The sequence below is a fragment of the Pelodiscus sinensis genome, chromosome 28 (assembly GCF_052426305.1).
Source record: "Pelodiscus sinensis isolate ZL-2025 chromosome 28, ASM5242630v1, whole genome shotgun sequence".
Lineage (NCBI taxonomy): Eukaryota > Metazoa > Chordata > Testudines > Trionychidae > Pelodiscus > Pelodiscus sinensis.
In genome coordinates, this window is record NC_143079.1 from 2,187,681 (window position 1) to 2,438,431 (window position 250,751).

The window sequence follows — 250,751 nt, forward strand, 5'->3', positions numbered from 1 at the left end:
CGGCGCTGCCCTGCCCGCCAAACCGGCAGCACCTCTTGGAGCCAGACCTGCTTTGCTGAGCGGGGCAGCCACCCTGCAACGGGGACCCGGCTAGCCCCCCCCCCCCCCCCCCCAGCAGCCTGCCCTCGGCGCACGGGAACCCCACTGGGGAGTTCTCATGGCTTCCTCCTTCGGGGGGGTCAGCTCCAGCCTCACTCCCCCTCCTCTTCCCGAGGCCGCCCAAACCCGCCAGAGGGATTCGACCGAACCCCCCCCCCCCCGTGCAGCCGGGCCCGACTCCTCGCCAGCCGCCTGGCTCTGCAACGCCGCCCTGGGGGAGCCAGCTCAGGGCGTGGGCTGGTTCTGGAGACACCCCCCCCCCCCAGCTCAGTCCCACCTCCCGGATTCGCCCTCCTCCTCCAAATCCCACCGGGACACCCAGCTGGCTTCCCCTGGGGTTCTGCGTTTCCCTCAGGGCCCTCCCACAAGCCACAGAGGCCAGACTCAGGGTGGGCTGCAGGGGGGGGGGGGGTTCAGACCCTCCCTCCACACACACAGTCCAGGCGGCCAGGCCGTACTTGGAAAGCGAAAGGGCAGCCAGTCCCAGGGCCCAGGCCCGAGTTCGGGAGCAGACCCACAGCCTGAGCAGCGCCTGCCTTTCGAAGGCCCCCGGCGCTGGCAGGCCCACGCCTTCGGGGCTCAGCGCTGCTCAGGGTCCGGCCCGAGGGATGGGGCCGGGGCCGGGTGGGGGAACAGCAGGCGCAGGTGACACATCAAAGCGGGTTCCCGGGGGGAGGGGGCAGCGTGAGTCACCAGCTGCGGTTTGCGTGTGGGAGGCATCTTCGTTCCGGCCTCACCAGGGCCGTGTGGGTTTGGCACAAGCAACGGGCAAACTCCCTGCTCTCTAAATGCAGCGGGCTCCGCGCGGCTGTCTAGACAGGAAGGGAGGCTGTGACCGGAGAAAACTCCCCTTGTCAGCCGGGCTGGGAACCCGGAGAAAATCAGCTACCAAAATATTTACAGATGTGCCGGAGAAGTTGCCTCTTGAAGGGACGTTGGCAGAGGGAGAGCCAGGGCCGTGCGCGGGGCAGGGGGAGCCGGCCAGCTTTAGGGAAGTGGGAGGGAGGACGAGGGGGGCGAGGCAGGGCTCCCGGGGACATGGCTGGGCTGAGGAGGGGCCAGGAGAGCGCCTGTAATGCCGTGGGACAGGCGGAAGAGCTCTGCCTGGCCCGCACGGCTCCGAACCGCCAGCCGTGGGGGTGCAGGGCCCCAGGAGCAGAAGGAAGGATGGAGAAGGCCCTGGAAGCACCCGTTAAAGCGCCCAGAGCCGGGTGCTGTGGGGTGACTCTAGCCCCCTCCTCCCCGACACTGGATCGATGGGAGACAGCAGGAAACGAGCACCTGTCCTGGCTCTGCCACTCGGACGCCTCCTGCACCGTGCGTCTGCGCAGAGCGCGGGGCCCCTCCATGCAGACTCCTCATCTCCCCGCTGAGCACACGGCTGGTGCGCTCCACGCTGGAGCCGGGGGTGCCTGGCTGGGTGGCTCCGTCTCTCCTTGCCTCCCGCGGGCCGCCGCAACCAAGCCCTTGCTGCCCTGGCGGGTGGCTCCGGGCCCCTTATGACCAGCAGAGAAGGAGCTAAGCAGCAGCTGCTGGGGGAGGCTGTTGTGCTTCTGGGACGCAGCCAAGGGGGGGGGGGGAGAAATGGGGGTTGGTCGGCCTGAGGTGGGGGGGGTTGGGGAGCCGCGCAGCAGCACGAGTCAGGACTCCAGAGCCAGCACAGGGGTTTGCCCTGGCACAGCCACAGCCCATGCCAGGCTGTCTCTCCCCCCCCCCCCCGCTGGGCCACCCCCCAGGGACAGGCCGCCAAACGCAGACGTGTGGCCAGCTCACACCCCTGCCCCCTTCCCCGTGAGAAGGCAGCGCCGCGCTCCAGGAAAGCAGAGAGCCTTCCACTGCTGCCATGCACAGCGCCCAGGGCCCCGGTGCCCGAACCAGCTCCAATTCCAGAGACAGCTCCAAGCCTGTGCCCTCTCCCGCAGCCTCCCCCCCAGGGCCCTGTGAGGCAGGGGCAGAGCTGCTTGGAGGTAACTGGCCCAGCGACAGCGACTTCCCTTCCAAAGGCCTCAGGTTATCTGCACTAGCCCTGCCCTCCAACGCTGCGGCACGGGGCTGCATGAGGGTCCCAGGGGAGCAGGGGAGGGGAATGGAGCTCAGCTCTCCAGACCCAGGCAGACAGTTTGACGGAGGCATTTTCTACACTGGCGCCGTTTGTCACCAAAAACTGCCTTTTGGCGCCAAAACCGTGAGAGCATTTCCACCGCAACGCCACTGTTGTCAGGAAAAACACCCTGCCATGGCAACAAAAAGCTTCCAGCCCTGGCAAAGACTTTTGTCTTTTCCTCTCCCTTTATTGGCGACAAAGAGCCAGTGTGGACACTGCTGCTTGTTCTGTTGGGAGAACTGGCTTCCGCCAGCATCCCACCAGGCCTGCGCTGACGGCTCTGCTCAGTGTTCGGTGAGCTCTGAGGCCCTGCAGGCCTGTGCCCCTCCCCCTTTCAAAGCTCTGGGAAGTGTCTGACAGCTGAGCAAGCTGCTCCCTTTGGGGAACAAACAAAGAGCAACTCACTGGAGTGCTCCTGTTCTGCCCGGCTAGGAACCCAGGGGCAGGCAGGCTGCTGCTGCAAGGGGAGGGCTGGAGAGATTTCTATGCTGCTTGGACCTTCCTCAGCACGGGGAGCTCCCAGAGCTACGAGGGAATCCCAAGAAGCGCAGAGATCAGCTCTGCCCTCCCTCACCACTGCCCTGTGGGATGCTTACCCACAATGCTTTGCTCTGTCCCCAGGGTGCTGGCCATGTGGCCATGAAATGTCGACCATGGGAGGCAGAAAAACCAGCTTGACCGGTTTGGTGACTTTTGCAGGTGGACAGACGGCCCCGGCCCTTGTGTCGCCAAACCTCCCCGGTGCAGACGCAGGCGGAGTGCGAGCAACGAGCTCCTCCTGGAAACCGCTGCTGTTAGAGTCCATCTGAACAGGCCCAGCAGCGAATGTTTGCTTCCTGGTGCAGCGACTATCAAACGGCACATCCCCCAAGGGAGCCAGCGGCTCGTGCGCCTTCGTGTCAGTCTCTGCCGCCTTCTGCTCTCCCGGCTCGCGTAGGGACTCGCCATTCCTCTCTCAAAATGTGCTTGACTTGCTGTCGGTTTATACAAAAGCTGCCGTGCTCTCAACTCCCAGCCCTGCCAGGGAACTTGGCTCTGAAATACCTTGACCTTGGGACAGCTTCGCTCCGTCACATGCTCGTGACTCAGAGTGTTCTCGCTCAAGGAGACATGGCAAATCACCAAGTTAGGAGGATGCAGGGCACTTGGGGGAGCAGAGGGGGGCTCTGAGCATGTTATAAATGTCCATTGGCAAAGCAGGTGATGGAGAGGCACATGAGCCCCCTTTTACAGATGGGGAAACTGAGGCATGGAGAGGTTATCAGACTTGGTCACAATGACACGGAGTCAGTGAGAAATCAGGCCAGAAACTGAGGAAACCGGATGACCCGTCTCCTGCCCTCGGCATGAAGCCGCACTCGAGATGTCCGGTAGCGAAGAGCAGTGGTGGGCAAGCCGCAGCCTGTCAGGGCACCACGTGCGCCCCGTGAGACACGGTGTGTGCCATTTCCCGCGCCCAGCGTCGCCCGACTCTGCCGCTTTCTCTGTGCCTAGCCTTGTTAAAAGCGACACACGCAGAGCCAGGGCACGCGGAGGGAAGTACATGTGGATTACACACAACGCTGACGGCAAGAACCGGGCGCTCCCTCTGCAGCCAATCCCAGCGCTGCTCCAGTTCACTCGGGGACCCCTGCGAATTCCAGGGACCCCAGCGCCGTGAGCAGCCCTGCCCTGGCCCGGGAGACCCGCTTGGGCACGACAATCCTGTGGTCCCGAGATGGGGACCCCTGACTGGGTTAGCTCCACCTTTCCCTACTCGCGTCTGGGAGCTTTGTGTGTCCAGAGAGAGGCCCACGCCTGTTTGACGCACAGATACACGGCAAGGACACACGCCAAAAGCTGCACGTGCAGCTGCCCTCGTGCACACGCAGAGACAGACGTGCCTGCACACGCTTGCCCAGGGATGGGCTCACGTGCCCCCCTGGAGGGCTGCAGCACCCCTTGGCTTTTCCCCCCCCCGGCTGCACGGCGCTTGCACCCTCCCCAGCAGTCCAGCTGTCCCTGGGCAGCTCTGCACCTTGACGTGCTCCGGCCTTTTCAGGGAGAGCCGAAGCTCACACGGTCAGCGTCAGTCGGGGCTCTCAGGGGCAGCGCTTTGCCCTTCAGCTTCGATTCCCTGTCAGCAGGGGCAGTGTGACGGCACGTTGGGGTTTTCCCGTCTCCTGCACCCCCGTAATGGCACGGACAGACTCCACCAGCCAGTAGAATAGAGGGAGTTTATTGCTTCTCCAAGGGTATGTCTACACTACCTCATTCCACGAGGAGTAACGGTAGTTCAGACTAGGAAGCCTAGTTCGAACTACCTAGTTCATGCCCAGTGTAGCCGCGCTGCACGGGGTTCGAACCAGCGGGGTTTTAAAAATGGCGGCTCCCCGCTTATGCAAATGCAGCCCGGGAAATTCAAATCCCGGGCTTCCTTTGCAAGTGCGGTATGCCTACATTACCCCGCTAGTTCGAACTAGGAGGGTAGTGTAGACATACCCCAAGATACAGCGCAGCACAGATGTAATCTGGTTCCAGGGCAGGCCTAGGATGCCTCAGCCCCCCTTGAGATGGGGGAGCCTGGGCCCCTAAATCCCAGCCCGTTGCCTAGGCTGCTTCCTCCATGATCCCAGACAGAAACTAACTCCCTCACTTCCAGCCCTGCCCCCAGCCAGGGCTCCACTCCCCTTCTTCCCATTGTTCCGCTCCCTGGGAGATCACTGATCAGACAGGTTTGGAGCCCCCTTGCATAATGACTCATCCCCTGCCCTGCTGGGCCGTGCTGCAGACAGCAGCCAGTGGAGGTCACTCACAACCCACTGCCCAGCATCACAACCAGCAAGGTACCCCCACTACGTCACAGGCGGACTGGCCCGGTGGGATACCAGGAACTTCCCGGTGGGCCGTCGTGTCCGCAGCCGTTGCCCCTCACGCCGAGCGGCTCCGCGTCCGTGCTGTATGTGGCACGCAGAGCCCGACCCGCCATCTGCGCTGTGTGCCAGACATGACGCAGGGGCGGGGCTTGAGGGGCATGCAGGTGTGATGTCATGGGGAGGGCCGTTCTCAACCCATTTCCTGGGCCTATTTTGATTGCCAGTGCGCTCCTGCCTGCCGGCTCTCGCCGACCCTGGGTCAGCCTCCTTGGCTTTTGGTTTGTAAATTCTGAACTGGGGCCTGAAGGGAGTTTGCCTGAGGGGGCTGCAGCTCCTTAAGGGGGCAACTTGCAATCAGGAAAACCCCAGCCGCATTTTCCCACCGTTCCCATCCTCCTCCAGATGTATCCCAGCTGGGGGTCCCCGTACAGGGAAGCGGGGGGAAGGAGAGGCTGTACTGGGCTGGCGTGGGGTCTGACCGACTCTGCGTCTCCCAAAGCACACTGCCAGGTCGCAGGAATCAATGAGCATGCAGTTCATTTGTGTAATAATTGTTGCTAGGCGCAGGGCGCGCTCACATCACGGGGAACGGGGTCCCTGCCAGGAGGCGTACGCAATCCGAGGCCTCGAGCCTGCAAAGACGATCGCCCTCACGGAAACGTCAGACGCCGCACTGCTGGCAGCAGCCACAGCGCACGGTTCCTTAGTGAAATGTGCCGGATGCTTGGCAGAAGCTAGAGCCCGACAAGGACCAAGCTCGAAAGGCACCAGGCAGCAGCCTCCACCTGCCGAGAACTCGGGGTCGCCAGCCCCACGCGTTCCTAAATCACAAGCCAGGCCCCGCCTGCCAGGAGAGGAACATTCAGGGAGTTTTACAGAACAAGGCTCGATTTCCCTTCCCCTCTTCAGGCTTTTCTCTAGGGCTAGAAAGTGACTTGGAAGAGAAGGAAGCTGCATTTCTGCTGGAATCCCCTGTTCCAGGAGACGGTGCTTCCACCAAACGCTCGGTGCTTTGCTGGAGGCGTGGAGGGACTTCGAACCGAGCGCAGTGCCGGTCAGACAGACCTCTTCCCGGGGCAGGTAGCGGCTGAACGCCCCCGGAATTTCTCTACGCTGGTTGAAGTGACAAACAGCTCAGCTGTGCCCTCCTTCTGTGAGCTCACAGCACGCTGCCTGTGCGACGGAGGACAGAGGGAGGAGTCCGTGGGCAGCAGAGCAGTCGAAAGCTGCGTTCCAAGATACCCGGGCAGGAAACAGTTTCAAGGGAGGGAGATGCTAATTGGGAAAGGAAAATCATTTTTCCCAGAGCCCATTTTACACTGCAGGACAAAGGACAAAATACGATAGTTGTGTGCACCTGCGTGGGGGAGCCTGCAAGGAGGGGGGAGCCGGCGGGGTGGGGGAGCCTGCAAGGAGGGGGGAGCCGGCGGGGTGGGGGAGCCTGCAAGGAGGGGGGAGCCGGCGGGGTGGGGGGAGCCGGCGGGGTGGGGGGAGCCGGCGATTGCCCAGGAACAGGACACTGGTGAAGTGTAGCAGTGTTTCAGCCCCGATCGTCAGTCTGGAGCGGAAAAGGGCTGCAGAGGCAGGAGCAGGGAAAGGCGCCAGGCCGCTGGCCGTAAAGCCCATTCCCAGATGGGCTCCTTAGCACCATTGTTCTGCTCCTTCTGCTGACAAAAGGAGACCGGGCAAGCGCCAGCCTCTCTCTTCTCCTCTCCAGGGTCCCGCCCGCCTCCTGACAGGCCAAAGAACTCTGCTCTTCATGCACCTCCCGCCACTTCCCTCCTCAGGCCTATTAGCCAGCGAGCTCCGGGGAACCCGGCACAGCAGCCCCTGCCGGCTGCAGCCCCTCGCCGCCAGGCCACAGAGGGCACCTGCAGGACCAGCCTGGATTCTGCCATGGGATGCAGGCACCTCCTCACCACCCGGGTGCAAATAGCCGGGAAGCAGAAGTCGCCCAGCGCACTGCGTTATTCCTCAGGACCATTGTTCCCTCTAAGCTGTGCACTGGGGCAGCCACCCAGGAGAGATTCAGGTGCTGCCCACAGCTGGCAGCGTGTGTTCCTATTGGTGGTGCACATCTGCACATGCCTCAGTGCACAGAACAAAATGTATTCCGCACATGAATGGAAAAAAATTAGAGGGCACATTGGTCAGGACCTCTTCGACCTGGGCTCCCCCGTACAAAGCCTCCTTCCATCCCCGTGTGCAGAAATGCCCTTCCTGGCACAGCCAACGGCTCCTGGACAATCTGACAGGTTTCTCTAGGGGGCATGAGACCCGGGAATTGGTTGATTTTTAGCCTCCCAAACGGAAACGGGGCTCTGACTCCCCCCGTTTCACCAGGTCTCCGAGCAGCTCAGCAGTAATTTCCCTTCCCGCACTGGGCAGGGAGCGCAGGGCCACGTGGAGGGCTGTCCGGGATCAGAGCACTGATCCGTCTTGGGCAGTAGCTACCCAAGCACTAACCGCTCCACCTCAGAGCCGAACCTGCGCCCAGCCCAGGATCTGAGCGCCAATGGGAAGACCCCAGCGACTTTGGACCCGGCCCAACGGCTTCCATTGTCCAACGCTCCCATGGGATTTAGGAGCCCAAGTCCCATTTTCAAACGGGCAGAGACTCCCCGGGACACGTTTTCAAAGGCCGTTCAAGTACGACTCACCCGTGGCGCCTCCTGCTGGCTGCTGCAGGAATCAGCTCTGTCCTCAGCTGGGCGCCCCCTTCGGGCAGCGTCTCTCGACCGCACCACAATCTCGCTCCGGACCCACGTCGCTCCCTGAGCCCGACACTGCAGCCTTTCGCCCCTGCCGGGGTACGGCCCTCTCCAGCTTCACTTCGCCCTGCGGCCCCCAGCCCCTCGGCCTCAGGGGCAAGCCACAGGCTGTATCCACCCCTGTCTCGGTGAGGGGCCAGGCTCGCCCACTACTCCGGGTCCCAGCCTGTTTCCTGTCTCCCAGGCCCCTTGCACCCTCCTGGCCCTTGCATCAAGGCCTGCAGCCTGGCAGGGATCCGCTTGGAGCCTTCCCCCGGCTAATCCCCGTGACCTGCCCATCCCCAGGAGCTGACCCTGCACCCTCACTGGACAGGACCCAACTCCTGCTGCAGGGCAGCTCCTTATATACAGGGCTGCCCCAGCAAGCTGCCCTCCGATTGGCTCCTTTCAAGCCCTTTCCCCATTGGCCAGGGATCGGTGCAGGCCCCCTCCAGCCTGCTTTAACCCCTTCCAGGCAGCGTGGCGCAGCCACCTCCCCGCAGGCGCCCGGCTGGAGTTTCAATGCACCTGGCTACCCAACGCACCCTGACTCCAGCGGGACACGGGCTCAGCCATAAGGGCATTTTTTAAAATGTTATTGGCAGAGGGTGTGTGAAGATTTGTAAAACCCTCCCCCATCCCGGCTCCGTCAGAGGCTACGGGAGAGGCTGGACAGCTGAGAGTGCCGGAAACGGTCTTTCCCCGGCATTGTGAAAATCTCAGGTCACACTGTCAACTGGTGTAAATCGGCAGAGCTTCAGCACAGCCGCTGTCCCCCCTCTGTGGGGTGGGGCGATGTGCCCCGAGGGCTCCCTTTGCAATGTGCTGTGAGAGCCAGGGGGCTGGTCCTGGTCTCCCCCCTCTGTGGGGTGGGGCGATGTGCCCCGAGGGCTCCCTTTGCAATGTGCTGTGAGAGCCAGGGGGCTGGTCCTGGTCTCCCCCTCTGTGGGGTGGGGCGATGTGTCCCGAGGGCTCCCTTTGCAATGTGCTGTGAGAGCCAGGGGGCTGGTCCTGGTCTCCCCCTCTGTGGGGTGGGGCGATGTGCCCCGAGGGCTCCCTTTGCAATGTGCTGTGAGAGCCAGGGGGCTGGTCCTGGTCTCCCCCTCTGTGGGGTGGGGCGATGTGTCCCGAGGGCTCCCTTTGCAATGTGCTGTGAGAGCCAGGGGGCTGGTCCTGGTCTCCCCCCTCTGTGGGGTGGGGCGATGTGCCCCGAGGGCTCCCTTTCCAATGTGCTGTGAGAGCCAGGGGGCTGGTCCTGGTCTCCCCCTCTGTGGGGTGGGGCGATGTGCCCCGAGGGCTCCCTTTGCAATGTGCTGTGAGAGCCAGGGGGCTGGTCCTGGTCTCCCCCTCTGTGGGGTGGGGCGATGTGCCCCGAGGGCTCCCTTTGCAATGTGCTGTGAGAGCCAGGGGGCTGGTCCTGGTCTCCCCCTCTGTGGGGTGGGGCGATGTGCCCCGAGGGCTCCCTTTGCAATGTGCTGTGAGAGCCAGGGGGCTGGTCCTGGTCTCCCCCTCTGTGGGGTGGGGCGATGTGCCCCGAGGGCTCCCTTTGCAATGTGCTGTGAGAGCCAGGGGGCTGGTCCTGCAGGTCGAGCCTCTCTGGTCCGGCGCCCTCGGGACCTGACCGGTGCCAGGCCACGGGAGGTCGACATTGTCTAGCAGCATTTCCAACACAGCCGCTGCTTGCTGGGGTCCGAGACACTGAGGGGCAAACTGGAGCTAAAGAACAGTCCAGAACACAGAGCTGGGACTGGTGGCTCTGAACAAAGTTTAGGGGCTGCAGGAAACTTGCCCACACCCACGCTCAGTGGATACGTGGCCCACTAAAGTCGTGCCGGACCACGGATGTTGCCGGACCAGACAGTGCCAGACTAGAGAGGTTCAAACTGAACATGCTACACTGGCCTAGAAACCCTTCAGAGCCTTATTCCCTTCAGCCACCTGCTGGGGGTCAGTAGCTCGTCTGGGAGCCCAGTGGCATTTTGCAACCCGTGAGGACAGAGCCAGGCCCCCGTGGGAAAGCTGCCCCCGTGAGCTGCAGGCATCGTGTTAAACCGGCTTTGCTAGACCCTGCAAGCTCCTCGGCGCACGTTCCAGTTTCATGCTCAGAGCGACACGCGGCAAGTTAGCTCAGACTGTCCCGGAGCGACGCCAGGTTGGCTAGAGGGATGGGGAAAGGCCGCTTCCACACAGCCTTTGGCTCCGGGGTCAAACGGCATCCTTGGTTAAACAAGCACCGCCCTGCCCGTCTCCGCCCGGCAGTGCAGGGCTGCCCAGCCTGGAGGGGGCGAGCCGTCAGCCCCGGGCACACTGGGGGCGGGTACGTCCTCTGCCATGGGGGGGGGGGGGGCTGCTGAGCCCTGGGCCGATTTCTCCGTTTCCCTTATTCCATTGAACGAGCTTAGTGTTGCTGGCAGGCGCCAGCCCCGCTCCCCCTCCTGCCTGCAGCGGCACTGCCCAGCCTGGCCCTGGGGCAAGAGGGGCATTTAGGCTCTGCAGTCTTTTCACTCACAGGACTGAGCTCGCGCTCCCCGGGTCAGGTGCCCAGACAGCCATGGGGCGGGGGCGGAGGAGGCAGGAGACAAAGCCCCAAACACCAGGACTGCCCCTACGAAATCAGGACAGCTGCTCCCCTGTCCCCAGGGAGCCCAGCTCACGTCCCCCCAGCCCGCCAGACGGTAACAGCTCAGTGCAACTCCTGTCTTTTGAGCTGGGGGCTGTGGGGCTACGTGGACGCTGCAGCGCTAGTGCCGGACACCGCAGGGATCCCCGGGTAGCCATTCTGCAGCGTTTGAGCGGCGCTTCGGAGCCACGGGCGGTCGGCAATGAGAGCTGCGCAGCCAGCGCCAGATTTCAAAAGAAGCTATTTTGAGCTACCGTCGAAGTAGGAGATGTCGTGTGTGTAGCTCCAGTGGCCTCGCCTGTTTCCAGCAGCAGCGCGGTGCAGACGCACCCTGGGTGAGGGACTCCACTCCACCAGGTGCCAGGCGGTCGGACTCTTGTTCCCGTTGTCGGCACGTTCCCAAAGCCTGTAACTGAACCCCCCGAATTTCCCCACCAGCCCCCCTCAGGCTGCTGCCTTGTTAATCCAGGCAGGCAGAAACCCCTCTGGAGGAACAATAGCCGGGAGGTGCGAGCCCTCCCCCACTGCCTCCCCTGGCAGGGAGGGGACAAGGCTGAGAGCAAAGCAGGCAGAGCCATGTCCGGGCGTGAGGACGGGACAAAGGACCTGGGACTGGGCAGGCCACTGGGGCTGCTGCTGCAAGAAGAGTCAAATGCAAGTCAGAGCATCTGACCGGGGGAGGGGGCCTGCGCTCCTGCCTGCCTCTCTCCAGAGCAGGCCCCGGGGTGGGCAGGCCCGGAGACCAAGAGGAGTTTTCCCGGCACTCCAGCTCCGCCATGGCCCTTGTCAGCAGCCCCGGGAGAGCTCTTGAACCTGGCTCCTGCCAGAAGGGACAGAGGCTGGGGGACGGCTGGCAGGAAAACACCCAGGCATGGCCTGCGGCAGCTGACTCGGTGGGCTCAAATTGCAAGGGGGCTGTTTGGCTGTTCTGCAGTCCAGTGCGGGGGAGGGTCCCAGAACCTGAGATTCCCGCAGTGTGGACGCACCGAACTGAGCTCCGGCGCTCTCGTCCCTTGGGATCCTGGCTGCAGAGCCAAGCTCCGGGCACTCTCCTCCCTTGGCTGTAAAGAGCCCGTCTGCCGCCAAACGGAAACAGACAAAATCAGGGTAGAAAAAATGCAGCTTTGAAAGCAAAACAAACAACAAACGGCTCCTGCCCACCTGTGTTTTGACCCAGCTCAGCGCCTGGGTGTGTGGCCCTGAGACCAGCGAGGAACCCTGAGCAGAGAGGTAGCGGGGTGCTCTGGGAAAGGCGGCAAGCCGGCGAGGCCGAACCACAGCTCCAGGGAGATCGGAGATCGGTATGTCACAGCTCCCCACCATAACCTAGTCATGGAGCCACCGAATGTAACGCCTGGAGATCACGGTGACCATCCAATCTGTTCTCCTGCAGAACACGGAGCAGAGAACTTTGCACCTTGATTCCTGCCTCCAGCCCATATCTGATGACTGAGCTAGCGAGAGCTACACAACCCCATGCCCTGAACGGACGTGATCCGTAGCAACACCCCGCAGGGATAGGAGAGTCCTAGAGGAAAGGTCGCTTCCCTCGCATCCACCAATATCTATCGATCACCCTGGCAAAACCCACTGGCATCCCAACCGGAGCCACTGCCTGTGCTGGTACGGGGCTGCTCTCGTTGTAAAGATGGATGCCTGGCATTTGGTTCAGATATCGCCGTGGTGACTGATGGATCTAATTCAGCCTGTCTTGTTTCACTTCATAACTTAATCATTTACACATTGTCTTCCACAGTGAGCCAGGAGATGTCTTCATTCCGGGCCGGACCTCTCTGGAGACTCACCCAGACTCCCTCCCTCGCTAGGCCCCTTAAATCAAACCTGCATTCGCCTGGGAGCACCCCGCCAGAAGCTGCTTGCTACTGGACCTAGGAATTTTGAAGCCAAGTAGGGTTTAGGGCAGATTAATTTGCATGACAATAGACGGAGCATTCTACTCCCCCTGCAGCTACCTCCTGGCCAAGCTGGTGTCAGAGGCCTCCAGAAATCCCCAAGTTGGATTGCTGCCTTTGCCTGCAGAGATGTTCCCAAAGGGTTCCCAGCTTAGAACTTGCACCCTGTTTCTCGGCTGGCCCTCGCAGCAGGGTTCACCTGAGACAGATGGGGGAAGTGAAGTCAGCTGTCTGCTGGTTTTGGATTGCTCTGTGGTTTGTGGTCCAGATGCTTTGGGTCTGACAAATCCTGTCAAAGCCCATCAGAGCGGGAAGATATGGGTTGGATTTTCAGAGGGCACTGTGGGTGCTCATCACGTCCACAAGCCAGGCCACGTATGCACTAGGGGACTACATTTGCCTATCTATGCAGTAACTAAGAAAAACATTTGCCTATAGCTTTTGATGGATACAAATATGCCAAGAGGACAAACCTCGAATAGATTGTTCAAGCCAACAGAACCCCCAGATAATAGCAGTGAGTTTGGCATGTTTTTGTCTATCAAGAGCAAAAGGCAAAAAAAATCTGACGGGAAGCCATCAGGCAGCTCTTGCACATGAAAGCAAACTCTGAAACTTGAGGATTTCGGGCCTGATCCTGTGGTCAGATCCATGCAGTGCCCTCACCGCATAAGGGTCTGATCACTCCTGGTCTTTCTTAGGCGGCACATAATCAAACCAAGATGTTTGTGAGCTGGAAGTATCAAACGTAGGAAAGAGGAACTCAGCTAGTCCATGACAGGGTCGGGATATTAATTCAGAGGGACTTTCTACTGGAAAACAAAGTAGCCACAATAAAATCCGATTTTCCCTGAGCCTGTGCCTCCGATTTCTCTCTCCTTTTGTTACTGTTTGTTATTTCACTCTGGAAAGCTTCAGGCAGTTTGCACGAATTAACAACCAGAGGGGTAGGGAGCGTGTGTGTTGGAGGGTATCCGTCAGTATCATCCGTCAGGGCTCAAAAATCGTGCGTCAAGGCCTAAATAATCATGAACTGGCTTGGAAATCCAGAGACTGCAAAAGGAAAATCCGTTTGGCCTTCTCTGAGCCTTTTTCAAACTTTATCCTCCAACCACAAGGGCTAGAAAACTTACCTAAAATAGACAGAAAGAAAGAAATCTGAGATTGATCTCTTGAGCATAGCAGCTGGGCTTTAACAATCACACAAGTATCAGGAGATTATCATGCGGCAAGAGTTGGCAACACTGTGCTCTTCCGACACGCTGCATGGCTGTTGCTGGGTTCGTTTATTTGTTGCACGTCCGTGACTGTGTGTCTGGCAGCCCACGCTGGCCGAGCCCTGGCTGCCTCCCTCCAGTCCATTGCAAGATGGGGCCTTAGACTGTGAACTCTGCGGGGCAAACACTGGCCTTAATTCCTATCGGACTACAGGTTCCATCTCTCAAGTCTGGGACTCTCCGGTTCAGCCACATCCGTAGTCCCGCAGGACTCAGATATTGCTGCACCAGAGAGCTCCAGCCCTCCCTGGGGGTCCCCAGCAGGGCCAGCAACTGGGGATCCCCAGCTCAGATCCCCACAGCAAGGGATTTCCACCAGTGGCATCTGGAGATCCCCCTGCCAGCAGCCGGGAGGGGCAGCAGGCTGGGAGGCCAGCAGCGGGAGGGAACCAACCCTGGTCCAAGGAAATCCCCGTCAGACCCGGGCCGGACCAGGGAGGTCCAACCTGTCTAACCTAATCGAACGGGCCCGGATCCTGGGGACTCTGAGAGCGGCCATAACCCTCACAAATCACCAGGGTCAGAACCCCCCCCCCCCGGTGGTGGGTTTGTTTTGTGGGCAAATACATTGCAAACCGGGGGGGCCAAGGCAAAGCTCTGCGGGCGGGGGGGGGGGGACTTTCCCGCTTGGAGCCCCGCAGCCCCAAGCTCCATGCAGCTGCATTTCGGAGCGCGCCCATCCCGCCAGCGCTCGGAGCAGCCTCCCAGCTCCGCTCTGTGCCGAGAAGCCGGGGCCGGGCGCGGCGAGAGAGTCCTTCCCCCACGGGACGGGCAGGTCGCTGGCGGGCAGCGGAGGAGGAGGAGCCGGGGAGAAGGCAGGCGGCGGCGGGGGGCGGAGGAGGGGCTGGGCGGGCAGGAGGGAGGGACGCAGCCCTGCTCCGCAGCGCGCACTGGGGACCGGGCAGCAGCCAAGCGCACGGAGCCGACCCGCAGCGCGCCCCGCAGCCACCGCAGCGCGCCCGGGCCCCTGGGCTCCCAGCTCCCGGGGGGTCGGGGCCCCTCGTGTCTCCCCCGGGGCCCGAGCCCCTGCCCGGATCTCCCGCGCTCGGGGCCCCGCGGCGCGATGGAGCCGGGGCGGTGAGCCGGGGCAGCTCGGCAGGGCTGCGCGCCTGGGCCCCGGCTCGGCGCCTTTTGTTCCCAGCCGCCGGGGATCGCGGCTTCGCGGCAGCTCCGGGGGCCCCGAGCGGGACCGGCCCCGCCTGGGGCGGCGGCTCCGCCACTGGACCCCGCCGAAGCGGTGAGTACCCGGGGCGGGGGGCGCCCCACGAGGCCTCCCACCCGGCCCCTGGCCCGGGAGGCGCCATCGCGGCTGCGAGAAAACTTTCCCCAAACTTTGGGGGGGGGCGCCTCCGGGGGGCGGGGCAGCGGAGTGAGCCTGGGGGGGGGGCGTGAAATGCTGCGGGGAGCACCCTGGGCAGCCGGAGCCCGGCCCGCCCCCTCACCGCGGGAGGTTCAGTGTCCGGGGGGCGGGGGAGGCTGGAATGCGACCCCTGGCTCCCGCCCCCGCCTGCCTGGGGCCCCGGGAAAGCAGCCGCAGCTTCCCCGGCCGAGGCTGGGGCCAGGTGCCCGGGGCGTCCGGCGCGGGGCTGGGCAGAGCTCGCAGCGCCCCTGGCGCGGGGCCCGATGCGGGGAACAGTCGCGTCCCACCGGCGCCTGCGGGATCGGGCCCCGCGCCGGTGTGTCCGGCCCCCTCCTCCAGCCCCGCAGTGCCGCGCAGGGCGCCCCAGCCCGGCCGAGGGCGGACGTGAGCTGGCAGGACCCCCCGTGCGATGCCTGGTCTGGCCCGGCCGCCAGCGCTTAGCCCTCCCCACGGGGAGCCGCCCGCTGCAGTCAGGCCTGGGGAGGGGGCCCTGAGGCCACGGGGGTCTCCTGGAGCCTGCCTGCCCTGCCCGAGCCGGCTCCCCGGAGGGCGTGGGCAGGACTGGGCATTTCCCACCCTTTTCAGTTCTCCCTTGGCACTGGAGGCGCAGCAGGGGGGTTTCCGCCAGGCCCTGGGGGAAGGTGGCTTGGGAGTCCCGGCTGTGGGGCTGGGCAGGAGCCCTGAGGTGCAGGCGGCTGGCTGGTTTCGGGGGGGGGGGGGGGGGGGGGGCTCCTTGACCTTGTGTGAACTTTCTGCCTAGTTGGCACCTGGTGACTGTTGATCGTATTGATTATTGCGCCGGGCTGGGCGGGCCTGGCTGATTCAGGGAGCCTAGGGCCAGGGGCTAGGACATTCCTGGCTGACTAGCACACTCCCGGGATAGCGTGGGCAGAGTCGGAGCCTTGCCACCAGTTCCCCTCGGCCTGGCTTGGATGGGCTGCTCCCCCGAGGACGCTGCCTCACCGTCGGGCGTTGCTTTTCCCCTTCTCCCATGGAAACGCTGGGATGTGAGCAGTGCGGAGGGGCCGTGTCAGGGTTCGTCTCGCTGCGATTTGCTGTTTCCTCTCGGAAGCCCAACACCGGAGACCCTACGAGCGCTGCCTTAACCCATAAAACGAGGCCTGCGTGTTCACAGCCGCGGGCTTCCTGAGCCAAAAACGCTTCTTAAGGTACAAAGTTTAGCGGGGGAGGGAAATTTCTTCTGCGCTGGAAACATTCCTCGGGTTTCCAGCCTGTTGATTTTGTCTCTGTAATGGAATAGCGCTTTCTCGAGACGCACTCGGCGTTTCCTTGCGCTCTCCCTCGGGAGATGCACTCTGCAGAGCTGAAGGTCCGAGGAATGGGGGGTTCCTAATACCTGGCTCATCTCAGACGAGCTAGCCGAAAGCTCCCCCTCCTCGCTTTCCTCTTCTAGATTTGGGGCTGATAGAAAAGCATCCCCATAACATGGCCGTGTGGTTTCCCGGCTGCAGGGGGTAGCAGAGTTAGTCTGTTACAGAAAAAAACAACAAATGGTCTGGTAGCGCTTTCTAGACTAACAAAACATGGAGCTGGGATCATGAGCTTTCGTGGGCACCGCCCACTTCTTCAGATGCCTGGAGTTACGGTTTCCCAGTTCCTGCTAATGGTTTGGAATCCCAGATCGGTCCTGATTTGTGCAGTCATGCAGTGTGCTGGGATGCAGGTGCCTGCCTGGGTTTCTCATGCCGACTAATATCTTATTTACATATTTCTCCCTGCTGCAGCGGAAGTTTTTTGGAGCCTGTATTGGTCCTATGGGGAGGCTCCGGCTGGAGGGTCTCGTTAAGGGGATCCTTCTGTAAATACTGTCCCATATGTTAGGGGGTTTGTTAGCAAGTCTAAAACATGTCAGTGGTGCTCTGTCCTCCCTCCTGCAACACCACTGAGCTCCAGGAAGCAAAATCTGGCCCTCTCTTTAGCCTTGGCCGAGAGTGAGAAACGGCTAGCAGTAAACTCCTCGTTCAGGCTGCCTGCAGCTGCACTTGGGGGCTGAGCTTGTGGGGACTTGCTTTCCTGAGGCCTGGCCTTATTTAATGGGCCGTAAGTGCCCAAGGGTGGACAACCAAGCACAGTGAGTCTCTTGAAAGAAAGCTGCAAGGAATTCCTGGAGGTTCCCTTGATAGTGCTGCTGCGAGGCTGTCTGCTCCAAATGGGCGATGTTTCATTTTAAAATGTGCTGCTAAAAATGTACCAAATGAAGTCTACCTGCTGGAGCTAGCTGCGGCAGCCTGGCTTGCAACGGTTTCTGTACGCACAGGCGCTCTGCTCCGCTCAGCACCGCCACGCTACAAGGGATTCCAGCCCCTCCAGGAGTTTGTGTCCACAAGAGTGTGGGGTGTGTGTACAAAGAGCCCTGGTGGAGAGGCGCAGGTGCAAATTGAGGGGTGAGCCCCATGCACCCGAGTGGCCATGTGGGTGTAAAAGTGCCTGGTGGAGATGGGCCCTTCCTGCAGAGAACTGGCCCCAGGCGAAAGGGCTGTGCATGCCTTTGCTGTGACAAACGGCTTGGCATTTTTGAAATGCACCTTGTTAGACGCTGGAACGTTTCTGGAGCTGAGTGAATAATTGTGGAAAAAGCCAAGGAGCGAATGCTGCCAAGGAGCGCCGTTCCTGATAGGGGTTGGTTTTCTGCCAGCCCGGCACACATGGTGTTGCATGGGACTATCTGCTTTGGGGGGTTTCTAAGTAAGTTTCTAGCCTTAATGGTTACCTGGACTGTCTTGTAAACACAATCCCCAAAGGCTCAAAACCAAGGGAAATCAGAAGAATGAAAAGTTTATTAAAAAAATCTTGTGGCTTTGGACAGGCCTGACTCATAATTGTTGAATGCTCAGGGTCAGGGATATTGCAGCTAATAGAGTCATCACGTTTTGACTTTTTATTCGCAAAATCATCATGGGTGACTAATGAGAGACTATATTTATTCTTTCCTCCAAATTATTCACCAGTGTTTTCAGATAGTAATCCTGGCTCAGAGTTGGAAATGTTCCTTATTTGCATGGTGGGGGCTGGTTTCCTTCCGGGATGTTTTTTGTGTTCTCTGATTGGATGATGTATGTCATTAACCAACACCGTGCAAAATTTGAATGTCCTAGTCAATTGTGACTGGCAGTGTGTACTGTGCCGGTTAGCGTGTAGCTCGTCCATGGAGGAATGCAAACACACCCATCTGACTCGCGTCTCCAACCCGACTGGCTTTTCTGTTGGGTGCAGTGGGAGCAGTTTGTTCTGTGTTCGTTATCGAATTCCCGTTGCGTTGGTTCTGTTCTCTGATCGGGTGAGCGAGGTGACTAGCTTGGTCCCGGGAAGCTGCCGTCCTTACAGTGGAATAGATGGGTTCCCTTTGGTGATGGGAACCTTAAAGTGGACTTGATTGGACTGTTTTGCACCCCAGGAGTGTGGAAGGGGTTTGTTTTCTAGCGTCCTGGCAGCGTAGGACAATCAAACGGGCAGCTGCAGGGTTTCTTTCTCCCTCGCTGTTCTCTGGGCGATAGGCAGTGCTGGGGCGAGGGGGGGGCGGCCGAGTCTTGGCTTTGGAGAGGGATCAGGGGAACGGGTCCCCACACATTTCTTTGGCTAGTGGCTTTTTTCCCCACACAGGAGCGTTTCCTCCCTTAATCTCAGGGGTGGCTGGCATGCACCGGTGCCTGCCCGTTGTCTTGCCTGCAGAGGATTAAAATAAATCAAGATTGTCTCTGCCCTGGAAGGGTAAAGGACAAAGCGAGGCTCTTGTCTCGGGCACCACAGACCTGTCGCGTTGGACTCTGCGCTCGGCTGGACTCCTGGCCCGCTATAGTACGGAGCCAGCCCACTCGGGCCCAGCGGGGAAGAGAGCTCCTCGCTCGCTCAGGAGCACCCCGGGGCGGGATTGTGCCCTCCAGACCCCTGCTAGTTTGTCTCTTTGAAAGTGCAACCGGAAGTGGAACCCGTTTTGCTTGCAGGCCCAGCCTGGGTGTCCAGGGTGCCTGTCCCCTTGGCCCTGCAGACAGCTGGGCTTGGGTCAGCTCATGGAGGCTGCAGCCCTTGGCAATTCAGCTTCCTCCCCTTCTTCCCAGCCCGTGGGGGCCTTCGCTCCTCTCTTTTCTGTGGGCTTGGCTTGGTCTCCAGCAGGAGAGTAGTTGCAGGATTGGAGCGACTTTGTCCTGTCCCCTTCTCCTGCCGGGGAGCTGCGTGCCTGTGGCCCATCGTTCGACTCTCTTCCAAGCAGGTAAATAGAGCCCCCTGGGGACGAACGGCCATAGTTGGGTTTCTGCTCGGTGGCCGCATCAGCCTTTCGAGTCCCGTCCCTGCCGCGGTCGCCGCTAAGCGGAGAGCCCTTGCGAAGGCCAGTGGGTTCCTGCAGGGAAGGGTTAAGTGCTGTGTGCGGCGCTCGGACGCCTGCGCTTCCGTCTGCGTCTGCTTTAGCCATTACTGTGCTCTCCCCTGGACGCTCTGAGCATTGTTCCCTTGACTGTGGCCAACGCGCGGGTCCCGGCCCAGGGCAGGGCGGCGGGAGGAGGCCTGGGGGCGTTCGTGCCTGTCGCAGGCCTGGCGTAACCCTGCCCCAGCGCTTTGGGAGGTGGAGGCTTGCTGGGTCCAGAGGCGGCAGTGAAAGAGGCAGCCCCCCTCCGGCCAGGCATGTGTTGGAGCCGGGTCCCATGCTCCCTTCCAGGGCTTGGCAAGTGATTATCCAGTTCCCCGGGTGCCTTGCGGGGCTGAACTTTGCCCCCGGGACCTCAGCCGTGCTCTTGGGGACGGGAGGCTCCGCTCCCTCATCACAGCCCTTTGGTCCCCGTGTTCCAGCTCCTCTCGCCAGGCAGCCCCTTCGCAGCTGCCGTCCTCCCAGGTGAAGAGGGGAGGGGATTCGCTCTGGACCCCTTAGCCCGCGGTCCGGAGCTTGTCGCTGTTCGGGGGAGTCTTACACCCCGGCCAGTTCCGGCTGGTCTGTGGAGGGCCGTTCTGGAGCCGGGACTCGAACCAAAGTCGACTGGCCGGTCAGAGTCTTGGAGCGTGGGCTGGGCTTTTAGCACCCAGCAGCTTCCATGGCCCCCCGGCTCTCAAAGGGAGGGGCTGGGTGTGCTAGCCCCGTGCCTCCCCCCTCACGGCCAGCAGCATTCTGTGGCCTGACGCTGCGGGATGGGGGTCTGAATGCCAGAGCCCGTGGCACAGGAAAGCTGCAGTGAGAGCAAAACCAGCCCATGCCACCCTCCGGCCGGCCTTCCCCAGCGCCCCCCCCTCGGCCCGGCCCGGCTCGGTTTGAGGGGCTGAGACCCTAGAGAACCTCCGTGCGTGGCCAGGCATCCCGTTTTCGACCCGACCACCCGGGGAACAGGCGGCCCTGCTGGCTCCATTCACATCCTTAGTGCGAACACGTGTTTGCACAGGTACAGACGCTCTCCCGGCGCCCAGGGCTTCGGCACAGGACAGGCCTGGGGGCGGCATCCGCTGAAGGGAGACAGCCAAGCTCTGTTCCTGCGGGGCCGGGGGCCTGGCAGCTGAGGGCGGCCCCTCCGGGCTGGTGAGCCCCCGTCCTGCCCCTGGCTCTGGCGGTGCAATTGCTGTTTGTTCAGTGCTGACTTGGATGCACTAGGTCGGCTGTTCGGCCTCGCCCAGGGGAAGGGCACCTCTCCCACCCCTCTGCTCCGCGGTGGCCGCTTCCCTTGTTCTGTGTCAGTGTCCGGGCTAGTGACCGATGCTTGTGCTTCCCTGTGGAAGTACGGTCCTGGCTCGCTCGGCCGGAAGCAGCTCCCCTTGACTCAGCTGAAATGAGCCATCCCTGAGGTGTGCTAGGAGAAGAATTCTGCGGGGCTCTGTGCCAGGACTGACTCACGCTGGCGGAGGGGTGGCTCCCTGCTGCGCTCCCTTCTCCCGGCGAGGGCCCTGGCCGAGCGCCGTGCTCCGGAGGGGCCTGCGCAAGGACATTCCACATTCGGACGTGTTCTGGGCAGCATGTGCGCTCCATAAACAAAACCACTTGGAGACGGCAAATAATTTCCAGAAATACCAAAGACTCCTTTTTCCACGCAGGCTCCCTCCCGCTCCCCACCCCGGGGAAATTGTTAACAGTCAGTCAAGTATTTTCGGGCTCGCTGCCTGGCGCCAGGGCTCGCCGGTGCGCGGAGATAAAGCCGCGTGTGTCTGCGGGATGCGGGTGTGCGTGTCCAATAGGCTGCCCCAGCCCCCTTGACAAACAGGGCTGCCTCCCGGGAGAGCCACTCTCAGGGCTCCAGGGGACAGCAGCACAGACCCCTGGCGGAGGAATCTCTTTAAAGTTCAACTAGGAAAACTACAGCTTTCCTTCCGGCCGTTCGGCATGGCCGGGAGCCCTCCAGGAGAGCGCGGAGGAGGGCTGGGAAAGGTTACGGGTCCCAGTTAACCATTAACCGGTGGGAGATGGAGGAGCTGCCAGGGACAGTCATCCGGAGCAGCCCCTGCCCGCAGCGGGGGGTCCGCTCCAGCCCGGCCTCGGCTGGCAGGAGCCCCCCACCCGCACCCCCTTCACTCAGCGGGTTAAACACGTTTAACCAAGTACACGGGGTTTGACATCAGCCTGGTGAGACTCCATAGCCCGTCCCAGCCCCGCATCTCAGCCCCTCGGCTGGTCGGAGAGACGCCCTCCCCCCTCCCGCGGCCGGCGCGCTGCAGCTGACCAGGCACGGCAGGCTGAGCCGGGGCGGTAGGACAGGAAGTGGAGCGGAGAGGCAGGGCAGAGCTGTGGAAGCAGCATGCTCGGCGCTGGGCAGGTCTGTGCCGTGCTGGCTCTGTCTCCATGCCCCTGGGACCGCGTGTGACTGAGGGGAAGGGGGTGTTGGGTTTTGCCATTGCACAGTCCGGGAGAGCGCTGAGAAGACAGGCAGGGCTCCGGTGGCCGGGGTGGCCAAGTGGGTCTGTGCTTTGGGGCAAGACTAGGGTTGCCAGGTGTCCGGTATTTGCCCGGACAGTCCGGTTTTGGGGCCCTCTGTCCGGTAAAAAAATCTGAAAATACCGGCCATGTGCAGTGTCCGGTGTGTTCTGGTTTTCCGGCTGGGCGCCCGACGGGAGCCTAGTGGGGGCGGGGGGAGTGGCTGGGAGGGGGCGTGATCGGCGCTGGGAGCCTCTGGTTGCGTGTGACGTAGGAGTGACGCCTTGGGGAGGAGAAGCCCCGTCCGTGCTCCTGAGCGCTGGTCCAGGGCCTTGGGGAGCCAGAGCCGGACTCGCTTGTGCTTCGCCGGGACCGTGCGCAGGACAGGCAGCGCCCTGCTGCCCCAGACCCACCCACCCCCGCCACCGAATTCCCCCACTGCCCCTGACCCTTCACCATCCCCGCTCCCCTCCCGGCAGCTCCCTCCCCCATCAGGTGTGTCCGGTGTTTTTTCTAAAGCTACCTGGTAACCCTAGGCAAGACACTCGGGTTAGGGGCAGAAATGCTAATGAATGCAAATGAACCCTCCCAGCCTGGGTGTGCCCTGGAGTCCGTGTCCCGGAGACTCACCGGCGGAAGCCGGAGGGTGACACTGTCTGTTTCTTCGGCACAAGCAGCGTTCGCTCGGCGGGGGTAAAATGGCCTTTCCTGGGAGAGCGCACGTCCGTCAAAGCCAACTGAAGGGCCCTGGTGGTCGTGCCGCCGACCCTCCGTACGCAGCAGAATCTCCCTCCTCTCCGTGTGTGACGGCGAGTCGGGGTCCCCTGGTTCTGCTGCCCCATAGCAGCAAGAACAGACTCCGCCAGCCGGTAGAATAGAGAGGGGTTGTTGCTTCTCCCGGATACAGCACGGCCTAGACGTGATGTGGCTGCAGGAGTCAAGGCCAGGATGCCTCAGCCCCCTGAGGTTAGGGGTCCATCGGCCCCCTCCCCCAGACTCTCTGTCCTCAGCATAGGTTGTTCCCTTCATGTTTTCCAGCCAGCAACTGACCCTGCCCCTGAAACTTTTGTCTCTCTCCCTGGCAAGAGTGTTGCTAAGTGCCCAGGCTGGGCCTAGGTGTCTGGGCCAATGCACATGAGTCAGTGGGACTCACACAGCCCAGCGCAGGGGGACCCGGGTTACAGAGCAGCCAGCCCCCCCACTACGGCACACGTGGCAGTGGGGACATAGAGGGCTTTGGCTCATGGGCGGCTTTAGAGAAGAGGCGTTCCCATGCATGGGGTTCTGGTGCGTTCTGTGCGTGTGTGAGCTCGCACACATCTCCCCTCCTTACGTCCCTGATTAGAACTTGTGTGTATTGAAGGACGGTTCTGTACACGTTGGACCTCTCTAGTCCGGCACTCTCTGGTCCAGCAACCTCCGCGGTCCGGCATTCTGGCAGAGCTGGGTGTCCGCTCATCGTGGGTGTGGCAAAGTTTCCCGCAGTCCCTTACAGCTTGTGTACAGCCGCCAGGCCTGGCTCTCCGTGTTCTGGGCTGTTCTTTAGCTCGAGTTTACTCTTCTCAACCCCAGCAAGCAGGGGCCGTGTCAGTGATGCTGCTAGACAGTATCGACCTCCCGTGGTCTGGCAAATTCTCTAGTTCAGCCCTGGTCAGGCCCTGAGGGTGCCAGATTAGAGGGGCTCAGCTTGTAGTAGCAGCTGGGATGCAGTGGGTGCCTTGCATTACTTTGAATCACTCTCCTGGGGTCCCTTGCCTTGCACCCCAGTGGTAGGTGCAGGCACATTTGTGGACATTTCTGAAGCTCCCAGATTGCTTGGAGATGAGAGCTGCTCTAGAAGGGAAAGATCCGCCTACGTCAGTCTCCCCGGGCGTTTCACAACCTGGGCGTGTCAGGATAAGCAACGAAAATCAAAACTTTCCATGTCGCACATGCTGAAACGGAACATCTTGACGGGGTTTTCGGGCCTTTTGTCAAGAGGTGCTTGTCGGGAGGCTTGTCCAGAGCCGCCCGTCCGACAAACTCTTTCAGTTTTGGCGAGCTGGCGTTTCTCATGGAGAAATCCCTGAGATGCCTGGTGCGGACAGGGATGTTGACTTGTTAACCCGTAAGCCTCCCCCTTACTGCATGTCCAGCCTCGCAGGGAGCTCTCCAGCCCGACCGCCGTCCGGTTAACTAACGAATTGGGATTTTACATCCCTAGCGCGAGCCCCTGCAGCCTGTGGGAGATGCGCTTCTGAGAACGGGGGGCTGCTTTGCGGTGCTAACGGACGGCTTTGGGTGACTTCATTCCTGCACGCTGTTGTGGCGCTGAGAGAGAGCGGCGAACGCTTGTGCTTTAAATCCGAGCGAGGGCTGCACGTCGCGGTGACGTGTCCCCAGAGGCGCTAACACCGTGAACACCGGTTTTCGAAAGCTCCGCGGCCGGTGTGTTTAGTTGGAGGGGGCTTTGCCGCGGCCGCCGCTGGGCGTGGACCCGACTTCCTCCCGACCTAACTCTTGTTTCCCGCTTGGCAGTGTGGAGAGACCGGAAGCTTGGAAGAGAAGACTCAGGGAACCCCAGCCAGCCCGCTGGCCGCCGAGACCCGGGTCCCCATGGAGTTCTGGAGCCCAGTTGCCATCCAGCAGCAGTAGAACTGGGATGTTTACCTGGCGGTGCCTCCTCTTTTGGGCTGTGCTGGTCACAGCCTCGCTGTGCGCTGCAAGGCCAGCCCCAACCCTGCCAGACCAAGGTAAGAGGAACCACGTCCGTCCGCTCCTCCCCCGGCGGAGCCAGTCGCTCCTGCTGCTTGTGGCTAGCCACGTGACCGACAGCCCCGGCGGGGCAGGTTTCTGGGATCTGTTCTCCGGCCCCGTTCTCTGCGCTGTTGTGCTGAATGGGGCCGAGGTATTGGGTGTCTCCAGCCTGTCTGGCAGCCCTGCAGTAGGAACAAGACCGGCCAGTATCTTGGCTGCCGCAGCGAAGGGTTTGTGCTGGGGCGGGGGGAGGGGGCGGCGTACCTGAGCCACGGCGCTGCGGAAAGGTCTGAGCAGCTGCCAGCCAGGACGTGGTCAGTCTTGCCCAAGGGACGTGGCAGTGCAAAAGCAACAAACCGTTTGTTAACTTGGGGGGCCAAGCTCCCGAAGAGGCCCCCGTTCGCCCGGGCCAAGCCGTGGGCAGTGACGCGAGGGGCGGGTTCTCTCACAGCCGACGCGGACTCCTGCTCTGTTCCGTGGCGGTCGTTTGGCTTGTGTTGATGAGCTGACATTGGCGTTCGGTGCGGTGCCTTCCCCCGTTAACCAACGGGACGGGCGTCTGCCGGGCGGTGGGCAGCTGGCTTGAAGGACGCTGGGGAGTCCGGCTTGAGAGCTGGAGACTGTGGGGGTGTTGGAATCCCGGGTGCCAAACGGGGCTCGGCACCAGGAGACAGGTGGGGGCGTACGGCTGCAGCAGGGGAACACACTCGTCTTTCCTGACCAGGGAGTGGCATCTGAGCTCCAGCCTGGGTCCCAAGTGCCATGCACGGGGGGTGCTGGCCGCTCGTGCATGGGATGAAAGCAGCGATCTGAGAAGGAGCAGGTGGGGGGGGAAGGGTGAACGCTGCCCAGCGGGCTTGGGTGTCACGTGGCTGAGTTCCTGCCTTTTGCAGAAGCCCCTGGTGTCCTGGGGCCACTTGCGGCCTGGGGCTCTGGGTGCGACTCAGTGGCTCCTAACACTCCCCCGGGGCCACAGTAGAACGAGGGCCGACTCGACCGGCTTCCCCCGGCACTTTCCTGGGGCTTGAGACCGTGTCCCCCAAACTAGAGCCTCTAATCCCCATTTGCTACTGACGGGCACCCCCTGGGTTTGGCTCCCAGGCGGCGCTGCGGGGACCCGTTGCTGTTCTGTGCTGGGAACGCGCCCCGGCACGGCCTGGCCGGTTGCGCGTCATTTCTCCCCGGCGCTGTCTGGAACCCGGCGGCACGTTGAGGTGTAATGGCCCTGGCGCGGGGCCAGCCGGGCGCTGGAGGCAGAGTAACCCTATCGCCTGGTGGAGCCTCTTGCGCTCCCGGCGAGGCAGAGAAGAAACAGAGCAGCCACCGCGGCCCAGGCTTTCTGCCCTGCTGCCTGGCTTGAATCGCACAAGGCTGGTCTGTGGGACGCCTCCCTTCCCCTCCCCACCTGTCCTCTTCCTCCCCCCAGGCCCCGAGGTGTGGGGTGACTCCCGTGCCCGCCGGGGGGCTGCTGGTTCTACACGTGCCCCAGGGTGAGAAGCCGCGCTCCCGGGGCTGCCACATCCTGGCGGAGATGGGTGGGGTTGTCTGCGGCTGACGGCCGGGAGGCAGGGGCCAGATGGCGGCTGCTCCTTGTGGGAGAGTATCCAGCCCTCTGGCTCCTGAGGGGGGACACCGCAACGCTGGTCTGGGCAGGACGACTCCAAGTGTGTGAGACTCGTGTGTGGGGGGAAACGCCCTGGATTTTCTCTCGGAATCACAGTAGGATTTGGGCACCTAACTCCCTTTGGCTGCTCTGCAAATCCCAGCTGAATGCACGAGCCGCCACGGCGCACTGGCTAGCGTGCCGGTTTTGGCACCAAAGTGGAGCTCTGGAACTCGCCTGAGAGAGATTCTGACGACAGCCGGGCACCGTAACGGCCTCCCCTCCTCCTCCGGGGGATGCACGCCAAGGAGCCAGCCCCTGCCATCCCCGTACGGCCTTCCAGACAGCCGTGACCAGCGCCAGAAACCTCCAGTCCTGCTTCAGCCCGGAGAGGCCACAAAACTCGACCGACTCTGAGCTCTCCGGCTGGCATTTTAACTCCCCTCGCTGCTGCTTTTTCTTCCAGTGCAGGGGGTTCTGCTTAGCCGGCCGCCTATCTTGGGAGATGTGTCCTGGAGTGGCCCCCGGGCGCAAGAGGGGTGGGCTGGGCAGCCTGAGGCCCAGAGACGAGCTGCGCGGGAGCCCCAATGGGTTTGGAGTGGGACTGGCGGGAGCAGAGCAGGGGCCGGGCACCTTGATTCTCGGAGCTTAAGGGTGGTTCCAGGAAAGAGTCCCCCGCCCCGCTCTGGCCCAGGCGGCTCCGTGGCCGGTGGATGCTCTTGGGCTGCGGTTCAGCTCCCAGCGTGGACGGGTCAGGAAGAGATTGCGTCGGCTTTGGCACCCCGCCTGGGGGCCCTGGCCAGGCGGGGCGGCGCCTTCGGGCAGTGCAGGGCGGCTCTCGGGAGGGCCTGTGCGCAAGGCCCTGGGCGGCTGTTGAGTGCCCCGTGCGTCGGACGGCCAGGCCTCTGGGCTCCGTCTCGGGCTGTAAATCCCCTTCCAGTGGCGACGCTGGCTGCCCCGGCCGGTGCCGGTGAGCGGTTAGCCTTGCTGCCCCCGCTCTGCCCTCCGCTGGGCCTGGCTCAGTGCCTAGTGCCAGGCCGCCCCTGCCCCGCGGCGTGTCTGGAAGCTGCGCCCCCGGGTTCCTGCCTCGCGCCCGCTCGGTCAGTCTGCAGGGCTTTGGGTGTGGCGGGGTCCCGGCCACGGCTCCCCAGTGGCTCAGCCAGGAAGGAGGCAGCTCCCCCGCTTTGGGTTCGTGTGGCCCGGGCGGTGAGCGCTGCGGGCGGCGCTGGCTGGGCCGGCTCCCGGGGGAGACTCTTCCGCTGCGAAAGGGGCGCTTCCTTCCCGTGCACGCAGGCCGGTGCCGGGCCAGCCCCGCCGCCGTGGCCCTGCCCCCACGGAGAGCAGCGGGCAGCCGGGACGCGCCAGGGCGAGCGGCGAGAGTTCGCAGTGAGCGAGGGCGCGAGGCCGGCCGCGGGATCGTTTCCCTGTCGCTAGTGCAGCGGCTCCTGGGAGGTGCCGCTTGGGAGCGGCGAGAGGCTGCTCGCGGGACCCTTCCGTGGCCAGGGGAGCAGCCCCTCCTCGCCGCGACGGGTGCAGTTCTGCCTTCGACCGGGCGCCTGCCAGGTATCGAGAATTCTGTAGCACGACAAATTGCAGCGGCTCCTAGGGCCTTCGGGACTCCCTGAATGTGGAGGTGGCAACACATCCCGTGAGAGGGGAAAGTCCAGGAATGTCCGTGCGCAGCCTCCGTCCCCCTCCCACAGCCAGGGGAAATGAAAACGCGCGGAAACTCCCCCCGGCGGCTTTTCCCCAACGTGCCGTTGTCCTCGTCTCCCGCGCCAAGCCCAGTCTAGTCCCTGTGGTCCAGGCTTTCCGCCGGGGCCCGTCCCCAGTTCAGAGGCACAGAGCCGGGAGTGGGCCCAGGGTTAGTGCCTCAGCCTCGTGCCCCCGGCGCTGCCTTGTGCCTTTCCCGGGGGCATTTTGGGGGTTTTCACTTCGTATTTTAATCTCCCCGGCAGGGGGCTCTGCGAGGCGCGTGGGAGCTGAGCGAGGGATGGATCCCGGGGGCCCTGCGCGTGGCGATGCCGCGGGCGTTGCGGGTGCCATGTGCCCTCCTCGGACCAGGGCAGCAGGAGAGCCCTGTGGCCAGCGCTGCCTCAGCATCCCTCTCCCCGGCGCATCCCGTGTCCGGCTGCAAGGCTCCGCTCCCAGCCCCGCCCGAGAGGGGTCGGGAGCGTTATCCCGCCAGCGCCGCCCGTGGGGAAGCCAGTCTGCGCCCTATGGCCTGGCTGTGCCCGAGCCCCGAGTTCCGGCGCCTTCGCTCTGCCCTGCCGGGGACCGTGGAGGGTTAATCTCCGGGCCGTGAGGCAGGAACGCTCATGGTGACGCTCTTGCTGTTCCTCAATTCTGCGGAGCCAGCCTCCACCCCAAGTGACCCAGCGCGGCGGGCTGAGGTGCGGGGTAGCTCCGGGGAACCGGGCCCGCCTGGCTGGCTGCCGCGCAGGGCAGCGGGAGCCGTAACCAGCACCAGCGGCCCCTCTGGCCGCGGAGGCTGCGACGCCGCATGCCCTGGGGTGCAGCCGGCAGGCAGGGCCTTCGGGGTTGCTGGGGGGCTTTCCGGGGCATCCTCCATCTGCGTTTCTTTCCCCCTGCCAGCCAGAGCCCCAGGCCAGGAGGTGGGAAGGAAAGTCCCAGGCGGCGGGGGGGCTGGAGTGAGACTCAGGCAGGGTGACTTATGGGCCCATCCTGGCTGGCTCCTGCCAGGGTCGCTGGGGATGTTTCTGGGGGTGCGGAATTACCCTAGAAGCCACTGGGGCTGCTGCTGGCTCACGCCCTCTCCTGGGGTGAACCGCAGGGCCCACGGGGCTCGGGGGCCTGTCCCAGGGCGCCTCCCCGCTCTCGCTCCGCTGGCTGCCCTTTCTGACTGCGGTAGCTGCGGGCGTTCCCCTCGGGGGTGTCTCTGAGGCCAGCCCAAGCAGGATGTAGCGAGTGAAGTGTCTGGTGCTGTGATTAATTGCTGAGCCGGGGGTGGGGTGAGGGGGAGCCATTATCCCGCAGTGCGTGGCCAGAGGTCAGAGATCGCATTTAGCAGCTGGGGCACTGTTTTTACAAGGCGCAGTTCCCCGAGGGGGGGCAGGGGATCGGGTTTAGCCCAGCAGCTCCTCGCCGGAGTCTCACAAACAACAGAAAAGGCTCCTCTGTCCTGCAGCCAGGCCTCCTGTGCTTGGCTGGATAGTGACGCCCCGGGCTCCGGAGACAGAGCCCACCGAGGGGCAGGGCCCCGTAGCCGCCTGCGCCGAAAGGCCCTTCCGTGTGCTAGAAATGACCACGAGGCTTTATCCCAGCGCCAGGCAGGAGGGGCCGCAGGCGTATCCCTCCGTCTCGGGGCCACGAGATTGTGGTACCCAAGCGGCTCTCTCGGGCCGGGCAGGGTTGCTCACGGCGCTGGCGCCCCTCGAATTCGCGAGCGATGCCGGCTGAACAGCCGCAGCGCTGGGATTGGCTGCAGAGGGAGTTCCTGGCTCTTGGCGTTGTGCCGTCAGCAGGCCCTGGCTTTGCGTGTCGGGGGAAAATCCGTGGAGAGCAGCCAGCGGTAAACGCGTCTCGCAGGCCGCACCGGAACCCTGATGGGTCGCCCGCAGGCTGCTGCTGCTTTCGCTCTCACACAGCGACCAGCCTCCCAGAGAAAGCCTGCGCCCCCGCCCCAGGTCCGGCGCTCACCATGTTCACCGCTGGGCGGTCCGGCTGCCTCCGCTCCCCTTTCCATGGGGGACAGCTGGCACCTCCGGGGGGCTGCCCGAAATCAGCTCTCAAGAGGCAGCGAACTCCAGTTAGTCGCCGGGCCACATCTCACCCCCCTGCGCCCCACGTGGAGACAGAGAAATACCAGGAGACAGGCCCCCGAGAAACAGCTCTCACCTGCTTCCTTCCCTCCGTGCACTCCGAGGGGGCAGAACTTCTCCTGTCCTGGACCCCCGACCCGGAAAGGAAGCCCCCAGAGAAGGCGAAGGGCCCTCGTGGACCTCGGTCGCAGGGCAGCCGGAGCTGGCGAGGTGGAAGCCTGGGTGAGCTGGGCCTGCTGCCGGTGACTTCTCTTGGGCTCCCCAGGAGCAGAGCGTGAAACAGAAGCTGCGTTGGGCCATGCAGCAGGGCGCCCGGGGCCGGGAGTCTCTGCTCCCCTCGAGAGCAGGGAGTCAGGAGGATCACGGCGTGTGCGCGGACCCAGTGGCCCCTGCGCTGGGCAATTCATTGCAACCCGATCTGGACTGGGACTGCCCGACGGGTTCGAACCTCGGCTGCTTCGCCTGCTCCGTGGGGCTAAGCTCCGCGCCCGCTTGCTGATGGGACCTGGGATTGGGGGGGTGGGGAGGGGGCGTTGCTGGACTCTGAGGTCTGGATGAAATCCCACCTCTGCCGTGGTTGCAGGAGTGTCACGTGGTGGCATGTCCCTCTTCCACTGAGCCGCCTGGAACTGCTCCCTCTACGCCTGTCCAGGGGACTGGGGAACCTGCTCCTCTGTTTGTTATGGAAAGTGGCGCCATTTGCAAGTGGCAGCTGCCTGGTCCCTTCCCGTCCCCGTTCTGGTGTCAGCAGGCTGGGGGGCGTTTGCATTCACACCCAGAGGAGAAGGGGGGAGCTGGAGCCTGCCTGCTCCCAGGTGTTTCTCGCAGACGCTGTGTGGCTGGGAACAGCAGGTCTCCAGCGCTGGCCTCTCCCTCCTCCAGCAGCGAACCCACCTGGCAGTGCTGGGGGGGTGGGCACCTGGACGCAGCCCTTTGCCACTGCCCAATATAAACATCAGGGGAACAGAGACCCCCCCCCCCCAGTGCTGCACGTCCCACCGGGCAAAGCTCTCGGCCCAAAGTTACTGTTTTCCCGACGCACCATGAATAACGGCACTAACGTGTATCCGGCCCTGTGCCAAGTGGTTCGGACCCGCGAAAGCTGGTGCCCAAATAAATCTGCCGGGGCTGCCCCAGGGCCCCTCGTGGGTTTGGCAGGTGCAGACCGACAGGGCTGCGGCTGCGAACGCCAGAGAGCTCTGATGCGGAGTAGCGCGCCCTCTCCAAAGGGTCACAGCCGAAGGAGGGATGTGCACCGGGCGGGGGCTGACGCTCGCCCCCGGGGGAATGGCGCACGATTATTCCAGCTGCTTTGCAGCGACTGAACTGCCCGTTAATTAAATGCTGCTTCATCTCATACAAAATGCGGGAATTCCAGGGGGACAAGCGCATTACGCTCCTTCTCCTGGGGCCTGTGGGGGAAGCCCCTCCTAGAGCAGAACTAGGAAGCGACAAGAGACCATGGTTACCTTGATGTTATGGAGGTTTTTAACCTGCATCCCACCCACTTCTGGGCCTGATGTGCTAACTGCTGCCGCGTTCCTCCCCAGAGGTGGCAGCATTTCAGTGGTGGGCGAGACCGATCCCTGCTTGGGACATCAGCAGGCTCAGAGAATGAACATCGAAGTGTCCCATCTCTGCTGGCGCTGTGTCCCAACAGCCTCGGCCTGGCCAAGCCCAAGGGTCTCTGGTGGGCTGGGGGCCTTCCCCCCGCGGTGCTGTCCAGTGTGGGGGAAGGGCTGCATTCCTTGCTTCCCACCTGAGCCCTGCAGCGTGGGGGCCGGGCCAGGCCGGCAGAGTGGCCCTTGGCAGGGCTGGGAGGGCGCAGCAGCCACCCCCCTCCCGGGAAGCGCGTCCCTTGGCCGCATCGCCGGGACGTACCAGTCTGCCCGGAGTCCCCATGGGAAAGGGGTTTGGCGCCAGAGCCCTCAGCCAGCCTGGCTTCCCCCGGACTCTGCCCTAGGCAGTGGGGAAGCTCTGGGCTGGGTTGGGGGGGAACCTCCATCCCTAGAGGTTAAGTCCCGGCTTGGCACAGCCCTGGCTGGTCCTGCTCTGGGCAGGGGGCTGGACTCGGTGCCTCCTGAGGGCTCTGCAGCCCTGGGGTTCTGGGCCAGGCTCCCTGCTTCAGTACTCAGAGCCATCGCTTTGCACACAGCAGGGCTGCTGTCGGGGGGGGGGGGGCGCTGGGCACCCCCCCCAGGTGAGAACAGGCCTCAGGTATCAAGTGACACGTGGCCGGCCAGCCGGAGAGTTTGGGATTGAACAATCCCAAAATGGGGGTGTGGGGGGGGGGGACCGACAGCCCCTCCCCCCCGCTGCAGTGTGGGGTCTCTTGGCGATTGCAGCAGAAAGGGGGGGCTGTTGGGATCCGTGCGGACCCCCTGCCCGCAGCGGCCGAGGAACGGCGAGCGAACGCTGGGCGAGCGGAGAGGCCCGTGGCTGCCGCCCGCCCCGCCGGGGAGCACTTCCTGTCGGGATTAGCCGAGCCGCTGGGCCTGTGCTCTGTCTTCAGGAAATACCTTTAGTAAGCCCTGGTGGGGTCTCCATGGCAACCGGCGAGAGGACCTGCTGATCTAAGCCATTCAGCGCTTTATTGTTCCCTGCATCTCTTTGTTGGCGGCTTTAGTGCAGCCTCTGTGGCCGGCACAGCAGTTCGCGCCGGTTGGTGCAGGCTGAATGCCGAATTTCGGCCTGCGGATGGCCCGGTCTGGCCCAGGGCCATTTGCATGCAAAACCCTCGGGGGGAAAAAAGCGCTGTATTGAGAGCTCGGCTGAATGGCGAAGGGCGAAAGGTTAATCTGCGCTGAACTCTCGGAGCCTGCGTCGCTCTCACGGCGTGGCCGCCAAGCCGGAGCTGGGCGTTTTACTGCGCCCTCTCTTCGGCGCGAGGGGGGCAGACGTTTCCCTGGCTATGAAATGAGTCCTCCCTCCTGCCCTTCGCCAGCGCGGTGGAGAGCCAGCGGCGGCTCCATGGACCCCGTGACGTTCTCCATCGCCAGACTGAACCCAGCGCCTCGTTCCGTTTCCAAGTAATGAAACCTGCCGCGCTGGGGACCTGACATCATGCCTCTACTTTGCAGCCTTGTCTCAAAGCCATTACACACTCCTCCTCCGCTGAATTGCCCTTCTCCAGCCAGGGATGCCAGGTTTCCCCGTCGGCTGTCGCTCCCCCGCCAGCAGCCCCTCGCCCGGGAAGGAGGCGCCCTCCCTCCAGGAGCTCGAGTTACATCCTCAGACTTGAAATTCAAAAAAAGAACAAGGCGAACGTGAAGGATCTGGCCTTCTCCTCGCGTTTGGTCCGTCCCACTGCCAGCCTGCTGTGTGGCTGGATTTGTACAGCGACCATCTTCCAGCTTTGTAAAGAAAAAACGTACTTTAAACTTCACCTCTCTCTTTAGCACTCAAGTCGGATGTTGATAAATTGGAGGGGGTTGGGGGAAGAGCCGCAGGAGAGAGTAAAGGTTAGAAAACCTGCCCTGTAGTGTTAGACACCTGGAGCTCCATTTATTTGGCTTAATAAAGAGACGGCAAAGGGCTGACTTGGTCGCGGGCTGTTGTACCCACACGGGTAGCAAACACGTCCACCCCAGTTCCTCTGACGCAGATGGCTGCACCCACCAACGCTCGCGAGTCTGTCTGGTTTGGTTAGTCTCTAAGGTGCACCAGGCCTGCTTGTTGTATTTAACAGTAGCCTCGTCCCAGAGGGCGACAGCACGAGCCGATGCCGGGAGCTAGAGGCTCCTGGTGCATTTTGAATGGGGAGAGCAATGAACCACTGGAACAGTTTCCCAAGGACCATGGTGGAGTCTCCATCACTGGTGACTTTTAAGACTCGGGTTGGGTGTTGTTCTGACAGCTCTGCCTGGGGAATTCTCCTGGGAAGTTCTCTGGCCGGGGAACTAGCTGGTCACGGGTCCCTTCTGGGAATGGGACACGCAGCCCCTGGCTGGGGACGGCAGGTAGCGGCTTGGGTGACGTTGCATTCGGACTCTGTCTCCAAGCACTTCGAAAGGCGGTAACTGAGGCCAGGTCTACACTAACGGTCCGCAACTCCAGCTGCGGAGAGTACGCCGGCTTCCCTTACTCCCAGCGAGAGCCGGCGTACCAGACGCCGACGGGGGCGCCCTCTGAGTTCGATGTAGTGGGTCTCAACTAGCGAGTCTGGTTAAGACCAGCTAACTCGAACTCCAGTGGATTGATCGCAGCAGTGGCGCGTGGGCTGGAGGGGGGCATGGCACAGGCAGGCCCGTTTGGAGGATCAGGCCCCCAAGGTGCTGTGGCTTGTCTCTTTCCCGAGGGGCGTGCCCTGGCTCCCAGGCCTCAGCCGGGGACATGTCTCCATGCAGGAGCGCCCGCTGGTGTCGGAGAGCCGGGGCCCCGGCCCAGCATTGCACTGCCCCAGCTAAAAAGATGGGGTGAAGGTGGGGGGGTAACTTTTCTCAGGCTGGGTTTCCACACTAGCCGCTGCTGGGCTCCCCACTGTTCCTGTCCCGTCTCCCCGGGCACAGAGGGGGTGGACTCCACACAGCATCCCTGTCTTGTATCCCCTCCTCCCTCCTCCGTCCGCCTGAACCCCGGGGGCGAGAGCCCTGCCGCTCCCGGAGCTCTGGCGCGGGGCCCTGTGAAGTGAGCACCGTCGGGCCTGGGGGGGACACCTCTCCGATGCGGGAGCAGCCCGCGCTGCCTTTCCCCTGCCCCCGGCACAAGAGGAGGAAGACAAGGCCTGGGCAGAAGGGCAGGGAGTTCATCTGGCTTATGCAGCCCCCTGGCTGGAGAGGGCAGCGTGTGCTGGACCGCTCTGCCGGAGCAGGACCTGCGCAGCGCGGTGCACGCTAGCCCCCGCGGCTTCCCCCCTGCTGGCCAGGCTGCACCTGTTGGCGCGGGTTGAGTTACAGAGCAGCGATGTGCATGAAAGAGACGTTTCAGCCCGACGGAGCCCAGTGATCAGACGCTCGCCTTACTCACCATGCACCGGGGCAGCGTCGCGGCTCACCTCGCAGGCCGGCCTCCCCCAGGGCAAGGGCTGGAGAGCTGCAGCTCGGAAAAGTCCGTGGGAATTGGGAGCCAGATGTTCTCACGGGCTGCCCCCTGCTGTACTCCTCCTGCGTTGACTGCGTGGCACCCGGGGTGATCCGGTGAGCCGAGGGCATCGTGAGCTTCTTAAGGGAGCGAGCCCTTGTCCGGGCAGGCACTGGGGCTTGGTTTTCGCCCAGCCCACAGCAGGGGATGGAGCAGAAGCCCAAGCCATGTTCCCAACTTCCGGACACCGGGGCCAAAAGCATTCGTCGGTTCCCTGAGTCGCACCCTGGTCTGGGGCTGCTCCGTGGCCCCCTCTGAGCATCAGGCAGCCAGACGTGCCCTGAGCCACGGGCTGACTCTTCCGTCCCCTGGGCACCTCTGCTCCGGGCTGGGGGCTGCCCAGTGCCAGGTCCTACGCTGCCCCGGCCCTCATGCCGCTGCCTCCCGCCTGGCACGTGATCGGCTGGCAGGCCACAGGCTCGCCCAAAGCGGCCGTGTCCTCTCAGATTCACCCAGGGAAGGGGGTGAGAGGGAATAAAATTAAACTCCCCCCTGCCAGAACTCTGCCCCCTCCCCGGCCAAGCTCACCAGCCCTCGAGTCCCTTTTCCCAGCGTTCCCACCGTTGGCGCCGAGATGTGCGCTCGAGGCCAGCCTGTGCCTCTCCTGCAGACAGCCCTGGCTGGCGTCCGGCCCCTCCGCCCTGCCTGCCTGCGCTGGGCGCGCAGTTACTGTAAAACAGTCTTGGAGACGGGGGAGGGGGCCTTAGTGACTTCGAAACCTGATCTAGCCCACACGCCCGTGCACATGGGTAACCCCCCCCCCCCCCCGGGAGAAAGAGAAACCAGAACCTGAACGTAACAAAGTAGCCTCTGCCCCTTTGGAACGTGAAGCCTTGAGCCCAGCATAGGGACAGGAGAGAAACGCGTCTTCACCAGCCCCGTGTCCACGGTCATGCGTGAAACACCCGTGTGAAAACCGGCCCGGGTCCTGCCTGCCGATGCCGCAGCACATGCGGGAAAGCGGATTGTCCCAAAGCTTTGTTCTCCCCCAGGCCCTCTGCCAGCGGTTGTCCCCCCCGGCCCTGCAGGTCCCGCTGAGCCGTGCGAAAGGCTTTGCGGGCGGCTGGAGAATTGCTTTCCTGGGATTCTGTCCAGCCTAGTTCTATTGGCAGTGCCCTGCCCTGGTCCCCAGCCCAAAGGCAGGGCTGAGGGCTTGTGCCCGCTCTGGGCCCTGGACCGGGGTCTTGCTTCATGGAACAGGACACCTCCAACCAGAACTGGGAATCGGAAGGGCCTAAAAATCCCTGGTCAGTCTCCCAGCACAGGCAGCAGCCAGATAACGGCCCAGTAGCCGCTGATGCTATTGGATCGTGCGCGGCATTTCTACCTCCAAACTTCACGGTCTGATTCGAATCAAAGCTCTCGAGTCCCTCCCACCCCGCGGCTGGGCAGAGGCTGAACTGCCGGCAGGACTGTCACAGGCAAACCTCCCCCGCGCCGTAGCAGCAGCAGCAAGCGCGGTACAAAACCGCAGCCGCGTGGCCTGGCTCGTGGCGGGAACGGTGCTCGGGCTACGGGGCGATTCTTTGCTGTTAAAAGGGCGCGAGAGGGATTTGATTTAGCTGCACCCTGCTCACCCCGTTTGGGGAATTGATGCACACACAGATGCAAGGCAAAAAGGGTAACGGGAAAGTGTCTTCGTAGGGTTACTGCCGCAGCTCTGTGGTGTCGGGCGCTGCGCAAACACACAACAAAGGTCCCTGCCCCAAGGAGCTGCCAGTCGAAGACAAGAGATGGCCAATGGCAGGGACTGACCAGAGAGCCGGGAATTTCTGCGACAGCGCTGCCCTGTGTTCTCAGCTCGCCAGCAGCCTTGGCGCGTCAGCTTTTCATGGGCGCCGGGCCAAAGGAGGTTTTCAGGAGGCATTTGAAGGTGGTCGGGAGGTTGCTTGGCAGATGAGCCTGGGGCAGGGGGAAGAAGGCAACAAGGTGCATGGTTGAAAGTTCAGCAGGCGGGTGAGGGGCCGATCCGAGGCAGGAGTCCACGTCCCAGCTGAGCGTGGCTGAGTAGGTGGCCTGGGAAGGGAGGACTAGCCGCCTGCGATGGGTGCGCAAGAGAAGTGGGGACTTTCGGGAGACGGGCTCCTGTTCTGGGGCCGTTCCTTTTGCTGTTGCTGGTCTGTTGGCAGTGGAACGGCGGGAACTCTTGGGGGGTGAGTGTGGAGAGGGGTGGGAAATACCCCGGGGATTGTATCTGCTTGCCAAGGTGCCTGTGAGGAATCATTGGAAACACAGAATGCCAGAGCTCCCGGAAATGCACGTCCTGCGGAGAGTGAAACCACTTTCCCTGCGTGCAGAGAGGGTCGCTGTCTGTCTGTCTGTCCCAAGCTGCCCTACCCGAACGCCTCGTGTTCCTGATGAACTCCGGCGGCGATTGGCACCCTGCCGCAGCTGGTTTGGGTAGAAACACAGCAGGAGGGACGGCAAATTTCCCTCCCAGCTGTTAAAAAAAAAAATTCACAAAAACACGTTGGCTGTTCGCTCTTGAGTGTTTTTTCTCCAAAGCGCCTCCCCTGTGCCAGGAATGCCGAAAACAAGGCGGGATCCATGCCACAGAAAAGGGCAGTTCCTCTCAATGGATCGTCCATTTGAAAATACTCCCGTGGTAGCTGTCTGACAGCTTGCTTCAGAGACGCTCTCTTCCTCGTGCGAGGTGCTGCACAGAAGTACAGCCGCGGTCCAGGCCCCGCAGTTGCCGGGGTGGGGTTTAAGCCAATGCGAACCTTCTCCTGTTTCCGTGGAGCTGAAGTCCATTAGGAATTCAGAGGGAAAGACGCGTCCCCGCGAGGAGCGCCCCCAGGGCGCTCGTTTAGAAACCGATGAAAGGGAAACCGGGGCAGCGTGGGGATAAAAGTGCACTTGGTAAACTTCTCCCAGTGCTGGCTTGAGAGGCGGCGTGTCCGGGCAGTGCAGGGCTGAGGGCAAGGTAACAGGTGTTCCCGTGTGTCTCTGGGGGGGGAGGGGGCGCTGCTGAGTGTGTTTTAGCAACCCCCCCCCCAGCTCACGCCCTGGACGAGCGTCCTGGGAATCGGCTCAGCACTGAGGCCGGGGGGAGGGGGAGAGGTCTGTGCTGCTCGGGGGGGGGGGGTCTGACGCACACACAGGAAAGCCGCCGACGTTTGCGCTTGGATTCAGTATCGTGGTGGAGAGAGCTGAGCTGGGGCCCAGCCGGGGCGGGAGGGGCTCAGCCCGGCTCTGCCCTGCACCTCCGGCATCGCAGCAAGCTGAGCCAGTGCCCGTTTGGCCGCAGGGTGGGTCTCTCCTCTGACACCTGCCTCCCTCCCCCGTCACTCCTGGCCCTGAGCAGCTGTGGGGAGTAGGGACGTCAAATCCCGTTTCCTTGGTGAACTGGTTCGCCCGCTCAAGGGGGCGGGCGCAGCTCCAGTCCAGCCCCCCCCCCCACCTTCTGCAGCTGGGCTGGAGCACCCCGCGGGGCTGGCAGCCGCCTGCCCAAGGCAGGGAGCCGCTCCAGCCCCCTCTGGTTCACCGGTTCACCCTTCCCGTCCCTGGTCGAACCCCGGCAAGGGGGCCTCGGCCCTGCAGGAGGGTGCTGGGGCCTCTCGAAGCGACGTCGCTGCCGAGTCCGGGGCCCGGACCAGGGCCCGGTGGGTCTCTGCATTGCAGCCGATGTGGCTCTCAAAGGACGGGCAGGTGGAATCCAAGGAGCCACCCCTGAGCGGCTTGGAGCCTGGAGCCATCTCCCGTGGCGGCGAGGCCTCGGGCCAGGCGGTGCGGAGCCGGTGGCTCGCACACGGCACCGTGGTCGGCTCAGCCCCTGCGAGGCTGCAGCCTCGCTCCCCCGTGCCGCCGCGGCGCTCTCGGAAGCAGGGACCGAGGAGGGACGCCTGGAACCAGAAGCCTTCAAGACAGCAGTGCCAATGGCAGAGCCGAGGCCCGTGGCTGGGAGCCCGCAGATCCAGCAGAGCCGGGGCGTCTCCACAGGAGGAGAAAGGACCTTTGTGCTGCCAAAGCAACTGTGGCGTCGGATGGCAGCTGCAAGTCTCCCATCGTCACAGAGCCGGCAACATGGGAACCCCGGCCCGCACCTGTTCCACGGAGGGTCACCTGAGCCGACCCGGCCCCGCCAGGGTGCTGCCACCGAAGCGTTTCCGCCGTGGGCTCTGCCTGGACGCAGTCCCCTTCACGGACCCCCAGCGCTTCAGCCAAGTGATACCCGGCCTGCTTGTGGCTGCCTGCGCTGAGCTTTGCAGGCGTGGAGAATTGGGCCGGGCGCTGCGCAGTACAGCTTCCCGGGGCTCTGCATGTGCGGGGGAGGGGGGCGTTCCCGCTGCGGGGGGGGCAGCAGAGTGGGTCGCGCACAAGCCAGGGTGTTCAGACCCGAGTTCCAATTTCAGGTGCCCTTAAAGGGGCCTGCTTTTTGGGAAAGCGCCCCGCACCCTCTCTGAAGTCCAGGCCCCTTTCAGATGCCCCACATGGAGCCCCCAAAGTCACTTCTGGAAAACTTGGCCCAAGGGGCGGGGTTGGACGGTCCAAGGGCGCATGAGCAGCCCCGACTCCTGTGCTAGCGCTGGGTTCTCAAAGGGAGGCGAAATGCTTAATCCTGCTGCAGTTGCTTTTAACCTCTGCTTCTTCTTCCTCTCTCCCCTGCCCGCGGGCTGCAGAACAGGCCTGCCGCTGCTCTGCTTGGCGGGCTAACAGGTAGGTGAGCTGGACTGGCCCTTGCCCTGAGCTGCGGGGCCTGGCCTGTGCCCTTGCCATGCGTGGCTCTCCGCCGCGGCTGGCGGCAGCTGCTTCCCACGCCCGGCACCGCCGCTGGATGAAAAGGCCGTGGCCTGCCCCACGGCGCACCGACTGGCCCGGGGCAAAGCGGAGCCTGCACCCGGAGCAGGGCCGGCCCAGGAGACGCCCCGCAGGACATGCCAGCCCCAGGAAAAGCCCCGTCCGCTGCGGGTTCCTATTTTCTCTCTCTCTCTCCGACTCTTCCAGCGCACGCCAAAGTGGAAGTGGAGTCCCACTCGGCTCACCCTGGCGACCTCCTCCAGTTGCGCTGCCGGCTCCGGGAGGATGTGCAGAGCATCAGCTGGGTGCGGGACGGGGTCCAGCTGTCGGAGAACAACCGGACGCGCATCACGGGGGAGGAGGTGGAGGTCAGGGACGCGGTGCCCGAGGACTCCGGGCTCTATGCCTGCGTGACCAACAGCCCCTCGGGGAGCCAGACCACCTACTTCTCCGTGAACGTCTCAGGTGCGTGGCAGCCCTGGGGCTGGGCCGGGGTGTTGGTCTTGTGGCTGTCCTGGCGGAGCTGGGGGCAGCTGTGTGTTGGAGGCACTGGTCAGGGGACCCCAAAGGCTGGACGGGTGTTCCCTGAAAGCCGACTGCTTGGGCGGCCGTCCAGGAGAGTCAAATGGATTAGCGCCCACAGGGGGCAGCCTGTGTTTCTGCTGGTGGTACACGTGCCGCAGTGCGTATCACAATATTTATTCTGCACATGGATGGGAAAAGTGAGTGGGAATATTGGCCAGCACCAGAGCATCCCCAGGGGCCCTCCCTGCCACACACCCTGGGGCAGCCCCAGGAACAAGCTGATGCCCTCTCTGTGCACATCCATACAGCCCCTCTCCTTTCGCTGGCTGCGCTGGCTCCCCCTTTGGGGAGGGCAGATGGGGGAGGGCAGCAAATTCCCCGGGGGTGCTCTGGGACTGGGCGATAGAGGCGGCGCGGGTGTCTCCCACCCTGGGCAGTGCGGGCTGCAGGAGGCTGCCTGTGGAGTGGTTTTGAGGAACGGGGCTCAGAGCCGCCGTCGGGCTGGCTGGGCAGGGGGCGAGGCCCTGGGCAGGCTGGCGTCTGTCTCCTCCGGCGGGTGGGCCTCGCGTCTCGCGTAGCGGCGGTGAGCCCGGCAGGAGGCGGCCGCCGGGGGTCGTGCGCAGCCAGGCGAGTGTTGCTGGCCCGGCAGGAGGTGGCCGCCGGGGGTCTTGCGCAGCCAGGCGGGTGTTGCTGGCCCGGCAGGAGGTGGCCGCCGGGGGTCGTGCGCAGCCAGGCGGGTGTTGCTGGCCCGGCAGGAGGTGGCCGCCGGGGGTCGTGCGCAGCCAGGCGGGTGTTGCTGGCCCAGTGGCTGGCCGCCGGGGGTCGTGCGCAGCCAGGCGAGTGTTGCTGGCCCGGCAGGAGGTGGCCGCCGGGGGTCTTGCGCAGCCAGGCGGGTGTTGCTGGCCCGGCAGGAGGTGGCCGCCGGGGGTCGTGCGCAGCCAGGCGGGTGTTGCTGGCCCAGTGGCTGGCCGCCGGGGGTCTTGCGCAGCCAGGCGGGTGTTGCTGGCCCAGCAGCTGGCCGCCGGGGGTCGTGCACAGCCAGGCGGGTGTTGCTGGCCCAGCAGCTGGCCGCCGGGGGTCGTGCGCAGCCAGGCGGGTGTTGCTGGCCCAGCGACTGGCTGCCGGGGGTCGTGCGCAGCCAGGCGGGTGTTGCTGGCCCAGCGGCTGGCCGCTCTGAGCTCTGCCCTCGCGGGGTCGCCGGGGCGTGGGGCGCAGCATCCGCGCAGGGGAGGCCAGTGCGGCAAATGGAGCCCGTCCCAGGACAGCAGCCGCCAGGGGCTCGTCGCGGGCGCTGGGACGATCGGGCGGGGCTCTGCAGCCGGCCGGGAGCCGGAGCCGCTGTGCCGGGGCAGTCAGCTGGCAAGGCAGGACCGGTGCAGAGAGGAGGGCGGAGGGGGTAGCTGGTCGCTGGGGACTTCGGGGCGCTGCCGGCGGGGCCCAGCCTTTGGCTCAGTGGCTGGCCCAGGCTGCTGCTCCCAGCTGGAAGTCGTAGCCCATGCGCACGGGGGGCAGGAGCGCGGCAGGGTTCTCTATGAGTTGTGCTTGGGCGGCCGCCAGGAGAGATTCACATGCCACCCAGCAAAACGGCAGAGCGCCCCAGCCGCTTACAGCCAGCAGCATGTTCCTACGGGTGGTGCACATGGCACCTGTCTTGGTGCACATAACACAGTTTATTCTGCACTGGGTGTGAGCAGAGGGAGCAGTGCTCTCCGAGCTCGTTTGCCCCGTCCCTCCTGGCCACCCAGCCATGCTAGCAATAGCCGCGCTCCGGCAGGGCTGGGGCCAGCCTGGTCTCAGTGATGGGTCGGAGAGGTTGGGGGTTCGCTGACGAGGTCGAGCCCCGCCGGAGAATCTGCGTTGTGCTTAGCCCGGCCCCACGCCGAGTGTAGACGCAGCCTCGTGGCCCGGCCATGCCCAGCTGGGGAGGGGCTGTGGACTCGCTGACGAGCGTTGGCCGGGCCGGGCTGTGCCGATGGCGCGGTGCCCGAGCAGCACGAGAGCCGGCGCGGAGGAACGGGCGGCAGGGCCTGCTCGGGGTCCGGGCGCTGAGCTGCCGTGCAGGGAGGGCCCAGCCCCGTTGGGCTCCCCGCCCTCGGCTCTCCAGCCGCGGGCCCCGGCACTGGGGGAGGAGCCATGCAGAGAAACGGGCCCCGGGTATCGCGGCTCCGGCACCGTCTGCGCCTGCAGACAGACCCAGCTGCAGGGCGTCTCCGGGCTGCCTGCTGGGGAAGCGGAGGGCCCCGCCCCGCGGCCGGCAGGCACGTCCAGCCGGCGCTTGGGCCGCAGCCTCGCCCCCACCCAGGGCCGAAGCCTCCAGCTGCTGCTCATGCTCCCGCTCCGTGTTGCTGGAGCCACGTGGGCGGCTGTCGGGGGCAGAAATGGGGGGATGACACGGGCTGAGCACCAGGGGGCTCTTCCCTCTGTCCGACTGCACCCCCCGTCCTGGCTGCGGCCGAGCCCCTGGCCTGCCGCATGGGGGCTCAGCCCCTGGGCCCGGCGAGGGGAGGGCCAGGGGCTGGGGGGAGGCGTCCTCCATTGCTCCAGGTGCCAAAGCAGCCCAGGTCTGACCGCGGGGGCAGGTTCCTTCCGAGGAGGCTGCTGCCCCACGTTCTCAGCTCCCCCAAGGCCGGCGCCAGGGAGGGCTTGTTGGATACACGCTCCCGCGCCAGCCGGCAGAACCCGGGGACCAGCGGGAAGTCTGCCTCCCCGGCCTCCGCAGGTCTCACCTGGACAGCGCCCCCAACGGCCGAGTGCGTGGGCAGCAAACCGCATTGCCCTGCATGTCCGTGTCTCGGGGGGGCTGCCGGGGAGCCCCCCTCCCGTTGTCTTCTGGGCAGCTCTGAAACTGCCTTAATTGTGCCCTGGGGCCCAGCGCTGCGTGTGCGGGGCGCCCCGGTTCGGCTTAGACACGACGGTCGCAGGGCTCCTGCTCGAGCCGCCAGGTGAGGGGGCCCACGGGGCGGGAGGCGAAAGCCACAGGCCGGGCCGTGGCCGCGGGCAGCTCCGCCCGGTTCCTCCCCTGCAGGGCAGCCGGTGGGAAGCCGAATTCCAACCCGGCTCCTCGTCTCTTGCAGACGCTCTGCCCTCTGCCGAGGATGACGACGACGACGACGATTCCTCCTCGGAGGAGAAGGAGGCAGACACCAGCAAGCCCAACCGTACGTAGGGGGCACGATTGTCTCTCTGCTGCCTTGCCCCGGCTGCCGCGTTTCATGGGTGCTGGGCTCCTTTTCACCCGGGCAACCTGGAGCTTTCCTGCCGGGCACGGCCCGCTGCTGGCGATGGCCCTGGGAACGCGGGAGCTGCCTGCGGTAACGCTCCGCTCTCCCGGTGAATGGCCTCCGGCCTGCGGGCTGCAGCTGCCGTTCCCCCAGCAGTTCCGGACGGCTGGAGGTACCCGGGGCAGAGGGTGCCGGCCGGCGGCTGGCTGCTACGTCCCAACGCACAGGGACCGACACGGGCAGGCAGCTCGGGGGGCGACTGGAGAACGCCCGGGCGGGGTGGGGAAGGGTCCAGCGTCCTGGGGAAATGTGCCGGGTAAGCACACCGGGGGAGCAGCCCTGCGCCTCCTTCTGTGCTAACTCCCCGGTCGGCTGGGGGTGCAGAGCGCTAACGAGCCTGCTCTAATCATCCCCCAGGCAGACAGGCCCTTAGCCTCCGGGAGGTAACGCCCGTCTCCTTCCCTGGCCTGAGCTGTCCGGGAGCTGGGGCGGGTGTCTGGCCCATAGCCTAGTCTGGTTCTCGGTCCCCGGCCCGCCTGGCTGCAGGGCTGAACCTGTGCCGAGGCTCTTGGCTCTGTTTGAAACGCCTGCCCCTTCCCTGCCCCCGGCCCTCCTGCCGCGCAGAGTCGCGGCTGCAGCTTTGTCCTCCCGGCTCACCAGGCAGATGCTGCCGCGGGGCCTCGGGCCCCTGGAACCGCACGGCCGGGGGCAGGGCTGTCCCAGCTCTCCCGTTGCACGGGGCCGTCGTTCCCGGCCCCCCCGCGCTCACTCCCCTCTCCGCTCAGTGGCCGTGGCTCCCTACTGGACCTACCCCGAGAAGATGGAGAAGAAGCTCCACGCCGTCCCCGCGGCCAAAACGGTGAAGTTCAAGTGCCCGTCGAGCGGGACGCCCAGCCCCACGCTGCGCTGGCTGAAGAACGGCAAGGAGTTCAAGCCGGACCACCGCATCGGCGGCTACAAGGTGCCGGGGCTGGGGGGCGGGGAGCCCGGTGGCCGTGGGATTGGCTCTGTCCGAAGCCGGCGAGCGCTTGGGACCCCGGCGCCAGCCCCAGGCTCCCACTGCAGAGCGGGCAGCGCTGGTTCGGGGCCTTTCCCTTTGGGGCCAGGCTCTCAGCTGGGGTCAACGGCCTCCTGCCGCTGCCCACAGCCCGGTGCATTCCCCTGCCGGCGCCACGACAGGCCGTAGCCTCTCCCCGCGTCCCGGTCCCCCTTGGTCAGAAGTGGGGCAGGGTCCCGGGGCCTTTCCCCACCGTGCTCAAAGCGCGTCTCCCCGCTTTAAATCGAACCAAGATTCTGGCCTGCCTCAAGCATGAGGCCCAGGGTCAGGATGGCTCTGGAACGAGAGCGCAAGTCGTGTGTCAGGCACAGCCCTGGCAGGGCAAACACCATTCTGGGCAGCGTGAACAGGCGTGTTGTGAGCAGGACTCGTTCTCCTGCTCTGCTCCACCCTGACTGGGCCTCAGCTGGAGGAGTGTCCAGTTCTGGGCTCCACATCTCAGGAAAGAGGAGGAGAAATTGGAGAGGGTGCAGAAAAGAGCAGCAAGTACGGTGAAAGGCCGGGAGAACAGGAGCTAGGAGGGACGACTGGAGGAATTGGGCTGGTTTAGTTTGGAAAGGGGAAGACCGAGAGGGGACGTGAGAGCAGCTTCCAATACCTAAAAGGGCGTCACAAGGAGGAGGGAGACAAATTGTTCCCCTCGGCCTCCAAGGGCAGGGCAAGCAGCAAGGGGATTACATTGCAGCCAGGGAGGTGGAGGTTGGACGTTAGGAAAAACGTCCTGCCTGCCAGGGTGGTGAAACGCTGGAGCAATCGCCTGGGGAACCTCCGTCCCTGGGGTGGGACTCGGCGACCTCTCGAGGTCCCTTCCGGTCCCGGCGCTGTCCGACCCTGTGGCGTGGCGCGTAGAGTGGGCGGCCGCCGATCGCCGCGCTGACTGGGCTTTGTCCTCTGCTCCGTAGGTCCGCTACGCAACCTGGAGCATCATCATGGACTCGGTGGTGCCGTCCGACAAAGGCAACTACACCTGCATCGTGGAGAACAAATACGGGAGCATCAACCACACCTACCAGCTGGACGTAGTGGGTGAGGAGGGCTCGGAAACGCCTGTCCCAAGGGCTGTCGGCAGCGGGCTGCAGTCTAGAGGCACCCCGGGGGGCCATGCGTGGGACACGGGGCTCCCTAGACGTGCTGTTCTGTTCCGCGGCTGCCTCTCCCCAGTTGTTGGTCAGCGGATGGTTCTGCCCCAGGTGCCCGGGGGGCTGGGGGTTCCGGTTCAGTTCAGGCCGGGCAGACCCACCTTAGCCTGAATTCCCAGCGGGGAGGCCGCTCTGGGCCCTTGCCCGTCGGGCTGCGGTGAGTGGCCGTGCCGGAGGGGGTGTCATTCGATTACACTGAGCAAACCAAAGGGGGGGGGGACAGCGGGAACAATGGGGCCTCTCCCGGCTCGTTCACCGCGGGGCCAGGCGCTTTGTTCCTGGCTGGGCCGATAGGTTTGTGTGACCTTTGACCCCGGATGAATGGGGAGCCATGTTTGCCCCTCTCCCCCCTCGTTTCACCTGCCGGTGCCCCTGCAAACAGCCCCTCCCGGTTTGTGTGGGCGGGGGGGTCACAGTGCCCCCTTGTCTGTCCTTGGGCAGGAGCGGCTGCTCCCGGCTTGACGGCGTCCCTGCCCCACGGCCCGGCTGGAGTCGCTGATCCAGAGCGGGTGGGTGGGAGGGGGCCGGGGCGCAGGTGTGCTTGGAGGCCAGTGGCTAGTGCTGCCCCTGGAGCCCCACGTGCCATGCCCTGCTCAGGAAGGCCCGGTCACCGGGGAGCAAGGCCCCCCTCCTGCGCTGACGCCGGCGCTGCGCCACGGCCATGGCGGCCGGGGAAAGGGGCCGGATTTCAGGGACGGCAAGCGCAGGAATCCCGGCCCCCCCGGCCAGGTACGGGCAGAGCTCGGCTGGAACATCTGTAGCCCGCCAGGGTCCAGGCAGGTTCTGCCACCTTCTGCCTCCGCAGCTAGAGGCCTCCGCCCAAACCCGACCCCGCTGCCAGGGCTGCGCCATTGGGAGCCAGGCTGGGCGCCCAGGCCATGAGCCGACACCAAATCATAAAATCGCACCCCCCCGGCCCCCCGCCCCAGCTGTCTCAGGCTGCTAGTGCTTGGTGTGTTCCTCTGTGCTGCGCCCTGGCTGGCGGAGAGGCAAAGCCGCCGTGGTTCGTAGCAACGGGAATGTCTGTGGTGGCAGAAGCTGCGTGTTGGTGAGGGCGATTTGCACGCCAGAGGAGGGGCGATTTGCAGGCTGGGGGGGGGCGATTTGCAGGCTGGAGGGGGGGCGATTTGCACGCTGGGGGGGGCGATTTGCAGGCTGGGGGGGCCATTTGCACGCTGGAGGGGGGGCGATTTGCCGGCTGGAGGGGGGGCGATTTGCAGGCTGGGGGGGCCATTTGCACGCCAGAGGAGGGGCGATTTGCAGGCTGGAGGGGGGGCGATTTGCACGCTGGGGGGGGCGATTTGCAGGCTGGGGGGGCCATTTGCACGCCAGAGGAGGGGCGATTTGCAGGCTGGAGGGGGGGCGATTTGCAGGCTGGAGGGGGGGCGATTTGCAGGCTGGAGGGTGGGCGATTTGCACGCTGGGGGGGCGATTTGCAGGCTGGGGGGGCCATTTGCACGCCAGAGGAGGGGCGATTTGCAGGCTGGAGGGGGGGCGATTTGCACGCTGGGGGGCGATTTGCACGCCGGAGGAGGGGCGATTTGCACGCTGGGGAGGGCCATTTGCACTCCAGAGCAGTAGCCAAGCGTATTAGAGAGCGGGGCCTCGACGCTCCCCCCATCACGCTCCGGCTTACCACGTGTCTTCCATCCCCTTGGAATCCGGCCCATCCCTCCCCTTCCTCCAAGAAGCTTCCTGTGCGGCCTGGTCTCCGCCCCGGCCGTGTGTCCTGCTGAGGTGCGCCTGTGGCCCTCCCGCGGGCAGCCAGGCAGAGTGGCAGTTGCAAGCGAGCTGGCGGGCAGGCTGGGCCCTTCCCTGGGGGTATTGGAGTGCGCAGGGGGCCGTTGGCGTCCTGGCATCTTCATGCTGCTGCAGCATCTCTAGGCCCCTGCCCGGGCGGGGGCTGTGTTGGTTGGCGGCGCGGGCCTGCCCTGGGCAGTTCCCAGGTCTCAGCCTTGTCCTTCCCCCTTGCCAAGAAACCAGCTCGTTTGGCCTCCTCAGTGACCAGCGCTGGGGAATCCGGGGGCCGAGGGGGGCGCTCGAGGGCTGCGCCGGTCTGTGGCGTGGGGCCCCGGGGCCGGGAGAGGGGGATTAGAGGGGAAGGCAGGCGGCAACGCTTTCCCGGGCCGGGTTCAATAAGTGACGGGCTGGGCTGAGAAAAGGCCGTGGCTCCGGCCACTCGCCGTGAGGAACCGTCCCCTTGATCCCAGCCTGGTCACTCCCCGGGGCAGGCCGGCGGCCAGGCCTCTCCCGGCTGCCTCGCTCTCTCTCTCCAGGAAGGTGCCTCCACTGCCCCCGTGGTGCTGGCGGACCCTGAACGGCGAGAGAGCCGGGGGATGGGTCTGCGCCCTCCGGGGCCTGCTCCGTGCTCTGCCGAGCGCAGCACTTGGCTCGCGGCTGGGGACAGGTGTGCGTGTTCACCGGCTCCGTGCTGCCTCGCACGTGTTGTAGGGATGTGCCCGGTTAACCAGTGGCCCCCTGCCCACGGCTGCTGCAGCCTGACGGGGCCGTGGCCGGGAGGCCCGCTAAGTGGTTAAGGAGTTAACGAAGCGGAAGTTTCCATCCCTGCTGTGTCGTTGGCCGTGGGGCCATGCGGCTTCCAGGGCTCTGGGCTGGCCTTGTGGCAGGGTGCCACGTTCTGCCTGTCTTGCGTGGCCATCCCCCGACGTCTGCCACCTTTAGCACAGTCTGGAGTGGGTTAGGGCTTTTCTCCTACTTCTGCCTTCTCTCCCTTCCTAGCTGGCTTTAGACGCCCTGCGTCCACCGACAGCCAGGCCACCCGCCGGACACGGAGCTAGATGCCCGTGGGGCTGGCCGAAGGGCCGGAGAGGGAGTGATGCGAAATGCTCTGCCCCCTGCCCCCGCCGGGCTGTGGCACAGGAGGTGCTCTCTGCGGCAGTTCGAGTTCGGGGCAGGGAGTGGTGGAGACGTAGCCGGGCTGTGCTAAGACTGGTCTCGTGCCGAATCCCAGGAGCTGAGGCAGTTGGGGGGGCCACACGGCACTGGACCGCGTGTGGCCAAGCCGGGTTTTCTCTAGCCACGGAGCCGGGCTGGGAGCTGTGTCCGGCTGAGACTGTCCCCTCTTGCCGTGTCTTGCAGAGAGGTCGCCTCACCGGCCCATCCTCCAGGCCGGGCTCCCCGCCAACAAGACTGTGGCCCTGGGCAGCAACGTGGAGTTTGTGTGCAAAGTCTACAGCGACCCCCAGCCCCACATCCAGTGGCTGAAGCACATTGAGGTCAATGGCAGCAAGATCGGGCCCGATAACCTGCCCTACGTCCAGATCCTGAAGGTACTGTCCCCCTCTGGGCGGGCCGGGCGGGGCCTGGGGCAGTGGGAACGGCGGGAGGGAGGGAGGCCCTTGGGCCAGAACTGGCGTATCTGGGGCGGGGCAGGTGATGTTTGAGACCGTTCAGACTGGGTTGGCCACTGGTCAGCCCAGACAAGGGGCGTGTGGAGCCTTCTCCCTGCAAAGCCTGGAGCAGGGATGGGAGCGGCTAGGGCAGGGAGGTGCAGGGATGGGGGGGTGGAGGGTTAGGGCAGGGAGGTGCAGGGCCGGGGGGGGGCGGAGGGCAGGGAGGTGCAGGGATGGGGGGGCAGAGGGTTAGGGCAGGGAGGTGCAGGGCTGGGGGGGGCGGAGGGCAGGGAGGTACAGGGCCTGGGGGGGCGAAGGGCTAGGGCAGGGAGGTGCAGCGGAGGGCGGGGGGCAGGGAGGTGCAGGGATGGGGGGGAGGGGGGCAGGGAGGGCAGGGGGGGCGGAGGGCAGGGAGGTGCAGGGGGGGGGGCGGAGGGCAGGGAGGTGCAGGGATGGGGGGGCGGAGGGCAGGGAAGTGCAGGGATGGGGGGGCGGAGGGCTAGGGCAGGGAGGTGCAGGGATGCGGGGGCGGAGGGATGCAGGGGGGGCGGAGGGAGGGAAGTGCAGGGATGGGGGGCGGAGGGCAGGGTAGGGTGCAGGGGGGGGGCAGGGGGGGCGGAGGGCAGGGAGGTGCAGGGGGGGCGGAGGGCAGGGAGGTGCAGGGGGGAGGGGGGGCGGAGGGCAGGGAGGTGCAGGGGGGGCGGAGGGCAGGGAGGTGCAGGTATTCCCAGCAGAGCGGGCAGGGCCCTGGCTGATGTAAAACGGACATCCGCATCTGCCCCCCGGAGCTTGGGGAGCCGGCTGGGAAGCGGAGGTGCCCAGGGTTGCCGGGCTCCGAGCGTGGGTGCGAGAGGCCCCCCTGAAGCAGCGGAGGGGGGTCGGTGGGCGCACCAGTGCGGAGAGAGGTGGGGAGCAGCGGGGGCGGCTGGCGTGTGGGGCCTTTGGCTCCGCCCGCTCAGAGACGCAGCGGCTGGGCTGTGTCGGGTCATTCCCAGGCCGTGAATTGGCTTATTAGCTAATGGAGAGAGGGAGGTGATCGCTCAGGGAGCCCAGCCCCTTCGGCCTCCCCACAGGCCTGGGAATCCCAAAGGCTTGCGCAGTGTACCGTGCGCACCGTGTACCTTGCACATGGTGTAGCCCAGCTTGCGCACAGTGTACCTTGCGCACGGTGTACCCTGCACACAGGATACCCCAGCTTGCGCATGGTGTACCTTGCACACTGTGTACCCCGACTTGCGCACGGTGTACCTTGCACACAGGATACCCCGGCTTGCACACAGTGTACCTCAGCTTGTGCACAGTGTACCTTGCACACGGTGTACTTCGGCTTGTGCACGGTGTACCTTGCACACGGTGTACCTTGGCTTGTGCACGGTGTACCTTGCACACGGTGTACCTCGGCTTGCGCATGGTGTACCTTGCACACTGTGTACCCCGACTTGCGCACGGTGTACCTTGCACACAGGATACCCCGGCTTGCGCACAGTGTACCTCAGCTTGTGCACAGTGTACCTTGCACACGGTGTACTTCGGCTTGTGCACGGTGTACCTTGGCTTGTGCACGGTGTACCTTGCACACGGTGTACCTCGGCTTGCGCACGGTGTACCTTGCACACGGTGTACCCCGGCTTGCGCACTCCCCTCTGCTGTGTTGTAGCTAACACCTGTCTGGGCCACTTACTGACCCCAGCGGGCCCCCTAGCCAGTGGTTTCTTCCCCCCCCACCTGCTCCTTGTCGAGGAGGGCAGGTGCGCTCCTGTGGGGAGCGCGGGAGGGGAGGTCGGGCTGTTGCTGACTTTCCACACTGGCCCCCAAGTGCTCGTGACCCATCGCGTCGGTCAGCTGCCGACATTGCGTGCAAGCTGGGGGCCCCGGCGTCTGGTCGGACCCTGGCGCTTGTGCACACAACCCCCCTGCTGCTCGCGGCGGGCGTGAGCCGGTGGCCCCGGGCGCCGTGTCCGGGCGCGGGGCTGGCGCGGGGCTGCGCTGTCCGGCCGTGTCATGTGACCCCTGTGTTGTTGGTTTGTTCCAGCACTCGGGAGTTAATAGCTCTGACGCGGAGGTGCTGACCCTGTGTAATGTGACAGAGGCCGAGAGCGGGGAGTATGTTTGTAAGGTTTCCAATTATATTGGCGAGGCCAGCCAGTCTGCGTGGCTCACTGTCACCAGACCCGTGGCAAAAGGTAAACTGAGGCCCCCGGCGGGGCTCTTCCTGGGACAGTCAGTCCCTAGCGGTGGAGTACGAAGCTCTGGGCTCTCTTGTTTCTGCTGCATTTCTGGTTGCCACGAGCCATGGAAAAATACTCCCAGTGGCCAGCTTAGTTTTGTGCTCTGTGTCGCCCCCCCCCCCCCGGATGTGCCCCCCGTGTGCTCTCACTGTATCAGCAAACCCCTCGGACGGGGCATCTACCCACCCCGGCCTCTCTGGCCCGGCTGCGGTGGCGCGAGCACCTCTGGGCTTGGGGGCTGGGCTGCGCTCGGCCCTCTCCCGGGTAAAGAAGCGCCGCAGCCTTTTTCCGCTCCTGCCTCCTCTCTCCGACCTCAAGTTCGGCCCCAGATCCGAGTGTGACGAGTCCGTGTCGTGTTCTCCCCGCGTCTGTCCTCGCCCCACCCGACCCCCTCTCCCTGAGCTGTGTTGTCCGCCCTCCCCCCTGTGTGTCCGTGTGGCATGAAACTAAGCCGGCCCCCCTCCCGAGGGGCATTTTTCCATGCGGCCCATCGCCAGCATGTTCCGATGGGCAGGCAATTCAGTTTGGTGAAGGGTTTTAACAAACGGCTTAGGCCAGCCTGGGTTGCAGGTCTGCCGAGGGTCTCTCTAACAGGTCTCCAGTGTCTCTCTCTGCTCCCCGGGGGTCTTACAAATGAGACACCAGGGCACGGTCCTCCCTCCGCTTCCACCTGGGCTGCTGGGTGATCCCCTGCCGGTCTGCTCCGTGGTTTGCTTCCATTTGTTCTCTTCTAGACGGCGGGCGTTAACACCACCGACAAGGAAATGGAAGTCCTGCGCTTGCACAATGTCTCATTTGAGGATGCGGGGGAGTATACATGTTTGGCGGGTAATTCTATTGGGATCTCCCATCACTCTGCATGGTTGACAGTTCTCGAAGGTACATACTCCTGGGTCCGCTCTCCTTTCCCCACCTCGTTTCTGCTTCTGATGCATTGCAGCCTAGGAGAGAGCCTGGCCCCGCTTCCGCCGCCCCCCCCCCCCCCCCCGGGAAAGCCCAGAGCCTGCTGGGTTTTCCCCAGCCCGGGTGGTGCGCTCAGCTACACCACCTCGTGGCAAGTTAGGACTTACCCCGTCCCTGGGGTGCCCCCCCGTGCGTGGCTCCTGCCAGAGAGAATCCAAAGCGGGGGGCCAATGGAATGCAGCACTTGGGGCCAATGTCCCCTCTAATTTTGCTATCCATGTGCGGAATAAATTTTGTTCTGTGCACCAAGGCATGTGTGACTGTGCACCACCAGCAGAAACAGATGCTGCTGGCCAGGGCACTCGGCGTATCAGCTGGGCAGCCTTGGAATCTCTCTTGGGCGGCTGCCCAAGTGCTCAGCTTACCGGCAACACTGCTTGGGTCTGTCTCCCGTGCTGCAGCTGCCAGGAGCAGGTGCCCTCCCTGCCAGGGCCCTGCCTCCCCTCCACCCCCGCCTTGGAGCCGTGCCCACCCGCTCTCTCCCTGGCCAGGCAATGCATCGTGCGGGCTGGTTCCGTCCTCTCGGGCCACGCCGGCGTGTGCCGCTCCCTGCCCGTGCCCCCGACGCAGGAGCCCAGCGCCAGGATCACAGGAAGGGTCTGGGAGGAGCCGCCCTGGGAAGTCCCCCTCCTCCTTGCATGGCAGAGGGGGCCCAGGATGTGGGTGGCGGGCAGGGGGCCGGAGGAGCAGAGGGGCAGCCCGCCGGCTCCAGAAGCTCCGTGGGTGGAGGGGCCGTTCAGTCCCGCGCCGGGTTGTGTGGGGGGGTCCTGGTCCCCCTGCTGCCCCACAGCGAACTAAGCTAGAAAACAGTCCAGGGAAGGGGTGGGTGAGCTGCAGCCCCTGATCCTGGTGCCGCGAGCTCCCCTGCCCGGGGGCTGGAGCATCGGGGGCCCTGGCCTTGCCCTGGCGAGGATGGAACCTGCCCCGGGTGACGGCACAGCCATTCCCTCTGCATGAGCCTCGGCGTGCTGGCCCTCTCCATGCCGCTTCCCTGCCCCGACAAGGCCTGATAACCAGCCGCTGCAGGAAGTTTTTGGGGAGCCTGGGGGCGCTTTTCCTACAAAAACTTCCCCGTTATCAGCCCCTCCTCCCCGTCAGGCTGCCCCGGGCGCTCTGGGCGCTGAGCGGGAGCCAGTCGGGCTGCAGCGCGCAAGACTTGGCCTCCCTCTCCGGCCTTCTCTGCGGCGCTCTGCTTTCCGGGCGGGGGCTGGGGGCGACTTGTCTCACTACTCCGGTCCTCACCCAGCAGGCTGTGGTCAGACACCCCGCACCGCTCCGAACCGGTGACCTGCCACAGCTCGCGCGGCCGCGCCAGGGCGGGTTTGCTGCCAGTCACGGGGGGCGGGGGGGGGGGTTGACTCCTGATGAAATGGAGCTCTCCGGGAGGGGCTGCCGGTGGCCATTTCGATTCAACCCCCAGCCCCCTGTGGTCATGGATTTTGAATGGCTGCGACTCGCCATCGGACCCCTCCCGTCTCACAGGGCAGCGTTTGCTTCGGCCTTGCCCCTTGCTCCCGGGAATTGCCCCTAGATATCTGCTGCTCCTCTCTCCCCCGTGGGGAGAAAGGGGGTGGCCCCCGCCAGGCCTGAGCCATGCAGCCGTGAGGGGCCGGGTCGCACCCCTCTGCAGGCTCAGCACCATCCATCTCCCCGCAGAAGACTGCGTAAGAGCCCGGCCTTTTCCGCTCCCTAGCGATGGGGGGGTCCACAGCTGTGCCTGCTCGGCCTTGTGGGGCCTAACGAGGCCCCGTCCACGAGGCCACCTGGTTCCAGTCCTGCCCCGGCCTCGGCACTCGCCCGCTCCAGCCCTCCCTGATTGGCTTGTCCAGCACCTGGGCTCCGATTCCTGACTCGTGGCCCTGGCATTCACATGCCGACGCCTGCTCTGACCATTGGGCCTTACTGCCCCAGCCCAGGCTCCCGGCACTAGCCAGGGAGCCCGGGGAAGTGCCCAAGTTCTCAGCCCCATATCTACCCCCTTCTCCGGGTGTCTGGCATTCTCATTTAAGCCCAGCTTGTCAGAGGTTACAGACCCACCTCCCATCGCCGCTCTGCTCCCAGCCACGGTCCTCTGCATCCTCTCTGGGTGGCAGGGTGGCACTGCCTGGCCATCTGGCCTCAGTTTCCCTCCGCTGCTTCTTTCCCACCAGCTGACCTCTGCTGATGGCTGGGCGGGGGGGTGGTGTGGACCCTTTCCTGCTTGTTCTTCGTGCCTCCCCCAGCTCTGGCTGGCTGAGGACCTGCGTGGCAGGCGGGGAGGGGGTGGGTAGCACCACGCGGTGGCTCATGGGCAGGGATGCTGGGGCGTTGGCTGGCCCCTGCCGCCCACTGGGCTGTATTCAGTGTGGACCGGGCGCAGCCCCCGAGAGCTGGGGTTTGCCTGCGAGGGATGTGAGAGTGGAACCAGTTAGCCCATCGGTCTCTCTGCCACCCGCACTGTGGGCCTGCAGGTTAAGGCATGTGCCAGGGGCAGGGCCAGGAGCCGGCGGGCTCTCCGGCAGAGCCCACGGCGCAGGGCAGCCGTTCCGCCCTCTTTGCTCCCGAGTCCACCCGGCCGGGCACACCCTGGCACGGTGAAGTGCACAACCGCCGGGCCTTTCCACGGCCACATGGTCACTGGTCTGAGAGCTGCGGGGCAGCCCTCGCTTGGCCTCAGCTGCACAGGGCCAGGAGGCCCAGGAGGGAGGGGGTCCCTGGCCCTCCCCAGCCTCTGCGGGCACCACCCCACCCCGCTGACCCACCGCCCGCAAAGGACGGGCGGTACTAACGCCTTGTCGCGCCAACCCAGCTCTGGAAGACAGGCCAGCCATGATGACCTCGCCCCTGTACCTGGAGATCATCATTTACTGCACCGGGGCCTTCCTCATCTCCTGCATGGTGGTGACCGTCATCATCTACAAGATGAAGAGCACCACCAAGAAGAGCGACTTCAACAGCCAGCTGGCGGTGCACAAGCTGGCCAAGAGCATCCCGCTGCGCAGACAGGTAACAGAAAGTAGATGGGGGGTTTGCTTGTATGTACGCCCTCCCCAGAGCCCAGTCAGGCCAGCCTGCCGAGCGCGCGCCCGCGGGGGGTCACTTGATCCGGGGGGTGCAGTGCGGACTGGATTGCAAAGCAGCACCTCGGACTAAGGGACGGGGGCTTGGCAGGAGAGTTGCCGGTGGACGGGGTTAAACGCCAAGCCGCGTGTCTAAGCTCTGTATAAAGTAGGGATGTAATAATGTAGCCGTTTAAGCGATTCACCAATACGCGTGAGCTTATCGGTTACCGTAACGGTTACATGCTGGCAGACAACCCGCGCTGCTGGATCACAGAGGCAGCAGCCGGTTTGCCGGGAGCAGAGCAGGGAGCTGGGAGCCGGATTACAGAGGCATCAGCGCGGGGCAGCAGCCGGCTCCCCAGGAGTAGGGCAGGGGGCTGGGAGCCGGATCATAGAGGCAGCGGTGCAGGGCAGCAGCCGGTTCGCCGGGAGCAGAGCAGGGAGCTGGGAGCCGGATTACAGAGGCATCAGCGCAGGCCAGCAGCCGGCTCCCCAGGAGCAGGGCAGGGGGCTGGGAGCCAGATCATGGAGGCAGCGGTGCAGGGCAGCAGCCGGCTCCCCAGGAGCAGGGCAGGGGTCTGGTTGCCAGATCACGGAGGCAGCAGCATGGGGCGGCAGCCGGCTCCCCAGGAGCAGGGCAGGGGGCTGGGAGCCAGATCATGGAGGCAGCGGTGCAGGGCAGCAGCCGGCTCCCCAGGAGCAGGGCAGGGGGCTGGGAGCCGGATCACAAAGGCATCAGTGTGGAGCAGCAACCGGCTCCCCAGGAGCAGGGCAGGGAGCTGGGAGCTGGATCATGGAGGCAGCAGCGCGGGGCGGCAGCCGGCTCCCCAGGAGCAGGGCAGGGAGCTGGGAGCCGGATCACAAAGGCATCAGCGTGGAGCAGCAACCGGCTCCCCGGGAGCAGGGCGGCAGGCAGGAGCCGACTCCCGGTGCCTACTGGCTGCCGGCCCCGCTCCGCTCCCGTGGACCCAGCTGTGCGGCTGGCCCTGCAGTATAAGCTTTGTCCAGTTCCATGGTTATGTAATTAACTGCTTTCCCCACCCCTGTTGCTCAGTGCCCCTCTAGTGTTGTCCCAGAGCTTGCTAAATGCCCCAGTTCTCTGTCACCCCTCAACGCACCCCCACGCCTGCCTCCCGGCGCTCACTAGAGAGGCCAGACGGGCAAGATCAGATCTTTCATTGGCCCAGCTTGTGGTGGCCACACAACCTGTCAGAAGCTCCTAGCCATGGCTCGGGGGGGCCCAGCTCTCTCGTCCCCAAGGGACGCCTGCCTGGTGTGACTGGATGACAGAGCTTCCCCTTGTCTGGCCAGACGGCTGCCAGCCGAAGCGCTGCGGTTCCTGTGTCCCTGGGCCTGGCGGGCGAGGGTCCCTGGGGAACGCGCGCTGAAGCGGCAGGGTGGCCATGCTGAGCGCCCCCCGCGAGAGGAGGAGTCAGTCAGAAGAAGAGGAGCCAGTGTGGGGAGGGCACAGGAGTGGGAGCACGTGGTTAGAAAAACCTTCCCCCAGCCCCAAAAGAGTTGCTGGAGGGGCTCTGTGGCTCAGCACCGAGGGAGTGAGAGCTAGGTCGTTCCCCTCCACCCTGGAGTGCTGCTCGTGGGGCTCCGGGAGGGGCTGGGTTCTGCAGAACCCCTTGTTCTTCCTCTCGTGTGCGAAGCGGGGGGGGGGTTCGGTGCTGGGCCCTCCCTCGGGAGGGAGCCCTGGGCAGTCGCGTCCGAGACGCTGTGCTCAGCCCTCACAGCACCGCTCAGCTGCAGAGCCTGTGACCGCCAGCATGCTGCTGCTCCCACGCTAGGACATGGGCAGGGCCCTCCCCAACTCACCGCCCGCAGACCCGGACACGTGGCGTCTTCCCCTCTCTTGTGCACTTTCCCCTGCACTACAGATTGTGCGGGGGAGACCGGCGTTCCTCACGTTGGGGTCCTGACCCAAAAGGGGGGCCACACGGCTCTTTCAGTGTGCACGGCCTTCAGAGCGGCCTTCTGGTGTTGGCCGGGTGCCCGGCGTGGAAGGCAGCGGCCGGCTAGCAGCAGCGCAGAAGAGAGGGTGGCAACGCCATGTCCGTGTCGTCTGGACTTCTGTGCTGCTGCTCTCAGAGCTGGGCGGCTGGAGCGCGGCGGCTGCTGACAGGGCCCAGCACGTCAGGCAGCAGCATGGAAGGAAGGGTGACAACACCGTACCCAGCCGCCTTCCTTTTGCATTGCTGCTGGCAGCAGCTCTGCCTTCAGCGCTGGGCTTCCAGCCAGCAGCCACTGCTCTCCCGCTGCCAGCAGCTGTGCTGAAGTAACGGCAGCAATACCACAACCCCTACAATAACCTTGCAAACCCCCCTCCACCACCCCGATAACCTTGCAAACCCTCCTCTGCGGGCCAGGACTCCTCCCCTTACTACACCAGGACATTTCAGATTTGAAATTTACCATTTTCAAAGCCCTTCGAAGTGTGAAATTGAGCAAGGTGCACGGTGAATTCGGATGGGCTGAGGAGTGCGCGAGCAAGCCCCGGAATGCGACCCGTTCAGGTGGTGCCGTGCTGGGCACAAGATCCGGTGCGACTCCGTCGGTCTGGGAGCTGGTGTCCTGCTGCGCCTGGGGACGAGGGGAACGGGGTCCGGTTCTGGGTCCAAAAGGAGCACTTGCCACAGCTGGGAGCTTTGTGACGTTCTGGCGTCTGTCCCTGGCTCTGCTGCTTGAGACAAGTCACCGCCTCTGTAACTTGGGGTGGCGATTCCAGGGGGTGGGGTGGGGCAGCTGGTGCCGTGAAGCCCTTGGAGTGCCCAGAGAAGAGACCGGCTGCAGCGGAGAGCCGGGACCCGCACAAGAGGGCTCCCTCCACCTCCAGCTCTTTGGTCGGCAGCGCCTCGCCTAGGACCCGAGAGGCCCCGTCCCAGGTGCCCGGCGGTAACCCACTGCCCCTCGGTCTCCCTCGCAGGTGTCGGCAGACTCCAGCTCCTCCATGAACTCGGGGGTGATGCTCGTCAGACCCTCGCGGCTCTCCTCCAGCGGCACCCCCATGCTGGCGGGCGTCTCCGAGTACGAGCTGCCTGAAGACCCTCGCTGGGAGCTGCCCAGGGACAGGTGAGGCCGCTCGCTCCCCGGCCTGCCCGTAGCCAGCTGGCTCCTGCCCCCGAGCGCAGCTCCGGCCCGGCCCACTGGCTCCTGCTGGGCTCCGGCGCCTTCCTTAGGCCGATGGGGGAGGACTCAGGGCTGGCGTGTTCCTCCCCGAAGCCGCCTTTCTGGGGCTTCCCCTCCGGCATGTGCAGCTCCCGCGGGCTGCGGGGAGGCCAGGCTCTGCCTGGGTCTCCCTCCTACTCTGGCTGCTTCCAGGCCGGGGGTGGGGAGTGGGTCCGTTAATGGTCTGCCGCTCCCAATTAACCAGGAGGGGCAGAGGGGCCCCCTGCCGCCGCGGGCGAGGCGGGTCCCGCCCAGGCAAGTGGCCACAGAAACCACAGGATGCCCTGTCACGCTGTGCCTGCCAGCGGGGGCCGTGCCCTCTCCGCGGGGTCTGCGCTGACACCGGCCGTCGCTCCCCCGCATCACCCTCTCGTCTCCCCAGGCTCATCCTGGGCAAGCCGCTGGGCGAAGGCTGCTTCGGGCAGGTTGTGCTGGCGGAAGCCATCGGCCTGGACAAGGACAAGCCCAACCGGGTGACGAAAGTGGCCGTCAAGATGCTGAAGTGTAAGTGGGGGCCTTGCAGCGGGGACGCGGCCGGGGAGCCCGTGATCCCCGAACGGGGGTGCTTACCGCCTGGGAAAGCTTCTGACTCTGCGCTCCCAGCGGCTGCCCCAGCAGAGCGACCGCGAGGCCCGGAGCGTAACCGCGGCCGGCGGCACCTCCCTTGCGCGGCCGAGGAACAGCTGCGCCTTCCCTCGTGCCAGCATTGGCTGGCCTGGAGCTCTGAGAGCTGGGCGCGCCCCTCGGCCCCGCACAGCCCGGGAGCATCGGCAGCCGCCTGTTTGGAGGGGCAGTAGAGTTTCTGCTTCATGGCTCGGGCCTGCTAGGAGAGTCACCCCCCGGACCCGGTCGGGAGAGGCTCCGTGCCGATTGTGCTGTCTAGTCGAGCCGTGCTCGTCCCTAAGCTCTGAGCGCCTTTCTCGCTGGAACGCCGTCCCCCCACGCCAGCTGGGGAGACACGCCCGACCCCCCGCAGCTCCCCGGCCCGGGGAGGAGCCTGGGAGCGGTGGGGGAGCTGCCAATCCCGGGGCGAAGCGGCAGAGGCCTGGAGCCTCGGGAGAGGGCGCCGCGGCTCTGCGGAGGGCAGGGAAAGCCGAGTCCCCCTGGGCGGAGGCTGCTGCAGCTCTGGCTCCAGCCTCGCTCGTTTGACGGGGCCGGGGCCTCTGTTTGCTCAGCTGATGCGACGGAGAAGGACCTGTCCGACCTGATCTCCGAGATGGAGATGATGAAGATGATCGGCAAGCACAAGAACATCATCAACCTCCTGGGAGCCTGCACGCAGGACGGTGAGTCCCGGGCGCGGCGGGGAGCCCAGCCCCTCTCTGGAGCATCTCGGTGCCCGAAGGCCCCGTGGGGCGTGTGCCGGCCCAGCACGCAGCTCCCGGGGTGGGACAGCCTGGCTGGAGGGGGCACGGAGCCCTGGGGCGGGACGAGTCACACCCCCCGGCCGGGTTTGGCTTGGCTGGGGGCGGTTCACCACAGGGCCAGTCCTCGCCTCTTGTTTGCCCGGGGGGTGGGGGCGGGGGGTGTACGGTCACGGGAGGCCTGAGCTGGGCTCTGGTGCCTGGCGGAGGATCCGCTCCTGCAGGGCTGCCTGGTGCAAACCCCCGTCCCAGTCCGCAGGGGCTTTGCGGTCTCGGGGGGGGGGGCTCGGTGGTGCACCTGCACCCCCACCCCTAAGCTGGCGGCGCTCTGCTCCGCCCAGGTCCCCTGTACGTGATCGTGGAGTACGCCTCCAAGGGCAACCTGCGGGAGTACCTGCAGGCCCGGCGGCCCCCCGGCATGGAGTACTGCTACAACCCCACCCACCTCCCCGAGGAGCAGCTCTCCTTCAAGGGCCTGGTGTCCTGCGCCTACCAGGTGGCCAGGGGCATGGAGTACCTGGCCTCCAAAAAGGTGAGCACCCCTCGCCGGGGAGGCCGCGCCCCACCCGCCGAGGGAGGGGGCCCGGGGAGCGCCGAGGGGTGGTGATCAGGCAGCTCTAGGGGCCCGGCCCGGCCAGTGGGGGCCCGGGGTTCGCCCCGGCGTGAAAGCAACCCTCGTGCCTGAAAATCCATGAGTTTGGGGCTCTCGATCCTGGGGTCCCCAAGCCCCCCCGCAGCCGGCACTGCCTGGCCCCTTTGCTGCCAGCGCCCCCCCCACGGCCGAGGACAGTGCCTGGGGCCCGCCAACGCCACCTGTCCGAAGCAGCAGCTGTAGCCCTCGGGGCAGGTCTGGCCTCTGTCCCCGCACGCTGGGGAGCGGAAGTGGGGCGGGGGGCTGGTGTAGTTACCCCAGGGCGCAGCGACAGCGCTGGCGGCACCCGGCCCGCGGCAGGACATGCGCCGTCAGCGCCGCCCCGGCCGGGGTAGCCGCTTTCCCCGCGGGCCGGCTCCGGGGGCGGGGGCGGTGGCGTCTGTGCCAGCACCCGGCCTCACGCGCTCGCCCCTCTCCCCAGTGCATCCACCGAGACCTGGCCGCCAGGAACGTCCTGGTGACGGAGGACAACGTGATGAAGATCGCGGACTTCGGCCTGGCCCGGGACATCCACCACATCGATTACTACAAGAAGACGACTAACGTGCGTGGCGCAGCAGCTTTCTCCTGCGGCCTCTGCCACGCTAGGCCCCGGGCCCAGGCTGCCATGGAGAGAGATGGTCCTTGCTCCTGAGACAGCCAAGGGACGTCTGTCTGTGCCCCAGCCTGCCCCTCCTCCCCCGGGCCTCCCATGGCGATGAGCAGAATGGGCCAGGCCCCCAGCGGGGCTGGGACTTTCTCCGCCTGGTGCCAGGTCCCCGACACGTGTCCCCGGCCTGTCTCACAAGAGCAGCAGCCAAGGGCTTAGACACTTGCCCCCTGGGGAGGCTGTTTTTCGGTGGGGGGTGATTGTCCAGAGAGCCCGGGGGTGGGCGCTAGGCGCCGGGTGTCCCTTTTGGCCAGGACGAAGGCCCCTCTTGGCCAGAGACTTGCCCGGCCGAGGAGTCGGGGCTCCGGTCGTGGCAGGCGCCGTGCCCCGGGGCCGGCTGTGTGTGTGCAGCGCGTTTCCCCTCTGAGCGCGTCCCGCCTGCTCCTGTCCTGGGGGCTGACGTCCGGCGGGGCTTCCTGCATTCCAGGGTCGCTTGCCGGTGAAGTGGATGGCGCCGGAGGCCTTGTTCGACCGGATATACACCCACCAGAGCGACGTGTGAGTACCGGGTCCCTGGCCGCAGCGTGGCCCTCGCACGGCCCCGCTCCCGGGCAGGCCGGGTTAGTGCTGTGGGGGGGGGGGCCTCCCCCGGGAACGTTTCCCCCTCCCCCTTCTCGTGGCAACCTCGGCAGCGGCTGCGCGTTCCCTGCTGCAAACAGCCGCGCCACTCTTCTCGTTCCCCCAGCTGCTCCGGCGCATCCTGGCAGGACCGCGGCTCCTTCCTGCCTGGCCCCCAGCCGGCCAGCTCGCAGGCGGGCAGCCGCTCCTAAGCTCCTGGGCGCTGGGCGCTGGGCACAGGCCCGCAGGCGAAACGCCGAATCCCGACACCGCCTTTGGCGTGAGCAGCCTTGTCTTCCGAGTGCCGCTGCCTGGGGGTCTCCAGCCCTTCCCTTCCCTGCCAAGTTCTCCTGAGCCATCCAGCGCTTCTGCGCTGTGTCCTGTCCGCCCCCCGGGGCTGGAGGCTGGCACGCGGGTGCTAGCGTAGCTGGAAGCCAACTTCGGCCCCTGGGCTCTGGCTCTCCACGCGTGCCCGATGTTGTGGGGGGCCCCACCCAAGACACCGGGAGGGGGCCAGGCGCTCGCTGCACGGCCACTCAGCCGGCCCCTTTCCGGCAAGTCCGGCGGGACAGCCCGTCACTAGTGCACCCCACGGTGTCCTCGCGGGAGCCAGGGGGAGTGTGCCGGAGCCATGGCTTCCGCTGCGCCGGAGGGCCCCCGTGGGTCTGATGCAAGGGGGCGGGGCCGGTTCAATGCCGTGTTCCGGTGTCTGGAGCAGGTGGTCCTTCGGCGTGCTGCTGTGGGAGATCTTCACGCTGGGGGGCTCGCCGTACCCCGGGGTGCCGGTGGAGGAGCTCTTCAAGCTGCTGAAAGAAGGCCACAGGATGGACAAGCCCAGCAACTGCACCAATGAGCTGTAAGGGGCAGCTTCCTGGCGGGGGGAGGGCGAGTCCTGCTGCATGTTACTGTCCCCTCCCCCGGCGCTGTGCCGACGGGTGTCGGGGTCTTCGTTTGGGGGGCATCCCTCAGAGTAAAGGGGGGGCGTGAAGCGGATGAACTGGTCCCAGATGAGCTGCGTGTGGACACGCCTGCTGGGGAATTGGCTTTATCCGCGGGGCAGGTGGGCGATGCTCATTGGGAATAGCCCAGAAGGGATCTCTCCGCGGGGTTGGCTGGGAATAGCTCCCCCCGTGCGGACACGCCCGTGGAGTCCTGGGAACGGGGCCGCGGCGGGTTGGATGGGGTCACTGTCCCTGGGCTGCCTCGGCGAGGAAGCGGCTTTCGGCCCAGCCCTCAGTCACGTCGGCTGCTGGTTAGGTACTGGCCATGTCCTGGGACCGGCGAGGGGCTCTCGGTTAGGTGTCCCCAGGGCGCGGGTAGGGGTTAGCCTCCAGGATCCTGCCGATGGCAGGAGTCCCCCCGCCCCCGACTTCTCGTCTCAGCTCCGCGTGTCCGGCGAAGGCCTGTCCGGCCTCTCTGCGGGCACCTGGTGCTGCCCAGCGTGCTCCCCGGGGCAACCGAACCCTCCATCCATGTCCGTTCTCTCCAGCCTGCTCGGGACTAGGCGACTGGGAGATGGGGCAGCCGGGGGGTACTTCCACTCAGCAGCGCCACATGGCGCCCAGGGTCCGAGGGGGAGTCCCCAGCTGACCCCGGGCTTCGGCACTTTCGCCTCCAGGGCTCTTGCCACACTTGGAAGGCGGAGCCGCCCTCTCGACTAGTCGATGAGCCCGTTACCCGATCCCTAACCTCCTCCCTCGGGGTGCGGGAGAGAAACGGCTGCTGGCCCCTGGGTGAGGTGTGTGGTGGGTCTGGAGACACCGCTCCCTGACCCGTGGCCCCCCTGCGTGGCCTGGGTCCCGGGGCTGCGGCAAAGCCGGAGCTCAGCAGCCCGGCCCAGGGTTTTACTGCGAAGACCAGCAGAGCCCCGCGGGAAAGCGCCGAGGCAGGGCCCTTGGCGGGGGAGGGCAGCTGTGCAGCGTTCTCCCCCAGCAGCGCCAGCCCCGCAGAAATCGCCGCTGAGTCTGTTTGCTCGGCAAGAGAGAACCCCGGCGAGGCCAGAGCCAGGGCTGCCTGAGCCGCTAGTTACAGCCCCCTCCAGTGTCCTGCGGGACGGGGGAGGGCGTCCCTACTTTTAATGAAACACCATCTCGGCCTGATTCTCTCCTGGCCCAGGGTGTAGCCTGCCGGCTCGTGCAGCCTGGGTGGCCCCGGGAGTCGTTCCCGCCCATGCGCGCCCCGGGGAGACAGCCGCTGCCCATGTGCCGCTCTGCATTTTGATCTGCGTGAGGAGCTGCAAGCAGGGTTCCCTGTAAGCTGGTTGTGCGGCTGCCCAGGAGAGATTCAGGTGCCGCCCAGCTGATCACAGCCTGCAGCGTGTTTCTCTTGGTGGTGCACATCTGCACATGTCTAGGCGCATGTGACTAATTTTATTCCGCACATAGATGGGGAAATTTGAAGGGAACGTTGGCTGCAAGTCCTGGTGGCTGCGGCTCTTTGGTGGGCCGGCTGCACCCTGCCCCATTTCACTCAGGTTTGGGGCTGCGGGCCCGGGCTTTGCCCTGCGCTCTCCCAGACAGGCTAGGAACTGGCCCGGGGGTGCTTGTTCACGCTCCTCCTGCCCGTCCCCAGGTACATGATGATGCGAGATTGCTGGCACGCGGTCCCCTCCCAGAGACCCACCTTCAAGCAGCTGGTGGAAGACTTGGACAGGATTGTGGCCATGACCTCCAACCAGGTAAGCCAGGCCCGTGCCTGTGGCCCTCTGCAGGGAGACTTTCAAACGCCAAGTTTCTGCCTCACTCGCTCCCCTTGCTGCAGAGTGAGCGGCACTGGGCGCTCTGTCCCCACGCCCCCCGGAGCACAAGGGGGGACGTCCCTCCGGGATGCTCGCCACATGGCCTCTTTAACCTGGGTCCTGCCTTCTCCAGCTGAGCGCTGTCCCTGGGGTTTTGTCCCCTCTAGGAATACCTGGATCTCTCCATGCCGCTGGATCAGTATTCGCCGAGTTTCCCAGACACCCGCAGCTCCACCTGCTCCTCGGGGGAGGACTCGGTTTTTTCCCACGATCCTCTCCCAGACGAACCTTGTCTTCCCAAGTACCCGCCTCCGCACGCCAACGGTGGACTCAAGCGGCGCTGAGGCTGGGCGTCCGACTGCCCGCTGTGTGCCTGTGTGTGTGCATGTGTCTCCGCTACCCCAGAAGCTGTCCCTCGCCTACAGGCCTTCCAAGACACAGCCGTAGCATCTCCCAGAACCGAGTCCACCGGCGCCTCTCGCCAGCGTCGCCCATCACCTGAGCTGTGAGCGGCCTGCATCTCGCATGGCCGGGTTCTTTTCTTTCCTTCCCACCCAGTCTGTGCTTGAAGCCTTCCAGCGGACTCCAGCAGCCCTGCTCCGGGGCAGTGCTCAGAAGGGGAACCAGCCAGTAACAGGCGTTCCCTTCCTTGCAAGGGATTCACAGACCGACGCTCCCCAGCAGGACACGGACACCAGGCCCGGGTTCCTTTCTGCTTGCCAGTCCACGCGACCCCAGCTTCCACCGCTCCCTGCGCTAACGCCAGCACGGAGTGCAGGCTGGGACGCGGCACTGCGCTGGGAGCATCTGTCTCGGATGGCGCGAGAACCCGTGCAGGGTGGCTCTTGCTTTGCGAGAAGTGCTAAGAGTGGCCAATGGCGTATTCATTCCAATACTAATTTGCTTTGCTGACCAAACACACGGTACCTTGGAGATGGGCAGGCGCAAGGGAGAAGCCGGCTCGGCGCTGGAAGAGGGAGCAGCCAGATACCCCAGTGCTAAAAACAAACAAACAGAAAGAAATCTCGTGTACATAGCTACAAATATGTATAAATATGAATATATATTTACATGTCTTTTTCAAAGGGTTGTTCCCAGAGATATACCAGTTTGGTAGGAAGTTACTAGTGGCTGGTAGAGATCAGTTGCTATACAAAAAAAGTTCATATATTTTGCTACTTTTGCTGTTTTTATTTTTTTAAATTATGTTCTAAACCTATTTCAGTTTAGGTCCCTCAATAAAAATTGCTGCTGCTGCTGCTTCCGTTTTATATGGGGTTGTATTAACCAGTGATTCTGCCTCTCGGGAATCTGTTGTCACGGTAGAGATGGCCTTTTCGCCCTCCTCCCTCCTCCCCCTCCGTGGAAATCCTCTCGTGGCATCTGGTGCTGGGCTCTGGATCGGAGGGGCCCTTCTGTGGTCTTTGGACGTGGGCACAGCTTGTGCAGCACTCGGATCACCATATTGGTGCGTGAGTGTGTGCTAGTGACAGACGTGCGAGAGCCCTGACAGAGCTGGAACTCTGCCCCTGCGGGGCGGGCAAAGCACCTCTCCCAGCAATAGCCACTGGCGTGTGCTCTGTGTAGGGACCCCCACCCCGGCCCTGGGGCCTTTGCCAGAACTAAGTGGGTTCCCTGCCGTGGAGAGAGCCGGGAAACTGAGCCAGCAGCAACGGCTTTCCAGCCACCTCGGCTCCTGCTTCTCCAGCTACATCCCGGCCACGCTCTAGGCCTGCGTCGGTCTCTTCCCATCCCTGCCGAGGAACCGGCTCTGCTCCCGGGTCCTTGTCGTGCACCCGACTGCAGCCCTCGCACGAGGGGCTGGTGGGAGCCCGTCTCTCCTCCCCCCGAGCCCGGTGCTGCACTTCCTCCAGCGAACTCCAGTGCCTTACGCGCCCCTGGCCCGGCCGAGTGGGACGGCCCAGGGCCCACGAGGTGCCCTTGTTCCAGGGAGGTCCCTTACCGAGGCCCAGCGAGGACAGTTCGGCCAGTGGCGCTTTCGGCTCTGAGACACCCCGGCCCTGCCTTTTACGGGCCACGCCACTGGGGTAAGAGGGCGACAATAGCCCTGAGCCGCTTGGCTTGGGCTGCGGCAGGGAGCAGAGCTTTAGTCTGTTAACGAGGCCACGTCCTTAATTGGCCTCTCCTCGTGCCAGACCCTGCTCTACGCGGGTCACCAGGCTACCTGCATTCAGCAACGCCCCCCCCCCTCGCTGCGGGCCTTGAAGGCCGAGTCCCATCCCGACCTCGCCATCAGGAGCCGTTCCTCGGGGGGGGCCTTAGCCAGGCGTTTCAACCCCCAGAGCCAGGAGGCTGTTACTTGAAACGTTGATTTTGCCTTTGTACGGGGAAATATGATTGTTCTAAGCTCCTCTGTAATGAATCTGGCATTCTTGTAATTATTAAAACCTTTAACCGAGAGCTTTGCAGCAGCCTTGCGGTTTGTAGCAGCTGCGGCGAGTGGCGTCTCTCGTGCGCGCGTGATTCCTGGTGAACAGGCAGGAGGGGCGGGTTCAGACACGGCTACCGTGAGCGTTGCACGAGTGGGAGTGGGTGAAAGGGCGGCTTTCCTGGTGTGACGGGGGGGGGGGGGGCTGGCTGCTCTGTAACCCGGGTCCCCTGCACTGTGACACTCCCGCTGACTCACCCACATGGATTGGCTTGGACACAGGAGAACAAGGCTCTTCCCAGAGGAGAGACAAAGGAAGGGAGGGGAGACGAACACCTGGTTTGGGGGCAGGGTCTGGGGCGAGGAGTCTTGGGCTGGAACCATGAAGGGAACAGACTAAGGAGGGGCTGGAATCTAGGGGCCCAGGGACCCATCTCGAGGGGGCTGAGGCATCCTGGCCTTGACTCCTGCAGACACATCCCGTCTGTGCTGGGCTGTGTCCGGGAGAAGCAATAAACCCCCCGTTCTACCGGCTGGTGGAGTCTGTTCTTGCTGCTGCGGGGCTGCAGGATCGGAGGGTCCCCGACTCGCCCGGGGACCCTGCCCAGTTCTGCGGAAGACACTTTTCCCTTAGGGGAGGGAGCAGAACAACCAGGGAAGATCCAGGGCGGGGGAGGGGAGCGGCCAGCATTGGCGCACGGTGCCCTCACCCCACTGAGTCCCAGCTCTCCCGGTTTGCTACACGGCTTGTGCATTGTGCGCTGGTCGTAGCGGGAAACATTCTAGTGCAGGGTCAAAAATGGCCATTTTGGGGGGGTTCAGAATTTGCCCAGGTTTTTGGTTTCACGGCTTCCTCCTCGGAAAGTCCCGTAAAGGGCTGGCCCCTGCAGCTCCGTCGGAAAACCGTGCTCAGCCAACGTGGGCTTGCTCGTGGCTGCTCCCCTTGACCGGAATTCCACGGCACGGCAGAAAAGCGCCCTGTCCCCGTGTCCTGCCCTCTGCCCCGGCCTCCTGCAGCACGTGTCCTGGGCAGAGCCCCGCCCGGGCAGGAGCGCAACGGAGCCCAGCTGCGGGAGGGCAGTCAGCATCTTCCTGCTCCCAGTGCCCAGCCGACGGATTTCCCAATCCGCGCTCTTCTGGTGCACCAGCGAGGAGGCAGAGCCGCCCTGCTCTTCTGGCGAGCCCCACCCCCGCCCTTGAGTTCAGGACCCGATCTGAGCAGGCAGGGTGGGGACCTGCGCTGCTCTCACCCACGGTCTGGCTCGCAAGCCCCTTCCCCCGCCTCTCCAGTCCGAAGCAAAATCTCTGACGCGGGACAAATCAACACCAGCGCTTGGAAGAGGCCGGGGTCAGCAGAGCTGGATTCCATTTCTGCCAGGGCCCTTTAGTCTCCCTGCCTCAGTTTACCCCTTGTGAACCAGGCCTGGCGCAGCGTCTGCAGAGGAGCAGCGAGCGGCTCTGTCCATGTTTGCAGAAGGTCATTGCCCCGAGCTCAGCACGCGGCATTAGTTCTGTTTCCTGTGGCTTCCCCTCCCTCCGAGAGTTCGAGGCTGGGCTCGCTGCGCCAGTGGAGGAATTAGCCATGGGCTGGAACCAGATGTTTAGGCAGCAGCCATGTGGGCTGCCTTCCTCTCGTGAAATAACTTCATTCTCCGAACAGCTGGGCTTGCGCTGGAACACGAAAACGTGACCAATGGAACGTGGAATGTTAACCGCGTCCCGGCCGGGCCCTCCAGCCCTGTGCAGGGCTCCCGGCAGCCTCGGGCCGCTCCCTTTTCCCCGCCGGGGGTCGCACCGGACGGGCGTTGGAGGCAGGGAAGTGGGACAGCCCCCTCCCGCCCAAGCGGTGCTGTGCCACGGCCCGGCCTCGCCTGGGTGCCAGCACGTGGTCGGCAGCCTCCATGCTCCTCGGCGGGGCCCTGCTGACTTGTACCGGGAGGGCGGGTGCTCGGCTCTGCCCTGGGCCCTGCCCCCTGCACGGGAACCGCTGAGCACCTCCGGCCGTGCACGGGCTGCACCCAGCCCCGGGAGGCAGAGCCTAGGGCAGCCCGCTGGAAAGGGGCTTTGCTTCGAGCCAGGGACGGACGCCCGTTTGCCTGCTGGCCTGGCCCCAGGGCGGGGCTGCCTGCCCTAGGAACGAGCCGCGTCGGGGGATACGCTCCAGGCCCGGCCCCCCCGCGGCCGCAGTGACACTCGGCAGGGTGAACCCTGGCAGGGCTGGAGGCTCTCACCTCCCCGTCCCCCGCCCGTCCCCCGCCCCGCCCCCCATTCTGCCCCCTCCAAGCCTCCGTCCCGGGGCTCTGCCCCGAGTGCGCCGACATCAGAGCCGTCGTCAAGGCGGCCGATGTGCCGAGTTGGAAGGCGGGGGCCGGGGAAGCCCCAGGACGAAAGGGCGGGGCAGCAGGTGGGGGACGCCGCGCTGGGGGAGGGGCTTCCCCAGATACCCGCCAGCTCCTGGGCTGGGCACTTGCGTTCCCAGGGCACTGCCCGTGGGGCTGGGCTGAGCGCAGAACGGGGCGCACGGGGTGACCTGGCGCCCGTCTCGAAGGGAGCTCTGCTCTGGCAGGCGTCCCCGAGAGCCCGCCCCGTCCCTCCACGGCCGCGGAGGCCAAACCCGGCCTGCCCGGAGTGCTCCGTGGAGACGCGCTCTCGGCCAGGCCGCGCAGGCTGGAGGGGTGGAGTCTCCGAGGGCGGCCTGGCTCGCCCGGCTGGCACGAAGGGGGCACTTCCTGCCACGGGGCCAACGAGGGACTAATCTGGAGCTCTCCCCATCTCGTAGGGCGGGAAGGGACCTGGAGAGACGAGTCCAGTCCCCTGCCCGCACGGCAGCACCAGGCACCGTGCCTGGCCCGTTGGTGATCTGCCGGGGGAGGCCGGGTGGGTGCCAGAGCACCCCGCAGCCCTGGCGCCACTCGCTAGCCCCGGCGTTCTGTGCAGTGGCACCTCGCCCCTGCCCTTTTGTCCCAGCTGACGGGGTCTGGGTTCTGCCCCGCAGCCAGGCAGGGACCCCTCTGGCGAGGTCGGCATGGGGAGCCGGCTGGGGCTGCAGATTGTCAGTGACACAGCCGCCGTGGCTGGGGGATGAGCACCCCTGGGCTCTCCGGGAGCAGAGGGCACCGTGCCACGTTGGGAAATCCACGCTGGCCTCCCAGGCAGGCTCCTGCCGTCCACGCCGCCACCTGCATTCCTGCAGCCACGGAGCCTGGGGGGCGAGTGTCCGAGGCTGCACCGTTCTGGAGCCCAGACTAGATTCCAGCGCGAGGGGGCCGAGCTCTCCTGGGACGCTGCTTTAACCTGCAGCTGTTTCAATAACCAAGCAGCCTCTGTTCCCGAGGCCTCAGCCGCGGTTCCTTCTCCCGCGGTGCCAGGCGGGCTGCACTCCGCAGCCTGCGTGGGTTTCAGGCGGGCCCCTCTGCCTGGAGAAAGCGTTTCACGCCAGAGAAACGCACTTCAGCTGCTGGGAGCCTGGAGGTGCTAAACCCCAGAGCATGGCCTTACGATGGCGCCTGCCGTTCACATCTGGCGGCCTGCGGAACGGCCCCGCGGGCCTCGCAGCGTTGCTGAGTCATGAGTCACTCCCCGCATCAGCTGGAAAGAGCAGAGCTGGCGAGTTCGCCCGGCGTCCTGCTCAAACCGGAGCTCACCCTCCTGCAGCCTGGGGCTCACAGCCCTGGGCGGGGCCGGGGGGAGAGGTAACAGCTGGCTTCAGAGGAGTGGCGATTCGGGAAGGGCTGCCGCTGCCTGACGTCCCCGGTGTGGGCTGGGTGCTGGCGAAAGGGGTCAGCCCGGAAGCCCTGGAGACCCCAGGCCGGGCGTTCCGGGGGTTAGACCCGGGCTCGGCAGAGGTTGGGCCTCTCGCTTGGCCTCTGCTGAGAGTCCCTGGGGCGGGGACCCTCGCGCAGTCCGTGAGCCAGCGACGGTGTCTCCCTCGCCCGGCGGCGTGCAGGACGCAGGCGCGGAGCCACCTGATCAGCGACTTTGGCCTCGGGCTGCTGCGTGAATCGCAGTTCCGGGTTTAAACCCGCTGGCCGGGGCTGTGGGATTCCGCGCTGACTCCTAAGCCCGCGCTCCGTGTTTGTGTGCCTGGCTCGGGGGTACGCAACCCCAAAGAGCCGCTGCTTTGGGTGCCTGGCTGTGGCCTTCACAGGGAAAGACGCATGCTGGGCTGCTCGCAGGGCGGCTGGGCCGGTGCTGTCGTCCGGGGCTGCTCAGTCTCCGCCTCGTCCCGCGCCTCAGGCGAGGTGGCTGCAGCCCGCCCCCCTCCCCGCCGCCCTGGCTTGCTCATTGCAATTGAATCGAGGAGCCTGCTCAGACGGAATTGCCCTGACGAATGACGGCAGCGGAGGAGCCGGGCTTGGAGCAGCTGTCAGGGGGGGAGAACGTGGGCGAGAGGCAGGACACGCTTGTCACGGGCGGGGGGGAGGTTACTTGGCCCAGGACTCTACGTTCTGCTTTCCTAGCCACCCTGGCTCCCTTCTTCATTCTCACTCCCCCTCCCCCTCAGCCCTGAATCGCACGGTGCTCACTGCCGATGACGTTAGGCCCTTGCTGGTCATTGTCCCTTGACGCGCGGCAGCCAGAATCGAATTGCGGGAGAACAGTGCAACTGGCGAGACAGGAGCCCTGCCCGGGCTAGTCCGCCCCGGGGCCTCTTCCTCCCTGCGCCCCCTCGGCGAGGGCTGGTCGCGCAAGTGATGCTGTTAATGGCGGCTCAGTCATTTCAGCTTCCTGGCGCCGCCAGCAGAGCGAGGGTCCCCTAAGGAGATCAGCGCGGGAGTCCCGGGCCACCCAGCTGCCGGCGTGGTTCGTTACCGCTCGGGTTTGCAGGGGGCTGAGCTAACGGAGCGCTGGCTCCTAGCGGCTGTTCTGGGGAGGCGCCCGGAGGTGGGGGGGACGACCGGGGAGTGAGGAATTCACCACAAAACAGCCTCGCAAAGGCCCAGACTGGGGCGCCGGGGTCAGGCCAGGGCTGCACACGAGCTGCTCAGGAAAGCTGCTGTTTGGCGACCAAGAGGGGGAAGGCGGATACGGGTGAGGGGCTGGAGGAGCCACCCGAGCACACGCAGGGGCGGGAGCCTGGTGCTGATCTTCCATGTGCGCCTCCTGCCCAGAGCCCTCTCTGCGGCGCTGCCCGGTGCACACCGACCCGCAGGCCTTGCTCCAGCAGGGTTGCCAGATGTCCAGCTTTCAACCCGGGGCGTTAAACGTCCAGTCGGCAGCTCTCCTGGGCTCAGGCGGGCTCCGGGAGGCAGCAGCGTGTCCCCTCTCTGGCTCTTACGTGTAGGGCATCTGGGGCGCTCCGCACGCTAGCTCCGCCCCAAGCCCCGGCTCTGCAGCTCCCATTGGCTGGGCCCTGTGGCCAACGGGAGCTGCAGGGGTGGTGCCTGAGGACAGGGAGGTACGCAAAGCTGCCGGGCCGTGCCACCGCAGAGGAGCTATGGGGAGGACGTGCTGCTGCTTCTGGGGGCTGTGGGAGGTGAATGCCACCTGGAGCCTGCACCCCTGAGCCCTCCCTACACCCTGCGCCCAAACCCCCATCCCAGCCCGGATCCCCCTCCCACCCTCTGAACCCCTCGGTCCCAGCCCTCAGTCCCTCCTACACCCTAAAACCCGCCTCCCACCCCCCCACATCAGAGGGACACCACAGCCGCAGCTCGGGCCGGGCCAGGCCGCCGGCGGGGTGCTACTGCACGCTGAGTGTTGGAGGACAGCAAAGGCCAGCGGGCAGGGAAATGGCTGCCCTGCACGCGAGGGTGTGCGTCCAAGCCAGCACCGTGCGTGCGGGGCTGTGGCTCCCTCCACTGCCCTCCGCCTGCAGCGCCTCCCGGCAGCCCGGGCCCACACTTCTGCCTCGCAGCGCCATGGAAAACGTCCCGGGACTCGGGTCCAGAGCACGCACAGAGGCTGAGCCAGGGCAGCGTTCCAGCTGTAAATGACTTCCGCCGAGGAAATCGTTCTGCTCCCGGAGAGCCAGAGGGCTGCTGATACGGATAATGCAGGAAGCGGGGCAGGAGTGAGGCCCAGTCTACTACATGGCAGCCTGCCCACGGAGCTGAGAGCTGCCCTGGAGGGGAGACGCGTTCCCCACAAGCCTCCAAGCCCTGCCCCAGGGCTGGTGCATAAAGAAAGGGGAGAGCGTAGCTGGGTGAGAGGCAAAAGCCCTTTCACGTAGCCTTCGCCTCCTGCAGCTGGCTTTGCTAAAGAGCACAATATGGATAAAGAGTGCACTCGCTGTGCCGGTGTCCGACGCACGCGGGCGTGCGGTGTCCAGTGCTCGGGGGTGTGCCGGTGTCCGACGCACGCGGGCGTGCGGTGTCCAGTGCTCAGGGGTGTGCCGGTGTCCGATGCACATGGGCGTGCCGGTGTCCGATGCACATCGGCATGCGGGTGTGCGAGAGTGCCGGCAATGCACGTGTGCCCCTGGATGACCAGATGTGCATGCCATGCGGGTCTTTGTCTCGGTGCATGCACAGTGCAGGGCAAAGTGACTGTTTGGCTCCGTGCATGTGCCTGTGGTGCCGATGGAGCCAGCCGAGGAGGCGGCGCGCCCCCTGGCCTGGGTGACCAGCCTGTGGGACGCTGGTTCTCCACCAGACACAAAGAGCTGTCAGGCAGGAGCGGGGCAGAGCAGGGGCTGCAGTTGTTATTCAGGAGACGCGCTCGCTGCACGTCACTCACACTGACAGCTCCAGCGCCGGCCTCCATCAGAGGCAAACTGTCAGCTCGGTTTCACCCAGACAAAACAGCAGCTATGGAACATGACAGCTGCGGGTCATGCCGCTCCCACCAGCGCCCAGCTGCTGCCTGGGCAAATCGGAACGGAGCACAGCGCCCCCCTGGGTCCCGCCTGGCCTGCAGGCTGTCGCCGCCTGCCCCGGCCCCCCAGATGCAGAGCTTCCGAGGGGAGGAATTTATTGTCCCAGGACCCCAAACTCCGCAGTGCCATTTGAACCGCCCTTTGGGGGAGCGCACCGGGCCCCACACCATCAGCGCTCAGCCTGAGCTGGGGCTCCTGGCGCTGGCGTGAGGGAGAATTGGGAGAAGATGCCAAGGGCGTGGGGAGAACACGGTCCGGAACCTCGCCCCCGTCTCTTCCCACCGGCAGAGCTCGGTTCCCACGGGCTAAGCCGCGGTGGCCGTGTCCACTTCCTTCCTGGATCCTGTTCCTTTTCCTGGGCTGCCCCCGCCCGCGCGCACTACTCATGCGCTCGCTCTACGGCGGACTGGGTCCGGAACGCTCCCCCCAGCGCCGGCCGAGGAGACCTCTCCCGCAGCCAGGCAGGGTGCGCTCGGGAGCCCCCAGTGCCTTGGAGCTCTGGGCACGGTGCTGCCCAGTGGCGGGGCTCCGCATCCCACATGCATGGGGAACTCCACGTCCAGGCTCCAGAGACCGCACCTTGGTCCGGGTTTGGGGCAGGGTCTGTTTTGGTTCTTGGGCCTCCTCCCTTTGTAACTGGCTCTGGAGTCGGCCCTGGGAGCAGGAGCAGCGTCTGTGAGTCCTCCACAGGAACTAGCCCAGCCCGGGGCAGTGGTCAGTGGGAGAGGCCATGGGCCGAGGGCCCGCCCTGTCTAGGGCATCCTTGGAACTGTGTCAAGTGGCTGGACCGAAAGCGAGTGAAACCCTCAGGCGCCAAGGCAGGGCTGCTTTGCCATGGCCGGTACGGCCTGGAGGAGCCAGCGAGCAAACCGATGTCACCGACCGCAACGGCGAAGCTGCCACGAGCGAACGGACCGGCCCCTCGCTCGCCACGCGCAGGCCCAGCCATCAGGAGGCGCTGCCCGGGGCTCGCTGCAATGCCCAACGGGCTCCACTGACTCGGAACAGCTTCTTCTGTCTCGACTCGAGAGCCCAAACCTTCAGTCTAGTCCAGTCCCCGACTTCCGATGGGCTGAAACCCGGGGCCAGGCTGGAACTTCATCTGTGTCCCAGGCCACGGCCTGGCTTCTTCTGGAGGGAGGTGGGGAAAGCAGCCAGCTTCAGGGGACCTCCCCGGAGCACAGGGGGCAGGGGGACCGCAGCTGGGGCAGAGTTTGGGGGTAGCCAGCAGCATTCCAAGAGAATCGACTCGTAAAGCAGATGAAGCCCCCCCGGAGGGCGGGATTTCAGCAGGGCTGCGGTTCGTGCTCTCTGGCAGCGCTGCCAGCTGATGGGATCTGTTCATCAGGCCACTGCTGTCAACCCTGCCTGGTGGTGACAGGGAGCTGCCCTGGAGCTTGGCGGAGGAGCCTGCCAGTCAGGGAGCTGGACACCGTGACAAGCAGGCAGGGGGCATTTTGGAGCGTACATCTCTGGCGTTCCTAGAGACGCCCTGGCCTGCCCCTCCCGCTCACCCTCCCCGAGGGGAGCTGAGGGCTCGGAAGTCTCCTTCCCTGATCTCTGCCCAGTTCATATCTCGCTGAGGACAAGAAGCGGCCGGGGGCGGTGCCTGCCCAGCGCAGAGCATGGCGATTGCAATCTTAGGTGGACGAGCTGCCTGCCCACCCGCGAGACTCTGGGGAAAGTTTTATTTAGAGCCCCCCTGTTATCCAGCTCCCCCTTGGACGGGCCTTGGATCCCAGGGGGGCCCCCACGAGAGGCGGGTACAGGTTAGCGCCCCGAGGGGAACGTGCCTGGAAACAGGAGAGGTTGAGAATTGCACTCCCCTTTCCACCCCGCCCACCGCTGGGGGAGGAGGGAGTGTAGCCGGCCCCCGGGAGTGGGCAGCAGGGGGGAGCCGGGGCGTGCCAGGGAGGAGCAGCACGCGGCCCGCGAGGCGGCTGGTTTACACGCGGGTGGGAGGCCACAGAATGGTCTGTGGCTGCGCGCTAGGAGTTAGCGTTCCCGGCCGGCTCAGGCAATTGGCTCAACGTGGCATTGGATTTATGTCGGCAGAACTGGCTTAAATGGGGCCGGCCTGTTGAGTAGCCTGGCCTTAACCTTCGTATTCATGCCTGTCAGTGTGCAAGAAGCTATTTGCATTTATATTTGCATGTCTACGCAACCACACTTCAGCTGTGGCCCTCGGCATGTGCCGTGAGTATCACTGTGGCCTCTGGGGCGTCCCAAGTCGAGTAGCCCTGTATCAGAGGGGAGGCCAGGCTACATTTGGCTCATTCCCTCCCCTTGCTCTGGACCAGCCCATTGAATGCTCCACGGGCTTGCTCTAGAACACGAAGCAAATTCTCGTGTCTCTCGTCCCTGTTCTTTTCCCCAGAACTTTTTGGCCCCGGGGCCCTCAGTCTGAGTTAAGTTTTAAGCTGCGGTAAACCCCACTCCCTCTGCCATTAGGAATTCTTTGCAGCAACAAAAGCTTGCTAGGAACGAAATGCTCTATTAATACAGAGAGCTATCAATCCCAGCCCTGCTTTCCTTGTGTGGGCCTCGCTAAATCAATGCCTTGCTCTTGGAATGCTAATCAATTACAAACATGCTGAGGCAGGGGAAGGAAGGAACCAGGGTGAGGTGATGGATAAAGCGCGTTGTCCTACGTCGCCCAGGCGCTGGAAAAACCTGCAGAAACTGCAGGGCAGCTACGCACAGTAGGAGAGCGCAGGTGATCGCTCCCTTGGGAGGACTCATGCTCTCCGGGGGGGGGGAAGGACGGGGAGTGTCAGGTAAGGCGGACGGACGGGTGGGAAGAATCAGGCCTCTCGGTTGCATGGCTGCTTCCGTACGTTGGTGTCTGTGCAATTCACCCTCCCCACAATCAGGCCCAGGCATCCCCCCAGGGGCAGCAGGGAAAGGGCCCAAGTCTGGTCTCTCATTACCCTGAGTGGGTTGCGCCTTCCTTCCACCTCCTCCTCCCCTGCAACCTGAGCAAATACCCCCCTGCAACAGACACACTCACCAGGAGCCAGTCCCTGCAAGAAAGCCCATTGCCAGTTCTGTCTGCACCAGTGGTTCCCAACGCGCCATGGCGCCCTCCAGGACATTTCTGTGCACCCGCCGAACAATGTGGGCCGGCCCCGTCCCCGGGCATGCGGCACATGCGTGGTGCCGGCCCTGGGTGCGAGGCGCATGGGCGGCCCCTGCCCCAGGCGCACGGTACATGCGTGGTGCCGGCCCTGGGTGCGAGGCGCATGGGCGGCCCCTGCCCCGGGCGCACAGTACATGCGTGGTGCCGGCCCTGGGTGAGAGGCGCATGGGCGGCCCCTGCCCCGGGCGCACGGTACATGCATGGTGCCGGCCCCAGGTGCGAGGCGCATGGGCGGCCCCTGCCCCGGGTGCACGGTACATGCATGGTGCCGGCCCCGGGTGCGAGGCGCATGGGTGGCCCCTGCCCCGGGTGCACGGTACATGCATGGTGCCGGCCCCGGGTGCGAGGCGCATGGGTGGCTCCTGCCCCAGGCGCACGGCACATGCGTGGTGCCGGCCCCGGGTGCGAGGCGCATGGGCGGCCCCTGCCCCGGGCGCAGGGTACATGCATGGTGCCAGCCCCGGGTGCGAGGCGCATGGGCGGCCCCTGCCCCAGGCGCACGGTACATGCGTGGTGCCGGCCCCGGGTGCGAGGCGCATGGGTGGCCCCTGCCCCGGGCGCACGGTACATGCGTGGTGCCGGCCCCGGGTGCGAGGCGCATGGGCGGCCCCTGCCCCGGGCGCACGGTACATGCGTGGTGCCGGCCCTGGGTGCGAGGCGCATGGGCGGCCTCTGCCCCGGGCGCACGGTACATGCGTGGTGCCGGCCCCGGGTGCGAGGCGCATGGGCGGCCCCTGCCCCGGGCGCACGGTACATGCGTGGTGCCGGCCCTGGGTGCGAGGCGCATGGGCGGCCCCTGCCCCGGGCGCACGGTACATGCGTGGTGCCGGCCCTGGGTGCGAGGCGCATGGGCGGCCTCTGCCCCGGGCGCATGGTACATGCGTGGTGCCGGCCCTGGGTGCGAGGCGCATGGGCGGCCCCTGCCCCGGGCGCACGGTACATGCGTGGTGCCGGCCCCGGGTGCGAGGCGCATGGGCAGCCTCTGCCCCGGGCGCACGGCACATGCGTGGTGCCAGACCCTGGTGTGTGGCTCCGGGCGCCCGGCCACCCCAAAAGGTTGGGGACCACTGATCTACACCGTCCCAGCCTCAGGGACTCGCTTGCTGCACAGCCAGATGGATGAGGTGCCAGCAATGCCCCCTGCCATGCCCACCGGACAAACCAGCCTGCCTCTGCATACAGACTCAAGGGACACAAATCAGACCTTAACAACGGCAACATCCAAAAGCCAGCAGGGGAGCATTTTCACCTCCCTGGGCACCCAGCCTTGGACTTGCAGTTTGCCATTCTTGGCCCCAAAACGTCCAACCCAGACTGAACGGAGAAACTGCTGAGCTGGAATTCTAATGCAAATCTGACACCCTGACCCAAGGTCTGAACAAACACATGGGGTGGTGCTGGGTGACAATAGGTCATTTCCCAGGCAGGTAGCCTCACCTGCTCTCTGCTGCTGGGGATGAGCCACAGCCATGCTGCTCTAATTTGATGTCACCGTCCCATCTCAGGATGCTTTGCTTTCCTTTCCTGGCAGTGAGCTGTAGCTCCCAGAAAGCTGATGCTCCAACACCCTAATAAATGTAGAAACAACATGTAATCCTGCTGCATCTTAGATTAGAGATTAACAAAACGCCATCAAATCACGCGCTTTCCTGGGTGCTAGTCTCTGACGTGCTACCCGACTACTGGTAGTTTTGACCGGAGTTCCAGTAGCTCTGGTTGGACTGTTTGCGGAGTAAGATACAACCATGTCAAGGGCAGGACTATGTGGGGAATTGTTAGGAAAGGGACAGATAAGAAGACAGTAAATATCACAAATGTCACTACCTAAAGACACCTGCTACCCGCCCCTGGTGCACTGTGTGCATTTCTGGTCGCCCCGTCTCAGCAAAGATGCATTAGAGTCAGAAGAGGTGCACAGAAGGACAAAACTATTCAGGGGATGGAACAGCTTCCATATGAGCAGAGAGGAAAAAGATGGTAACTGTTCCCTTGGAAGAGAGATGGTTGAAAGGGGATATGAGAGAGGCCTATAAAATCGTGACTGGTGAGGAGAAAGCACAGAGGGAAGTGTTCTTTACCTCTCCACCTAACATCAGAACTAGGAATCACCCAATGAAATGAAGAGGCAGCAGGGTTAAGGAAGGAAGGAAGTACTTCCTCACCCAATACACAGTAACCTGTGGAACTCCTTGCCAGGGGATGTTGGGAAGGCTAAACGCATAAGGGAGACCCAAAAAGAATTTGCTATGTTCAAATCGGTCCATCAATGCTCTTAGCCAAGATGGCCAGGGACACAACCCTGGGTGCCCTTGCTGGGTTTTGGCTCACTCAAAATTGCCTTGTTCTGTTCATTTCCTCTGTGGCATTGGCAGACAGGACACTGGGCTGGAGGGCCCATAGGTCTGACCAAGCCTGGCCGCTCTTATGGCCTTCCACAAACATCCCTTCTCAGCCGCAAACTGGAGCCTGGCCTTTGGCGTGGGTCTGACGGAGTCGAACAGCCGGCCATGCATCCCGGCTGAATTGACAGTGCCAGCCTGTTGACCCCTCCCTCCGTTCCACCGGCTACTTCGAGGCCTGCGAGCTGGCAGGCCCAGCATGTCACGAATCCAGTTCTCCGTGGACAGAGGCGGCGCGCCCGTGGGCCTGTGTCTGCGGAAGCAGCAGCTTGCAGCCTGGTCCCTCCAAGGGGGTGCCAGGTGCATGCACCCCGAACGCTCCCCGAGCACAGAGGTGAGCTGGGGCCCCGGTGGGCCATCGGCAGCATCTCGCAGGTGAGCGCCGGCGCGAGCGGATCCCAGCGGGATGCTGCGCTGACACGGCCACCTACCTACTACTAACGAATGGGCACGCTGGGAATGAGGATGAAGTCGCAAAGAGACTGAGTTAATCATGTGCAACCTTGTAGCAAGAACATCAATAAAATCAATCCCGGCCCCGCCCCGCCCAGCAGCCAGCACATGTGGGCTAGGGCCATTAACACAGGCGAGTTGCGGCTTTATAAAGAGCTGCCAGAGCACGGCAAAGGAGCCGGCTGTAAATTTCCCCGCCATGTCACCCTGCTCATCCAGGAGGGGACGGCGTCTCTAGGCAAACCGATGGGGCTGCCTGATCTGGGGCGCCCGTCCCTGCCGAACCGGGGGGTAGTAAGGCAGCCCCGGTGCAGGGGTGCCGCTGAGCAGACCCGGCTGCGGGGCAATGGAGAGCATCCGTCAAAGGGGGCGCTGCCGGCGATGGCCGGCGCCCTGCGCTGCGAGAGCTGCTGATGCCAAGCGCCGGGTCAGAGCACGGCTTCGTTCTTACGTGACGAACAGGCGCGTCTGACTCGACCAGGGCGCAGCCTGGACGGGGCGCTGGCCGAGGGAACCGGGCCGAGGCTTTCCTTGCCTGTGGTGCTCACAACTGGGCAGTGAAACTGCTGGGCTGCCGCAGTCCTCGCCGCTCCCCCCGGGCTCACTGCCTGCCGCTCAGGCTGGGCCGCGGGAATACCCCAGCTCCCTGTGGCTGCAGCCTCACGCCAGGATCCCGCAGGCGCTGCCAGGAGGCAGCCGGGCCGGTGGTAATGTTGTTTCTTTTGTTTCCACGGCAACTTTTCTTTGGGTGTTGAGTTCCTACAAATGCCCAGATTCTGGGCGCAGAGCGTCGGTATGACGAAGGCATTCCTCAGCTCCAGCTGCCGAGCCATCCCTGAGCCAGGGTCACCCCGTGCTCCTGCCCCTCCCTCCCAGCTCGTGTCTCTACCATCCCCTGCCCAAAACAACGCGCCTCTGTCCCGCCTGGGCCACGCTTGGGCTTCTAGTCAGGTTCATCGAAGGGGGAGTTGACACCTCTCAGCCTGGCGGGGCTTCAACTCAACCCAGAACAAGCTTGGCTCACGGCGGCACCTCATCCATTAGCCATTCACCTGGACTGAGGCGTGGCGCGCTCTCGTGGCACGCCCCACGGCGCTGAGAACTGGGCCACTTCGGTGCACTTGTACTCTGAGGAGCAAATGTACCAAAGTGACATTGTGGGAGCCCGGCGCCAGTGGCCCTCCATGCACAGAGCAAACCCTAAAAGCAAATCCGTTTTTTTTCCTCCTACCTGCGAGCTCCCCCAGGCTCAGAGACACAAGCAGGGAACGTGATCCCTCTCCTGTTACCCACCTCCAGACAAACAGAGGCCAGGGACATCCATCCTGGCTAATAGCCATTGATGGACCTAACTTCCATGAATCTAGCTAGCTCTTTTTTGAACCCTGGTGTTCACCACATCCTCTGGCAAGGAGTTCCATAGGTTGACTGTGCACTGAGTGGTTAGCAATTCTGCTGATACACAATGCATTGTCCAGTGTGTGCCACCAAGCCTGGAAGAAGGAAAACGTTATTCTGACAGGTTGCAATACTTTAAGAATATCAATGTGCTTGGAGTTCAGTTTCCGATTCTTGGGTGCTTTTCTAGTTTCAGTGCAAGAAGGAGGCAGAAAATTACTGAGATAATACCCTTAATTTCCTGCAAATGGATGAAGTTCCCGTGAAAGCTGTTCTCTCAGTCTTTAAATGGCTCTGAAGAGAATCTCTTATCCAATCTAACAGAGGATAATGGGGGAAGGCAGGTTCTCCAGATGAGTATTCGAGATCTGTGTCTGCTCCAGCGTTGGAACTCAGTCCTTTCCTAAGTGCACTTAGACATTGGCTACGAAAGTTTGAGGTAATTTGACCAGATAATTGCCCTTTCAGCACTCTCTTGGCAGGCGTAGGCCGAGGGAGTTAAACAAGAGGTAGATCTGGCCAGTCAGGCCCAGCCGCAGCGGGAACATCCCCAGGCCTGCTCCTCTGTAGATAAAGTGCTGCCCAAAGGAGAGGCTGGTGGGCTCTTATTAAGACTAAAGGCTTTTACTCATTACAACGCTCCATGCGGCCAACTGTGCACCATGGGCGAGTCAAACGCGGTGGCAGAGTCTGACTGCAGTCCTGTGGGCCCTACCCCAGAGCCACAGCCTGCGGCAGGCAGGCCTCAGCATGAGTTCAGGCTCGGTCCCAGGTGATGAGGATAATAGATAAGCAGCCCCAGGTATAAGGCCCGGACTCCCCCCAGGGGCTGCTGCCAGGTGCAGAGCTCCCGGCACCTCAACTCCCGTGCTGGCACGTTCTGGTGTTGGTCGGAAACATGGCAACTGGTCAGCCTGGCAGGGTCGCGGGGGGCCTGTCACCTCGTGGCGTGTACCTGCCCATTTGTTTGCAACTCCTGTTTTCCTCGGGGGAGGCCTGAGGAGAACACACGACAGGTCAGGTCCAGACTGCTTCTGCCCCGCCGCTACCTCACATGCAGAGGGACAGCCACGCCTTCCAAACTGCATTCCCGTCCTGAGCGTATCCATCCGCCCGAGAGAGACGGCGACACGCCCTGAGTGTATCCATCCGCACGAGAGAGACGGCGACACGTCCTGAGCGTATCCATCCGCACGAGAGAGACGGCGACACGTCCTGAGTGTATCAGCCCCCGACAGAGAGAGAGAGACGGCGACACGTCCTGAGCGTATCCATCCGCACGAGAGAGACGGCGACACGTCCTGAGTGTATCAGCCCCCGACAGAGAGAGAGACGGCGACACGTCCTGAGCGTATCCATCCGCCCGAGAGAGACGGCGACACGTCCTGAGCGTATCCATCCGCCCGAGAGAGACGGCGACACGCCCTGAGTGTATCAGCCCCCGACAGAGAGAGAGAGATGGCGACACGTCCTGAGCGTATCCATCCGCCCGAGAGAGACGGCGACACGTCCTGAGTGTATCAGCCCCCGACAGAGAGAGAGAGATGGCGACACGTCCTGAGCGTATCCATCCGCACGAGAGAGACGGCGACACGTCCTGAGTGTATCAGCCCCCGACAGAGAGAGAGAGAGATGGCGACACGTCCTGAGCGTATCCATCCGCCCGAGAGAGACGGCGACACGTCCTGAGTGTATCAGCCCCCGACAGAGAGAGAGAGATGGCGACACGTCCTGAGCGTATCCATCCGCACGAGAGAGACGGCGACACGTCCTGAGCGTATCCATCCGCACGAGAGAGACGGCGACACGTCCTGAGTGTATCAGCCCCCGACAGAGAGAGAGAGACGGCGACACGTCCTGAGCGTATCCATCCGCACGAGAGAGACGGTGACACGTCCTGAGTGTATCAGCCCCCGACAGAGAGAGAGAGACATATTTTTTCTGTCTCTGAGGCCGGAAGAGGTGGACACTTGCTCGCCAGAACACGCCCTGGGGCGCTTGGTCTGTAGGGTGAGCTTGTTAGTAAAAATCTCGTTACGTAACGTTTGCTCGTTTCCTTTCCTCCCCTGGTGATGGCATTCGCACTGGGCCCAGGAATGCAGTCGGCTCCCCTGGCCTGATGCACTTGCCCTCACTCAGAAAAGAGGCCCCAGGGTGGGCTGAGACAGGGAACAGGACCCGCCGAGGCCTGGCTAGCTGCTCTCGCCCCAGCCACGGAGCCTGGAGCTGAGCCAGGAAGATGCGGTGTTCTCACGGCGGCTCAGCTCTCCCGGGCGCAGGCTGCCAGGGTTCTGTTCCGGGCTTTACTTCCATACCACGTCATTCTTTCCAGCCTCCCTGCGGCTCAGCTCTCTGGCCTGCAACCCTGGGCCATCTCTGGGCTAACCACATTGGCTCAGAGGGACCCAGGTGGCTGCTTCGCCCCTCACTGCGGGCTCCAGATGGGGACCACCTGGCAGCCCCGTCCCGGCGCTGGGAGCCATCTCTTCTCCCTTAGCAAGCGGAACCTGGGAAATATTTGCTGCATTGCAGCGGCGACCCTGGGGGAGCTGCCTCCCGCTCTCCCTGCCCTTGCAGCTGGCTTGCCAAAGGGCAGGAGAGGCAACGTCTGCAGCCAAAGCTGCTGCATGGTTTTCGTAGTGGCTTTTGCTTTTTCTGTCCCTACCCAGAGAGCCGGGTCTGGGCCCAGGGTCTTGCTGCACCCGCCCTGTTTCTACCCCTAGTGAGACAGCAAAGAAACAGGCTGCAGCCTGCGGAGTTGTTCTGTGCAAGGCAGTGCGCGCCCATGGGGGCAGCTCTAGGGAGGCAGAGGAGTGTGGGGTGTGTCCGTAAGAACCACCCTGGGAGGGGGGCACCGGCTGGAGCTGGCGCTGGGCTGAGAGGCTCAGAAGGGGGCCGGCCGGGAGGCAGTGCACAGTGCAGCCGAAAGCCTGGCGCACGGAAAAGGAGGAACCAGGTCTGCTCCTGGTGATCTACAAAGGACCCTCTAGCACGGTGGATTGGACTGGGACTCGGTGCGGGGGGAGGGGAGTCCCTTTCCCAACAGTTTTGTTGCTGGGGTGCGTGCTTTGGCCTCCCCCTTCCGGAGCCGGCGGGGGCTGGTGCGGGACCTTTCCTGGCACACAGCAGTGCCCCTTTCGCGGGTGGGCTGCTGGCCTCCGGAGAGGTAGGCTGCGTGGGTGGCTTGGCCGGTCGTTAGGCAGTGTTTTTCTGGTAGCCGCACATGGAGCGCTGCCCTCATCCGCCCGCAGCTCAGCTGGACGGCACTCAGGATTGCAGAACGGGGGGGCGGGTCGCAAGCAGCCGGCCTCAGAGTTCGGAAGTTCAAGTAATTTTGTTGTTCATTTCTACTTGGCTGGAACAGGTCGGGATGCGGCACCAGCACTCGGGCTTTGAAGCTGCGGCTGCTGCTGCCGGCGCGGAGCAACGGAGCCCTTTGAAGTCTTGTTGGTTTAGACCCCTCCTCATTACGGCACACACTAATGATCGGCTGAGTCTGTGCATCCCAATTTCTTAGGGCAGCTTCTTAACCAGGACGGCCGCCTTCAAAAGGGCCTGTCAAGAGAATGTTCATAGCTGGGAAACGGTCCCGCTCGCTGGCTTTTAATTACCCCGGAAAATGATTTCTTGAGCAAACTCCCTGGCACGCAGGCATGGGTTTGTTATTGTAGGGTTGCTTGCAACAGCTAGACTCTGTGTGCGCGCACACGCTAGGTCATGATTGGAGGGCTGCTACAGCTCTTTAAATGAGCTAAGTCCAGCAGGGTGTAGTGCGCACGGGGCTTTTGCCCGCAAGGGTTGAGGAAGCTGGAACCCTCCAAATGCTAATGTAACCACCACCTGGAGATTTGAACCTTGCACCTCTGACACTTAGTATAGGAGCCTCTACCCTTTGAGCTAAAAGCCAGCTCTGGAGGTCTTATCTGTTGCTGTGTCTCGGTGCCACTGCATGGGACAGTGAACCACACTAGGTGTGTGGGTTACACTAAGACCCATAGTATGGACTCTGACTTCTCTCCCCTCTGTCTCTCTCACTGCAAATTGCTCTCCAGCAGCATCTCTGCTTTCCCACTAGCAACTCCAGTTGGGTGAGCAGGGATGGGGAAAGTCTGGACTGCCCCTTCTAGTGCTTTGTCCACTCTCAGCTAGGGCTGCCAGGTGGTTTCAACAAAGATCCCAGACACACGTGACATTCCATCACAATCCACATTTGATATGTCCAGTATTTTCTCAATTTCTTTACCGGACAGAAGGTGCGAATACCGGACACCTGGCAACCCTAGGCACTACCTAAAGCAGATGCTAACGATCATCACACAGCTTCTCTCGGCATAAGTGGGCCTCCTGCAAGGGCCCTGCCCCAAGGAGCACCTGCCTCCACTTTGGTTAGTTGGCTCCTGCTAATGGCAAGGGTCCTGCTTGCTTGATTAGAAACTGTCCCCCAGAGAGACCTGTTCTGGGCTCTGAAGGGAAGGGAGTCTGCAAACCAGGCTGAGGTGGTGGTGGTGAAATGAGAATGGGCAGCAGGAGCTCACTGGCTGCAGTAGTGGCAGGTGCAACCAGCCGTCCTATAGCCACAGAGTAAACCTACCAACCAGGCAGTTCTAGGGAACAAGCAAACCCCTCCACCCCGATTGCCACACTAGTCATAGAATCCTAGGGCTGGAAGAGACCTCAGGAGTCATCAAGTCCAGTCCCCTGCCCGAGGCAGGACCAATCCCAACTAAATCAACCCAGCCAGGGCTTCGTCAAGCCGAGACTTAAACACCTCTAGGGATGGAGACTCCACCTCCCTAGGGAACCCCTCCCAGCGCTTCACCACCCTCCTAGGGAAAGAGTTTTTCCTAATCTCCAACCTAGACCTCCCCCACTGCAACCTGAGCCCATTGCTCCTTGTTCTGCATCTGTCACCACTGAGAACAGCCTCTCTCCATCCTCTTTGGAACCCCCCTTCAGGGAGTTGCAGGCTGCTCTCAAATCCCCCCTCACTCTTCTCTTCTGCAGACTAAACAAACCCAAATCCCTCAGTCTCTCCTCGTAGGTCATGCGTTCTAGCCCCGTCATCATTTTGGTCACCCTCCACTGGACCCTCGCCAATGCGTCCACATCCTTTCTGTAGTGGGGGGCCCAGAACTGGACACAATACTCCAGATGTGGCCTCACCAGAGCTGAATAAAGGGGAATAATCACTTCTCTGGATGTGCTCGCAATGCTCCTCCTAATGCACCCTAATATGCCATTAGCCCTCTTGGCTACCAGGACACACTGTTGACTCATATCCAGTTTCTCATCCACTGTAACCCCCGGGTCCTTTTCTGCAGAACTACTACTCAGCCATTCGGTCCCCAGCCTGTAACAGTGCTGGGGATTCTTCCGTCCCAAGGGCAGGACTCAGCGCTTGTCCTTGCTGAACCTCATCAGATTTCTTTTGGCCCAATCCTCTTATCTGTCCAGGTCACTCTGGACCCTAACCCTGCCCTCCAGCGTATCTACCTCTCCCCTAGCTTAGTGTCATCTGCAAACTTGCTGAGGGTGCAATCCATCCCCTCATCCAGGTCATTAATAAAGATGTTGAACAAAACCGGTCCAAGAACAGATCCTTGGGGCACTACACTAGAAATCGACCGCCAACTTGACAGCGCGCCATTGATCACTACTCGCTGGGCCCGACGGTCTAACCACTATCCACCTTACAGTCCATTTATCCAATCCACAATCCCTTAACTTGCTGGCAAGAATATTGTGGGAGACCGTATCAAAAGCCTTGCTAAAGTCAAGGTATATCACATCCACTGACTTTTCCATACCCACGGAGCCAGTTACCTCACCATAGAAGCTAATCAGATTGGTCAGGCACGACTTGCCCTTTGTGAATCCATGCTGACTATTCCTGATCACTTTCCCTTCTTCCAAGTGCTTCAAAATGGATTCCTTGAGGATCCCTTCCATGATTTTTCCAGGGTCTGTAGTTCCCTGGATTGTCCTTCTTCCCTTTTTTAAAAAAGATGGGCACTACATTTGCCTTTTTCCAATCATCTGGGATCTCTCCCGATCTCCACGAGTTTTCAAAGATAATGGCGAAAGGCTCCACAATGACACTTGCCAACTCACTCAGTGCCCTCGGATGCATTAAATCCAGGCTCGTGGATTTGTGTGCGTTTAGCTTTTCTAAATAGTTCCTAACTTGTTCTTTCCCCACAAAGAGCTGCCAACCTCCTTCCCATACTGCGTTGCCTAGTGCATTTGTCTGGGAGCCGACCTTGTCCATGAAGACAGAGGCAAAGAAAGCTTCCCACATCATCAGTCACTAGGTTACCTCCCTCATCCAGAAAGGACCCCACATCCTCTCTGATCAGCCTCTTATTGCTAACATGCCTGTAGAAACCTTTCTTGTTCCCCTTCACATCCCTTGCTAGCTGCAATTCCAATTGCGCTTTTGCCTTCCTGATAACTCCCCTGCATTCTCGAGCAATATATTTATACTCCTCCCTAGTCATCAGTCCAAGTTTCCACTTCTTGTAAGCTTCCTTTTTGTGTTTAAGCTCAGCAAGGATGTCCCCAGAAAGCCAATCTGGTCGCCTCCCATATTTGCTTTTCTTGATGCGCATCGGGATGGTTTCTTCCTGTGCCTTTAATAAGGCTTCTTTAAAATACTGCCAGCTCTCCTGGACTCCTTTCCCCTTCATGTAAGCATCTCAGGGAATCCTGCCCATCAGGTCTCTGAGGGAGTCAAAGTCTGCTCTTCTGAATTTCAGGGTCTGTATTTTGCTACTCTCCTTTCTTCCTTTGGTCAGGATCCTGAAATCTACCATCTCATGATCGCTGCTTCCCAGGTTGTCACCCACCTCTACTTCCCCTACTAGTTCCTCCCTGTCTGTGAGCTGCAGGTCAAACTGCACATGGCCCCTGGTCGGTTCCTTCAGCACTTGTACCAAGAAGTTATCCCCAGCATTCTCCCCACACTCCCTGCATTGTCTGTGTCCTGCCGTATTGGTGTCCCAGCTGAGGTCAGGGTGATTCAAGTCATTTTAACATTTATGAGAGATGGGCCTGAACCAACCCCGGCACGTGGGCGGGCTCCGGCTTCTCAGCTGGGGCAGCAGGGGTTGTGGGCGGTGCTAGACTCCATACATACCATCCATCCCGCCGGCACTGCCAGCATCGTGTTGTGCACACGCACACGGCACACCCGGGCCAAGGAGAGCACGTGGGCCACGCGCTGTCGCCTACAGGCTGCCACGCAGGCGTTTTGAAATGCACTGGCAAGCCCTGTTCGCTCTGCAGGGCCACCGCGGGATACCACCGGGCGGCTATGGGGAAGGAGAGGTGGTGTCCAATTTCCTGCCCCGGCTTTCCCGTTCACCCCAGGCCCACGTCTCTGTGTACGGGCCCTGGGTCAGACTGATCCGGGCGAGAGACTCCCCTTGCCGGAGACTGAGTTGGGTCCCCAAATCCAGACTCCTCTGAGGCTGTCAAAGGGCTCAAGTCCAGGCAGGGCTAGGGTCCAGGCGCTGGGGGCTCCGCTGTCTAGGTGACCTTGGGCAAGCTGCTTCAGCCAACATCCTCAAAGCTGTGTACGGGCCCAGCATCCTTTGCGATCACCCTTGGACCTGGGCCCCGGGCTGCCTGCCAGACGAGGAGAGCAGCTCCTCCCTACCTCGCTGGGGTGGCATGAGGCCAGCAGCCCTTGCGAAAGGGCCGGGGGGAGGGAGGGACTCTGAGATGAACCTTCCAAAGCCAGTAGTGGGAAACCCCCAGGGCCAGCGAGCCTCGGCTGCACAAAAGTTGGGCGTCACTGCTCCCTGCTGGAGGCAAGTGGCAGTGGCTGTGAAACGCCAGCATCTGGGGAGGGACGGTCGCTGCGGCAGCGTAGGCGAGATCTTCCTCCTTCCACAGAAGCCCCGCTCTAGTCTCCCCCTCCCCAAAAGATTTAATGGCACAGACGAAACGGCAGGGTGCGTGTGAGTAATGGTGACCTCATTGGCACTCCCAGAAAACACCATGCCTCTAATTGTGAGCGCTTCTTGTGCAAACCAGCCTCCCACAGGCAACTTCAGAAGAGTCTAGTCCCGCCTGCTCCCTCCCTCCCTGCTCTGCAAGGCGCTGGGGCCAGGGCAGGACACAGGGGCCAGCTACAGCCTGGCTGGGCCCCCTCTCATTGCCACACGTTCGCTTTCACCTGCCTCTGGTCCTGAAAGCGATCTCTGCTTCCGTGCAGGGAAAGGTTTGAGGCTGCTGCGGGTGCACTGCTGAGGGGTTCAGCAGCCCTGTGCTGCTCATCACAAGGCTGGCCTGGTTTTAGTTCGTCACCCCAAGTGGTGAGCTGGCTCAGGGAATAACTTTGTGCGTGTGCCAATGGCCCGGGCAGCAGAGCGGCTGTGCTTCCGGAGCCGGCTCCCTTAGAACTCCTGCTCCCTAAGGTCACTTGCCTCCCCTGGACAAAGCTCAACGTGCGTGTGGAATGAAGCTTGGCAGCCCTCGGGCCTCTTGCACCGGGGTGTGGAAGAGAATTCAGAGTCCCGCCCTCTCCCAGGCCCCAGTCACGCTCTGGTGCATAAGTCAGGAGTCCTGTCCAGGAACCTGCTTTGTCTGTACCCATTCCCCTCCCTGTGCCCTAGCTTGCTTCGGGCTGGGCGGTCCCTCCCTGTCCCGGCGCAGCACCAACGTTCCAACCCTGCAGGAGTCTCCCGCAATTAGCGACGATCACGTGACGAAAGCGCCAGGAGTACATCCAACCAACGCCGGCACCCCGAGCGCTCGGTGGTAATAACGAGAGACCTCCTCCTGCTCCCAGCTTCTGCAGGGAAGCCTGACCGGCTTCATTCCAAGAACCATTCCAGGCCCCACCCAGCACTTCTGGTCCCAGGCCAGGCTCGCTCTCACCACGGCAGGGCCGGAGAAGATACGACATTGTGCCTGCGTAGGGCAAGGCGCATTTCCATTAAGATTTCCAAACAGATTCCTGCTTCAAGGGCCCTGCGCTGGCCTTCAGACTCTGCCGTCCTCCTCCCAGCAGCCAGACCCGGGCTCCTCGACTTTGCACCTTCCCTCACTGTGTCTCTGCAGCTGGGACATGAGCCTTGCGCTCGCCCCGTCCTCCTCAGCGGGGACTGCCAGGCACTGCTTGTTTGGACAAATGCATGGCGCCAGTAGGGTGCAGCTGTAGGACACACCAGGCATTAGAAGTAGTGCAGGCCCTCAGGGTTACAAACACCTCAAGGATAGAGATTATTCGTAATGCTGCAATAGTCAAAAGTTACGGGTTCTTCCAAAAGTTTATCTGAACATTGACTCAATGCAGCTTTGAAACTTCACTATGCAGCCAAAAGGCTGCGTTCACCCATCTTCATTGAAATGCAGCAAGCAGGGAAACAGTAACCTTACCTGCTCAGTGTTTTTTAAACTTTCCCCCCCTTTTTTTGGCTGTTTATATTTAACATGGCACTGAACAGTATTTTCTTTGTCTCTGCTGCTGCCCGATTGCAGACTTCCGGTTCCAAAGGAGGGGTGTGGTTGATCAATCCATTCAGAACAGAGGTTCCACTCTATGCAAATAGTCTCTGTTCCCAGCACTACGGTTGCAGAGGTAACTTACTAACATTGCGCAAAAAATACTATTCAAGTGGAAAAAACCTCAGAGAACTAAACAGATGATATGTACCAGTTATACGTCTAGTCAAGGTACTCTGGGCACTGTGGACTGTAAAGATGGATTGACCAGGTCTGGAAGCAGAAGTTGAGAAGTTTATCCAACAGCTGCTTTCCAGTTTTGACACAAACAGTATATTCGCTCTTGAAGAAAAAAGGGGGAGAGGAGGGGAGAGAAGATGAATAATTAATGATCTCTAGGTAGTTTACTAAAACACAGACCCATTTCCCAAACAGCCTTTCTAAATAGGACATTTTCATTTATGCCTAAACTTGAAGAGCCTGTGGATGTTACTCTGAAGGCTAATGATGACCATTTAAATATCATAGAATCACAGAGCTAGAAGAGACCTCAGGAGTCATCAAATCCAGCCCCCTGCCCAAGGCAGGACCAATCCCAACTAAATCAATCCAGCCAGGGCTCTCTCAAGCTGAGAAACACCTCTAGGGATGGAGATTCCACCACCTCCCTAGGTAACCTATTCCAGTGCTTCCCCACCCTCCTAGTGAAAGTTTTTCCTAATATCCAAACTAGACCTCTCCCACTGTAACTTGAGACCATTGCTCCTTGTTCTGCATTTGTCACCACTGAGAACAGCCTCTCGCCAGCCTCTTTGAAACTCCCTTCAGGAAGTTGAAGACTGCTCTCAAATCCCCCCTCACTCTTCTCTTCTGCAGACTAAATAAACCCAAATCTCTCAGCCTCTCCTCGTAGGTCATGTGTTCCAGCCCCTCATCATTTTGGTCACCCTCCGCCAGACCCTCGCCAATGCGCCCACATCCTTTTTATAGTGGAGGGCCCAGAACTGGACACAATACTCCAGATGTGGCCTCACCAGAGCTGAATAAAGGGGAATAATCACTTCTCTGGATCTGCTGGCAATGCTCCTCCTAATGCACCACAATATGCCATTAGCCCTCTTGGCTACCAGGACACACTGTTGACTCATATCCAGTTTCTCATCCACTGTAACCCCCAGGTCCTTTTCTGCAGGACTGCTACTTAGCCATTCGGTCCCCAGCCTGTAACAGTGCTGGGGATTCTTCCATCCCAAGTGCAGGACTCTGCACTTGTCCTTGTTGAACCTCATCAGATTTTTTTTGGCCCAATCCTCTTATCTGTCCAGGTCACTCTGGACCCTATCACTGCCCTCCAGCATATCTACCTCTTTCCCTAGCTTAGTGTCATCTGCGAACTTGCTGAGGGTGCAATCCATCCTCTCATCCAGGTCATTAATAAAGATGTTGAACAAAATCAGTCCTAGAACACATCCTTGGGGCACTCTGCTGTTAATGGTCACTGCTGATTATTTTAACTATCATGCGGTTTTCAGTACAGCATGATCACTATGCATTCTGAGTGCTGGCTCTATCAGTTACTTCAATGCTTTATATACCAAGTGATTAAGAAGCACAAAATAGGTGTGTTAACAAAGTCATCCTCCCATTTATACACTTATCCAGCAGCACAAACTCTTGTTTTTGGATTGATGAGGGATGGCCCATTAAAGATTTAAAACACAAAGATTTCTAAGAGGCAGCACATTCTCATTTAATTAATTAGGAAGCTAATTAGTATGATGCTCAATTTGATTAGATGGGAGGGATAGTTTTCAGCCTTGAACCTTTGCAGAAACATTGATCCAGATTGCTTTGACACACTCACGTAGGGCCTAATCACTACATGGCCCCTTCAGCAGAATGCTAGAAGGCACATGTCCCTTGACAATAGTAATGTAAGCTATTGATTGTGGGCTAGGCAAGTTTCAGGCAGCACTGTGGAGCAGGAAGAAATTATCAATAATATAATTGCTGCGTTTATCCACTCCCAGCAGATGGAGTGCAGCGCACTGAAATCATATTAGCATTAGCTAAACAACACGTCTCACCGAGCATCTAATTGGGCAATTGCTAGCAGAGAATGCCCTTGTGAGCCAATGCAGGATCAGTAACTTTGGCTAAACTCCACTGAGCCTTCAGTAACATCAACTCTCTGCCCCCCACCCTCAGTGATTATACCCTTCCATAACGGGCAGAAAGTCGATTATCTCGGTGCTCTCTGATCTGGGAAAAGCAGCTTTTCTACAATTGCCTCCCGCCAAAACCGCCGTTCTGTGCGAAACGCAGCCCTTGCTGTTCAATACCAAGAGTGCAGGAGTCTGGCGCAGCATTCGCTTGCGAGGGCAGAGTCTCATGTGCCTTGGTAGATTGCTCTGGAGAAGCTCCATCACATGCCAGCATCCCAGCACAAACACCCCCTCATCCTGCTGCTTTCTAGGGAACCAGCTGTGTCGTGGCATGGTGCTTGGTTACTGGATTAATTCACTGATTCCCTTCCCTCCCTGCCCCATTGTGTCCCTGGCAAACCATGTTTGTTTTGTAAGGCTAGCTGGTGGGTTTGGAACTGAAAGCACATTGCCTGAATGCTCTGAGAAAACTGGAACATTAGTTCCCACTACCACATACTCCGCCCCCAGTTCAGAAGTTTTTGCCGCTACGTACAGTCTGACCAACCCCACAAGCATCGTGTGACTTGAGTCACCTGTGCCTCAAGGAGGAGAAACAGCCAGTGGGTTAGTTTTAGTGGCAGGAGCGTTTCTGCTGATGTAGCCTGGGTGTCTAGATCCTTCCGAGCTCTCCTTGTTATCAAAGATACAGGCAATCTGCAAGGTGAACAGGCATGCGGCCAACGGGTCCTCTGCCCTCCTCACTAAAATAACCAAGGGAGAGAGGAGGATGGTAGAACAGCATGGCATTTATTGGAATCACATTGGTCTTCTATGAACCCCTAGCAAGACACATAGCTCTTCGTCTTCAAAGAACGCTTGCTTTTGTAAAGCAGAGATTTGCACGGCCCTAGCACATGGCGTTACCAGCCCAGAACACAGCACTACTGGAAGATGCTCCCTGCCCCACAGAAATAAGAGCCTGGTAGCCTAATGAAACAACCTACTAAGACTGAGCCGATGGGCCCTTTCGCCAGGCGATGGGCCTAGGGACTCCGTGTGACTCACACGGAGTCGCAACCTGCTCCCATGCATAGCCACTTTCGGCGTTCCAGTCAAACAGGTTCAGTATGTCCATAAAACGAGAAAGTTTTGATCATTTACGGACACAGGCAGTCAACATTCAATTACAGCCTCTTCCCCTCCCCCCACTTCTCAGTTTCTTCCTGTGCAATCTGCCCGGAAGATGGGTATGGCTGAAATACTTTTGTAAACAATTCTTGCTGTATTCCAACCCTCCTCATTAGTGGATAGTTTTAAGGACCAGATGATTAGAATTAAAACGACAAGTCTGATCTCAGACTATTTTAAAAACAACGGAACTGTTTAAGGTGGAAGTCAGCCTCCCCCCGGCCCCCTTGCCATGCTACACACTTCCTAGGGAGATGGGGCTATGAAAGAGACCCTCATGCAAGTCTGTGCTAGAGGCTCCACGCTGCTGCCAAACATGGGCAGGACGCAGGCCCAGCATGCAATGGAGGAAGCTCTCTTTAAACTAGGACAAGAGACTGAATTCCTACAGTCTTGATCTCTCCACTCAGACTCTGGTGACCCTCCCTCCTGCCTCTTGCAACGCCGCCGTTAGTCTTCTCCACACAGACTTAACAGCAACGCATGTTAGTTTAATTGCAACAGCTAGGTCAGCCGTTCTGATCACAAGACATTCGCTAACAAAGGGCACCCAAAGGGCTTGTGGTCTGTACAAATGGCTTCAGCCATTAAATCAAGCCCTGACTGCGCCACGAAGACGGGGGATATTTTTACTAAAGCCCCAAACCCGGCCCGCCTCTGCACTCCAGCCCCTCGTAAAAACAAACATGCTGCCTCGAAACGAAGCGCACAAAGCCTCATTGTATGACACAGCCATGGGATAAATTACAGCTTAGAGCATTTTAATGGCACTATTTACATATGTACAATATAACTTAATTTATAGAGGGTATTTTAAATGGAATGTGTCCTTTGCATGGCCTAGCTGCTAATAAAACAATCTGGAATTGATCGAGGCGGCCCCCTGGAGACGGCTGCGAGCCGCAGTGTGGGAGGGAGCCTGCCAGCACACTGCTAACCCAGTTGTGGGGTTAGATGAGGTACAGAGGAGTGGAGTCTTGCGCGGACAGTGCCCATGATCCTGGGTCCTTGCTGGCACAGGACTAGACGCCGTTGGCACTGGCCTTGCTGCTCTGAGATGCTTCCATTTTGGTCTGGGGTAAGAGAAAGTTATAGGCTTAAAAAACCCAATCCCCAGTCCAAACATGTTCATCAAAATTCAACAAATGCCAGGCTTTTCAAAGCAATTCAGGGTGGAAATACATCTTCCAATACCCGTTCGTAGTTATTGATGTAGGAAAGGGATTTTGGCAGACAGCTGGTGTCCATGTGTTTGGAACAAGACGGCACATTTCTCCAGTTAGGAGAATTCAAAGTTAGGATAAATAGAATTCAAAGGTGCATGGATTGCCCATCATACAGGTGGAACCTCTAGTCCAGCTCTCTCCGGTCTGGCAACATCCGTGGTCCGGCATGGTTTCAATGAGCCAGATGTCCACTTAGCAGGGGTGTGGCCAAGTTTCCCACAGTCCCATAAAGTTTGTTTATAGTCACCAGGTCTGGCGCTCGATGTTCTGTGCTGTTCTTTAGCCCTAACCTACCCCTCAATATTGTCTCAGAGCCCAGCAAGCAGGGGCAGTGTCAGTGATGCTAGACAATATCGACCTCCTATGACTCGGCAAATTCTCTGGTTTGGCACCGGTCAGGCCCTGAGGGTGCCGGACTAGAGAGGTTCAACCTGTAGAAAGAATGGGCAAGCCCTCTGCAGTTCTAAAGGTCTGTTTAGAACTTCCCTAGTTCAACCAACCTATACAATCTGGCCTAGATCTGCTAGCAGCTCACCTTTCCTGGGGGAGGCTGGACAGATACTTCAGGGTCTGGTAACTTCTCCAAAGGCTGCGATATGAATTCTTCTGCCTTCGAGAGAAGATTATTAAAGGTGTTTTAACGTGCAGGTTTACCCACGTCCCAGCCAGAACACAGCAGTTCTCTGTGATGCACCCCTAGTTTTAATGGTAGATGCTGGGGATTCCATTTCTTCGCTTTGGAAGCTAGTCCACAGCCACCCTCTATTAGGAAATCGGTAAGTTTTTATTTTTTAAACTCTCACTATTGCTGCTAATTTGACCCCTTGGATCACACTAACTCACTCATCCAACTTTGGTGATCAGATCTTTTTGCACCAGTTTTTTCTGGCCGCACATAGTTTCACGAGCTAGTTTGCCCCCAACTCCTCCAATTCTTTAGGTTAATGCCCTCTGGAAAAAGTCTCCATGGGAGGAGCTTCTAACAGGATTCATAATTGAATCGTCGTCTCACAGCTGAAGTGTGAGCAGAGGTAGCAGCACGTGACTGTGTTAGGGAAAATGAGTTGGAAAACGATCTCCCGAGAGCTCTGCTGACAATCAGCGGGGGCGTTCTTTCGAACGGTCAGCAAGGCTTTCAGCACTAGTGCAAGATGCGATGCCACTGCAGCTTCCTCTGCCCTTTCAACCCTCTCCTGCTGGGGTGACCGAGTGGCAGACAGGAACCCTTGCCTAGCCCAAGAGTGTCTATTCCTTCCCGCGCACTATTCACAAATGCTGGCTAAGGAGGCCAGACCAGGGATACTCCGATAAGGTTCGGTCATTCATGCTTCTCAAGTCTGCTGCATTTCCTACAGATCTGATACTCATTTGCAGGGCTTGACAAACACACTCGCCCATGGTGAGTTGATTTTACCAGCTGGCGAGTGCAGGGGCGGACTGGCCTGGTGGGCCGTTGTAACGGGCTGGCCGAAGCCCGCACTATGGGCAGCGCAGCCCGATCCGGTCCGCCGGCCGTGAAGGAGCAGAGCGCCGCTGGGGAGGGGGAAGTGCGGCGATTCTCAGTGCCGGGCTGCCTGCGTGCAGCTCCGGTGTGAGGAGGCGGGCGCGAGCCAGAGGGCGGGACGCCAGGACACTGGCGTGACCCAGCGTCCTGATGTCACGGCCGGCAACCGCTGGATTCAGAAAGGCTCCGGCAACCCTGCAAAGTGGAAGGCAGAAGCCAGGTAGGGCTGGGACTGGGGCTAGGGCTGGGCAGGGGCTGTGCTGAGTGGAGGGGAAGGGAAGGGGAAAAATATGGGGAAAGGGCTTGTGCTGAGAAGCAGCAGCAGCAGAAAGGGCAAGTCACTAAGGCACAGGGTGGAGGGGAGAAATGCCAGGAGGCCAAGTGGAGAAAATGAGGAAAAGGGCAGGGGGGAGGGGTCAGTGGGAGGGGGAACAGGATGATGCTGGGAGACGAGAGGGTAAGGGCACTGGGGGCTGGGTGGGGGGGGGGGAGGTGCTGGGAGAAGGCTTGAAAGAAGCCTTCTCCCAGCACCTCCCCCTGCCCCCCCCCCCCAGCTCCCATTGCCCTTACCCTCTCCTCTCCCAGCATCACCCTGTGGGCAAGAGGAAGGCAGGGATGGGGCAAGGCATGTGTGAGGGCACAGAGGCATGAGGGGAACGGGGGCAGAGGGTGGGGAGGGGGTGGGCATCAGGGAAAAAGAGGGCAAAGGGGGCAGGGGCAGTGAGGGAAGGGGGAGGCACCAGGAGGGGGCAGGGCTAAGGGAAGGTGCAGGTGCCAGGGGATTCTGGGGTGGAGCAGGAGGGCAGACACTTGCAGGGGAGGGACCAGCACCAGAGGAGAGAGGCAGGGCAGGTGTGTAGAGGGAGGTGTTAGGAGAGGGGATGAGGAGGGGGTCGCTCACATGATCAGAGTGGGGCTACTGGAGGAGCGGGCATGGGGGAGAGAAGGGCTGGTGGAGGGGGGCAGGTCTCAGGAAGGCTGAGTGAGAAGGGCAGGAATCAGGACAGCAGAGGAGGGTGAGGAGTGGGGGGGCAGCAGGCACCAGGGGAGCTGATGAAGCAAGGGGAGGAGACATGGCAGCAGAGGGAAAAGGTAGGTTTATAAGATATTTATTAATAATCTATTAGTAATTATTGTTCTTATTCTTTTTAGGAATTTATGCCATTAAAAAAAAAAAAAAAACACTTGAGGAGGGTGGCGAGTCCCTTTTGTCTGGCTAGTAGGGTTTCCCATAATTTGTCGAGCCCTGCTCATTTGCAAAGCGTCATTTCCTCACCTTTCTTCCTTGCACAAGGGGTGCAGAATCCACTAAGGTTTCTTTAGCTTCGCACACTGGTGCTTCTGCGGCAGCCTCACTAACCCGAACCTGAGGAAAGAAGAAACAGCTCAATATGGCTGTTTGTATTTTACACAGACTCACGCTCCAAGCCAGTGAGTAGAGAGGCAAAAGCGGAGTTCCTTAGCCCCATGATTCCTACACTGTTTAGGTCCAATCTCCATCCAAGTCTGCTTTTAGGCAACAATTAGAACATTAATAAGGAAAAGGCAAGCAAAAAAGTGCTCGCTTACGCATCTGACTTGTCCGGGCAGAAGCATGTCCAGTTTGCATAATGGACAGACGCTTCGCACTAGGATTTATACTGCAGGAGCATCTCAAGCACGCCAAGGGCTGGGCAGATGTGGGATGACTAAGCCCCTGGAGTAACAGAAGGATAGATCTTCAGTGAAGCTCAGCACACTTCACCTCCACCTACAGCCAACTGAAGCAGTGAGCGGGCCGCTCCTCTGCAAAGCAGGTCTCAGGTTAATTACTTAGTCACTCCAAGCAGCCCACATGGACATGTTCACGGGAAAGACCAAGCCTCAGGCTGTCGGCTTGCAAGTTCTATTAACCCCCAAACCGAGCATACGAACACGCCACTGGAGGAAGTACTGGACTAACAGCGAGACAGCAGCTGTGCTGAGAGCACCGCCGAGGAGGCGGACCAATTCTGTGTGTCCGTTGCCTGGTACCAGCCCATCGGTCTGTCTGCGTTCAGCTGTTCTCTCAGCTTTTCCTTCCATGGTAATCTCTTTGGGGCAGGGACTGTTGGGTTGATTTGTTCTGGGTCAATACAGCACCATGGGGCACAGGTCCATGACCGGGGCTCATGAGAACCTTGGTAACTGGCACTTTTGAAGCCAATACAGGTAGGACCTCCCTGGTCCCGGACAAGAGAGTTTAACGGACCAGGGAACATTGGGGGGCGGCACTTCCCTACTGGCCTCCTCTTCAGCCACTTGGCACTGCTGTCCCTGGTCCCCTGGCTACAGCAGCCCTGCAGGCTCTGCTCCCAGCAACCATGGTGCTGGAGCTCTGTAGTTCAGCAACATCCATGGCCATCCTGGACCACAGTGGTTCAAGCTGTGCTGCTGTTTCCAGTATCTAAGCTGAGCCCTCAAGTTTTTCACAGGATGGGAGCCCTGTACAACATGAGATGTTTCATCACCAAGTTTGTTAGCTTCCAGCATGGTGACTAATTTATTAGGGCAGCCATAAAAATGCAGATAAGCAGCGTGAACCCCCATCCATCACTATCTCTACAGAGGCAGCTGGGAAATGTCCCGCTTGACTTGAGGTCACCCAGTTGGTACAGGTCCCCACGCACCAGCTAGTCACTACGTCAACCCGCTGTGTCAGAGCGAGTGTCTGGCAGGACACGTGCCGGGTGTGACGGACGCTTGGTGTGCAGCTAAATCCTTTGACCCTGCTGAAAGATTTTAACTGGGACCACGTCCAGAGGCTACCTGCTGCTCTGCAGCCCACTCACCTCATTCTGCGACACCTGAGCAGGTTTCGGCTTCACGTCTATCAAGTACAAGGCACGAGAAAGCAGCAGCAGCGAAGGAGGCACATTCTCCTTTAGATGTAGATCTAGCCACTACAGAAGGGGGGAGAGGAGGGAAAGAGGGTGATTTAGAATTGGTTCAGTCTCAGCTGTTTAAACATCAGTTCACAGAGGATCCTTTAGCACTTGTTCTCCGGAAGAGCTCTGGAGATCACGCTGCTCAAGATTCAGCCTAGTTCCAGAGGTGAAAGGCAGCAGCTGTTTACCAGCTCACAGCAGCAATAAATAGTTTCAAAGGGCAGCGAGGACGACGGCACACGGTGAAGCTGGAGGGGAAGTTGAGGAACGCAGGTTAGCTACTGGGGACTGCGAGACTGGCATTGATTTTCCTGTGGCAATAGGGCTGTTAAGTGTTCAGGCTGCCACTTTATATTGTATCTAGCAGTGGCAATGGCTGCCCTGACCACTGAGGAATAAGACCCCCTCCCCAGTTCAGAGTTCCAGCAGTGCGAGGCGGGGGTGCCACCAACACTGGCAATGTTTAAAGAAATGCAGATCTCTTTCTAAAAGATCTACTCCGGGAATTATTGTGGGGGCATTCTCTGGCCTGCGTTTTGTAGGAGGACAGACTAGCGGCTCACAAACGGCCCCTTCTCACCTTGGAATCTGCGATTCCCTATACAGACGAGTTCCAATGTCTTATCTGCCCCAGCACTGCCCTCTTACACATGCAAGGCCTTCCTTGCTCCAGCCGCCTAAGTAACCCCTGGGGTGCTGCGGCCTTGACAGGTACACGCACGCAGTGCTCATCAGCCACCATCTTTTTCAACTGGGCATTAGCACCAGCAACATGCTTTGTCGTGCAGGTCGGCCGCGCACACGAGGATCCGTTACAAGACAGCGGTGTGAATGTTCAGGGCAAGACCGATCAGCTCTCAAAGCCGGTCTGGCTGAAGACTGAGCATGGCCCCTTTAAGGGCCGTATACATCCAGGCTGCAGCACTCCAAGACTTCAGGAGTGGGCAAGGCCCTACTTGCCTGGCTGAGCTGTTCTTTCAGCTGCTCCTCGGTGAGCCCCAGTGACCTCATGCCTCTGGCCCTGCACGCACTCTGCAGCTCGGACACACTGAGCCCACCGACACCTTCCTTAGCGATCATCTGCAAGGGAAAGGGACAGTCACAGCCAGGGCTCCTAAAGCGCAAACCCTAGTTCATTCACTACGGCCGGCAGCACAGAGCTGCAAGCTTGTACTAGAGGGGAGCAAAGAACAAACAAGTCAATCCCTGCTAGTGCCAGGAGGGAAGGGAACAGAACTGGGATTCAGCAGCAGACAGCCCATTCCCGACTGCCTAGCTGCATGCTGAACAGCTAAAATTGAGCCTGATCCTCCAAGTGCTTACACATGAGAAACTCCACGCTCCTGGGGGCTCCTACAGAACTGCAGAGCAGCCACTCACAGGGAACTTAACTCACATGCATAAAGATTTTCAGGGCTGGATTTGTAAAAATTGGTCTATCACATATGCTTAAGTCTGACGCAGCCAGGAGCTGGGACGTAGCCGATTAACAAAAAGCCCTCGGAGTCTTCATTCATGGCTCATGATAGTGCCAGATTTCCTCATGCACCATGCTCCCAAGCTCAGACAGTGACAGGAATGAATTTGGCACAACTGCACCCTGAATTCAGATCACTAGTTACAGCAGTAACGGCCCAAAGTTCCTATAGAACTAGGCATGACAAAACTGTAGTAGCACAAGAGACGGGGCTTTGCAATTTTTCACTGCTACAGGCTCCTGAGACCCCAGGAGGCCACCACCTTAATTCTGAACACCCACCCTGAGTCATCGGAGACGTGTTCCTCAGTAGACCCAATAGAAGGCACTGGAAGGCTCAATTACTAACCCTCTACTTCCTCAGAGCCGCTCATGGGATAACCCGATTATAAAACAGTAAGAATCACCCCTCCCCAATCACATGGGCAGCAACACACCTATAGTATCAGAGAAGCAAACAGCATCTCAGAGAGGGAAAATTACCAATGTTCCCCGAAAGCTGAGCGGGTCAGGTGGCCACCCAGGAGAGATTCAAATGCTGCACACCCGTATAATGGAGCACCCACAGTGCCCGTAGCATGTGTGCCTACAAGTGGTCCACATCCACACATGCATTGGTGCACATAAAAGTTATTCTACACATGGATGGAAAGAGTTAGAAGGAACATTGGAAGTAACTAGCAAAACCAGAATAGAATCCAGGTGCCTGTACTAATCATCAGATCACACCGAGTCTGTGCTATTTGGTTTAGTCTCTTACCTCATCATCTGCTTTTATAGACCTGAGCTGCATCAAAAGCTGGAAGCGCAGCAAGTTATTGGTGCCAATGGGCTGTAGTTCGAGCAGCTTGCAGAGGGCTACCAACTGTGGCCGTTCTAAGTGCTCCAGAGTCAGCTCATCCTCAAAGAGTTTGGAGAAGCGCACGATCTCCTGGGTGCTGGGCTGCTGGCCTGTATGACGAACCTGCACGACAAAGCCAAGGCATCAGCTAGGATGTTCCTCAGCAGCCACTGGCAGAGCTAGAAGCAGAAACTAGGCCACCTGGATCCAGTCCTCACTCTCACACTCCCCCCAGCCATGTCACGTCAGGGTTTTTGTTGGTAGCCAATAAAGTCCAGGGTCTGAAAACAGAAGATTGTTTCTAGGATGCTCTGAGACTTTGCATAAGGAAGTTTAAGTGGCGAAAGGTTTTTCTCTCTGCTGGTTAAAATAAGAATGAAGATAAAGACAAACACACCAGTTGGGCACAAGTTCCCCTGGTTTCCCAGGGCAGTGGCCACAACAGGGAAATCAGTTTACCAATAACCCTCAGTGTTTATACATGCCTGGTAGCAAGGTTCTGCCAGGTTTTAAGTTTCAACAGTGGGCACAATGGCTGCAGCTCTTTGACTGATGGACAGGCACAATTTTCTTCCTCCATTTAGCATTCGTTTTAAAACAGACCATCGCCACCCACTGAAACTTGTAATCAAGGAATTGCAGCTTCTCTGATCCTGAGCATGTCAGATAAGCTGACCAGTGCAGTTACAGTCCACAGGCTGGTTTAAACAGCAATATTTTGATTCGTAACCTGTATAGAAACAAACACTTCACACATGCTGGAAGGTGGACGAGAATTTATCTCTGAATCTATTTTGCAAGGTTGCTTTGCAGACTGTACAACTTTGAAGGCTCTGGAGCCTGGAGGTAAGCGAGTATGGATTTGCAGGGCTTGACAAATCACTGTTTCTACTCGCCCGTGGCAAGTAGATTTCAGCCGGTCGCCCTGTTCACCGGCGGCACACGCATGCACAATGTGGAGCTGGCGAGTAGATTTTGCCGTTGTTTGTCAAGCCCTGTGGATTTGTATCCACCCACCTTGTCATCCTGCTACACTGGACGGCAGATACTTTTCTTAGCCTCTCCAGCTTATTTTACTATGTGCTGTACCTGCTGCACATAGGAAGAGAACTGCTTGGTGGCCTCTCCTGTATCAGCTTTGTTTCTTCTGGCCATTTCCGCAATCGTCTCCTGCAGGAATCTCGCAAGCTCCAATTTCGCACTTAATTTCTTTCTCTGTTTTTCTTCCTTAATTTGGGAGATAAAAAGTAGTTAGAGGGTCAACTGGAACTCCAGGGGAGAGGAGGGTGGGATAAGTTTCCTTCCCTTTGTTACTTTGAAGGCCTTGATTAACTACCCCAACACTTCCAGAAACCTAACTTACTTTTCAACACTACTGCTGACTAATCTTGGCACTTTGGCTTGGACAACCAAACTACAGGTCAGTTTCAGTCCCACTCGCTAGAGAGATGCTATCAATACAAGTTTTTTTACTGAATATTCTTCATAGAAATAAAGTTTTAATATATTGTGTGCGAAAGCAAGAGTAAGCCTAGATTTTGAGCTAGGATTAGTGGATGACGACGCTCCAGGATTCCTATGGTTAACAACAGAGGTTGCATCATTGGTATATCTTTTGCATCCAAAGAGTGCTTTAAATTCACATGGTTTGAAGTCAGGAGTGTCTCTCTAACACTGGCTTGATCATAGCTGTAGGAAGCACATTGCACTGGACTGGCCACATAAGGGACAATTTACACAAACCCATAGTATTGAAATTGCAGCAAAACCTGATAATGTGAACCACATTCTGCCAGGCACTAATCACTCGGGAAATTTTGATTAAAAAAAGCCAAAACATGGATCAGCAAAGAGAAAAAGGCAAGAGGTGAGCTATAGGAGGGTTGTATCCTTTATTTAAAGTCTTCGCTGTGTTGCATGTAGCCACTCTGAGCCATAGGAGAGCAAGCTTCAAATTCTGCTGTAGCTCTGCATATGTGAGCCCACTTGGAGCAAGAACATTTGAGCCAGGTGCACAGGTAGGCAAGGCTGAAGAGATTTACAGTGCTGGGTGCAGTCAACAGCTGGGAAGATGTGATGGAACAGATGCGTGGATGAGTATCAGGCACAGCAGCAAGAAATAAAGGACCCAGATTTCAGCTATTATCGGCTGCAAAAGAACATAAGAACGGCCGTACTGGGTCAGACCAAAGGTCCATCTAGCCCAGTATCCTGTCTGCCGACAGTGGCCAGCACCAGGTGTCCCAGAGGGGGTGGACCGAAGACAATGATCAAGCGATTTGTCTCCTGCCATCCCTCTCCAGCCTCTGACAAACAGAGGCCAAGGACACCATTTTATCCCCTGGCTAATAGCCTTTTATGGACCTAACCTCCATGAATTTATCCAGCTTCTCTTTAAACTCTATTATAGTCCTAGCCTTCACAGCCTCCTCTAGCAAGGAGTTCCACAGGTTGACAACACGCTGTGTGAAGAAGAACTTCCTTTTATTAGTTTTAAACCTGCTACCCATTAATTTCATTTGGTGTCCTCTAGTTCTTCTATTATGGGAACTAATAAATAAACTAATAAAGGAATGAGCTGGTAGTGGGCAAACAACACCCCAGCTATAGGATACTGACAAGGGCTGGGAAATTGATAGAAATAATGGGCCATGTAGAACTTTATGGCTTCAGGTGGTTTTGGTTGAAGAGTAAAGGGCAAATGTTGCTTTGGGACATACGGGAAAGCCTCATGGAAGTCAATGGAAACTGTCCACGTGTGACGCTAGCATCTTGGCCCACAATCTCCTCTCAAGGATCTAATCAAAATGTTGGTGAAGTGAAAACTAAACAGTATTTAGCTCCTGCCTTCCCACTCTCAGCACGGTATGTCTGACTTATTGCTCTGCCTGAGTGATAAGACGCACCCGATGAAAATAATCCTAAGAATTTTTAGTGGCCATCTACCAGACACAGCACAGGGATCTATGTCAGGGCAGATCCTGAAGAAGGAGGAAAAGCATACCTTCTAACGACTAAGGATGAAAAAGAAATTGGCGGAGGGAAGAGGAAACAAGACAGAGAAAACAGCCCATTCTGGGGACGATACTCCTTAAACCCTTTATTTCTCGTGTACTATGCTAGTCTTCAGTGAGTAACTAAGTAACCTTGCTGCAGACCCCTTCAAGTGATCCATGTCTCTGACCCTAATCAATAGAATATCCAAGTGCCTCACAATCATTCATGGATTTTAGCCTCACAGTATTATCCCCTAAAAATGAAGAACGAACAAACTGAGCTACAGGGTAGAGTAAGTGACTCAGCCAAGGTCACACTTGAGCAAAGAATTGAACCCAGGTTTTCCACTTAGACCAATCTTTCTACACTTGCTTAACCTTACTATTTCCTGATGAGCACTAACAATAATTCATCATGGCAGGATGTTAATTCAGCTTCTAGCAGCATGGCTCTGGTTAGCTGCTATCCTAATATACTTCTAAGATTGCATCTGTTATTCAAGTTAATGGAGGCTGCTCTCTCAACAGCCCGGTACACAAACCTTTTTTGATTCAGTCTCAAAAGTTGAGGGCAACATTTCAGGAAAGAGTTTTAGAAACACAGGTAACAGGAACTCCATGAAGGGCACAATGATGAACACCAAGAAGGGAACCAGTCGGAAGAGATCAGCACATGTCCTCAGTAGCTGCAGAAAGGCACAGCAAAGGTTATTTTTCATTGGACAGACATAAAAGAAAACCTAGCTTGGGGCCAATAATTAAGGCTTTTCACAGGCACTCTAGTACAAGTTTTGCCACTCATTTTAGATAACCAGCGTGTTTACCAGCATGGTATCTAAACTAAAGACTTATCACTTGGGCTCTGGAATGAATAGAGCTTTTACGACTGCACCTGTGTACTTAAAACAACAGCTCCGTCCACTTCTGAAGTGCCTCAGCAATCATCCCACCTGTCTAACATCTTGCAAGAACTGGTGGGCCACAGAGACTGAATGCTCCTCTCATTTCAGAGGGGTTCTTCCAATGTAAGGGCCCTTGGCAGAACCCAGCAGGCCTAAGTCTCAGGGGGTAGCCAGGACTGTATCTGCAAAAAACAATGAAGGAGTTCCGTGGTACCTTTAAGATTAACAGATTTATTTGGGCATAAGCTTTCAGGGGTAAAAACCACTGTCAGATACATTCCATCTGACAAAGCGCCCAAATAAATCGGTTAGTCTTATGCCACAGGACTCCTCGTGTTATACTAGTTATGGAGAATCTCAGTCTCCCGGGCTGTTGAACTATTATCCTTTTACAAGCATTAAAATGCACATGAAAGGTTTGACGAGATGGCCACATTTGACCTCTATTCAAAGAATGTTTGGAAGCCAAACAGACTGCTTTCTTTGGTTACCTTAATATTCGACACATCAGCATATCAAGTGAGCCCCAGTGTGTCCATGTACGGGTTGTTCATACTCACCCTTCGCCTCTCTCTCCTAGTGAGAATCTGACCATGTAGCAGCCTCCATACCATCCTGGCAGCGACTTTTGTGTCAATCCAAAGCAAGTGGAATCCATTGTAATAATGTTTCAGTTCATCTACAATTCTCTGGCGTAAAGACTTTTTCCCCACACTTGTCTCTGTGCTGTGGTCGGATACAGCTTTAGCACGCTCAGTGTCCTGATTTATTGTGCTTTGGTGCAGCTGAGATTTCTCTTGAAGCTCTTGATGCCAGTAGGCAGATGTGTGCAATGTTCGCACTGCTTTAGTTCGTAGGTGAGGTAGTCCATGGGCCAGCTGTGGGCCGTACAGTAACTGCTGGTTTTCAGAGTCTCTCATGTAACTTCTGTGTAAATGAGAATCCACTTGCTGGACAAATGCAACTGATGGAGAGTATGGAGAACAGCTGGAGTGCACAAGAAGGTGAGGGACTCTGAAACTGAGGAGAAGAGCCAATTATTTTAAGCATGTAATTCCCTGCTGTAGTTAATTACCAAAAAGTTAACCATTTCCATTTGAATTAACATTCTTGCTCCCAATTGACCATACACAGCCTACTGAAAGACTTGCCCAGTATGTGGGAGCAGATTTTAGCTGGCAGATGAAACATCCAGTTTTTGCATTATTCTAGTTAGCTAATGAGCTGTCCTCTCAAAAGAGCAACTCAGTACTTCAGCCCATTTCTAAGAAGCCAGCATTCTACTAATGGTTATGATAGAAGTTTATCCAATAACAGCCGAAGAGAAAACAAAACACAAAAAACAAAACCTTAGCATGGCTATGGTGATGTGATTGTTCCTGGAACATTCCTTGTATTCTTATATTACCAATTTGCGTAATGTGATACCACGGTATCCCAAAGAAGCACAACATATTAAGATAACCAGGGAAAGAAGGCTTATATAAAATAAAATATCATAATGTAACAGGAATAAGATGTGTTACATTAGTATGTACTACAACAACTGCCAGAGCCTTTCTAATCAAATACCTCCATTTCATTCTGACATTTAACCAGCTGCAAAAAAATCAATTCAGTAGACGGAACGCTCTCTCAAACTAAGATTAAACATTTGGCTTCACCTCTCAACCTCATTTACAATAGCAAGCCTGTTTTGAATGAAAAATTAATTGCTGCATACACTTCTTACAATGACCCAGCAATAAAACAAAGCCTCAAGCACCTGAAGAAATTAACCATCACCATGGCAACAGTTTTATCAGGCCCTTATCAGACAAAGCTTTATTGAAACATTTTACACACAAGCAGCTACCATTTAAATATACTGCAGACCATTAAAGATGCAAAAGTACTAGAAAAACCAAGACTTTTACATAGAAAATTAAAAATAAGCCTTTGTTTTCTTACCTTGACCTGGCTATTGCAAGGAGTATGTTACAGCTGTAGAACGCCATGTTGCCCTGGAATTATTTGTTGTACGTTCTAATACAAAAGAGCAGATGGACAACAATACTTACGAGGAAAATTAGATTAATTCAACTCATGCAGTACTAGAACGCATGACAATTGCCTTCTATTTATGCTACATCTACCTATACCTTCCCACTACTCCAAAGTAGGGGTGTGAATGGGGGCAGTTCCAGTCCTGCAGGTGGTGGGTACTCCCGCCTGGCTGGAGCGGTCCCCATCCACAATAGGCTAGGCCGGGCACAGACACACTCCAGGCAAGACCTCTCTAGCCTGGTTAGGGCAGGCAGAGGGCTGTTCCCCGCAGCTAATCAGTTAACCTGAATAATTAACTAATTAAATGAGATTTTATGTTTCTACCCAAGAGTGTGCGCAAGACAGTAGTGCTCTCTAGTCTTCAGCTTGCCCTGGACAAGACATAGCAGAAGAGACTTTTGACTGATCCAGTCTGACACTTGTGGTCAACAGAACAAGCTGCAGTGTGGGAAAGCAATCTGGCAGCCCCTAGCGAAACACACGCTGCCAGACAGCTTGCTCCCAGCTTTCCCACCAGCCCAGGAGCGAGGGAACTGCCCCTGGCAGAGGCACCGCTGCGCACAAAGTCAGCCCAGCAAACTTCGGGACCCTTGAGCCCCGCATTGGGCCTTGCACAGGAGGATCCCAAAGCACCTGGGGACCAAGCAGCCTTCCCCTATAGGCCCAGAAACGACTGAGCTGCCTCACTGGCAGCGCCAGGGGAAAGAACCCAGGAGCCCTGCTCCTGCCCCCCCCTCTACCCAGCCCCCCGCCGGTCCCCCAGGGCTGGGAGGGGAACCCGGGAATCCTGCCCCCCTCCCGCCCCAGCAAACCCCTCACCTCCCGCCAGGCCCCCCAGGGCTGGGAGGGAACCCGGGGAATCCTGCCCCCCCCCGCCCCCGCCGGACCCCCCAGGGCTGGGAGGGAACCCGGGGAATCCTGCCCCCCCCCCCCGCCGGACCCCCCAGGGCTGGGAGGGAACCCGGGAATCCTGCCCCCCCCCCCGCCGGACCCCCCAGGGCTGGGAGGGAACCCGGGGAATCCTGCCCCCCCCCCCGCCGGACCCCCCAGGGCTGGGAGGGAACCCGGGGAATCCTGCCCCCCCCCGCCGGACCCCCCAGGGCTGGGAGGGGAACCCGGGGAATCCTGCCCCCCCGCCAGGCCCCCCAGGGCTGGGAGGGAACCCGGGGAATCCTGCCCCCCCCCCCAGACCCCCCCAGGGCTGGCTGGGGGGGGGGGACCCAGGCGTCCGGCCGCTCCCAATGCTACTCGGCCCCACTCACCTCCTCCTCGGCCAGGGCTCCTCTCTGCCCCCCCCGGTCCGCCCAGCCCCCACCGCCCCCCGCGACCGGAAGCGGAAGGACGCTCTAGCCCCGAGCTCCATGGTAGCAGGACTCCGCCCCTTCGGAGGTAGCCAACGGGAGCATAGAGCTGGAGGTAGGGGTGGGGCCGGAGCGGATGTGCCCGCCCCTTCCTGCCTAGGACGGGCCCGCCCCGCCTGGGCCGGATGCGGCTGCGTGACCAGCGCCGCCTGTGCCCGGGGCGGGGGCGGGGCCGTGTGACGCCATGGCTTGTTACCATGGTGACAGGGTGACGTCACTCGCAGAGCTGTGACTGCCCCGGCAGGTTTTGGTTCCCTGTTTGCAAGCGGGACCCCCCCCCCCCGATAGGCCCTGCCCCCCCCCCCGCTCTGACAGGGGCTGGGCCCGGGCCCTGTGCACCCCAGGGGCCCTGCCTGCCCCCCCCGCTCTGACAGGGGCTGGGCTCGGGCCCTGTGCACCCCAGGGGCCCTGCCTGCCCCCCCCGCTCTGACAGGGGCGGGGCCCGGGCCCTGTGCACCCCAGGGGCCCTGCCTGCCCCCCCGCTCTGACAGGGGCTGGGCCCGGGCCCTGTGCACCCCAGGGGCCCTGCCTGCCCCCCCGCTCTGACAGGGGCTGGGCCCGGGCCCTGTGCACCCCAGGGGCCCTGCCTGCCCCCCCGCTCTGACAGGGGCTGGGCTCGGGCCCTGTGCACCCCAGGGGCCCTGCCTGCCCCCCCCGCTCTGACAGGGGCTGGGCCCGGGCCCTGTGCACCCCAGGGGCCCTGCCTGCCCCCCCCGCTCTGACAGGGGCTGGGCTCGGGCCCTGTGCACCCCAGGGGCCCTGCCTGCCCCCCCCGCTCTGACAGGGGCTGGGCCCGGGCCCTGTGCACCCCAGGGGCCCTGCCTGCCCCCCCGCTCTGACAGGGGCTGGGCCCGGGCCCTGTGCACCCCAGGGGCCCTGCCTGCCCCCCCGCTCTGACAGGGGCTGGGCTCGGGCCCTGTGCACCCCAGGGGCCCTGCCTGCCCCCCCCGCTCTGACAGGGGCTGGGCCCGGGCCCTGTGCACCCCAGGGGTCCTGCCTGCCCCCCCCCCCGCTCTGACAGGGGCTGGGCCCGGGCCCTGTGCACCCCAGGGGTCCTGCCTGCCCCCCCCCCGCTCTGACAGGGGCTGGGCTCGGGCCCTGTGCACCCCAGGGGCCCTGCCTGCCCCCCCCCCGCTCTGACAGGGGCTGGGCCCGGGCCCTGTGCACCCCAGGGGCCCTGACTGCTTCAGTAATTGAGCCAGAGATCAGGGCCTAATACAAGAGTGGGTGCGAGGGTCAGACTAGGGATGTAAAATGACATTTAATCAATTAACCAGTTAAACATTAGGCTAAGTGGGATCGTGGGTGGGGGGACCACTCCAGCCTAACCGGAGCAGCCCCTAACCCGCGGGGCTCCCGCTCCCGGCTGTGCGCATATTTGTTGGCTCCCAGCCCCACATGGGGCCCGGAACGGCTGGAGCAACCCTCTGCCAGCAGCAGGCTGCCAATGGGGACTGGTCCTGGGCACCAGGTAACTGGTTAACTGGTTACCCAGTCGCATCTAATATTCGATCACCATGATAGACCCTGCTGGCCTTAATGTGTCTATGACCATCTTGAACCCTACTGGATCTATTCCTTGCTGCCTCCTCACTGCTGCACCTCTCCTTGTTGCCTGTCCTACAGGGCCCTCTGCTATATCAGTCTGTTTCCCCATATCTCTTCCTTCTACCCTACACCCTGATTCTCAGCATGCCCCTATGCCACAAAATGAGCACAAGAGTCCCCACCTTTCCTGTAATCTAGAAACACAAACTACCTTTCCCCAATGAAAGATGAAGGAATCAGGAAGACTTTCCTTCTCTTTCTCCTCACAAAAGAAAAAAATCCTACTCATCTGCAGAAGCCCTCAAGGCACAAATTCCACCTCACAATATTTGTATGTGCAAATTCCCATTTATAAGTGCTCATGTAAACTCCATGGGCTACATATAATAGTCATGGTGTGAGTAGGCTGGAAAGTTTCTACCACAACAAAATTTCCATAAAAAATAGGAAAAAAAGTTGAACTTCTGTTTTCTGCTCAACTTTTTTTTTAGTATTATGTATTCAAGGTGCCTTACAAACATTAACTTGTTCATTCAAGAGTTTCCTCTGAAAAAAGTATCCCCCTCTGTTGAACAAACATTAAGACAGTGGAACTCCTGTCTGTGCATCTCTTTACCTATTGTTATTTTGACTTATTCACAGAGTGCCAAGTATATGACAGATGAGTTTTACAGACATGGATGAAGACAAGTCTTGAGAAGAAGTAACTTTGCTATTCTATGATGGATATTGCTGGATCCTAAAAGTTTTTGCTTAAAGTTTGCAAAATCACTGCTTTATAGGTGAGAAAAAGCATGTCAAGCAAATTAATGCTGATATTTTGAATGTTTAATTGAGCTACACGTTAAATTCATTACAAAATGTTTTTCATTCCCAAGATGTGGTCCATATGCAGGATTTCCAGAGGTGAAAAGACTATGGGGACCGATGATTTATTTTTGTGTTTAACAAAACACCAAAAGCATCATACAGTTTTTTAATGTTATAAAGCAATGTGTTGCCTACATGTGAAAGATCTGTGTTAAATTTATTGCACTTAATATCTACATATAGCACATTATAGATTATGAAGGGAAGGTGCGAGAAGAAAAAATATTAATAAAAATAGACTTTTTATGTTTTACCTCATCCTCCCCTCCAAAAAATAGGTTTGTTTGACATCAGGAATCAAAAGGAATTTCAAGACACACTGTAAGGGTTCCCCACGTTCTAGAAATCTGGGAGGCACTTGGAGAGAATTTTCTCCTTTGAAGATGACAGAATTAGAGAGATTAATTTGAATCTATTCTGCATTTGTAAGAATGATGTAGTAAATATTAGCACATAATCTGAAATTCAAAGTAATATTAATCCACCAGCTAGGCAGAGTTACCAGCTAGTGTCCAAACAGATAATTGTTTAAAAACCAGAGGTATGAAGAAAGTACCTTAGTTTAGCCACTAGAGGTCTCTTTGTGTCTGTATTTATTCTGAACTGGTAAAAACATGCCTGTGAAGGCCAGTTCTCCAGACATCTTAGATTAAAAAAATATCATTCCATGTATTGCTTCTCTCCCCTCCCAGATTCTTGAAGCACTATGTTAACAGAGGCCTTTTAACACTGAAGCTTTACAGAATTAGAGCAAATCTTGATGAAATGAAGGCGGAAGTGACTAAGCATTCTTCCTCTCTCACATAGAGCACAGCATTTTTGCTGGGAGAGATTCTCTGCTGAATTAATAGGCAATAATTATTTTATAAAGTACAACGAGAATATGAAATCAAGACTAACTGTACAGCCAAACACAGCAAATCCTGCACTCTGAAGTGATCAAGTAGGAGTCCCTTGTTCGCCATACCACCAGAATACAGGATTTCAATCTGCTATACTAGCTCTGAAGCATCAGAGAAGTGAAAACACCGATCATGCCTTTCATTGCGCAAGGTTTTAAATATGGAGTTGTGGGTGGATTTGCGCATGATTCCTTCTTAATTTCATTACTCCTATCTAGGGATAAAGGCTGTCTTCAGATGTCTACGTGTAGCTGAAATCAGTGGAAATCGAGCATAAAAATCTGAGATCCTGAAACAAAGCCCATTTAAATCAATATGAATTTTCCATTTTCTTAATGAGACTTCAGATCAGTCCTTGAAAGCAAATTCACTTTACTCTATATGCTGAGATGCAAATGTTATTAGTTACAATTAGCGGGTCATTTTACAAACCCAGCAATATGACTGCTTGCTTGGTTGCCCAGCAGCTGAGCTCCAATTTATAAGTCCCTGTAGTTCTTTATGGGATTGACTTGAAAGAAAAGCCTCTAAGGCTTTCTGTCCAGTATATAGAGCCACCAAAAGAATAAAAAAGAGTCCACGATGCTAGAGGACTTACAATTGGGTTGATTGTGTCCATGTAAGGGCTGACCAGTCCACAAACTTCTGAGTTTCCAGCCTGTCATTCAGAGTCCCCATACCCACTGAAACATTCACAGTCCTGACTATGTCACTCCTTCCTGTAAGAACTAAAAGGTAACAAGAATACCATGTGGGACAGGGACTATCATTGCTGTAAATCTGTACAGTGACTAGCACGGTGGAACATCAAGTTTGATGCCTCTAGGTACTGCTGTGTATACATTAAATAAGCCTTACAAACCACTGTATTTCAATATTAAGCCAATATTAATATTGTGAGATTTAATATTGTATTGCAATATTCAGTCTCACAATTCCCCTGTGATTTAGGCTTATAAATGTTCTGCATTTGATAGAGAGGCAAAGTGACTTGCCTAAGAACTAATGGAAAGTCACTGGCAGAGACAGTTACAGAAACTGGGAAGCCTACCTGTTAGTTATCTGTTCTAACCTTTAGACTGCTTTACAACACAAAATACCAAGTACTTGTGCTTACCTGCTCTGGATTCAGAGTGCCTACTGTTCCTTGCTTTGTAAGCATTTTTGTGACCAACAAATGGTGTTAAAGGCCTATGCTGGATTAATGCAAGCATATCAACAACAATCAAAGATGAATGTGGAAAGACAACACTGTATAAGAGATACACAGAGGAAAACAAGATTTCCTGTAAGTGTGCTGGTTAGTTGCCTAAAAAGCACTTAGTAATAAATAATAAACAAAAAAAGTTCTCCTTTTCATTGACTAATTCAGCTGTGAGTCCATCAACCTAGTGCTGCAGAATTTACTGAAGGGAAGGAGAGGGAGGAAGTCTTTTCTAGGTCAACTCCATTTTTGATGGCTTATTGTATTAGGTAGGAGGAGACTCATTTGTAAACGTGCCTTATTACAATATATTTTTTCCAAAAGCCTCCACAAGAGAAATGTCTCTTGTGGGCTGCAGCCTTTGGGCAATAGGAAATGCAGTAAATTTTGAGACCATTACTCAACCTTTGTTCGGTGACTCGTAAAACCCACATCTCTTCAGTTTCCTCTTTCATGTTAGATCATGTGTCTCTTTTTCCAGCTAATTCATCTTCACTATCTGATTTTTCTGGTAACAGGCATTGTGCTATCTTTCCATCTTGTTTCTTTCTCATTCTTGCATAGGGTTGTCTTCCTCCCAACCCTTTCTCTCCCCCCCCCTTTTTTTTTTTGCACTTGTGAGGTGAAATTTAAATTTTTGAGTTACACACAAGAGATTTATTATAAGTAGTGCAGTTCTGTGTTTTCTTTGAACAGGAATCAGTTTGGCTTGTGGAGAAGGGGTATTAATTCCAAACATTGTAATGCTTATATTTTCAGCCAAAATCAGATTAGAAACTGCTGAGTATGACAGCATTCTTGTGCACTATTACGCAGATGCTAAACCTCAGTAATTAAAACTAGAATCTGAGGGACAGACCCTGTAATATCCCCAGCAGAATTTTTCTTTTTTCCCAGGCCTTATGCAATACATCAGTAATTAAATGCATCCAGCACATTTCAGCCAATGCTACGCTGCTTGCATAACAAACATGTAAATGAATTGCACAGCTCAGCCAATCTGAGCACTGAACGGTTGCCCCCTTCCCCTCCACCCAGGGTTGCATGTTCAAGATTGGCAGCAAAATGATCAGTACCTATCAGTGTTTGCATGTCTGTATGCCTTATGCATTGCATTTAAACCTTTTGCATTTTAAAAATGCCATTCTATTCATCATCTAGAAGAATACATTTTTTCTGCTTGGTAAATATGAGACTATTCTGGACCATTAGTACCCACCATCTTCTCTCTCCATTGTACTTGTCTAGTATCAGGCCTGACGTATTGCATTTAAATCTTTTTGTATTAACAATATGCCCAACACATCTCCCTCGACACCTATCTGATTAGCTCTTAGTACTGCACTGAAAGCCAGTTTCACAGCACCTCATATTCCTAGACTATGAATTATATTTGAGTTCCTTCAACAAGCAACACATTTAATTCCAATTGGATTAAATGTATCAGCACATCTCAGTATTTGTATGTCATGGGACCGTGTGTATTTAAATTAAACCCCTCTTTATATCTGAGGCATTTCTCTGCTGTGCATCACTGTGGCATGGAAACGCTCTCTGTAGACCCATGCTGATGCACAGAGGTACCATGCCCCCACCGCTCCGTGCCTGTGGGTTGTCAGACCTTGCCTGGTGCATCTGCACATTTTTACATCTGCTCTGTGTGCAGCCCCTGGCAGGCTGTGCATGGGCCAAGCCCCTGCGAATGCCACTGCCGTCCATAGCCACGGGCGTGCCAACCTCGCTCCGCAAGCCGCGGGTGCATGGCCCGGGGCCGGGCGGGCGGGCTCAGGACTACAGCCCCCAGCATGCCCCGCGCCTGGCGCAGCGCCGGCAGCCAATGGGCGCGCGCCTCTCTCGGCGGCGGCCGCGGCGGCCCGCGGAGCTTTGTGTGCGTGGGGCGGAGGGGGCGGGAGCGCGAGCGCGAGCGGGGCCGGCCCGAGCCCGGGACACAGCGAGACCCAGCGCCCCCCTCCCCCGCCGCCAGCGCGCTGCCCCCCCACCAACCGCCGCGCGCCTCTCCCGGCCTGCCCGCGCCTCCCCCCGCCCGGCGCGGCTCGCGGGGCGGAGCCTGTGGCGCTGGGGCCCGCGGGCGCGGAACTCGAGGCCGGGGATCCAGCGCGGCCTGCTGCGGGGGGGTCCGGCCCCCCCTCCCGCCTCCCGCCCTTTGTGTCTGCTCGGGTCGGTCGGAGGCGGCGGGGGGAGTTAGAATGGAACAGACTGACGGTGAGCGGGGGGGGGGGGGGCGGGGGGGTATGGGATGGGGAGGGGGGGGGGGGGAGGGGAGGGGGTATGGGATGGGGAGGAGGAGGGGGGAGCTAGAGGGGGTATGGGATGGGGAGGAGGAGGGGGTATGGGATGGGGAGGAGGGGGGAGGAGGGAGCTAGAGGGGGTATGGGATGGGGAGGAGGAGGGGGTATGGGATGGGGAGGGGGGAGGAGGGGGTATGGGATGGGGAGGAGGAGGGGGGAGCTAGAGGGGGTATGGGATGGGGAGGAGGAGGGGGGAGCTAGAGGGGGTATGGGATGGGGAGGAGGAGGAGGGGAGGGAGGAGGGGGGAGCTAGAGGGGGTATGGGATGGTGAAGAGGAGGGGGGAGCTAGAGGGGGTATGGGATGGGGAGGAGGAGGGGGGAGCTAGGGGGTATGGGATGGGGAGGAGGAGGGGGAGCTAGAGGGGGTATGGGATGGGGAGGAGGAGGAGGGGGGAGCTAGGGGGTATGGGATGGGGAGGAGGAGGGGGAGCTAGAGGGGGTATGGGATGGTGAAGAGGAGGGGGGAGCTAGAGGGGGTATGGGATGGGGAGGAGGAGGGGGAGCTAGAGGGGGTATGGGATGGTGAGGAGGAGGGGGTATGGGATGGTGAGGAGGGGGAGCTAGAGGGGGTATGGGATGGGGAGGAGGAGGGGGTATGGGATGGGGAGGAGGAGGGGGGAGCTAGAGGGGGTATGGGATGGGGAGGAGGAGGGGGGAGCTAGAGGGGGTATGGGATGGGGAGGAGGAGGGGGTATGGGATGGGGAGGAGGAGGGGGGAGCTAGAGGGGGTATGGGATGGGGAGGAGGAGGGGGAGCTAGAGGGGGTATGGGATGGGGAGGAGGAGGGGGTATGGGATGGTGAAGAGGAGGGGGTATGGGATGGGGAGGGAGGGGGGAGGGGGGGGGGAGCTAGAGGGGGCATGGGATGGTGAAGAGGAGGGGGGAGCTAGAGGGGGTATGGGATGGTGAGGAGGAGGGGGGAGCTAGAGGGGGTATGGGATGGGGAGGAGGAGGGGGTATGGGATGGTGAAGAGGAGGGGGGAGCTAGAGGGGGTATGGGATGGGGAGGAGGAGGGGGTATGGGATGGTGAAGAGGAGGAGGGAGCTAGAGGGGGTATGGGATGGGGAGGAGGAGGGGGAGCTAGAGGGGGTATGGGATGGTGAAGAGGAGGGGGGAGCTAGAGGGGGTATGGGATGGGGAGGAGGAGGGGGTATGGGATGGTGAAGAGGAGGAGGGAGCTAGAGGGGGTATGGGATGGTGAGGAGGAGGGGGTATGGGATGGTGAAGAGGAGGGGGGAGCTAGAGAGGGTATGGGATGGTGAGGAGGAGGGGGGAGCTAGAGGGGGTATGGGATGGTGAAGAGGAGGGGGAGCTAGAGGGGGTATCGGATGGTGAAGAGGAGGGGGGAGCTAGAGGGGATATGGGATGGTGAAGAGGAGGGGGAACTAGAGGGGGTATGGGATGGTGAGGAGGAGGGGGTATGGGATGGTGAAGAGGAGGGGGGAGATAGAGGGGGTATGGGATGGTGAGGAGGAGGGGGTGTGGAGTGTGGGGAGGGATGCCAGAGGGAGAGGAGAAGGAGGAGGGGGTATTGGATAGGGGATGAGAGGGTGGGGGCTAGGCGTGGGAGTGGGGGGTAGAGGTTAAGGGGGAGCTAGGGGATTAGTGAAAGGTAATGGGCATCTCACAGGAAGATGGCCCAGGGTGGTATTTCTTAACGGTGAGTAATGGGTTGGGGGGGATCTGGGCATCGCACTGGGACGTGTGTGAGAAGTGTGGGGTTTGGGATTGTGGCTGTTGCGTGGTGGTTCGCTTGGCTTACGGGAAATGGGGATGAGGAATGAACCTTCAGAGACATATTTGCAAGGGGGAAGGAGCTGGTGTTGGGGGCGGTATGGGAAATGGTGAGAGGGAATCTATTGTTTCTTTATAGAATATGTAGATATTCCATGTGTTAGGACTGGAAGCTGGTTACTGCAGCGATACTCTCTTCTTGTTGGAGAGGGAGGCTGTTGTTTTGTGTATGTGAGAAGTAGGGGCAATAAAGAGAGACATGGTTGTAATTTGATGTTTTGGTGGTGATAGAGATAGAGGAGGTCCGCTCGGATTTAAAGGGGCAGAGGCAGCCATATTTGCTGCTGCACACTGCAGTGTAAATAAATTCCCCCTCCAAAATCCTGCTTTGGATCCCCTTCCTGGTGGTGAAGTCTCCCCATCCTGGCTTTATACTCCCTTCCTTACTCTCTGCTTATCTCTCAGAAATCTTCCCTAGCCAGCAAAGTGGGGAAAGCGACATTTTCCTTCCCTCCTCCTCCTCCCCGTTGCAAACAGGACATGCTGGGGGACTGCGGTGCAGAAATTAACCCTTTTCAACTCAAATCTGCAGCGAGATTACACTGCCTGGCATTTCTCTAATATTCTAGAAGAATTAAAAAACAGAAATACATGGAAAGTTGCATTTTATCTTTTAAACTACAGATGTGACTGAAATATCTTTTGCAATTTCTTGAAGTAAACAAGGAAATTACATTGACTATGTTGTTTGATCTAATGCTATTGGCAGGAGGCATTGGTGAATGCATTGAAAGATATTTGATACTGTGTCCATTGCCTGCATTTTAAATATAGCATATAGGCAGGATTTTTTGTTGTTGTTTCTGAAAAATGTTTGAAAATAGCATTTTCTTAGACAAATAAGCAGGCCTCCCTTTTTTATCCGCTTAAAATGTAGCTACTTGCTTTTATGAATAGCAGATAACTCAGGTTATCCAGATGTGAGTGTGAAGCAGGCATGTTTTGTATTTGTAATCTTATTAAAGCAACAAATATTTTTTCAATAAGAACAGAGTTTTTAGGTCACTGTGCTGTCATTAGCAGCTTTATCACATAAATCTCAATTTAAGTAATCCTATTTTTATCCCTTTAAAAAATTGTAGGTTGAATGCCATACCTGCCAATTTATTTTAGACAGCAAGAGGTGTTTACAAGGATCCAGGTACTGCACATTAGTAACAGTTAGCCATTTTATATAGCTTTATGTATATCTTCTAAATTAACAAATTACAGAATATTACTTCTCATTCTGTAGCTAGCTGTGAAATTAATGTTACATTAATCTCTTTACTGGTGTTTTTGTCAATTCATGTGATTGATACAAAGGTTTAGGATCTTAAATTGTTAGAATTGTATTATTGTTAGATGTTAAGGTTGGATAATTTCAGTGGACTAAAACTCTCAGACCTTGCATGTTGGATCAAACAATGACGTAGCAAATGATATTGATTCCTAGTTATTGCTTACATCTTCAAGTGGCTTGTACTATGGATGTGTAATAAATGTTTCAACAATTTTAATTTGGGTATCCTTTGAACCATTTCTGAAGGTGATATTGGCTCCAAAGGAGAACAGATGCCAACTGAAAATATGGACCGAGAAAAGGGATTGTGCATATTAATGAAAAGCACCTTTTTATTTTTATAGTATGGAGTAGTTTTGCACTCCTTACTTTTGAACTCTGCTGCAGTGCATGCTTTTAAAGTTCAAAACAGGATTCTATATACTTGATATGCATTGATTTTATGATATTTTTTTTAAAGCCCTAGGTCCTGGATTTACGCAATCATGTAAAAATGAGGGCTGTAACAATGTAATGGGTTAATGTCATGCTGTGGACAGGGGGCTGATCCCAGCCCTGGTGGTTTCCCCACCCATGGGATCCCAGTTAAGTGGTTAACTGGTTAACCAGGATTTTACATCCATTAAAAAATCCTTCTTCCAAAAAAAAGGTCAAGTCCAAGATTTTTACTCTTGTGGTTTAGAGAAAAGCTTGAAAACGTGATCCAACATCGCTATCTTGATTTGTGGGGCCTCACTTGTGAATTTGGAGTACTTGGGATTTTCAGTACTGTTATTCTAGAGGTGTCTCTTGAAGCAGTGGGAAACATCTTTTCCTGTGGCAAAACAAAACTCAACAGCCCTTGAAAAGGTGCATGGGGAGGGTAATCAAACTCACTAGATATTTTAAAAGGATGAAAAGGAAACAAGTCACTAAGGCTATGTCTAGACTACGTCCTTCTGTCGAAAGAGGGATGTAAATGAGCCCGATTGAAAGTGCAAATGAAGCATGGATTTAAATACCCCATGCTTCATTTGCATATTTGCTTCCGATCGCTGTTTCGAAAGACTAGACTGTGGTTTCTCTTTTGAAATACCCTTTTTAAAAACATGTGAATATGCAAATGAAGCATTGGCTATTTAAATCCACGCTTCATTTGCACTTTTGATTGGGCTCATTTACATCCCTCTTTCGACAGAGGGATGTAGTCTAGACGTGCCCTCAGGCCCTATCCTAGATCAGTATCTTGCTATCACAGAATCTTGCATTTGTGCATAGTTTCAAGTGCTCACAGTGACAGAGGTCTGTTAGTATATCCCAGTGTAGGATTGAAGCTTTTTATCATTTCACTTACAAAGTGTGTATCTTTGTTCTGCGTGGATGGTTTTGTTTACTGTGAACCAAAATGACTTGATTTATATTATTTTAAAATCTTTTACTATGGATACCAGGTTTATTCTTCAAATGGTATTGACCATTGACTGAAATTAACTGAATGTTTTTTGTTAAAACTGAGTACATGCTTATAATATTGACACTCCTGTGAAAACTCAGTATTTTTTCCTATAATGAAAATTGTAGACTATAGAGTTGTTGTTTTTTTTTTTTTTCAGTTGGTTCCTATCTTCACCTCAACTCCATAAGACAATGCTAAATTTGGTTATTTGCGTTTCAAATACAGACACCATAATAAATTTTTGTTACTGAATTCCAAATTCATATTTAAAACACGCAGCTTTGTTTTCCTGTTCTGGACATCCTAGCAAACTTTGTGTAAACATTAACGATTATTTACATAAATTATTAAACGTTTGCCAGTTACTGTTGAATTGTTTTACAATCATATTGGCATGGCACACCTGAGTTTCTTCATAACGATAAAAAGCACCTGTAACATAAAGACAGTATTTGTTTTATGGTCAGATTTTTTTTTTGTTTGAGATTCAAGGATTATTGCATCAATTTCCTATTCATAGTATCTAAGTAGTTTTACATTTAAGACAGTAGTCACATAATTAGACTGTTGTTTGGATGCCTCTCTGCATTGCAACAAATGCAAAATAGCCTGCTATAGCAACACAGTCTATTTGTTTATAAGACACATAACAAATAAGAATTGATATTGGCAGCTTAACGGGTTAAACTTTTTAATATGACCAGGACTACATACATAAAATATCATCATATGTAAGGAGAACCCAGATTTCTTTGTGTTTTACGAATGTTTTGGAATAAGAGACTGGAATGGATCACTTAATGATTCCCTGTTCTATTCATTCCCTCTGGGATATCTGATATTGGCCATTGTGGGAAGACAGAATACTGGACTAGATGGACCTTTGGTCTGACCCAGTATGGCTGGTTTTTTAGAAACAAATATGCAGACAGATAAAAGTAAATGAATAAAATCTTTGTGTATAATTTTGACAACTTTCTCAGTGGTTAGAAAACACACAGAGCCTTGAATCTCTGTGGGTTAGTTCTGCAGCTCCTGCTCATGTTAATGGGACCTGCCTAACTAATGTACCACCATTATTTTGAGGATATATTACAGAACTTTGGTTTTCCAGGCACTTGCTAAAATTACAAAGTCCAGCTCAGCCTTGCCAAGCAGTGACACTGTTCGCTGAACTGATGTTTATAGTTAATGTCAAAATTTGATTCCAGTTAGTTGCCCTCTTTATTTACTGATGAGCCTGTATCACTCTTTAAAGTAGATCCTTTACATTTCTGCAGAATGCCCTCCATCAACAACGTGTAAACCTCCACAGACTGTAGCTTGTATACCATTTTAGATTGTCCTAGAGCATGTTGCAGCAATGGACAGTAAAATAACAATCAAATGTATCATGGAAATTAATTTTAAATCGCTGCTAACGCTACAACAAAAGTGGCAGCATTCTCAACTCAGGCACTGTCATTAATGTCAGGTACACATTAATGGGCTTCTGCTTCATGCTCAGTCAGGAGCTCCTCTGGCTGGTAATTGTTGTGGAAATGCATTGAGCGGGTGGGTCTGTGTCATTCTTCTGAATTTGTATTTAAACAAATATTTGAAGTAACTGTTTTGTTGCAAATGTTGTATTGGCTTCCGCAGTTTGTGTATGGATAGGTAAACCCAGCTTTCTCATAATTCCTGTAGCTATGGAATGCTATCATGTTGATTGGTGCTGTCGAGTTCAGCATATCATGTTGACTGGCTCTTTCTGCTCAGATTTTGGGAGTGTTATCTTGTGCTCCTGTGATATGGTAAATATGTGGTAGTGGGGGCGGGAGGAGAGGCAATATTGGTCGGAGATCTTGTCTAAGAAATGAGTTCGTACCTTCTCCATATGTTGTGGAGCCTTTCCTGGCTGCCTGATAACTGCAGTCTTCCTAAGTTATTTTTGGAGAGCTGTGAATATTTGTGTGTGTGTGTGTCTATAATGTATATATTTTCTAAATATTCCGTTGGCATGTTTCTCTATTCTGTGCTTCAGTCTAGAGAAGGCAATCAAGTTGTAATGCAGATTTCCCAACATGACTGTGGTTATACTATCATCTATTTTTGTATATCTTACTATTGTGAGAAATCCATATATAATTGTAAATGCTATGGATTACGTTTATACACTCAGATTAAAATTTTGTTAATAAGAAAATGTGTTACTGTCACTAATATACTAAAAATGACATTTAAAAATCAGATTTACCTTTAATTAGTTAACTATGTATTTAATATTCATTTCCCTTTATAGTCCAGTTTCTAAACAGTTTCATTTTTGGCTGTCTTATCTCAGCAGGATGCTGGAGTTATATGGGTTGCAGGGGAATGTGGCTTTTTTCCTCCTTAAAGCTACTTTCAATAGAAAATTTTTGGTGTAGTGAAAGTAAGAATAGAATTTTACTTTGTGTTGGTACTTAGTTGCATTGATTGGCGTCTTCATACATTTCTGTGATAAATAATGCTGTGCTATCTCAAGATATTTCAGAGCATGTTAAAATGTTGATATGATACTATTACTAGCCTGGTCTGTTCCCAGATGAACGTTCTTTTGAGTCTAACCAATATCCATGATTTTAGTGAGGCTACATGGGATATTAGTAAATTGTATAGCCCAAGCCTGACAGTCTCAAAGAAGGCAGCAAGGCTCTCCTTTTTGCAAAAGGTTTTCAGTAATTATCAAAACAGTAAGTGGGATCAGCAGCTTCTACCCCTGAGTCTAGTGACATCTCTGTGGAGATCTTAAGAGATGCAATAATTATGTTGCTTATTGTATCGCATGTCACTAGTAACTAAGCACCAAACAGGTATGTTGTCATCTGAGACTCATGATGTGGGTCCTAAAAATTCCTTAGATAAATGTAATAGTGCAAGTTTCCTTCCCAAAAAATTGCAAAGCACTCAAGCTTATTTGCATAAGACTCATTTCACCTATGGTTAAAATTGCAGCCACTTCTTGCAGTCACAGCAATACCATATAAGAATTTAGGATAGGAAGTTAAGCGTATTTGCCATTAAATTGGAATGACATTTCTCATGAGATCTACTCCTAATCCATTTTAGATTATACTGTTTTATTAGTACATAGTTTTCATTTTCCTAAGGATGAAAATTTACTTAATTTGTTTAAATACTGTTTCTGTTTGGACATTATTGTAGATTGAAAATTTTGTCTCTAGTTTCAGTGTCACTGACACATTTTGTTTACGTTGCCTTAGGCCCCAAAAAGGTACTGTAAGGAAGACAGATGTGGAAAGTGGTACATAATTCTGGAGAACAATTTTTTCCCTTCCTGTAGGCGTTCAAAAACTATTACTGTTAGTTTTGCAGATGTCACGTTCTTTGTTCAAACTGTTTGTCAGTAGCACCAAAAAGTCTTTCCTATTAAGAAGCCTTAAATAATTTATATAAATTCTTCTTGATACTTTGGCTGAGATCCAGTGTAGTAAAGTACAGTCTATTTATTACATCTTCTATCTGGATATTGAGTCCTGTACTTGCAGGAGGTGGACTCTGAAAGTTAATACAACAGCATCAGTTAGAGATGCAAGAGATCTGTCCTTGCACAAAATAAATACTTCTAAGCATCGCTCAGACTGCTGAATGTCCTCACTTCCAGCTCTTTTAGAAATTATTCTCCTACTTGAGTCAGGTATGTCCATCCCCCTTTTTAGCTCATCAGTGCCATTTCTGTTGGAACCAGAGGGTTGCTGTTGCATTGGGGTGGAAGATCATCTTTCAAGAGTAATCCTATTTTAGAGTTAAGTTTTGAGATACCATAAATTGAAAAAGCTATCACGTTATTCTCCGGAGCTATTCTTTCAACAGATTGTAATCCAGAGGCTATTTTATATTATGATAGTCATTTTGAAAGCACCCATTAAAGTTTTGCAAAGGAGAGCGGACAGGAAAGTGTGTGGGTATTAACTATAGTGATGATGAATTCAAAGACTCTGGAGGAGGGAGCTTCTGATGTATTAACTACGTGGGAGGAGAAGAGTTGTTGGGCATAGAAGACCATTATGTGTAGTCTTTCTGTTAAGCAAAAGTCTCTGCTCCTGCCCTTTGTACTGGAAGGTACTATACCAGATGAACAAACTGTCCCAAATAACCAGACAGCATAATAAAATCAAGGTCTATCTAATGTAGATGACCCCACAAAAAATATTATTTAAAAGTTAAAGACTTCTGTCAGTAACTTTAAATCAGTAGATGTAATGGTAGGTTAATGTATCCAAAAAAAAAAACCCAACCAGCAACAGTCCACATCCTGTTATGCTGTATTTAAACAATACTTTTTCGTGGAAATATAATGATTGTGAAATCTGCTCTGTTGGTTGCTCTGGAGGCTGAGTTGATGTCTACATTAGCAGTTGAAGTACTCATCTGATGAAGTGGGTTTTACCCATGAAGCTCATGATGATGATTGTTCATCTAAGGTGTGACAGAACTGCTTCTTGTTAAAGTTACGGACAACACGGTGACACCCCTTTTAGACAAAACTCTTGTCTTTCAGAGGTGCCATCTCCCTCAAGTGCTAGCGTAAATAATGTGGTTTTGGCAGGAACACTGCTCATTGGGAGTGGAAGCAATTTGTTGGCAAAAGAGCCAACAAACAGCAGCTAAACTGTCCACAGCTATTTTGCTAAGGGTGCATCTATGCTTGCACCCTCTTTCAATAGATGCAAATGAAGACATTCAAAATTGCAAAATAAGCTGGGATTTACATATCCCGTGATTCATTTGTATAATCGTGTTATACAAAACGCGGTATAGATGTGGCTATTTTTGGAGAACACCCTTCCCTCGAAATAATACACCTCATTTTATGAGGAATAAGTAACAGTTATTTTGAAGAAGGGTGTTTTCCTGAAATAACTGCATTTAAACCGCATTTTGTATTTCGAAATAGCGCCATGATGCGATTATGCAAATGAAGCATGATATGTAAATGCCGGCTTCATCTGCAATTTTGAATGTCTTCATTTGCAGTGCTTGCCAGCCGCGCTGCATGGCCACACCAGACTAAAATCTACTCGCCATGGACGAGTAGATTGCTTGATTTGTCGAGTCCTGTTCATTTGCATCCCTCTGTCGAAAGAGGGTGCAAATGTAGACATACCCTAAGAGCTATGTAGGGTAGACAGAGTCTGAATCCTGTGTAAACATGGAGTTGGTACAATAAACAAAGTAGCATTACAAGGTTCCTCTTGCCCATATTTAGCCACTCTGACTTGACACGTGCGAGGCTTGAGTATTCATTGTTCATGCTGTTGTTGCATTTTGCTGAGGGTGGTAATCTATCTACTGCTAGCTACTCACTAAATGATTGCATTTGAATCATTGAACAGCCATCAGTTTGTAATTTTCAAAAGATGCTGATACTTGTATAGGCTGGATTAGAATTGGTGACCTCATGGTCAAAGTGTCTGTTGAGCAATCTAAATGTACCATTGGCTGAGTTTAATTAGTTGAACATGATCTGATTGGCATAATCTTGTAGAATTCCCATAGATTAAATATTTATTGGTTTCTCTTCTTTGTAATAAAAAGACTATTAAAATAACTATGTAGAATACAGATGCTTTTAAATCTCAATTTATAAATGTCAAACGTCCCTGTAAGAAAGAGGTAAAAAATTGCCTTCCTCGGGTTTTTTATTCATAAAGGTACGTTGCAGTCTCTAATGTAAACCTCCATTGTTTTATGTGCCTGTTTCTTCTCTATTTTCTACTGTTGAAAGTTAGTATAACTTTTTGAGGGAGAGAAGACCTTTTATTTGTCTTAATGTGGTGACTCCTGAACCAAATGAGTTGGCTGGTTGTGAATTATGTCTAGTTGTGTTAAGGTGAAGCTACAGCCTAATTTTACTGATATCCTTAGGCAGGATTTTAATGTGGCCAAAATGTCCAAGTGAGGTTCAAAATTCCTGTTAGATGCTCCACAGCAAGTATACTCTTAGATCACCGCCTAGAGAATAGTGTGGGTAGCCACTCGTGTAATTTATAAGCTACTGTGTCGTCACAGTGAGATTTTAGTCTCTCTGACCCCAAAATTCTTGGGTTTTATTTAGGGATGTAAAATCCCATTTAAAAAGTTAATCAGTTAAATGTTAAATTAACTTGTTAACCGCCCTCCCCCCCCCCCCCGCCTGCAGTACGGTGGGCCTGGCTGGGCTGTGAAGGGAGAGAGGACTGCTTCAACCCGGCTGGGTTGCCACAGGGGCAGGGGTTGCTTGGGCTAGGTCAAGCCTGCTGGGCCGTGGGCATGGGCTGCTTGGACTGGCTGGAGTGACCCCCACTGGTGGCGTGGTGGGCTTGGCTAGACAGGAGTGTCCTCTCCCTGCCGGCAGCTTGGCACGGTGAGCCCGGCCAATCTGGAGCAGCCCCTCACCCGTGTTGGGTGGGGGATTGCTCCAGCCTGGCTGGGCCACCAGTTAACCACTTACTCAGTCAGAGTGAGGTTTACTGGTTAACCAGTTAAACCTCTACTGTTGTTAAAAGGTAATTGAAGAAGAGAAAGTCCTTTGCTTCTCCAAAGGAAAACTAAGGGATGCAAGGTAATCTTCTAAATATAACACCTTTGAATGTGGTCATTGCGTATTTAAAGGGTAGAGTTACCGTATTTTAGTCAATATAACCCACGGGTTATATTTGTTTTTACAAACCCGGCCCCCCCTCTGCAGGGTATACTCGGGTGCGGGGTATACAAACTTTTTTTTTGCTCACCTAGTGGTGAGCGCTCCCCTTTCCCTTTCCCTGCTGCACAGCCTCCGGGCAGAGGAGCGCTCATCTCCTGGTTCCTGTGCAGGAGTGCTCCCCCTGCCCCTTCCTGCGACTGCGCAGAACCGGGAGATGAGCACTCCCCCATCCGGAGGTTGGAGGCTGACGGCTGCGCAGCCTCAGGAAGGGGTGGGGGAGCACTCTCATTTCCTTGCCTGGAGGTTGTGCAGCCGCACGGGACCCAGGGGGGTGAGTGCTCCCCCGTCCGGAGCATGGCTAATTTCCCTCACTGACCTGTAGAAGCCCCCTCTCCCCAGCACAGTTTGGAAAAAAAAAGTATTGTATACCCTGCAGGTTATACTCGTGCACGGGGTATACAAGATTTTTTTTTTTTTTTTTACTCAAACTGTAAAAACCGTGGGGTATACTTAGGTGCAGGGTATATTCGCTAAAAGACGGTTATAGTTTTCAAGGATTGTAAATCAAAATCCGGTGGTATTAGCTAGATATGTTTTCACTGTTTTGGTAGCAGTGATATATAGTTTGGTTTTTCCCCTGCACTGTTAGGCACTTGCTTGTTACAGGAATTGTTCAGTATGGCGAAGAAAATGAGTAGCTGGCTGCTTTGTTTGGCAGGTTGAGGAGTGTTAATCTGTAACTGAAAAAAGTTGGTTTCATTTACAAGTTTGATGCCTGGAAACCAAGGTCTGAACAAAGACCTGAACCGGAGGGGCCACTATATTCCACACCCTTAAGACATAAAAAACAAAGCACTGGGTACTTAGAGCTCACTCTATTAGCATAGACGCTCTAATTCAGTGTTTCTCAACCTTTTTTTATAAAATACCCCTTTATAAAAAAAAAAAAAGTACCCCCAGTAACTATAGTTTTCAGACACACAATTTTTTTCTACCATTGCAACACATTTGTGTAAACAACTTAATCATAGCCGGGTGGGCGATGACATATTTGGGTGTAAAAAGTACAAAAAATAATAAAGCACTGTGAAACTTAAAATAAAAATTCAGTTTTCTCCAAATTTCAGGTGTTGACATACCCGCGTGCCACTCCCGCCTCCCCCCCCACACTTCTCTCGAGTACCTTTAAAGGTATTCTACCACTGGTTGAGAAACACTGCTCTAATTGACAATATTTTCCCCCATTTTTTTCCCTTTTCTTTCCATCCCCATCCCCTCTCTTTCTCTATTTGTACCCTAGACCCCTTAACTCCGTTCATCTGAAGAAGTGGGTTGTGTCCACGAAACCTTATGATGCCATCTACATTTTTTGTTAGTCTCTAACGTGCTGCAGGACTAGTCTTTGTTTGGCAGTGAAAAACATGTTTGTTAGCTGTTGTGATGAAGTCAATGTTGCGTGACTGAACTTTTTTTCTTTGGCATAGACACTTAAAATAATACTTTGCACCTTTATGTCTTCAAGCTCTAAGGCTCTGTAGACACTTTCTGAAGATCAGTGAATTACTGCAAATCTTGCAGTACCCACTTTACAGATGGAGAAACTGAGGAATAGAGCTTACATGCTTTTCCCTGGAGTCACTAAATCCTGTAAAGAGCAGTTGGTGTCTCATAAAAAATGTGGTAAACATTTTTGTGAATTTCCTTTGTGGTAATACCTAAGGACACAAATCAGAGCTGAAGGTACCATTGTTCTAGGTACTTTACAAACAAAGAAATTATTTAGTTTGTGTGAGGAGGCTGAACTTCAAACAGACATTCTGAGCTACAAGTTAATCAGCTTCTTTGTCACCCAAACTTACATAACTGGTTTGAATATAATTCCACGGAAATCATGTATGATGTTACAGAAGGGGAATCTAGGGACCTAGATACCTATTAGCTGGTGTATTTACATATTTAGGGCAAAATATATGGAGGTATGTTCCATCTCTGGAGGATAATAGGTTCATGGTTGCTAAAGATTTTTACTGATTTTAATTCTGATATCAACCACTCAGTTTCAAAGGTCTACACAAAGGGGCTGCATGATTTAGAAATAGATTTAGTTAAATCATTGCAATTTCTTTGTATGGCCTGGGTCTTAAATGTCACTACCACAGTTAATAATCTCTGTCTAGGATTCAGTGAGCATAGGCTGTCATCCTGACTCAGTTTTCTTCTTTCTTTTTACTGCTAACAAAGCATATATTAATGTAGCTGTCCTTCATTTTTTTCATAATGTACATCACGTTTGAGTACAGTGTGTTCTAGATCAACTTTTCTTCCTAATCATGTGCTATCTATTTGATAATTTTTGTAATTGCTTACATGGAAAAGTAATATTAGGAAATTATTTAACATATTAGTTAACTTTTAATGACATTTAGCTCTTGGAAGCGAGGACCCAGCACCTGCTTTTGTTGCTGCTACAGCTGTACTGCACCAAGGGGAAGTTGATATATCAGTGTCCATTGAGGAAAAATGTTAATGAGCATGTTATTGGCAGGTAGTTATTCTTTCTAGAACACTAATTCAAAGCTACCTCCTAAGATAATTTTTGTGAAAGTGAGTGTGAACATAAGGTGTGTGTCTCAGATGTGTTAGGGGCACAGGTATTACCACAGATTCCAGCTAAGTCTAGGGAAATAAATTCCTTGGTGTAGTACCCATAAGGGAAGATTCTTCCTAATCCTTATCAGTTGGTGATTGACTCATGTTTTGAACAAAATGGTTATGTCTCTTAGCTGTTCTAACTGCATCCCTTATTAACTAAGATTGTACATGTGTACAGGATTAAATTCGCAACTGTCTTCATTCACTGCTAGAACATCTTCACAAACTCCAGTATAGGATCCATTGACTTAACTTTCCACAAGAATGTTAGCTCTATTTGTATAGTGAACAGTTTCCTAGACTCATGGACTACTCATAGACCTGCATAACACAGGCTGTAGAACTTCTCCCAGTAATTCCAGCATCAGGCCTGTAATTTGGTGTTGAGCTACAGCAGTGTCTGTAAACTGTGGACTGTGACCTCCAGAGCAGTTGCAAAAGGGTGCCAGAAGCTTGTGCAACATGTATGATGCCTGGTGATAAGTGGCTGCATGCATCAGCACTGCTGTCTTGATGCACTGTGCATGCTGCATGGTGTCAGGCAGCAAGAGTCACGATCATGCTCATTCTGCCAGCCGCTGCCATCTAATTGTGCTGCAGTCGCTGTGCTAACTCCATGGGCAGGAAGGGGGAGCCGACCTGATCCTAAGGGAGTAGGATTGTCTTCAGACATGAGCCAGACAAGACTGTTGTAGTTGGATCCCTTTGGGTTTGGTTTCTGAGCTCCATCTCAGGCCCCTGGGTGACTTGTTAACAGAGATGAGCTTGGTCTGAGTTCCAGCATGGAGAAGTTTGGAAGCACAGAGCTAAAGCATCTCTTTTAGAAAGACTGTTACATTGGTTGTATGAATATACCTTCTTTCTGCTAATCATGGGATGGGAAATGTTCAGTGTTCAGTCTTGTGACTGATGTGCAGGTTACGTGTCTCAAGGAAGATCTGGTGTAACTGTTATAGGTCTTAATTTAAAATAGGGAATCTTGCTGCATAGCATTTTGGCATTAAGTTGCTCCTCTAAGTTGTATAATTACAGTGATAACTTAAACATGACTGATATCACCAGGAAGTAAAATAGCATGGGGAAAGTCAATATAGTCTCTGATCATGGAGCTGACTACTTTTATTTTTGCTATGTAATCAGACAAGTTACTTTTTCTTTGAGTTGCTTTGTTGTTACATCTCCCTTAGTTCATGAGAAGGAGTAGTTTTTTATTTTAAGTTTGTCATGGAAAATATTGAATAAGATATTTGGATATGTGCTTTGGGACAATGAGAATGAATTCTGGCAAGAAAGTGGGCAGATCCTTACTGTGAAATGTATGTCATGGGGTATTTAACGTAATTGTAGACCAGAAAAAAATCTTGTCTGAAAGGTCATTTGGGACCTCCATCCCCGCAACACACATGCACATATTGTGCTACTCCATTTATTTACCTTGAAAGGACTAAAATGACCTTGCTGGGTAGTAAACCAGTATTTCAAACATGAGGTTTGACCCATTAAGCCATTCTCTCTGACTAAGCATTTAAAATGGTTTAAATTTAAACTTATTTTCTTAGCTATAAAAGAAGATCAATTTGTGAGCCTGTAATATTCAAGTTTTTTCCACCTGTGTTTGAAGTGGCTGTAAAACTGTGTCAGGTCTTATGAGATATGCCAGTAAAAATAAATGTTCAGGACCTCAGATACTGTGGCGGTAAAGATTGTGTTATTACTACCATATGATAGACATTGTCAGTCAAGTCAATGTAGTTGAGCAATGGGCAACCTAGTCTAGTGAGTGAGCTGCATGAGTGGTGGCCTTCATCTCAGTGGGCTGCAAGATTGTCTTCCAGGATAGGGTAGTTTTGCTAATTGTGCTTTTGTATCTAGAATTTGCGGAGTGTGCCTATTGAGCCGTATCAGTGCTGTGATTGGATGCAGAGGGAGCGCACAGCTCTCTCAGTTAATGTTGTGTGCAGTCAGTATGTACCTTACTTCATGTGCCCTGGTTTTATATGCGTGTCACTCCAGTAATACTAATAAGGAAAAACTACATGGACAGAAACCAGCAGAATCTGGCAACTCTGTGCGTGGGCAACAGTAAACAAAAAGTCTCCTGGGCTGCATGTTGCCCATCACTGATGTAGTTACTCCAAAGGAAGCTGATGGTTTGCTTGTTTTCTGAATTTGTCTGAGATGGATGCTGAATTTCCTACTTGTATCTTCAGGTAGGAACTTCTCTTAAATGTGTGTTTCAAGGGATTGGAGGGCAGGAGGCATGTGGGAGAGGAATGTGGCCTATTTTGGGTGGCACCAAGGTAACTTGTTTTCTATCTTGCTATTAAAATGTTTATCTTGGTTTAACCACTTCATCCCTGGAATCAATTGATACTATGTGTTGTGCAAAGTCTAATGGCATAGAAAAATTCTTTCATTAGCTATAGCTCCTTAGTTTTCTTTCCAGCTGGAGTGGAATAAATAGCATTTATTTGCTGCAGTTGGACCACTGTGCTTTTAAAAAACATAGCCATCTTGCAGGGCATCACAGCTCATCTATTTTCCCAGGTTTTTCTGGAGAGAGGAGGAAAAAAAGAGAGAAAGCTTGAATAAGATTTTTAAGGAGAAGGAAAAGAAATATATGTTGGTAGATTTGGGGGGGTCTTTCTATGATCCTTCTAGCCTGTTAAATTTATAGTAGGTATAGGGTACCTTGAGCTCTGGATAGGCACTTCAACAAAGTTGAAAAAGCATCACAGTTTCAGGTTTTTGATCATTTGTGTTAGCTTTTCTCTGGTCTGATATTTAAGAACCATTATTGTAACTCTGAATTAGTTTGACCCATGTTTAAAACTCCTACAGCTGACAATTTCTTCTGTTTCAAATATCTTGAGACACGACCGTTACTGAGAAATACATGTAACTCTTGGAAAAAATTAGTCATTCCCCTCTTCTAGCTGAAGAGAAGCAGTTAAGTCAAAAAGCCTGTGTACAGAAATGTGTGGACAGTGTCTTGAAGCTGAAATACAAAGGACATTTCTTATTTTAGTTCCTCTACAAATGTGTGGTGAGAGAAAATTTCCATTTTCAAACTTCTAGGTTATAAATAAAGGGACTAAATTATTTAGCTACTAGAAGGTAAGGCCTGTTGTTGACCGGGCAAAATCATTTTGCGTAGATTACGCTTATAAGAAAGTTCAAGAAATTAAATATATGTAATAGAATATTTTTATTAATACACTTGCAAAAGGGAAGTAAAAAAGTTAGAGGTATGTAGGATTTAAACTTCAAACATTATTAATTTTATTGAATAATTACCATACATAGTACATTTGAATCAGAAATTTATAAGGTTTCCATTATTCATCCCATAACTAATTTAAATTATTTTGTGATTTTTGTAACAAACATTTTCTTTGGACTAAAATGATAGTTGAATAGGTGACTCGGTTTTAATCTTGTTAGCAAATATTTTTATGAACTCTAATTGTAATAGTCATGACTTTCTGATGGAAAAACAAAAATAATTGTTTAAACCTTTCATGCAGCATATTCTGGTGTAAAAAGTAGTGCATTCAGCTAATTTAAGTGGCAGAATTGTTTATGCAAAATTTGGAATCAGTGGGTACATCTAGACTACAGGCTTTTGTCGACAGATACTGTCAACAAAGCGCATTTAGATTACATCCAGTTTTGTCGACATGAGAGTATAGACACAAACGACAGTGTAGATGCAATAACGTCTTCTGTTGACAGAACTCTGTCAACAAAAGGCATTATTCCTCGTAGAATGTGGTTTACCGCCGTTGACAAAACTGCCGAGTTCTGTCGACGTTATGTCGACATTATGTCGACAGAACTCGGCGGTAGTGTAGATGCAGGTATAATTTTTATAGTGTAGACGCAGGTATAGTGGCCTTTTGTTGACAGAACCCTGTAGTCTAGACACACCCTATAGGTAACCGCAAAGTATGACTTTATTTTGCACAAACAAATCTGCAAATAAACTAACTCTTCAAAATATATAATAGATTGTGTTACTAGATGTCTAAGGGTTGTTTACGAAGTAGCTTTTGATCTTTGGAACCCTGTCTGGGCATTTATACATTATTGATCATCCTGATAATCTGTGTGCGTGAGCTTGGAACTTGATTACAGTTTGAATGTAAATAAATTGGGCAGAGCCATATACATTCTTAGTAGATTAACAACTTTAACAAACTGCCAGATAATTGGCATTCTTTAGTCTTGGTTTTTCCCATGCAGAACAGAACTGTCAGGGTGTTACACAGCTGGTGAAAGCTTCCTTGTGTTGGGGGGGTAGTCTGTGTGTAGGATAATGTTGACACTCTAAGAGGGTGGCTAATATTACTTATTTTTCTTCCCTTTCCTTTTAGGCCCTATGAGAGAAAGGGAAAGCTAAGGATGCTGGAGCAGAACAATGGATTTCTCTTTCTCTTTCATGCAAGGGATCATGGGAAACACAATTCAGCAACCACCTCAGCTCATTGACTCAGCCAACATCCGCCAGGAGGATGCCTTTGATACCAGCAGTGACATCGCTGAAGATGGTGGCCAGACACCATATGAAACTGCCCTGCAACAAGGCTTTCAGTACCCTACTCCAACAACGGAGGATCTTCCACCGATCACTAATGGCTATCCACCAACAATCAATATGTATGAACCTCAAGCCAAATACCAGACATACAGTCAATATCCCAATGGTTCAGCCAATGGCTTTGGAGCGGTTAGAAACTTTAGTCCCACCGAGTATTATCAATTGGAAAACTCTAACATAAGGCCACACGATGCTCTGGAAAAACCTTCCCCTCCACAACCACCACCGCCACCACCTCCTTCAGTACCACAAACGGTGATTCCAAAGAAGACTGGTTCACCAGAAATCAAATTAAAAATAACCAAAACTATCCAGAATGGCAGGGAATTGTTCGAGTCTTCTCTGTGTGGGGACCTTTTAAATGAAGTACAGGCAAGTGAGTATGCTAAGATGAAACATGAAGGGAGAAAGGAGAAAAGGAAAAAAAGTAGCAAGCATGACTCTTCCCGATCAGAAGAGCGCAAGTCACACAAAATTCCAAAACTAGAACCAGAGGAGCAAAATGTAAGTGGAATAACAGTTTCATCTTTTTGTGATTATCAGTAGGGAATGCCTCTTTTTGCAGCTTTATATTTCTTGTTAGTTGTTGATGTACTTAAAAAGGCAGCATGAGGCTGCAGTTGACTGTCTAATGCTCTGTGCCGTGATCAGAACTGTTTAGCAATTGTCCACCACAGCTCAGATGCAAAGCTTATTATCAGAATTGAATTCTTATTTTTTCAAAATATAATTTACTGGGGTTCTGTGCATTTGAAGTATTCCTCATTAGTGGTCACAGAACCTTAGTGAAAATGTTACTTATCTTGAGAGGCACCTGAAAACATGTTATAACTATCTAAGGATATGTCTACATTACAGTGTTTTTTCAAAATATTTTATTTCAAATGTTATTTTGAAATAGCTTATTTTGAATTAACGCATCTATACACAAAATGCATTTCGAAATAGCATTTTGCTATTTCAAAATAGCGTGTCCACACTGAGTGGACTCTGAATCGCATTTAAGGCTGGCTGGAACCAGTTCCAGCAGGGCACCAGGTCAGGACTTACTGTGTGGGGCTGCTGCCTGAGATCTGTGCTTAAAGGGACACTCCCTTCTGCCCCCCGGACAGCCAGTTCTCAGGTTTCCCTGCTTGCTTGTCTACCTCAATGAGGGACAGCAAAGCGTTTTGTCTCTGCGTTCTCTGGTTGCCCTCACTCAGGACACCACAGCACTCTGCAACATGGAGCCAGAGCTGCCCCTGTGCACTCTGGTGCTTCTCTTGGACACGTTGCTGCAAGCCTGGCTGCATTTTCTGCAGACTGCCATCCGGGAGGTCCATCGGGGGGCTGTCAGTATCCAGGAGGCCCTGCAGGAGAGTTTCTACCCCGAGAAGCACTAAGCCTCCCTGGTCTGCCCCACTGGGGGCTTGTGCCTCATTCTTCCCTCACGTCCTTCCACTTACCCCTCCCTAATAAAATAAAATACACACATTTTCATGAATACAAACTCTCTTTATTTAACAAAACTGGGGGGGGGGAATGAAACGCTGGTGAGACTGGGGAAAGGAGGTGGGAGAGGGGAGGGGGAAACCTAGGAGGAGGGAGCTGGAAGGGGGAAGCAAGGGGGAGAAGAGGGAGGGGAAGCTCAGGGTTGGGGGTCTCGCCCAACCAACTTGATTGTCATGCAAACCTGCTCCTGAGTTCGCATGTGGCCTTTGGTGGCCAGGCTGGCAGCTATCCTACCATAGATGGCCTCGTTCCTCCGTCTAGTGCGGAGATCATGGACGTTGGGGGCATCCCCCCCAAACCTGAATAAGGTCCATGATCTCCACCCTGGACCAGGAAGGCGCCCACCTTCTCCAGGCCTTGGAAGGCTCCTGGGAGCTGGCACACTGCTCCTGGGGAGCAGTGGAGGGCTGGCTGCCAATGGATTGCTGGCTCATGTTTTGGGGCCACTGGGTCAGGGACAGTGACTGCTGGCTCTGGGCTGGCAGGCTTGGAGCTGCCACAGGCACTGTGGCCAGAGTCTGCCCCTTTAAGAGCTCCAGGGAGTGGGGGAGGGAGAGAAGTGTTCTTGGTTGAGGCTGGAGTGGCCACCAGGGCACCTGGGGAAGGCTGGAGGCCCCCCTATTTCGAAATAAGTGTCTACACAACACTTATTTCGAAATAGCTATTTCAAATTTGGCATTATTCCTCGTAGAATGAGGTTTACCAAATTCGAAATAAGTGCTCCTCTATTTCGATTTAATTTTGAAATAGCGGTTGGCTTGTGTAGATGCTAGGAAATTCATTTTGAAATAACAGCTGTTATTTCAAAATAACTTTGCAAAGTAGACATACCCTAAGTGTACGGCTTTATATATAACATCTAAATGTTCTTAAAATGTATGTTTAACTGACAGTTGCCTTTGAAATCCATTTTAATAAATATTGTGGATTGCGTGATATTAGTTAAGTGAAGAGGTGGCTGTATCTTGAGCATATGCCAGCAAAAATGTGTGTACTGCTGTGCCATGCAAATTAGAAATGGCAATTGACTCAGCCCGTGCTGATTGAGAGAATTCTGTATTGGTGTCCAGAATAATTTTTTGCTAGGTGCAGGAGATGCCAAGATTTAATTTTGCAATGACTCCATACGCACTGTGCAAAAATAATAGTATTGCAAGCTAACCCTTAGTGCACTTGTTCTCGGTATACTAGTTTTCAGTACCTGCAGCTTTTCTCTGTCCCCGCTCTCAATAAAACGAGCCACCTTGTGAACACTTAAACTTCTGTCCCCGTCCGTAAGAGCACACAGCGCGCATGTCAGCATGATCACTTTCCAGCTAATTACTCCTGCAGGCTATGTGCTGCTATTGTCCTTTTCTTATTGTCCCTCTGTTTGAGAGGGACAGTTAAAAGAAAGATGATGAGATGTGAGGAATATAGGAATTGTCAAACTGCAGAGGTTTTTGCACCTTCCTGTGAAGGTACTGGCAGCTGTTGAAGACAGGTTACTATGCTATATGGTCAGTGCTCTGGTATGGTATGGCAGTTTCCAAGTCCTCAGCAAGTTCCCACCTCAGCTGGTTTTATAATTTTTGTAGCTGCAGGTTGCCTAGGATGGGGACTTCTGAAGAAGTGGAGTCAGAGGCAGATAGGACCCCAAGCAGGAGTCTCATGTAACTGTGCCTCCCAGCAACCAAAAGCATTCCTTTTTGGTACAGTCTCCCACAAGACTCCAGTCTTCAACTCCTGTATCTAGTTCAAGGGGCCTTGTTTTAACATTTTTGGTTGTTTCAGTAGTTCATTTAGCAGTGACTATTTCCTTTCTGCAGCAGAAAAGATGGCTTCAGACACTTGAATGTGGACTTTGCCCAACTATAGGTCTCCTGTGGAGTGGTTCATAGGCTTAACCATCAATCGGCAGCCTTCAGAATGTTGCCGTATGTTGGCACTTTTTTAGCAAATAAGAACTGCAATATGTCCATTTTGACTAAATTTGAACACCGAGTATCATCCAATAAAATCTCGTGTGTGAATTTTTTAGCTACCCTGTAAATTATATTTCATAGTTTATATTTATTTTTTTCCTTGGACATTAATAGTCACCACCAGAAAATGTAACAGTTAAGGCTTTAAACTTCTGCCAGATTTGATCCATGTATTTGTCAGTAAAGAAGCTCAGAATGACTTCAGTGAGTGACTAATGCAAGTGTGAAGTAGGAATAAGCTGTCTACAGAATACAGTTACTCTGTGGCTGCATCTAGACTGGCAAGTTTTTCCGCAAAAGCAGCTGCTTTTGCAGAAAAATTTGCCAGCTGTCTACACTGGCCGCTTGAATTTCCGCAAGAACACTGATGATCTCATGTAAGATTGTCAGTGTTCTTGCAGAAATACTATGCTGCTCCCGTTCGGGCAAAAGCCCTCTTATGCAAATGCTTTTGCGCAAGAGAGCCAGTGTAGACAACGTGGTACTGTTTTGCGCAGAAAAGCCCCGATGGTGAAAAGGGCGATCGGGGCTTTCTTGCGTAAAACCGCTTCTAGATTGGTACGGACGCTTTTCCGCAAAAAGTGCTTTTGCGGAAAAGCATCCGTGCCAATCTAGACGCTCTTTTCCGCAAATGCGTTTAACGGAAAAACTTTTCCGTTAAAAGCATTTGCGGAAAATCATGCCAGTCTAGATGTAGCCGGAGAGTCTTTCTCTTCCTTTTGGGGATCTGTTGTATTTAAGCCAGTTTTGGTACTGGTGGAAAATATCTGGCTGACAAACCATTGGCCAAAATATAGTATGGGCAGTGGCAGTGCAAGTTCCCTTACTCATCATCCTTTGCTAGCATGCCTCACACCTGCCCTCCTGGGTGCACCTGTATGGGTGAAAAGGAAAAGACTTCTTCATGGCAGCTTATTTGATCCTTGGTAACTTTGTCAGTTTAGGTGGTTTCACACAGTTGCTGTATCTGCTGTGCCTCAGTTTCCCTTCTTACATTAAATGCTGCACAACTATATTTCAAATGGAATCAAACCTTCTTAAATCTGGTTTGTTAATACAAATCAACAAAGTATTTGCTTCTTTGCCCTTTCCTTAGCATTAATAATCATCTTTGCATCAGCCCTCCATAAATGTTCTAGCATAGTTCTGTTGTGCTTTCATAATAGGGCTTCTTGTGAACCTTGGTTCTCTCTCTGGGAGCTTTGTTGATCCAGGCCTGCTGTCTAGCAACATCTTCCCAGGTATCCCCCAGACTGAACAACAGTATTAGCTTTAAATAATCACTCGGGAAGTTATAGTTCCCAGTCACTTGATCATCTTTCAGTCATGTGTTCTATTTGGCAGCTGACATTCCCCATACTCTTAAGATTTAGTTTTAAAGGGGCTCTGTCCCTATAATCGTATAAGGGGTTGCACTTGCACTCAAAGGATTATTGCTCTGTAATAGGTGCTAACTGGTGTTGCTTAGCACTTCATCTGTTAGAAACAGGAATTATTTTAAACTTGCTCCCTTTGTATCTTATGCTTCACTTTCAAGGGATGCTGTCAAGCTAAAGTTTTTAAAGTGAATGCCCATGTTTCTAATAACACCTCAGAATACTGAAAACTTATTTAATTTTTAAATGTTTACTTGTTTTTTTTAATATGGATAGTGAAACAAAAGTGGTTTGTAGTCATTTACTTCCTGCTTCTAATTTAGAAATGCAGTGCAAACGAAACTCTTTAGGGAAATGTTTGCATCAGAAATAAAGTTTTAAATCATATTAATGTTATCAGAATTAAAATATTGAATTTCATGGTTGGAATTTTTGTTTAACAAAAATTCCAGAATCTAAAGTCAAACAACTGGCTTGCTTTTAGGAAACTAAGTGAGAGTATGCAGTCTTTTGTTCATACTGTTCTTTGTGTGATTGGCTCAGTTGTTTTGGCAGAATTGAAGTTGTCTGCTCATTGTAATAGAAACATAAGCAGAGGATACTGATATATTTACTATTAACAGTTAGGTGTAGCAAAGAAGAATTTGTATATTATAGGTGTGTGTTGATTGAGGTTAGACTATCTGTAGAGAATAACACTTGTATGCTACTTTAAAACTAGATACACAGAAATCTTAGTACTTAAAGTAACACATATTGATAGCTCTCACTGGTGTGTACTAGACAGTGTGCTTTGTTAACATTTTTAAGATGTTTCTGTGAGAAGCATGAATTTACAGTTATCATTGGCTGACATAATTTTATGGAAACAGATCTTCACTTTAACTGGACTAATTAAAATCGAGCTGAATGGTGTATTAGTTTCTGACATAATGTTTTATCACACACCCCTTTCCCTTGTCCATCCACTGCCTTTCCCTTTTCCCCACCCTATTAAGCATAGGCTTCTCCTCCTTACATTTAAGCTTTTCACAACCTAGCTGCTGTCTGCTTACTTGTTATATTGCATCATGTGCCTGATCATATCTACTGCTCCAGCATTAATGCCTACTGAACCTTATTTCCTTCCACAAGCACATAATGCTTTCTTCCATGCTATTCCTTAAACATGGAATGCTTGCACTCCTCATAGCAACCTGTGAAGCCACTACCCTGTTCTCCCTCAGAGTCTTCCTTCAAACCTGCCTGAGCTGCAGTGTCTTAAGTGAACTGCCAACTAAGTCATTCATGTTTTAGGGTTTTTTTTTAATCAATAAAAACTCTTAATACAGCTCTCGGTTCATAAAACCAACTTAGTGTGTAACTATAAATAACAAGGAGTACAATGGCACTTTAAAGACTAACATGTATTGGGATACTAGAGCATAAGTTTTCATGAGCTACAAGTCACTTCCTTAGATGCTGAAGAGAAAAGAAAGAAGCAAAGACAGAAAGGGGGGGTGGGGAGGGGAGGAAAAAAGATGGGAGTGTGACAACAGTGTAACTGTGTGTTGCTCTGTTTTCTTTCCTCCCTTCCCTTTTCCCTGAGTCGTATTCAGTTTAGATTTTAGCTTCTGTTGGGCAATGGCTTCTTTATTGTATATTGTACAGCACTTAGCACAGTGAGACTTTTATCTGATTGGGTGCTACTATAATGAAAATATATTAAGTAGTGCAGGAGAGATGAGTATTTCAAAACTGAGCAGCGTCCCAAACGTAGATCAGTCCTAAAGAGTTCATCATGTTTTCTGATTTGATGGTTGTGTTTTTTTTCCTCTAATTATTTTTTCCTGCCCCTGTTCTCTTTGGTGTGTTCTTGTGTTTTACCATCCCCTTATCCTTTTTTACTTTTCCTGTTCTCTCCTTATTGTTATCCTTTTCTTAGAGACCAAATGAGAGGCTTAGTGTGCTATCAGAAAGACCAAGAGAAGACACAGTGTTGGAGGAAGCCCCGGTTAGTATTTGTATAAACTAACACATCTTGGGACTTGGCGTTCCCAATCATTTTTGTCCATGTGCGGAATGAATTTTATGTGCACCAATATGGAAATGTGTGGGAGGAGGTTCAGGGCTGGGAGGGAATGAGGGCTAGGGCTGGGACTGAGAGCATGAGGCATTTGGGGTGCAGAAGGGGGCTCCAGGCTGGGGCCAACGCATTTTGAGTGCAGGAGTAGGCTCAGGGCAGAAGGCTAGAGTGAGGGTGCAGGGTATAGACAGGAATTGGGATACAGGAAAGGGGCTAAGGATTAGGGTGTGGAGTCTGGGGGGGAGCAGGCTCTGGGTTGGGGTGCAGGGTCTGGGAGGAAATTGGGGACTTAGGCTGCGGGAAAGGCTTGTGGTGGGGGGCACTTACCTGGGGTAGCTCCCATTTGGTGGTAGGGAGGAGAACAGGTGGCCCGCTCTGCCCCTCGCTCACCTGCAGGCACTGCCTCCCTCAGTCTGGGGGTGGAACCTCCAGACGAGGGCAGCATGGGGACACAGCTTCCTGATGTAGGGGAAGGAATGAAAGCATGTGGAGCTGCTCTCCCCCCTGCCCCTCCTACCCACCACCAGGATGAACTGGTCCAGAACACAGGGGCTTTATGGACTGCAACCTCTAAAGCCCCTTTCTTAATCTGGTCCTGGTGTTGGGGCAAGAGGAGTTTGCCTCTTCCGGAGCCATGGCAACTCCCTGCTGTGGCCAGCAGCAGACATGGACAGGGAGTTGCTGCAGGCAGGGGGCTTCTACCCAGGTGAGGAACCTTTTTTGGGGCAGAGGCCACACACAACTGAGAAGTGTTTAAAAAAAACAAACCCAAAACAAAACCCTTCACTGATGAGGCCTCCAACTGAGGAGAGAGACATTCCCCTTGCACATTAGAGCCCAAGGGGGCCAACCTAGTAGATTTTGTGCTCCAGCTCTGTGTTGGGGACAGCGGAGGGAGAAGGAGGCTAGAGCACCAGCGTGGGCTCCCCAATGCTGGGCAGGGGGCATGAGCCTCAGGGGCTGGATCCAGGCAAGCTGGGGCCTACATGCAGCCCCTGGGCCTGAGGTTCCCCACTCCTGGCTTAAAGGGAACCCTGCTTGGATTAAGTGTTGTAGAAATTGTCTTGCTGGCTCTTTATGGTGCTAACTTCTTATAAGGTAAATCAATCACTGTTCTTGGAAATGCCTGAATAATTATTATTGTGGCCAATGCTCATTATATTTGTATCTAATGATAAAATAAAGCAACACAAAAATGATATTTCTAATTGGTTTACCAAGGAGAAATTTTCTATGGAGATCTCCCCTCTAGATGTCTCAAATGATCAGTCATCACTCCTCCTCAGTGAATCATGCAGTTGGATTCTGAGTGGTTGTCATGGTTGCACTTGACCATCAGTGCCAGCTGAAAGGAGAAGGAGAAAGTAAATTGTTGAAGAAATTAAAAAAAAAAATTCAAACCCAAACACCTTATGAATCACTGTGTGTTAGTGACTGTTTCCTTCTGCAGCTGATAAGGCCGTTATTTTCTGTATAGGTCCAGCAGCCCTCACCACCTCTTCCAACACAAGTTACAACTGATGTCAAGTTTCAGGTTGGCGATCTAGTCTGGTCCAAGGTGGGAACTTATCCTTGGTGGCCTTGCATGGTTTCAAGTGATCCACAGCTAGAGGTTCATACCAAAATTAACACACGAGGTAAAGGACTGTTGAGTGGACATTTTAGACTCTGTATCAGTCATTGCTCCTTAATTAAAAATATTGCTATAAAATACAACTGACAACTTATGCCAATTGGGAGAGGGCTCCCAGAGTGAAGTTAACGATGAAAAAATCCGTGTTCTATTGAGAGAGTTAAACATAAACAAATTCTCTTCTGTTGTTCACACAGTGAAATTAAGGAAAGCAGAATTGCCTTGATTTTTTTTGTTTATAAATATTAAGTCATTTAAAAAAAAAACCAGAGGACAGTACACTGAGTGATTAATTTTGATTTATCTTGTATATTTATTCTAAAACAAATATGATAAACATTAATGTGCTCTCATAAAAACAATAATTGATAGAGATATTTGGAGTGAAATTAAAGGAAAAAAAATTGTTCATGTAGTGGCTTTTTTGGGGTAATTGACATCTGGATATATTAAAAATGAAATTTTGAATGATTAAAACCTCAAGGTTGCCATAGTTATTTCATTGATCTGGCTTATCTTCCCCTGATTCCACCTGGAAAGTCTGGCCCTTATGGACTCCCAAAGGATGATAAGCGTTCGGCCTGTTAAATAGGAAAACCTCACTCGCACATAACATTGCATAATTCTTAGGTTAGCTATATGATTAAACAAATGCAGTATGACTTCAGACCCTGTGTGCTCACTTTGTTTAGAGAGAGATTCTGCCACTTAACTCACTGGAGCAAACAACATAAGCCACAAAATCAAAGGGTCATTTGACTGTATCTCCTTGAGTTAGTATCCTTACAAGTAGTACTTTTGATCTCATTGATACTGCTCAGTGTCAGGTCCAGGTGCTGCTACTTTAGATTGTAATCTGAAGGCAGGAAAAATTCCTTTTTGCTTTCTAAAGTGCTATGCAAATCTGTTACTAGACTGAACTGTGCAATTGCAGTTTCTCATAGAAAGTTAGTTTTGTTAAACATTTTTATTTAATTCAGATAGAGGAGGTTTAAGCAAAATCAAAACACTGATAGCTAGGATGTCAGAGTGATCTTCCCTTCCCCATTGACCTAGTAGCTCTTGTGTAGTTTCTAGTCTGACTGCATAATCTTATTACTTAGCCACTTTTACAAAACCATATCAGATGTGTAAGAAATAGAGCTGTAAACATTTTACTGTCTGTCTTCTATGGAGCTAAGGACATCCGTTTGCAAGCATTAAATGAATGGAGTGGAGTAACAATGTTAGGCTAATATATCGAAGTAAACACATGAACTGACTTTTGTTAATAGTACTGCTTACAACAGTGTGTTTTAATTTCAGGTGCCCGTGAATATCATGTTCAATTCTTTAGCAACCAGCCTGAGAGGGCATGGGTGCATGAGAAGCGGGTTCGAGAGTATAAAGGACATAAACAGTATGAACAATTACTGGCTGAGGCTACTAAGCAAGCCAGCAACCACTCGGAGAAACAGAAGGTATGTTCAGCATTAAATTCAGAGTATGTTATCCACAATATCTATCAAAGTAAAACCTAATCTGACAAAGGAGATCCATTCTGAAACCTGTTGTAGGTTGTTGCATATTTGAATGTTGCAAAAATAGAGTACTGTGTGCATTCCGCTATGACTAAGTGATCATTCTTTACACATGCTCTTATGTCCTCCTTATGGATAAGCTGTTAGCTGAGCTTGTTTCGTATCCAATGCAAAATTGAGATACAAATATTTGTGGTTCTTCTTCCCTCTGCTCCCTTTCTTTCATGTATGTAGTCCTTTTCTAGACACTTTGTGTGTGTGACTTCAGCATAAACATTAGACCTCTAATGTTCAGTGTTTCTGTTGTTAATATAGTTTGTAGAAAGTAATGCACGTTTTCAGTAGCAATGTTTATGCTCTCATCAGCATCCTGTACATTCTGACATTATGTAGCTTGTGCTTATTAACAGTCACTTCATCTGGCTATTATCTGATAATTGCCAATAAGAGGAAGGCAGGTTTGCAAAGCAGCCGTGAAAGGACATGCTGGGAAGTGACTTCTCTGGCAGCATCCTGCAAATCTGCCTGCAGGGGGGATAGCAGCATGGAATATGTCTTCAGCCCTGGTGCTGGGGCTTTCCACAGGGAGCAGGGATGTTGGGTCCCATGAGACTACCCTGCACTCTTCCCTAGGAGGGGTGTTCTGAGATCCAAATGCATCCCCATGGCAGGATACCTTGAAAAGGCAGAGCGAAGTAATGTGCAGCTCTGGCATCTAGGCTGCAGCCCCCTCCCTGCTGTTGCCCAGCCTTCCTGTGTGCATTCAGTTTTGCTGGGCTGCAGCAGAAGGAAACACTGGGGCATGCTGAGCATTGGCTGCCGGCAGGTTTGTAAGGTTGCAGCCAGAGGAGGTATGTCCCAGCACTTCCTGTCCTGGCTGCAGCCTCACTCATGCGCCGCAGAAGGTGCTCACACTCCCCAATGAGAGGATAGCCTTAAAAGCATGCCTGCAGAGAGCCCTTTTTTCCAGAAAATATTGCTAATATCCAAATCCTATCAGCATTGATGCTAGCAGAATGGGGTTGGGTCCCTGCCATATGTTGCCATTAAGCGTAAATTGCTAATATCAGACTTGTTCTTAAGCAAAATCAACTGTCTGTTTAATTGAGTATGGAGCTGTTAGCAAGACCTCCAGGCTTATTACTTTCTCGCTGTGTCTACATTGGCGCAATCTTGCGCCAAAGCGGCCGCTTTTGTGCAAAAACATACTGCCTGTCTACACTGGCGGGGAGTTCTTGCGCAAGAACACTGACATTCTAATGTGTGAAATCAGTGCTTCTTGCGCAAGATCTATGATGCTCCCGCTCAGGAATAAGCCCTCTTGCGCAAGAGGCCAGTGTAGACAGGCAACATGAATTTCTTGTGCAAGAGAGTGTCTACACTGGCATGGATGCTTTTGCGCAAAAGCACATCTCTTGCGCAAAGGCACATGCCAGTGTAGACGCTCTCTTGTGCAAATACTTTAATGCAAGAACTCTTGCATTAAAGTATTTGCACAAGATAGTGCCAATGTAGACGTAGCCTCTGTGTTTTGGTGGGCTTCTTAAGTATGTATTTAAGTTAATTTAAAAATAGTAATGAGTAGGGAATGGGAGGTTTAGAGGACGAAACAGGATTAAAATAAGTGGATGAACTGGATTATCTTCTGGTTCATGTATCTGCAGAATCGTGGATTAAATTTTGCGCGCCATTGTCTTCAGTGGGTTTACTTGGAGCAGAATCTGACTCAAGTTTTATTGGTGATGACGATGTATGGCCCACTAAAAATCTAGCTTGACTGTCAATTCCAGCCTGAGTGTGCTGGTCTGGCGGTGTTCCCTAGAAATATTTTGTAAACTGTACAAACATTAACCTGCAATCAGAGATACGTGAGCGACCTGTGGATGGCTTACTTAGGGCAGAAGAGATGCACATTTTAAACTAATTTATTTTAATTGAATGTTTATTTTAAGGCACCTAGGAAGCTAAATAAATACAAGTAATAGACTTCTCTTTTTATCTTTGTTTTAAAGATTCGTAAGCCAAGGCCACAGAGAGAACGTGCTCAGTGGGATATTGGTATTGCCCATGCTGAGAAAGCATTGAAAATGACTCGGGAAGAAAGGATAGAACAGTATACCTTCATTTATATAGACAAGGAGCCAGAGGAGGCTTTGTCTAAAGCCAAAAAGACTACTGCCCCTAAATTAGATGCTAAAAAGAATCGTCGGCCCAAACCAGCATTGAATGCTCAGCCAGAACAGACTAATACGGTATCAGCATCGCCCTCGTTATCAAATACTGAGGTGCGAAGGCACAGTCAAAGGAGGCAGTCAAGTGTGGAAGAAGAGGAGCCACCACCTGTCAAAATAGCATGGAAAACTGCTGCAGCCAGAAAATCCTTACCGGCTTCAATAACCATGCATAAGGGCAGCTTGGATCTTCAGAAATGTAACATGTCTCCAGTTGTTAAAATTGAACAAGTATTTGCCCTACAGAATGCTGCTGGGGATGGAAAATTCATCGATCAGTTTGTTTACTCTACCAAGGTACACACTTATTTGTTACTAACTCCTCTGTAAGGAGCACTCACCCACCGTAATTTGGATGGGGCTCAAACTTAAGTGTCCACCTACTTTCAAAATGTGATGGTACATACAGGCTGCTTTTATTGGATGCTACATTAAATCTATCGGACCCTGCTTTTTGTCAGCAGTCGCTATAAATGGAAACCTCAATTTTACTAACTACAAAAACTAGTACAGCCAACAGTTTCTGTTTGTTTTTTTTTGTTTTTTTTTAAAAAGGGGGTGTCAGAGTTTTAATGACAGAAGTTTCTACAAAAGCCATCAAGCTGTTGCTGAGAACTTTTGAAATCAGTAGCTAAAACAAGCCACTTGGTTAATTCTAGTCTCCCACTTTAAATCAGATTTGAGCTGCTCAGCTCTTCAGAGTTAAATTGGATCTGCCTCTTTGGCAGGGCTCGACAAAGTATTGAATCTATTTGCCCGTGGCGCGTAGATTTCAGCCAGGCGCCCCATTCATTTGCAGCGTGCACATGTACAATCGGCGAGGAGTCCTGTGGCACCTTATAGACTAACTGATGCATGCATCTGACGAAGTGGGTCTTTGCCCACGAAAGCTTATGCTCCTACACTTCAGTTAGTCTATAAGGTGCCACAGGACTCCTCGCCGCTTTTGCAGATTCAGACTAACACGGCTACCCCTCTGATACTTGACACATGTACAATGCGGATCTTGTGCATGCGCAGTGCGGGGCTGGCAAGCGGCTTTCGCTGCCGTTCGTCAAGCCCTGCTCTTTGGCACTTGTTTGCAACAGGTGAGGTTACAGGATGGTGCATAAATAGTGAGAGAAAAGCAAAAAAACCCACAATTCTGTGGTAAAGACATTAAAAAAAAAAGCTTTTACCTCCTTGGCCAGATCTACACTAAAAGGGGAATGTTGAATTAAGATACGTAACTCCAGCTACTGCGTTAATTATGTTGCTGGAGTCGGCATACCTTAATTCAAGTTTCCCCACTGTCCATGCAGCGGGACACCAACAGGAGGAACACTCCTTTTGACTTCCCTTACTCCATTCAGGAGTACCACTGCTAATGGAGGTGCCCTCTGAGTTTGATTTAGCGGGTCTATACTAGACGCCCTAAATCAAATTCTGAAAGATTGATTGTGGCGACGTCAATCTTCCGCTTAGTGAGGACGTGGCCTTAGTCTTATGCAGTTTATCTGCAACTCCTCAGTGAGCCCCAGTACTGCTCCTTACTGCCCTGTCTTCTTTGAGGACATTTGTTTTTTTAATTTCTATTATGGATGGGGTCCTTATGTGAATAAGCACATTAGGAATACATAAAACAAATACAACACTCATGATGTTCAGTGCAATTCTGATGCATACAGTATATTTATTTGAGGGGGAAACTGGGAGACTTCTTGGGGGGCTTCCCTCATTATTTGCAAATTGCTCTCCCGCCTGGCGGTGATCAACACTGTGCGATGCTGTCTTGAATTCCAAATAGTGTTTTCCTTATAGTCTTCATGGCTGTTGAATTAATTTGCATGCTAGTTTGATTAGGTAATCACTAACTTTATTTGTGTTCTTTAAAAGGGAGTTGGTAACAAAACTGAAATAAGTGTCAAGGGACAAGACAAGCTTACTTCTACGTCAAACCCAAAAAACGAGAGAGTCACTGCGCAAAATGCATCCTCACCTGAAACAACTTCTGGGTCAACAGGTAGGCAAAGGTTGGGACTCCTTGACTAAATCTTACCAAACGAGCATTTAAAAGGGGGCCAAAGGCAGGGTTCCTTCAGGAATTAGGCAATCAATATGCATGTTTTTCTCTTGTCAGCAATGGTACATGTAATTCACAAAGGGTGCAGTTACTTGGAGGGGGTGCTCTTTATGTCTTTAAGGCTACGTCTGCACTCCAACATTATTTCAGGATACCAAAGTATCCCAAAATAGCTATCCCATGTCTTCACAGCAAGCCCGTTATTTCAAAATATAATGGGTTTGCTATTCCAATGTCCCCTGTAAACCTCCTCCACAAGGAGTAAGGGACATTTTGGAATAGTGGGTTATTTACAGCGCCAAATTACAAAATAAGGTATTTCGAAATAAGCTATTGCGTAGCTCAAATTGCATATCTTATTTCGAGGTATGGTGCAGTGTAGACTCACCCTAAGAGTTTAAATGATGGATGAGCTGCCCTTAGTTGACCCAGTTAGTCTTGGACTTGTTGCTTAGCCAGTGTGAAACAAGTCAATATATTCATTAGGGGTGTGTCTAGACTACAGGTTTTTTTTTTAAAAAAGTGGCCTTTTTTCTAAAAAAACTTCCCTGCGTCTAGACTGCTGCCGCGTTCTTTCCAAAGTAAAGAACTTTTTAAAAAAAGGCACTATGTAATGCAAACTGTGCTTTTTCGAAAGAGAGCATCCAGACTGCCTGGGTGCTCTCTTTCGAAAAAGCAGCTTGCTTTTTCAAAAATACTGGTTGTAGTCTAGACTTTCGAAAGAGGCTCGCAGTCTAGACGTAGCCTAGATGGCTATGATGATGGAGAAGGTTGGGGAGGAAGCAGCAGGTAGTGAAATAGTTCACTAAGTTGGGAGGCAGTAAAATGGTTATGTTAACAAAAATCATAGCCGTGGCTTTTAGCATTCAATTTCAAAAGTAGCTATTAGTACCAAAGCAAATGAGGCCAGAATCAACATAGTCCTGTAGTTAGAGAGGGGCTTTATAAAACAGGAGTAAATTCTATTCCCAACTATACTCTTTAGTTTCTTATGTGATCCTTGTACAAGGTAATTAGTGTCTCAGTGCTTTAGTTAATCCGGTTGGTTAACTGGGATAATGGGATAATACTTCCCTTTCTGATGTACTTTGAGCACTCACCTGTTAGATATTGTGTACATCTAAAATATTGCATATTTGAGAAAAGGGTGAAGTAAACAAGAGTATCTGGAGGCTTAGAATAGGAAAGAGAAGGCTTAAAGCAAATTCTCTGAAGAAATTGAACATAGTGGGAGAGAAGAGTGTGAATTTAAAGTGAATGAGTCTCTTTTGCATTAGGATGGAAAAGTGATTATTAATGCTCTGTTAGGAAATGGCTGTGGATTTCGCTCTTCTTTCAGTGGGGTTGGGTTACTCCTTGCACAAAGTCTCTGGGAGCAAATTCATAAATAGTGTAGAAAGAGAGAGGGTGGAATATGAGGTGGGTGAGAAATATAACTTCAGTCTTTCTAGACTGAACTCCGTTTCAAGTCCTTCCTCCTATTGTTGTGTTTTTAGTATTTTAGTCAAACAGTCTTTATCCTCAATGTGTAAAATGCATCATACATGTTTGTAATCATGCCTTAGACTGTGGAGAACACCTTGTTTAATAATGAGTATGTAAAAGTAAGTTTGGGGTAATAACACGAATTCACCCTGATATACCAAGCAGCAAGATGAACAGTTGGGTTCAGTCTGGACCCACAAAAGGGGGATGTTTGATGCAGCTTAGGTGTCATAAAACTAACTCTTTCCGATAGGATTTTTTTTTTAATCTTGCAACATTATTCATTGTCACTCTTGCTTTAGTTATAATAATAGAGATGTAGCCATGTTAGTCTGGTCTTGCTGAAACAAAAGACAGGACTATGCAGCACTTTAAAGACTAACAAGATGGTTTATTAGGTGATGAGCTTTCGTGGGCCACACCCACTTCCTCAGATCAAATTGTGGAAGAAAATTGGCACGACCATATATACCAAAGGGATACAATCAAAAAAAGTGAACACACATAAAATTGACAAATCAGATTTTAGAACAGAGGGTGTATGAGGGGGGAGGTTAATGTCTATGAGATAATGATATAAGAGGTGATAATTGAGGAAGCTATCTTTGTAATGGGTAAGATAATTAGCATCTTTAAGACCCATCTGTAAAGTGTCAAATTTAAGCTTGAATGACAGTTCTGAGGCTTCCCTTTGTAGCCTGGTGTTAAAGTCTCTTTGAAGCAGGATTCATGTAGTAAGGTCATTGAGACAATGCCCAGTCTGGTTGAAATGGCAAGAAACTGTTTTTTCTTTGCGAAATTGTCAGATGTTTGTTTTGTGTGCATTGATTCTTTGACGAAGTGTCTGAGAAGTTTGTCCAATATACGTAGCAGACGGACACTGTTGGCACATGATGGCATAAATTATATGATGACATGTGAGTTACAAGATCAAGAACACATATATTTCATCCAGAAATATAATTTATGCCATCATGTGCCAACAGTGTCAGTCTGCTATGTATATTGGACAAACTTCTCATAGACATTAACCTCCTCCCCTCATATCCCCTCTGTTCTAAAATCTGATTTGTCAATTTTGTGTGTGTTCACTTTTTTTGATTGTATCCCTTTGGTATATATGATCATGCCAATTTTCTTCCACAATTTGATCTGAGGAAGTGGGTCTGGCCCACGAAAGCTCATCACCTAATAAACCATCTTGTTAGTCTTTAAAGTGCTGCATGGTCCTGTCTTTTGTTGCTTTAGTTATGTAGCAATGCAGAGGACCTGGTCTTAGTGCAGTTAGTTCTTTTTTCAAAACACAAAATAAAACCAAACCAAAGACACCAAAACAAAAAAAACCTCACACCATTCTGCATATATTGGCGCGCTCTCCTCAGGCCACAGAGTTCAGCTCCTCTGCATATATAGTTCTTGTTGTATAGTTTTACTTGAATGTTGCTGTCCCCTGGGTTGTCAACACAGACCTTGGTACCTTCCCTTGCAACAAACCCGTTGCCAGCTTTGTCCGCATATTCACTCTGTTGATACCATTATTGGACCTGACCAAGTGAGTTATAAGATCAAGAACACATATTCCTGCTCATCCAGAAATATAATTTATGCAATCATGTGCCGAAAGTGTCCGTCTGCTGTGTACATTGGACAAACGTCTCAGACACTTCGCCAAAGAATCAATGCCCACAAAACAGACATTAGACAGGATTACAAAGAAAAAACAGTTTCTTGCCATTTCAACCAGAAAGGACATTGTCTCAACAACTTGATTACCTGCATCCTTTTAAGACTGCACTTGAAAGAGAATCCTTTGAACTGTCATTCATGCTTAAATTCGACACTTTACACCTAAGCTTAAACAAAGACACTAATTACCTTACCCATTACAAAGATAGCTTCCCCAATTATCACCTCTAATATCATTAGCTCACAGACATTTACCTTCCCTGCCATCCCCTTTCTGTTCTGAAATTTGATTTGGCTTTTTCATATGTGTTCATTTTTTTAATTGTATCCTTTGGTATATATGATTGTGACAGTTTTCTTCCACTATTAGATCTGAGGAAGTGGGTCTGGCCCACAAAAGCTCATCACCTAATAAACCATCTTGTTAGTCTTTAAAGTGCTACATAGTCCTGGTTTTTTTTACCCTGGTGTGAGCAAGATGGGGTTTTATCTGCAGTTGATGGAATCATTGTCTCTCCTGCTGCTTTTAAGTGCTACTCTGTTAATTGCCCAACAACAGAGGAGGTGTTCTCTGTTTTGTTTCCCTCCCCTGGAAACCAAAGGCATCACCTCCACAATTCGCAGTGGCTCTTAGAACACAGGGAGGGTAAGGATTCTGAGCCTCTTTTTTTTCATTTTCTCAGGTTTTTTGGATACGTAAAACATCACCTGATAACACCCCATACAGTGCATGAGCATTACTTCAGTATACACTCCAAACAGTCACTTTCAAAGCCATTTCCAAAGTCCAGACAGTTATTGGTCCCCTCTCATGGAACATAACTGGAAGTCCTTTTTTCAAATTTAAGGTCACCGGAACTTCAGAATACCTTTACGGTAAAGTATTTTACAGAATGACTCTGGGAGCCCTGATGCATAAGCCACAGTGAGATGTACAGAATTCCATAATAGTGGGGAAAATCTGTTTCCATCATTGGCAGTCTGATCAGAGAACTACTTTGAGAATTTAATTGGAGACTGGAAGTATAAATAAAACTTGCCCAATGACTTGGTAACTGATGAGGTGCCAGGCTGGCTATAAACCAGCCTGAAACTAGCTCCTGTTCATAAATGTTACAGAAGTGAGAGAGGCGTATTGTGGAGGTGATGCAATGAACCTTTGGGGAATTGGGGGAAGAAGTGCCGGTTGCACCACTTGAGCATATGGCTAGCATCGAATACAAAGTAGTGCCCTTGGAGACCAATGCTGTCTTCTCCGATACAGGTCTTGCATCACAACATAGCAGAAGGAGTTCTACTGAGCATAGAGAAGAAAGGGGATCACTGATTAGTTGACTTTCCTCGTCAGACTTGTCCAGAATTAGTGAAGTCTTTCCATACATCATACAAGGCATGCCTGCTGAACATAGAGGGGCTACAGATCAGGTGCCTTGGACCACTCAGAGCAAGTCGAATACACAATAAAATTTGCTATATACCTTTGGGTATACATTCTAAAATGTGTCCCTTTAAAAATAAAATCTTTAAAACCATTTGTATTGGCACAAATACAATTCTTGAGAGTTTCCATTGCACCAGTTTTAAATGCACAATTTTCTAAATAACTAGAAAGCAAGATTAGCTGCAGATAATCCTGAGTAATTACACATCAAATGAAATCTCACTAAATAAATACTAAACCTAAGTGTATAAGAGAGAGGAAAGTTCCATGCTTCTAGAGTCCTCTGGAACAATTTCCAGGCATGATTACAGCCTACCTCTTTTTTTAGATATATATCACAATATCAATGGAAGCAACAGACATTTATGGCCTCCAATAATGAATCCTCTTAACAGAATACAAAAAAATTCCAGATCCATATTTTAGTCTTCTAAATATTAATAATTTTAAAAAATAAAAAAAATCCCTATCTTGTTAGACCAAAAAGGCCTGATGCTGAAGAACAAAACTGCAGCTTGTTTTCAAACTTGGGGCTTTTCTATCCATCTTACACCTGTGCTTTGGTTCATAAATTACACATTGCACAGATGCTGTAGATGCTCCTCAATAGGAGCAGAGCTGTAACCCAGAATACTCCTTGCCAATTTTTTTTAAAGTAGCAACTATTCTGGTGTTTTCAGGTAGCCGAATGACGCTTATTAATCTGAGATTGCTTTCTAAGGCATAAATTTAAGAAATCTGTGTGTTCAATTTGTGTCTGCTAGAGTAGCATCCTGTCTATTGACGACCGTTTGTGTTCAGTTTTTTTCCTCAGCATCTTGAAATCTTTATCTAACGCTGTCAATTTTTTATTTATTGCAACTATGATAGCCCAGCTTTTGACTAAGCTGGTACTAATATCTAGAGTTCAGATACTTGATAAATCAGTTCATCCAGCTGACCACATAAAATCAAAGGCCCAGAGAACCTTGTTTTGGAGAACAAAAACTTGGAATCTAAGTTCTCAATCATTACAATACCAAGACATTTTAAGTAATGCTGTTTTTTTTTTTTTTTTTTTTTTTTTTTTTTAAATTATGGATACAGTACCTTTAACAAAAAAGCCCAAGGCAAGCTAGTTAATTAGAAAATAATAGACCAAAGGCTCTGAAAGTGACATGCCTTATCAAACTCATTCTATTCCAAATACGGATTCTAGCCTTTTCCTTCACCCTTTTATTGGTGTCTTTTCTGTACCCAAGCCTCTCTCCATTACGTGTATTGTCCACAATGAGGGCTTCAGCTGGCAAAAAAACAAAACAAAAAATTTAAAAAAAAACCCTTTGAACTGACTTTTTTTTTTTTTTAAAGTCTGAGTAAAATACCAAAAGAATAAAAAAAAATGCTATTTTTACTACAGCTGTTGACTTGGTACTGAACACATCATGCTCTTCTGAAATAGGACTCACGTAACAGAATCCTTTCTTTCCTTAGGTTCTGTAGAAAAGAAGCAACAGAGAAGATCGATTCGAACCCGCTCAGAGTCTGAGAAATCCACTGAAGTTGTGCCAAAGAAGAAGATCAAAAAGGAGCAGGTTGGCTTCCTCCATGTAGAGAGTTAAAATATATTTTGTATTCATAAATGTTGTGGCTTATATTGGTGCCTTTTTATTTTTCTCCATTTTGCCCATCGAGTTTCCTTTTTGGACTATCCTTCATGAAACCCCCCTGTCAGTACCATTATTGCTGTGACTCTGCTACTGGCATCTTCACAGTATCAATTCAGGCTTTGGATAATGGGAACTCAATGATGCAAGACTTCTAATGAACCTGACATGTTAACGTTGAGATTTGTGTTGTCAGCAAAATGATTTTATGTTTCAATAATATCTGATGGAATTGCTGCCAGGTTCCTTCCTTCTTATTCTTGGTTTAGCTGCTGGTTTGTATTGAGGTTTTGTTTTTCAAAGTTTCTCATTTATTTGATCACTTCTGAAAATGGACTCTGAAGAATGATCTATCTTAAAGATGAATAATCTGACTTTTATGTTGGCAGACATCAAAAATGCAGATCTTAGGTTTTTTTTTCTCCCCCTTAAGTAGAACTAACATGTACAGGGCACTCTTTTAATCTGAATGCCAGACAGACAAATGTTGTTGCTTTATTTAAAAAAAAGTTCTGAGTGGAGAAAAGTAGGCAAGTTGAATGGGTGACGTACTTAAATATTTAACTCAATACACTTATTTAACTAATTTGTCAGAGTTGTTGGTTCTTTTCCTTACTATCAGTGTTTCCCTATTTAAACATTAAGGGCACCCACTTTTGAAACCTGACACTTTTGTATAACAATTGTTTCTTAATACAGTTTTTTCCAATGGGCTTTTTTAAAAAAGGGACACAGGTTAATTTTTTTTTAAATCATTAGAGTAAAATGGATATTTACAAAAAAAAATCCTAATTTATTCTTTGCCCGTTACACTTTTATTTTGTTGCACGTCAAAGTCATCTTAACGGCTGAAAATAGGCCTCATCTAGTTTTTTAAAGTTTTGTATTTTGATTCCGATGCACTAGTTTGACACGTCTGTGTTTGGGTTGCGAAAGCGCCAGAAGAAATATTAACTTTTGTCTCAAACTTTTTTAAAGGCAACCTAAATGTTGGATTTAAAATAGCTGACTCATAGGCCCTTTAACTTGGTGTGAGAAGTTGTGGTTTCCCTATTTTATATAAAATCTTTTTGCGTTTACAAATTCTCTTTAATTTAACCAAGGTAGAAGAACCAACAATAGGAAGGTTGTGGTTCCAGGGCTTTGCTTGCTTTTTATACTATGTAGCTAACTAAGGCAACATAGTACATTAAATTGCTTTTCTCAGGCAAAGTATGTGACTAAAACATAATAAAATAATCAAAGATGCACTGTAATGCACATAACTTTGAATGTATTAAATTATATTCAAAATAGATCTTACTAACTTTCAATTATGCAACAATATTTGTTACCCAAAGTCAAGTTTTCTTGCAACCGATTCCCAAATTCAGTCTGCGACCACTTGGTTTAAATTTATAACTGGAATGAATACAAATAATGGGAAAAACAAAATGTTAATGCTACTGTTACAGTGAGAAATAGAGAAATACAAGTGATTGTTTAGATTTTATATTTGTATTACGAACTGTATCCTATACAAATCCTTTTATTGTATGTTTTTACCTATTGTACAACAAAATAAAATATTTTTTAAAAAATTATAGAATAATCCTTAAATATTTACTAAATGTGTTTCTATATGCTTTGTTAACCACATTGCAAAGAAATAAAAGCCTGCAATTCTTAGCCTAAAACTAGGACCTTAGGAAACAATTCTCTTCTTTTAATTATGCTTTTATCACCAAATTTTCACAGCAGAGAAATTTTAATTTCATCCTTCTGATGTAGGATCGAGACCATGAAGTGCTTTTGGAAGATCACAAACTTATCTACTTAAGTTTGTACTGACATGAGTTTCCAGCTGTATAGAGCTCTGCAAAGCTCTGTATGGAGTCCTCATCCCCCCCTTTATGGGCCTTGCAGCATTCTATACAGAGAGAAGGTCCATATCTCCAGGAGCTCAAGAGTGCATGCTTGATGGAAGTGCCTTAAACCGGCAATACATTAAGTGTCTCACTAACCTGAGTGTCATACCTGTATAAGTACAAGTTTACCTTAACAGGTGTGGGTTTTTACAGCAGCATCAGGGTTGGCTACAGAAATGAACCTTTCTCCTGCCTGCTGGACATGGATAAAGCTTTCTTGTTGTCTTCAAGCACAAAGGGAGCGATTGGAAAGGACATTGCTATTGAACATATGGCTGCCCTATCACCTGGTATTCAGCCTAGGCAGCTAGGATTAAATCCCAGCAGGACAGAAGGCTTACACTGAGAAGGGGACTGCCAGACTACATCTGAGTTCAGATATGCTAATCGCTTAAACTTGGATGTTCTTTCTTTTTTATACTAGGGGAAAAAATTCCTCTGTTAACTATAGATTTTCCTGTCCAAACAGGTAGAAATGGTTCCACAGACAGCAGTGAAGACTGGATTACAGAAAGGTGAGTTTAGCTGAATAAAAACAAATGTTAATTATTAGTACCCTATTTACAGGCCGCTTATTATATTTCATTGATGATTTTCAGTCTGTGTGAACTGAAAGTAATTCCCAGATGCTTGTTGTAACTTCATTGTATTGATCTACCTTCCTCCCTTTGAATTATAGCCATCTTTTGGTAATAACTAGGAAAATAGTGTGTGTACTTGGTTGTCTTTAAAGTTTTCACTACTTGAATCTTGTTAAAAAAATTGAGGCTGTCAGAACATAGACATATTTATAAGATAAATGGTGTGGGATTACCTGTTGGGTTTTTATACCTGCCTAAATGGTGATAGTTCAATAGATTGTGCCAATACATGAGCTATCTATCAGTTTGACCAAAGTTTTTGTTTAATGGCATTTGAATGCCACTTTCTAGTAGCTAAATTTACAAGCTAGATTTGGTTCAACATGAATTCTTTACCACATGTTCCCAGTAACATTGCTGACCAAATTCTCAGGTCAGGGTCACACCCCAATCCATGGGCCGGGTCCTTTGCATATAAAGTGCTGCGTTGTGGACATTTTTCATGTCTCTTATTTCCCCTCTTGTGATTTTAAAAAGAAAAGTGAAAACAGTATTTTAGAATTCATTTCAATATGTTGTGTTAAGGTGCCAGCGAGATTTCAGATTCTTGTAAACCTCTAAAGAAAAGGAGTCGTGCCTCAACTGATGTAGAACTGACTAGTTCAGCATACAGAGACACATCTGACTCTGATTCAAGAGGACTTAATGATCTGCAGGTAAATGTGTGATATTTGCACACAGATCTGTGTTTCAGTATGTGAGACAGAAATTGCATGATTGATGGGCCTCAGTTTTGAATATGAAAGTAACTTAGTAGTCGAATTCAGATAACTGAATCGTTTTGCTCTTTAAAAAGTCTGACAATGTTATGGTGAGGTTAAAATATTTTGATGGTAGATTGGGTCGGCCATAAGTATCTTGATGTATATTTTCCCATGCTGGTCCAATGCTAAAAAGGACATTTTTTAAATGGGCAGTATATTGTTAGTCACTGTATATTGAGGCTCATAAGCGTTCAGATAAGTCTTTTTCATGTATATTGACTGTATTTTTCTTTTAATCAATGAGGACTTAATATTTTCCATTCCATGGTTAGCCTTTTAAAGTAGCTTCTATAAAAGTGGTTGTGGATTGATTACTTTATAGGGTAGCTTTGGAAAGCATTCAGACAGCCCATCAGCTACTGCGGATGCCGATGCTTCTGATGTACAATCAGTAGACTCTAGCTTATCAAGAAGAGGCACTGGAACAAATAAGAAGGATACTGTTTGTCAGGTAGGTGGAAAGTGAATAGTACTGTAAACAAATCTGTGCTAAAATTGTGCTATCTTCTCTATTTTAATCTGGTCTGGTAGAAAACTTGAATTATGCAATTGTATTTTGACCAAATCTCAAAATTAGAGAGCACCTTAGAACATGAGGGTGTGACCAGGTCTTGCAGGCTTACTGCTCCAGAGGTGATTTTTTTCACTACCCCGCCACCCCCCCCCCCCCCAAAAAAAAGTTGACATGGCATTTTGGAGGTTAAGACTGAGTCCATGGAAAAATACAGTACAGCGTGTAATGACTAATATCACCAAGCAAGCAAGTTGCTATATTCTGCCCTATTTGAAAATTCCAGAGGATCTTTCAGAGTAAAACAAAATGAGAGCAACAGTGTGCTAATCTAAATAAGGCACAGGCATGGCTAACTAGCAAGGTCTGCATTTGAGGGAGGCTCTGTTGCTGTTGTCTTGGCAATTGCTTAAGACAACACCTATATGGTGGGGATGGGAAAGCACGTCTGGCAGTCACCGCTCCATGTAGATGTAGGTGAAGAGAAGTCTAAAACCAAAAAGGATGGGCACTCCTTTTTAGAGGGGACACGTTCAGTGAGTGCTGGAGGCTTCCAGTGGCTGTTACAATTGCTAGTTTTGTCGGCAGCTTCAGCCAACTGGCCTGCTTGTTCAGAAACCAAGAAGCTGCAGTGTGATAGTATGAAGAGGTTTCGGCCAGTTAATTTCCATCGCTTTGGTTCTGTTTGTCACTTGCATTTAAACATCTGTCAGGTGCTTTGTTTGCTGACTAGCTGTTTGCTTGTTTAAGATCTGTGAAAGCTCTGGCGAGTCTCTGGTCTCCTGCGAAGGAGAGTGCTGTAGAGTCTTCCACACGGAATGCCTGGGACTGAAATCAGCACCTGATGGGAAGTTCATCTGCATTGAATGTAAAAATGGTAAATGTTAGTGTGTGTGTGTGATGGGGGAAGATCTTGGTTTCTATTTTCCCCAGGCCAGGGTTTATTAAATGGGCAGTGTGTTCTAGGTAGATTACAGTGATTTTGATGAAGCCTTACAGTGATTTGATGATGCCTTCAGTAATTATAGTCAGGGCTGAACAAACCGAGGCAGGGATGTTCTACAGTGAATAAAGTTAAATGCTGACTTTCTTCCCTCTCCACTTAGCAAGTACTTTTAAAAGGATAATTAGTGAGCTGTTCAGTGCTGGGCTGTATTCCTATTTGTACTGCACCCAGCACAGTGGGGCCTAATCCTGATTGAGGCCTTCATTAATGTGCAGTAGTAATGGTGAGGGGGGAATATTTTGCTTACATTGGTGCAACTGCATTAACTTCACAGTTTTTCTTTCTCTGCCAAATTTGCAAATTTGCCTCACAGGAAATAACTGATTGCATTCATGCTGAGGTTGGTTTTATTCCTTTTCTTAAAAGGACAGCACACGTGCTTTTCCTGCAAGCTTCCTGGTAAAGATGTAAAGCGCTGTTCAGTCAATGCTTGTGGTAAATTTTATCACGAAACCTGTGTTCGTAAGTTTGCCACTGCTGTCTTTGAGTCACGAGGATTCCGTTGCCCGCAGCATTGCTGTACCGCCTGCTCAGTGGATAAGGATATCCACAAAGCAAGTAAAGGTGAGAGCACAACTGGATTGGGATAGTAGCAGGAAACTGTAAAATACCTGACATTGAGACAAGTAGCAGAAAATGAAGATGAATGTGATACCTTACACTTATGTGATACAGTATGGAGGGATGGACATAAATTCATTATGAAGGGATTCATTATCCGTTTGGACATCAATACAGTGGGTTCACTGTGAAACAGGTCAGTTTTGGAGGGCGGGAGGTTAATGTGAAACAGCCAGCCTCTTAAGAAGTAGTGCTTAAGGACACTTGGAATAGGTTCTGTGCCATCCCTCCGGAGATTACTATAAGTTAAAGGTCCCAAGCTGAAGTACTTTCATATAGCAATGGACTGTAGAACAGTTGTTCTTCTGAAGGAAAGGACCTCTTCTGAAGTGAACTCATGGTCAAGCTTACCAAGCAGTGTTAGACTAGTTAGAGCCAAATAGGTTTTTGTCTTCAGTTAACAGAGTAAAAAAATCGTATTGGTTTTTTGAAGATATGAATGTCTAATACTCCCTGGTTAGACTAAACCAAACTTGTATCGCAGTCCGTGATGTCTTCCAACCTGTCCTAATTTCCACTGTGACATGGTGCATTTTTCTGCATTTATATTAAACAGGACGCATGGTGAGATGTTTGAGATGCCCAATTGCCTATCACTCAGGAGATGGCTGTATTGCTGCAGGAAGCTTGTTTGTGTCATCTCATATTCTCATCTGTAGCAACCATTCCAAAAGGAATCACTCTTCATCAGCTGTAAATGTAGGCTTTTGTTTCGTTTGTGCAAGAGGTGAGCACTACTTTTTCCCCCCTTCCATTTATATGTCCAGTGTGGTCATTACTACAGTTACATAATAAGGCTGGGACAGTTTACAAAACTTTTTTTTCTTTCTCCTTGGGGCTCTCCATTGGCTTCTAAGCTTCCTCTTTGACTGCCAGGATAATACCTACGATATTCATGTATTTCTCATGCTAGAGTTTTCACATACAATTTTTTTTGATGTTCAGACACAGTTTTGAAGCACTGAGATGTATCTGTGCTGCCATTTGGGGAAAAAGTGGAGGTTGGGTTCCCTGACCCAGCGGTTGCAAGTCGAATCAGTAAACATTGATTCTCTGTCTCTTCAGCAAGAGGGGTTGCTTTCACCCTCTATAAATTGGAAAATAATGGAGTATCTTTAGGTTGGTGGGTAGTTTGCTCATAAGCTAGCAAACGTCCGTTTGACATCCAGTCCCCCTTAGATAAATAATTTTTTAGAAAATTATACAGTAACAGGAATTACCACTTAGATCAACTAAAATCTAATTTAAAAATGTTTTCCATATGCTGCAGCTGTTGGTCTTCCCCACCCTCTTTTAAGCCCCAGCAGTCTGTCAGTCACTTTATTTTGTTATCTTCTGGCAGAAGATATGATTAATATTCTAGTGTTTTATTTTACTTCAGTCAAAGCCCAGTTGCAAAGATATCTCTGCCATGTTCTCTTTGGGGTGTGAAATTTAAATACATAGAGCCTGTGTGTAATTTTATATATCTGTTAACCATAACACACAATTCTTCAGAAAGTTCCCACTGAATGCATCATATCTTTCAACTGTTTGACAGTTAGTAGTAAAGCAGTGGAAATACATGATGAATTTTGAATCCATGTGCTTGTATTCAGTTTCTGCAATTAGAGGACTAGTTTGTGTAGTAAAGAAGGTTTTGCATGAGCAAGAGCAGATTACTAGTACAGGATCTAGAGATGAGGAGATCCAGAGTTGGATTTTTTCCCTCTAATTAGATTACAGGAAATGCAGTTATCGGAGGTTCCAAGGTAAAAACAAAATTCTTTCCCTTTTAAATAAATCTAATTTTTTCCAGAGAAATGGCATCCGGAGGTTCAGAGGTAAACAGTAAGTCTTAGAATGCTGAGCCTGGGAGGGGCTCTTAAAGCGTATGAAACAGTATTTACCACGTGGTTCAGTGCTTTTCCTTTAATGAGCCTGTTTCAGTGCTTTGGGACATTTCTAAACAGGAAGTATGCAAAGTGAATCATGCCAGTGTTGCATAAGCATACATACATGCAGATAAACTTATGGATGTTGCATGCATCGTTAGTCTATTATTGCTCAGTTAGATTTCTATATAGGGTGTTTGTCCAATCTAAGTTTTATTTCAATTCTGACTTTATTAGCATGTATACAAGTGCACAGCTTAAAACCAAAAATCCTATTTTCAGATCTGAATTTTAATTAGCAAAACCCTTTTGTGTATGTGAACAGAACTGCTTTTATTGGTCCGCAGGTGTTCAAACTAATGTCTAACCATTTCTAGAATGGCTGTAGCGAGTTGTAATATGATAATATATCAAACAGCATTTTTAGCTACAATACCAGGATCATTAGTTATCCAGTAGCGTGCAGTATTTGTTTCTGTGAAGGACAATTGTATTAGTTCCTGTAACCAGCCAAAGCATCTGTGGAACTGGTTCCTGAAAGCTGAGTGGATCTAAGCTCTTGTGTTCTGCAAACAAACACACACACTAATTTAGTGTCACTAAAATATTTTTTAACCCTGTAAAATTTAGTTTCTCGGAAATGTCTTCATTTCTGTTTATGAAACTTTTAAAGATTATTTGTAAGGTGCTGGCCATGTGCTTGGCACTATACAAATACAAATACAAAATAAAGACAGTAACTGGGTCTGTTAGGCAAGAGATGTTACCTCACAGGTGAGAAGTTTCCTGCATGCACTTGGATTTCATCCAGAATCAATCCGAGACATGCAAAACTGAAAGCAGAATTTGATACTAGGCTTCCAAGTCTGAATGTTGGTTGCCTAGTAGCATGATAAGGCCTTTTATTGTGATTGCACCAGAGAATAGACTTGCAGATCTGGCATTTCTGCCACTTGCTAAAGTATAAACGTAAGTTACAGGAAAAAGTATTTTTCTGTCACACTGGTTTGTTTTGATGGTTACATGATTGTTTCATATCTAGTTTATATATCTGAACTGAACTATTTACAAGGCCTGTGGCTGGAGCCTGTGGGGTACATTAGGGTGCACCTCTATTAGAGATAATATTTTGACCCCATGCAGATGGAAATTAAAATACATTGGCACTCCTGTGTCCACCAACTGTGTCTATTCAAAGATTTAAAAAAAATACAAAATTGGCTGCTAAATGAAATCCCTTTGTATTATAGTAGGGATATAGCAGCTCTCAGAGAATTTGTTATAGGTTCATTTTTGTCCAAGATAGCAGTATTGAGTGGCATTGTGCTCCACCAGTGGAAGTATTGAGGTGCAAGGCACATCTTCATCAACCCATTCAGCTGTATTGGTAGGCTGAAAATGGAGTTCCCTCCAATTGCTTTTCATCTGGATGGTGGCATGGAGCGAGCACTTGGTAAAATTCTCTGGGTGGTAGCAGGAGCACTACGAGAATCACTTGGAAGGAAGAAATCAGGAATTAAATGTCCTACAAATGTTCTGCTACTTATTGCACATGCAAACAGTAATAGCTGTCACTTAACATGCTCAGAAGTATTAGGAAGAGAGAGTTGCGTATTTGGATCTACTGCAGTCTTAGTGCGAAAAACGTAGGTATCAAAACATCAGCAGTATATTGAAAAAACATAGCTAGTAGCTACATGTAGGCAGGCCTGGTGTACTCATCAGCAGTGAGACCAAATAGCTGTATTAGTCTGTTTTATCACATTGGAAGTCCCTTTTGTTCCCAGTCCCCACTGCCCCACATAGGCGCTTCAATGGATGATAGTGCAAATACTCATTTATCTTCAAAATCTGTGGATTATATTTAAGGGTTGTTTGCTATGCTGTCCTGGTAGCTCCATTCCCCTTTTATCAACTCTAAAAGTGTGGTCTAGGACGTCCCATTCAGAATCCCCTTCCCATGTGGGGATCTGCATATGCCATCTGTATTTCTCCAGTGTTATAGCCCCTACTGCCCGTAGTGTTTCTGATTCAGTGATATAGTCACGCTGTGTAATTTGGCTGGCTGTTATCTTTTGGGGGCAGGATGGCTCATAGGGAACTAGCAGCAGGTACTTTTTTGGTGCTTTTTTAAGTGTGCAAGTTAAAACTACTGCACAAATAAAATTTCATTAGAAATGGTTTTTATTTACTCTTCAGTTTTCCTCCACTTACGTACAGATTCACTCTCTAACATATAACCTCATCCTTTAGTAGATCTAGAAACCTTTTCTGTCAGACTTTTTTCTTTTTCTTCATATTATCTTTTTCTTTCAAACTTATAACATATATATGCATAATAGGTGTTGGTTTGATTTATTTTATTTTCTCCTTTATGGAATCATGGGTAGTTTCATTGCAACTCATCTCTTTCTGTTTGTTTCATATAGGGCTGGTAGTGCAGGATCATTCAGACCCCCTGTTCAGTTCATATGCCTATAAGTCCCACTACCTACTGAATGAATCAAATCGTGCTGAGTTGATGAAATTACCTATGATTCCTCCTCCTTCGTCAGCTTCCAAAAAGAAATGTGAGAAAGGTAACCAAATAGTTTCTTTCTCTTCAGTTTACTTTCGCTTTTCCTGTTTTCTTTTCTCTTTTTAAATCAAATTAAAAAGTTTGCTTGTCAAGCACCACCTGTTGCTTTTAGTAAATTTCACTCATTGATTATTGTGAGTGTGTGTTCATGTTGTTGGCAAAATATTTATTATAATAAAAGGGCTTAAAATAATTAATAACACTAAATTATCCCTCTCCACAAAAAGCTAAATCATGTATTGGCCACTAGGTAGTCTCCAGGAAATGGGAATAATCTACATAATTATAATGCTAAGGTGAAGAGAGTTTAGTAATGTTGCACTTCAGTTCCAGCTCATTGACTTTTAAAACTTCTTAAATTGCCTTTTTCTGAGGAAGTCTATTATGGAGCCTGCTGAGAGCCTGCAACAGTCAGAATAGGGAGTTTGTTTGACCGTTTATTTGTATATTGGCATTCCAGACAACCAAAGACTTAGGAAGGCAGATGGCTTTTTGCCTGTTTGTTTCTGTTACAATCCAGGGGCCTTGTATTTCATTTGTTAGTGCAAGCTGAGTGATGCTCCTTTCTCGCCTCATGTGACTGACTGCTCACTTCCTGGAACAATGCTGCTTATTGGAGTGGCAGAAGGTGCTGCATCTGGAGCAACAGGGATTCTGCTCTGTCAAGAAAGGCAGGCAGGTGGGCAACTGCAATAGGATTAGGACAGAAGCTTTTTCAGGAGTAAAACTTGATTGCTTTATGCTGGTAATGCTATTGCTGTCAAAGGAATTTATGGGAACAGATCCAGCTGTGTGTGTCTGTGAGCTTCAGAGGTTATACTCTATCCCCACAAAAATTTGATTTCCCAAAGGGTGTTCCGAAATGGTGCCCAGTCAGTCATTTTAAAATGAGATCATTTCAAATGTTGCTAGATGTAGACAGCTTTTATTTTGTGTAACTTCTGACCACAAAAATTATTTTGAGCCCTCTGCTTAGCTTGAGCAATATCTTACTAATGCATTCTAAGAGCGAAGTTTCCCTGCTTAGCTCTGAGAGTTTTTGTTTTGATTTTTATTTGGTTTTCGCATCTCTTGGCATTTTACCATGTTGGTTATTGTTTCAGTAATTTATGCTGGGTCTGTATTTCCTCTGAAACAACACTTACAAAAATTCTTTAAAAAATAAACACTTGATCATGGGGTGGGGAAGCTCAGGAAAGTCCAAATGCTTGGATTTTGTTACATTTTTAGCAGAGGAAATATAGTAAGTGATTTTGTTACTGATTGTTTAAGGAATGCTTTTTGCAATATATTACAATCAAATCAATGACTGTTTTGAAAGTCTATAGGTGGACAAGATTTTCTGATGAACATTTGAAAATAAAAATTCAGACTTCAGATATTCGAATTGCTTAAAATGCTGCTTTTAAATTGCTCCCAGGCTTTTTACCCTGGGACTAAAATGTTCATTAAATTTCTATCTAGATTGTAGCAAGTGTGTTTATTGTATGAGCTTCTTTGTGTATTGACAATGGTATAGATGTTCTGTGGGTGCCCATAATAAACACATCTGCTAGAAAACAAGTAAACCAAAAAAACATTTTTGTCTAATTTCTTTTTAAAATAATGTTTACCACATTGTTATATCAGATTCCCTTCGTGCACAAAGGGAACTCTGGGCAAGGGTGAAATCTTTCTGTAATCTCTCATTCTTCATTAAAAAAGTAAATTAAGGGTGCTCACACTGGTAAACCTTCATTTTGAAGAATATGCACAGACTTATAAATTACAATTCTCACTTTTTTTCCCTCTTAACTTTGAAAGCAGAAAAACATTGATCAACCTATAGGCTCATTTTTATGCACACTAACTGATTGCTAAGGGATCTAGTCATGACAATGTTGGTTTAATAAGTATGCCAAAAAAGTGCATAATTTGTATAATTGTCAAGAAGAGATATTGGCCACTGCCAGACTACCTGGATTTAAAAAAGAAATGCCATACAGTTTTCAAGAACGTTTCTCTTAAGATCTGACACATTAGCAACTTGACGAATTTAACCTACATTTTTCAAAATCAAGGTCTGTCTTGTCCCAATTTGTGATGCAGTCAGGAAATAAGATATTACATAGTAGACAAGAGACACGTATAATACAAAAGAGACTAATTTTTAAGCCAGCATTGTAACGGACTTGATCCCTTCCTTTTGCCGTATTTGGGGTGAGGCAAATCCAAGTTTAATGCATTTAAGTATAATATTAAAAATACCCGCAGAAGCCTCAAACTGCTGTTTCTGTAAAATGAGTGAGTTTGTTTGTTTAAAGGTGGGAAGTTGTTGTGTTGCGAGTCCTGCCCAGCTTCCTTTCATCCCGAATGTCTCAACATAGAGATGCCAGAAGGATGTTGGAATTGCAATGACTGTAAAGCTGGCAAGAAACTACGTTACAAGCAGATTGTCTGGGTCAAACTTGGAAATTACAGGCAAGTTCGCTGAATACAACTGGAAACTATTTTAGATTGTTGTTTTAGATTTAAGTTTTTACTGTATCCTGCATCTATCCAGGTACACAAGCAGGGCAGCCCAGTGTTAATAAACAAGTAGTTCTCTCTGTATCTAATATGGTCAGATGTTGTATGGCTTTTTAAATTTTGCTCATGCATTTGTGTGCATTAAGGTGAGTACTACTCAAGCATTATCTGTGGGCTCTCTAAGAGTGCCCAAAGATCATGAAATACCGAGGGCATCAAAACTTTGTCTGCATTTATTTGTAGAGATCATTCATAAGACCCCTGCGGGAGTGCAGAAGGTTGTTGATCCTCTTGCAAGTCCCCATCTGTGCCGCAGAATAAATGTGATCAGTAAAATGCTGCATGTCTAACAGACATTGGCGAAGGTGATGAAGGAAGTCCTCTGCCTTCCTGTTCTTGGGAAAGAAAGAGGTTGCTGGACATTTTAATCTCAAATATACTTTTTGCTGTCTCTGTGGCTTTCCTCCTCTTGTGTAGCTCTGGCTATAGAATATGTCCAGAGAATATTCCCTCAAGACTCCTGTATCTGCTTCTCCTCTACCTGGAGAACTCCCTGTCTAAAGCCTCACTCAAACAGGGGGGGAGGGGGAAACACCACACCACCACACACCAAACAAACACAAGCTCAGCACACAGTAAGAAAGCCCCAATAACAAAACACACTTCCCTCAAGAGTCCTGTATTTGCTTCTCCTTCACCTGGAGAACTCCCTCTCAAAACTCCCTGTTAGCATGAGTCAAAAGTGTGCCCTTGTAGCCAAGAAGGCTAATGGCATATTAGGTTGCATTAAAAGGAGCATTGCCAGCAGATCCAGAGATGTCATCATTCTCCTTTTTTCGGCTTTGGCGAGGCCACATCTGGAGTATTGTGTCCAGTTCTGGGCCCCCCACTACAAAAAGGATGTGGACACATTGGAGAGGGTCCAGCGGAGGGCAACCAAAATGATTAGGGGTCTGGAGCATATGACCTACGAGGAGAGGCTGAGGGACTTGGGTCTGTTTAGTCTGCAGAAGCGAAGAGTGAGGGGGTATTTGATAGCAGCCTTCAACTTCCTGAAGGGAGGTTCCAAAGAGGATGGAGAGAGGCTGCTCTCAGTAGTGACAGATGGCAGAACAAGGAGCAATAGTCTCAAGTTGTGGTGGGAGAGGTCCAGGTTGGATATTAGGAAAAACTATTTCACTAGGAGGGTGGTGAAGCACTGGAATGGGTTCCCTAGGGAAGTAGTGGAGTCTCCATCCCTAGAGGTGTTTAAGTCTCGGCTTGACAAAGCCCTGGCCGGGTTGATTTAGATGGGATTGGTCCTGCCTAGAGCAGGGGGCTGGACTTGATGACCTTCTGAGGTCTCTTCCAGTTCTATGGTTCTGTGATTGTGTGTTGTCCAAAGAAAAGGTACATCAGACAGCTTTTGGCACTGCAATTTCAAGTTGTCCACGGAAGGATGCTTTTAGAATTATTTTTTTTATTGTAAGGGGAAATCTTGCTTTTAATTTCTATTTCTAGACTTTCACAAGTACAGCAAAACTGCCATGGAATTGTTACAAATCAGTGAAATAGGTCCAAGACTAACTAATATACAGTCAAGGCCTGTCTTTTGCAGTAGTTGCTCAGAGCATAGGACTATCTTTCCAAAAATAACAACCCTAATGACATAAAAAGCTAAGTACCGGGTACTTAGAGCCCACTCTGTTATCCTCATTTAGCATGGACACTCTAGTTGACAATATTTTTTTCCCTTCTCTTTCCCTCCCCATCCCTCTCTGCTATTTATTTGTACCCTGAACCCCTTAACTCCAGTCATCTGAAGAAGTAGGTTGTGCACACAAAAGCTCATGCATGATACCATCTACATTTTTTGTTAGTCTCCAAGGTGCTGCAGAACTATTTGTTGTTGTTTTTTAAGTGTTTCCAGTAATAGTTGAATTTGTGAATCCCCTTCCCTATCTGTGATTGTGTAGACATATCATCATATTCTGATAATTGTCAGTTCTGGCTTTCTGTGGAATTAACCCCAAAGAACTCCAAGTTCCTCAAGGGTTGAAAATGTTGGAATATCTGGTTCAGATTGATGAAGTACACATGAAATACCTGGATATAATGATTTATTAACAATGTGGAGTTTTGTCTTTCTTAGTTACTAATGTATTGAACTTAAAGGTGTTTTAACCTAGGATAACTAACTACACGTGTTCAGCAGAATAAACTTAAAATTAGAAATGCATCCATGTCATCAGTTATTTAAATATGGTCTTGTGATTAACCCTTGACTTTGCCGGACAAATGGAGCATAAGAAAATGAGACTAAAAGTAGTTTGCTGAGATTTTTTGTTTTGTTTTTCTAGGTTGAATTGCTGTGTGGAAATATTCTGAATTGGTCCAGCTATTGGCCACTCTTTATCTTTGGTTTCTAACTCCATTTACTTGAAATTGTCAAATCACACTACAAATAGTGTTAGTCAGTTTTTGCCCAGGTGGTTCATCGTGCACATACAAAATGTTGTGGTCTAAATTAGCCGTTACCATTCCAGAAGGAGATCTTGGAGTCAGTATGGATAGTTCTCTGAACACATCTGCTCTGAATGCAACAGCAGTCAAAAAAGCTAACAATACAGTATTAGGGACCATTAGGACAGTAGATAACACAGAAAATGTAATAATGACGCTGTATCAGTCCATGATATGTCAACATGTTGAAAACCAGATGCAGCTTTTCCATCTCAGAAAATATTTATTAGAATTAAAAAAGGGATAGAATGACGACAAAACCAATTAGGGGCATGGGACAGCTTCTGAAAGGGCAAGTGCAAAAAAGACTTGGTGCTGAGCTTAGAAAAGAGACGGGGGTTGATAAATTCATGAATGGTGTGGAGAATGTGAATAAGGAAGTGTCTGTTACACCTTCATGTGAAATGAGAGCAACAAAATTAATAGACAGCAGATTGAAAAACAGGTATAGAAAAGTACTACTTCACCCAACAGTCAGCCTGTGGAGCTCCTTGCCAGGGGATGTCGTGAAGGCCAAAAGTATAACTGGGTTTAAAAAAGAACTAGATAAGTGTATGAAGGATGGGTCTATTAATGGCTATTAGCAAGGTGGTCAGGGATTCAGGCCTTTGTACTGGATATCCTTAAATCTCTGAATGCCAAAAGCTGGGAGTGGATGACACGGGATGGGTCACTTGATGACTTGTCCTGTTCTATACATTCTTTCTGAAGTATCTGGCACCGGCCATCATCAGAAGACAGGATATTAGGCTAGATGGTCCCCGGTCTGAACCAGTGTGGATGTTCTTAAGTTATGATCTGGAGTTTTCACATTATTCATCTAATTTTGAGCCTATGAAAGGGAGTGCCTGATGCATAAATGGAATGTTTAAAAATCCAAATGATTTTTCATCGCTGGAGGTGTTTACTGCTTTCACTGTGCTCATTTGGGCAGTGCAGTGATGTGCTGGCCACTTGACTTTCTGGTTCTTTTGCATTAGCAGAATGCTACTATTGGATTTCCAGTACTGCAAGAGGATTAACTCTTCACACTAATTAATTGACGGAGCTTTTTCTTCTCATATAAGGATTTGTAAAACCGCACTTTAAAAAGCAAAACTCTATCTAAACATCAAAAAATGTCTGGCAAACATTTTCATTGCCTTTAACTTAATCAGGGGGTTTGTTTTTATTAAAAAATATTGTAACGTATAGCTGAACAGTTTTGTTAACAAATTTCCCTTCGGATTGCTGTCCCCAAATGTATGTACTGCACAGGGCCCTATCCTGGGTTGGGACCATGAGAACTTTAAAGATGTATGTCTCTTTGTGGATCTTCCCAAGTAAAATCAAAGGCAATTTTGCTTTTGTAAGGAGAATAGGATAGGAATCACTGCAGTTGTATTTCTTAGGAAGTAAATGTAACTTCTGCTACTGCAGCTGAAATTCCCAAATCAAGAATCCAAGCAATTTGCCTGTTTCATAGAGTTTGAGTTTTTACTCTTTTCTTATTTGCAGGTGGTGGCCAGCTGAGATCTGCAATCCCAGGTCTGTGCCTCTCAACATACAGGGCCTCAAACATGATATCGGGGACTTCCCAGTATTTTTCTTTGGTTCACATGACTACTATTGGGTACACCAGGGCAGAGTTTTCCCTTATGTTGAAGGAGATAAAAGCTTTGCTGAGGGGCAAACTAGTATTAACAAGACCTTCAAGAAAGGTAAAATTAAACAAAGTTTATAGTGGTTTATAACAAAACTTCCACGTTTGTTTCTTCATCTTCACTTAACTTGCATGGGAATTGTGTGGTTAGTGTTCTGTGTCTGTGCTAAACTCTGTGTGGTGCCATTGACTAGAGGTTAGAAGATTGTTAGCATCTAACTTCCTCCCTCTCTGTGCTGTTATAGGCAACCCCCGTTTTTCCCACTTAGCTTAGAAAGAAGTTATGAGGGGGACCTGGGCTCTGGTGCAGAGGGCCACCGAGAGTTTGTATATATCGACTGTGAACTACTTGATTTAAAAGTTGTTCATGACATACTGTAACACTTCATTGTTAGCTTGTTCTTTGGAGACTTCCAATTCCTAGCTTTTCACAAATGTTCCTCAGCAGCAGCAGCCCAATACTAATTTTTCCCCATTTTGGACTCCTTTGCACAGCACTTGAAGAAGCTGCAAAACGCTTCCAGGAACTGAAAGCACAAAGAGAAAGCAAAGAAGCACTAGAGATCGAAAGGAATTCAAGAAAGCCCCCACCATACAAACATATTAAAGTGAGTCCCCTCGTTGTGTGTGAATGAGCTATAGATTTAAACAGGGCAGCAAATTGTGGCTTAGAAGAAAATTCATATAATCAGTCTGCCATTCTTCAAAGGTCTCTTCTGACCTGCCTTGTTTAGTACCTTAAGTCCTTTAATTTTATAAGGGCAGTAGTAAGCATCACTAAAAGGAACTTTGAGTTTAAGGTCAGTCTTACTGAAGATAAAGGACTATGATATTTGCAAGAGGGTTCCACCCCTCACAAATGAATCTTTCTTACCAATAAGAAATTATATTAGCATTGACAAATAACAAAACTATTAGGTGTGAGAACTTAATTCCTAAATCTGGTCACTAAGAACATGATCTAGCTTTTTTTTCCCCCAGTAACTGTGGGGGCACAGTACCTCAGACTGTGTACTTATCTGTTTCATCATACTTTATAGTAGTTGATATTCTTGGGATTTCTGCACATTTTTGTGTGCCTCGAGAGTTGTAATACTAATTCATGTACTATGCTGTCTGAAACAGTCTTGTCCCACTTTCTATAGTACTACCTCCTTGCTGGTTTCTCAGAACAGCGGAGATGCTTGATAGTCATGGAGCAGTGCCAGATGGAATCGCTGAAAGTCCTAAATTGCAGCAACGTATTTTTGCCTTGTTGCCTTTTCTTAGCTGACATACTTTCTTTTAGAAGGGAGGAAAAAAATACACCCACTTCTGATATCAGTAGCTGAGTGTGATTTAAGTGCTTCTGATCTAAATTCTGTGTTCATGGCCATAAATCCAAATTTATCCCTTGTCTTTTTTTTGTTCCACAGTCCAACAAGGTAATAGGGAAAGTTCAGATTCAAGTTGCTGATTTGTCAGAAATCCCTCGCTGTAACTGCAAGCCGTCGGACGAGAACCCCTGTGGCCTAGAGTCGGAGTGTCTGAACAGGATGCTTCAGTATGAGTGCCATCCCCAAGTGTGCCCAGCAGGAGAGCGCTGTCAGAACCAGTGCTTCACCAAAAGGCTCTATCCAGATGCTGAAATCATAAAAACCGATCGCCGTGGTTGGGGTCTCAGGACAAAAAGGAACATTAAAAAGGTAGAATTTAGGACAAATGCTTAACTAACCATTAAGCAAAGTAGTTGAGGAGAGTACTGCTGCTCTTTTAGTGTTTGTACCTTGAAAGAAAATGTATTTAAAAGTTAATTCTTTGAAGTGAGTTCATCCTACACACACTTGTTTCTTTAAATTTACAAGGCATGAAACTTCCTCAAGAGGAGGAAATAATGATACATCCAACTCCATGGAATGTGAGACCTCTGGCAGAGGTGTTTGGGGTTTTTGTTTGTTTGTTTTTGGGGAATTACAATGCTTGCTTCTAGCACAAGAGCCAGATTTGACTGGTTATAAATTTTGTTGATGATGGGCAGGAGAAGAGAACTATCGGTATTTCTAGAAGGTAGTGATGTACACAAGTTCTCCTAGTGACCTCCACGCATGGAGGGAGAGGAGAAAAAATAGTTTCTAGATGGTTTCATATGCTCTTTTGACCAAGTTCAGCTCTTGAACATGCTAAAGTCTTAGAGGGATGGGAATAAAAAAATAAAACATACCTCCATCATTTTCTCTTTCCCTCAACCCCAGAGTTAACACAGCAAATGAAATTAATCACACTTCATGATATGAAGTAACTCAAAGGATGGGAGATGGGGCAACCTAAGGCGGTGAGCCTCTTTCCGAGGGGTTCCGTCAAGGTAGCTTTCTGGACTTCCTTTTGCCTTTTCTTTTAAGCTCTGACATGGTAACATGATTATTCTGCAGTTCCCAATGGCAGATTGTCTGGATTGGGAGTGGGAGGGGATGCAGCATTGCTCTTACAAACTTCTGGTCACCAGGGAGCTGGCATAGCCTCCTTGACACTCAACTCTTCAGACTGGATTTATTTCAGAAGAACTCGGAGGGGATTAATAAAAGTCTTTTGGTGATCAGGCTACATTGGACAACACACTTAAGTTCTTGTTTAAAGTTCAAGAAGGCAGAGAAGAATAATGAAGATACAGAGATTTCTGTTGCTGGACATGGTGCACTTGTTATAAGTGAAAAGCACCAAGAACTGATTAGCTTCAGGAAATATTGAGGACTTTACATAAATGTTAGAATGATTGGAATCATTAGAGGAGCAGTAGCAGATGGGGTAGCTGTGCTGTGACGGGTGGGGAATGAAAATACCTTTCCTGACTATGTAGTCAAGATCCTGGAATGGATCATTTTGGTTTTCCTTTACACTGTGTCGCTGCACACTGTATTCCTGGGGACACCAGGCTGGGATTATCCACTGGGATTCAGGTGGGATGTGCAACAGTTGATATGGAAAAACAAAATCTTGCACTGGATTGCAGTCTTGCTCTACTTCGAGGCAAGCATGAGGATGATGGGCCTGGATTTCACGCTACTTTAACTTGCCAGGCAGAGGATTGGATTTGATGGACAGATGTATGTTTTGCTCTTACTCATGCAGGCTTCGTTGTTTCTGAACAAGGAGGAGGCTGAGCACACCTGAAGAATGGAAGATCCAGCTATGGCTGCAGATGGGATGGACAATCAGGACACGTTGTTGTTTTTATCATTTGACCTGCATCCTCAGAGTTCACTCCAGAGCACCCTTTTGCTCTCATTTGGCTTCATGTTTTCTCCACTTTGAATTTGCACACATCTTGCTAAAGAAGGTGTCCTGGAACTTCTCATGGCGAAGGCACATTCCACAGTTCTGGTGGACTTAAACATGATGTAAGGTCTTCACTGCAATTCTCTATTAAGTGGCGCTGACTCCTGTCCAGACTAGGAATCCCGATGGGACGTTTTGGATTGTACCTGGGCGTGATAATGCGCTGTTGGATGGTGGTGTGTTTAGCTCCAGAATGTAACTTTAACAGTTAGACAAAAGCAAAGAGATCCGAATTGTCTCATCCTTAAGTTATATGCTGCTTACATATTAAACATAGATAGTATAGGATAACCTACTAGCCTGAAGTGACTCTCCAGTAATGGCAAATGGTCTTGAGCAAAGGCGTAGTAGCAACTCTTTAACTGTGAATTCTTTGCTTTTGTCAGTTCTAGTTAGGGTATCTATCTTGTTTTTGTTTAGTAACTTAGTTCACAGTATATAGAAATTTGGCATAGAGAAATGTTGTGTGGCACCTAAATGGATGTGTGAAGTATTCACTTGGCAGTGGCACTGTCAGAAGTGTTTGAACAGACCAGTTTCAACTAGGTTTCTACGATGGTGATCACTGCTTCAACTGAAACGATAAACCTTTGATTAGACTTGGGACAGTTCTGCTCATGGGTGTTCAAATAACATATTAACAGGTAACTAGAGAAAACCATAGTAAAGTGACAGAATTTAGTTTGTCTGGCACCAAGTACGTGGTAAATGTCATAGCATCTTTATGGTGGATTTTCTGTGAATTTTCTGCACATATTAAGTATAAAATAATGTATTTGTGTCCTTCAGGAACACTACTGAAAATTTTGTCACTGGCATCATTAGAAAAACTCTTCTGGGGGGGTTTGATTGAACCACCTGTTTCAGAACACACAGGCTAAAATAGAAGCATTTTAGTGGGGGGCACTTTTGAAAACTTCACTCCAGAGATTACAGATTTGCCCAAGTATCTTAGGACATTGTGTCCACTGGAACCTAAATCCCATTTCCAAGTGGGACTTAAAGGCTTCTGAAAATGTTATCCTGATGATCTTCTCCTGCAGTATAGCCTTTTCCCTTCAAAGCTCCAAAATGGGATTAGCCATGACTCGAGGGCTCTTTCTGGAGCCCTGGCACAACCAACCAGCTGCCAGAGCTCTTAGCTTTGACTTTTGTCAGACTGTTGATCCCGTGTAGCCTGTAACATGTTGGTACCATTTTATTTAAACGCAAAACAAAACAAAACCCTTGGAACTGCTCAGACACTTTTTTGACTATTAAATTTGAGCATCTCAAATAACTGCTTTTGGAAGTGTGTAAGCTTTAGAACTATTGAGACTGTTACAGAAAAATGACCCTCAACGTGCAGTGTGTTAACTCCCTTGTATCAAGGTATCCTCGTTTCCTGGCCATTTCCAAGTCCATCACATGAAAGCTGGGAATACGCAGTCAGCCTGAAGGCTCACTTTTAACTTGTTGTTTTTAGCGGTTTAATTATTTAAGCCAGTTTTGTAATATCTGTTCTACATTAAAACTTCATTATCACAAACTTTGCTTGTTTGTTATTGACAATTAAAAGTCCTGTTAAAGATGAATTGTTCAAATACTATGCGGTGAAAATGTTTAGCAGTACAGTAGTGTTGTATGAGGTTGATATTCTGTGGGCATCTATCTGTTATCCTGATTTTTTTTTCTTAAAGTATGTGACTCAAAATACTGCCAGTGAACCTCCAACTACTGTAGAATCTTGTGGTTTTGCTGCTGTAACTAGGACCAGTGCATGGAGAAGCAGTTGACTCTGGCTTTATCTTTTTCTTACATTGAATAGTACACAATGCCTAAGTGATCTTTTCTCATGGGTGTTTGAATATATTGCTGTAAAAATGTGGGCATTTTCTATAGAGTGACTGTACAGATCTTTTAAAATAGGACAGAAGTACAAGCAGAGCCATGGACCAGCTATATGCAGTTGACCAAGAAAGATACAACTCGTTAATCAAATGTGTCCTTGAAAACAATATAATCATTTTAAATTGTTGCTGTATTAAGTTCTATGTGTGATGCTTCCGTTTTGAAGCACAGTTCTGTAATTTAATCTAAACTTGAGCCCATATGTATTTTTCTATACGGGTCACTGTTACGTAGTACTTTGTTTTAACCATTTCTCACTACTTGGCTTATCCAAAGGAACCCACCCTACTTAGGCCTTGCAGTGGACAAAATGTATCTCTAAGGGCTTCCCATCTAATTTTTCTATACTCCCTCCCTCTTTTTAACTGTACAGAGAGCAAGCAATAAGCATGGGTTTTTCTGTTGACTTTGCAGGGTGAATTTGTAAACGAATACGTTGGTGAATTAATTGATGAAGAAGAATGCAGATTGCGGATTAAACGTGCCCATGAGAACAGCATAACCAATTTTTATATGTTAACTGTCACAAAGGTAAAGCACCAGATCTCTACAATATAAAATACTAAAAGATTGACCTGGCGTGGCTTGGGTCTTTAACTCAAATATGTTTAATTCAAAGAGTTCATTTCAGTCATTGCTCTGGGATGGGGATAAGGGGTTCAGTGTGCAGGCTGCCCTAGGGAGAGAGGATAATGATAGCTCCCAGCCCCCTCTCCCCTCATCAGAGTGGGGCCACATGAGAAGTGCCTGTCCATGACTGCTGGAGCAGGCATAGCTGGGGGAAGGGTGCATGTCCCTCTGCTGGAAGACAGACAGACAGACCTGCAAACAGACAAATTCTCCCTGAAGTATATAGTAGAGAGCTGTCTCTTTCTCTGCCCCAGTGGAGTTATAGCTGTCACAATCCCCATCTCTGGCCCCTTGCTGCCTCAGTAGTCATGCTATGGTATAACTGTCCCTGTTATCAGACCCCCTCCCTTTCCATTTTGAGAAACAATTGCATTCTAAGCACATTCCATTGTCCTGGCACAACCAAACACTTACCTTGCTGTAAGTTAGGATAAGAGGAAACTACTTACTATATTTGGTGGTCCTAGCTCTTACCGTTTAGGACCAGTTCTTGAACAGACACACTCACTCACTCACAGACACAGTCGCTCAGATATATGGTAGCTGCTGCTGCTTAAGGAACTAGGTCTTATGACCCAGGAAAGCAAGATCAGGGTCCATGTTTAAAGCACAAGAATTACTTTTTATTTCACTTCTAGCTGAAATGCATTTAGTGCAGGTGAAGGTTCCCAGAGTGAAGTTCTGTTTTCATGTAGGTACTTCATGGACCATTTGCTTCAGCCTTGACTTAGTGGGGCTTCTGTGAGGAGATGAACGCCCATGGTCTGTTTAGTCCATAGTATGCCCACTGATACTGCCAGCAAGACTGTCAGTCATGGTGGAATGTGGGCACCTGCGTGATGCAGTTGCAGTGCAATTCCAACAAACTTCTGAGCTGTCCTCAAACACTGGTTTTCGGAAGGTGAATCATTTAGGTCTCTGTTGCTCAGGATGGGGTTGAACCATAGATGGAAGGCCCCTGAGCTCATTAGCAATGCTGCCAGCCATTACGTTCTCTCTGCATACGTGCTGAAGAGCTTTAGGTTAAAAAAAGATCCAGGAAAAAACAGTATCTGTTAACACATCAAGTACCTGTCTAAGTCTGTTGTTTGTATTTGTACTTACATGACTTCTGTTTAATCTGATCTTAAGTCTGTTTTGTCTTTTTATTGAAGGACCGGATAATAGACGCTGGTCCAAAAGGAAATTATTCTCGTTTTATGAACCATAGTTGTAATCCGAACTGTGAAACACAGAAATGGACAGTGAATGGGGATGTTAGAGTTGGACTTTTTGCTCTTTGTGATATTCCTGCAGGTAAAAAGAAGCCTCTGACCCTGCATGTACCCTCTTCTCAAATGGGAATCAGTTGCCATTCACCCGTTCTCCCCCCATGAAGTGACTTGGTCACATTGGCATTTACAGTGACTCTGTTACCCTTTGGGACAATGAAAATGCATGATCAAGAAGCTCTTGCTTTCAATATGCATAGCCTCATTAGGAGCAATGTAAGATGAAATGCACAGTATTAAACATGCAACTTTGTCACACACAAAAAATCAAGGGTTTCACCGAATGCTTGAGGACAGAAAATTCAATGTTAACTTTTTTGCCATGTCTGCATAGTCCTTTTCAGCTAGCATAGATACTCAATTTCAGATCCTTTCCCTAACATCAGATCTGGAACTGTCTCTGAATGCTAAACATTTTGTAACCAACAGACACTGTAAACCAAGTTTATGATCATAAAATAGCCAAGATTTCTGTTTGATTTGTAGGAAAAACTACGTGTAGTGCTCCTGTCAGGTCCAAAGCTGGAGCAGCACTGTATAAACCAGCGGTCTCAAATCCCCAGCGGGAGCAATTGTACAATCCAGCCTCAAACTCCTAGGGGAGTCCATTACCAGCCCCCAAACCCCACCCCTTCCTGTCATTGCCCCACCCTTCTCTCCCCATGGCACTGTATTCCCCAGGGCACAGCTTCAGGGATCATCGGGGGCCTGGCCTGGCGGCAGCGGTCACACCCCTCACACTCGACGCAACCACAGAAGCCTTGCTAGTTACAACTTCATTATCTGTTAAATCTCCAGCACATTTCATCTCAATATTTTTGATGCGGTTATAAATATTGTGACCTTATAACTGTGCCCTTTAAAAACAGTGGCTTTAATATGAAGTTGAATTGCTACTTGTATATGTTTTCCCCACATCTTGTGTGTGTGTGTGAATAGTTTCTCTTTAACTTTTAGGGATGGAGTTAACATTTAATTATAATTTGGACTGTCTGGGCAATGGTAGGACTGAATGCCATTGTGGAGCAGAAAATTGCAGTGGCTTTCTAGGAGTACGGCCAAAGGTTAGTTGTAAAGGAATAAAGATTGCACTCAGTGCGCTTGTATTGAAAGCTTTTTGTGGGAGAAGAGTGAGTAGAGGTCTGTTTCATTTAATGTAATAGATCTGTTTGGTACCTTGAAGGTTCCCCAAAGGCTTGACTAGTTTGTACTAGGGATGTTAAATATGGGTTAATAGAATAGTTGAGTAACCTCATGAATTTTTATCGGTTAATCAGCTATTCTATAGTCCCCAGGGGCGGGGCCAGCAGCCAGTGCGCTCTGTATCAGAGGCAGCAGCGTGGGAGTGCCAGGCAGGTGTTGGTCCGCGAGGAGAAAATTTAAAATCCAGCTCTCCTTGTGGACCAGCTGCCTGTTGTCCTGCGCTGCTGCCTCTGATAAAGAGGCAGCAGCCTGGAGTGGAGGTGGCCCCTGGCGGAGGGGGGGGGGGGGGGAAAGGAGTCTGAGCTCTTGGATTCAGCAAGAGCTGGAACTGAGCCGGGTGGCCTTCCTGCCTGGCTCCTAATATGCTTTCAATGCAGAGCCGCAGCAGGGGTAGGTCCCGGAACCGTTGCAAGCCAGGACTGAGCCGGGCTGCTGGTCAGCCTGCTAAAAAATGAGTGGTAAGAGGAGGGGGAAGGAAATGCGCATAGTCTGTAGCATTAATCGATTACACTATTGCATCCCTAGTTTGTACTACTGTGGCTGTACCCACCTCTAGGATGGAAGGGAGTAGCCAGCCAGCAAGCTACCCAGATATGGCATGAATCCATCATGTCACGTTTAGGGTGCCTGACAGGAGAGGGGTAAAAAGCCCTTGTCACATGTCTGTCTTCTGGTTTTAATCTTCCTATATGGAGCATTGTGGAATTCCCCTGCATGTGTGAGCATCTGGAAACTTGTCTTGCTGTTGTGCTTCATTCTGGCCACAGCCCAGAGTGCTGTTCTTAATCAGCTTCTTGCAAAGTATTGTATCTGTAGAGTCAGAGAAGTGGCTGAAATCTGCTCACAGAGGTATTGCTCATAAGGTCTCCAAGGAAGGGGCGGTTTCTTTGTGTGAATATAAATCTTCCTTGGGCCTTTGGATATAACCATAACATCACAGCTTGTTAATCGTCCTCTGATGACATTCTGACAGTTGTCAGACCTGTGTGTGGCATGGGAGTCACTGAGTAGACAAGACTTCATTGAGCATTTGCAGAAATAATAACCTGCCGTTGACAGTTTGGGAGCCGCGTGGCTTTTTAAAGTGGCTGTTACTTATTGACTAAAATGGTTATTGCTGAGACCTTTCTCTCTCATTCCCAGACGGCATTTGCAACAGCAAATGAAGAGAAGGCGAAGAATGCCAGGCTAAAGCAGAAGAAACGGAAGATAAAAACAGAGCAGAAACAGATGCACGAGGACAACTGTTTCCAGTGTGGAGATGGAGGAGAGCTAGTCATGTGTGACAAAAAGGACTGCCCCAAAGCATACCACCTCCTATGCCTTAACCTGACTCAACCACCATTTGGTAAGTGCTTTCCCGTGGCCGCCAGATTCTTTGCTTGCTTCAGGGATATCCTGCTTGTTAAAGTGGTAGCTTAATCCAGACTGTGGTGTCCAAATATTGTACATGTGGCACATTTGCTTTTACCATGCTCTGGTGTTGAGAAATCTCCTTGGACAGCAATATTTCTAAAGAGGCCTAGATGGCCAGCGAACAGTTATAAAGGTATGACTTCCTTGCAGAGCCTTTCTCCTCTTCAGAGTGCACTTGCTCATTTTATTCTGATTGAAATAATTAGTTGGTCTTGGTCTCGGTCTCATATGGCTCGCAAGTTCATATCACATGGCAGTGCTTCTGATATCAGCTGTGCACAGCACATGGCAGTGCTTGTATTGTAACAGTCTCTCTAGTCTATACCATCTTCTAATCATGTGGCTTTTCATTGTGTCTCTTCTTATTTTGTCTGTCTTTTTCCTTATTTAAAAAGGCAGCTCTTTGTAGCCCAGGCTCAGATTATCCTGTAATTTAAAATCATATTTCAAAACCAATCAAAAACACGTTATCCCTATTTTTAAACTCTGTTTCTAGAGGCCTTGATCAAATTAACTGGAGGCTCACATTAGTCCATGAGTGAATTATGTGAAAGATTTTGTGCTATGAATGGAGATGTCTTTTCAGGACAGCAATACATAAAAGTACAGAAAGCCTCCCTCCAAATTTTCTTTACTAGGGACATAAATTATTAAATTTGATCAGTGAGGAAATACCGGAGAATGACTTCAAGAAGTCAGTTTTGTTTTTTACCTGGCCTGGTGGTGGCAGATGCAACTATGCTAGAGATCTGGAGTCTTTTATTGGCGCTGTCCTTATTCCCTTGGCATGCTGTGGATGCAGTCAGTGCCTTATGTCTTGAAGGAGAGTGCTTCCTGTTTTCTCTCCAGCAGCACAGTTTAAAGGACGATGGCATGATTTTCAGTCTGAGGGAAAGGAGAAGTGTTAATTTTCCTTTTTGACATGCGCAATCTAATTCTATAGCCTGACTGTAGGGCATGTGGTTGTGCTAATGCCTGCCTGCGTGCTTTTGTGGTGCTCTCTTTTTTGCTTGTGCTTAAATACGGCATTTCCCCAGCTCGCTTTTGTCTGAGCCACCTTCTCATTTATGGCTCAGATCTCAGCCATTCTGTGTTTGACCACACTGCGATTCTGTTATAAAGAGGGATTTAGGATACCTATTTCAGTCAGTGTATCCAAATGATCACTAAGTTCACATTGATAAGACAATGAATTCCTCAAATCAGATGTGCACAGAAATCGACTCTCTTGCAAGGACACAGCATGTTCTGATGCCATGGCAGGTTAGTCTGCTTGTATTTGGCTCTGCAGTGCAGTCATGTTTTGCTTTCAGTCACCCTGAGGCTCAAAAATGTAAGTTTGTCAATGACTGCTCACAGTCCAACCCTCCTGAAAGACAGATGTGGGAACGTTGTTAAAAGCTGGCTTTTGGGAAGCATCTTTTGTGCATAGAGTTGACCGACTCTGTACTACATGGAGTAACAGACTAATTCCAGAATCTATCCCAGATAAAGACTAATTTCCACTTCCTGTCTCCCTCCTTTCTGTCCCTCTTCTTCCGTCCTCAGGGAAGTGGGAATGCCCCTGGCACCAGTGTGACATCTGTAGCAATCCTGCAGTTTCATTCTGCGAGTTTTGCCCTCATTCATTCTGTAAAGATCACGAGAAGGGAGCCCTCGTGGCATCAGCATTGGATGGCCGTCTCTGCTGCTCCGAACATAACCCCAAATCTCCTGTGGCACCAGAATATTGGAGCAAGATAAAATGCAAATTGCAACCACAGAATCCTGGAGAAGATGCAAATGAATAAATTAACAAGCAAATAGGTGATGAACTTGAAGAGACTGCTGTGACACATTGAGTCGTGTTCATCAGTGCCGCCTTGTTGGAACTGGGAAAGGGACCAGATTATCTGATTTTTGGCAGGCAGAAGCAGGCAGTGGTGTCTGTTTGGTTTTTTTGCCCCGTTCTTGTCCTTTTCTTACCTAACCTTTGAATGTGCTTCAGCAGCTCTTACTGTTGGAAAACAGAGTAATCTTGGCTTTCTTAAGAAACAAACAAAAAAGCAACCCTTTTGATGTTGGAAAGAATATTGTGTTAAAATATGTTCTTTGAGTGTAGAAAGGAAAACATAGCATATTTATTTATTTAATTTTTAAGGATGTGGAGGATTCTGGTTCTGATCAGTCAGTGTGTTTAAAAAGAAAACTGAGTAGCCAAACCAATCCGGTATAATGTGTATGTCTAGTTGTTAAAAAACGAAGAGCACCAACCTCCTGAGTCTACAAATAGCTGTCACGTATCACCAGGAAGAGGAGTGACATGGGTTTCAGACCAGTGGACTGTGGAATGTCTCCATTCCAGTTGCATTCATCTTTAAAGGTCTTTTGGGAAGATGGATTTGATGCTTGGATAATGGAGATGATGCTTATGAATAACATTGTAAAGATTTTCATGTAGGAAACTAGGAGTATTATCCACTTTTTTCTTGAAGTGCTTTTTATTTCATCAGGTATTTTTAATAAAAAAAGGGGGGGAGTGATAGGAATTGCGGGTGCTCGCTGCGAAAATGAATGATGTGAGCTGACGAAGCATAGAAAGCACTTACTTGTGCAATGGTCACTCGTCAGCCTCACTTCATTTGAAAAGCGATGGAGTAGATTTGGGTGGAGAGGATTCATGGACCATTCAGTCACTGACGTTGCACTACATTCATTGTAGCTAAAGCACTGATCCTGCCATTGCTAGAGTACGTGAGCTTTGTCATTGACTTCAATAGGTGCAGGATTGAGTCCTTCACTATGTGTTTATCAGATGTCTAGTCTGCTCTTGTTTCATGGTGAGTCTTAGAGCCTGAAACTTAACTTCCTCCTAAGCTTCCATTGGCTTCAAAGGGGGTTCTTATGTGTTAAAGGGGTATGGGATCAGCCCCGTGTGTGTATGTGATGATTTTAAGCGTTTTGGGGAGCCAGGGGTGTTTAGCTTTGCGGGGGAGGGGGAAAAAAATTTTCCAACCGAATTTATCTTGGTGGCTTTTAACCAGTAGTGAAAAATCAGTTCTTAAAAGCACTTCCTGAATTAACAGGGTATATATTGGGCTTATATTAAGGCACTCAATCTTACAAAGCACTGTGTATGTCCCAGTATAGTTAGCATGGCCAACTGTAACCCTTTAATTTGTAGGCAGTGGGTGATGTAAAGATAGCAAGTAATATCACTACAATAACCTTCTGCAACTGGGTGTCCCAGAGCACCACCATGTGGAAGGAATTAATAAAAGGCATGGCTGCTACAGCTGAGAGATGGAGCTTTGTATTCCTTCTGAAGAACATTCAACGTTGTCTTTGGGGAAACTGGCTGCATAGACCTACAGGTACATGGAGGCATCTCAACTCCAGAAAGTAACTAATACAGGGGTAGAAAAATAGCATGGGGCTGTGGAATATGGCTCACCTTTGGACCAGGTTTCCTTTCGCATTCTCAAATTATTTCTATTCAAAGGGGGATGGAGAGTCAAATTTGTACTTTTTTGTGTGTGTGCAATTGCAAAGTTAACAAAATACACTACAGCCTTTGAAGCACCTGAAATACCATTTAACTGACCTGGTTGCTGTTCCTCTTGGAACAATTTGCAGATTCCTTTTGAGTAAGACTAAGTTTGTTTTGGACTTTTTTGTTGTTTTTGTTACATAGGTTAGATCTCGCATGCAACCTTCATGGTTTAGAGTGCTGGTTGAAAATGCAGATCGCTTACCCTGGTATGGCCAATGCTAAAGTGAATGTCTAAAACACTAATCTTGCTTGTAAGCAGTGCTATATTTTGGTATTTTTTATTACAAAAAATATTTAAACAAAGCAGGATTTTATTTTTCTTAGCTTTTTTGTTTGTCTCCTTTTAAAAAAGAAATGCTCTTAATGGAGAGGGTTTTCACCCTTTTCTAAAATTCCCAACACAGCTCTTTCCTTGCTACAGTGTCCAGAAGACCTGATCTGTTTACATTGTACAATGAAATACTAGGTTTTCTATAGCTCAGATGATTTTTGGATATGTATGGTAAGCCAGAAAGTGCTGAACTTCGCAAATACTGTATCGTGAATGATTCCCATGTCCTTCTATATTATGTCAATGCTGTCTTTTCATTGTATAGGGAGAGATGGCAAAGCAATGTTAAAATGCCACCTTAAGCATTTGAGATGTCAGTGAGCTGGTAGGAGTTTCAAAATATTAATTGCCATGTAAAATGATCAAAATATGTGCTCTGACATATCAGCATGTTAGCTATAACTAAGTATATGAAGGTATTCTGAAAGCTTAGCATATCATGTAATGCTGTAAGGATCATGAAGTCAGATGTCACTCCTGCCATGTCACTTTGTCTTACATTTCAAAGTTCTGGCTGGTTGTCCTTTTTTGTTTAATCCTTTACAGTAAAAAATCTAACTGAAAATAACCAACAGCTGGGCTGAAACAGTGGTGGTGTGAGGACAAGGATAGCTTTTCAAAGTGTATGATTATGAGTATAAAACTTGAATTGGTTTTCTAATTGTCGGACACAGAGAATTTCCGATGCATCAGGAAGCATTTTAGTGGACTAGGAGAACATGTGGTTGAAGTTAGTTGGTAATAACTGGAGATTCTCTTTATTTAGGTGATGGCTTTGTATGCAGAACACAGAATGCTGAAAACAAACTTTAATCATGTTTTTGTAACGTTATTTAAACTGAAGAACTACATAACTTTTGTGGTAAAGCAAAAATTTGTTACTCGAAATATTGACATTTTGATTTCAGTTTTTCTGGTATTTGGGACTGCTAAATTCAACTTTCTGTGCCTCTGAATTGAGCTGTAGGAAGAATACTAGCCTTTTTGTTTAGAAGTTTTTGTCCAGAGTTACACAATTTGCTGCAAAGAGAATGCTGTGGTTGTTTTAGTTATGTCCTGGCCAGAAAATAAAGTGCTCTGATCAACTGCATATAATAACCTGGTAGCCCATTCTTAAGGGAAGGAGGTGCCAATCACATTATTTCCCCTCTCATTTGGATGTTTTTGTCTATTACATTTTAAAATAGAGTCAAACTTTCATAAAACAGCTGGCTCTAGATATTATAGTGGCTACACAGGAATGCAATAGTTGAGCTGGGCTGCACAGATGTTGCTGGTTTACTTTACTGGAGCACTTTTATTATAGAGTATGCAACTTTGTTCAGATCACAGGTTCTGCAGACCATGCCCTAATGGTGTAAAGATGAATTACTGCAAGTTTTCTGATAGTCTATAACAACTGGATTGTCGTCAGTAGGACGTAAGGGTGGAAGGTGGTTGCAGTTCAGGGCAGCTAACAGCAAGGGCAGCCTTTTCTTGATTAATTTTTACCACCAGAGACTTAAAGAATCTGACGTGGAGTGAGAGGATTAGAGTGTATCATTTGGCCTTTCCATTAAAAACGTGTGATATTGTAGTTTCCAGGTGGAATCAGAAAGACACGAGGACTAGGCGACATTGAAGGTGAACTTCTAGACGTAACATATGTATATACTGAACTTTACAAAAATAAAAACTTATCTGGGTGGGGCTAGGGAGGTGGGGGAGGGGAACGAGAATGTCTGCCGCTGGTACGAAGTAGTCACTTTAACATTGAAACCTCTGCCTCATTGAATTCAGGGTTTAATGTACTTGAAGCTCTGCAGTTCATTATTTTTACAGCTATTTTATTTATACATAGATAACATTTTTTGTATGCGACATCAAAAGTCGCTTTATTCCCCCTCCCTTGAGTTAAATTACTTTCTACTCCCAGTGTACAGTGTATTCAAGGCAAAATGGAGAGATTTTTTTCAAAGCAGATGTCTCAGACTTATGTATGCACTTAATGAGAAGTGTATTGCATGAGACACCAGCAACTTTTTGATGTCCTTACTTTAGAATATTGTATCAACTCCTTCACCCCACGCCACTTATTTTTGTATAGTAAAAGACATTTGCACTTACGATACACTCCTGAAATTCTGGATGTATTCAAGATGTCGTTCAGAAAAAGGAAAAAAAAAAAACCTACGTATTTCCTATTATAGTCTACTCCTGAGTGGCAAACTCAGGTACTTTTTACCTTAGTGAGGGTATATCGCTCTGCTTTTTTGGGGGGAGGGTGGGAGGTTATAAAAGTGAATTGTCTGTAAATCATATAAGACAATATAAAAACAAAAAGGGAAAATTAGATACGAATTTGCCAAAGCCATTCATTGTTTATCATGTGGTACTGATTGCATTTGTGCACAAGAGTGAGAGCGCTGCTGTTTTTAATGGTGTCTCTTCTAGCTTGAAAAGCAGCTATGGCAATATGTGTTTGATCCTCTCCCAAACATTCGCCCCATAGCCTAGCACTGGATGTTTTAAGGAATTCTTTGTTCACTTTTGATTTACAGACAGACTGGATGAAATATATTTGCTTCCTGTTCATTAATGTTGATCCGTATCTCATTTCTAGTGTCATATTTTTTTCATTTATAAGCAGACTAATCATGTTGCCACTGAAAACCAAGATGATAAATAACTATTACAACTGGCTAGTAATAAGATTGTCTTTTTTGTATAGGGGTATGTGCATATTGGGGATTGCTATTAAAAATTTAACCCATTTGTACCTACACAAGTGATATTGCACAACAAACACAGATACCTACAGATTCTGTTTTCATTTCCATGTAATCTTTATCTGTAACAATGACCTTTGTAGAGTCGTTATTTCTGTAGACTTTGTTTATCTGTAACAATCTTTGTAGATTCTGTGAAATGTTATTTTAACTAAATCACTTGAGTCTTTAATAACAAAGCATCAATATTCACTAAAGTCGATATCTTAGGAGTTTCTAGAACTTGGCTAGAAGCTCTTGACACTAACAAAGTAGTGTTAATTTTCCCTGGGGATGTTCCGCTGGGGCATTACTGTATTATGACTTGATGTTGCCGCATAGACTTTGAGATATACAATATGGGGTGGGGGGTTGTTGTTTGGCCTATGTTCTCTTGCATAGTGTGAAACCTGTAAAGCTTGGTTAACCTGTATATAGATAGCTTATTGTCAACTAGTATAGTGTATTTAGAACTGCCTGTAATATTTTAGCTTCTTACTGAATGTTGTGATGGTAGGATCATATAATTTTTGTACATTATATTTACTGAGATGTTGCCTTTTTTATTTCACAAATACTTTGGAATTCAGATGTGTTTTTGCTTCTGTGAGGATTAATTTGGAAAGGTTTTTAATGACATTCCACTGATTTAAAATTTTGCTTGAGGTTGACTTCAATAAATTGTTCTGAATGTTCCAATTAAGAATGTGATTTTTTTTCCTGTTGTAATTTTCAGGCTAGAGCTAGAGAACAGTGTTGCAGCTGGACAGTTCAGAGATAACTAAGCCACATACTGAACAGATCCACAGGTATAATATAAATATTGACCCCAGCGTGTGAGTTCAACTGACAATCAAAAAAATTACCCCCCTGGAGTGAGCGTTTGGGAAATGTCCAGCCAGCCCGTGTGTTGTACCAGCGCCTCTCCCCCGGCTGCGCCCCCCCCCCCCGCGCAGCGCCTCTCCCCCGGCTGAGCGCGCCCCCCCCCCCGCGCAGCGCCTCTCCCCCGGCTGAGCGCGCCCCCCCCCCCCGCGCAGCGCCTCTCCCCCGGCTGAGCCCCCCCCCCCGCGCAGCGCCTCTCCCCCGGCTGAGCGCGCCCCCCCCCCGCGCAGCCTCTCCCCCGGCTGAGCCCCCCCCGCAGCGCCTCTCTCCCGGCTGAGCCCCCCCCCCCGCCGCGCCTCTCCCCCGGCTGAGCCCCCCCCCCGCGCAGCGCCTCTCTCCCCCGGCTGCGCCCCCCCCCCCGCGCAGCGCCTCTCCCCCGGCTGAGCCCCCCCCCCCCCGCGCAGCGCCTCTCCCCCGGCTGAGCCCCCCCCCCCCGCGCAGCGCCTCTCCCCCCGCAGCCCCCCCCCCCCGCCCCCTCCCCCCCCGCAGCGCCCCCCCCCCGGCTGAGCGCGCCCCCCCCCCGCAGCGCCTCTCCCCCCGGCTGAGCCCCCCCCCCCCGCAGCGCCCCTCCCCCGGCTGAGCCCCCCCCCGCAGCGCCCCTCCCCCGGCTGAGCCCCCCCCCGCGCAGGCGGGCTCGCTGCAGCGAAGGGAGCATCGCGCTGGTGCATGGATGCTGCGGGCTCGGCGCGGGGCGGGACTTGTCGCGTCGGACTCGGCCCGCGGGCCGGGGGTGCTGGGCCCGGGGGCCGCTGCCTGCTCGCGGGGGGGGGGGGGGTGGAAGAGGAACCGCCCACGTGTCGCTCGGGGAGGGGGGCGGGTCAGTCTCCGCCCCCCCGGAGTGAAACCGCCCCCCCGCCTCATTTGGGGCGGGGCGGCCACGTCGGCGCCCGCGCTGCTCCGCCCCCCCCCCCCCCCCCCCCCCCATCATGCCGGGGCGGCGGCTGGCGGCCGAGGTCTGCGTGCGGGGCCTGCTCGGCGGGGCCTTCCTGTGAGTGCGGGGGGGGGCGGGAGCCCCGCCCCGTCGGGGACAAGCGCAGGCGGGACCCCCCCCCCCCCGGCAGCCCATCCCCCCACGTGTTGAGCAAGCGGGACCCCCCCTCGGGCAGCCCATCCCCCCCACGTGTTGGGCAAGCGGGACCCCCTCGGGCAGCCCATCCCCCCACGTGTTGGGCAGGCGGGACCCCCCCGGGCAGCCCGTCCCCCCACGTGTTGGGCAGGCGGGACCCCCTCGGGCAGCCCATCCCCCCCACGTGTTGGGCAGGCGGGACCCCCCCCCCGGGCAGCCCGTCCCCCCACGTGTTGGGCAGGCGGGACCCCCTCGGGCAGCCCATCCCCCCCACGTGTTGGGCAAGCGGGACCCCCCCTCGGGCAGCCCATCCCCCCACGTGTTGGGCAGGCGGGACCCCCTCGGGCAGCCCATCCCCCCCACGTGTTGGGCAGGCGGGACCCCCCCGGGCAGCCCATCCCCCCACGTGTTGGGCAGGCGGGACCCCCCCGGGCAGCCCATCCCCCCACGTGTTGGGCAGGTGGGACCCCCCCTCGGGCAGCCCATCCCCCCACGTGTTGGGCAAGCGGGACCCCCCCCCCGGGCAGCCCATCCCCCCACGTATTGGGCAGGCGGGACCCCCCCTCGGGCAGCCCGTCCCCCCATGTGTTGGGCAGGCGGGACCCCCCCGGGCAGCCCGTCCCCCCACGTGTTGGGCAGTGCAGGCCCCACCCCCTTGGGTTCTGCTCAGGTGCTGCTTCTGTGCCAGCTGCACACGGGACTGAGGCCCCAGTCTGCCACCCAGTGCCAGCTGGTAACTGCCATTGCCGGGCTGCGCCTGAAGTGGCTGGTGGTTTACGGGAGGCTCCAGAGAGTCAGGCAGCCCCAGTGGTGCGCCTGCGACCCCCGACCCAGGGAGCTGGCTAGGTACACATGGCTACAGAGCCTGCTTTTATTCTCTTTCTGATACAGAACAGCCCCTCGTCTCCCCCGGGTAGCCAGCCTGGGGGGATTCAGCACAGAGGTATTTGACTGGCTCGATTTTGCGGTTTCCTTTGGTTCTGGATTTCCATCACCCCGGTCATCTGAAGAAGGGGGCTGTGCCCACGAAAGCCCGTGATCCCATCTCCATGTTTTGTTAGTCTATAACATGCTACCAGACTGTTCGTTATTTTTTAAAGTTTTTCCTGTTACAGACTCATTCGGCTACCCCCTGAAACTTTTGCAAACAGAGGCGGGTCTCTTACCGAGAGAGACTCCCGGCTTTGGCTATGTAGAAAAGTTGTCTGTTTAACTTAAATTGGTGCTTAAAATGATAGTTAAACTGCTGCCTGACACTTCAGTTTGAGGCTGTTGCCAAACAGCTTTAGTAAGTAAAGACTGGAGAAGGTAGCAAATATTGTCGCTCTTATTTAAGAATGGCTCTGGACCTGGTGATTGCAGACTGGTATGCTTTCTATCTATACCTGATAAAGACTAAAATTATAATTGAACTGTGTGATTCATTGATAGAGCCCTGCAAATCCGCGGACATCCGCTTTATATCTGCAGATATCTGCATCCGTGACTCCTTTTGGCGAATGCGGACCTGAATTTTGTATTGAGAACCCTGCAGACTTGCAGATATCTGCTTTGTATATATCCGTGTATGGTGTTTGTGGAAATGGATGTGAATACAAATGTTGTAACCACGCAGAGCTCTGCTCTTTGCCATAGCAAGTCATTGGGACCAAAAACTTCACAAGAGTCAAAAAGGGACTGGATGTTTACATGGATAAAAAGAATTTCCAGAGTAATAATGCTAGACAGGGATATTAAACCTCAGGGTTCAAGGTTTAAGTCAGTCTCTGACTATGAGAGATCAGAAGGAGCCTTGCGTAGGGATGTAATAGTGTAGTCGATAAACCGATTAACCAATAAGCAAAAGCTTATAGGTTGATGCTACAGACTACACGCATTCCCTCTCTCCCTGCCAGTAAATTTTTAACAGGCTGGCCAGCAGCCTGGCTCAGTCCTGGCTTGCAACAGGTCTAGGACCTACTTCTGCTATAACTCTGCATACAAAGCGTATTAGGAGCCGAGCAGGCAGGCAGCCTTGCTCAGTCCTGGCTCAGGCTGGGTCTGGGACCTACCCCCATTTCAGCTATGCATTTCAAGTGTATTAAGAGCTGGCTGGACAGGCAACCCGTCTGCGAGGGAAGCTGGTTTTTAAACTGGCTCCCCTTGTGGACCAGCTCCTGCCTGGCACCCTGCAGTGCTGCCTCCGATACAGCGGCTGCTGGCTCCAGGGACTATAGACTAGACGACTAACCGATAATGTTTCCTGAGGTTACTCAACGATTCAATTAACTGATATTTAACGTCCCTAGCCCTGTGCAGACAGATCTGTATCTGCAAAAATGAGTCCTGGATAGCAACATTGACATCCATGGATGTGGATACCCACAGACATAAAGTAGATGCTCACAAGTATACAGGGTTCTAGATACAAAATTTGCATCTGCATCATATCTGCAAAAATAAGCTGAGGATAGATTTGTAGGGCTCTGCTAGTGTTGCGAGTGGATTATCTCACACTTATCTACTGCAGAGGTCTTGGACCTTTCTCGGAGGCATCTGGTGCTGGCCATTGTTACAGACTAAAGGAACCTCCTCACTCTTTGGTCTGATCCATTCTGGCAATTCCTGTGAGATTGTTAAACCAGAATCTGTCCCGTACAGTTTTTTACACTGGCTTAACTACTGGTTTAAACGTGCACCTTAAACCAGTGCAGCTTTCTCATGTAGACAAGCCCCAGGATGCAACCCAACTACTCATTAAGCCATTAGGAAGATAGGAGTGGACATATCTGAAAACCAAGGACGCGCCTACTTCAGTTCCTAACCCCTCTCTGCACTGTGTAACTGATGATTCATCGACGATCATGCAGTTATATCAGGAAAGTTTTCTCCTAATCCCAAGCAGTGAGCAGTTGGTTTATGCCCTGAGCATATAGTTTCATCTGATATTTCTCTCCTAGTGAGTGAGTGTACATGAGAATGGAGCTCCTATTAGTCATGTCAATGGCTTTTGCCTGTTTGAATTTGACCAATCTCTTGGATCCACTGATAATGGAATAGGGTCGCCATGCTGGGGGGCAAGTGGAGTGTTTCTAGCAATGCCTTGTGGTAACAGGCGCAAAGTATTTTATCTGTTTCAGTGTTTATTGCCCTTCGATTTCCTGGTGTCTCCTTGCTTTTCTGTTGTGTAAGAGAGTAAGTAGGAGACACTCAACTGGCCACCTCCTTCCAGCTCCCCAAATCCCAGGAGCTTGCATCTTTCCAAACGCCACTGTTCTGTCTCTAGGGTCATGGAATTTGTGCCTCCGTTTCTACGTGTCATACAGCCCGAAGAGATGTGGCTTTATAAAAACCCATACAGAGAAGCTGATCACGTACCCACCAAGCTCATGTTCGTAAGTATTCACCAGTTCCCTACACGCTCTAAGTTTTGTTAATAGTTTTCCTTTAAAATAGCTATCAGCATAAAAACCCACTTCTTTGAGTGGGTCAACAAGCATGTGGACAAAGGGGATCAGTAGATTGTGTACTTAGATTTCCAGGAAGCCTTTGACAAGGTCCCTCACCAAAGGCTCTTCAGCCAGTAAACTGGCAGGATTTCCCTGGACAGAAACCATGTTGACTGGTTCCCCAACGAATTCTATCCATCTCCGTGTCTGTCATTGCAGCTAATTTCAGTTTTGTGTCCCGTGACATTCATCCTCCTGGCCAAATTCCTCATGAAGGTCGACCGCAGAGACACACAGGAGGCCTGTTTGGGTGAGCACCCCCGACCCTGATGGTCACACGGACCCGAACGGAGCGCATCCTTGGGGCAGACACGCTCTTCCTCCTTGCTGCAGTAGCGCCCGGAGGGCCCAGCCCACGGGAGCTGCAGTGTCATTGTGCTCGCACCCTCGTTCTTTATTCTCCTCGTTGCGGCTCAGGAACCTCTGGGTGATGGAGGCAGGGCTAGGGGTGGGGGGACCTTGAATCTTTTGCTGCTCATGCACAGCGTGCTGGCCAAGGGGTTGGGGAATTGGAGCTGCTTCCTGCCTGGGGCCCATTCACTGGCCCGTCTCCCACGCTGCGCCTTTCGCTCCCTGACCAGCCCCCTGGCTCCACAGCAGTCTGCTGCAAAACGTTGGCTTCTGTGGGGCCAGGATTTCACCCACTGTCCTTAAAACGCCTCTGTGGGCCGGAACGTGGGGGCTTCACCCCTCCCAGGCTGCCTTCCCCTCTTGCCTGCTTTTCCCTGGCAGAGCCGTTCCCTTCCGGCCCATGGCTCAGTGTGGCTGGGCGAGGCGTGGTCTCCCCGTGGGCCAGGTGTCATGGCAGGTGCAAGTGCCAACTAAGAGACTCAGGCCAGTACAGCCCCAGCCGAATCATCCTCCAGAGACAGGCTATTGCTCAGGCACTTGGTTGGCTCCAGCAGCTGCCTGCCCAGCGGGGGGTGGGTGGGTGTGTGTGGGTGGGTGTGTGTGTGTGTAGGTAGGAGGGACTGATGGGGGCTCTTGGCTCTCTTCCAGCTGCCAGCCTCGCCCTTGCCCTGAACGGGGTCTTCACAAATGCTGTGAAACTCGTCGTGGGCAGGTAAGAACAGCCAGGAATTACCAACCCTGGGCCCCAGCTGGACTTCAGGGGTGGACAGCCCAGCTTGCCTGTGTGGCTGTATTTTCCCAGGTCCCTTTGGGGGGAAGCGCAGGGACAGGTGGGGGAATCTCTCAACCACAGAGCAGGGCCCTGACTCGTGTGGGGACAGGGCAGGCCCCCGGGGCTTGTGCCAGGGCGAGCATCCCTGCGTGCTCTCGGCAGTGCCCTAGGCTCTTGGAGCAGGATGTGGTCACTGTAGCTCATTCACTCCCCTCTGCCGGGCGGGGGTAGCTGCTGGGCGATCACAGGGCCTAGGGCTGGAACCCCCCCAGGTTGCTGAGCAGCTGTGGGATGGCCGTGCTGCCTTCCACACAGGCGCGTTCAAGTCTCCTGGAGCTGAAGGGCTCCCTCGCCCCTTCTAGGGGGCTGTGCTGGGGGGATTGCAGAGCTGGCGGGTGTCTGATCAACCCAGGCCACTGCTAAGAGTCTCCCCCCGGCAGGGCCCCATGCTTTGCTTCTCTGCCCCGTTAGGCCACGGCCGGATTTCTTCTACCGCTGCTTCCCGGACGGAGTGGCCAACGCCGAGCTGGTGTGCACTGGCGACCCGACTGTGGTGACTGAGGGACGCAAGAGCTTCCCGAGCGGGCATTCCTCCTGTAAGCACGGGTTTCTTGTTCATAGTGCTGCACTGCAGAACCAGACAGGAGAGCAGATGCCAGGGAGGGAGGGATCGCCTTCGCCACTGCCTCGCCGTATGGCCTGGGTCATGCTCACTGACTTCTTGCCAGGCCTCGCTTTTGCCTCTGAGTATGGAGGTGCACAGAGCTCCAGGTGTCAGTACTACATTGCAGCCTCTGACTTGCCTGGTGCCCTTTCAGGACAAGCTCCTGAACCCCTCTTGACAATGGATGGCCCCTGAGCTGGGGGAGGGGGTGTATCTGCTGGGGCTCTTGCAAGGTGGGTTCCTAAGTGGTGTGAATTTCCCCCCTTTTTTCCCAGTTGCCTTTGCTGGCCTGGCCTTCTCCGCCTTCTACCTGGCAGGAAAGCTGCACTGCTTTGCCCCCAGCGGGCGCGGAAAGTCCTGGCGCCTCTGTGCCTTCCTGTGCCCCCTGCTGGGTGCCCTCCTCGTCGCTCTGTCCCGCACCTGCGACTACAAACACCACTGGCAAGGTGAGCGTGCCCAGAGCCCGGGGTGATGGGCAGCCTGTGAGGCCTTGGGGCGGAAGCATGGGCCGCTGATGCCCCGGGCGCAGTATGGGGAGGGGTGCTTCTGAAAGAAAGGAGTCGCGTCTGGGCTTGTGGCCTCTCACGCTCTCTGGGCCATAAGCCCCGAAGCAGAGGGCTCGCAGAGCGAGGTGTGTGCTGCCAGCGCCAGGTCTGCGGCTTATGGACAAGCCCATTGAACTCGGTGGGGCTTTCAGCTCCGCTGCGCGTCCTGCCTGCAGCTCTGCCCCGGGCTGGCACTTCCTGGCCATGTAAAATCCCGTTTAATTAACCGGTTAACTGTTAAGTTTACCCAGTGTCGGGAAGGGGCTGGAGCGGCCCCCCTGCCTGCCGCGGTCAGGGGCTGCTCCAGCCTCACTGGTTAACCGGAACCGGAGTGAGGCTTCCAGGCTAACCGTTAACAGTCCATGGGAGAGCGTATTTGGGGAGTGCTGCCGGACTGGCCTTGGCGCTGCATGGTGCCATTTAGAGCTCTGAACGGCCGTGGTTTTGCCTGTCCCCACAGGACCTGAGCAGCGCTCCGGGGGGTTCACGGAGCCGGTGCCGCAAGCCGGGGGTCAATCACCCTTTTGTTTCCACCCACAGATGTGCTGGCCGGCTCCGTGATTGGTGCCACGTTTGCGTACCTGTGCTACCGGCAGCATTACCCGCCCCTGACTGACCCCGAGTGCCACAAGCCGTGGCCGTCCAAACCAGCAGCAGCCCAGGAGCTAACACGGACCAGCTCCAGCTTCTGCCTGGACGTCTGATGATGGGATCCACGTTGCAGGCAACGGCCCGGCCTTGCTTCAGCCTCAGGGCAGGGTGCCGCTCGGGGACCAAGGCTCTCGGCCTGCTGGGCGAGGTAGTGGAGTAATTGCTTCCCCTGTGGATGTGGTCAGTGGGGCTGCTCTGTCAGGCCAGCCCCGGGGAAGCTGCAGAAGTGACCCTGCTGCTGCAGGAGGGAGGGGACAGGCTGCCTGCACCAGCTCGCTTGCGAGGAGGCTTGGGGTGAGTCCGGTGGCCACCCTGGCTGGTGCAGGAATGAGCAGGGCAGTCAGCCCTCTCCCGGCGAGCTCACAGGAAGAGCCTTTTACTGTCCCTGCATCCCTGTGGTGTGTGCGAGTCCCCAGCCCTGCACGTGTGCGTTTCCAGGTGGCCCAGGGTGGGCACAGTACGTACGGCTTGGTCCAACAGGGGGTCTGCCCCAGCAGGCCCTGAGTTGTTTTCCTGGGGAGGCACCATGGTGGGTTTGCTCCCCCCCTTTTGTAAATACTTTCCCGGCTGGAACCTGGCCCTCAGTCACACACAGGATCGCTGGGTCTTCCTCAGCGCCTGCGTTCCCACCTCCTCCTGCGGCAAGGCCAAGATCAGCCCCGTCAGGTCAGGACGCCATCGGCCAGGCATGACCGCCTTGTACCACAAGGGCATTTCGCCTGTGGCCCCCTTGCAAAGAGTAATGGCTGACCTGAGGGGTGGGAGAAGACACTGAAGTGTTTCAGGGCTTGTCTCCACTTACCAGATCGATCTTCCGGGGTTTGATCTAACAGGCCTAGTAAAGACCTGCCAAATCAACCACCGATGGTGCCTTGGGACAGCATGCAACGGGGTTGCAAGGAATAAGAGAAGTTGAAGGGAGAGTTTCTCCCAGCTACCTCCTTCTGCGGGGATGCCGTGGGCACTCTACCTAAGGCATGTTGACTCCAGCTCTGCTATTCCTGTCGCTGGAGTTGCGTATCTCAGGTCGACTTTCTCCCCTCTGGCCTTACATTCACTGTCAGCCTGGAAGAACAGGGCAGTGAGATGGTGTGATCCATGGGCTTACTGCTTGTAAGGGGGCAGGTGTTGCTCCAGCTGTAACTGCAGCATCTTTCTGTGTAGGATGTTTCCCTGTGGACCTACTGAGCAATCTGCATTCCTGTTTCATAGGAAATACGTTAATTTCAAACGCACTTTACACTGTGGTTGGAAAAAACACACAGTCCTTCAACTGCTGATTGAGCCATGCTAAGTCCTGGGGCATGCGTACTGCCTGTTAATCCAGAGTACTCAAGAGTCTGGACTCAGCCTTGTTGAAGTTTTTGGCAAGCTTGGGAAACCAACATAGTATGGGAATCACGTCACTTACTGGGTTGCTTACTGTCAAATAAAGAGCTGGTTTTAATTTGGTGAAACAAGCGAGATTCCATTTTGGCCCTAAAGACCATCAGTCTTGATGCAGCCGGCTCATTTTACATTGAGTAGGTCCAGTTTTGCCTGCCCTTGATTAGCCGTTCTAGGTACGGGGTTTGCACCAAGAACAGATGAGTCAGTAGCAAATGACATTTGTGTCTTCACAAAGGTTGAAAGAGTGACTGGTAAGGCAAGTGTGCTCTGACACAGGGTTTGGTTCTGTTGAAGGCTCCAGCTGTCTGAAATCTCACCATACAAGAAAGCAGCAGTCATTTCTTTACAGTAACCTTCAAAAGTGCCAGCTGGACGCCATTGCTTGGCCTGTTTCAGACACAGCTGAAGGACGTACCAAGCGGGGGGGTGAGGCTGCTTTTCGAATTGGGCATCTCCTTGTTCTCTGCTCCTGAGGACTGGAGCAAGATGGGAAAAGAGGCTGAATTGTGGGCGTTTTTGAAAAACTCTTATCCTGACAGCACATGCTCTCCTGCTGTAAGGCAGGCGCTCTGCCTAAGGAGACCTGTCTAGTTGGTGCTGCTGCTTAGATCTGTTTCTCCTATGACACCTGGCCGCCAACGGCTCCTCCTGGGAATTACACCTGCTGTACTTTGCCATGGAGGTAGGTCCCAAAACAGTAAGTTCTCAGACTCCTGCCCCTCCCCCACAAACAGCCACTGCCGCCAGAGATTTACGGCTGTATTGACGGGAAAAAGACATTAAATAACAGTTTTAAATGTATTGAAATGTTTTACACAAAGTGCATAACTTGAAGAGCTGGTCGTGATCGCCGTGTGAAACCCATTTCCTTCGTACGGCCCGCCAGGTGCTGGGCTCCATGGGACACGGCTGCCCAGAGCCAGCCCTGAGCTCTCCTGTAGGGAGCAGGGCGGAGAATCCAAAATGCATGTAAATAAATAGTGCTCACACCGAGGGAAACAAACACGCTCCTTATGCTGGATGGACTCAAGCCAGCAAGAGGGGAAACAGGGTTGGGGCCACGTCCAGACCCCAGCCCAGCCCCCCTCCACCCTCCCCTCTTTCCCTTGAGCAAGGGAATCCACAGCTGCTTGGTCAGTTCTTTATCCGTCCGTCTTTGGTTACCAGCGTCACTGCCCCATGCCCCCCCCGCCTGTGCATCTTGACCAGGTCAGCACCTGCTGCTTAACCATGGCTGGGCACAACAGTAGGGGTCTCTGCCTTTGTGAAGTTGGCCTGTGGTGCCCCCAGGGGTGTAGGGAGAGGGAGTGTTGGGCTCTTGTATTGCACTGAGTGTCTCCCTCGCTGCACACAGCAGAGCAGCCCTTTGGACTCCTAGCAAGCCCCTGACTGGATCCAGCTTTGCTAGGAAGTGGCCGTGGAGCTGGTCTGGCCCCCGTAGTGCGGGGCGGATGCCTCTCGGCCTTGGGCAGGGCTCACCCCTGCTGCAGGGGGTTTGCCTGTGAAAGGAGAAGGGAATTAGAGCTGGAATCCAGCCGGGGTCAGGCCACATGCCAGCCTGCGGTGCTCAGGGCTGGGGGGGTGCTAGGAACATCCTGCTCTGGGCTAGGCCGCCTGCATTCTGGCAAAGCCCAGGCTCGGCCCATTGATAAACGGCAACTGGGCATCTTCACACTCCATCATGGCTTCACCTGGAGCCCCCGTCCCGCCTCTGGTGCCTCGCACACCCAGCCCAGGGGGAGGTGAGAGGACACCGTGGGAAACGAGTCCAGTTCGGCTCCCCTGGGTGAGAGTCAGTTGCTGTGTCCCGGGGAGCTGGCTGGGGAAAGCAAAGCTTGGGCACACAGGGCCCTGGCAGAGGGGGCTCTGGGCCTAGGGCTGCTCCTTAGAGCCTCCAGGCTGCTAATGACTCCTCCTGCATGTGGAGACGGGAGGCTGCCAGGGTGCAAGAAACCAAACTCCGTGCTCTTAGCAGCCCTTGCCCATCCACCCAGGCTGGGCCGTAGTGCGCCGAAGGACCAGAGCCAGCCCCCCGCCCGCCCCGCGGTGAGGCTGTTGTAGCAGGGCACTCCAGGCATTTCCCACAAGCAGCGTGTGCTCGCTAACCAGGAGTCTCTGGAGGCCCTGAAATCCCCCACACCAGCTCCCCACCCCCGCTGCTGGATTTCTACTGGGGACAGCTAGTGCTGGAGCAGACGAGAGGGCCGGACTAGTCCATTGAACGGTGCTGGAGTGAACGAGCCTACGAGTGGCACCATGGGCGCAGGGGTAGGGAGGATTTTGCCTTGATCCCCCTCGCCAGGAGAAAAGTCTCCCAGTGCTCCGGGCAGCAGAGGCGCGTGGGAAGCAGCATGCAGGATACAGCAGCAGGAGAGGAAGGAAGAGAGGAGAATCCAGGCTTTGCTGCTGAGTGTTCCTTGGTGGCATCTAGGGAAGCAACAGGAGAGAGCAAACAGCTTACAAGGAAGCAGGGGCAGGGCAGCAGTAAAGCCTGGAAGCACAAGGGATTTCCCATCCAGTGACTGACCCCTCCCATTTAAGCCATTAGCAGCTGGCAGCTCTCAGGCCCTTGCCGACTGCAGGCGTCAGCCCAGGAGCAGCACAGGGCAGAGCCTGCTGGTTCTACAGCAAACCCGGGATTCCAGCTCCAGCAGCCTCCCTCTGGCACTAAGGTCACTTGAAATACCTTCCCCAGTGCATAGTGGTGTTAGGCTGAGGTGAGGGCGAGCCAGCCCCGGTTCACTAGTGCCTGGGTGGGAGGGGATTCTTTCCTAGGGCACCGGAGAGACCATTACCAGATAGAGCTGGAAGGGACCTTGAGAGTCATCGGGTCCAGGCCCCTGCCCACACGGCCGGACCAAGCACCGTCCCTGACAGATTTGCCCCAGATCCCTAAATGGCCCCCTCAAGAATTGAACTCTCAACCCTGGGGTTAGCAGGCCAGTGCTCAAACCGCTGAGCTACCCCTCCCCCTCTAGAAACAATTCCACAACTGGCACACACCTCGCAAAGGAGGCCAGGCCCTGCAGTTTACCCCTAGACAAGGAGACGGGGCAGACGGCCAGCAAGCCACAAGCACCGGTCTGGGGAGACGACGGTTCCTCCAGGGCTCGTTAAGTTAGCAGCCTAAGCGTGACAAGAGCCACTGGCGGGGAGTAAACTCTAGGCCCGTTGGTTTTTAAACACGGCGCTGAGGGTTCGTTGAGGGGAACAGCTTCCAAAGAAGGCGACAGGCCCTCCATCCCTAGAGTCTTTAAACCAGGGTGGTCTCCTTTTGGAAAGACCTCCTCCAGCTCAGCCACAGCAGCCGGGAATGAACCCGAGCGGTGGTGTGGAGGGCAGATCTGACTTGAACCGCTGAAGCTGACACTGGGCAGACCCGGAGGGACTGAACATGGAGGAGAGAAGAGCACAAGCGATTCAGCCTTCTCAGTGACAAGCGCGAAGGAGTCAGGTTTTAAAAGTTCCCTCCGTTTCAGCAGCATCCCCAACATGACGGTGTCATTGGATGTGTGCGGTACAATGAGGGGGGCTTAGGCAGCCAGCTACGTCCTTACGCCCGTTCCCAAAGAGGCGGCTGCACAGGACGCATGGCACCGGCCGCCCCTTTCATCGGGAGGAACTTACATCAAGTCATCTGGAGAGTGCAGCTGGGGCCTGCCGTCACTGGAGAGGCTGGTCTAAGGTAATGCCCTGTGTGTGGTAGATCTCTTTCAGAATCAAGAGAACAGTATCTTCCGACTCCCTGGAAGAGAGGAGCGTTAGACGCCCGACGCCCACACACCACGGAACATTCGTACGGCGCGCACGGAACCCCCCTCCTGGCCGAGCCGGGGGCTGCTCTAGCCATGCATCAGACCCTGGTGCCCTTCCATGTGCCTGGGATCTGCTTGCTCACATTTTCACCCTGCCAGTGTCCAGGGTGCATGTTACAAGAGGCTGGAGGGGCCGGACGGAGAGTAAGAAGCGAGGCAGCTGAGGAGACCCTCACCAGTAGCAAAGGTGGCCTTGCAGTGCAAATAAATATTCATTAAAACTCTCTATCGGCTTCTCCTGCAACACGTAGTCAATCCGATGGCCCCCGTTGAGCATTCCCACATTCACGGGGGGCGTCTCTTCCTTCCCGCCAGCCGCCGGCTCTTCGGGTGTCGCATCTGAGTGGACTTAACCAACACAAGAGTCAGCACGGCGCGTGCGAGGCCTGTCCACGCTGGCAGCCGCTTCAGGGCCGCCCTTTCACTCGAAGGGCAGCGGAGCAGCTTGGGGCTCAGGCGGGTGCTGCGAGAGGCAGACCGGGCTGATGCAGGCCGCAGGGGCGTGGGCTCCAAGCAGCGGGTTACAGGACGACACGCCAGGGAGGAGACTGTTGGCATAAAGATGCCGCCTCCTCACACTGGGATGCTGTAGCCTAGGCACAAGGCCTGTCCCCTGGGCAGTGCCCGCTCCGTGGTGCAGGGCATTGGCAGTGGGCACGCCGGCTAGCAGGCAGTGACAACGGGCAGACCAGAGCCAGGAGAACCCAGCAGTGGGTGTCCAGGCTGGTCTGGGACAATTCATTCGCATCCCGGTTTCCTTCCCGCGCCGGGAGCAGTCTGAGCTGCGCCTGGTCCCCTGCCCTGGGGATTCCTCCCTTCTCGCGTTTGCACCAACCTGTCTGTTTCTCCAAACTGGCCTCCGCTTCGTTTTCAGCATCAGCGCTGGCGGCTGCCTCCACAGCGGGCAGCGGGGCTCTGGTGAAAGACTGCCAGGCGATCTTCAGGGAGCCCAGGAGGTTGTTCTTGAGATCCATCCCCATGCGCGTCAGGCCCTCTCTCAGCTCTGAAAGGCACAGGCGCCCGGGGTGAGGCCTGGGAGCAGCCGCAGCCGTTGCAGGAAGCAACAGCGTCCCCGAGCCGCCCCGTGCACGGCCCCAGGCTTTACCTAAGTGCATCCGCTTCCTGCCCTTGTGATGCGGGAGCAGCATGGGCTCGAACTCCAGGTCCGGCGCGATCATGGGCTCGATTCGGTACGCGACCGGGTCGTACTGCACGGAAGGAAAAGGGCCACGCTGAGCCGTTCTGGGTGCACCCGTGTAGCCGACGGGCTGTAGCCCGGGGCCACCGACAGCAGGGGGGCCCGGAGACACGCTATTGGCGCAGACCGTTCTAATGCAGCGCCGAGGTGCTCGCCCCTCGCCCCGACGCATTGGGAGTTGAACCTCTTCTGATGGTGCCGAACCTCAGCAGGGAACAGTGTCGGGGGGCGGGGGGGTCTCCTTCCGTTTCACGGAGGCGCATCAATGGAGCAGCACTTGCAGCGCTGCTTAGTGTGTCTGACTGAGCGGGATGTAAAATCCCGTTCCACGAACTAAACGGTTAAACGGGGAGCTCCACCCCACGGGAAGGCAGCAGCCTCATGGGGGGGGGGGAATCTGTTGTGCCGCAGAAGCAGTGGTGAGTGCCGGGGCTGCCAGCTCAGGCTGGGTTACCCACTCGCATCCCTGGCACTGATACCCCTGTACGAGCCTACACCTAGCCAAGGGTTACCGGCTCTCTGCATAAGAAAGCGTCCGTGTGGTTGTAACACCGCTGCAGTAGCTCAGGGTAGTAAGTAGATAAAGCAAAACCATGCGATCGCGCCTCAGCAGCACCAGCACGGCCGCTGTTTGCTGGGCTCTGAGACACTGGGGGGTAAATTTAAAGCTAAACAGCCCAGAACGCCGAGAGCCAGGTCTGGTTCCAGTAAACAAACCGGAGGGGGCTGCAGGGAACATGTCCACCCCCAGGCTCAGTGGACACCCTAACAGAAGGCCGGAGCACGGATGTTGTCAGACCAGAGAGGTTGAACCTGTACTGACAGCTAAGTCGTCTTTGGGGGCTGTTCCACGGGGCAGGGAGAAGCCTGTAGCGCCGGCTGCGGACACGAGATCTCGCTTCACGCCTACTGATCGTACATACGGGATGGAAGATATTGAAGAAGCCCTTGCAGGTAGGAAGGCTGTAGTCTGGATCGATCCTTTTCACGCCTCGTACCGTGAGAAACATCCCGATGGGAGAGCCAAAAGCAAAGAAGATGCTGGGTTTGTAGACCAGCTGAGGGTAATTTGCGGAGACCTAGCGGAGTTAAGACACGACAGGAGTGTTCAGGAGCAGCTCCATGCACGGTCAGACACCACCACAGATGTCCCCGTGGGAACCACCCAGAGGATGTTGATTGTCACAGTGTCAGTGAGGGGATCCACCAGGGCGTGGGCCCCGCTGTGCTGCCCACACCCGGAAGACGCAGGCTCCGAGAAGTGCTGGGACCGGCCCAGGTCACACGGCAGAGCCAGACACAGTCCAGCTCTCCCGAGTCCCAGTCAACGGGCTGTCCTGCCCTTCCGCAGCAAAGGCCACACCCGCCAGCGGCCGAGTTCAGCGTCTCGGCTGCGTCTATGGGGCCAGCACAGAGCCGGGCACGGTCGTGGCGGGCTCTAAGCGAGGGCCAGGGCAGCGCTCACACCAGGCAGGAGGTCAGTGCCAAGCCAAGGAGCCTCTTAAACAGGACTTAGGAGGGTGCATCTCGGGCACTAGAGTCGACCGGCAGCAGGGGCCGGGACCTGGCGACCCTGGCGCTAGCCCTGCCCTCAGAACTAGGGCCCCTCGGGCGCATGGCAAGGTGACCCTTGATTAGCAGCCCCCGCTAGTCTGAGGGCTGCGTGTTCCGCGTTCCCCGACAACCTGAGCCGTTACCTGTCCCAGCCCGACATCCAGATTCTGGCGCTTGGCCCCGCCACGGGCACTGCTGCCGGACCCCGGCTGTGGGGCTGACCCCAACGCAGCTTTGGGGGCATCTTCACGCTTGGCCTCGTTCCCAGCAGGGAGGGGGGCCTGCCGCTGAGCGTCCTGCTTGACACAAGGGGGAGAGGTGGCAGCAGTTGCCCTTGTGGGTTCCATACAGCCGCCACGGGCAGTACACGCACAGGGCAGCCAGCCCATGGGAAGAAGTTTGAGCTCCTGCCTTGCCCAGCTCCCCACGCGGACATGCTGATCACTGGCAGTGGCTCCGTTCATATAACTGGGGGGTTGGGAGCTTTCTAGGCTCTGGGCATTGCCTCTCTCCCAGCCATAAAATAAACAGCCAAGCCTTATACAGCCGCCACCCAGCAGAAACACTCCCGAGAGCGACCAGGCGCTACCCCACCTGCCCCAGGCACCAGCCCTCCAGCAGCGCCTCCTTCCCAAGTTCCCACGGCAGAGCTACAGCCCTGCTCTCTCAATGGTACAAACAGCTGTGCCGACCGTGGGGCTGGTGCACGTCGACGCTGCTAATATCTGTGGTGTTGCACGAGCCCCACACGACTGAGTTTTTAAGAGCTGGGCTCAGACTCGCTGCTTGCCGGGCAGGTGCAGCTCGGAGGCCACAGTGCCACTGACGCGGCAGCGATGTGGGGAGATCGCTTGCGTTCTCTTCGGCGTGACCCCAGAGCAGCTGCATCCGCCGCGCCTTGGGCCGGTGCAACAGGCGTACGAAGCTGCTCTGGCAATAACGGCTTCACGGTGACACCAAACAAGCAGCCATGAGAAGCTGGACCATCCGCCCCTCCAGAAAACATACCTGTGACCCCGCTTTGGAGCTTACATAGTGAAGGATCTTCATTCTTGGGCCCAAGGGAATTCCCATGTCTTTGAGCTCCTCCTCTGTACACACAGCCTGGAAAAGTAGCACAGCCAGTTATCAGTGCAGTTCAGGAAAAGGGGGGATGCCCCTTGTCAGCACTGTCCCCTGGGTCGAATGGCTCCCGTTTCAGTGGGACTCTTCTCGAGACACGAGCAGCAAGCTCTCAATTCAGCCTCCCCCACCCACGTGCTTCTCTTCCCAGCGCCGCTGTAGAGTTCAGCACCCCACATGTGGGAAAGCCGGGCTGCTGCTAGCCGAGGCAGAGTCAAAACCCCACAGTGGGAGGAGTCACCCAGGCTTACCAGCAAAACCCGGGAAAGTTAGGCCAGAGGGCATAAAATAGCTGTGAGAACGCGCCCTGGTACCATGGTGATAGGCAGAGAAGAAAAACATGAACTCTTAATAGATCTGCAGGCCAGCAGTGACACCCAGGAAACTGGCCATTTGTGGCACACGTGTTCCTGCAGCCACTGCGAACGGTGAAATTCGCAAATACCGAGAACCGTGGCTCCTGGCCCTTGTGGGCCCCCGAACTCGCTGTGGGGCTGGGAGCCGGGGGGAACTCACCGTGGCTCTTGGCAGCTGTGGCGAGTCCCCTGCGGCTCCTGGCAGCCGTGGTGAGTCCCCCACGGCTCCCAGTCCCCCGCTGAGCCCCCCGGGCCGGGAGAGGAGACCGGTGTCCTATACAAGAATAGTGACCATTGTGTGGGGAGAGCTGCTTTACCAGTGCTTGTGAGTCCACCCTCTCCTTCTCAAAAACACTGTAGTACTCCGACAACTCAAGCTTCTTCAGGATTTCTTTCACTCCCCCAGTGTCTCCCCGTTCATAGGCACCCATCTGGGACCCCTGAAAATACAGCCACATGGGTCGTGTTTACAGAGCTGGTCTCCCACCATCCCGGGAGTTGGTGGGTGGGGTGGGGGCGGGGCCTGGCAGGGTAGTGCTGAGAATTCAAAGCAATTCTGCTACGGAGGCAGGAGACAACAGCAGAGCTCCCAACATGACTCTCTCTGGGGGAATGCTGAAGCGCGGACGTAGCCCACGGGTGTCCCCATGGATCCACGAGACACATCCACGCCAGGGACCATTTACCTCTCTCTTGCCGTCTTCATCCTCAGAGGAATCTTTCTGATTTGTTAGCAGATCAAACAATATGAGTGACCCTAGAAAACAGCCACATACGGAGTCTCTGAGAAGAGCATCAGATCTTATGCTGGAATACAAATATATTACATGCCCTTTCCCTCTTGAACAGGGAACCAGTCTCTCCCCTCCCATACTCCAGTGTCCCACGGTATGGGAAAGGGACTTCTGCACCGGATTGCAGCCCGGAGTTCTGCATGCACACGGCACAGCCTGTAGATTCTACGTCGCTAGGCACAGAACTAAACCCTTTACCTAAACTATGGCCTGCGATGGAGACGCCCCCTTTGAAGTCAGGGTTCCTCTGCAGGAAGAGCAGATAGAGCCGGTTCATTTCTGACGCCACGGTATCCACGATGGTCTGGCAGTAGGTGGCGCTGTTGTAGAAGAACACGTCCAGGATGGTGTCGTTTATGAAGTGACGCAGGCGGTTGATGCTCGGCAGGGTGATTCGCTCCAAATCGCTAAACGCAGAGCAGAAAGGACCCTTCAGCGGAACACCGATTCCCCCGCGGCTCCTGGCGCTATTTCCTGGTAGGGCTGTAGGGGGAATCCCGGCTCTCGACAACCACGGCTGGTATGAGAGTGAGGGTTTCACCAGAATCCCTCATTCACATTAACAGAGCCTCAGACAGGGAGCAGGGTCCTGCCAGACGGGGAACAAAGAGCCAATCTGCTCCAGGAGCATTTAAGCAAGCTCCCCACTGGCACAGCTGGCAGCGCATTTCCGCCATGGCATTCAGGAGCGGCTGGCTCAGAGCAGCTTAGACAGACGTCCGTCAGGGATGATCCAGAGCAGGGCTACTCAACTTTGCAAGCCCCGGGGGCCACAGTGATCCTCACAGCACATACCGAGGGCCACAGCTCAAGCGTGGTTGCATATATATGCAAATAGCTTTTCACACTGATAGGCGAGACTACACAACATGCAGGCCCCATGGAAGTCAGTTCTGCTGATGATAATAAAATGCAACATTGATCCGATTTCCATCCAATTTGCATTTTTAACGAGCAATGACAAGTCTAGGAATTTAACTAGTAAAACACTTCTCAACAGAAGACCTTTATATGGACTCGCCGTTGCAGCGTGTTCCCCGGGGAGGCCAGTTCAAAGCATCCCACCCGTGGGCCGTGTGGTGAGCCCCGCGTAAACCCAACCCGCACTGTGGGCGGCAAACAAACGGGCCACGAGCCTCACGCGGCCTGCAGGCGGCGTGCTGAGTAGCCTGGTCTAGCCATGTGGGCAGGGGACTGGACTCGATGACTCGCGAGGTCCCTTCCAGTCCTACTGGTCTAGGATTCTGTGATTCAAGGCACTCAGGGCCTTAGAAAAAAATCTCCTTCAGGTGAATTAGGTATCAACTCTCACTGACTTCCGGACTGGAGCTAACCCCTGCTCTGTGCTCCTGCATCACCTGGAAGCGCCTGTCCAGCCTTCTGACTTTACATGCCAATACATCACTTACGGGGTAGCTGACACTAGACATCAGCTTCACGAGACAACTGGACAGGAGGGCTAGATCCGACCAAATCCTGGTCCCTTTTTACCTTCGCCTGCGTCTCCCCTGCCGCAAAGCTCCTCTCTCGCCTCCCACCCACTGCAGCAAAGGTGAGGCGCTTTCCAAAAGAGCAAGACGCTCCTGGATTTCGTTCCCTGCCGCGCTACAATTCACTTACACGTCCACCCCTGTGGAGTGCAGGGGGCTGTGCCAGTTCACGGGCAGGAACTCCACCCGGCCAATCTGTTGCTGCTCCTGGGCTTTCTTGAAGTGCGCTTGCAGCATGCTCAGGGAAACGGCGCGGAAATCGTTGACTGGGAAGAGAAGAGCAGCTCTGCATCACGGCCTAGAAAAGCCAGCTCGGTAGGGAGAGCCTCTTGCCTTCGCTCTGCCCAAGGACCTGAGTTAGAGGGACGCTGCCACCTGATGACCAGGCAGCCATCCTCAGTCTGAAGGTTTTTAACCGTCTCACCGTTTGCGTTGTAGCAAGTCAGTTTCCCCAGTTTGCGTGGGCCCTTCACATAGCAAGTGAGAGACACTTCTTAAAGCTACGAAACCTGCTGTGCAAGTCTCGCGCGGCGGTAGGGAGACAGAGCAGAGACTGGATTTGAAACCACTTGGTTTGGTTCACTGATAGTAACCTGCGCATGGGAAGTGTCAGAAGGCTTGACTGCGTGAAAACCAAAGGGGCGCGTTACCCCCAGTAGAGACATTTGGCCCCACAAAACAGCTTTGGGTTTTACATTTTGCCTCATCTGACCTTTCCTGTTTACGGCCCACAGCCCCCCCAGAGCGCCTCGCCACGACTCAGCACTTGCACTGACAACACTGTCACAGCATTTCTGAAGCCCCCCCCCCCCACACACACTTTTACTACCTCGCAGTAGACCGAGGGGAGGGCGAGTGTCTCAGATTTATTCAGTCACTTGAAGAACCTATATCTGATTTGGGAAGCTCACTATTTTAAGGGTTAGGGGACACTAAACATTCTGATAAAAACGACTGTCCAGCTCTGTCCACATAACAGGCTTGCACTGCTCCTGGTTACAAAGTCAGTGTTCAAGCTACTCTTCTTCAGCGTAGGGATGTGAAGGGCTAGTCGACTGTCTGGTGAGCAAATGCTTATTGGAGAGTCGACAGGACTGTCGACGAGTCGCTTCCCCCTTCTTGCTGCCTCTATCAGATAGAGGCAGCAAGGCAGGGAGAAAAGAGGGGGTCCTTAAAAGCGGCAACGCTGCTTGGAGCTTGAGGCCAGGCCCAGGGCTCCACGCAGCACTGCCGCTTTGAAAAGCCGTGTGCAACCCCGGGCCAGCTGGGGTGTCTCCAGGCTGCACACTGCGTTTCAAAGCGGCAGTGCCGCGTGGAGCTCTGGGTCAGCTGGGGACTCCCGAGCTGACCCCAGGCTCCGTGCAGTGCTGCCGCTTTGAAACGCCGCAGGGAGCCCGGCATCAGGCTCCTCGTGGCATTTCAAAGCTGCAGCGCCACATGGAGCCCAGGTTCAGCTGACCCTGGGCTCCACGTGGCGCTTGCTACACTTCAAAGGCAGAGGCACCCTATCGACTAATCGAATAGTCGATGCAAAATGCAGCATTGGGAGTTGGAATGCAAAATGCAATGACTATTTGCTTAGTCAATTACCCGATACTTAACATCCTTACTTCAGTGTAGTCAGCAAGTCGTGTCTCACAGCTTGCTAAGATTATGGTCAAATTCTTTCCACGAGAGATGACAGCACCTCGTGTGGTTTGCCATCCAACCGGTGTTTATTTGCTCTCGGAGAGGCGATGCGTCCCCTCCGGGGCACACCTACCGCACTGGATGATGGACCGGAACCGGATATCACAGGCTGGCCCAATTCCATGAACCACGAACACCAAGTGATCTATCTGCAGAGGCTCCCCTAAGAGGAAAAGAGAGAGAACAGTTCGCACAACGTGCCCAGCAGCTAGCCGTTTGCCTAACTGAGGAAACGCTCCTTTGAGCGTCGCTGCCGAGGCCGCCGTGGGGAACACTCTGCACTGCATGGCCCTGCTCTCGGTTACAGGCTGTAGAAACGACGGATATATTAGGGTTGGGACACGAGGAAATCTGCAGTGAGATGAGGGGTCCCTGCCATAATCTCAAACAACGTTTCCTTTTTAAATTCTCTGGAGTTGCATCGCCCCGGGCAAGACAGACCGGGGCTGAGAAACGTTTCCCTCCACCTTGCTGGATCCTTACCGCAGGGGATGTCAACCGAGATGTTCTCCACTCCTCTCTTCACAGTCCTCGGCCGGCCCTGTTCGGCGGGGGTGGCGCCCCAGTCATCAGAGGTTGCCACTGGCTGGTAGTGCACCATCAGCTGAAGGACACGGGGAGAAGAGCGGTAGAACTCGGTGGTGCGTGCGACACATCCATGAAGGGGGATAAGCAACTTGTCAGGCATCTGTCGGGAAGCACACCTGTAGCACTGCCAGGAGCAGAGCCAGTCTGCCCAGCACTGCGCCAGTGAGGCCACCGACGGACGCTGGATAGACGGAGCTCACCAGCTCTTTGTACATCCTGCTCCTCAGCAATCAGGCTGCTTTTCACGCTGTTCTAGGCAGAATTGTGCTCTGCATTGTCCTTGCCAGAACAAATAACGTCTGGGAAAGGCAGGAGGAAGGATTCCCCACCAAGCAGCGCCAGGGCGCGCGCCACTTTGCATCAATTAGAAACCAGCAGCGGAATGAAGTCGTTAGCCACTAAGCCCGTTAAACTGTTGGTTTGTGGGGTGATTACACCGGAGGGAAGACGGGTCAGTGGTTGGGGAGCTAAGCTGGGAAGTCCTGCTTAGCCACAGACTGGCTTGCATGACCTAGGGCAAGTCCCTCAGATATGTTAATGGTGGAACAAGCATACCAAGGACAGATTCTGATGTAGTTTAAGTGGCACGACCTGCTAGCCTGGATGTAGTGATATCAGTGTAAAGGCACCTTGAACCACGATGCCTTTACACGGGTATAACTGCATCCACACCGAGGGAGGAGCACCGAGTAGGCTGGTTTCTAAAAGATGCGACTGGAGCAGTACAAAACCCGAGTGCAGACCAGCACGGAAAGGAGAACGACAGAGGAGAAACCATAAATCTATCAGGCTCTGCTACAACCAGGAACTCCTCAGGCTTTTACCTTTGGGTTGTGCAAGATGATGACTTCTCTGGTGGGGGACTCAAGTTTCCTCTTCCACTCGTCCAAAGTTACAGCAATCATGTACGTTTCCTGGGGAGAAGAGAAATCTCTGCAAGTCAGACAGACGCGTCCGCAGGACTCCACCCGTTGGGAGGTTGCCTCCACCCCTCAACATCACTGATCAAACTCAAGTAAATCAGAGATCTGGATCAGTAGCTGTCAGTCTTATCCCAGGACTAAAGTCTGGCTTACGTCGTGCTTGCTGGAGGCAACCTTTATGCCACCAATTTTAGTAGAGGCGACATTTTAGATTCTACTGAAGCATCTTCAGATGAAAATTTTATGGAAAACCATTCTCCATAGGAAGAGTTACTGGCCATTAATAGGAGAAGTTTCTAGGGATTCATAAACACGCTTACCACCTTTCAGGCCATAAAGCAGCTCTCTCTGGGTAGTCTGCTACCTGCGGGCCTGACCCTACAGCCTCTCACAAGTGATTTGTCTCCCTGGAGCCAATGGAACTGCCCCATGACACTACGTATTTGCACTAGTGAAGTTATTCTCCGGTGGGAGTATTTGCGGGATCAGGGTCTACATAAGAGAAATGCGGACAGTACAGCAGACAAGGAGCGGGACCAATAGGCGTGTCTGCAGCTTGAAGGAAGGGACGAGCGCCTATGGAAGTATGGTCAGGAGCTGTGGGTAGCAAGCCGCGAGGAGGGGCTTTAAGGAACACCTTGGAGTCAGAGAGCAATTAGCATTCTGAAGACGAGGGAGACGAGGATGGGCCAGGCCTGGAGGCAGCATACAGAGAGGTAGGAGGAGGGAGGGCGTGAGGAGCAAGGCAAGGACGCGTGGCAGAATGCAGGTTGCAAGGGGTGAAGTCCAGAGGCCAGGGCTGAAAACCAGGCCAGGCAGCTGAACTGTGCAGCCGGACCCAGGATCTGAGAAGGGGGAGCCTGTCTCTCTTCAACGTGCTGCAGCTAGCACAACGGGCGAGGCTGCAGAGGAGGGAGGAGCGAGTACGTCTACCGGTGCCACTCAAAGACGAAAGGTCAGCCTGGGGCTCACGTCCTTGGGCACAGCTCAGCGCCCAGGCCCCTCGTGGCATCCCGGGCGTTAGGGACTGGGCGCGACCCGGCGAGCCGCTTTACCTCCAGCTCCTCGCTGAAGCTCTCCGGGTAGGGAATATATTTGTTGTCCTTGTCCCCCTTATAAAACCAGGTGCAGCGTCTCACTTCCGACACCTCTTCCTCCCAGTACACGGCGTGGCGCAGCCGCTTCTGCAGATGCACGTCGTACCTGCCCCCTTCCGCTGGAACCACCAGCTGCTCCTCCTCTCGCCCTGGGGAAGGCAAGGGCTGCAGCCGAGAGCAAACCAACCCGAGGGCATGTTGCCAAGAAGTTGGAGGGGGATGCAAACCAAGGGGGCAGCAGCCGTGTCTGCACGGCGCTTCCCTCGAAAACGCAGGCGTGCCTCTAGCAACGCCAGCAACCGCGTCGCCACAGTCCCCATTTAAAAAGGCCTCCTAGGCTAGTCATGCCTGAGAGTCAAAAGCTTCCGCGCAGGGATAGGGTGGAGAGATCAGAAAGGCCAGTTTATTATTGTCTCTTGTGGTAGCGCCTGGAGGCCTCCCCCACTGTTCTAGGCCCCGAACAGACCCCTAACCAGAGAGACAGTCCCTGCCCCAAAGCGCTTACCCTGTCGGTCAGCTGGTTTCCATCTAGCGCATGGCGATCCTTCAACGTTCAGGTCGGTTTGTATTTCCCTAGCCCCATGGGCCGGGCAGTACCACTAAGAGGGGCCCCCTTTGGGAAAGGGAGGGGCAGCCACTCGGTGCGCAACCTGGCGCACAACAGCAAAGAGGGTACGGGCCGGAGCCCCCGGCCACACCTCTGCTCCAGGCAGAGCAGGCACGAGATCAGATTTCGAGTCTCATTCACAGTCTTGCAATAAGCTCCCTGGGCCCTCAGCCCCCTGCGTTGGAATGGTCCAGGCCTGGGTCAGAACCTTCACCTGGCCCAGTGCTTCTCAGCATCCCCCACCCGCGCTGACAGATTTCACCGCTGACCCCGAGCAAAAGCCTCCCCGAGCTCCACTATCTACAGGGTGATCCTATTAGTGGGATGACAGGTCCACTGCAATAGGCAGCACCCGTTACCTGCATGAGCTGCCAAAACACGGCACCTTTAATCAGGATCACACACTTTAGTCTAACCCCTGGAAAGGGGGTGGGGCAAGAGGACAAAAGACTCAGGAAGCCTTATTCTTCTCCCCCACCCTTTGCTGCTCCTCTTGTGGGGCTCTGCAGATCTGACTGCAGAAGCAGAGCCTTTCGGCTGTCTGCAATTCTGGGCAAGGGATGTCCATTAATATGTACGGACAGCACCTCGCACACTGCGGACACAATTATAAATAAGTGTCTGAGCCAGGCTGGACCTGAAGCCTCACCCATCCTCCAATCTGCATCGCTGCCCTTTGCATACTAATCAATCCACGGAGCAGTAAGATCTGCAGGGCAGGCTTCCCCGGTAGTGGCATTTAACCAGCATTGCTCCCTAACCAGCTGCTGCTTTCACGCTCTCCCATGCAAATGTACTGAGCACTAGATTTTTTGTGTGTGTCCAGTAATGAGGCCTGAACATTAAAGCCTTTTCGATGCGACATTTTTTGTAAGCAGCATGAAGAGGCTCCCTTCCAGGAAAAGATGTTTCCAAAGACAAGTGTACAATTTCAGAGAGGGAAGACCCTTTCAACTCCCGTAGCCAAAAGTGCACGAGATGTTTGAACACTTCCCTCAGCGGCAGCTTCTAGCCCCTCGGTAACACTCATACAACACATCTTGAACCCTCGGCCGACTCAATGCTCTTGCGGCAGATTTCCCCATCTTGCAAACCCCATGAGTCACACTTGCTAATTCACCTCCTCTCGGTGGCTTGTAGGGTTAGATGCATTACTACATTTCAAACGGAGAGTTATTTAAACTAGAGAATTAGAGATCTGGGAGCTAGACCAGCCCCAGGAGGTCACAGAATCATAGAATACTAGGACTAGATGGGACCTCGAGAGGTCATCGAGTCCAGTCCCCTGCCCTCATGGCAGGACCAAATACTGTCTAGACCATCCCTGACAGACATTTATCTAACCTACTCTTAAGTATCTCCAGAGAGGGGGGTTCCACAACCTCCCTGGGCAATTTATTCCAGTGTTTGACCACCCTGACAGTTAGGAACTTTCCTAATGTCCAACCTAAACCTCCCTTGCTGCAGTTTAAGCCCATTGCTGCTTGTTCTATCCTCAGAGGCCAAGATGAACAAGTTTTCTCCCTCCTCCTTGTGACACCCTTTTAGATACCTGAAAACCGCTAGCATGTCCCCCTCAGTCTTCTCTTTTCCAAACTAAACAAGCCCAATTCTTTCATCATTCTTGTTGCTCCTCTCTGGACTCTCTCTAGTCACCTCTCTTCTCTGGTCACCTACTCTAGGCAGAGGCGGCCCATGGCTATAGGCTGACTTGGCCGTCACCTAGGGCGCCACTTCAACAGTGCCCGATGATGACGTCACCCCATTGACGGCCGTGCATGCAGGGGCGCCGATCGCGCGTTCCACCTGGGGCGCCAGCTGCTGCAGCCCGCCTCAAGCCGCTCCTGACTCTAGGGGAGGGTAGTGCGAAGCCATCTTTGCTACCGCGCTAGTCTAGAGATTGAAGATCCTGCCAGTTCCCTTCACAACCACTGTGTGTCTGGCCCTGAAGACGTTTCTGACAAAAAGGCATTTGCCACTTACTTGAGTTGTGGGCCTCTTCTAACTTCTCTGAGTCTTGCCGACTGAACGGGATCCACCTCTCTCTAGAGTCGATTACCTTGCTGTAAAACCAGTGCGGTGCGACTGCCTCATACTTATTTGCACTATCTGCCTCCACTACTTCACAGGTACTGGATGAGTTGGACACCGGAGGTGGTTCTCCCTGTTGTTCCACAGATGACATTGCGCCCCCTAAATGAACAAAGGCAGACACAATAATGAGAAAAATCCAGGGTCATCCTCCTTATTTTTACAATGTTATTTACGAACAGTGGGACTTGAAACACACAGAAGTGTGGCCCTTCCAAGAACTGCTATTTCTGTGAAAATAAAGCAGACTGAATGGTAAACTGCTACAAATGAGGGACTGCCAGCTGCCCAGAACTTACTTGTTACAAGCTTATTATTGTCTTAATCCAAAATGTATCGTCTGCCAGAGATGACAAGGCCCAGACCAGATAAGTCAGATACAAATTTGGCTCAACCAAATCCACCACAGAAAGTCTGAAAGATGAGGCTTCCACTGGGGCTTGGCAATAAAATACCTGCAGAAACAATAAACCTGTTAGAAAACAGCAAATGCAATCAAGAGACTAAAGAAAAACCATCAGGCAGCATACCTAGAACAAGGCTCAAGAGTCATACCCAGAGAAAGATATTTTATGATGAGCTTTAGAACTTGTGCCAGTTCAGCTGTGCTCACACATCCCTGATTTCTGATACTTGTACTTTAGAAAGTTGGTGTGTTTTTCTCCACCGAACATTGCAGAACTTGACAGCATGCAAAATCCAAAGGGGAAAACTTGTCTGCTGCTACAGCAGAAGTTTTATATACCTGAAAATCCACCAGTCTTTCCCAATTTTACCCTACTTGCACTTCCAAACACACTGGTGCCTCTCGTGACTTCACAAAAAGCATGACTACAAAAGTGGTAACTGAAGTAGAAAGAAATTAGTCAGGAAAATTATGTAACACTGCAGCTCAGGAAACAGAAGGATAGTGATCAGAAAGAGGCCTAAAACAAATGACTGTACCCAGAATTGTTCTCATTTACTTGTACAGGGAATATCCCTCATCTTTTTTTTACTTCCATTTCTATAATCTACAAACAGCTTGTTCTTTCAGCAGCAGGCTATAGTCAGTAACCCCTAACCACATTTTAAAGATTTGGAAACAGAGGTGACAGAATTGGGAATAGGATCCAGGGCTCTGGACTCTAAGCCCTGTGCGTCAAAACTCTCTTTCCTTATCACAGAAAATAATCTCTGGTCTAGTTCATGTAATTGGAAAAGACATTATGAGGTTGAGTTTGGATCAAAATACAGGCCCCAATCTTACAGCTGGGTTCCCTCTTGTATAAATTCACCTTCACTATCAGGGCAACAGGTAACCAATCAACACTTTTACAAATACTCCGATTGTCTCCGTTTTTATATCAAATATAAACAACTCAACAAACTTTTTTCTTTAACCAAAAATGCATGCCTCTGCCATGCGACACTGTGCTCCTGACAAAGTGAAACGGACTAAATGCAGGTGAAGTTGACTACTGCGTTTGTAGCCCTCTCCTGCAGCGGCAAAAAGTCTGAATAAACAGCTAATGAACAGCCAACAGCGATTTTTAAGGTGCCCTCTCAAATCTGCCGTCCTGTTGAAATTCTAACCCAACCAACCCTTCTGAAAAAGATGCCAGTGGAAACAGCTGTTTTTGAACATGCACTTTCCCCTGCAATTTGGAAACCTCCACTCCCTAGTGCAGTGAAACTGACATGATATGGAAACCAACTCCAGTGTCCAGGCTGCCAGACCCCCAGAGGAGCAGTGAACATAAGCAGCAACATGGGGTTCCCCCTGACCTCAAAGGTCGGTTAGACCTTGCCCATGTGTGCAAGGCCCCCCAGGAAAACTCGCCGGGGGCTAAGGCAGCCAGATCTCTCCCCCCACCTCTAACAACAGGCCACAAGTCCCATGTAAACCAGCCCCTAATTTCAACAGCCCCGCCAGTGCCCCGCAGAGCCGAGGGGCCACGGGAAAGCTCCCTGCGCCGGGCCCGCGCGGGGGCGGGTGTGGACATGGGGAGGGGGTGCGCAAAGCAAACCCCGACAAACGAAGAGCTGGCACCCCGCGCCCAGGAAGCCCCTCAGTCACCTGGGCTACGGCTGCCCCCATCAGCACCCCAAGGTGGGCTACGGCTGCCCCTTCTTTCCATCACTCTCTGATGACCCCACCAATAGCCACCCGCCAGCCCCTCCCTTTCCCTGCCCTGCTCCCTCCATCGCTCCCCCCAGGGCACTGCCCCCCATCCCCTCCAAGCCCTGCTGCCCCCCACCCCTGCACCCCCCCCATTCCCCTTTCCTGCAGGGCCCTGCCCCCCCAGTGCCCCCCATCTGCCCCCCCACCTCCCCCTGCAGGGCCCTGCCCCCCCAGTCTGCCCCCCCCGTGCCCCCCCCCCCCCACCTCCTGCAGGGCCCTGCCCCCCCCATCTCTGGCCCCCCAGTCTTGCCCCCCCCGTCCTGCAGGGCCCGGCCCCCCCGCACTGACCCGGCCGGTCTCTCTCGCGGGCGCAGCGGCCCAAAGCCCCGGCGCTGCGGCGCGTCCTGAGCCCGCCCAGTGGGGCGGGGCCCGGCCCGGCTCCTCCCCCGGCTCCTCCCCCGCCTGGGCCGGGCCGCGAGGGGGGGCCCGAGGGGGAGTCGGGGGCAGGTTTCCGAAGAGGGGCGTTCGGAAGCCCCCAGAGCGGGGAGCTTGGGGGATGGGGGGGCACAGGGCCGGCTGCCCCCCCAGTGCCCCCCCAGTGCCCCCCCCAGCACCCCCCCCAGCCTGCCTGTTTGCCCTTTGGCCCCTCGGAGGCGTTTCTCCAGGGTGGGGCTGAGCCCCATGGCCCCCTCTGTCCGCTGCCCCCGGGGCCCGGGCGGGTGCAGAGGGGGGCGCAGGAGGAGCGGGGTCCGGAGAAGAGGCGGGTGCAGGGGGGGGCGCAGGAGGAGCGGGGTCCAGAGAAGAGGCGGGTGCAGAGGGGGGCAGGAGGAGCGGGGTCCGGAGAAGAGGCGGGTGCAGGGGGGGGCGCAGGAGGAGCGGGGTCCGGAGAAGAGGCGGGTGCAGGGGGGGGCGCAGGAGGAGCGGGGTCCGGAGAAGAGGCGGGTGCAGGGGGGGGCGCAGGAGGAGCGGGGTCCGGAGAAGAGGCGGGTGCAGGGGGGGGCGCAGGAGGAGCGGGGTCCGGAGAAGAGGCGGGTGCAGGGGGGGGCGCAGGAGGAGCGGGGTCCGGAGAAGAGGCGGGTGCAGGGGGGGGCGCAGGGGGAGCGGGGTCTGGAGAAGAGGCGGGTGCAGAGGGGGGCGCGGGGGGCGGGGCAGGAGGAGCGGGGTCCGGAGAAGAGGCGGGTGCAGGGGGGGGCGCAGGAGGAGCGGGGTCCGGAGAAGAGGCGGGTGCAGAGGGGGGTGCAGGGGGAGCGGGGTCCGGAGAAGAGGCGGGTGCAGGGGGGGGGGGGGCGCAGGAGGAGCGGGGTCCGGAGAAGAGGCGGGTGCAGGGGGGGGCGCAGGAGGAGCGGGGTCCGGAGAAGAGGCGGGTGCAGAGGGGCGCAGGAGGAGCGGGGTCCGGAGAAGAGGCGGGTGCAGAGGGGGGTGCAGGGGGAGCGGGGTCCGGAGAAGAGGCGGGTGCAGAGGGGGGCGCAGGAGGAGCGGGGTCCGGAGAAGAGGCGGGTGCACAGGGGGGCGCAGGAGGAGCGGGGTCTGGAGAAGAGGCGGGTGCAGAGGGGCGCAGGAGGAGCGGGGTCCGGAGAAGAGGCGGGTGCAGAGGGGCGCAGGAGGAGCGGGGTCCGGAGAAGAGGCGGGTGCAGAGGGGCGCAGGAGGAGCGGAGTCCGGAGAAGAGGCGGGTGCAGGGGGGGGCGCAGGAGGAGCGGGGTCCGGAGAAGAGGCGGGTGCAGGGGGGGACGCAGGAGGACCGGGGTCCGGAGAAGAGGCGGGTGCAGAGGGGGGCGCAGGAGGAGCGGGGTCCGGAGAAGAGGCGGGTGCAGGGGGGGGCGCAGGAGGACCGGGGTCCGGAGAAGAGGCGGGTGCACGGGGGGGCGCAGGAGGACCGGGGTCCGGAGAAGAGGCGGGTGCAGGGGGGGGCGCAGGAGGAGCGGGGTCCGGAGAAGAGGCGGGTGCAGAGGGGGGGCGCAGGAGGAGCGGGGTCCGGAGAAGAGGCGGGTGCAGAGGGGCGCAGGAGGAGCGGGGTCCGGAGAAGAGGCGGGTGCAGGGGGGGGCGCAGGAGGAGCGGGGTCCGGAGAAGAGGCGGGTGCAGAGGGGGGCGCAGGAGGAGCGGGGTCCGGAGAAGAGGCGGGTGCAGAGGGGGGCGCAGGAGGAGCGGGGTCCAGAGAAGAGGCGGGTGCAGAGGGGGCGCAGGAGGAGCGGGGTCCGGAGAAGAGGCGGGTGCAGAGGGGGGCGCAGGAGGAGCGGGGTCCGGAGAAGAGGCGGGTGCAGAGGGGGGCGCAGGAGGAGCGGGGTCCGGAGAAGAGGCGGGTGCAGGGGGGGGCGCAGGAGGAGCGGGGTCCGGAGAAGAGGCGGGTGCAGAGGGGGGCGCAGGAGGAGCGGGGTCCGGAGAAGAGGCGGGTGCAGAGGGGGGCGCAGGAGGAGCGGAGTCCGGAGAAGAGGCGGGTGCAGGGGGGGGCGCAGGAGGAGCGGGGTCCGGAGAAGAGGCGGGTGCAGAGGGGGGCGCAGGAGGAGCGGGGTCCGGAGAAGAGGCGGGTGCAGAGGGGGGCGCAGGAGGAGCGGAGTCCGGAGAAGAGGCGGGTGCAGGGGGGGGCGCAGGAGGAGCGGGGTCCGGAGAAGAGGCGGGTGCAGAGGGGGGCGCAGGAGGAGCGGGGTCCGGAGAAGAGGCGGGTGCAGAGGGGCGCACAGGGGCTGTTCCCAGCGCTGGTGGAGACAGGTCCGTGGGACGCGCCGGACGAGGGATGCGCCCGGCTGTCACGTAAGTGTCACTCTTGCTTAAACACACCCGGCAGAGACACAAGGGTGCGCGTGCCTGTGGACGTGTGTGCACACACGAGTGAGCACACACAGCACAGTGAACATTAATACACCTGGTATCAGGGTGTATCGTACACGCTAGGAATGCCTTGACTTAGATAAAACAAGGATTTCATGTATTCATATTTATACACCTTTTAAATGCTGTGTTTATACTTTGTGCACCCATCCCCTACATTAAAAATACAAGATAGAATATAAAGGACAGCTCATAACTACTTCTCCAACCCTTGGCTTGCCCCCCTCTCAGACTGGGGAAAAACACACATTGCAGACTTTCTGGTGTGTGTATGGAAAAACATTATAAACCTGTCGTTATGTATTTCCAAGCTGATCTGTTTTACATCAGCTGGCATGAAACTTATATCTCAGCAATTCTATTGTTTAAACTCAGTTTTGGAGGAAAACAGATGTTGTTGGGTTTGGGGTGGGAGACCTTGTACATTTTCATTTTCACATACAGTGAAGCTGCCCTAGGGTGAAAATACTTTGTAAGATAGAAATGCTCATGGTTGAACTTCTATGGCTAGTACATAGGAACAAAACACACTTTTACTACATGGAAATTCTAAGCTGAGACATAACATTCAAACATTGTGGTTTCTTTCTGCACGAAGTGTAATTTGTCTGTCTTCCACCACGCGTACCCCGTCAGCGGGCCAGTCTGAGAACACAAAAGATGGTTTGCACGTGGCCTGGCTGTAAGCAGGTAGATCATACACTCCAGTCACGACTCGCATGGCCTGGCTGTACGCAGGTAGATCATACACTCCAGTCACGACTCTCGCATGGCCTGGCTGTAAGCAGGTAGATCATACACTCCAGTCACGACTCGCATGGCCTGGCTGTAAGCAGGTAGATCATACACTCCAGTCACGACTCTCGCATGGCCTGGCTGTAAGCAGGTAGATCAGACACTCCAGCCATGACTCGCATGGCCGTGGTTAATCAACCCAGTTGGGACACAATGCAAAGGAAAACGACAGTTTTGTCTTGGAGGCTGCCAAGTTGTTATCAAATGTGGCTCTGGGCTGTTGCAGTTGAGCCGAACAGTTAATCCTTCCGGCATCACGGTACCGCCAGCTGCTGAATCTGCTGGCTTGCTCAGCTGATTGTATTTCTCATCCCATCAGTCTCTGGGGATGCAGGGGAGCACTGTGCTCTTTCTGGTTTGGTGCTGGGTCCTCTGTCGCCGGCTCCCCTCTCTGTATTCACTCACAATAACAATAGGAGAAAAGAGAAGCCATTCACTGCCTACCAGCTGCTATGTTGCAGATTAGCTGCTATACAGAGGGCCATACATGAATGTTGCCTTATGCGCCATATAGTCTAGATCAGTGGGCCAGGTTTAGGCACTCCCTGAGACATACTGTAGGCAGACTGGCTTTATAGCATGCTGCTTTTTAAATTTGCTTGGGCTAGTTAGTGTCCTGCATAGTGCAGTGTAAGGTTCTCCCACTCAGCCTTGCCAGGAGATGGTAACACCTCGTCCAGTCCCAGTCTGGGGGTGTGCGCCTACACACGGCTGTAGTGGGTATGTACAGCAGGTGGCAGGAATTAATTCAACAGGGGCCAGCCCAAGCTTTTGAAGCCAAAGCAATTTAGATCATTGGAAATCTCCATTTCAGGGTTTCAGCGAGTCACTTTGCCCATGGCGTGGATGCTTTGTGTTCATACGACCTGCGCGGGAGGCTGCCGCTCCCAAAACAAATGAGCACTCCAGAGAGTGCTCTCCCATTGGAGCCGTATGCTGGATCTTTCACATTTGTTTGCCAAAGTCTCTTGTGTGCCTTGTGGCTTATTAGCACACCCAGCCCCTTAGCATGAACAGGGTTGCGCGCATTTCTAAAGAGATGGTGCTTTTTTAAAAAGTAAATTAGAAGGGTGTGTTTTTGTCGAGAGAATGGAAGTGGTTTGTTTTCTTGTGCTTCTTCTTTATGAGACAAGGTTGTTTGAGGGGTGACAAAAGCACCATCACTGTAGAAATTCATGCAGATTATTAGCCCATTCTGGCCTCAGGGGCTCCGGTGTAATAGCAGTACTCTAGAGTATTTCAGTATTTGAATTCCATACAATAACGCCTGTATATTTCCATATTGTCTTTCATTTAGAAGGCTCATGAAGCATCTTACCAACACATGCACAGAGCTCACATATCTCACCTTGGTGGTGCAACACACCACAGTGCACTTGCATTGCTTGAGGCTAGAAGTGAAGAACACAGTCCTGTGGAATTGGCAAGGAATTTAAGAAAGGAAAATGTAATTACTAGAGTAGAGCTAGGACCCTGGGGTTAATACGTTCTCAAAATGCTACAGCAGGATCACCGTTTTACATGCTGTCTGAAAGAGAGACAGCTACCCTTCCAATAGCACAGCACCCCTTTTTCTGTGGGCCTCTAATTCAGTACCAAACCCCACCCTCTTCTGTCCCACCGTTGCCACGTTTGTGTATTCCTTTGTCTCACATCCAAGTGCTGACCCCACTTTGCTGATGGAGGCTAGAGGCTGCAGCAGAGATTTAGGAAGTCAGAATGTCATTACAGCGATTGGGATTTTCTACAGGGGAGAAAACAGAAGGGTGTGCCCCCTTAATCTGCATCGCAGCTCCCAGCTGTCCATCATCCACTACAACAAATGAAAGCTGCCAGCTGTCTGACGGGGAAGGGCATGCTGCTGTTTGGCTAAGGGTGTAATCTACCAAGAATGCCTTTCCACTTGCTGAAAGGATAAACTGGCGTTTCAGCCCTCTTTTTAAACAGGCATTTTAATGCCCCTTCCCTGCGTTTCAGCGTGACTACTACACTCCTTTCCCTCCCTCGGGATTTGTAAAAGTCACACGCAGGGGGCTACGAATCCTTAGCGAGAAGGCAGCAGCATCTTCTGAAAGGCTAGTCGGTCTCTATTCAGCCACAGTCACACCCAAGAGAGTTGCAGACCACATGCCCCCCCCCCCCAGTTTTGTTGGAGGTTCAGCTTTATAGGGTTTTTTTTAAGCCCTATCTCCTCCTGACTTCCTTTGGCTTCCAAATACCATGCACATTCTTGGACTGTTCTCTCAGTGCACGCACTGATGTCATTCTTGCTCCGTGGCAGCAGTAGTGAAAACCTTTGACCCAGTCCATAGAGCACTGCGGGTTCTAACGCATGGCTATGTACCTGTTAGCTGTTGAGGTAGTCAGTCTAGGGTTGGCCTATGATCCCTTGGGACGGGTGATCAGAAGTCGTCACTTAAAGCTGAATGGTCCCTGTTCAGTGGTGACTCAGTTGCACACCAAGTGAAATAGGTAAATGGGATGAAGTTCAATAGGGGCAAATGCAAAGTGCTCCACTTCGAAAGGAACCATCAGTTTCACACATCCAGAATGGGAAATGACAGTAGGAAGAAGCACTGCAGAAACAGATCCAGGGGTCATAGTGGACCACAAGCTAAATAATGAGTCAGCAGTGTGAGACTGGCAAAAAAACCCAACCCAAACCGTTCTGGGATGTAGTTAACAGGAGTGTTGTGAGCAAGGCCCAGGAAGTCATTCTTCCGCTCTGCTCTGCACTGATTAGGGCTGAACTTGAGTTGTGTGTTCAGTTCTGGGTGCCACATCTCCATGCTCAAATCATTCTGAAGAAAGAGAAGTGTTCTCCCCTCCAGCTATGGCTAGCCATTCTGTATCACATCTCTTTCAGGCACGGTTCATAGAGTGAGCTGTTTGGCAGCACAGGGACGCTGGAGACATAGGCCAGCTCTACACTAAAGGGGAAGGTGAAATTAAGATGCGCAACTCCAGCTACATTAATTATGTAGCTGGAGTCCAATGTACCTTAATTCAAGTTTCCCCACCGTCCCCACAGTGGGAGGCCAACAGCAGCAAACACTTACATCAGCTTCCTTTACTCCTCGCAGGAGCACTAGCTGCCACTGAGGGTGTCTTCTGAGTTCAATTTAGTGGGTCTTTGTTAGACCCGCTAAATTGAACTCTGGAAGATCGATCACGTCAGGGTCGATTTTCCCTCTAGTGAAGACATAGCCCTAGACTTTCCAAGGCTCTTGGATAGACAGTGCCTGACTGACAGAATATCTTACTGCCCCTGTATAAAACTATGGTACGCCCACATCTTGAATACTGTGTACAGATGTGGTCTCCTCACCTCAAAAAAGATATTTTGGCCTTGGAAAGGGTTCAGAAAAGGGCAACTAAAATGATTAGGGGTTTGGAACAGGTCCCATATGAGGAGAGGTTAAAGCGACTGGGACTTTTCAGTTTAGAAAAGAGGAGACTGAGGGGGGATATGATAGAGGTCTATAAAATCATGAGTGGTGTGGAGAGGGTGGATAAAGAAAAGTTATTTATTAGTTCCCTAAATAGAAGAACTAGAGGACACCAAATGAAATTAATGGGTAGCAGGTTTAAAACTAATAAAAGAAAGTTCTTCTTCACACAGCGTGTAGTCAACCTGTGGAACTCCTTGCCAGAGGAGGCTGTGAAGGCTAGGACTATAATAGAGTATAAAGAGAAACTAGATAATTTCATGGAGGTTAGGTCCATAAAAGGCTATTAGCCAGGGGATAAAATGGTGTCCTTGGCCTCTGTTTGTCAGAGGCTGGAGACGGATGGCAGGAGACAAATCACTTGATCATTGTCTTCGGTCCACCCTCTCTGGGGCACCTGGTGCTGGCCACTGTCAGCAGACAGGCTACTGGGCTAGATGGACCTTTGGTCTGACCCAGTACGGCCGTTCTTATGTTCTTATGACAAGATTAGTGTCCTGTTCCATGTTGACATCAGTATGATGTCATCACTTTGAGAAGCCGTTTCATAGTGGTCATTAGCACAAAGTGACTGAATGGCCACTTTTGTTTCCTAGATAGTCATAAGCCAGAATGTTTGAAAGCCCGGCTTCTCTTCACGGGGCCTTTGCACTTGAGAAACTTGGAGACTCATATGTTTGCCCCAATTGAAAAAACAAGTGACCACCACAAGCAAAGGGACCAGTTCTGGATTCTTTGGGATCGATTCAGATTGTGGCTCATCTCTCTCCGCAAGCTTAAATAATTAATATTCACTGTCCTCACATAGGACACCTGTGCAGATTAAGTAATCAATGCCACACATTGGGGAGTCCTGAGACACCTTAGAGACGAACATTTATTTGGTCATCAGCTTTCGTGGGCTGGAACCCAGATGCCCAAATACATGTTAGTCTGTAAGGTGCCACAAGGCCTCGTTTTTGCTGAAACAGACTCACGTGGCTCCCCCTCTGAAACATCCACACGTGGTTAGTCTAAGATGCATCACTCAATGAAGCAGGTACCCCTATGTCCAGTGGGGATTTTTATTTTGAAAGTCATTTTTAGGGGACACTTCCGTAGGTGCATAGCGCTTTTAAGAAGGTAGGCGGGGGCAGTTCACACAGGACGGGGAAGGGTTCAGTACCAACAAAACAGTGTTGTACAGCAGCGTAGAAGGCAGGTGCTCAGGGAACACAGTTAATTTAACAAGGTCGGATGGTGCAAGAGGCACAGACAAAACTCAGACCTAAGGAAAAGTATGATGCCGCCCTCTTAAATCCTTAGTCACAAGGGGTTTGAGCTCTGCCTTAACTCTTCATTTCTTTTAGTGGTTAGTACAATAAGGCTATGTCTACACTGGCGGCTTCTTGCACCAGAAATATGCAAATGAGGCTAAGCGTGGAATATTGCCGAACCTTATTTGCATACTTAATGATCCGCCATTTTTTTTTCAGAAGAGGCTCTTGCGCCAGAAGTAGCGTCTACACTGCCCCTCTTGTGCACTGCCGCAATACCGATAATTTTCAGGAATAATGGCATGGCGCAACAGGGTTTTTCTTGTGCAAGAAGGGGCAGTGTAGACGCTCCTTCTGGTGCAAGAGCCTCTTCTGAAAAAAATGGCAGCTCATTAGGTATGCAAATGAGGCTCAGTGATATTCCACACAGCCTCATTTGCATATTTCTGGCGCAAGAAGCCGCCAGTGTAGACATAGCCTTAGTGTTGAATTAGCTTATGGACGAGAGCTTTGAAAGCCTTTTGTCAGAGGGAACAAAAAGTTAGCGTCCGTGGTTATCTTTGAGAACACGAAGAGGACAGATGACATCGCAGAAGACGGAAGAAGAGCAAACAGCACTAACTTTCAAAAGGGAGAACATAAAAGCTCTAGGGATTCCAGTTCAGTCAGCTTAACTTCGTTACAGCAAATGGAGTATTTTTCAGGTGCAATTTTTGTCTGACTTCATTTTCGCCAAGGAGCCTTTTCCTTCCTGGGATTTTTATACCGATACGCATGTTCCCCTTCAAAAACAAAGTTTCTGCTAAATCTTAGACTCCTTCTATGAGCCTGAAGCAGTAATTTCCGGGAAAATTTTAAACACATTACAGAGACACAGCTAGAACCCAATAGCAAGTGCACTAAGGAGTTACATTCCTAGCACCAAGGTACTTTAGTGCACTAAATTAAAGGCACACGAATACCCAGAACCAACAGGTGTTTCTCACTCTGCTCCTCCAGGTAAACGAACTGTAACTGTGATAGCGACTGTAGTTACTTGGCAAACTCCTCACACATCATATAAAGAAACATTGTGCCATGAAGCAGGCAGGCAAATGCTAGGGTAACATTAATTCTCAGAAGCACTAGTAGCATCCGCTATTGTTTAAGCAGAGCTAAAGAAAGCAGCATTCATTAGTGTTGTACCATTATTTCCTGCAGCCATTCACTCCTTGGAACTGGCTCTCCCCCCATATATTAGCACAGACCTGGAGGCCATTGACAATATCCTGGTATGCTAGAGCAGTGTTTCTCGACCTTTTTTTATAAAGTACCCTTTAAAAAAAAAAAAAAAAAAAAAAGATAAGTACCCCCAATCCCTACAGTTTTCAGACACACACTTTTTTATTCTACCATTGCAACACATTTATTTAAACAACTTCATTGTAGCCAGGCGGGTGATGAATTTTTTGGGTGTAAAAAGTACAAACAATAAAACGCTGTAAAACTTAAAACAAAAATTCAGTTTTCTCCCAATTTCAGCGGTGTTTACATACCCCCAGACGTCTCTCGAGTGCCCCTCAGGGTGCTCGTCCCACTGGTGGAGAAGCACTGCGCTAGAGCGTCACTTCTGCTCTTTGGAATCGGGTTCAGCTCGCTGGCCCAAAGAGCGTTAGCTAGTTCTGACTGGGTTTTGCCTGCTCAAGGCAGGGAGGGCTGTTCAACACCATCCCCCAGTCCCAAACAATTACTGGCCCAGACTGAGTGCTCTGCTCTTCTGGATTAGCCCAGAGGACATTTCCTAGATTGCCAACCACATGCATGATTAGGAGGATGGATCCAAATGACCAGAGAGGTCAGTGCCATCCCTGGAACTCAGGTGTGCTAAGGATGCAAGATGTGCAGACATGCATCTTCCACTGCACTGTCTGGGAGCATCCCGAACGCCGGGCAGGGGGAATCCAGGAAATTGTGTCCCTTGTTCAGGAGCAAAAGGCTGGAGGATTTGCAGAACTAGTCTGCTTCAAGCCCTCTTGAAAACAGCACCAGCCCCCTCTCAGCATCATGAATGGCACCGTTTCCTCGCCTTTTGCTGCCCTGTCTTAGGAGGATCTGCTACCAGGACAGGGTTCCAGGGACGGTGCTTTGGTTACAACAGGTTCCGTTTATGGTTTCACACAAACTTTAAAGAAAGTCACTTCAAGCATTGCATCGGCACAAACTCATTTTTAAAACTTGCCAAAGTTTATTCTCTTATCATACACAGTAATCACTACTTCGTTTCAGATGTGGGAAACCCACAGGTAAGGGCAGGCTTTCTACACCTCCCCTCCACAGTGCATTGTACAGAACCGTCAGTTATGCAGATTATATTGGAATACAAAACTGCATTATGTGAAAGGACATTACAATTAAAAAGTGGATTTTTACCCCGATTTGCCCTGAAAAACCATTTCTAGGATCACACTGTGCCATCTCTCCTTTCACAGGCAGAATTCAAAAAGCTCCCAATTGTGTTCCTTATTACTTCTCCCCGACATAAAACGTCACAGAATAGCTCTTCACTATATAGAAGAAAACAGTGTGAAGTTGCCACATGGACTGGCTGCTAACGTGGTCTCTTCCACCAGCACTTCAAGACAGTACTACAGTGCACCAGAAAGACACAGAACAAATACACACCAATCTCAATGACTAGAGTGATGAAGCTGTAAATACTACACAAGAATAATGGTCCAAGAGCCTGAAGTCTTGTACTTGCTGTGCATTGCAATGCCTTTGTAACTTACACAACTTGACAAGTTTTCCAGCTGTTTAAGAAGCCAGGGGGCAGCAGATAGCATCTACACAGACACACATTTGGCTTAGTACAGTAAAGTCTGTTCCATACGGTTTTCTCTCCTGCTGATGAAAAGCGTGCAGACACCCACAGAGGCAAAAGCACTTTGTTTGGCAAGGTCAGAATTCTGGACTTATCTGGACATTCATTGGCCTGGAACAACAAACTGAAATTTCAGGACTGATGTTTCAATCCCCCTTCATTCGGCCACAGCCAATTTATCATTTGTTGTTGGGTTAAAAAAAAAAAAAAAGAAAAAAAAAGAAAGGATTTATTGCTTTTTGTGATCAACAGGAGTTAGAAGCAGACTGAGAATGAAGCCAAACCAGAGCTCTTTGGGATGTCCTCGGCAGGCCTGGAGTTGTTACATCTCTCTTTCACAATCCCTTTCTTTCCAGTTTTTCCAGGATGGCCTGGATTCGATGAACAGCCTCCTTCCTAACCTGTCGGACACTGTCCTGGCCGCGAGTCTCTATAGAATCCAGTTCCAGCAGCTCCTTGGTCAGCATTTCCTCCAGGAGCCGGTATGCTTTGTCTGTCTTTTTTCCTACAAATTCGTCCACCTCTTGCTCCAACTGCTCCACTTCCTCCATAACTTGCATAACCCTTTGAATCCCGGGCTGTCTTCCCAGGGAGTCTGGCAAAGGCTGGTCACTGGGTTTAAATCCCGCATCCTGGTTCACAGAAGGTTTCCTAGGTACGTTATCATACATTTGGGGCTGCGCACTATACTGCACTTTGGAAGTCAAAGGGGATGGTTTGGTGTTGAATTGAGCTGGCTTGTGATCATTCATAGTCTCCGCTGGCTGGTGATTGACTTCTGGAAAGTAGTGGTGGTGATTTGCTCCGTGGTCCGGTGGGTCATAGGAAGGATCCTAAATCAGAAACAAGCAGCGGGTGTTACATGTGTCTCCTTCAACACCCGTTTCCCTACCCACATCCTGCCTCAAATTGGGAGGGCTGCCGGCAGGTGTCTGAGCGGCAGGAACGCTTTGCCCCCCTGCTCATTTGGAAGGTGTGCATGCCCAGGATGGCAGTGCAAAAAGGGTCCAGGCAATGGAAGTTATTGAGGGTGAGGCCTGCACTTTGAGACAGTCGTCCACCCTGAGGTCATAATATCCCGTGACCTAACAGCGAGAGACTCGCATCACTTTGAGATGAGCTTTGCTCCCCCAAGACCGGCCTGAAAAGGAATGCTCAAAGGCCGTCGGTGCTCAGGACTTGGACTTATTTAAGAACCAACGAGTGAGAGGAGCTAGTTGGCTCTCCCCGCTGTGTCGGCAGAATGGCCGTGACCGCTCTGAAACCGCCACGGGGGGTCAGGGTCATGCTTGCTGCAGCGATGTTAACAATGGTATTTGCTGGCAGGATTCTAGCACCATTCCTCTGGGAAGCGTGGCTGTATTTGAGGGGGTCATGACAGAGGCTCCGTCACTGCAGGCAGGGGATTGCTCAATTTCATAACTATTCCCAAGTGACCCATTCCTGTCTGTGCTAATCCAAAACATCCACAGTAGAACCGTGCTAGCAAGTACTTTGCCACACAGCTGATCTCCTGGTGTGGACCAGGCCTTCAGTGGTCAGACAAGGGAGGAACAGAATCTCCTATTCCCACAACACTTAATTCTTAGCAAAATCTCCAGTAAAGGATTCCTGGGCCCTAGGAGGAGGACATGTCCTGATCCACTTGCCAGTCTGCATCGGGACAGGCCCTGCTAGGCCAGTCTCCTGGCTCCCAGTGACCAGCCCTGGATGCTTCAGAGGAAGATAGAAGTAACCCTGCAGCCAACACCTCTGGGATGCCCCTCGTAAAGGTCTCACCCTAATCTCTACTAACGAGAGGCTGTTGTAAGATCTGGAGCATGAGACGGGATTTCCCTCCAATTCCGCCCCCTTTGGTTTTCCCAATAAGTATAACTGAATGTTCTGTCTGGATACCTAAGGGATCGAGTCTAACAGACAATGAGGAGAATGCCTAGCGGTCATTAGGTTGTTTCTGTGCGGTACGAACCCGTTACTGTAGCATGGGGGAGAGAGGTAGAATCACGTCACAGTGATGGAAAGTACCTGTGGCTTTCAGGGAAGCAGTGTAGTCTAGTGGTCTGACCGCAGACCTGAAGTCTGAGCTCATCCGGACAGATTCACCCTACACCTTGTTAGCACTGTCCAGTGGTCTGAGCAGTCCGTCAACACCAAACTGTACTGGGTGATTTCTAAGAAAGGTCTCGCCTTGCCTGGGCAAGTGGGAAGAGCCGCTCGCTTAGCTTCTGAGAAGGGGGAGCAGGGAGCCATTCGGCTGAGGGAAGACAGGCAAAGCAGACGCCCCAGGCCCCTGGAAGCGTTCTCTCTTTACCTGTGTGTCGGGAGCTGGAGGAGGCGGCGAGGGCGCACCGCTGCCAGGCCAGGATGGAGATGGCTCTGAAGCAAATGGACCTCCTTGGGGTGCTGAAGCAGCAGGCCACGTGTAACGAGGCTGCATCCCGTAGGAAGGCCACGACTCATCCTGGACTCGTGGTTGTGGTGGTAGCCCCTGCGGGGGAAGGCCAGGGCTGCTGTCTCCTCCATATGGATAGTGTGGGACAGGCATACCTGGGGTCTGCAGGAAGAAGGGAATGAGGGTCAGACCTTCAGTCACGTTCCCTCCGCCACTGCAAACACATTCGGATGTGCTTCTCCGCTCCAAACACACGCTCCTAAGTCAAGTCAGACCAGCTACCTGGGCTGTTAACTCTGAGTCCTAGGTCACGGGAGCAGTTACTAGGGATGTAAAGGGTTAACCGGTTACCTGGTAAGCATGAGCCTTACCGGCATGGTTACTGGTTAACCGGCGGCCTGGCCCTGCTGGAGCAGCCCCCACCCGCAGCACGACACGGCTGCGCCAGCCCGGCCAGGACCGGTGTGCGGAGGGCAGGGGACGCTGCTCCAGGGTTAACCTGTTAAACAGCATTAACCTGTTAACATTTTAAAAGGTAATTACCATCCCATGGCTGAGACGCTGGCCAGCGATATAGTTTAGTGCAGTCTAAGCACCGTGTCCGTCAGTCAGTCCGAGAGCTGCGTTGCCAGATTGGTCTCAGGCTAAACGTTTTCCATGCGGAAGCCTGGAGCAGCAGCTAAGCAGTGCACATCTAGGGCTTGGACCCGCAGGGCAGGCTGCCCTAGGAAGCACATGCCAGCCTTGGCTACAGACAGGCTAGATCCGGTGCTGAGCTGGGCTGTACTCACACCAGCCCCCAGCACATTCCCAAAGGAGCGCATGTTCCTTGCTTGGACTAGCCTCCTTACCGGCGGTGGAGAGTATCCTGGAGCCTGCCTCCTGAGCGAGGGGCCTTCCGCAGGGCAGTCTGCTGGAGGGTAGTTCCAATGCGCGGCTGGCGAAGGAGGCCGGAACATGCTCGCAGGCTCTGCCGGGTAGGTGGCCCGAGAGTGCCCAGAAGAATAGTAAGCATGTGACTGTGGCAGATTTGCATATGGTGGAGCAGCCCCAGGAGCCGAGGGGTAAGGGGCACCATAGGCTCCATTTGTGTAGGGAGACTCCATTCCCTGAAAAACAAGCAGAAACAGCTCTCAGGGATGGACACAGACTGTTGTGGACACCACCGAGTTGGGAGGGGCTGCAAGCAGGACAGGAGCAGAACACTTCGAAAACTGGTCGGACACCGGCACCATAAAATTCAGCAGAGAGAGGTGCAAAGGCCTGCGCCTGGGAAGGAGAAACAAGACAGGCAGGGGCTGAGGAGGCTGCAGTGGTGCTGCAGAGGGTCCGCGGGATACAGTGGGTGACACGTCGAATAGGAGGGTGTGCCGGAGCGGGGGAGCTGGCTGCTCTGGATGGCGGAGTCTGTTCTTGGTGCTACGGGGCTGCAGGATCCCCGACTTGCCGCCACAGAGGGCACACAGGGATGCTGTTGTGAACAAGGCAAATGCCACGTGGGGCTGCGGTCCCAGGCACGTAGTGTGTAAGACGGGAGGGAATGGTTCTGCTTTACTCAACACGGGGCAGACCTCCAGCATAAACCTGTGTCCAGGTTTGGACACCCACCCTGCAAGGAGCAGGAACAAACTGGACACGTCCCGAGCGCTGCAATAAAACCGATAAATGGTTCAGAAAGCCTGATCCCGGAGGAAAAGTTGAAAGAAACGGGCATATGTGCTTTGGAGACGGCTGAGGGAGGATCCAAGTCTTCAGATGCGTGGAAGGTTATTACAAAGAGCACAAGATGCAATTGTTTGCCATGTCCGTCAAAGGAGGGACACGTAAGCAGCGTCATTTGCATCAAAGAAGATGGAGGCTGGATATTAGGAAAAAAGTTCTCACTAAGCACTAGAATAGGTTACCAGGGAAGGCTGTGGAATCCCCATCTTTGTCTAACCTGTCCTTAGACTCCCAAACGCCTGTCTAGGTACACTTAACCCTGCCTGCAAAGACGGGGTCCACAGGCAGGGCCTAGATCACTCTCAGAGGTCCCCCCTACCTTTCTGAGATTCTTGGGCTATGTCTAGACTACGTTCTATTTTCGAAAGAGGCTCTGCAAATTCCGTGGGAACGTGCATATCTTCTTCTGATCTCACTTTCAGAAGAGGATCTTTCAAAAGTGAAAGTAGTTGGATGGGGGGGTTGGAAAAAAAACCCTTTTTGGAAAAAATCCACTCTTCCTTAAAAAATGAGTTTACACAGGTTTTTTTTTTTTTTCCGAAAAAGGGTTCCCCCCCCCAAAAAAACGGGTCCAGCCTACTTTCACTTGTGAAAGATCCTCTTTCGAAAGTGAGCTCGGAAGAAGATATGCAAATTCCGTGGGAACGTGCATAGCCTCTTTCAAAAAATAGAACATAGTCTAGATGGACCCTAGGACTGGCCAAAGGCTCTGAGGTCTAGAATAGGAGCAGCAACAGGACTGTGCAAGGAAGGAGTGGAATAGTGTTCAGGCAACTGTAAAATAGGGAATTTAGTCTCAAATCAGGAAATTCAGAGTTATGGTTTCCATAGCAACTGAGCACACGCCAGTATGGAATATTAATATTGTTGCTGTGGGAACCACACCTCTTCCCTCACTCGAGTGTCTAAGTCTGACCATTCAGGTAGGATAGAGGTTTTGCATTTCAAAATGTGTGGGGTTGGGGGGAGGGTATTCCACCCACAGGAATCTAGGGTAGGACTGTAACTGTCCTCCTGGGAGGTCTCGTTATCAGGCACTGCAGAGATTCCCGCCAGAGAGGCTGACAAAGATCTTGCTGTCATGGAACAGACTAGAATGGAGCAAGAAATGGGGCAGCCTGGGTTGCCCCATGTTGTCACAGCAGGGGAGCCTGTAATCCAACCCTCCCACTCCACCCACAGCGCGGCCCATGCTAGGGCTGTGGTGAGCCGTGTGTCCATGTGGGGCACGCTGCTGCTAGCTCATCGGGAAGCGCAGTTATGGTCCCTGGAGCCAAAGTCCCCCCCCCCCCCCAGCTTTTCCAGCCATTCATTTCTCCCTCACAGGACGATCCTGCGACCTTACCAGTGCGGTGCATGGAGCATGCTCCCTGATGGCCAGGAAGTACTCTGCCAAGGACACAGCCTTCCCTCCGGAGTCTGGCCTCCTATGCCTAACCCAGGCCTGGACGTCGTGTGGGAGGATGGCCAGGAACTGCTCTCTGATTAGCATGTCAGCAATCCGGGCTGCACTCTTGCTTTTGGGCTGGATCCACTTGCGGCACAGCTCTGATAAGTGAGCGAAAGTCTCCTGGGGTCCCTCCGCCTCCTGGAACCTGTACTCCCTGAACCTCTGCCGCCACACGTCTGAGCAGTCCCCGGCCTCGCTCGCGGCACTGCACTGAGTCTCTTGGACTTGCCGTGAGAGACACAGACTTGTACGTAGGGGCCACAGGTCTTTCAGCCACCGATACGCCCTCTGAGCATGTATCCAGCACGAGTGCAATGGCTCTACATGGTCCTGAGAGGGGAGTGCGTCTCCGGGTCTGGCCTGGCTAGCTCTCGTTTCCAGCTCCCGGAGAAATTCCTGAAATTTCATTTCTGCCTCCTCCCATCTTTTCTCTGCCTCCTTGCACCGCCTCTCCCCTTGCAGAAGCTGGAGGATTAGCCACTTCACCAGATCATCTCTTTCCAGAGAGCCTCTACCCTGTGTTGGCTGCAGGCAGGCAGCTGCAATGCCCTGCAGCAGACAGTCTACCCCAACATCCCTCCCTAAAGGCAACGGTGATGATGCAAAACCCTTCGCTGAGTCTTCTCCTTCCACCACCACCTGCTCTCCTGGCTGCAGGGCGATGGCTCTGTCCCTCTCCAGTGGGCAATCCGCCATCATCGCTTCCCCCTGCAGTGGACAGTCTCCCTGCTTTCCCTCTTCCAGGTGCAGCAGCAGTGCTAATGCAGCACCTTCCACCTTGCCTTTGCTGGTCTGCCCTGCATCCTCGAACACTCTGCTCTCAGCTAGCTTTTTGGGGGGCCCCTCCCCCCTCAACCCGACAGTTTTCCTATGGTAAATGTGCATCTTCTCATCACTAGAGAAAGGGGATAGTGCACTCTGCCTTCAAGTGCTATACTTAACGTTCCGTCAGCCCCCAAAGCGGGCTGTCCCGGCTCCAGACTCCCCGACCCACACTGGAGTCCGGGCGATGTGTAGCTGTCTTTGGACTGCCCGGCCTCTCTGGTTACAGGGACCTTGAAAATCACAAGAGCTCCCACCAGCCTTGAAATCTCCCCCTGCTCTTCCTGCAAACAGCTTGGGCACCTGCGATGTGCGTAGGTAACAATGGTGGCAGCGACACGCTGCAGGGCTCTTAGCAACGGGGCGCAGCGACAGAATGGAACCCAGCCCCGGCCACACGCGAGCAGCTTGGTTCTGACCAGGTAAGCGGCGTGCGGGAGAATACAGACTAGCTCTTGCCCACGGCTGAGGATTGGTCCCTTCTGCTGGATTATTTCAAGTGTCTGTCAGTGTGTTTGCTGGGCAGGCATTCTGCTACCTCCATAGCTGGGGCCTGAGTGGAACAGGACCAGGGATCTCCCTGAGAACGTGCTGACTTGCTAACGATGACATTTTCAAGAGTAATATTTGAATGAACGAGTTAATGTTGGAGGGGAGTGTGCCGTGGCGGGGGGCTGTCTGCTCTGTAACTGGGGTTCCCCCAACGCTGGGCTGTGATTCCCACCGACTCACCCACATGTGTATGGGCCAGACACCTAGGCCCAGCCGGAGCAGATAACAAAGCTCTTCCTGGGGGAAGAGACAAAGGGAGAGAGGCAGAGACGCCACCTGGCTAGGGGCAGGGCCTGGGAGCTGGGCAGTGTTTGGCTGGGAAACCATGAAGAGAAGAGACTAAGCAGAGGGCTGGGAGTTGAGGGGCCTAGACACCCTGCCCCAAGGGATCTAGGGCTGCCAGCCACCGACTTCTTATGGCCACATCAGGTCTGTGCTAGGCTGTATCCCGGAGAAGCAATAAACCCTCTAGTCTACTGGCTGGCGGAATCTCATCTTGCTGTAGACGGGGTGCAGGATCGGGGCGGGGGGAGGGGGGAGTCCCCGACGCACTGCCACAGGGAGAATAGCCAAAAACCCTAACTGTGCAATCACAATTTGGGTTTTTTTGAAACATCCAAGCAATTTAGACACTAAAAAGCTGGAGCATGTGACACGGGGAATTAATAGTTACTGATGTGCTATGACACAATGGGGTCCGCTGCTGGTCTGCGATTCGGGCTCCCTGGCACTATGATGGTACCAATAATAAAAGCCTGAGCAGAGGAGAGAACGTGTATTCTGTTCCGTCCTGTTCTGTAAAAGACTCAATACATGACGTTGGCTCCTTTTCTAAAGTTGGGAATTAACATGACGGAAATTTTCTGCAAAAAGCATTTGGCATCGTTTACTAGGGCTGATACTGACTTTGCCTGTGAGTGAGTGTCATCATTCCAATATTCCAACGCAGAACTAGGGTTATTTGTGGGACATTAGTATCACAGGGCCCACTGTGGAAGGCACTACTCACCCACACGTGCCATTACATTTACAGCTGGTCCCCGAGTTGCGAATGGTCGACTTACGACCGTTCGCAGTTATGACCGAAACTGTCGTAAATGGCGGACCCCGAGTTATGAACGTGATCCGCGCTTACGAACAGCGCGGTCGCATGTAACTGGATGGGGTCCGACTTACGAACAAACCGAGTTACGGCCAATTGCTTGGTCCATAACCAGTTTGTAAGTCGGGAAGACTTACATAACCATGATGGGAATCCAACTCATACTGCAACACAAACCCTGGCACATTTCATGCCACAGGAGTATGGGATGAGAGTTTACTGTTACTTTATGCAGATGAGATGCAAGTATGAAACCCTAAAGCAGCACTTGTTTTGTAATTAGCTAAATAACATTTTTTTAATGAGAGGAGTGTTCCAAAAGAACATACCAGTTTACTCTTGTATAGAGTAGGGCTCTACAGACAGAGTCCCCGGCCATAGCAATGCTGTTTCTGCTTTACTGGCAAGACGAGCACTGATCTCTTCAGCTAGCAGGATAAAGAAACCAGACAAATTTGCCCAGTACCAAGGAGCAAGAATTTCAGATGTGCATCAAGGATGGACAGGGGGAAAAGGGCAAGGCAGAGTCAACAGCATTCAGGGAGCTGGCAGAAGGAGTGTGGCTCTCAGTATTTTCCTGTTGTACAATAGAATTTGTTTTGGTTGTAATGTTAAATTACACAGGCATTTGCTTGCTTTACAGAGCTCGAATTTCAGGCTGTAGTTTCAAGGGTGATGTAATGGTTATGGCAGGGGAGTGGATTCTATTACCACTGCCATCCCTGACACTGTGTGACTGCAGGCAAGTCACTCTGCCTGTCTGTTCCTCAGTTTCCCTATTTATAGAACAGAATGAAAACTGGCCTAACGTGAGACTGACTGTTTTAAGAGTCTGTAAAGCATTTTGGGATCTTGGAATGAAAGGCACTAGAAGTGTCATCTGGGAAGTCACCTAGGAGAGTAATACGTGCGCACTAAACGTCAGTAATTAACTACAAGAGTTTCAGGTGTCGAGGCTACAGTAGTTTAAATTTCAGATTTCCAGTTGAAATCCAATTTCATATTCTGAAGTCAGTGTGTGGGACTTCCTGAGGCTGATGCAGCCAGGTGAATCACAGAACACTAGAACTGGCAGGGACCTCAAGAGATCATCAAGTCCAGTCCCCTGCCCTCATGGCAGAACCAAGCACCGTCTAGATCATGCCTAAAAGGGCAAAGGAACCACGCTCTTGGGGATATTGCCTACATGGGATTCCTGGGTCCTTCCTTTTCAAGGGAAACCAGCCCTTTCGTACTGGGGTATTGGCTTGAACCTCTGCCCCAACAAAACAAACCTTTCAGTTTCAAAAGAAACAAGAGGCCCTTCTACCGTACCTGGCTCTGTAACTCAGGTCCAGCTGGGTATTGACTTGGATAGGGAGCTCTGGACTGCACCGCTGAGTTCCAGTAGTTGGACCCATATCCCGGATAAGGAGGCTGTTCCTAAGGAAAATAAAGCAGCTCATTTTCTCATCGCAACAGTCATGGTTCCAGGGCCCCTGTATTCCTCCTCTCCGGACCAGCAAGGGCGGCTACTCTCAGATTTCTGCTCCCCAGCCATCACCTCTCCTAGCAGAGACACGTCTCTCTCCTTCCTGACTGGGGTACTTCCAGGCTGCACAGATCCTTGTCTGCACTTTGACTGCCCCAGCTGAAGTGGCCGCACAACTCTAAGCAAGCAGGTTTCAATCTCATGATAAAAATCATTGCAGAGAAAAGCGAGAACAACAACAGACTGACACCCACGGTAATAAGCTCACCAGAGATGCTTCCCGAACTCCAACAAGGCTTCTGACAGGTTACCAGACCCTCCAAGCCCAACACCGGAGTGTTTCTGTGGCCACAAGTTCATACCAGCTTTCGCTCAGAACAAGCACTTCCCCACCCCACACATCGGGGAATCTGGGTCTGTCTACACTGTGCAGCTTTTAGCAACAAGGCCCTGTCGCTACACAGCTATGAGAGAGAACACTGGTTTTCGGCACTTTGCTGACAAAATGCTCCTTCCCCCCACTGAACAGGCTTTGTTTTGTCAGCAGGAAAGCGCGTGCACTCCCCCCCCCGCCCGCCCCGCACACACATTGCTCTTGCCTTTGTTATAGTCAAGCTTATCGGAGGCCTTTCATTGCGAGAGGGGGCTGCTAGCAGCCCGGATCTGCCTGTTAGGAATGCATGTGGATCACTGGCAAACCTTGCTCTGAGCTGTACATGTACACAGCCACCGCTGCAATCCTCATCTCCAAGAACCAGGCTGTGCTCAGGCCAGGTGGATCAGACCATTATCTTACTACACCAACAGAGTGAGGAACCTGTTACTGACGCACCATCTTCAGCACGGCGCTGTCATCCACTGCCCTCTGGCGCCAGGGGGGCTGAAATTGCTTTACTACACAAATGAGCCTCACACTTCCCCTGGGAAGTTACTCCTCCAATTGTACGGGATATAAGGAGCTCACCAAGCTGCCTTGTGGGGGGTCTGTACAGAGAAAGGAATGGAGAGACACAGCCCCTTTCTAAGAGCATGGTTTAAACACGTCTCCACTCTCAGCAGACCTCTCATGGCTTACAGGAAGACAAGCTTCAAGCTCGGGATCCCCACCTCGCAGATTAGAACGGGGTGATGGCAACATGTCATTTGCAGGAGTTGGATGCTCTGGGTAATTTCACTTTTGACCCTGAATATAACTCTGAGTGTTCTTAACCTTAAAGTAGACGAATTAACTTTTGGAGTCCCACAAGTAGCATTAACTCTAGAAACCACCATTTGATCCACTGGGCCCATGCCGCTTTGGATATGAGAATGCAGGCCTCTGGTTTTCTGATATCTCTTTTCTTTTTCTTCTACAGTTTTTCCCAAGTCTTATAACCAGTAAGTTACTAGACCCCACTACCCAGCTAACTCTACTGCACCTGCCACATGGGTGATGCTTATCAGTTCTGGTTAACTGGTGGGGGCTAGAGCTCCAGCCCAGCCAGAACAGCCCCGTCTATGGCAGGCTCAGGTGCACCACCTGCAGGGGTGCTCCAGCCTCTGTCCGCAGCAGGCCCCGACTGCGGTGGAGAGGCTGCTCCAGCCCAGCTGTGGGTTAAACATTACATTTAACCAGTTAACCAATTCAATAGGATTTGACATCCCTAATTCTGAGAAGATACTTGGCTACCACTACAACGATGTCTAGACCCACATTCACCTGCAAAAAGGACCAAACATATATACAACCACAGTACCGCTTTGCCTCGAACGGCACAAGAAAATGGGTTCCCTGAGGGAGGAGGTTGGGGGGTGTTAGTGCAGAGATTGTAAAGAGCCCATGGTTTGTATTCATGTACCCTCCCTGCCCCATGGGATGAAAAGAGGCAGCATTAGAGCTAGCAAAAGATTAGACAATGTCTAATAATAAAAAACGTGAAGAGAATTCATAGCAAGACCTGTTGCAGTGCGGTGGGGGAAGAGACTGCCTGCACAGACTGCTGTATGTGAAACATAACACACTCTGTAAAAGACCTGAAAGGGTATTTTCAAATCTTCACACCCAATGCAATTCCAAGCCTTTTCCAAGCTTCTCCCCTGTCCAGGCTAGCTGCCAGAATCAAAACCTCCTCCCTCTCCAGATGCTGAGGTGGCACAGAATCACTTTCCAGTAGTGGTTAGAAGAATAATACTCTCATACAGCAGGCTCAAGCCTCTTTGTTAGTGCACCAGTGGGACTGTGTCAAGGCAGCCTTAAGGGCGAGGTGATGCAGAGTTGGCTTCTGATCACAGTAATAACAAGAGAAATGCTAAATCAATTAAACAGAGCAAAGATTCAGGAGCAAAGGAGCAATTTAGCTTAACTGCATCTCAGAGCAGCCACCTCTTCCACACCAGGATAGCGACAGACCATAACACCCAAGGCATCTGCATCACTGTTCCCTATAAGCCGAGCGCTTGGGCAGTCACCCGGGAGAGATACCGCCCAGCTGATTTAGCAGAGCACTCATAGCTGGCAGCAAGTGTTTTGACTGGTGGTGCACATCCGCACATGCCTCGGTGCATGTAACAAAATTTACAAGGCACATGGATGGAAAAAATTACAGGGAACATGCACCCTGGAACCGCAGCATCCTTCCCCAGCTCCCGTCAGGTGTGTTCATAAGGGAGCCCCCACCTCAGGCTCCGCAGCAGGTCAAAGCCCACGGATTTCACTCCATCTCCCCCCACCCAGATTAGGACCAGCCCCTCATCGATTCTGCCCATGCACCACCGGGGCACAACCCTCCCCCATCTCACTCCCGCCAGGGCAGGACCCTCCCCAACAAACTCCAGCCCCCCTCCCCAGAGACAAGCCCCGCCCCCTTTTCACACCCCTCCGGCAGGACCCTCCCCTACTCAATCCAGCCCCTCCCCCAGGGTCAAGACCCGCCCCCTTTTCACACCCCTCCGGCAGGACCCTCCCCCTCCAGCCCCTCCCCCCAAGCCCCGCCCCTTCTCACCCCCCCGGGCAGGCTCCTCCCCCCAGGGACAAGCCCCGCCCCCTCTCACCCCTCCCCCCCGGGCAGGACCCTCCCTAACAAACTCCAGCCCCTCCCCCCAGGGACAAGCCCCGCCCCTTCTCGCCCCCGGGCAGGCTCCTCCCCCCAGGGACAAGCCCCGCCCCTTCTCGCCCCCGGGCAGGCTCCTCCCCCCAGGGACAAGCCCCGCCCCCCGTTACCTGAGGGCCGCCCCGCCCGGGCCTGTCCCAGGCGCCCCCCGCCGCGGGGCTGTAGCCGCCCCCGGCCCAGCCCGGCCCGGCGCCGCGGTGCTGCGGGCAGGCCCAGGGGCCCGGGGGCGGCTCCGGCTCCGGCCCGTGGAGCAGCCGCCGCAGGGCAGACATTCCCAGCGCCGCTCCGGGCTGCCAGCCGCCCCGCCGCGCCTGCGCGGAACCCGCCAATCCCCGGCCGCGACACAGCCCCCCGCCCCATCGTGACCAGCTCCGCCAATCGCCACGGGGGGCCCAGGCCAATCGCCTCAGCCAATCCCTGGCAGGGTCCCGCCCCTGCCGAGCGCATCGGCCAATCAGATCTAGGGTTCCACATTCTAAGGAGGTCAACACAAACGTACCCAATCAGCGTCAACTTTCTTCCCCTCAGCCCCCGGTTCACCAATCGGAGAAGGGCACACAAGGCCCGGGTCTTAAAGAGACAGGCACAAAGCGCCCCTTCGGCAGCGCTGCCTGCCCGGCCGCGAGCCCGCCCCGCCAGCGAGCAGTGAGGGGGCGGGGCTATTTCTGCCCCGCCCACCGCTGGGCGGGTCCATCCGGGGCCGATGGCGGCGCTTCCGCTGCGTGAGGGGGCGGCGGGCGCGGGGCAGGATGAACTACATGCCGGGCACGGCCAGCCTCATCCAGGACATCGACAGTGAGTCCGCCCCGCCCCCCCGCCGGGCCCCCCCCCCCCCCCCCGGGCCCCCGCCCCCCGCGGACCCCCCCCCCCCTCGGCCCCCCGCCGGGCCCCGCCCCCTCCTCGGGCCCCCGCCCCCTCGGACCCCCCCTCGGCCCCCCGCCGGGCCCCGCCCCCTCCTCGGGCCCCCCCCCCGCCGGGCCCCGCCCCCTCCTCGGGCCCCCCCCCCCCGGGCCCCCCCCCCGGGCCCCCCCCCCCTCCCCCGCCCCCCGGGCCCCCCCCCCCGCCCCCCCCCCCTCCTCGGGCCCCCGCCCCCCCCCCCCCGCCCCCCCCCCGGGCCCCCCCCCCTCGGCCCCCCCCCCGCCGGCCCCCCCCCGCCCCCTCCCCCCCCTCCTCGGCCCCCCTCCTGGCCCCGCCCCCTCACTCTCTCGGTCTCGGCCCCGCCCCCTCCCAGCCTCCCCCGCCGGGCCCCGCCCCCTCCTTGGCCCACGGCTCCCACTGGGCTTCTGGCCCCCACTTTCCCGGCGGCCCCCTTCTCCTCAGCCCCCTTCCACTGGGCTCCGTGGGCCCCCCCTCCCGACTCCCCCGCAGGTCCTGCCGCTTCCTCTGCCCCGTTCCCGCACCCCTCTCCCCACTGGTGCGGGGAAAAAATTGGTTGAGCAAAAACAATTTTAAAAAAGGCACCAAAAAGGAGCGACTGCGCCTTTAAATCCCCTCCGCCCCCACCAGGCATGGCAGGGGGCGAATGTCCCAAGCGGCCTTCCCGCCGAGAACATGTTCCCTAGTTTCTGGTTGTTGTTTTTTTTTTAACAAAACAGAAGCCGCAAATACCGGACTGTCTGGGCCGATCCTGGACACCTGGCAACCCTAGCCCTGGGGCCACACCAGCCTGGGCCCTGCCACCCCTCCCTGTCGGGGTGCAGCCGTGGGCCCGCACGGACTGTTCCCATAGCAGTGTCGGCAGCCCCATGTCTGACCCTTCCTCAGGCTGAGCCTGGCCACTTCCCCCCAGTCCTGGCTCTGGGGACCTGCCCTGCCCCAAAACGGAAGGTCGGATCCATTTCGGCCAGTGGGGATCATGCGGTGTGTCCGGCGGGTGCTGATTTCATATCTCTTCCAGAAAAACACTTGGTCCTCCTTCGAGATGGTAGAACACTAATAGGATATTTACGAAGCATCGATCAGTTTGGTACGTGAGCAAGTGGCCTCGTTCTTAGTCTAAACCGTCTCTGCCTCATGCATAGAACCCTGCAAATCCACAGTTATTGGCTTTATATCCATGCGTATCTGCATCTGCAAATATCCACTGCTCAGTGTTATGGATTTGGATGCAAACTTTGTATCTGGACCCCTACAAATCTGTAGATGTCCACTTTATATTTGCAGGTGTCCACATCCATGGATCATATTTTTAGATGCAGCTACCATAAATCCACTGTTTATAGTTCTTCAGCAGACAGTGCTGAAAGCTGCTGTTCCATGGGTAATGCATGTGTGTCACAAGCCTTTGGCCTGAGGCAAATAGAAGTCATCTTGGAAAAGTTACAGTTGCCGAAGCCAGTCCCTGAGGTGAGGACAGGTTATTGCTAGTAATCAGCGTTGGTCTCCATGGTGCTGCTGCTTGGAGGTGTTTGCTGACAGATGTTACAGTGGCTGCTGCTCTCAATGCTGGAGAGGGGCAAGGGAGGCTATTTCATTGTGTGTTTGACTTTTAATTCTCCCTCTCTGCTCAGACATTCCCTAGCCCCCTTTTGGTATGTTCCACTCCCCTTCTTGATTGCAAAAACCTTTGCACGTCAGAACTCAATAGCTCTGGAAAGGCTTCTCGTTTCAAAATCGGTGAAAATGTTTTATCATTTTAAACCAGGGGTCGGCAGTCTTTTCAAACTGAAGAGCCAAACGACATCAACACTCAGAACAAGCGGCCAACAAAGAGCCGCATCACAATGCCTGTCTACCTGACTGAAAATATTCGACTTCATGATACTGATAATTGACATGAGGCTCAATCGGAGCATAAATGAAACCTCGTACTCCCAGACTTATTCAATGGGGTTTCTGCTGCTGCGTCTTTTCGCACATTTCTTTGATGTTTACATCACAACTGGTCACATTCAGGTTCATGCCGCATTCAAACTACACGAGTCACGGCGCATTTTTAAAATTTTGAATTCATTTTTCATTTTAATGTGAAAAGTGGCATGTGTTTTGGGACTGACACGAGCCGGATTTGGTTCCATGCTGAGCCAGATTTGGCTTGAGAGCCACAGGTTGCAGACCCCTGGTTTAAAGACCTTGACTCACCCCTAGGGGGAGCCAGGCACCTCCCAAACAGTGCTCTGAGAGCCGAGAGGAGCTGAGTGGATGGCCAGTTTGGCTGGAACAGACTAATGCAGCCACCTCTCTGAAACCTGTCAGTCTGCATGACACTGGTGAAAACAGAGCAGAGTAGGTGCTGCAGTGCGGGACGGTGACTCGGGGCGGGGGGGAGGCACGTGGCAGAGATCTTACACCATGCACATCCCTGCTTTGCCCAGCTGTGAGTCGAGATCTCTTCACGCTGCCCCTCCCTCTGGGTCCAGCCCTGGCAGAGAGAATCGCCAGGTGTGCTGCAGCTGCAGTGGCTCCTAGCATGAAACTCTCGGGGGTGGGAGGCAAGGCAGTCTCTGGAAGGCTGCAGGTGCAGCCCGTGGAGATCAAGATGAGTCTGTCTCCTCCCTGCAGGGATGCAGGGCAAGCCCCCCTTTGACCCAGCCATGCCAAAGCCCCATGCAGACACTGCGCTGCTGGGAAGATTAGCCAGGAATGATCTTTATCCCCACTTCACTGAGGCACCCAGCAGACATAACCCACCCAAGACCTGTGCCAGAGCCAGGCCCTCTTGGCTCCCCCCACCCTGCATCGCTCTCCGTCTGGGCTGCTACAGATGGGACCCGGCAGGCCACCAACCAAGATGACCCTGCTTGTGTGTTTGGCTGAAATGAGGGAGCGGTGGAGGGCTGAGGTTAAATTCAGTGCTAGGTTTGGTTACGTGGGCCAGGCTGGTGACTTAAATGCAGCACGATCACCCAAATGATGCTTCGATACAGTGTTGGCTGTTCATTCTGCTGCGCAATAGCTAGGTTTTAAGGATGGGCAGAGCTCGGGTGTAGGAATGCAGAGAGAGAGGGTGCTGCCGTTACGCTTGATCACAGCGCAACTGGGAGAACATTTTACTGCAAGATCTCTGAACAAAAGCCAGTGGAACAGAAAATCTCCCCTTCGGATAAAGATATGCTGACTTCATTGTGCACAGCATGCTTGGATCTCATGAGTTTCCTGTTTCATCTGTTTCCTGTGTGATCTTGTGGAGGGTAACAGATGCACAAGCTAGAATCATAGTGCTGATTTTGTCATGTGCTGATCATAAACAGTATTGCACATTTCCTCAATGCCGAACAATCAAGTCTTAAGAGCACTGGTGCTAGAGAGCGGTGTGACTTGAAGTCTACATTTATGTTGTAAAGCATGCTGCTCCTTATAGCTGAGCCCTGGCATTGCAAACATTCTTATCTGTATAATCTCTCCCCTTGTGTTTACCTGCAGGGGAGTATCTGGTTTGCTTCAAGATAGGCTAGTTTAAGACTTAGCTTACCAGATACTGGGTTTTATATATGCAGTACATTTAAATTTGATTGGTAATAAAAACCCAGCCTTTAATAAACTATGCTGAAGTAAAAAAGAACACGTCAGGATGTTCTTACTTTCTATGGTTCATTAAAGCCCCATAAAAGCTGGCTAATTTCTTCCCTTACTAATTTTTTTGCCTACTTTTAATTGGCAAATGCTGACCTCTTTTCTCTTTCGGTGGACGTTGCATGAACAATTGTAATGAGCCTGGGACGGCTGCAATTGAAATAGCCACTTAAGATGAAACATCTTGGTCTTTGCCCCAGAATCAACAGTCGAGTTAGTACAGCTCCCGGACCGTGTGACACTTAATTGGTGCTGCAGATGGAGCACTGTGTTTGTTTTCATACTGCTTCTACAAACACCGGTGCCTTCAACGTTCACAGACCTAAAACCACACACGTTTCGCCTTTGCAGTGTTTTCCCCTTTTGGCTTCTGACTTAGGCACCTTTGACCCTGCACGTACGGAGTGTTCAGTTTGATAGTACAGGAAAAATAAGATGCGGGGAACCTCCAACCAGCACGTGCAAGAGCTCGTAGAAGGGGTGCAAGTGAATAGCAAAGAATCGTCCCTCTTGAGCAGTGCCCTCCGTGGGCTGGGCTGCGTGTGGGGGGGCAGGTCCCTCGCGTGGCACTTTGGTGTCTTAGACTTGTGCCGTGCTGCCGCTTGTAGGAGGCAGCCCAGAGTCCCATCCCGCTGCGTTGCAATGGGTCTGGTGCCTGGCAGGGTAGCCTGAGAGTCAGGTGATCCATTCTCTGTTCCTGCATCTGGCACAGACTTTGCTCCTCCCGGCCAGGGCCTTGTCTCTCAAGGTCCCGTGCCCACGTGAGGCTAGTTCCGATTAAGGCAGGGTGTGGATGAGAACAGATGGACTCTTCCTCGCTATCTGTGGGGATGCTCTAATTCGGAGTCCAAGTGCCTGGTTCTGACCTGGCTTCCCCCCAAACGGCCTAAGCTAATTCCGCTAGTGGGGCTTTTCCCGGCCATCCCTTGTAGGGAAGGCGTAGTCTGGGAGCTTTTCAAGGCAGGACCGGCCTCCCACTGGGGCTGGACAGCACCTAGCCCGGCGGCGTTGGCTCCTCCAGTGCGATGCAGCACAGCAAGTGAGAAACGGGGGCAGCTGGGGCAGGACTGATTTTTGCACCTGCCCCGCGGGGGCGGCTGACGCTCCATTGCCTTTTGCTGTGGACACAGCCACAAACCTGTATTCTCCCTCCCTTGAACGCTGCAGCAAACCTGGTGTTGCACCAGACGGTGGAGCGCATTCATGTGGGCAAAAAGTACGGCGACATCCCTCGAGGCATCTTCGTGGTGAGAGGCGAGAACGTCGTCCTGCTGGGAGAAATCGTGAGTGAGCCTTTTGGGTGCCACCGGGCTGCAGCCCCTTGATGTGAGCGGTGCTGCCAGCGAGCCTGAGGCTGGAGGCAGGTCCGGTCGCCAGCTGGCCGCAGCTCGCCCCCTCTGTCCGTGTTGGGACAGGCCTGCCGCGAGCCGGTCGCAAGGAATCCTGGACCCTGGCTTGCGGCATGTGCCGTTGCGCAGGCCAAGGGCCGACCCTAGGGCTGGGGGGGCCTGAGCTTTCATGGTCCCTTCAGTCCTGGCTCTTTCCCACGTGGCTTTTGGCCTAAGAGGAGGCGAGTGCTAACGCTGCCTGGCTTGTGCTGGGGGGTTAATCCTGCAGCGGGGGGGCATCCAGGGATGGGCGCAGAGGGGGCGTGAGAACTGAGTTGCTCTGGCTCTCAGGGGCCTTCCGCCCCGTTACCTCTTCGTAGGTGCTCGCAGGTGGGTGCTCAGTCAGGTGCCCGGGGTCGGGCTCTCGCGGCCTTTGTGCAGCCCGATACTGTCAGATTTCCCGGGACCCCCTTCCTCTAGGGCAGCGCTGGGATGTGTCTCGGGGGGCGGGGGCTGGCCGGGGCACGTGGATTCTTGAGCAGGGCTGTTAACACACCGCCTGTGGGCCGGGCAGCGCTGCATGAAGCGCTTTCTGTTCCGTCCCCTGCGGTGGGGCAGAGCCTCCGACCTCGCTGCTCGCTCCCTCCCTCCGACAGCCCTGACCGGCGTGTCTCTCACAGGACCTGGAGAAGGAGAGCGACACGCCGCTGCAGCAGGTGTCCATCGAGGAGATCCTGGAGGAGCAGCGCGTGGAGCAGCAAGCCAAGCAGGAGTCGGAGAAGCTGAAAGTGCAGGCGCTCAAGGAGCGGGGTCTCTCCATCCCGCGGGCAGACACTCTGGATGAGTATTAGACGTCCTGCCCGTCGGGCGAGTCGTCGTGTCCGAGCAAGCAGGGCTCCTGCGTTTAGCCCGCGGTTGGCCAGAGGGTGCGGGGGTCTGAGCGGAAAGGCTGGGTTGGATTTCATTTGGGCTTCTCTGTTTTCCGGGCGCAGCGGCTCTAGCAATCATGTCACTGTCTTCACCAAATCCCAGTGTGTGAGGGATGAAGGGGTCTGAAGAGCCTGCGCCCCGGGGCAGCGCCGATGGGCGTGCGGGAGCCAAATCTTAAGTTTGTTTTGTTTTCACATGTGACTTTGGGGGGAAGTGCCCCTCAGCATGGAAATAAACCCTGGGCCCTGCCGGTGTAGTCCGCAGCCGCTTGTCTTGGAATCGGCTTTGTTTTCTGGGCTGTCGCCACGGAGCAGCCGGCCCGGCGTGCTGCTGATCGCCAGCGGGAGCTTGCCGCCACACAGCCGCCTTCAGACCCGGAGGGCCGAGGAGCCCATGGAAGTCGGAAGCATGTTTCCTTCTGGCTTGGTGGAGGGGCAGGATTGGGCCCTTGCTGGGGGGAGCAGGCAGCTGGAGCTCTAGCGGGAAGAGCAGGCGACGGCTCACGGCAGCCAGGCGAATGGCTGGGGGCAGCGGAACAGAGTCTGCTCCTACGGTATTAATGGCCAAGAGGCTCCTTGTCACCCACTCTGCCCTGGCAAGTATGAGCTGCCCCTTCATTGTCAGGCTGCAGCAGCTGAGCCATGGAACCCGCCCGCTCTCCGTTAGCTGCGTCTCACCTGGGCTGTGCCGCACGTCCCCAGCTGCCTTCCTCTGGGCCAGCCCGTCCGGTGTCTCCTTACACGGGTCCTGTGCTGAGCGGCCCAGGGCAGGCACTAGAACGAGCTCAGGACAGCAGAGGACGCCTGCTGGGCTGCTCCGCGATCTCCGGCTGCCCCGCCCAGCCCGGGCCTGATGTTACGAGCCCTCTGCCGCCCAGCAGGGCACGGTGACTGGCAGCGAGAAGAGGGTTTTGCTGGGGGCGGCTTGGGAGGCTTTTTGCTGTAAACGCCACAAAGGGCAGACCAGCCTGTCGCGAGAGGAGCAGGTCTTGTCTCCCGATGGCGCTGCTGCTCCGAGGCTGGTGTGCTCTTCTAGAGGGCTGGTAGGACGCTGGGCCCTGTGCCACTGGCTGCAAGCTCTAGCAGACAGGCAGCGGCCAGGCTGTGCTTGGGGAGCTGTCCGGGTGGTTTCGGTGGAGCTAGAGGCAGCGCCCAGAGATTCCCAGGACAATCAGGTCAGTCTGGCAGCAGGAGTTCCTGCGGTTGCCATTCTGTGTCCCGCTCCCCGTGCTTGTGCAACTAGGGCAGCCCTGCAGCAGCAGGCGTGCAGCGGGGGGACTGTATAATGCCTGAACCACGCGCTGGGCCGACTCCCCTGTGAAAGCGTGGTAGGAAACTAACTGCTAGGGCAGGGCTGGTCCTGGTAAAGGTATAAATGACTTAAGCCAGTGCGATTTCTTTATCTGCCTTTCAGAGCGTGGCAGTGCTAATGGGAGCCCTGTCCCATAGCTGAGCACCAGACGCACGCTGGCCGGGGACTGTCTCCGTTATAAGCCACGCTTGGCCAGTGGGAAAAAGTTCTTCCTGCTCCAGAGTCTGTGAATTCTGCAGCCTAATCAGTTGGCAGGCTGTGAAGTTCCTGTAAATGGAAACAATTCTGCAAAGAGGAAGTAGCCTCTTTTCCTCCGGTAGCGCCTAGCCATTCCTTCCAGTGGGAATAACACAGCTCCTGGTTTGGAGAGTGCAAGGGGCAAATTTTCCTACTGGTTTGTAGATGCCCAATCACTCTGTGAAACTACAGCCCCTTGTGCCCCAAGGAGGAAGAAAAACGAGGAAGAGGAGAGTGAAATTACGGCCTTTGTTACAGTTCTGTGCCCATAGTACTAATTCCTTCTGCATGGCAAACAGTGAGAATTCAGACAATCAGAGTTGTCACGCCAACTGAGCGTTATTTTATTGCAAATCTGTCATCTTGACCAAACAAAAGCCCATCAAGAAGGTTTTCTGTGTATATCCCATAGTGCTGCAGGGAAATGTTTTCAAGTAAACAGCTGTTTTGTTTGGAATCTACTGTGGAAACATTTCTGTAGGTTTCATAGAATCATAGCTCTGAATCATAGCGCTGGAAGGGGCCGTGAGAGGTCATCAAGTCCAGTCCCTTGAGTGGCTTTTTTCTGTGTAGATTAAACATCTTCAGGAGCAACACAAGCTAAAGTGAAAAGAAGCATTCTTACTTCAGAAGTAGGGGTGTCCAGACGGGTACAACACCATGGCTGCTGCTATAGTGCGCTCTCTTGTGCAAGAAAATATGCAAATGCAAAGTGGTGAATATCGCTGTACCTCATTTGCATCCTTAATGACTAAAAACCTCCTTTTGTGCAAGAGCCGTTCTGCCGGTTTTTTTCAGGAGGGGGTTTTTGTGCAAAAAGGAGCAGGGGAGATGGCTCCTATGGGTTTAGTCACAGCTGATGTTAAACCCACCCAAAACACTTTCCCGATTACACCTGGTTTTCGATTATATCGTGTTTTTTAAGTTGCAAGTGGCCTTTCTCGTTCGTGGGAACAGATTAACAATATGCCTGAATTAAGTTTGGCTCCTCTTGAACACTAGAGGGGTTTGCAGCTGATGTCACCGATAGGGAGGATCGCTCAGGTGCACTTTGGGCATAAAATAAATGCCGCTCTGTATCTGTGTGGTTCAGACCATCCTGCTGCGGCCTTTGGAGTCGCTGTTCAATGTTGGCATCTTGACCAAATTGGGTCCACTTGAGTTCTGTGAAAATCATCCCAGGAGTGGCGGGAGGGAGGCTTGGAAAGGAGCCCGCTGGATGCACTGCGCTGACGCTAGCCGGATCAGAGGCCATGAAGGTGGAGGAGCCTGCGGAAAGCATTCGTGGGCCAGGCCCCTTTCCCAGGGCAGGTTCATTACCTACACGGTGGCCTCTTTCTTCAGGCCCCTCAGTGTATTTCAGCAGGACTTCAGCTTCCTATTTAGCATGAATTCCCTTCCCCCTGTCGGTCCTCTTTACATCCTCTGGTGCCATCCTCTGGCATCTCCTGCCTCAGTGGTACTAATTTGGCTACTGGGCCTCCAGGGTACAAGCAAAACCCCCAACGCTGCCGGGGGAGGTGAACAGAGTGGTGCTGGGAGTGTGCAGCCTTTTCCATGATTCCTAAAAATCCCCCACTTAGGGTGAGCCAGTTTGGGGAACCG

General features: G+C 53.6%; 7 protein-coding genes and 1 long non-coding RNA gene across 40 annotated transcripts; 5 read left to right on the top strand and 3 right to left on the bottom strand.

Annotated features, from left to right (window-relative positions):
* The first annotated feature begins 14,722 nt into the window (after window positions 1-14,722).
* Window positions 14,723-66,838, top strand: FGFR1 (fibroblast growth factor receptor 1). 8 transcript variants are annotated; one of them, XM_089773801.1, is made up of 19 exons: window positions 14,723-14,855; window positions 24,337-24,551; window positions 27,037-27,042; window positions 39,967-40,224; window positions 43,359-43,442; window positions 44,291-44,466; window positions 45,465-45,588; window positions 48,801-48,991; window positions 52,017-52,161; window positions 55,034-55,230; window positions 58,216-58,361; window positions 58,840-58,961; window positions 59,633-59,743; window positions 60,163-60,353; window positions 60,895-61,017; window positions 61,550-61,620; window positions 62,399-62,536; window positions 64,252-64,357; window positions 64,585-66,838. In XM_089773801.1, the coding sequence occupies exons 2-19, from the start codon at window positions 24,461-24,463 to the stop codon at window positions 64,759-64,761; spliced, it is 2,457 nt and encodes an 818-aa protein (XP_089629927.1). In that variant the 5' UTR covers window positions 14,723-14,855; window positions 24,337-24,460; the 3' UTR covers window positions 64,762-66,838. The 8 variants fall into 8 exon arrangements, with proteins under 8 accessions (XP_089629927.1, XP_089629924.1, XP_089629926.1 ...); XM_089773798.1 differs by lacking the exons at window positions 27,037-27,042; window positions 39,967-40,224; window positions 52,017-52,161 and adding an exon at window positions 51,087-51,237 and having other exon boundaries at window positions 55,034-55,236; XM_089773800.1 differs by lacking the exons at window positions 27,037-27,042; window positions 39,967-40,224 and having other exon boundaries at window positions 55,034-55,236.
* On the bottom strand, window positions 65,294-109,200 carry LETM2 (leucine zipper and EF-hand containing transmembrane protein 2). Of its 7 annotated transcripts, none has more exons than XM_075910991.2 (12): window positions 108,958-109,200; window positions 107,600-107,674; window positions 106,210-106,669; window positions 105,290-105,433; window positions 102,841-102,978; window positions 101,671-101,874; window positions 100,394-100,513; window positions 99,338-99,448; window positions 97,804-97,893; window positions 95,559-95,633; window positions 78,200-78,330; window positions 65,294-65,415 (listed from the first exon to the last, which is right to left on the bottom strand). In XM_075910991.2, the coding sequence occupies exons 2-12, from the start codon at window positions 107,644-107,646 to the stop codon at window positions 65,313-65,315; spliced, it is 1,623 nt and encodes a 540-aa protein (XP_075767106.2). In that variant the 5' UTR covers window positions 107,647-107,674; window positions 108,958-109,200; the 3' UTR covers window positions 65,294-65,312. The 7 variants fall into 7 exon arrangements, 5 of the variants coding, with proteins under 5 accessions (XP_075767106.2, XP_075767107.2, XP_075767109.2 ...); XM_075910992.2 differs by lacking the exon at window positions 108,958-109,200 and adding an exon at window positions 108,020-108,390; XR_012897982.2 differs by lacking the exon at window positions 65,294-65,415 and adding an exon at window positions 93,203-93,370 and having other exon boundaries at window positions 78,196-78,330; window positions 108,958-109,199.
* A 772-nt stretch (window positions 109,201-109,972) lies between these two features.
* On the top strand, window positions 109,973-111,763 carry LOC112547576 (uncharacterized). The gene is made up of 3 exons (XR_003091345.3): window positions 109,973-110,527; window positions 111,247-111,386; window positions 111,483-111,763. It is a non-coding gene; the product is annotated as an uncharacterized LOC112547576 (long non-coding RNA).
* A 3,703-nt stretch (window positions 111,764-115,466) lies between these two features.
* Window positions 115,467-188,563, top strand: NSD3 (nuclear receptor binding SET domain protein 3). Of its 6 annotated transcripts, XM_075910725.2 has the most exons (25): window positions 115,467-115,803; window positions 118,768-118,826; window positions 134,098-134,825; window positions 141,077-141,145; window positions 142,695-142,854; window positions 144,156-144,310; window positions 146,383-146,898; window positions 148,477-148,603; window positions 154,749-154,849; window positions 157,298-157,343; window positions 157,995-158,125; window positions 158,556-158,684; window positions 159,495-159,621; window positions 160,117-160,314; window positions 160,928-161,098; window positions 164,675-164,824; window positions 167,127-167,283; window positions 171,331-171,533; window positions 171,971-172,083; window positions 172,891-173,160; window positions 177,092-177,208; window positions 178,462-178,603; window positions 179,536-179,642; window positions 180,925-181,129; window positions 182,746-188,513. In XM_075910725.2, the coding sequence occupies exons 3-25, from the start codon at window positions 134,142-134,144 to the stop codon at window positions 182,985-182,987; spliced, it is 4,320 nt and encodes a 1,439-aa protein (XP_075766840.1). In that variant the 5' UTR covers window positions 115,467-115,803; window positions 118,768-118,826; window positions 134,098-134,141; the 3' UTR covers window positions 182,988-188,513. The 6 variants fall into 6 exon arrangements, with proteins under 6 accessions (XP_075766840.1, XP_075766842.1, XP_075766839.1 ...); XM_075910727.2 differs by lacking the exons at window positions 118,768-118,826; window positions 182,746-188,513 and adding an exon at window positions 188,544-188,563; XM_075910724.2 differs by lacking the exon at window positions 118,768-118,826.
* A 971-nt stretch (window positions 188,564-189,534) lies between these two features.
* PLPP5 (phospholipid phosphatase 5) lies at window positions 189,535-197,686 on the top strand. 3 transcript variants are annotated; one of them, XM_089773812.1, is made up of 8 exons: window positions 189,629-189,677; window positions 190,647-190,811; window positions 193,021-193,129; window positions 193,403-193,493; window positions 194,243-194,306; window positions 194,838-194,962; window positions 195,306-195,476; window positions 196,116-197,686. In XM_089773812.1, the coding sequence occupies exons 3-8, from the start codon at window positions 193,025-193,027 to the stop codon at window positions 196,277-196,279; spliced, it is 720 nt and encodes a 239-aa protein (XP_089629938.1). In that variant the 5' UTR covers window positions 189,629-189,677; window positions 190,647-190,811; window positions 193,021-193,024; the 3' UTR covers window positions 196,280-197,686. The 3 variants fall into 3 exon arrangements, with proteins under 3 accessions (XP_089629937.1, XP_089629938.1, XP_089629936.1); XM_089773811.1 differs by lacking the exon at window positions 190,647-190,811 and having other exon boundaries at window positions 189,535-189,677; XM_089773810.1 differs by lacking the exons at window positions 189,629-189,677; window positions 190,647-190,811 and adding an exon at window positions 190,353-190,601.
* A 675-nt stretch (window positions 197,687-198,361) lies between these two features.
* Window positions 198,362-217,501, bottom strand: DDHD2 (DDHD domain containing 2). Of its 11 annotated transcripts, none has more exons than XM_075910737.2 (19): window positions 217,392-217,501; window positions 215,239-215,394; window positions 214,832-215,041; window positions 212,200-212,390; window positions 211,046-211,135; window positions 210,117-210,237; window positions 209,707-209,796; window positions 208,075-208,210; window positions 206,653-206,861; window positions 206,347-206,417; window positions 205,821-205,934; window positions 205,191-205,286; window positions 204,326-204,478; window positions 203,552-203,707; window positions 202,536-202,638; window positions 202,266-202,433; window positions 201,607-201,778; window positions 201,243-201,360; window positions 198,362-200,042 (listed from the first exon to the last, which is right to left on the bottom strand). In XM_075910737.2, exons 3-18 carry the CDS (start codon window positions 215,031-215,033, stop codon window positions 201,279-201,281), a joined length of 2,154 nt encoding a protein of 717 aa, XP_075766852.2. In that variant the 5' UTR covers window positions 215,034-215,041; window positions 215,239-215,394; window positions 217,392-217,501; the 3' UTR covers window positions 198,362-200,042; window positions 201,243-201,278. The 11 variants fall into 11 exon arrangements, with proteins under 11 accessions (XP_075766852.2, XP_075766851.2, XP_075766849.2 ...); XM_075910736.2 differs by having other exon boundaries at window positions 204,326-204,481; XM_075910734.2 differs by lacking the exon at window positions 205,821-205,934 and adding an exon at window positions 205,978-206,100.
* Window positions 217,502-227,569: 10,068 nt separating this feature from the next.
* BAG4 (BAG cochaperone 4) lies at window positions 227,570-241,153 on the bottom strand. 2 transcript variants are annotated; one of them, XM_075911087.2, is made up of 5 exons: window positions 240,939-241,153; window positions 237,583-237,690; window positions 231,472-231,729; window positions 230,540-230,782; window positions 227,570-229,061 (listed from the first exon to the last, which is right to left on the bottom strand). In XM_075911087.2, the coding sequence occupies exons 1-5, from the start codon at window positions 241,098-241,100 to the stop codon at window positions 228,564-228,566; spliced, it is 1,269 nt and encodes a 422-aa protein (XP_075767202.2). In that variant the 5' UTR covers window positions 241,101-241,153; the 3' UTR covers window positions 227,570-228,563. The 2 variants fall into 2 exon arrangements, with proteins under 2 accessions (XP_075767202.2, XP_025045895.2); XM_025190110.3 differs by lacking the exons at window positions 237,583-237,690; window positions 240,939-241,153 and adding an exon at window positions 233,688-237,556.
* Window positions 241,154-241,466: 313 nt separating this feature from the next.
* On the top strand, window positions 241,467-247,861 carry LSM1 (LSM1 homolog, mRNA degradation associated). 2 transcript variants are annotated; one of them, XM_075911088.2, is made up of 4 exons: window positions 241,467-241,623; window positions 242,726-242,794; window positions 246,508-246,623; window positions 247,349-247,861. In XM_075911088.2, exons 1-4 carry the CDS (start codon window positions 241,578-241,580, stop codon window positions 247,517-247,519), a joined length of 402 nt encoding a protein of 133 aa, XP_075767203.1. In that variant the 5' UTR covers window positions 241,467-241,577; the 3' UTR covers window positions 247,520-247,861. The 2 variants fall into 2 exon arrangements, with proteins under 2 accessions (XP_075767203.1, XP_075767204.1); XM_075911089.2 differs by lacking the exon at window positions 242,726-242,794 and having other exon boundaries at window positions 241,494-241,623.
* Window positions 247,862-250,751: the final 2,890 nt, after the last annotated feature.

Bases quoted from the DNA above. Each gene is read 5' to 3' on its own strand.
- FGFR1 (XM_089773801.1), top strand. From the start codon at position 24,461: ATGTTTACCTGGCGGTGCCTCCTCTTTTGGGCTGTGCTGGTCACAGCC. The intron at 44,467-45,464 runs GTGCCGGGGCTG...TCTGCTCCGTAG, and splicing joins ACCGCATCGGCGGCTACAAG to GTCCGCTACGCAACCTGGAG. The intron at 60,354-60,894 runs GTGAGCACCCCT...CCCTCTCCCCAG, and splicing joins AGTACCTGGCCTCCAAAAAG to TGCATCCACCGAGACCTGGC.
- LETM2 (XM_075910991.2), bottom strand. From the start codon at position 107,646: ATGGCGTTCTACAGCTGTAACATACTCCTTGCAATAGCCAGGTCAAG. The intron at 106,670-107,599 runs GTAAGAAAACAA...TCTTCTCCTCAG, and splicing joins CTTGCAATAGCCAGGTCAAG to TTTCAGAGTCCCTCACCTTC. The intron at 101,875-102,840 runs GTACAGCACATA...TTTGTCGTGCAG, and splicing joins TCTCTTCCTATGTGCAGCAG to GTTCGTCATACAGGCCAGCA.
- NSD3 (XM_075910725.2), top strand. From the start codon at position 134,142: ATGGATTTCTCTTTCTCTTTCATGCAAGGGATCATGGGAAACACAATT. The intron at 157,344-157,994 runs GTGAGTTTAGCT...TGTTGTGTTAAG, and splicing joins GAAGACTGGATTACAGAAAG to GTGCCAGCGAGATTTCAGAT. The intron at 181,130-182,745 runs GTAAGTGCTTTC...TTCCGTCCTCAG, and splicing joins CCTGACTCAACCACCATTTG to GGAAGTGGGAATGCCCCTGG.
- PLPP5 (XM_089773811.1), top strand. From the start codon at position 189,616: ATGCCGGGGCGGCGGCTGGCGGCCGAGGTCTGCGTGCGGGGCCTGCTC. The intron at 193,494-194,242 runs GTGAGCACCCCC...GCTCTCTTCCAG, and splicing joins CACACAGGAGGCCTGTTTGG to CTGCCAGCCTCGCCCTTGCC. The intron at 194,963-195,305 runs GTAAGCACGGGT...CTTTTTTCCCAG, and splicing joins CCCGAGCGGGCATTCCTCCT to TTGCCTTTGCTGGCCTGGCC.
- DDHD2 (XM_075910733.2), bottom strand. From the start codon at position 215,033: ATGTCATCTGTGGAACAACAGGGAGAACCACCTCCGGTGTCCAACTCA. The intron at 206,418-206,652 runs GTAAAGGGTTTA...GCTGTTTTCTAG, and splicing joins CATCGCAGGCCATAGTTTAG to GGTCACTCATATTGTTTGAT. The intron at 205,287-205,977 runs GTAAAGCAGCTC...CTACTTTTCCAG, and splicing joins GGGTGGACTCACAAGCACTG to GCTGTGTGTACAGAGGAGGA.
- BAG4 (XM_025190110.3), bottom strand. From the start codon at position 234,677: ATGCACATTTACCATAGGAAAACTGTCGGGTTGAGGGGGGAGGGGCCC. The intron at 231,730-233,687 runs GTAAGGTCGCAG...CTTGTTTTTCAG, and splicing joins ATGCTCCATGCACCGCACTG to GGAATGGAGTCTCCCTACAC. The intron at 229,062-230,539 runs GTAAAGAGAGAA...TTTCTGATTTAG, and splicing joins CTCCAGCTCCCGACACACAG to GATCCTTCCTATGACCCACC.
- LSM1 (XM_075911088.2), top strand. From the start codon at position 241,578: ATGAACTACATGCCGGGCACGGCCAGCCTCATCCAGGACATCGACA. The intron at 242,795-246,507 runs GTACGTGAGCAA...TGAACGCTGCAG, and splicing joins ACGAAGCATCGATCAGTTTG to CAAACCTGGTGTTGCACCAG. The intron at 246,624-247,348 runs GTGAGTGAGCCT...TGTCTCTCACAG, and splicing joins TCGTCCTGCTGGGAGAAATC to GACCTGGAGAAGGAGAGCGA.